This window comes from Lagenorhynchus albirostris, chromosome 17, assembly GCF_949774975.1.
Source record: "Lagenorhynchus albirostris chromosome 17, mLagAlb1.1, whole genome shotgun sequence".
NCBI lineage: Eukaryota > Metazoa > Chordata > Mammalia > Artiodactyla > Delphinidae > Lagenorhynchus > Lagenorhynchus albirostris.
The window spans coordinates 29,115,178-29,352,240 of NC_083111.1; the positions used below are offsets into that span (position 1 = coordinate 29,115,178).

General features: G+C 36.8%; 1 protein-coding gene across 1 annotated transcript; it reads right to left on the reverse strand.

Annotated features, from left to right (window-relative positions):
• Positions 1 to 1,341: 1,341 nt before the first annotated feature.
• Positions 1,342 to 142,466, reverse strand: CNGB3 (cyclic nucleotide gated channel subunit beta 3). The gene is made up of 18 exons (XM_060127731.1): positions 142,356 to 142,466; positions 138,928 to 139,009; positions 124,632 to 124,758; positions 76,190 to 76,335; positions 74,314 to 74,442; positions 73,226 to 73,434; positions 65,537 to 65,587; positions 62,720 to 62,806; positions 60,098 to 60,162; positions 59,242 to 59,364; positions 50,736 to 50,877; positions 46,139 to 46,298; positions 42,498 to 42,595; positions 30,624 to 30,707; positions 21,437 to 21,555; positions 4,529 to 4,675; positions 4,118 to 4,292; positions 1,342 to 1,602 (listed from the first exon to the last, which is right to left on the reverse strand). Exons 1-18 carry the CDS (start codon positions 142,464 to 142,466, stop codon positions 1,342 to 1,344), a joined length of 2,316 nt encoding a protein of 771 aa, XP_059983714.1.
• Positions 142,467 to 237,063: the final 94,597 nt, after the last annotated feature.

Below are 237,063 nucleotides of genomic sequence, written 5' to 3' on the forward strand. Positions count from 1 at the left end.
CTATATTAAAAAATGGTGAGTACCAAATGATACATTTTATTCTAGTGATTAATTTTACATGGTTTGCTGAATGCATCTATGTTGTAGGCTTTTTGGCTAATATAATTTGTTAAAACACTCTGCAAAGTGCTGTCGCAATGACCATCTTCTGGGACTTGGAAATGGCCTTATTATACAGAATTTAATATTATTCCCTAAGGGCATTTATTAGAATGGAATTCTATATGTATTATTACTTCTGACAGCAGCCTGGCTCTTTTAGCCTCTTCACAGCTTGAGACTTTGGTAATTATGCTAATGCTAGCTGATTCATGAGGACAACTTCCTAAAGTGCACTTAATTAACTCGGAGATTTTGTAAACAGCTGTACATGTAGTTTCTGCAAATTGCAGGGATATGTCAATCTGACATGTGTACAGTCTGCCTTCCTAACCTCGTTACTTTTTACTAAAGCTGAAAACAAGAAGCTCAAATCTGACGTCTTCTGAAGTGAATGCTTGCAAAAGTTTCTGAGAAATGTCACTTTAGCCTCCATGAAGATGGGGACAATCTGATTCCTCCTGTTTGAGTCTGTTGAGCCAGATGAGCCTTTTAAGTTGATATGAGGGAAAATATTAAAGTTTGTTTCTTTAGCAAAGGGTACAGTTTTTCCAACATGTTGCTGCAATGTGATTTTGCTTGTGGGTTTGTTAGTAATGCTGACCAGCAGTGCTCTTCAGGGGACTCCTCTGCAAGTTGGGTTTTACATCCATCGGCTCCCTTGTTTGCTTCCCTTCAGTCCCAGCTGCTGGGTTGATTTGATACTTGACTGACTCATCACCCTACCTTGAATGAAAGTCACCCAACTTTTGACATTTTATTAAAATCTCATACTCCCAAAGTAAGAGACAAATTCATATACATGGAACATTTAACCAAGACTAACAGTGCGATGCAAGACTTTAACACACACACACAATCACACACACACACACACACACACAATTAAGAGAAAAAGTTAGTGAATCATTTCAGAGCCAAGACCAACCTAATCAAAATGGAGAGAAGAAACATCATCAAGAAAGAACGGAAGAAAAATAACCTACTATATGCAATTAGGAGAAATACCAATTGTGCAAAGCTAATAACAATGGAGAATAGGGATGGTTTTTTTAATAATCTTCTTATTGCCAATGCAGAAGATCACACTCTCTAGGGTAAATCCTAGAAACTAAGCTAGGGATTTGCCTATGGTTTCTCAAGGGTCCCGGCAAGGTCTTTTCCTCTCATTAGTTTAAGCTACCATCCTGACTACAATCTCTTTGGGAACTAACTAGATTGTATCTAAAGATAATCAAACATTTATGGCTTAGCCTTTTCTTTGACTTCAATCAGCAGAACCTCTTCCCCAGCCTCCGCAGAAGGAGCCATGCTGATGATGAGTGATTGACGGGTAGTTCCTCTGGGTAAAACTGCCCTTCTAATTGACTGGTGCGCTTCCTCTGCTGTAATAGAACTTGTTCGACATTTGGATGTTTCAAGTGGTTTCTCTGCTGGCTGTCTTCCTTTATCTTCATATTTTTTTCCTTTATCCTCTTCTCCTTCAGAGTTTTCACTTTTTTCCTAGAAGCAAGTTATTGAAAAGAATTGGTATTGAAATCATAATCAAGGACATTGGAGTCTTTTGATTAATATGCAATAGCTAAGGATCACCACTAAGACAAAGACTGTCTGAATTAAGTTAATAAGGGAATCATGTCTGCCATTGACTATCATTTAACTAAGTTTTCTGATGTGCTGGAGAATGGGGCTGAGCTATCACATTTGAATTCGGTGTTAGTCTACGTCGCGTTTTTGTCCCTACCAAGGAATTCACTTCCTATTGACCCTCATGGTCTCTGAATTATTAGACTTAGTGCTCAGGACTCTGCTTTTTAAATATTTACTTATTTTATGAAGATGAAATTTTAAATATTTATCTTTTAATAAAAAAGTATTAACCAAATACCATATAAATACTCTAGAATCTCTGGTGTTCCTCCTGCATAAGTTCATGGGAGAACTTCAGGGAGAAATTCATATCTCTTTCCTAGTACAGTCTTCTCCATTTGTCCAATGGGTATTTGATATGGCTTTAGAACCTATTGTATTTAGTGTCATCTGTAGAAATTTCATAGTAAAAAATATACTATGCTCTTTACTGGTGATGCTTGAGATCAGTTTGAGAGAAGCTTGTACCAGGTATGAATGTGTACATATAAAGTTGAGAGCCTTACTTAACATACTGACTTACATAGTTCTTTAACCCCATAAGCCTTTTACACAAAGTATTATTTCCGTGCCGATTAAATAAGGCATTTGGTATACACTGATTTTCATTGCAGTGTTGTGTGTGTGGCAAAGGATGAGGCAAGTTTTAGTCTCTTGAGTGTGACTGACTTTTATAATATTTGCTTTACCAATTTCCTGAAAGAACCACAGCCTCCCATTTCCTACAGTTTTAGAGATAGCATAAGGACTAGATTCAGAAAACCTGAATTCCTGCTGTTTTTCAGTATCTGCCCTCATAAGCTTATCATGAGAATCAAAGAAATATGAAAAAAAAAAGAAAAGCAATAACATTTGAGTTTCTTGACATTTCTAGGAATTGGGAGACAGCTTAGTGTAGGTGTGGAAGTCTGAATACCCGAGTAATAGCTTTTGCTCTATCATTGATTGTGATCTTATCCAAATACATTAATCTGGATCTTAGTTTCTTCATCTATAATATAAAAGCTTGGATGCAATCTATGTGGTTATTTCTGACTTTACATTAGTGATAGTAATTGAATGAATATTAGTGAAAATGTTTATTGGCTTACTGGTAAGATGTCATATATTTATAGGTATATATGTATGTCTATACATATACAGTTGATCCTCATTATTCATGGTAGTTTTGTTCTGTAAAACTGCCACAAACACTGTTAGCAAACCCTGACCTATCTCTCCTAGGGGTAATGCAGGTTTAGGTTCCTACAAGCCTCTGGCTACAACATTTTTGTCAACTGCTCAATACATAGCCTTGTTTTATGTGCATTTCTTTTTAGAGACACCTTATTTGATATATATTGTTTATTCATTACACTGAACTCACAGCCAACAGTACTATGACTCATGCCTGAATGAAGCTTATCTAACACACATGTTTCTCTGTAAGGCACATCAGAGCATTTTTGTGCTTAGGAACACTAGGTGGTGCTTTGGCGATATGCTTGGGGGCCATTTTTTTTTAAATTAATTTATTTATTTGTTTTTATTTTTGGCCGTGTTGGGTCTTTGTTGCTGCATGGGCTTTCTCTAATGGCAGCGAGCGGGGGCAACTCTTTGTTGTGGTGTGCGGGCTTCTCATTGTGGTGGCTTCTCTTGTTGCGGAGCACCGGCTCTAGGTGCACAGGCTCAGTAGTTGTGGCTCCCGGACTCTAGAGTGCAGGCTCAGTAGATGTGGCACACGGACTTAGTTGCTCCGCGGCATGTGGGATCTTCCTGGACCAGGGCTCGAACCCGTGTCCCCTGCAATGGCAGGTGGATTCTTAGCCACTGTGCCACCAGGGAAGCCCCATGGGGGCCATTTTTAACAGTGTTGTGGGGGGAGATGCACAAAAATGCAAAAAACATGGCAATAAATAGACCATGAAAAGATCACTTGTTTACAGTGTGAGAGTTGAAACAAGAAGGCAGAGTGTCTCCTTGTTCAACCTCAGCTGGGAACATGTGCCTCCAGCAACTTAAATTTTTTGCTGCTCTGCACATGTATGTCTGTGAATGACCCCCAAAACACCATAATTATTGATTTTGAGGTTACAAACACATTTTAGTGAGTAGGCAGATTCACAAACACAGAATCCACAAAAATGAGGGTCGACTGTATTTATGTATATATACATTAAAACTATCCATAATAAACCTGTGAGGATTAAATGTGATGTTATGTAGGCATACAGTAAACTAATAATAAGTGCTGTATATAAAGTATTAATTATTTGCATTAGATGAACCCAGATTATCCCAGTGTCTGAGATGGAATTAAAGTAGGAGCTTGTCTGGTCTTTAGTCCAGTGGTCTCTGTTACAGCCCTCCTTTCCCTCTGCCTTATTACCAGAACGGTTTGTTCTCTCTTCAGTGCGAGTAGTCTTGCAAGACCTGCTTTTCCTGAGCCTCCCAGGAGAGCTTTAAACTTTTTGGGTGTCTCTTGTTTTGGTGGGAAGAGAAAGGCAAGTCCTTTATTTGGACAAGTTGTCTCTGTGCCTGGAGCCTTGTTCTTTAGAAGCACTCTGTGGACAAGACAGAAAGGCCATTTCAGATAGCACTGTGAGAGTTATGGAAAAACTTACCAGAAATACTATCATTTCTCCTAATCTGTGAAGTTTTCAATGTATAACTGCATAAACAGTTGTTTGTTAAGTGTACCTCATGGGTAAAGTTGATTGTACCCACCATAGCACAGTTCTCATCTTAGATTTTACGAAGTAAAACCAACTCCTCTCTAATGGGGTTTTAAAGGTTATACCTGGCTTTCTTCATGAGGAGCTTTTCAGAATCTGGATAATGCACTAGAATTTCTTGGAGGGTCCTTTTGTCCAGAGTTAAAAGATTGGCAAAGCCGTGGGCCACCACGTTGGCAGTTCTACGGTTTCCTCCTCTTGCTGCTAGAAGGCTGTAAGAGAGAAAAATGAATCTTTGCCACCAGTTTCAATCTTCCTCCACCAAAATCTTAAAAAAAAAAAAAATCAAATATTAGAACCATTTATACTGCTTCAGAGATCATTCCCTGGATGTGAGAGTTCAGATGAGTGTGCAGAGAGAGTCAAGATGTGGTGGCAATAGAAGTGGCAACAGATTTCAATGCATTTTGCATCTAACTCCCACCTCAAATCAAGGTCTTGTAGCCATCAGAGCCCTGGGAGATTCTTCCTCCCAGATTCCAGAAGTGCAGACTCTCTTTGGACTGGGTATCCTCCATTTGCTCTTTCAGACTAACTTTTCATCCTTCCCAATCCTCTTTGCACTCCAGGAAGCTGACCTCTGTGGGCTTGATCTCTGATTTTCATTTGGGTTCAGCCAATGGGAAATACCAGTAGGAAGTCAGAAAGCAGGAAGAGAGTGGGGTTGGCACGTTTCTTCCCCCATTCTTCCCTGCCAGGCCTTAAGTTAGCAATGGCTGCAGTTTCTACCAAAATCCACAGCTCCTGGCCATCTCCTGGAAGTACAACTCCCACAGATTTCTTTCTGGGCTCTGGTAATGTGCCCTGCCCTTGTCCCCTTGAGGCCTGGCTGTGGAAACAGCTCCCTTGTAGCTAGCTTCGAGATATATCACCATCTCTTGTTGGGTAGTCTTAGATTTTCCTTCTAATTTCCTTTGATTGGCTTCTGTCAGTAATCCCTTTATTAAAGTCTTCTTAGTTAACTTACTTAAGTGTACCTTCAGTTTTTTGTCTGGACTCTGACAGATCAAGCTCTGACATCAAATCTTAATGATACCCTGGTTACATTAGGTGAATTTAATCTCTTCCTATATGTAACTCCCTGATCAAATTGTTTCTCAGTATCATAAATTGCTCTGTAGTATAGTCATTGTCATACAACTTCCCACTTGGAATGTCAGAGAATTCTGGACTTTATATCTCTCAGGAACATAGCTGGGGCATTTTGTGTTTGGGAAGTAACCAATAAATAGTTATAAAATAAATGAACACTCGAGTGAATAAAACAAATGAATATAACTTCTGTCATTCACCAATAATCCGGAAAATAAGGGTTGGTCTTTGAAAGCAAGACAAGAAAAAACACATTTCAAATGTGTAAAAAAAAACACTACAGGCTCTGCAGTGAGACGGTAACACGAGATTCAGTCTCTCAGAGTCAACCATTTAGAAATGGAGAAAGAAGGCTCACATTAATAAAAAACAATCTCCAGAGGTGGAAGGGACCGAGAAAGCATTCTGGCAATAGGAATGTTCACGTTTTCACAGCCCTGCCTTTGGGGGCAATGAGATGTGAGAAGCTGCATGAGTGCTGTGCCTGAAGATTGATATCAGACCATGTGTATTTCTCCAGCCGTTGTTGCAGAAAAGGGAACATTTTCGCTGGCTGTTAATCATTAAAAAACTAACATAAGGTTTCAGCTCTGACATGTAAAGAGCTTGGAAATTGTCACTCCTGTCCTTACAACACGAAAAAGTTGAACAAACTGAAAACCAATGACTTTTCTCAGAACTGTCAAAGAACTGAAGTTGCAGGGTCAACTCCCATCCAAATCTGGGGAGACAGGTGAATCCAGAAAGCCACAGCCAAACCTGCTTACCTGGAACAGAAGCCCTTGGAGCTGTAACTGGTAGGAATACCTAAATGGTAATTTCGACAAATTGCTGTACGTTGAGAGTGAACTATCAAGAGAGGGAGAAACTCTGAGGGCCACAGTTATGGGGAAACTGATACTTTTATAGGTTTTACCTTGAGAAACTTCAGCAGATTATCATGGTTGAGAGCCAAGAAAGATCTGCTTGTTGCTCTGGCAGTAGAAGGGGATAATTAATCATTGTAAAATACACCCAGAATATATTTGTTCTCCATTACAAAGGTCTACTATCCAGGGGAAAAGATTACCAGAGTCTTATCCTACCTGGAGGAAGGGCATTTCTCTCATCCCAGGCACCTCTGGCCTTCCTGCCTAAGGGGATTAGAAACACCTGTGAAGATCACACCCCAGGGACATAGATCCATTAAAAGACTTAGATTTAATCATAAAGTTAGAGCTTTCCCCCATACCTGAGCACTATACCAAAGGGGCTTCTGTATGGTAACATTGGGTTATAACTGCAAAATGCAGACTTTCTCTGAAGAGCAGTACTGAGAGAAGGCCAAAGTCAACAGAGGAGATAGAAACAAGATCACTAGAGAAATTTAGAAGCTCTAGCACCTACAGCTACAGCAAACATTAAACACAGCCCAACTCCTAGCCAGATTAATATAAAACCTCATTCTAAAGACCTGTTTACCTCAGTTCCTACTACCCATTACGTCATGTACAGCTTTCAACAAAAATTACAAAGTACACTAAAAAGCAAGTAAAATACAGCCTGAAGAGCTAAAGAAAGCATTAGAACCAGACTGAGATATGACACAGATGTTGGAATTATCAGACAGAGAATTTAAAATAACTATGATTAATATGTTAAAAGATCTATTGGAAAAAGTAGGCATCATACAAGAACAGATGGGTAATGTAAGCAGAGAGATAGAAATTCTAAGACAGATTCAAAAGGAAATGTTAGAAATAAAAAATACTATAACAGGGCTTCCCTGGTGGCACAGTGGTTGAGAGTCCGCCTGCCGATGCAGGGGACACGGGTTCGTGCCCCGGTCCGGGAAGATCCCACATGCCGCGGAGCGGCTGGGCCCGTGAGCCATGGCTGCTGAGCCTGCGTGTCTGGAGCCTGTGCTCCGCAACGGGAGAGGCCACAACAGTGAGAGGCCCGCGTACCTCAAAAAAAAAAAAAATACTATAACAGAAATGAGTACTGACTTTAATGGGCTCATCAGTAGACTGGGCATGGCGAAGAAAAGAATAGATGAGCTTGAAGATAGGTAGTAGAAAGTTCCCAAATTGAATGCAAAAAGAAAAAAAAGGAATGGAAAAAAAGAAAACCAAAAATCCAACCAGAACAGAACATCAAGAACCGCAGGACATTTTCAAAAGGTATTATATATATATGATATATACATAAACATACATCATTCTCTAGTATTAGAAGAACCAGCTGAAGTAATAATGGCCAAGAACTTTTCCAAATTAATGACAGACAACAAATCACAGATCCGGGAAGCTCAGAGAATACCAAGCAGAATAAATACTCCCCCACCCCCATTCCTAGGCCCATCATATTCAAAGTGTAATAAACTAAAGACAAAGAAAATCTTGAAAAGAGCTGAGGGGGGAAAAAGCCATACATATAAAGGAACAGGAATAAGACTTATAGTGGACTTTTCATCAGAAACACTGCAAATAAGAAGAGAGTGGAGTGAAATACCAAGTGTTGAGAAAAACAAAATCACCAACCTAGAATCCTATGTATAGTGAAGTTATCCTTCAAAAGTGAAGGGGAGATGAAGATTTTCTCAGAAAACCAAAAACTGAGGGACTTTAACATTAGCAGACATACCCTTAAAGATATTGAGAGAAATTCTTCAGGAAGAAGGAAAATGATACAGATTAAAAATTTAGGTCTACATAAAGAGTGAAAGACATGGGAGAAGGAATAAGCAGAGGTAAAACGAAAGTCTTTTATTTTCCTTATTCTTAATTGATCTAAAATATGACTTTAAATAATAAAGTAACTGCATTGGGTGATTGTAGCATATGGATAAGTGAAATGAATGATATCAGTGTCTTAAGGGCTGGTAGGGAAGGGCTGTTATAATGTTCCTGCACTATGTGTGAAGTGGTATAGTGTTAATGTGAAGGTAAACTTAGTTTAAAATGTGTATGGCAAACACTGAAGTTTTTTGAAAAGAATTATAATTGATAAACTAAGAGAAAAGAGAAAATGGAATCTCCTTTCCTGAGGTTCTCCCCAAGACAAGCTCTGCCTTTGCCCTTTTTTTTAAGTAAGAGAAGTAAATTTTACTCTGTCATTCATCCATCCATCCATCTACCTATCTATCTACCTACCTATCTTCCTGCCTATCTATCTATGAAATGGATGTTAATATTTGAAGGATAATGATTGGATGAGCCTATTTCATTCACATTCCTGTCGCCTTGGACATAGGGCAATCCAGTAGTTAGGCGGGGCTGGATGGCACTGGGGAGCTTAATTTGGACCTGAGACTGTCTCTGTGTGTGTCAGACTATGAGAGCAGAACGGAAATAACATATTTAAATGTCAAGTTATTTTGAGATTTCTCAAGCTTTAATTAAACTTGCCTACAGGTTACACATTTGGAGTGCTTGATGAGTTTTTGAACGGAAGAAATAGTCTGTCTGCCAGATGGATTTTGCCCAAACTCTCAGCAGTGTTTAAAATAGCATCGTTTTTTTCCCTCCTGTCCACAAAATGCTTCTCCAGCATTCCACCAATGGAAAATTTCACTCATTAAATAGCTTAGTAAGAAGATCCCTAAATATTCCCAAGCCCACATAGTTTCTGAAAGAGCACGTGCCGGAGGACAAACAGCCGAGGTTAATGGTAAGTGTCCCCAGGTCAAAAATACTGAACAGAGCAATGGCCCAGGAAACAAGGGAATGGATTCTAATTCTAGGTCCACTTTTGTTTGCTGTGACCTTAAAAAGGAACTTAAGGACCTTTTAGATTTTTACTCCAATCATGTATTTATTAAGTGCCTATCATGTATTCAGCAGGTAAAGTAGTGCAAAAGGAAAAATAGTAAAGCATGGTATGGTTTGTGGAAAGAGTACAGATTTTGGAACCAGATAACTCTACGATTTTATTTATTTATTTATAATGTTTAATTTAAAAGAATTTAAATTGAACTATAGTTGAAATCTACCATTTATTAAGTGTATTTCTGAGCAAGACACTTAATCTCTCTTTTGGATTAACAAGACCACCTTTTAGTACCTTCTGTACTATAGGCCTGATTATCTTTAGGGAGAGATAGGTGTTTTTTTTTTTTTTTCTGTTTTCTTTACGTGGGCCTCTCACTGTTGTGGCCTCTCCCGTTGCGGAGCACAGGCTCTGGACGCGCAGGCTCAGCGGCCATGGCTCACGGGCCCAGCCGCTCTGCGGCATGTGGGATCTTCCTGGACCGGGGCACGAACCCGTGTCCCCTGCATCGGCAGGCTGACTCTCAACCACTGCGCCACCAGGGAAGCCCAGAGATAAATGTTTATAGACCCCTGACATTCAATTATGAAGGTGTAATTAGGTAAAACTCCTGGCTGAGAAGTTTTAAACCCTAATTTGGGGTATGTAACTGTAACAACTAACAATAAGTATAATAAATTTTATTACACAGGATTCTCCAGAGAAACAGAAAATATAGGACATATACAGATATATATATAAAAGGAGATTTATTATGGGAATTGGCTCATGTGGTTGTGGTGGTTATGGAGTTTGAGAAGTCCCACAGTCTGCCATCTACAAGCTGGAGGCCCAGGAAGCTGGTGCTGTAATTCAGTCTGAGTCCAAAGGCCTGAGAAGGGGAGAAAGAGGAGCCTCTGGTGTAAGTCGATGTCTGGGTCTGAAAGTCCAGAGCCAAGAGCCCTGATGTCTGAGGGCAGGAGAAGATAGATGTGCCAGCTCAAGCTGAGAGAGTGAATTTGCCCTTTCTTCACATTTTTGTTCTATTCAGACCCTCAGTGGATTGGGTGATCCCTACTGCATATAATATACATATAGTACATACATATAATATGTACATGTGCACATATACATATAAACAAATGTATATGTATTTACATATACATATACATTGCTGTGTGTATATATCAGAAAGAGCTAGAATATTCAGATAGTCCCTAGTCAGTCATTCATTTCCAGCTTTTTTCCAGGGCTGCCACATACAGCATCATAAATTGTGCACTGCATACACAGACTATAATGTGACTGGAACACAATGTGCACAGCCCTTTTTCACAGAGCTAGTTTATCCAGAAAGCACTCACAAGGATAAGTAGAATACAAAAGAGCATAAGTTGAAAGGAAGAGCAGAAGAAAAACAGAATGGAAACATAAAATGGGGTTCATGCAAAAATGCAAACTTTGTTACAAGAGGGCTTCGAATTTGGCTTTGTCTCTTATATCATAAAAATGGATGGATTCTTAGTTTTAAGACAGAAATATATGCTGAAGGGCTTTAGTAGAGAGGCCACCGTGTAAATTGGTGGACAACATGTTCATATTCTATTACAGATGCAAAACTAAGTTTGCCAGCACTGTTTGTGATGTGGTCCTCAGTAAAGGCTGTGTGTCACTCCAAAGTCCAGTTCCGTAGAAGCAATGCTGCAGGTGGGAAGGGCAGTCAGTACAGTGCATATCAGATACTCGTCTCTCTCTTTGTTTTCAGTGGTATCTAGAATATCTAGAGAAAAATCATCCTCTTAAACATTACCTTCCTCAGCTGGACTTTTGATAAATAGTTTTTTTTCTATGAGTTTGAGATTGTACAGACCATTTTACTTTGGAGGCCAATCATGCAGAAGCATATAAGGAATTCACTGTATAAATTGAAAAGAAAAGGAAAAAAAGAAATTAGTGATAAATTAGAAGTGTGTGGCAATAACATACTCCATAATGACCTAGATACGATGCCAAGTTCTGGGGCTATAAAGATGATTAACATCTGTCCTCAAGCCAAAAGGGAACCCTCCTACACTGTTGGTGGGAATGTAAATTAGTACAGCCACTGTGGAAAACAGTATGGAGTTTCCTTAAAAAAACTAAAAATAGAGTTACCATATGATCCAGTAATCCCACTCCTGGGCATATATCTGGGAAAGAGAAAAGATCTAATTTGAAAAGATATATTCACCCCAGTGTTCATAGCAGCACTATTTACAATAGCAAAGACATAGAAGCAAACTCAGTGTCCATTAACAGATGAATGGATAAAGAAGATGAGATATAGATATAGATGTATAAAATGAAATATTACTCAGCCATAAAAAAGAATGAAATAATGCCATTTGCAGCAACATGGATGGACCTAGAGATTATCATTTTAAATGAAGTTAAGTCAGACAAAGACAAATATTATATCACTTATATGTAGGATCTAAAAATTAGTACAAATAAACTTATTTGCAAAACAGAAACAGACTCACAGACATAATACACAAACTTATGGTTACCAAAGGAGAAAGGGGGGAGAGATAAATTGGGAGTATGAGATTAACAGACGCATACTACCATATATAAAATAAACAAAAGGATTTACTGTATAGCATAGGGAACTATATTCAATATCTTGTAGTAAACTATAACAGGAAAGGATCAAAGAAAGAATATAGATATACACATATATGTATAACTGAATCACTTTGCTGTATACCTGAAACTACCACAATATTTGTAAATCGACTATATTTCAATAAAAAAAAAATCTGCCCTCAAGCTGTTTGTAATCTAGGAGTGGGATAAGCGTGGGCGAGGGTTGTCTAGTCGACTAGCAAATATTGATAATAACATTAGTAATAGTAGTATTACTAGCTAATATTTTTAAGTGCTTACCATGAGCCAGGTATTTTTCTAAGTTCTCTTTTGTATCAACACGTATAATGCTTTTCAATCCTATGAGGTAATTATGTATTATTATTACTCTGTTTTAATTGATGAAGAAATGAAACCTCAGTTGAGGACCTCACCCAGAGCCACACAGCTCATTGTTGTGGAGTTGGATGCAAACCTAGACAGACTTCTTAAACAGATAAACACAATTCAGAATGATTAATGCTTTGATAACTGTAAAAAAATGAGAATGTTTCCTAAAATGAAGAAGTTTCTTGTCTAAAAGCATACTCTCATGTAGAATCGTTTCCTATAATAGAAATAAAACTATGAATACTATCTATGGAAAGAAGATCAATCACATCCAATGCTGAGTGAGAGATTACAACTTCATATATCTGTTCTCATTAAGCAAATTTCCAACTGGATTATATTTGGAGTGCAGGAGGTTAGGTCACCTGTGTAGACTTCTATGAGATATTCTTTTACTCTTTTCAGTGTTATTGGAAAACACTTTGTTGCTTGAAAATTTTTACCACTTCACTAAATATAAATCCTAACAAAACTTTTGTGGGTGAGCAAATATCAGAGGATGTTCTCGTGTCACCTCTGCCCAGACTGCTCGCTCTTCGCAGATACTTTGATAGTCATAAAACCACTGCAAGGCAACACATGTTAACCTAGATTTTTGAGAAAAATCTCTATGTATGGATTTTTATCGGAGTTAAAGAGTTCAGATTTCACAGATACAAAACAGTCCTCTTTCCCCCAGGAAGTCTTGATTTCAGAGTTGAATTGGCCTTAGAAGAAGTGGATAATCAGGATTTCCCTGGTGGTGCAGTGGTTAAGAATCCGCCTGCCAGTGCAGGGGACATGGGTTCGAGCCCTGGTGCGGGAAGATCCCACATGCCGCGGAGCAACTGAGCCCGTGCGCCACAACTACTGAGCCCGTGTAACAACAGAAGCCACCACAATGAGAATCCTGTGCACCGCAACCAAGAGTAGCCCCCGCTCTCCACAACTAGAGAAAGCCCACAAGCAGCAATGAAGACCCAACGTGGCCAAAAATAAATAAATTTATTTTTTAAAAAAAGTGGATGATCGATGAAGAATCTAGGTAAAAATTCTAAAGAAGAGGGGAAAAAAGGAATAACATGCACAGTTTATTCCTTGCCCTCTTTATTTATATCAAGTACCCAGGAGGATATATGATACTCTGGCTGGAAATTACTGTATCAAACAAACTAATATTCTAGCTTAACTATGTGTTTCTTTGGGGTCAAAATAGCTAACGATGTCATATATTAATGACCACATGAAACTGGTGAGGTAGGTTCTTACCTACACTTACTGACATGGAAATTGAGGTCCAGAATCTAGTGAAGTGACTTATTCCAGAACAAATACTTACGAGTTTCATTGCAGAAATTCAAATCCAAGACCAGAGCTGACTTCAAGTCATGGAGTCTTTTCTTTACACCCTAAACTCTAATGCTGCTAATGAAGCCATTGTTATTGTTCTAATGATAGAGATTTGCACATGGATATTAGAAAAATCAAGGAGGAAGCCAGTTGGGCTGGTCGTGATAAGCTCTACCAATGTCTGACAATCAGATTCTTTACTCCCTCTCTGCTATTCCAAATGGTGGTAAAGAGCCTTGATTTTCATAGAATTAGAGTCACCAGATGAAGTCAGTTTAGGAGGAGTCCTGAGAATATTTGAATACATGTTTAAACAATGGTACTGATAATGTAGTGGTTCAGAGGAATATTGTGAAACTTAGGTGAGGTTTGCTTTCTGCTCTAAGCAAAAAATGCTACACAAACAGAGACTGTATATTAAAGAAGGTAGTGAAAAATATAAACACATATTTTAACACAGGTAGTATGCACAGGATTGAGCCAGAAAAAAATGGAAATGAAAAGTTTTCTCCCTCAATATTTATCAATCTTCTTACCCCTGCTCATACTTCCAATGTATCTACTATTTCTGTCTTTTAGGAAAGGCAGGGTAGTGGGTGAAGGAATAACAGAATTATTCTGATGAAGAATAAGAATATGGAATTAAAATAGTCCAAAAAACTAAAAGTCTACCTTGGTACTCTCATTTTGAAAACTGAGTACTCAGGGAAAATAGGCAAACATTGCTTGGAGGGAACAAAGAGGTTTAAAATTATTCTTCAAAATATATGGCCTTTTCACAATGGTATAGAGAAAATATTTGTTAAATATGCAGAATGGGTGATTTGACCAATATAGCTGGTGAAAAGTCAGAACTTAAATACTTTAAATAAAAGCCAGACTATCTAAAACATATATCACTGCCTAAATTCTGCCCAATAACTTGTTATATATGATGAAAAAAGGATATTGTACAATGAAAGAAACGCAGAAAATAAATATGATCACGTTTGTGAAAATAAATAGGCCCAGAGAAAATTAATTGATTTATCAAATATTTATTGAGGACCTATTATTTTCTAAGCACTATTTAGAGAAATGCAAATTAAAACAACTATTAAAGTGCAAAACCAACTGAGAATAATGAGGTAATATCACTGGTACTAGAGAAAAATAGCTATACATTGCATGTTGTATCTTAAATTGGTTCAATTTTTCTAGAAAATCATCTGCCCATATATTCCAAGAGTTATAGAAATGTTTCTACCTTTTGACCTAGTTATTTCATTTTGGGGAATAAACTTCAAAGAAATAAAAGAAAAGCAAAATGATCTTACAAAGATAAACGTAGCAGTCCTATTTTTTTTTTTTTTTTTTTTTTTTTTGCGGTACGCCGGCCCTCACTGTTGTGGCCTCTCCCGTTGCAGAGCACAGGCTTCAGACACGCAGGCTCAGCAGCCATGGCTCACAGGCCTAGCCGCTCCGCGGCATGTGGGATCTTCCCGGACCGGGGCACGAACCTATGTCCCCTGCATCGGCAGGCGGACTCTCAACCACTGGGCCACCAGGGAAGCCTGCAATCCTATTCTTAATAATAAAAACTGACAAAAAGGGTACGAGGCTGAATATGCATATTCATGACAAAAATGAATGTTTATTAGTACATTTGCAAAGATAGAAGATAATTACGTTAATTTATTTATAACAATGACTATTTATTAGGCACTTATGTGCGCCAGGCACTCCCCTGAGGGCTGGGGATCAAGTGCAGATCGGGTGTGGCGTCTGCTAGGGACTGTGTCTGTGTACAAAATGGAAAAATACAGCCTCTCTGGCAAATGCAGTCCTATAGGTGTAAAGTTTGGCCAGAAAAATACCCCCTTTTGCAAAGTAAAGGGCAGCTGTGCATGAGGGGGAGTGTAACAGCGGGGCTCATGCTCAGGAGTGGAGTGCAGGCTGCATTCCAGTTCTCTCAGGCCCTGCCTGGACATCCTGATGCAGAGCACAACTGGGACAGCCATACATTGTAGTCCTGGTGCTTATGAGTTAGTGAGGAAGAAAGAAAGACACTGAAGAAATAAATGCACCAGCAAGTGCGTGATTACAAAGGTAAGTGTTCTGAAAGATAGGAATGTAGTCCAACTAGAGAATATAGCAAGGAGACCTGGGTGGTCCCTATAATGGAGAAAAAGAAGTCCTGAAAGTAGGTGAGATTAGGTTAAAGGGGTGGGAAACCTATATGGGCAGAGGTAAAAACTCCCCATGGCTGCTATGGAAAACAGTATGGAGATTCGTCAAAAAATTAGAACCGCCATATGATCCAGCTATTCCACTTCTGTATGTTCATCCAAAGAACACAAAAACTAATTTTAAAGGATATATGCACTCCTATGTTCATTGCAGCTTTATTTACAATAGCCAAGATATGGAAACAGCCTAGGTATCCATCAGTGAATGAATGGATAAAGATGTAGTGTATATACACAATGCAATACTACTCAGCCATAAAAAGATGAAATCCTGCCATTTGTGACAACGTGGATGGACCTTGAAGGTTTTATGCTAAGTGAAATAAGTCAGAGAGAGAAAGACAAATACTGCATGTTTTCACTCATAGGCGGCATATAAAAAGCACAAACAAAACAAAATAAATGAACAAACCAAACCAAAACAAAACAAAAACATAGATACAGAGAACAGAGTAGTAGTTACCAGAGGGGAAGGAGGGTTGAGGGAAGGCAAAATGGGTAAAGGGGGTCAACTATACGGTGACAGATGGAAGCTAAACTTTTGGTGGTGAGCACACTGCAGTATATGCAGAAGTCAAAATGTAATGTATACATGATACATATAATATTATAAACCATTATTACCTGAACAAAACAGTCTTTAAATTCCAAAATTAGGAAAAAATAAACCAACTCTCCATGGCTGGATGGCATGTAGCACATTCAAGGAACTAAAGTCTGGATTAAGGAGAGCAAGGGGAGTGGGCTACACCCTACAGTAGAGAGGTAGGCAGGGGCTAGACTCTGCAGGATCTTGTAGGTCAGGCAAGGACTTTTAGATAAAAAAGAACATGTGAAAACATTGAGTGGTTTTAAGCAGGAGGGCAATGACATGATCATACCTGTTCGTGAAGGATCCCTCTGGCTGCTAGTGGGGCCTGGATTACAGAGGGTGTGGTGGTTGGAGTGGGAGACTTGGAGCAGCCCTGCAGTTGTCCAGTGAGAGAGGGAGGTGGTGTGGATGGAAGTGGGGTCAGTGGAGAAGGTAAGGTGCAAACAATTGGAGACACACTTTGGACGTGAAATTGATAGGTCTTTGAGGTGGACTGGCCATGTAGGGTGAGCTGAAGGAGTGTCAAGCAGACCTTTTCTTTTTCCCCAGTAAATTTCAAAAGTTAACAATGTAAAAAGGTTAGTATTATATTAGTTTCCTGAGGCTGCTGTAACAAATTACTGTAAAACCAGTGACTACCAACAACAGAAATTTATTCTATCACAGTTTTGGAGGCCAGAAGTCAAAAATCAAGTTGTTGGCAGGGCTGTGCTCCCTCCAGGGACTCTAGGAGAGAAGGCTTTCTTGCCTCTTCCAGCTTCTGGTGGCTCCAGGAGTTCCTTGGCTGTGGCTGCATAACTCCAATTTCTGCCTCGGTCTTCACAAGGCCTTCCCCTCTTCTCCCTGTGTTTGTGTGTCTTCTCCTCTTCTGTCTCATGTGAGGACACTTGTCATGGATTTAGGGCCCATCCAAAAAAATCAAGAATGAGCTCACCTTAAGATCCTTAGCTTAATTATATCTGCAAAGACTCTTTTTTTTTTCTTCTTTTTTTCTAATAAGGTCACATTCACAGGTTCCAGGAGTTCGGGCATGGATATATCTTTGTGGGGGCCAACATTCAACCTACTACAGGCATTATGTGAATACTCCTTTACATACACCCTTGTACAGGCTATCAGGACTGACCTTTGTGCACACATATTGTCTGCACACATTTTTTTCTCCACATGTCATTTGAGAAGCACTGAAAGGTCTGCCTTCAGTTCTCAAATAACCTCAAGCAGTTGCTCAATCTGAAGGATTGGTCCTTGTGAAGGCTTTGTACTCCATAACATCCTGCGTATGCTCCATCATTGAATGCAACCCATACATTTTACCACCTAGTATTGGAATCTTTTTGTTTCCTTGTCTTTTGTTTATAAGGCCCTTGAGGGAAGTGATTGTTTCTTGCTCACCATTCTTGTTCACCATGCCAGGCATGGCCTTCTTTGAGGCACTTCACATTATACTGTAAGGCGTAATGAATATAATTTTCTGCTTTTTTTTTTTTATCAAATCACAATTAACTACTTAATTAATCAGAAATTTCTGAATAGCACCTGCAAATTATTTTGAATGGAGGCAGAATATCAATGAAAATCAACACATTGTACAGTTTATATATAGCTGCTGGTGACATAAAGATGGAAAGTTTTAGTTCTTACATTTTAATAGCTTAGTCTGTTGAGGAGATCCATTTGAATGAATTGATTATAAATTAGTGGTAATTCCTGTAGTAAAGTCACTAATGAAATACTATGAAAGCATAGAACAAAGAGCAACTAGTTGTTTGGGGGGGGGGTTGGTTAGAGATGGCTTCAGAGAGATGACATCTGAATTGAAGTCTTGAAAGGTGAATAGGTATTTTCCAGGGGGAGGACATTCCAAAGGGAGATGAAACCAGTAGGGATTTCTATTGAAATCATAATAGCACTAGCAAGGATAAAAATTCAGATGCATTTCAGGAAAAGTGAGATTTTAACAGATGAAGAAGGAGGATAGGAAGTGGTTAAATACATTCAGTGAATAAGACTTGGCAATAATTGTAATTGTGAAAACAGTGGAGTCAGTACTGCTACAAGGCTATCCCCCAGCAGACCCTGAGTCTCTCTATTAAAAATGGGGTGTCTGAACTCCTCAGATGTTAATTGGAAATGTGGTCTGCGTTTTCTCCATGACAGGCTGTAAATCTATATTTTAGTCAGTGCTTTGCTCTTTTGGATTAGTATATAATGTCCTTGAAAGCCCTCAGTTCTTTTCTTTCTTATTTTTTCCTAAGAAAAAGAACCTTCGTTAAAAAGCTACATGATAGTGCTGGATATAGCTCATTTTAAAAAAGGTCACAGGTTTTTTGAGTAGTAAACACAATTACTAGATCTTTCCAGTATCTAGATGTTTGGCAGGCATGCCTCCATTGCTGGAATAAATAACTAGAGCTCCAGGGGCATATGACAGCTGTGGGCCTGTGAAGCCTGAGGGTATCTGGGAAGAGGCAGATGTATCGTATTTCTCCTCAACCTCAGCCAAGAAGAGAATCAAGGCAAAAACCTCCCTTTTGCTTGAATCAGCCAGATTACTGAGCGAATTTAGAGCTTGTCTGGTCTACTGGTTTCAATTTGGCCTTAGAAACCCAGTGGGTAATAGGAGATTTATTTGAGAAGCTGCTGTCAAGAATTTAAGATTCCTTTCAATTGCAACTCAGCAGCACCTGGATTGTATTCTTAGAATATTTCCTACTGTGATGATAATATCAGCAATTAACATATTTGTATTTATAAAGCTTTATTCTTCAGGGAGTACTCAACCCTTGGGAGAGGTCAGCTAATTAATTTCTGCAATGTTTGAGATTAGACTGTTGCTTGTTTTATGACCTTGAAGATTACAGTGATTATTAAGTCACTAAAATATTAAATCATTTTTGCAAGTACTCCTAGTAAAGAAGTGATAGAAAATAGGCAAAGAACACACAGATCTGGACATTCTGAGAAGTGTTTCCACCACTGCCCCAGAGCAAGACCCTCACACAAGTGCCCACCCAGTTTTAAGCAAGGAGGAAAAATAAAAAAGAGAAAGCACATTATCAACAGAGAATTAACATGATTCAACATTCTAAGGAAACCCTAATTATGCTAATATAAAGTCATCTGAAATTATTCATATCTCTGGAACTCTGAAGATAACTTCTTAGCAGCTATGAAATCAGAGGTTGGATGAACCACCTTTCTTCTGTGGTGTGGTGGAAAGATCACTAGGCCCTGATCCATGAAGCTCGTGTTTGAATATTGTCCCTTTCACTTACTAGCTATGTTATCCTGGGCCAGATAATTGACACCTTGGAATTGCAATTTTTCCAATCATGAAACGGATATGTTAATAACTGCCTGACAGTGCACTCTTGTCTTTACCCTAAGAGACAGCATCCTAGTTCAAGACTCCATCATCTTTCACTTGAACCACCGCAACTGACTTCTAATTGATCTCTATTTCATTCTCGTTTCTTTACTGCCTCTTTTCCACATAGCTGTTAGAGTGGTCTTCCAACATCATAATTCAAATTGTATCATTCTTTTGCCTAAAATCCTCCATTGGTATCCATTGGTATTTAGAATAAAATACAAATTCCTTACCATGGCCTAAAAGGCCTGTACAGTCTTGTCTTTGAGCACCTCTTTGGCCTCATCTCGCCACAGTGTCCCTTAGTCTCTGAACTCCAGCCATACTGACCTCTATGATGTTCAACCAGATACGCTTGCTCTACCTCTAGGCCTCTGCCCTTGCTATTCCATCATATGGGAGGCTCTTCCCCCATGTCTGGATGGCTGCTCCATTTACTCTCTCAAGTCTCAGTTGGAATATTATCTGTCCAAAGAGGTATCCCTGACCATTATATGTAAAGTAGCATCCCCAGTCTCTAACAATTTTTACCTCTATAGCAGTTATCACAATGTGATTTTATCGTCTAGTTTATTTATTGTTAGCTTTCTCCCTCAAGACTGTAAGCTCTTGTTTACTGTTTTCACAGTACATTCCCAGAGTTTAGAGCAATACCTGACCATCTAGCATGTACTAGGCACTCAAAGTAAGTGTTTATTGGATGAATACATGAATATGTTTAAATACAATAATACATATGGAATGTTTAGCCCACAGAATGCTTGAATTTGCTGTCTGTAGTGTTAGACCTTTGTATCCATGGCTTGTGCATTCACATATGGGTCGTGCAATCCAGTTTATTGAGTCCTGGTGTGTGGAACCCTCAGATGAGGGACCCACAGATGCAGATGGCTGACTCTACTACGCCATTTTATTTTATTTTATTTTATTGCGGTACGCGGGCCCCTCACTGTTGTGGCCTCTCCCGTTGCGGAGCACAGGCTCTGGATGCACAGGCTCAGCGGCCATGGCTCACGGGCCCAGCCGCTCCGCGGCATGTGGGATCCTCCCGGACCGGGGCACGAACCTGTGTCCGCTGCATCGGCAGGTGGACTCTCAACCACTGCGCCACCAGGGAAGCCCTTCTCTTCTAATTATTAAGATGAAGGACAAAGCGGTCAAGTAACAAAGGAGCAAAGATTGTAAGTGGTGGTACTGGGGTTTGGACTCAGGCAATTTTGTCCCACAATGATAATCATTATCACTCACCTACTCAAAACTATTGTGTTAGCCTGGCATTCAAGTTCTCCAACAATCTGACGACTAACTCTCCCAATCTCCTCTTTCATCATTCATCCATTCATTTATTCACACATTCATTATTCAACATATATTGAGCATCTACTTTATGCTAGACACTGACCTAAGTCCTGGGCCTAAAGGGCTGAATGAGCTAGTTCTTTTGGGGAAGGGAAAGGATAAATAGAAATGTGAAAATCCTTATTTTATCAATGCTGTCAGCACAATCAAACCATTGGTGAATTTGAATGGGAACTTTACTTATTTTATGACCCAAGACTTTTCTTTTATAACAAATGACAGACTTCAATATTACAAGGTGTCTTTTCGATACCTGATTTCTCCAAACACTGCTCCAGCTTTCAGAGTAACCAGAACTTGAGCGCCATCAGCTCCTCCAAGAACTTGGACTTCTCCTTGCTTAATGATATACATTTCCTTGCCAATTTCTCCCTATATGCCAAATGTAAAGAGGAAATGGTAGTCACTTTATTCTTGACAATTATGCCCCAAATTAAAAGATATAAACTCTTTTAGAGGAGTAAATGTAAATGAAGGAAGCAAGGAATAGAAGTGTAATAATAATTATCTTAAGACCTGAGGTAGTTATGGACATCAGTTTGACATAACATGTGAAAGGAAATTACAAGGAAAGTGATACCTTCTAGAACCTGAGCACTGTGTGCCATCACTGGACAGGCAAAGATACTTCAGTCAGCACATTGTTTTAAGAATGGGATTGGAGAGAGGAAATAACAGATTGTAAGCATATTCACCTTAGCTTTGGTGACGGCTGCTATGCTTTGAAGAAGTTGCTTAGTTTATCCAAAGAACATGGGTTACAGTCATCTAAAGGTGAACTCTACTCTTCTGCCTATAGTACTGAGGTCTGATTTTAGTAATTGGGGCGTATGAGACCCTTAAGCTATTATTCTTGTTCCATGTTGAGAAGAAAGTGTTACTGCAGCAGGTTTATATATATCTTTATTGGAGTATAATTGCTTTACAATGTTGTGTTAGTTTCTGTTGTACAACAAAGTGAATTAGCTATAAGCATACATACATATATCCATACATATGGATACATACATATATCCCCATATCCCTTCCCTCTTGAGACTCCCTCCCATCCTTCCTATCCCAGCCCTCTAGGTCCTCACAAAGCATGGAGCTGATCTCCCTGTGCTATGCAGCAGCTTCTCACTAGCCATCCATTTTACACTTGGTAGTGTATGTATGTCAACGTTACTCTCTCACTTTGTCCCAGCTTCCCCTACCCACCCCGTGCCCTCAAGTCCATTCTCTATGTCTGTGTCTTTATCCCTGCCCTGCCACTAGGTTCATCAGTACCATTTTTTTAGATTCCATATAAGTGCATTAGCATATGGTATTTGTTTTTCTCTTTCTGACTTACTTCACTCTGTATGACAGACTCGAGGTCCATCCACCTCATTACAAATAACTCAATTTCTCTCCTTTTTTGGCCGAGTAATATTCCATTGTATATATGTGCCACAGCTTCTTTATCCAATCATCTGTCGATGGACATTTAGGTTGCTTTCATGTCCTGGCAATTGTAAATAGCACTGCAATGAACATTGTGGTACATGACTCTTTTTGAATTATGGTTTCCTCAGGGATATGCCCAGTAGTGGAATTGCTGGGTCATATGGTAGTTCTATTTTTAGTTTTTTAAGGAACCTCCATACTGTTCTCCATAGTGGCTGTTTCAATTTACATTCCCACCAACAGTGCAGGAGTGTTCCCTTTTCTCTGCACCCTCTCCAGCATTTACTGTTTGTAGATTTTTTGATGGTGGCCATTCTGACGGGTGTGAAGTGATACCTCATTGTAGTTTTGATTTGCATTTCTCTACTAATTAGTGCTGTTGAGCATTCTTTCATGTGTTTGTTGGCAATCTGTATGTCTTCTTTCGATAAATGTCTGTTTAGGTCTTCTGCCCATTTTTGGATTGGGTTGTTTGTTTTTTTGATATTGAACAGCATGAGCTGCTTTTGTATTTTGGAGATTAATCCTTTGTCTGTTGCTTCGCTTGCAAATATTTCCTCCCATTCTGAGGGTTGTCTTTTCATCTTATTTATGGTTTCCTTTGCTGTGCAAAAGCTTTTCAGTTTCATTAGGTCCTATTTGTTTATTTTTGTTTTTATTTCCCTAACTCTAGGAAGTGGGTCAAAAAGGATCTTGCTGTGATTTATGTCATAGAGTGTTCTGCCTATGTTTTCCTCGAAGAGTTTTATAGTGTCTGGCCTTACATTTAGGTCTTTAATCCATTTTGAGTTTATTTTTGTGTATGGTGTTAGGAAGTGTTCTAATTTCATTCTTTTACCTGTAACTGTCCAGTTTTCCCAGCTCCACTTGTTGAAGAGGCTGTCTTTTCTCCATTGTATATTCTTGCCTCTTTTGTCAAAGGTAAGGTGATCTTAAGTGTGTGGGTTTACCTATGGGCTCTCTATCCTGTTCCATTGATCTATATTTCTGTTTTTATGCCAGTACCATACTGTCCTGATTACTGTAGCTTTGTAGTATAGTCTGAAGCCTGATTCCTCTAGCTCCGTTTTTCTTTCTCAAATTGCTTTGGCTATTTGGGGTCTTTTGTGTTTCCATACAAATTATAAAATTTTTTGTTCTAGTTCTATGAAAAATGCCATTGGCAATTTGATAGGGGTTGCATTGAATCTGTAGATTGCTTTGGGTAGTATAGTCATTTTCACAATGTTGATTCTTCCTACCCAGGAACATGGTATATCTTTCCGTCTGTTTGTATCATCTTTGATTTCTTTCATCAGTGTCTTATAGTTTTCTGCATACAGGTCTTTTGCCTCCTTAGGTAGGTTTATTCCTAGGTATTTTATTCTTTTCTTTGCAATGGAAAATGGGAGTGTTTCCTTGATTTCCCTTTCTGATTTTTCATTTTTAGTGTATAGGAATGCAAGAGATTTCTGTGCATTAATTTTGTATCCTGCTGCTTTACCATATTCATTGATGAGCTCTAGTAGTTTTCTGGTAGCATCTTTAGGCTTCTCTATGTATAGTATCATGTTATCTGCAAACAGTGACAGTTTTACTTCTTCTTTTCCAATTTAGATTCCTTTTATTTCTTTTTCTTCTCTGATTGCCGTGGCTAAAACTTCCAAAACTATGTTGAATAATAGTGGTGAGAGTGGGCACCCTTGTCTTGTTCCTGATTGTAGAGGAAATGCTTCCAGTTTTTCACCATTGAGAATGATGCTGGCTGTGTGTTTGTCATATATGGCTTTTATTATGTTGAGGTAGGTTCCCTCTATGCCCACTTTCTGGAGAGTTTTTATCATAACTGGGTATTGAATTTTGTCAAAAGCTTTTTCTGCAGCTATTGAGATTATCATATGGTTTTTATCCTTCAGTTTGTTAATATGGTGTATTGCACTGATTGATTTGCATATATTGAAGATAAACCCCACTTGATCATGGTGTATGATCCTTTTAATGTGCTGTTGGATTCTGTTTGCTAGTATTTTGTTGAGGATTATTGCATCTATGTTCATCAGTGATATTGGCCTGTAATTTTCTTTTTTTGTGACATCTTTTTCTGGTTTTGGCATCAGGGTGATGCCTCATAGAATGAGTTTGGGAGTGTTCCTCCCTTCAGCAGGTTCTTTTTTTTTTTTTTTTTTGCGGTACACGGGCCTATCACTGTTGTGGCCTCTCCCGTCGCGGAGCAACAGGCTCTGGACGCGCAGGCCCAGCGGCCATGGCTCACGGGCACAGCCGCTCCGCAGCTAGTGGGATCCTCCCAGACTGGGGCACAAACCCACGTCCCCTACATCGGCAGGTGGACTCCCAACCACCGTGCCACCAGGGAAGACCCAGCAGGTTCTTTTATTCAGTTCTTGTTTATCTCTGGGGACTCTGGAGCCAGGGCAATGACATTTGTTCAATGCCTTGAGAACTAAACTCCTGGAACGTTCTCATAGACACTGGTTAATGTTATTCTGTATGCCTCAGGCAGTGTGGCAGGATGTACCAGGCTGTCAACACTGTTTAATGTAAACACAAAGATTTATGGTGTGTGATTTGTATCTAGTTTGGAGTCTGAACAATGACTGGTCATGTAGCTATGTGACCAGCCCCATTTAAAAACTCTGGACTCCAAGACTTAGACGAGCTTTCCTAGGCAGAGATATTTTTCTCTTGTCTCTATGGTCCACAGTAGGAGATAAAAATGCATTCATGTGAGCCTCTCAGAAATAGGATCTAGGAAATCTGCACCTGATTTCTCTAGTCTTTGCCTATGCATATCTTTTTCTTGCTGTCCCTGCATTGTATACTCTGCCTTAATAAATCTTAAGTGATAAATATAACTTTATGTTGAGTCATGCAAATTACTAAACTAGTGGGTGGTTGTGGGACCCTTGGAACACATCTCACTCCAGGATCCAAAAAACATAACTATGTTTTACAAGAGATCTAAATGGCACTTGGGTGAAGAAAAGCTTTTAAACTTTAAATAAGCCAGTTCTCATAATACTAGGCAAACTATTTGGATAACAGTACCTATATATGTCTTAGTGAGTTGAGTCTTGATCACCCTGAGCTATTAAAAATAGCATAAATACAATAAATTCTCTTATATTTGGTTCAGGAGGGGGCTGGATTATTTGAGTTCATAAAACATTCTTGTCAACCATATTTTCAAAGGAGTAGAATACACTAAAATTAATTTAGGATTAAACAATGTTGATTATAGTTTATGCTCTGCAATGGCTGAGACAATGTCTACTTTGTTCCACTGCTGAGCATAGGAATTATGACATAGGCACTCATTTATGAATAATTTATAATTCAGCTATTCTCTGGGAAGTTTTGAAATTCTTTAATACCAAGGGTTATTCTCCTGAACATTACTTATTGTCATATTATAATTGTTAGGTTAAGTTTAAAGTTTTCAGACTCTACCTCTTAGTTAACATCTGTGACACTGAAATTCTCATTTTATCTCCCCATGACTTTTATGAGGAAGCTAGAGTAGGTATTATTATTTCCATTTTACAGAAAGAAAATAAAGGCACAGATTGGCTTACTGGCTAATATTTGGCTGAGTAACCGTTGCTCCATGATAGTAAATAGAAGCAAAAGGAAGACTAGAATGCACATCTCCTAACTAAGCAATGCAAAAAGTATACTTAAATTTTGCATTGTGTATTTATACCTTCTATAAATAGATATATTTATTCCCAAATGTAGATTTAAGTAGAAATTCCAATACAGATAGATCTAATTATAGTTATTTCCACATTATCAGTGCTAATAATACATCTTGCATTTGCAAAGTACTTTTAAAATCATAATATCAGATTTTACATTGCCCCTTATTTTAACGCCTGTGTTTGTTTTATCAGAACATGCTACTTTGAGGCTTCCCTGGTGGTGCAGTGTTTAAGAATCAGCCTGCCAATTCAGGGGACGCGGGTTCGATCCCTGATCTGGGAAGATCCCGCGTGCCGCGGAGCAACTAAGCTCGTGCGCCACAACTATTGAACCTGCGCTCTAGAGGCCGCAAGCCACAACTACTGAGCCCACATACCACGACTACTGAAGCCCACGCACCTAAATCCTGTGCTCCACAACAACAGAGGCCACTGCAATGAGAAGCCCGTGCACAGCAGAGTAGACCCTGCTCACTGCAACTAGAGAAAGCCCACGCACAGAAGCGAAGACCCAACACAGCCAAAAATAAAATAAATAAATTAAACAAATAAAGGAACATGCTACTTTATAGCTGCAAGGTATTTTCATAGATATTAACTCACTTATTTCTTGCAAAAATCCCAGTGAGGTCAAATAGGAAAGATATCATTATTCTTATTTAAAAATTGGTAGTAGAGACTTGAAAAGTTAAGTGTCTTGGGCAAACGTATGAGGCTGGCAGATGATAGCATTAGAACTAGCAACACCTATGTCACCTGATTATATTATATGTACAGATCATATCTAATGAATCCAATATCAAGACTGATCTCTTTAAAACCAACACAATATCTATGAATTATTTTAAAAATGAGCGAAAGTGTCTAAAAATTAGCTTTTCAAGAGATACTCCAAAAAGTAATGATTAGGACAGGGTCATATTCCTTAATTCTCTGCATGAAGTAATTCTCAAGGAACTGGAATGATTTTTCAAAGGCAGTTATTACAAATGACTGGAGGTAGAAGTACATAATGGGTACTTAAATATAGTTCAGCACTTTTAATTATTTTTTAATGGTCATTTCAATAATTTTCCAAGGAGATCTGGCATAATCAACGAACCAAAACTTCCACTATTTCTTGCATATTTCTAGGCTAATTTAAAACTTTCCTGCAAGTTTAATTGGCATTCAAATGAAGTAGACATTCCTTAGAGAGCAACGTCTGACAGCATGTGCAAAATAAGATCAAACCAAGCTCTTCTGGTCGGTTTATGTACTAATTTGGAGAAAGTGTAGAAATGCAAGCGCTTCATGTAACCCTTAGTGAGAGAGCACTTCAAATTTTCGGGGTTCCTGTGTAGAAGGCTATTTCCAAGGCTGACGGGCATTATGATGCTCAAATTAATTCTTGCAAATTAATCCTGGGAAAATTCCTAAGTACTCTTTGAAGCAGTCCAAACTACCCACTTGGTAAGTTTAGGAGCCATCCTGAGGATTAGATAGGTCAGCAAACTCAGTCCTGAGCCCTGCCATTTCTTCAATTATTTAAACAACTGCTAATGGAACATGTTTTCTTTCGTTTTTTTTTTTTTTTTCTTCTTCCATTTTCCTACAATGATTTGGGGAAATGATAAAAAACAAAGCTGAACTTGGCTGTATAAAATCTGGACAAGTAAAAACTTTTCACCTCTGTCTATGTCTACTCTTAATTAAATCCCTTCTTAAAAACAGAAACAAAGAAATGTGGCTTGGAGTCTCATGTCTTTTCATTTCTGCTCTTCCCCCTGCTTATTTTTTCCTTCCTTCATTTGTGTTCACTGATCTGTTTTTATTATTGAGTGATGGATGCGATGTGAGGAAGAAATTAGAAATGAGAACGCTGCATCTACTCTGCATTTCACACTTTGTTAAACAAATTTTCACTGATTGTGGGCCCAGATGCTAAAGTTTCTATGAGTTATCTCAATTTTCAGTCCCTGCTGCTATTGGAACAAATTGAAAGGCCATTTTGATGCATTAAGGTCATGTCATCCTAAATGCATCACTGCCCGAAAGGGGTCCTTAAACTGAGCTGTGGTTTGTATTTCCCATTTTAATGAAAATGATTTTATATCATCAGTATGCCCACATTTAATCTGGACTAATTTGTGTGGGATTCTAGATTCCTGGTTTCATTAATATCACAATCTCTATTTTTCCTCTTTACCTCTGACAGCTCCTACTCAGTTGCCCTCTGTGATTCTTCTTCATTGACCTCTTCCATAAATACTGGTATTCTTCAAAGTTACAGCCTTGGTCTTCTTTATTTACCTTTTCTTGAGCTTCTTATGATATCAGTTTCCATCATATGCCGATTTCCAAAGATTTACCTCCAGTTCTGTCCTCTCTCACGGGCTAGACTGATTTCCACCTGTGCACTAGGTATCTCTACCTGGATGCCTTAAAGTACCTTCACTCTATTTGACTTTGTCTTTCACCATTATCCTAGTTGATCATTTGCTTCCATTCCTTAAACAAGTCAAGTTCTGTCCTGCCTCATGGTCCCAAGTCTTCATCTAAAATAGTGTCCTCTCCAGTTTTTTTTTTTTTTTTAAACTAGAGAACTATTTCTCTTCAGATTTTCACAAAGTACATGCCTGACAGCTTGACAATCTCTCCCTGTCTGAGTCCCCCAATCTAAAGTAAGTGCCTTTGCCACCACGCACTCTCCTGGCAAATTGTTTTTGCTGCATAGAAACTTAGCACATTTTGGAGTTACACAGTAATTTTATTTGTTTATTGTTTGTTTCTTCCACCAGGCCAGTGATACTCAACTTTGGCTCAATTTATAATCATCTGGGAGCTTTAAAAATATTGATATGTGGTCTCCACCCAGACCAATTAAGTTACTGGAGATGGAGCCCAGATTTCTAAATTCAGGTGATTCTGATGTACACTGTGAATTGAATACCCTGGCACTAGACTGTAAGCCCTTGAAGGACAAGAACCACCTTTTTATGCTCACTGCTGAATATATCCAGTACCCAGCACAGTGCCTGGCCCATAGTATTTCAAAATTATTTATTGAGTTTCACTGAATAAATGATACTAAAATTTTCTAGCTTTTGACTTATTATAGTTCCATACACTCCCTCCAAAGACAGAGTCCCTTCCTTTCTGCCTTGACTCATGTGAATTCTTTCCTCTACCTGGAATGCCTGCTTCTTCTTTCTCCTGGTTCATGCTGATTCATTTTTCAAGACTTAGCTTGACCAGCATCTTCTCCAGGAAATCTTGCCAGTACCCCAGTGCAGAAGTGTCCTTACTCTGTGTCCTACCACAGCTTGTGCTTACTTCTACCATCTAGCACATTATTTTGGAATGATATAAGTACTTCTTACCCTCACTCATGTGTGAACTCCCCAGGGTTTTGGATCATCTCTCATTTCTTTGAACTGTTCATCCTTCTCTACTTTTTATTTTGATTATTGCCTTCACTATTGATTTAATATCTCAAGATGTATCTCAAGGTCCCAAGGTCATCATTCCTTCTCTCCCCCTTTGAGTTAGTAATCAGAGATGTGCAAAATTGTTTATTTTAGAGTTATTTGTAATAGCAAACACTTGGAATTGATTATGATATATTCATAGACTGGAAGATTATGCAGCTTTAAAAAGGATGTTGTAGATTACTTAATAATATGTAAAATGTTCCCATGATATATTGTGACATGACAAAACAAGTTTCAAACATAAGCGAGGTATGGTGCCAATTTTATAAAACAAGCTCTAACTATCCATCAGTCGATATAAAAATATAGGTTGAAATATATTAATAGTGGTTATTTCTGGGTGGTGGAGTTTTTGTCTTTGTGCTTTTATGTGTTTCCCATTTTAAAAATAATGAACATGTATTACTTTGTAATCATAAAAAGCACAGTAAAATTAAAAAAAAATGGCATTGATTATTTACTAACTGGGTGAGCTACATGGAGGTAACTGATAGCTTGCTGAAGACATAAAAAGGGCAGAACCACCTTTCACTTCTGTAACTTTTCCCTCCACCTTAAGTATTTGGAGTTAATGGGGTGTGACAATTGATGATTTACATTTACACAAAGCAACTTTTCAGACCACCCACACTTATATCCTATAAGTAATGAAATCCATATTGTCTTGTTCCATTTTGAACTCTGAGAGCACATTATAGTTTTACAGAATTGTATATCATGATTATTTCCATACTATGGAATTCACCCTGGACAAATTTTGTTTAAACTATTCTCTTGCCTTATATCTGAACTCCTCAGATGTATTTATTAGTCATGCATTAGAAAAATAGCATGAACTCACCTTTCTGCAGACAAAGTCACCAGGTAAATAGACAATGGATTTCAATCTTAGCAACATGTCATAAATCATCTGTGTATCACAACCCTAAAGAAAAAACAGAGAAAAATAATTCTCATAGACACAGTTAAAAGGCCAATATTCCAATTGATTTTAAAATGCAATGGAAATAAACAGTAATAGATGTTGTCTGTGTTAACATTAAAATATTAGTTGCCGGTAGATATAGACTTGTCTTGACCCAGAATTTAGAAAAAAATACCTATGATATGATGGCTAGAATTTAGATCCTGGTTAGATATATTCAGGTTTGAATCCTGTTTCCACTACTTATTGCTATGTATCTATGTATCTCATGCCCTCATTTTCTTAATCTGTTAAATGGGGGTGAAAATGTTACTAATCTCATAATGGTAAAATTTTACTCATATAAAACTTAACATAATGCTTAGTAAATGATAGGTATTAAAGATTACGGTAATATAGTGAACGATTGATTATTAATATATTAACACTGACAGATAAAAATCTTTGCTGAATATTTTTCTTTTTAATAACATCTTTCACACTATTGTTAGATATTATTATTTAACTTTGCAAGCTTGTATGTTTTTCTTCCCGAACTTAATTGTCATCTTCTTAAGGCAGAGTAACTGTACATGAGAGATACAAAAACAATATCTGTTAAACAAATGACTGTTCATCTCCACTTCAATAGTGTAAGAAACAAATTTGATTTATTAGAAAATGTGTCTATATTTGTTTTCTGTCTAAATAATTATAATTTATCTATATGATAGGCTAAAGAAAAATCTGTAGATGCTTCAAAACTCTCACTTTACATAGTGATTTTGAATCTTCTGCTTTCATCAAATATTTTTATTTTTTCCTCTCAGAGCTGTTAACATGTAGCAGCTTTCCTTTTGTCCGTCCCTTAGGGGAAATTATTATTTTGCAGAGAACTAATCCTAATCAGTAGCAGAGGAAGGAGGCGGAAAAGTAAAGGACCTACCCCCAGTTTGTGGATTGGCTAATCATTCCTTTAGCAATACAGGTTTCCATAATGATTTTGGTAGCAAACACTTGACCTAGCTCCATATGAAATTTAAACCTTGGGGTTGCTTGACTGATAAGGAGAGTTAATGATTTATGATTGAAGTATTTTCAAGTAGCCATGGGTGAGAAGCATTCAGATGAACTTGAAGTTAGAATTTTAAAAATTTATTTGAGAAACTATAGCTTTTGGTTCTCTCGGATGGAAAGAAAGGCAAAAGCCAACAGAAATACCTTCTTAATACAGTCCAACAAATATTCATGAAAGCTGCTATGAGCAAGGCTTTGAACAATGCCCTTGGTGCAATCAGAGATGACAGAGAGTAAGTCTAATTGGGATAAGGTTTTAAGTATACAGAAAAGCTGTAATTTGTGGTAAAAGTTAATCATATCATAAGATATCCCAGGTAGGTACCCATACAACTTTCAAGAGGTGGGGCTATTACTTCTGTCTTGGAGTGGGGATGAGAGAGAGGGGAAGCATCAAGAAGGTGCTCGTGTGGGTGACACAATTTGAGTCATTTGAAGATGAGTATTATTTTTATCTGCCAAGATGCACAAAGGTCCTTTTAGGCATAGTGAAATGTACATTTTCTTTCCTTGTCATGTATTTGTTTTGTGCAAAGTATATAATTGTTATTTATATTTATTTTATCCCTACCATGTCTCATAGGTTATCATATTTGCTAAGGCAAATGACAAAGATTAATTTCCTTCTAAAAATTATTTTGTTTTTAGTAAAAATTCTCTAACTATATGGCTCATGTGCCCTACTTCTTTTAATGCTGTCATTGATTCACAGTAATTTCATTTCAGAAACTGGTGTTCTGATCACTCAGAACTCTCTTAGGAAAAAAACCAAACTGGCTTGATTTTAAGATTCTGCCCACTAAAGAAAGTTAGTGTCCTTGATATTTTAGAGAAAATTCATTAGAAATATATTTGGAAGTTCTTAAGCTTAAACATGTCTAGAATATCATTGCAATGAAGGTAACTCTCAATCATTCATATCCATGGAGAATAATAACATTATAAATGATCAGAAAGAGAAGATTTTTTTTTTTTTTTTTTTTTTTTTTTTGCGGTACCCGGGCCTCTCACTGTTGCGGCCTCTCCCGTTGCGGAGCACAGGCTCCGGACGCGCAGGCTCAGCGGCCATGGCTCACGGGCCCAGCCGCTCCGCGGCATGCGGGATCCTCCCAGACCGGGGCACGAACCCGTGTCCTCTGCATCGGCAGGCAGACTCTCAACCACTGCGCCACCAGGGAAGCTCGAGAAGATATTTTTTAAAAGCCCACTTACATTTACTTTCACAAGCACAGTTTGATGTTTTCGGCATTAACTTTTAATTATAATTTGTAGGCCAAAATAAAGTTTTCATTCCTTGAACAATTCCTGCTGGAATGAACTTTGATGAAAATTCCCAACTGTATTAAATGGTATTCATAGGAATTACTAATGATTTTAAATGCTGTTTTCCTATGGCAATAATTCCATAAATGTACAAAGATGTGAGTGGCAGTATTATTTTCAGTACTGAAAAAACTGGAAACAACAAAATGGCAATCTGTGGACAGGTAAAAATATTGAAGATTTGTAGGTTGCAATACCATAAAGTGGTTAAAATCAATAAATCAGTTCTCTCTCTCTCTCTAGATGTGATTGAATTCAACAAATAATGTGGTCTGCACAAAAGCAAGCTATAGAATATATTCATTATGACTCCAACTATGAAAAAATCTGTACAAAATAATACTACCGGGCTTCCCTGGTGGTGCAGTGGTTGAGAGTCTGCCTGCCGATGCAGGGGACACGGGTTCATGCCCCAGTCCTGGAAGATCCCACATGCAGTGGAGCTAGGCCCGTGAGCCATGGCCGCTGAGCCTGCGCGTCCGGAGCCTGTGCTCCGCAACGGGAGAGGCCACAGCGGTGAGAGGCACGCGTACCTCAAAAAAAAAAAAAAAAATACTACCTGTCATTGATGTTTATATAGATAAAAAGTAAAATAAAAATGAGTGTTGGAAGGATATCCTTAAAATCATTTTAGTGGCCACCTCTGAGGAGGGAGAAAGGAGAACAGAACTGGCAAGAAGAATTGATGAGACTTCAACTTTTATTAATATTAATAAAAGTAAAGTAAAACACGCATCCCAAGATTGTTTGTAGGAACAAAATCCTCTTTGAGAAGGAACACATTTCATCTTTTCTCTTCTATCTTTCAGGTTAGCTCACTTGCAGAAAGCACTCTAAAGAGACCCAATTAATGGAAGTGTTGGAACAAATTAGGACATAAGTCTTAAAATAGATTGACAAACAATTAGTACTTTCCTCAGTAGAAATGCCCAAATACTTAAATGGAGAGCTGTTAGCTTATGGCTTGGATTTCCTCAGAGAAAAGCATTTAAACCATTATAAATATGAGTTTTTATCAATGTACTTGCATAGAATATGTATTAGCTATGTAAACAGAACATAGCAGTTGTATGTAATAAAAAAATTACAATTTAAGCTTCACCAACTAAGTGATTCTTTCCCCTAATGATTGCTTTGTGGATAGGTGCCACCAGCCTTGGGGCAACTGTGATTTATGACTAGATCCTTCCTTTCTGTATTTTGGCTTAGTGAAATCAAGTTTGCCTTATGAAGTCATTATGTTTTATGATGTATTTGAGAACAGTTATCTCCTCCCTCCCCCACAAAATGACTATTTTCTTGAGATACAGTGTGCTCCATTATCGTATGATAAAAAAGAATTACATCCCAGGGCTAGCATTTTTTTCTTTATAATGCAGCTCCATTTCCTTTATAGAAGTAATTAGGAAAACTTCCGATTCACAGAAAGAGCCCAGTCATTGTTTCATAAATGTTCCTTTTCTTTTGTAAAGTGAGAGTACCTGTGTAAATGTCAATATTAACATTGTATTAACACAACATTTGTATTACATTTTATTTTCTTATTTTCATCTATTTAATTCTTTCATCCTTCCTGTGATGCTTGGCATTAATTAATATATTGTTAACACTCTTGGTTTTTAGATGAGGTAACAGAGGCTCAGGCAGTCTATTGACTAGTTCACTAAGGTCACACATGCAAGAGATGTCAGAGGAAGAGACTCATCTGTGTGTGTGTGTGTGTGTGTGTGTGTGTGTGTGTGTGTGTTTGATCTACATTCTGAGCAACTCAAGGGCAAGATTTGTATATTAGTCGCTTCCATATGCCCAGGGTCCTGCCAGGGCATGGGGCATGCCAGACACTAAATAAATATGGCCTGATGTATAGAATGAAGTTATTAGAAATTATTCCTTTTTCAACAATGGGAAATTCAGTGCTGTATAAAAACTGTGTTACAGATTTGAATAAGGCTTTTGGAGATTTGAATGAAGTTGGGAGAAATTTTATTTTTATTCAAAACATAACCTATACTTTAGATGATGGGTCCTATACCCAGGAAGTTCTTCTTTTAATACTTGCAAGCTCTGAATGCAATTGTAAAGTTGGTAAAATTTACCTTTGGATGTTTACTTTCTCAGTCCTGAAGGATTCCTTCATTTCTAGGCTCATTCCTCCTTAAGTTCTTCGGAAAAGAACTTAAGATATTATCAGTAATATATAACTCACTGTAACTTTAAGTCACCCTCAAGTATAAACAGTCTTCAGGGCTCTTCTCAGCTCAGCCTTGTTTATTATAAAAGGACATGCTTTGTCACATCTTAAACTCCATTCCCACTAAGCAAATGATGGGTAATATGTCTAGGGCAGGAATTCTGAATCCAGTTACCCATGCTAAAGTCAAATGTGATAAATAATTTGCAAGGTACTATGATGTCATAACTTATTGAATTCTAAGTGATATCAGACCCAACCTTATGCTTAACATTTGCAAACACAAGTAAAGTCATCTCCATCAAGCTTTCCTGAGAACTGACAATAATTCTATTTTTCTAGGAGCCTCAGTATCACATAGTCAAAGTGAGAAGTCACAAGTTGCATGAAACCCTGAGGATGAATCTAATCCATCTTCCTATGATCAAGCACAGCTACACACTGATTTTACCTGTGTGAAAACTCCCCTGTGACTGAATCAGTTTTATTTCTCAGTAATAATAGCAATAATAACAATATAACTTACTATATCCAAGGTATTGAGATAAACACTTTATATGTTTTGAGTCACTGAATTATCACAGAACAGCTAAGGATGTCATCTTATTTATATAGAATTTCCCCACACTTCTGGGAGGCAGTAGAGAGCAGGGACTATATGCGTGCAGTATCTGGGGTACCCCACTAGTGCTTTGGACAGAGTAACTGCTCAGCATGTGTAGTTGAATGGAGTTCATCTGGGTTATAAGTTTATTGTTCAAAATACTTTAAAAAGTCTAGACACAATACCTTATTACGTTTACCACCAGGGTTAAAAATAAAGTTAAAAATGAAATGTAGTAACCCTCCCTGTAATGCTCTGATTTCAGGCCCTTGGAAGGAAATATGTGATTAGGATGTCACTGACAGGGGACCCTTGTGTGAGGGGAAGAAATAATTTTGCCATTCCCATTTCATTCCTGGCTCAGTCTGCCACTCACATACAATATTCTTTCTCCACATATTTCCTATCACTGAAGTCAAAGCCTTTCCAGGCTCTACTTGCCATATAATGACAATGAGTCACAGATCCCAGTGAGGTGTCCTGTTTGGGATGGGTTCTCCATTTTTACCAAAGCAGCGTATTGTGCTTTCCTTGACAGACTGGTGGTACCAACATTCCCATTTTGGTGTCTTTCCTTTACATTAAGCAGGGCGCTCTTTTTCAGTTTCTAAAGGATGCAATTTAAATTCTAGACACTAGGTGGCGCAACAGAACTTTTATTAAATTTTCTCTTATTTCTGGTAATTTAGTGGTAGAGGCAAAATGTGATTTCCTTAGCATTTAATTTGATAAAACATATTTAAAAATCAATATAAAAATAATAAATCATCAGAAATGAGGGGAAATTGCCCAACCTCATAGAAATGAATCACTCCTTGTTAGGTTAATACTTGAGCTTGGGCTGGAAAAACATGCAATCTGAAAGGAAGAGAATTATTTTTGTGAACAATTTTTAAAAAATGACTATTCATCTCTAAGCTCTTTAGAAACTCTGATCACCCCATGTAGAAGTAGCAGATCTTACTAATTAACCATAGTTGATTGAAGCAAAGTTTTGGTGAAATTCTGTGACTTTAATTCTACCTGCTTTGATTAAGAGGGAGAAAAAAAAAACACATGAGATTCAAGGTCTTTTCTTAGTAGGAGAATAGCACAGTGTGTGTGAAATTAGGTATCTGGTGTGAAACTAACTGGCATGCCAAGTCTAAGTCTGTGAAAATCACCAAAGGATGGCCTTGAGCTTACATTGCTTTTTTTTTTTTTTTTTTTTTTAACATTACATTGCTTTTTGACTCTAGGGAAAATTCTCAGCGTCTTATCACTTATCCAGACAGGGCTGGTGGAGAACTGAAAGGTGGCTTCATTGAAGGGTTAAGACTGTAGACTGTAGCATAAGAAAAATCAGTGCTCAAACCCTGTCCCGTTGCTTCTAGCTCTTTGGCCTCAGTCAGGTAAGTAGTTTGTACTTTCTGTAAAATGGGGTTGGGGTTGGGGTGGGGGTGGGGTGGTCATAAACCTTTTCTCAGAGGCTTGCTGTGAGAATTAATTGAGAGAAGGTAATAAGAAGAAAACACAGTGTAGCACACAATGAGAACTCAGTAAATAGCAGCTATTAGGTTTGAGAAGATACAAGTATCAATTTTAAAATTGGGGGGACTTCCTTGGTGGTCCAGTGGTTAGGACTTGGCACTTTCACTGCCGTGGCCCTGCGTTCAATCCCTGGTCAGGGAATTAAGATCCTAAAAGTCATAGAGTGCAGCCAAAAAAAAAAAAAATAATAAAGGAAAAAAAAATTGGTCTTAGCAACAGCTTGGTTTCTTTGACAATTATATTCCGTACAGCTTGACAGTGTTTGGGGGGCTGTGACGGTTAACTTTGTGTCAACTTGGCTAGGCCATGGTACTCAGATATTTGGTCAAATACAAGTCTAAATGTCATTGTGAAGGTGGTTGTTTTTTTTTTTTTTTTTTTTTTTTTGCGGTACACGGGCCTCTCACTGTTGTGGCCTCTCCCGCTGCGGAGCACAGACTCTGGACGCACAGGCTCAGCGGCCATGGCTCACGGGCCCAGCCGCTCTGCGGCATGTGGGATCCTCCCGGATTGGGGCACGAACCCGTGTCCCCTGCATCGGCAGGCTGACTCTCAACCACTGCGCCAGCAGGGAGGCCCGTGAAGGTATTTTTTAGTTAAGATTAACATTTAAATCAGTAAACTTTCAGTAAAGCAGGGTACACTCCGTTATGTGGGTCAGCCTCATCCAATCAGTTGAAGGCCTTAAGAGAAAAAAGTCTGAAGTTCCCTGAGGAAGAGGGAATTCTGCTTCTAGACTGTCTTTGGACTTGAGCTGCAACATTAACACTTCCCAGGTTCTCCAACATGCTGACCTGTCCTGAAGGTTTTAGACCTGTCAGTCCTCATGATTGCATGAGCCAGTTTTTAAAATAAATCTCTCTTTCCCTGTCTCTCTCTCCCCCACCTTCTCTCTCTCTCTCTCTCTCTCTCTCTCTCTCTCTATATATATATATATACACACACACACACACACACACACACACACACACATATCTCACTGATTCTGTTTCTCTGGAGTACCCTGACTAATACAGGGGCCATGTGAGTATTGGGTATAGCAAGGTATATGGTGACAGTACTGGGAATGAAGGATCATGGACAGTATGGACCTCCTTCATGTAACATTGTCCATATTATAATTTGTGATACTCCAGCATTACTTATATTACTTTTGTTAAAGCATTAGGATACTCACTGTTCCGCTAATATATAAACAAGTTTCACAAGGCTAAAAGGAAAGAAATATAAGCACATTGTCCTTTTTGGAGTATTAAAAATGGAATACAATGCACAATTAAAGTTACAGACATATTTCTGGAAAAACTGAAGCAAGTTTATTTAGCATAGAATTATTATCTGGTGCTGCATTGCAAACAAATTCTACTACATCTATATCCCTTCACAAATTTACAAAATGGAGAAAAGTCCTTGTGAAATTTTTGACTGAAGGTCCAAGATACAAACTTAAAATATTCTTTAGGACATCTTAAACTAGGTATTTGTGAGTTAAATGATTTTCAAGTACCTTTAACTTATCCTAATCCTAAAGATTGGGAAGACACAAAGCATGCCTGCTAGCCTCCAATCTTGGTGTCAGATCTCTCTGTCTCTTTCTCTGTCTCTCTCTCTGTCTCTTTTTTCTGTCTCTTTCTCTCTCTCTTCCTGCCTGCCTGCCTTTTAAAGATCTGGAAGATTCATTTTCAGGGAGAATTCAAGATATGGAGGCTTTCAGCAGTTGAGTCACCCTTCTTTATTATCCCTGGATATTCTGATTTATTCAAAGTGTCCCCATTTTTTGTCTTTATAAAACTGAAATCTGTGCTGTCGGTTTCCTCCTTTCCAGCTTCCTTGGCCTATAGGATTGGGCCCACACACTATAGCCTGGCTTCAGTTGACCTTTCTAGATTCATCTTTTGTTGTCGCCCCATGTTTTGGTCCTAATGAGTGATAATGAGGCTCCTGCCCGGGAGCCTCCCCCTTTTCACTCTGAAGCTTCCTGAGCATCCTCTGGGCACAGACGCTCCAAAGGTTTCCTCCTTTGTGCCTCAGCCCCTTGAGGCCATAGGTGGCTCTCAGTGAACGGTGACTGAATCAGAAGCAACACAAGTCAACTGGGTATAATTTATGAGGTAAGCATATAAGATCCCTAGTCAGCATATTTCCTCCCTAAGAAAATAACAAATTTGTACAAACCACTAAGACTGTCTTAGCAAGATTTAGAAAAGAAATAAATTTAGAAAGCTTCCATACCTGCTTATTTTCTACTTCATTTGGCTTTAGGTAAAAAAATAATTTTTTCATTTAACAGAAATATAAATGGAAATGGTTTCTTTCTGGAAGGAGCTACATCTTTAATGGAAATGTCAGGAAAGAATGAATCTATATTTATGTACGTTAGCAACATGTGAAGATTTAACATTTTTTTCTCAATCAGATGTTGCTGATTTTATGGATTTCCAAAAATATATGTAAAAACAAAGGAAAAAACTCTGAGGTTGAAAACTGATAACTTCCCAGATCAGAGATAACCCCATAAAAGTCACTGGTATATAATTTAAAGCTTTTATTTTCTTTAAAATGTAGCTGGTTCTCACTTATTCTCATTTATTCTCAATTAAGCTAGTCCTTAAGTTGTAAAAAATTTTATAGCATTTAAAAATACTGTTAATTTAGCCTTGTGGCTTTCATACCTTTTTTGACCGTAACTTGTAGTAACAAAGACATTTACATTGTGCCCAGTACACACATAGATATGTATATGTGTATTACAAAAATAAATAACTGAAACAAAAATTTTGTAATACAGTGCTTACCCTTACTTATGTGTGAGGCACTCTGATATTTTCTTGTCTACTTTATATGCTGTTTGTGACCCATTTAATTGAATTCATGATCCCTAAATGAATTGCAAGCTGCAGCTTGAAAACCATTTATCTAGATGAGCCTGTTAACCAAGGTAGAAATTCCTTTCCCAGTCTCCCTGGTAGAAGATCAGAAAACTGTTTGAATACATTCCGTGGTGCTTCTACCTCACCAGAGCTTCCACTGTGGCACTCGCACTAGAAATTGGGAACCACTTTCCAATTAGGAAACTCCTTTCCTATAATCTCCAGGAATTGACCCCAGGGCATCCTCCCTCCCATCCCCTCTCTTCCTTCCTAAGGCCGTTTAGGACACTGTACGGTAACCTAACATCGAGGGTGACTCTGCCTAACCATTTTACCATACAGAGTCTGCTTCTTCATCTTGCCCACAATGGTATCGATTATGTATTTTCAAGGCATATCTTTCTGTCTGGGTTACATAATAGGGGATAATATCTAGTCCCTAGCTTAAAATCCATCAATATGTTGATTTGCCCAAATTTATGGCTCCAGCTTGGACCTCTCCTCTAAACTTAGATTTATTTATCAAACTGCCTACATGACATTCCATCTAAAGTCTAACTCTCACCTCAAACCAACACATCCAGATACAGTCTATTTCTACCCTCGTCACCCTACACTTACTCTAAAATTTCCTATTTTGCAAATGGTATCTTTGTTCCTCAGCTTAAATCCTGAATCATCCTTCATTTCTGTCTCTCTCTCCCTTCACAAAATCAAACAGCAAAAACTGTGGGCTCTTCCTTTGAATACATCCAATATTTGGCCACTTTTTAACTCTGCTCCTACTATTCTGGGTCTGATCACCATCATCCCTATAGACGTCTAAAGATGTTATCCCTCTTTGGCCTCCCTGACTTCCATATTTGCTCCACAGAGCAGGAAAAAATCCCTTTCAAACAGATCTCAAGTAGATCATCTTCTGCTCAAGATCTTTAGTGGGTTTTGCATCTCAGAGTACAATCCAAATTTTATGCTACAGCCTCCAAAGCCCTCCATTAACTTGCCCCCTGACTCATCCTTCCTGTTTTTACTTTCCTCTGACTACTCTTGCTTTACATCACTCTGCCTACTCTTGCTTTACATCACTCTGCCTTTGCTCCAGCCTCCCAGATCAGGGCTTCATCTTGTCCATCCTCCTGTAATATTCCCTCTCTGTCTATCCCTCCTCTCCCACTCCCAATATCTGCATAGCTCACTCCCTTGCATCCTGAAGTCCTCTGCCCAGATGCTCAATTGCACTTCATTAGAACAGACATTTCATGCCCAGTACCTCCCTCATCCTCTTTAATCTGTTTAATTTTGTTCATAGCATTATCACCTCACATATTATATATATTTTTTTCATTCCTCTCTTTTGGAATTTAAGCCCCATGTGTGCAAGTATTTGTTTTTAGAAGTTGAATTCCTAGTGGCTAATATGGTGCCTGGAACATAGTAGGAACTTAATAAATGTTCGTTGAATGAATTAATTAAATAGACGAATCAGTAAATGCCACACACAGAATAAATGTTAGGTGAGAAAAACTTCCATACAGTATAATGCATTGAGAAGAGGGCAGAAAATTAAAAACATTCAAAACATTAAAATTTTCTTTGCTATACATTTTTTCTTTTAAAAAAACCCTCTAAATTTGAATTTGGCCATGTAAAAAATCTAAATCCTAAGCATTTGTATTGGAGACATGATTAGGCATGATTCTCTGACTGTCAGGCCAAACCAGAGCTAATCTGGGGCCTGATTTGCCATGCGTTGCCAAGGCATATTCGTAAATGGGAGATGACATGTGTAGTAGCAAAGATATAGAGCTGTAGAATTTAATTATATTTAAATTAATGCAAGAAGACCTTGAAGAACTCTTCTTCTTTGACACCAGTTAGGAGAGAGAGGCTTCTAAACAAGTCGTCTGCTGAAGAGAGATCCGTAGTTTATTTGATTCTAATTTCACATAAATTCTCTAGATTATTTTGATGTTGTAAACATAAAGGCAAAAAAACCATAAATGCTGTATTCAGCAAGAGCTTTTTTGTTTGTTTTGGTTTTTTTTCCAATAAGAATAATAGTTTATTTTATATCAGAACAATGGAGGACAGATGACAGGGAGACAATATAGTGTAAATGCTCAAAGAACAAATTATCAACCAAGAATTCAGCAAGAGCTTTGATTTTTACAGAGTAATTGATACGGTGCCTTCCTATGAATTGGAAAAACACTTGCCTTGAACAAGTCGACTTTGCTGATGATGCTGAAGTTCACATCAATGGTGAGGGCTAACTGCATTGTAGTTGGCAGTGTCTCAAGTAGGTCAGATTCATCTTCATAAAGATAAACACATCAATCCATAAAGGAGAATAATTAAGGAAAAAACATCAAAGTTCAAGGACAATTAAAAAAATAAAGGAAACAAAATATCAACTCTTTTTATAAACAGCTGCATCACAGTCTATATTTTCATTGCTTCTATTGGACATACATACTTATCATAATAGCACTATTACTTGCATGAAAGAAAAGAAGTATTTTCAATATTGGTGACATAATAGTTCTGAATAATTCCAGAATTTTGTGTTTGCTGAAATTTTAAAGCTTAGTGATGATGGGACAAAGGCTAGCGAACAAACTGGGATGGGAAAAGGATCTAGTTCCTATCTTCTGATTCTGCAGACCAGCCCTAACATCCTAAGGATGGCAAAGAATAATGAATACTGTGTAGCTTACAGAGTCCTGTCATGATCTTATTGGACCCTCATGACAACCCTAAGGATAAGTATTCTTACTCCTACTTTCTGGAAAGAAGAAACAAAAGGGGAACTGAAACTCAGAGAGGCTGTAAGTGATTTACTCATCTGTGCATAAGTGGTGGGTGGCTGAGCTGGGAGTGGAATCTAAAGAAGAAATCTGTTAAGTGAGTAAATTCAAATTATTGTTATTTACTTGCTTATTAACTCAATGAAGTATGTGAATACATTAAAGATTTTTCTACACGTGAATTAAATGATGGGCCTTCAGGCTGATAAAATGGTCCATGAATAAAACTGCCCATTTTTAGTCTGCAGTATATTATGGGTTTCTGAGAGCTGATTACTTTTGATGTTTTCTTGCATCCATTTTAGAAAAGAAAAAAAATTTCTATACTATATCCTTATTTTGATTCCAACATGGGTTCTAAATATGAAAATCTTTTCTATAAAAACACAGCTCCTTGTTTCCAAGGGTTTTTTTTCTCTAGTTCCTTCCTAAATGAAGGAGTTGGAGCAGTGTCCACAGGGACAGAGGGAAGGAGCCTGTTACTGCCCCTCTTCCTCCCTGCTTGAGACGCCCGCAGGAATAGCTGTGTATGTTTAAGAAAAAAGTTTGTTGTTTTTGTCATTTAGATTCAGGAAGAGGTTCTAAACCTGTGGTTGGAACCTCTTAAGACTGGCAGAAAGGAGAAGATAAGGTCCTACCGTCAACAACCAGTGATTCTTACCTGCTTCTAAGAAACTTTGTTTTGTTTTTGTTTTTTGAATTTTATTTTACTTAGTTTTTATACAGCAGATTCTTATTAGTTATCCATTTTATACATATTAGTGTATATATGTCAATCCCAATCTCCCAATTCATCACACCACCACCACCAGCGCCCTGCTACTTTCCCCCCTTGGTGTCCATATGTTTGTTCTCTACATCTGTGTCTCAATTTCTGCCCTGCAAACTGGTTCATCTGTACCATTTTTCTAGGTTCCACATATATGCATTAATATACGATATTTATTTTTCTCTTTCTGACTTATTTCATTCTGTATGACAGTCTCTATATCCATCCATGTCTCTACAAATGACTCAATTTCATTCCTTTTTATGGCTGAGTAATATTCCATTGTATATATATGCCACATCTTCTTTATCCATTCATCTGTTGGTGGGCATTTAGGTTGCTTCCATATCCTGACTATTGTAAATAGTGCTGCAATGAACATTGGGGTGCATGTGTCTTTTTGAATTATGTTTTTCTCTGGGTGTATGCCCAGTAGTGGGATTCTGGGTCATATGGTAGTTCTTTTTTTAGTTTTTTAAGGAACCTCCATACTGTTCTCCGTAGTGGCTGTATCAGTTTACGTTCCCACTAACAGTGCAAGAGGGTTCCCTTTTCTCCACACCTTCTCCAGCATTTGTTGTTTGTAAATTTTCTGATGATGCCCATTCTAACTGGTATGAGGTGATACCTCATTGTAGTTTTGATTTGAATTTCTCTAATAATTAGTGATGTTGAGCAGCTTTTCATGTGCTTCTTGGCCATCTGTATGTCTTCTTTGGAGAAATGTCTATTTAGGTCTTCTGCCCATTTTTGGATTGGGTTGTTTGTTTTTTTAATATTGAGCTGCATGAGCTGTTTATATATTCTGGAGATTAATCCTTTGTCTATTGATTCGTTTGCAAATATTTTCTCCCATTCTGAGGGTTGTCTTTTTGTCTTGTTTGTAGTTTCCTTTGCTGTGCAAAAGCTTTGAAGTTTCATTAGGTCCCATTTGTTTATTTTTATTTTTATTTCCATTACGCTAGGAGGTGGATCAAAAAAGATCTTGCTGTGATTTATGTCAAAAAGTGTTCTTCCTATGTTTTCCTCTAAGAGTTTTATAGTGTCCAGTCTTACATTTAGGTCTCTAATCCATTTTGAGTTTATTTTTGTGTATGGTATTAGGGAGTGTTCTAATTTCATTCTTTTACATGTAGCTGTCCAGTTTTCCCAGCACCACTTATTGAAGAGGCTGTCTTTTCTCCATCATATATGCTTGCCTCCTTTCTCATAGATTAATTGACCATATGTGCGTGGGTTTATCTCTGGGCTTTCTATCCTGTTCCATTGATCTATATTTCTGTTTTTGTGCCAGTACCGTATTGTCTTGATTACTGCAGCTTTGTAGTATAGTGTGAAGTCAGGGAGTCTGATTCCTCCAGTTCACTTTTTCTTTCTCAAAATTGCTTTGGCATTTGGAGTCTTTTGTGTTTCCATACAAATTGTGAAATTTTTTGATCTAGTTCTGTAAAAAATGCCATTGATAATTTGATAGGGATTGCATTGAATCTGTAGATTGCTTTGGAGAGTATAGTCATTTTCACAATATTGATTCTTCCAATTTGGGAATCGCATTGTAATTTGCATTCTGAGGGCAGTAGCTTTATTGGCTTCTCAGTAGCACTAATTCCTAGTTTTATATGGTGAGGAGCAAACTAAAAGTTGAATCTGATTATTGTCAACTAGCACATTAACTTACTTTACATCTTTAGTAAACATTATTTTTAACTCCAGTGTTATAGTCCTAATAGTAGACACCATGAATGATTAAGGGACTATTAGAGGAGACCTGTAGCAGGTTGAAAATGGCTTGAAAGATTGCTGTTCTGAGTACTCACTGTGCTCTGGGAAGAGGATGATATCACAGAGAGAGCAAGGGTTTGGAGGAGAACAGGTGCATGTCTCAGTTCCGTTTAGGCCATTTGTCTAAGGACTCTGTGTCCTTGGCCAATTTTTTCAGTTAGGAGCTGCCATTTCCTTGTCTCCTAAGAGGGGGTTGATGACACCAAATTTTCCCCATTTTTTTTTTTGATGAAGATTATATGAGCTAATGTGTGTAATATCTAGCGTCTGGTGGGCACTGAATAAAATTTAGCCTTTGCTCTTGAAGGATTTGCATAACCCATAAGTTATGTCTGAATATTTAAGGAAAAAAAGCCCATGGTATTAAATTAATGCTTTAAAGATTATTTGGTTGTTTCCCAATGTTTTTCAAACCCAGTTAGTTGCCATTGCTGCCTTATAGGATTTTCATTATAGGACACGTTTTACAGGGTTTTAGTCAGTAATTTGCCGTGCTTACCTAGCATTCTTTGAGAGTCCCATGTATATTTATACCAAGTCCTGACCCGATTCTGCACAATCTTAGGAATGGAATAAGTGTTCATGTAGGCAATAGTATGATCCATGCAGGTGCGGAAGTTGCTCTGATTGGCTGTAGCTGCCCCAATTACATCTTGCATCTAAAACCACAAACATGGTCACTCCACACCCAGCAGAGGAAGTGGCAGAGTTACTATAAGCCCAGTTGAATTAAAAGTTCTCACATGATACATTCTATTCTAATCCCTGACTACTTGATTTTTAACACACTGATATTGGGTCCTACTTTCAGCCATTTACCTATAAAATATTGGGCAAATCGTATCCTCTTTCTGACCCAGTAAGGACAATAGAACCTGTTTTACCTACCATGTGAGGTTTCTGTGAGGATTCAGTCACATAATGCATGTGACTGCACACAATCTTCTTTGCAAACTTGTATATTACTGCAAAGATGTTAGTTGATATTTTAAAAATTATATAGCTGTGCTTATGCAAGAAATGTGCAAAGAAAGTTGAGCAATTACCTGGCAGAACGGCTAGTCCATTTTGGTGAGTCTCGCTTAGAAAGCATCCTTCATAGATTTTGCAGTGTGGCTGGCTATATAGACTCAATTCATCACGAAATTGCAACCTCTATACTTCCCTTTGTGTTGCTTAGACAGATAGAATCAAATCTCATTATGCTTAAGGCATAGTATTCAGCAGAAGTTGAAATGTGCTGAAATTACTGAAGCATCATCTACTGCTGTGACAATACTTAAGGAACTGTCAGGTTTTAGTTCTCGGATGTTTATAACTCAGCCATGAAAACCCACTCTAGGTTAAAAGCTGATCTTTAAGGTCTCAGCACAGAAAAGATATATAGCTTGACTCTTCATCTCACATAGAGGGAAGCAAGTGGTTGTAAATTTGCTTTGACTATGGGTTTATAATACAGAGGAAAACCTGGGCGTCACTTTCGCTCATTCATTCTAGTAGCTGAGCCTTTTCTGCTTATGGAAAAACTACTCATTTTTTGAGATCTAGATCAAATGGCTCTTTTATTGTGATGCCTTCCTCGGTTTCCATTTCAGAGTTAATAGGTTCTTCTGCTTGTCAAAAGTGTCTGCCAAGTAGCTATGCAGAGAGTCAAACTGGATACTTTTTCAGTTTCTAACCTACTCCTCGAGGGCTGTTCTTCAACAACCTCAGTTCCTAGATCTCCTTTTTCCAAGCCATTTCTGACAGATGATGAACATTACCCAGTCACCTAAGGCCTTGAGAACTGGGAGATCAGAGATTGGGTTGGGAAAGTTAATAGAGTTTTAAATTGGGATCCAAGGACAATTAAAAGCATTATTGATCAGTGTTGGGGGCGGATAATTTGTAGTGACAGTAATCTGAATGTTTTATGTGCAATGCTGAATTTTGATGGTGCAGATGAAGAAGACATATATTCTATGATGTGTGTTCCAGATTAGAGGAAGAAAAGGTCACTCTCTCTGAGTTGTATGTGAGAATAGAATATTGCAGTTAAAATGAGATGATCACATCCAGGGTGTAGTTCTTGGCGTGGTTATATACGGGAATTTTGAACAAGTGGAGGTTTTGTCCAGGGCTTTCTTACTTTCATTTCTAACTGTTCTCCTTCTCAGCACCTTTATTTAATTCACTGTGAGAGTTAAGGCACAAATCTCTATCTCCTGCCTCAATCTTTCTTTTTGGCTCTAGTCCTACATGTTTAGCGGCTTGATATTTCTTCTTGTTCCTTGGGTCCTCAAAGTCACTGTAGGGCTTCCCTGGTGGCGCAGTGGTTGAGAGTCCGCCTGCCGATGCAGGGGACACGGGTTCGTTCCCCGGTCCGGGAAGATCCCACATGCCGCGGAGCGGCTGCGTCCGTGAGCCATGGCCGCTGAGCCTGCGCGTCAGGAGCCTGTGCTCCGCAACGGGAGAGGCCGCAACAGTGAGAGGCCCACGTACCGCAAAAAAAAAAAAAAAAAAAGTCACTGTAAAGGCAGGTGCAGTGTGGGGTATAAAGCTGCCCTTTCAAACTTTCATGTGCATATGAATCACCTGAAGATCCTATTAAAATGCAAATTCTGATTCAGTAGGTAAGGGGTGAGGCCTGAATTTTGAATTTCCCAGGTGATGCTTCTACTGTTAGTCCAAAGACCACTTTGAACAGAATTTTAACTGGAGCTGGACATAGTTTTTAATCTTGTAAAAATTTCCTTGGACATAGTAAGTGCTAAATACATGTTAGATTTTACTATTTTTATCAATATGATATGGCCTTATCATATGACTATGAATTACATGTATGAATTAGGGTTGCCTCTTAATCTCTTTAAACTGGGGTTGACTCAACTGCAAAACTGAGAAAACATTGAAGGGGGTCTGGCTACCTCACATATATTTTATAAAAATTTATTAAATAATATGATTTTTGCCATTTATATTCAAATTAATTGCATTTTTCTATAAACAAGCTTCCTATTTTCTTTTTAATATTTATTTATTCATTTGGTTGCACTGGGTCTTAGTTGCGGCAGGCAGGCAGGCAGGCTCCTTAGTTGTGGCATGCATGTGGGGGGAATCAAATCCAGGCCCCCTGCATTGGGAGCGTGGAGTCTTATCCACTGCACCACCAGGGAAGTCTCCGCAAGCTTCCTATTTTCAATCACTGTTAATGTAATCTCCCCAGGCAGTAAGATTATAATTTGTGCTTGTAGTTTTTAACTGCTTGGTGTTCATTTTCCAGACCTAAACATTTTCTAAATAGAGTTTCCTTTACAGTCTCTCTCTCTATTCGATTACCATGTTCAGGCTGAAGTTGCCATATCCCTGAGCACCATGTTTTTTTATTTTCTGTATTTTGATTCTTTGATTTCTGGGACTATCCCTCCCAGAGTTAGCTGATTCCTAAAGATAGCAAGCTACTGGGAGTGTGCCTTTCATATGCAAAATAGCCAACCCTGAGCCCATACTCCCAACAGCCTTCTTTATTGGGCTCTCATATTCTAGGCTACTATCCACCTGCCCCAATTACTCCAGGGCCAGGTACCAGACAACTAGAGACAGTCCCTACACCCCAACACCTGCTGAAATTATCCGAACTCACCAATCTTAAACCCCCTTACCCTGCTTGATCAGTTCCTTTCCTTGTGCCTCCCTATGTAGCCCTATTGGCAAGGTGTGACCCCCTCTTCTTGGATCTGTTTGTATAACAGACTGTCTTTTCAATGTAAATGGTCTCCTGATCTGTTGGCCTCACCATCCATAAATGATAATAAAACCTACATTTTAAAACTGTATGACCCTTCCAATTTATATTATATTTGATTAATCTTCCTTAAATCTCTTATTTGTTAAAAATCCTTCCCTGGCTGATTTCCCATTGCCCTTAGGATAAAGTTCAACATCTTTAATTTAACATTCAGAGCCCTTAAAATATCTTGTCCTTACATACATCTCTAACCTTATTTATAGGTGTCCTTCACTCCCATCGTTCTGGTACTTCTTCTATTTTCTCAAACGTATCTTGTGCTTTATCATTATCTTTCACACACTGTTTCTGATTGATTGAACTATCTGTCTATAACTACTGAATCCTATCTGGTTTTTTAAATACATTCTCCTCTATGAAACCTCCTGGGAAGCTTCCCTTTTCTGACCTAATACAGAGCTTTCAAACTCTCCTCTGGAACTTACCAAGGATAGCGGCCCCTTGACATTCATGGATGTAGGATTTGAGTTATATTTGTTATCAGCTTCAAATATTATAATGAATAGTTTTCATTGCTAAATTTTGTTAAAACATGAGTTTTATTCTTACCACTGTCAGTGTGGTGAGTGGGAACCAATAATTTATCTAGTGGTAATAATCATTTTGTGATTTTGTCTAACTATTTACCCCGTACACAAATCTCAACATGGCTTTTGCTCTCAGACATATAATATGTAAAGTACCTTACAAGGAAGTATAACGTCTAAAGAGGCTATGCTGCGAGCTTTTTATTTCTTGTGAATCTGGGAATTTACAAAGGTGTTGGGCTCTATCCCTTGCAAATGGCATCTACCTTGCAATAGAGTTATTTGGGTATTTGTTTTACTTTCTTACTAGACTGTGATTCCTTGAGAATAAGGCAAGGAGATACCATAAACGTTTATGAACCAATGATTTTTTAATTAAATTAATTTAGACAGCATTTGGTAGCCTCTGGTTTAAATGACTTTTGAAGTTGATTTTAAGCCAGGGATTTTATGACAATATTTGAAGTTTAAGTAAAAAAAGAGAGCTTCTAAAGTTTTCAGGAAACACCAAATAAGAAGTTAACTTAGAAACGTGACCCTCTGAGAGTCTAACGCAACACTCATTGTGTACAAGTCTTCTGAGAAATTTGATGGTTTAAAAATTGAAAGACAATGTTGATCTATTTACCTCCCCATTCAATTCATCAAAATAGATGGAAATTTGTAAAAAAAAAAAAACCCACCAGATAGATTTTGATTTTTTCTCTGTAAAGTTTATAAAGACTTGTTAGACTTTCAAAAATGACAGCATTGTATATCCAGGGATTCACATCTCAGTTTACCTGACCAATTAAGCTGGAGAACACAAAAACTCCAGAAAAAAAATTCAACAGTTGAAAAACAATTTCAAATGAAGTTTGTGGTTCTGGAAGGCCCCCAATGGTAATTAAAGTTCGAACTGCCCAATAATAACATCTCAGATACCTGTGAAAAGAGAAGATATACATTTTGCTCTTTACTATAACGGTAAAATGCCACTATGCTTGGGAATATAGATTACTACTAGATTTTAACATATTTCCTGCTAATCGAGATTTTCTTTCTGTAGGCAGCATTAGCAAATACCATGTATAATAATGTAAACTTCTTTTTTAAAGTAAACTTCTTGATAAACATTGTGAAATGACTAAACAAACCCAAGGATGGTATTTACTAGCTGTTCCACTTATTTCTCGCTGCAAAGCAAATCACCCTAAAGTTTAGTGGTATAAAACAACAACTATTTTACTAGGCTTATCATATTGTGGGTCAGGTATTTTGTAAAAGGCCCCCCAGAGATGGCTCATCCATGCTCTATGATGAGTGGACCCTCAGGTGACTTGAATAGTTAGAGAAAACTGGGAGGACTTGATTGAGGCCAAAGTTCTGAGGCCTTGGTTCTAACTGTTGACGGGTTCCTCTGTTCCTCTGTTATCCATGTTCCTCTGTTCTCCATGTTATATCTGTTTGGAATGCCCAGGGTATCTTCTCTCACGGTCTGAGCCTGGTCTGGAATGGTTGGAACAGCTGGGGCTGGCTGGGTATTTTCATTCGGTCTCTCCTTATGTCTAGCTTGGGCTTCCTTACAGCATGGAAGTCTTAGGGTAGATGGACTTTTTGTCTGGTGGCTGGTTTCCCCCAGAGTGATAGCAGCCCAGGCAGTAGCTATAAGGCTTCTTATAACTCAGAAGCCCTACAATGTCTTAATCTCTTGCCATGTGTATTTGCCAAGCAAGTCCCTAAGACCAGCCCAGATTCAAGGGAAGGGATATTTGAATATACCTCTCAATAAGAGGAACAGTAAAGGATGTGAGGCTACCTTTAAATTACCCCACTAGTGATTAGTGAGGAATATCGTAGACATCAAATGTGTTTATGGAGATGGGAGAGCCCTTTACAGTTTAGAACCAGTTATTTTTTACTGATGGGAAGTAGAGCAAGTAGGTATATACTTCTCTATTTTCTACTCATATCTTATTATGTTATTGAATATATAAACTGTGGCAGAGACAGAGGAAAACTGAGTTATATCTTAAAAGGGGAATTACTCTTGGGTGTAATAGGTAACTTATCTAGAAATTTAGTATTGAAGAAAACCAGTTATGCTCAGAAATATACTTGGTAAAGATTCTGTACCTAACTCGTGCAGTTGCAAATGGAGAGACAGATCATAATAGCCCAGATGGGAAGAACATCATGAACCAGGGCAACAGAAAAGAATATGATAAAGATTAGGACAGAACATATAAGATTCACTTAGCTATATTTGATCAAGGGTTTCATGTATCCAGAGTGAGGTGGGAATAGAAGTTAGTATTACAACCCCATTGTATATATATATATATTGTAATTTTGGTGCACAATTAGGTATACTACTGGGTATATTCCATACAGCTCTGTTAACATGGTCTGGATCAGACATTTCCACTGAATCCTTGAAGAAAAATATCCCATATATAGAGACCATCTTCAGATGTTGTTACAGAGAGACATTTGGGTTTAGTGGGTTCCAGCTAGCTATTCTAGTTTCCAGAGTAAACACAGAAAAGCAGCACTTTTTACAGAATCCTGCCCTAGTCAGGCTTTTATTTCTTGTCTGGGTGTGCGACATAAACATTTGCAATTTAAGTAATGGTACATTTGTCTTTGAACAAGGATGGTCTTTTTCTTGTGAAAATAGATTACAATTTTCAGATCTTCAAATACTAAGAATTTGAGGTTTACAAAGAAAGAATCAAACTGCAGTTAAAGTCAGTATTCAAATAAAAACAGATCTAGAAAGAAATCACTTGTTTTGATATTCAACACCTTTCGAAGGACCTGAATTTTTGTTTGTCTGTTTGTTTTACCTGGTAGATATAGGAACAGACAAAGAATTAACTCTTTGGTAAGGTTTGAAACCTCTGTGCCAAGAGAATAAAAATATTACTACTCTGCAATAGTTTTTCTAGCAGGCTTCCTTAGACTTACAAATATTATAGTGAACTTGATGTCAAAGAGAACCACCTTGAAGAAGTATGGAATGAATTTTATGGATTGCATTTTAACTTTTCAATTCCAATTTATAATTTCCTGTTACCTGATTTAGTGTTATCACAGGTCCTGGACCTGTGGGTCTCTTTGAATTAAGGAAATTTATTGACCCCAATACAGCCCAAGAGTGAGACAGGGACCAGATTCTCTCCCTACATGGCAATTCCATTTCAAGTGTTGAGATTACTATACCCTACAAAGTCCCTCCAGTGTTAAGAGGAGCAAACACATGAATTACTTTCTCTCATTTTCTTATTTATGGATGTTAGAAAATAGCAATTAAATGTAGAACTTAGGCATTGATTTTCCAAATCTGAAGGGTTAGCCTCAAACTATTTTTTCATACTGAAACAGTCTGCTATGTTAATTGGAAGTTTTCTGCCCGGATGCTTTGAGGTTTATTTTGGGATTCTTTTCTCAGTCATGTCTTACAGCCAGACATGCACAACCAAAGGTAAGATTTGTAATTTAATTAGATGGCATCTTATTGATTTTCTAGGATTAGCTTAATTAGTCAAGTGTATCCACCTCTAATATTTACATCCTGGGCAGATAGATCTTTTCAAGGAGATTCTATCTGGCTGATTTAATACATGAGCTGTCTTACAGGCTCTATATATACAGCCCCAAGTTAAAGCACTAAGGCAGAACTTGACATAAAACCATAAAAAAAAATTAGTGTGAAAATAGAAATTCTTCCTCTGTGAAACAAATGCAGTATTAAACTTTTCCCCCAACATTTTGTTTTGAAATATTTCAAACAAACAGAAAAACTGAAAGAATTTCACAGTGAGCACCGTATATCCATGACCTAGACTCTATTATGAACATTTTACTCTACCTTCTTTGTCACATATTCCTCCATTTTCCATCCATCAATCCATCTTAATTTTGGATGCATTTCAAAGTAATTTGCAGACAGTAGACACTTCCTCCTAAATACAGTACTTCAGAATATTTATATATATATAAAACTCAGAATATACTTCAGAATATATATATATGTTAGAATATACTTCAGAAAAAAAATATATGTACTAGAGTTAAGTATTGGTAAAGAGTTATTTTAAAATTTTGAACATACATTGAAAGCACAAATCTTAAGTATACTATCTGATACTATTTGATGAATTTTGACCAACCCGTACACCTGTGTAACCCAGAAACCCATCAAGACAGAGAACATTTCCATCACTCCAAAAAGCTCTCTTTTCCCAGTCAATCCCTGCCCGCACAGGCAACTACTGTTCTAATTTTTTTCTGTCTCAGATGAGTTTTGCCTGCTTTAGAATTTCACACAATGAAATTACACAGTATATACACTGTTGTGTAAGATGTCTTTCACTCAAAATAATGTTTTTGAGATTAGGTGTGTTTTTGTGTGTATCAGTACTTTATTCCTTTTTATTGCTAAGCACTATCCCTTGAATGACTATGGCACAGTATGTTTATCCATCTTCCTGTGGATGAACACCTAGGCTGTTTCAAGTTTTTGGTTCTTGTGAATAGACATTCTATGAATATACTTATATAATTTTTTTAGACATATATTTTCAGTTCTCTTGGGTAAATATTTAGGCTTGCAATTTTTGTTTTTAAGGTAGGTGTTATATTTAGTTGTAAAAGAAACTGTCAGATTTTATCCCTCCAACAATGTATGAGTTCCAGTTCCTTCATATTCTTACCCCAAGACTTGGTACTGTCAGTCGTTTTAATTTTAGCCATTGTGGTGGATGTGTAGTGGGACATGCAACTTTTAAAAGCACCCAATTTGATACTTTATGACTGGACTTTTAAACTACCCCAATCCATCTTAGTTCTAGGTTTCTGTAAATTTATCACTGAAGGCATCGTATATGGAGGAGAACGGTCTCATTAGAAGATAAACTCCTCAAAGACAGGTATTACACAATAGGACTGTAATATATTTGTTAAATGACCTGAAAGAATAAGTGAAAGGTTATGCATACTTAGACTAAAGAACATAGGAAGGCTGTATCTGTGAGCACATCTATGCAATCCCCTTCTATACATGCTGCCAGCTGCCTTTCATCTCCCTTCTGGTCAACTGAATTCTGCTGTTCTGGAGGTTTTGTTACATTTTTCTAAGTGTCTAGTGTAAAGACCATTCTTTTTTTTTTTTTTTTTTTTTTTGTCAGTGTCTGAACTGAAGTATCTAGGGGACCCTGAGTTAATACCTTCATCTACCCTGGTCTCATCTTCCTCCTGTGTAAAAAGAAGGGAGTAAGTTATCCTAATTTTCCCTAACACTAAGATATGGAGATTCTGACTCTTTCTCCATCCCATCTAAAGTCATGATTCCCATGACAAACTTGCTTGCTATTTTTACTCTTTCTTTTGACGGTCTATGTGCTAGGTATTTGCTAAGAGGTTTGTGCACGCTGGGAAATTTATGTCAGAAAATAAATAAATTGGGGTATATATGGATTAAGGGACATTGGGAACATTTCTGGGTACCAAATAACCTTAACTACTTATGTTTTCCTTTTGAGCTAAGTAAGCCATTTCCTACTTTGTCAAATTCCACAGTCAAATGAAGGATGCCATCTACTTAGTATAAATGAAAATGACTTCTTGTCTTCTATTGAAATGAACAGACATTGTTATTCTGATGAGGATTAATAAAGTAGTAATAAATGACTCATTTTAAATGCTCACAATGCTCCACTTATGCCCCACATTTGCTGCATAATTCTAACTAGGAGAAAGTTTACAAGTCCAGTGATTTCATAAGCAACCTTCAATTTATAGGTCATCAGAAACCATCACGAGTGTTAACTAAAAAAATGCTTTAAGCTTACATGGTCAAAGGGTAATACGGAATAATAGAAGGGGCAGGTGATGCTTAAAAACTGTGGGAAAATGTAAGTATGTTAATAACTGCCATTTGCAAATTATCTTAAAATACATATAAATGCTGCTTTTAAAGACATTTTATTTGTAAGGATGTGTCCCTGACAGCTGGTAACAGGACTATTGGACCTTTGGTTTTGGGTGAGAACCCTCCTGTCTAAAGCAGCAGAGAATGGGGGCTGTATCATACCAGTGCTGTGAAATGTATTGAGGCTTGCTTTTTGGCCTAGAAAATGACCACTTTTTGTAATCTTTCCATGAGTAATTAAGAAGAATGAGTGGTTTCTTTTTCCAAGGAGGAAATGCAGATCGTCTATAGATATATGAAAAGATGCACAACATTGCTAATCATCAGGGAAATGTAAATCAAAAACACAATGAGATATCACCTCACACCTGTCAGAATGGCTATCATCAAAAAGAGCACAAATAACAAATGTTGGCGAGGATGTGGAGAAAAGGGAACCCTTGTACACTGTTGGTGGTAAAGTAAATTGGTATAGCCATTGTGGAAAACAGTATGGAGGTTTCTCAAAAAGTTAAAAATAGAACTACCATATGACTCAGCAGTTCCACTCCTGGGCATATATCAAAAACAAAAACTAAAACACTAATTCAAAAAGATACCTGCACCCCAATGTTCATAGTAGTGTTGTTTACAATTGCCAAGATATGAAAGCAGCCTAAGTGTCCATTAACAGATGAATGGAAACAGAAGATGTGATACACACACACACACACACACACACACTGGAATACTAAGCCATTATAAAGAATGAAATCTTGCCATTTGCAACAGCATAGATGGACTTGGAGGGCATTATGCTAAGTGAAATAAGTCAGACAGAGAAAGACAAATACTGTATGATATGTGAAATCTAAAAAATACAACAAACTAGTAAATACAACAAAAAAGAAGCAGACTCACAAATATAGAGAGCAAACTAGTGGTTACCAGTGGGGAGAGGGGAGGAGGGAGGGGTGTTATAGGGATAGGGAATTGAGAGGTACAAACTATTATGTGTAAAATAAGGTACAAGGATATATTGTACAACACAGGGAATATAGCCAATATTTTACAATAACTATAAATGGAGCATAACCTTTAAAAATTGTGGCTCATTATATTGTACAGCTATAACATATAATATTGTACAGCAACAATAACTCAATAAAAAAATTAAAAAAATTAATGAGTGGTTTCTAATTCTTGGGTACAAAGTTCCATTTGTATTTGTTAAATCAAGCTTTTTAATGGGTTCTCAAATCTTTTATATCTTTACTGATTGTCTGTGGTTGCTTGATCAGTCAATAGTTGTGTGTTGATGTCTCACACTTTGATGGTGTATTTGCAAATTTCTCTTCCTTCTAATAATTTTTGCTTTATGAATTTCTTTGATTCATCATAAGTACTTTGCATTAGGTGCATGCACATTTAGAACTGGTAAATATTGATAGTGAATTGAAACTTTTACCATTATATGATAACCTTATTTTTCCCTAAAATAATTTTTGTTTTAAAGTCTATTTTGACTAATATTATTTGACAGTCTCTTTTAGGTGGTGAATTTAATTCATATTAACTTTTTCTGCTTACTGATATATTTTGTTTCTACAATCTTATCTTTTTTTTATTCTACTGATTCAGAAGTTATCTTCTCTATTTCTGTTCCTTAGTGATTATCTTACCACTCTACTCCAGCTTCAGTACTCACATTTGTTTTTTAGACTTTGGAGATTCCTTTTACTTTCTAGAGAGTTTAACAATCATTGAAAACTGTTGTGATTATAATTTATGTAGAAATGTATCTTATAACAAGTAATTGCAATAACTAATACAACAAAAATTTCAAGTAGTTTATCTTCTTGTATTTTAGTGAGAGGGCTTTGAATATCTGGTCTGCACTGTAGCTAGAATTAGACGTCTAAAATATTAGAACAATGTAGCTTCAGTTTCTTATGGGTTGAAACTGAGGTTTCTTTCTTCTTGTTATAATACGGATTTGGTCATTCCTTCCTTTTTTCTTTCTCTCACACACTCACTATATGTTAAGTATTTAAAGAAGGCAAGTAGGAAGAGAGAGTAAAGAAACTTCCTTCTTGCCTTCTTTAAATACCTAACATATACTGAGTGGATGTTATATACTTAACAATGTTCTAGGCACTGGGAACAAGGTATATTCTCTAGAAATGCTGCAGAAAGGCTCCACTTTTTCTGGATGGCAACTGTATATTATTTTGCTAATTTGATAAAAACACTTATTAGACCTATGGGTCTAATGATGTTGAATTACATACTTCTAGGCAATATTTAATATAGTTGGCATCTTACTCAGTTTTCTTTGTAGTTACTTATATTAAACTAAATACATATTTAATTCACATTCTAAAGGGAATTACTTATAGATTTGGTTATACACTTTCTTCTTGTGTGTGTTCGTGTGTGTGTGTTTGTGTTTGTGTGTGTGTGTGTATTTCCCCGATCAGTGGGCCTTCTGACTTTAAATTTTTAAAATTAGTTCTGGTTAAAAGTTCAAGAAATGTTATAATCCCTCATTCAGATCCTGCTCACTCTAGCTAGGGTGTAATTTTGTGAGGTATCTTTACTGTTTTTGCTCTATCCTATAATTGCTTTCCTTCCCAAGGCTGCTGTGAGTTGCCCTTCAAAGTCATGCTGGGACCTGTTATTTTCCAGTAAGGACATTGCTTTATAATAGGCTCAATGTCATTTCACTGGAGCAGAAAGTTAGTGGAATCTACTTTATGCCAGGCCTTTGTATCTACCAAAAGGAAATTTCACTATTAAATAACTCAGTTGCCATTATTGAGCCCTGATTCTACTGTACTAAAATTTTCAGACAATCTCTTATTCTCAGGGTACTTGCATATCTAATTGCCAAGTTTAGTATATGATCCTTGTTACTTTGTGTTTAATTGAGTTAGTGGTTATAGCTGACTCATAAACCCATAAAGCTCTTCAGTGGTAAACTAATTAGCCACTGCATCTGCCCTCCAAATAATTAACATTCTCATTACTAACAATCATCATAGGAGTTATTAAAAGTTACCTTACCACTCAGCTGTCTAAACACAGGCTTTCAAACTTTTTTGTTCATGATCCTGAGTAAGAAATGCATTCTACAGGTTAATCCAGGACACACACACACACACACACACACACACACACACACACACGCACCCTACTCGGTATGACAGACTTGGATATTTTCTATTCTGTCCTCCTCTATTCTATCCTCTTTCACTTAAAAACATACTGACCTACTAATAAAGAGTTAACGGATTTTGATTTACAGTTTCAAAAAACACTAGCTTAAGAAAGCTCAAACTGAAACATAAAATTAAGAATAATCAATAAACGTTTCCTTCAAAATTAAAACTTACTTGTTTCCTTCACCATCATACACCCATCTGGTAGTTCCAATTCCTTCATAGTTTGAAGCCCAATAATACATACAGGCATTAATGTGCAGAGTAAAGAGCAAGTATCCAGTTGTTCGAATGCCTCTGGCAAGGAGAATAAATGCAAAGTAAGACTCATGTTGTTTCTGGGATACAGCCTATTTTAACATTTTATTTTCCTTAACGTCTCTGCTGAATCTCCTTGCTTTAAATTTGTGAACTGTTAACTCTCATTAGTACAATATAAAATCATGGTGCCTTCACATGTTTTCTGACTGCAGTGTCTTGACTGGGACTGACAAGAGTAGAAAAAAAAATCCTCTCTTTTCACAAATGGTATGAGTCAACTCCCTGAAAGATATGCCTCCAGGGTCACCTCTCCACTTTGAGTCCCATAAAATACAGCATGCTGATTTCACTGGATATCTCTGAAAAGCTCATGGGATTTTATGCTACGATTAACTGACTAGAGGTCTCTGGGCAAGTTAAGTTCAGAACAGCAAATGAATGAAAATTCAGACTAGAATGAATTGTCATGAGAGAGATGTAAAAACTTGTGAAAGAGCACGTTTCTCTGTCTTTGTTCTGACTGAAGCAGGTAATACGTCCTCTTTTTCAGTCTTGTATTCTTCTAAAATCTAATATAATTTTCATACTTTTATCTCACTTCAAAATGTTCAAATCTACTTTAGAACAGAGCCCAATATTTTACATAGCCCCAAATCTGAGATTATTCCCTTCTCTTTTGCAGGGAGGCCATATTCTTCCCAAGTCCTGTCTAAAATATTTCACCATTGCTCTCTCTCCCAGCCCTGAAGTACATTGAGTTATACTTTACCTGTAGATATATGCCTTGTTCATTATAGACTCTAGGCGATGATTAAACTCAAAAAATGAAGTGTACTATGTAGAAAACAAGCAAAAGAAATCCAAAAGTGCATTAGTCTTAAATACATCTATTATATTTAAATAAAACAATATAAAATAGACTTTATTTGTTACTGAAAATAATTCTATTCATGTCTTAAAAAAACTAAGGTCTGTCAGTGGTATTTTCCTCTGGGTAGTGCATTTTAACAAGGTGCCAAACTTTCAGAGCTTCTTGCTTTATTTTATTTCTACCCTCTAGTTACAGTCTTGTTTGTAATGCTTGTTGAAAATCAAGCTTAAAAACATTTCTTTCCTTTTTTTTCTTTTTTAAAGCATGTGGTAGAACTTTATTTTACAATAATTAAAAATCATACCTCCCCCCAAAATATAAGTAAGATAGTAAAAGCATAATAAAATACACTGAAATCATAAATAGGTGTTAAGGCCTGTTGCTCAACACTAGCATTGTTTTTAAGCAAGTTGCATTAAATGTGTATTTATTTCAACAAAATTTAAAGTTCAATTAATATTAGCATTTGTTATCTATTCTTGACATTGTTCAAAGACATAGAGAGTTTATATGCATTTAATCCAAACAGTTGTTATTTGCCTCAAGGTTTTCTTCTGCTCACACCCACTTCTATAGCAACAGATACTCCCTACATGCACTCTTACCCCCTACTTTCTCTTTTTAATCTATAGGCTGTAAAATGCAAGAGCAAGAGCATGAAATCCAGAGCCAAACACCAATTTCCTCTCTGCCATTTATTAACTGTGCGACCTTGGAAAAGTCACTTAATATTTCTGTACTTTGGTTTCCTCATCTGTAAATTGGGGACAATAAGAGAATGTACTTAGACTCATAGGATCTTACAGATAGGAAGGGCTGTTAGAGATTATTTAGTTCAAAGATTATGTAGTTCAAAATTTCATCCAATGTAAATAAGACTGTAATAGAACATTTGGAATTAGAAAACAGCTATAATAGCAATGACTATTTAACTAGAAATATACACAAATGATTTCTTTATCCAGAATTCCTGAGTAGGAAACATCCATTAAGCATTCAGATTATTTCAATTTGTGGTAACTTGTTTATTGTGCTCTTAACAGAAGTTTTTACAAAGGCACATTTTAAAATTTAGCTTAAGTGTTCACTGTAGAGAAAATTTATATTCTTAATTTGTTTTCTCATATATAATTTGGAGATAGGTAAATGATATTTTCCCTAGAGAACTGCACATTAAAATGACACACTTATGTGAAGATGACTGGACTGTGGGGTTATGTAAAGAAGATTAATGTTGGCTTTCAGGATCTCCTATATTATAAAAAAAACTACCTAATATAGTGAGTAGGTTTTTGGACACTGAAGGGACACAGAGATGGGGTTTGAAGAGTTAGCATTTTATAAATTTTTATTATAATGCCAGACAAACACTCAAATCCATAGGAACCTGAGTCTCTCTCAAAGTTGGTTACCTCTGAGCAGTGGCCTCCAGAAACATCCATTCTGCACGAGAAATTTGATGATGGATGGCCAGCCCACCAAGCTGCTGGGAACGTTAAGTTCTGCTCAATCTAGACCTACATTCTATGGTCAAAACAGAAGTCTCTAGAGCTGTCTTGGATGGACGAGAATATAGAGTAAGGTCCCTCTTGACTTGGAAAAATCATGGGTGTGGAAGGAAAGCTCCTTCAGCCTGAAGTTTATTTGCCCTTCTGATTATAGTAAGGAATTTGGAGTCAGAAAAAATATGTGATAGAATCCAGATACTGCCACTCACCAGAGTGTGTCTGGACAGATTTTTTTACTCTGCTAATTCTCATTTCCCTCATCTCTAAAATGAGGTTGTTTGGAGGAATAAATGAGATAATGAATACGAGGTTTAACAAAGTATGTAGCTACAAGTATGTATTCAACAGATATCAGCTGCAGCTGTGTTAGGATCCACCCGAGTCTCCAGATTATGTCATCTTGTTTACCCAAGGTGTCAAAGCGATAACCACCTAAAACTGATAAAATCTTTGGTGTTCCTTTTAAGAAGGCTGTCTTTGGAAATACAAGCTATCGTTGCTATTATTAAAAATTTATATGAAATTTCACATCCTGACTCTCCTCAGATTCCTCTTAGGTATCTGATAAAGCTATGAGTTATAAAATATTTATGTCTTAGAACCTTTTTGAATAGGTAATACATTCACATAGTTCAAAAACAATAGGAAATATATACCTTCAGTATTGCAGGCATTCAGTGACTATGTAATAAATAGTGACAAGTGGAACAGAATAAAATTATAAAATATTCATTTGTAATTATAGCTGTATTTCAAAATATAAAAGCATTCCTATTTTAAGTTATAAAAATAGCTGTTATGAGATATAGACTCAAAACAACCAAAAGCAACTTCCATTAGTAGAAATAGGGATATTTTTCCTTTATTCAGCTTTTAAAATTCTTAGCATTGATGAGGGCATAAAAATGGAGGATAGTTTACAAAAAATTAAGAATATGATACTTTTAGGATATTTTAAAGTACTTTGAGATTTCCATTATTATAAGAAGACAGTTAAGTATAGTTATCTTACCTTTAACATCCTATTTGTCCTAAATATTGGATTAAACCCAAAGAAGAAGTAGAAAACATCAAATGGCATTATTGATGCCACATCCAACTGTTGGAAGAACACATTCACAATTATGTTGTGTTTACATGCTTTTTAGGACATGAATTGATTTATACCAATGTATGTAAAGGCTGACCAGTCACCATGATTTATTTGTTGCTTAATACAAAATTGCCTTCAGTTTCATATGCATGGTGTCACTGAAAGGTGTATTAGCGCCCTGAAAACAAGAACACTACTTCATAGCCTACTTCCAATGAATTTCATTTCCAGCTTCCTTCATCTGATCTCGGGTTCAGCAATGCATTTTCTGGGATTTTGTTGAGCTGTCACATATATTTAAGAGATGGCATGGTTGCTACTGTTAAAATACATTTTAATAGTGTTTTAAACTTGGGGCTTTTGGACTGAAACTCAAGCCCATTCTTGATTTTATGTGAAACAATTGGGCATTCATTGTAGTGATATATTTTTATGTTTCAGGCAATTCTCCAGTGTTGAGGGCTAATTATATTGTTGGTGGTTCATCCAGACTCTTCAGTTCTTTCTACTACTGTCTACTTTGTATCATATTGCTAACAATAAACTGCTGTGAACATATCTATCAGAGACTGTACAGGCTAACAGAGAGGAGAGGAAAGAAGTCAGTCCCATTTACAATTATCAGTTCCGATGGGAGAAGGTATTGAAAGTACTATTATAGCTAAAGATAATATATCTTAAATTTGTGATGTATTTAAATTATTCTGGCCTTCCATTAACCTGGTAATTGTGAAATAACAGCATAACATTTGCATACTTTCCTGATTGCAATGATAACAATAAAAAATTCTTTTACATAAGACAATTATTCATTTTCATTATTTTTTACGTCATCTTGAAAAACAGGGTACATTAAAAAAACGTTTAATTTATTTAAGACAATTAAGAGGAGTTAAGAGTTTTGTGTAAGGCCATACGTATGAAATGGAAAGTTGAGATAATTAATTGTGTACTACAATTTCAAAACCTAGTGCTATTGAAAAGGAATGGGACTTTCAGTTTGAATGAACACACATTGACTACTATAAACAAATTACTTACTAAAATAATTGGCTTAAAAATTGCATAATATCATCAAACCTCATTGATTTTACCCTACAGATATTGAGCCACATAACAAGTTGAGAGGTACACAGAGCAGTTACTAAAATAATGTCTTATAAATAAGGAAGCAGGAGCACAGAACTGTTGATTTGTCTAGTGCTATTTCAGGATCCAATTGCTCACATACTCACTTGACTTTTCTATGCAGAGAGTTATTAATCATGTGTGATATTAATACATTAATGTGGATTTGTATAGATAGAGATGATTTATTTCTCAGTGAATTGTAGAAAATTGAATTAAGTACTGACCAACACTGTTCTCTGTACAAGGAACTTTGCAAAGCATGTTGGGGTTGAAATAGCAGTAAGATATTGTTTCTGTCCACAAGAAGTTAACAATCTAATGGTGGAATAACCAAGCGCAGAAATAGTGTAATACAATGCCATAAGACATACAGGATGTGCTAAGGAAATTCAAAAGGCATGACTTCAATTAAATAAATGTAAAAGTTTACATTTATGAACCCAAATTAAATATATGAGTTAAGTTGCCCTTATTCAAATTCAAGAAAGTGATTAAGTGTTTGGAATAAGGTCTGTGGCACTTACAAAACTATTCATCCTCTTTGTAGAGTTCATCAAAGTAGTTTAGATCTTTTATGAATATGTCTAAGTATGTGGCAGTTTTTTACAGAGAAAATTAATTGGAGATAAAAACGAATTGAAAGAAATTTTAATCACCATAGATCGCCAGTAGGGACAATTTGGCACCTAAACCGAGATTTGTATTTTTAACAAAATTTGAGCCCACTAAAGTGTTGTCCTTGAAATGTGAGGTTGGAGTTCACTCATACAGATTAGGTAACCTTGGAACACCCTCAAATCTCTGCCTATTTCTCAGGGTTGGGAGGAACAATAAAAGATAATAAAGTACTTTGTAAATAATTATGGGTGAAAAAATTACACATGGGTGAAAAAATAATATTATACAGTTATTTGAGAAAAGGAAGATGCCATGTTATCTAAATAATTGCTTCTTTTTTTTTTGCTGTATGCCATTCTAACAATTTCCAGTGGTTTTATTTTTTTAATTATTTTATTAAAAATTTAAAAAAAATTTCATATTGGAGTATAGTTGATTAACAATGTTGTGTTAGTTTCAGGTGTATAGCAAAGTGATTCAGTTATACATATACATGTGTCTATTCTTTTTCTAATTCTTTTCCCATTTAGGTTATTACAGAATATTTAGCAGAGTTCCCTGTGCTATACCGTAGCATATATTTTGCTTATATGAACAAGAAAGAAATAGGAGTAGAAACAATTTTGTAGACTTTTACATCATCATGCTACATGAATTGGAGGCTAGAATTATATATGGACAAGACAAAGTACACCCCATACTCCTTTGTTGACGTTTAAATTGGAATTTAAATGTGGGCGCTAAGATTTTGTTCTGCCTAGTAAAGACCCATATATTGAATTACACATCTGCACATACTAGGAAGTATATTGTATAATTATTGAGAAGAAAAACTCTGCCTAATAAAACTTCACCTGTATAAACTTTGTTACAAAGGCTACAATTTTTAAAGGAAATAGATTTTTTTTGGTAGAAATTTATAGATGGAACTTAAAGTCAAAATTGTAATGGATTAGTTGAACAATTTTGGAATTGTAAGTCACCTACCTGAAATTTTGTAGAACTCCTGTAGTGTCTCTTTAGTTCATTTGAATCCACCTGAAATATGTTATATTTATAATTCATATTAATTTTAGCCAATTTCATTAAACATTTTTTCACTTTAAAAATATTTATAGCTATTCCTTTCTATTAGTTCCTTCTAACATCAGCCTATAAATATGCTCTATCTTCCCATATCATAAATTTAAAAACCTTCCTTGGCTTTGTTTTCTTTTTGTATTGCTCTAATTGTCACACTAACACTTCTTAAGAGAGTTATCTACCTTGCTTTGCTCCACATCCTTTCTTCATATTTATTCTTCAACTCATGGCAATTTTGGTGGTGATTTGACTTTTGCTCACTTCTCTTATTCCATCAAGACTACCATTGTGAAAGCCACCAATAACCTCCTAATGATCATACCCAGGGAATCCTTTATAGACTAACATTCTTTTATGGCACTCACCACATTTTGAAATCACACATATATGTCTTGCCCCATTTATTTAAGATCAGTCTACTCCATGAAATGGTAATCTATCTCAGGACAGGGTTGATTTTGTTTAGCAACTGTATATAACTAGTGACTATAATATATTAAAAGCCCAATAAATATTTGAGTGGATGAATAGGTAAAGGCATGAAGAGATGAGTAAAACTTTTGAAGCATTTGACTTTTTGGAGACAATTTTGTCCTTGGAACTTTCTCTTTCCAAAGAATCTGTAATGCCATTCTTGGTTTACTTTACTTCTTCAGTTCCAGTTTTCAGGGTCCATCTTTTTCTTTTTTTGTTGTGGCTTCTCCTTTTGCGGAGCACAGGCTCCGGATGCGCAGGCTCAGCGGCCATGCCTCACGGGCCCAGCCGCTCCGCGGCATGTGGGATCTTCCTGGACCGGGGCACGAACCCGTGTCCCCTGCATCAGCAGGCGGACTCTCAACCACTGCGCCACTAGGGAAGCCCTTTAGGGTCCTTCTTGCATCCTATGGCTAGCCATTTAAAATCAATATTTCCCAGGATTCAGCCCTCTTCTCTTTTCATATTTACTTCCTGGGAAATTTCATCCACTTTCGTTATTTCAAAGATCACCATGTATGTGGATGCTACCAAACCTCTACCTCCACTTAATATTAGTATCTGGAGCTGTTGACCTGTCCAACAACTGATTATTGTCTCCCTCACTTAGCAGTTCTGCTCATCTCAAATTTAACCTACAACAAACCTGAATTCATCATCATTCTCCATTTCCCCTAAAGCCATCCATGCTCCTCCTCTTATTGAGTATCATATGAGCATCCTCATCTACACTAGTCAGTGATCCTACACCACTCACTCTCCCTTAGCCCTCATCCAACCAGCAACCAAGTTCTACTGATTCTCCTTTCTAAAATTTTCTCATGCCTATTTTCTCCTTTTGGCTTTGGTTTCCTTGCCTTTATTCTTGCTTTCCTTGATCAGTTCTACAATGGTAGTGAGATGATCTCTCTAGATCAGATCATTAACAATTCTATTTATGTCAGATTCTATGACTTCACATGACTTAAAGAAAAAAAATCCAAGCTCCCTTTCATGATATACAAAGCTCTATTTTCTCTGTCTCACTCACCTCCTGAAGCATCTTATACTTATTCTGTTTAGCAGTGCATAGCAGAGTTTCTTACCTTGATGCCTTTATCTATGCTGTTCCCAGAATTTAGGACATATTTTTCCCTTTTTTATGGGGATGAAGGTGTGCAGATAATTTCAATTAGTCCATCAAAATTTGGACCAGGTGTTGCCTCCTTTATCTGGTTTTCTCTGCATCAAATAGCACCAAGGGCTTACCTCTGTCATGACTTACATCACAAAATTCCACCATTTTTCTTTTGTCTGTCCATGCTTCATACTCTGAGCTACTTAAAAGGGTAGGGACAATATATTTATCCTGTGTTTCTCAGTTCCTAACACAATGTCTAACACACAACATGTGCTCAGTAAATGTGTGGTAAGAGATAGAGGAATAGGAAGGTATTTGTTAACATTCAGAATTAATGCTAATATTGGGATTATATTTTTCTATTTCACTTATAGGTAGGAGGAAATTGTCTGTGTACTATTAATTATTTGACCAAAGTATTATAACTTGACACATGGAAGCAGCACCTTCTAATAATTATTATCCAGGCTGTCCATGTTCAAAAATTTTAAATTGCTGTTGAACAATGTTTAAGATTTGTTAACCAATTTCCCAATTCCTGCCCCACCACCCCATTTTTTTGGCTATAATTTCTACCCACGTGCACATACTAAATTTTACAGAAATACATTAGAAAATATATGACATGCTTATTTAATGATTCTTTTCCCTTAAACAAAATGTCTTACTGAGCCACAGACAGATATAGGTATATGTACAAGTTTATGCTGAATCATGTACCAAGCTTGAGTATAATGAGTCAGCTCCTTCAAAGCTTATATGGAACAGACAGACATATCAAGTGCACATATCAAGTGCTCCTTCAAAGCTTATATGGAACAGACAGACGTATCAAGTGCTAAGAAGTTAAGTTGAAGTATGACCCCATCCTCCAACTTTGGAAGAATGTTTTAGCATATTTATTCCTTGAGTGGAGCTGGGTATTAGCATTGAGATGGAGATCTCTGGGAGAGCTTTTGCCACTTGATATTACGTGGAGCTGGGAGGTTTCTTGTGGACCAGTGTCCTAAACTTGGCTCTCCCACCTCAGAGGCACAGGCCTGACACCTGGCTGGACCACCAAGACCCTGTCAGCCACACAGCTCAGAAGAAAATGGAGTGAAAAAGAAAGAAAGAAAGAAAAAATAAAATAAAATAAAGGTATTAAAAGAAGAATAAAAAAGTTAGTAAAAATAAAAAATTTAAAAATTAATAAAAAAGAGAAAAAGAAAGAATGAGCAATGAAACCAAAAAACAAATCCACCAATGATAACAAGTGCTAAAAACTATACTGAAATAAAAAAAAGAAAACCGCAAAAAACAAAAATGGACCAACAGAACCTTAGGAAAAATGGTGGAAGCAAAGTCATACAGACAAACACACAAAAAGCATACACATACACACTCAGAAAAAGAGAAAAAGGAAAAAAAAAGTATATATAAAAAAAGGAAGAGAGCAACCAAATGAATAAACAAATCTACTAATGATAACAAACTGTAAATACTAAACTAAGATACACATAAAACCAGAAACAAATTAGATGCAGACAGCAAACCCCAAGTCTACAGTTGCTCCCAAAGTCCACTGCCTCAATTTTGGGATGATTCATCGTCTATTCCATTATTCCAGAGATGCAGGGTATATCAAGTTGACTGTGAAGATTTAATCCGCTGCTCCTGAGGCTGCTGGGAGAAATTTCCCTTTCTCTTCTTTGTTTGCACAGCTCCTGGGGTTCAGCTTTGGATTTGGCCCTGCCTCTGACTGTAGGTTGTCTGAGGGCGTCTGTTCTTCACTAAGACCGGACGGGGTTAAAGTAGCAGCTGATTAGGGGACTCTGGAGCACTGAGGCTGGGAGGAGGGAGGGATATGGAATGCGGGGTGAGTCTGTGGTGGCAGAGGCCGGCATGACATTGCAACAGCCTGAGGTGCGCAGTGTGTTCTCCCAGGGAAGTTGTCCCTGGACCACAGGACCCTGGCAGTGGTGGGCTGCACAGGCTCCCAGGAGGGGAGGTGTCGATAGTGACCCGTGCTTGCACTTCTTGGTGGCTGCAGTAGCAGCCTTAGTTTTTCATGCCCGTCTCTGGTGTCCGCACTGATAGCTGCAGCTTGTGCCCATCTCTGGAGCTTGTTTAGGCAGTGTTCTGAATCCCCTCTCCTCACGCACCCCGAAACAATGGTCTCTTGCCTCTTAGGCAGTTCCAGACTTTTTCCTGGACTCCCTTCCAGCTAGCTGTGGCACACTAGCCCCCTTCAGGCTGTGTTCACGCAGGCAACCCCAGTCCTCTCCCTGGGATCTGACCTCTGAAGCCTGAGCCTCAGCTCCCAGCCCCCACCCACCCCAGCAGGTGAGCAGACAGCCTCTTGGGCTGGTGACTGCTGGTCGGCACCGATCCTCTGTGCGGGAATCTCTCCGCTTTGCCTTCTGCACCCCTGTTGCTGTGCTCTCCTCCGTGGCTCTGAAGCTTCCCCCGTCTTCCACTCCCTGTCTCTGCCGGTGAAGGGGCTTCCAAGTGTGTGGAAACCTTTCCTCCTTCACAGCTCCCTCCCACTGGTGCAGGTCCCGTCCCTATTCTTTTTTTTTTTTTTTTTTTGTGGTACGCGGGCCTCTCACTGTTGTGGCCTCTCCCGTTGCGGAGCACAGGCTCTGGACGTGCAGGCTCAGTGGCCATGGCTCACGGGCCCAGCCGCTCCGCGGCATGTGGGATCTTCCTGGACTGGGGCATGAACCTGTGTCCCCTGCATCGGCAGGCTGTCTCTCAACCACTGCGCCACCAGGGAAGCCCCCATCCCTATTCTTTTGTCTGTGTTTTTTCTTTTTTCTTTTGCCCTACCCAGGTATGTGGGGAGTTTCTTGCCTTTTGGGAGGTCTGAGGTCTTCTGCCAGTGTTCAGTAGGTGTTCTGTAGGTGTTGTTCCACATGTAGATGTATTTCTGAAGTATTTGTGGGGAGGAAGGTGGTCTCCACTTCTTACTCCTCCGCCATCTTGAAGGTCTCTCTGTAGGCACTTATTTTTAGTATGTAACCCTATTTAATTCTCTCTGTCTCTTTTAAGTCTCATTATTATGCAGGCAACACTTATTCTGAGGAAGCTTACTTTAGAAAGGGTATGATAATTGCACTTAAATCTTTTTCAAACAGATAGTCTTTGAAGACCCTCATCTAAGGTATTATTATATTTATTTATTGTTTACCTCTTCTTTTAAATAATTCATAGAAAATCCATAATTTCACACAGAACAGATAAAAATGTTTCAAAATAATAATACTATATAATACTACTACAAGGTAGATTAAACTGTTATTCAAGGGAAGAAAATCCTTGAACCAATATTGCCATTCATTAACTCCTTTAAACATTTTTGAGTGTACCCTCTGAATTCCTAGGATAAATAGGGAAATGAATTGAATACTGTCCCTACTCTCAAGAAACTTACTATCAGGTAACAAAGTGAGCTACCTATACAAATAGGAGACAAGAGGAAGTTAGTGTGTGGACATTCATTCATTTGATTCAGTCAGCAATTCACTGCTCATCTTCTAGAAGCCAGACCCTAGGCTAGATGTTCACATTGTCTTACTTAATCTTCACAATAAGTTTATGAGGTGGGTGGTACTAGTTCTATTTTACGGATGACAAAGATAGTAGACAATGAAAGGGTAAATTTTTTTTTCTCAAGTATTGCTGTAAGTTAATTTCAGAGGCGAAATTTGACCCTGGGCTATTTGTTTCTGCTACATCATAGTGAACTTAATTGTTATTTAACAATAATAACAGAAGTGTGAGTAAAATGTGCAGAGCACAGAGAAGGGAGTTGTTAATTTTCTCTAGATCAGTTTATAAATAGTAGCTAAAGGACCAAAAGCAGTTGACTATAATGACAGGCCTGATAGACGTGGTCACTAGAAGGCTCTGAGCGTTTCCATGGATCATTGTGATTGGCAGTCTTAGCAAAGTGTTGTGAGTGCAAGTCTCATATCTACATAACGTCCGTGGTGTCATTCCCAGCTCTATTCCTGCTGTCTATAAAGGACATTTTAAATAAGAGACTCCTTTTGTTGGTCCTTGAATCAAAGTTCTGTTCTCTGTGCAGCACCATTCTCAGAAGAAAGATACTGCACATAAATGCTGTGGAAAACTTGTAAACCCTCCCAATTCCCTCTGTTGTGGCCTCTAGCACCTCAATCTGGTATCTGTTTTCCCTCAAGCCCTTGGGGAATTGATATTTCCATCCTCCAGTTCTGGAATATCTGTCAACTATAGGTATTTAATAAATGTCTGTTGAATGAATGAATGAATGAATAAGTTGATGGTGTAAAACAAAGTTTGCATAGATAGCTAAATGTAGTGAGACTTTCAGGTTGGATACTCAACTTGCATAGTCCTTTTAGCAAAATGTAATCAAGTTTAAAGGCTAAAACTACCTACTCTACATTAAAGAAACCATTAAACTTCATTTGAACAAACAAAGCAATTAGTTCCTGCTCTATATTTGTAGCTTGTAATAATGCATTTTAAATAGAGACCATTGAGTGTGTTTTTATCGGTTATTTTTCTTGGTTTTAACACTCCATGTGTGCAAAGACCTCTTATAAAATTGAAAATAAAAGTCTCTCCTTACTGATTTTGTCATTTTCCATTTGTCAAATATTGATTTTCTCCCTCCTTTGTGCATCTAATGGAGGTTGAAATTAGTGCCCCCTTTTTTGGGTGTTATTTCTTATTTGTACACATCATCTTCATTCATCAAACTGCCAGTGAACTTAGGGGATCATGCTGGTGAGTTAACTAATGCTCTGAAGTCCACACAAGGAATATTTTGAATAGATTTTTGCTATAGCTTTAGCTCTTGCCTTTAGAATTTCTTCCTAGAAAAGATTTCAAATATAGGGGGCATTCCTCAACAAATTATATATATATATATATATATATATATATATATATATATTTTTTTTTTTTTGTGGTACGTGGGCCTCTCACTGTTGTGGCCTCTCCCGTTGCGGAGCACAGGCTCTGGATGCACAGGCTCAGCAGCCATGGCTCACGGGCCCAGCCGCTCTGCGGCATGTGGGATCTTCCTGGACCGGGGCACGAACCCGTGTCCCCTGCATCGACAGGCGGACTCTCAACCACTGCGCCACCAGGGAAGCCCACAAATAGTATTTTTTAAAGAAAAAAATAACCCAAACTCCTTTTAGCTTTTTGATAACTTAAAATCATCTGGAAATTCAAAAGAAAATATTCAGGAGATTAAGGAGACTACCTCTCTTCTTCAAAAACATATATGAACCCAAGGTGCCATACACTTGGTTGCTCTGCTCTTCCTACTTTGACATTGGAGGAAATGTTCCATGCAGCCCTCACTGCGACTGTGATGAGGATATCACAGTGGACATCAGTTGGAAAGGAAGCATTGTTCTAGTTAGCTGGGGAAGGGCCCGGGGGTGGGGTGCAGGGTATAAGAGGCTGTACGATTTGGATGTGTACTTGTGAAAACATAGTCTTCTCTTTATGTCTTAGATTGATTGGATTGGCTCTGAAATTCCCTCAACTGTGAGAATAAATCCAGGGGAAGATGATTTCTCCTAAGGGTAAGAATGATATTTCTGAAGTGGACCAAACACTGCATTTGATGATGAGGAATGAGGTGTGATGAATCTGGAAAGTGAAGCGTGAAAAGAAGATAGGCACCAGACACAGTTCTAGGCACCCTACCTGCATTAATTCATTCAGTCTTCTCATCAGTATTATGAAGGTACTATTGTTATTCCCATTTTTAAAATGAGGAAACTAAGGTACAGGGAGATGCATGGTCCCCAGCACATGGTGAGTGCTCAGTGGTTGTTTTGTTATTGTTGTTGTTATTATTATTGTTATTATACTGGTGGTTCCAGTCGTTAGAGACCCATACATGCAGACAATCAGTCAGACATTAAATAACACAATGCTGTTAATTTGTTTTTTTGTAGTTCAATCTGATATTCCTTTGTCAGTTTGTGCTTCTCCCAAACCCTACTTACTATTATGTCTCCTCTTCTAATAAACTGGAGTCTGGGCTGGATTAACAGCAAATCGAAAAGGTAGATGGTATCACATATGATGTCCGTAATAAGCCAGTAGCGTGCGTTGTTTGGTGTTTGATATGGGAAGATGATGCGCAACGGTATAAGCCAGCAGTTCCAGTTAAAGGCAATGGTGACAAGCAAGAGCCACAGGAGATAGAATCGATCTAGAAAAATAGAGACTGGAGTAATCCACATGGCATGTAAAAAACATTAAAATAATTCTGTTGCTTAGTTTGGTAAAGTTGGGGCACTACCTACTGGAGATAAGCAATTTGTATAAGAGACTCTGTTTAAAACATTCAGCACAATTCTGCCCCTAGAGCCCAGGCACTGGGGTTTACGAGGGATAAGTCATCTTATCAGCTTTTCTGACATTAAAGAGTGTTCTTCCTGTCTCCCAGAGAATGGCCACTCAGTCTGTCCCCATGAGTGACTGTACTATTTAGATGAGGAAAGGGGAACCCAGGGAAAAGTCAGAGGTACCGTGTCCAGGAGAACTGACTCAAAGGGCTTTATGCTGGTTGGTAATTAAGCTGCAGGGTCACCCAGGGCTTGTGAGCCAAAGGCCACATCTTGCCCACAGGGGTGTGACTGAAGTGGGGAGGGGGCAAATCAGCCAGTGAAGGCAGTCCATGACCCTGTACACAGAGCTTTCCTCTGCCCAAGGGAAGCTGTAGGAGGGGATTTGTTCAATTGGATTAATTAACAATGTGAAGCCATGGAAGAAGACAAACATTTTATAATGATTTTTTTGGGAGGGTGTTCAGTGAACATATTACTTAATGCTTTGGGACTTCTTTTAGAAGTTAATTAGGGACAGGACAGGCCCTGGACTATTTTAAAAACACACAGGATACTTTTATCTCTTATCTTCACTGGAAAGGGGAAAACAACCCGTTGCAGATAATACAGTTTAAATTCTGCTTTCTAGATAGGTTCAGATCACTGGCTAGAGAAAATGGAAGCTGTCTGTGACTTTGGGTTTCAGGGGTTCTTGGTAACAGCCAGCCCTCCCACTGAGATAATCCACCATTTGATGGTACCTGTGTACGAATCTATGCTTTTTGGAAGTCTGATTCGCTTTAGGTACTCTGTTAGAGGCACCTTCTGATAATGTTCTTCTTTTAGCTTAGCACTGCTTTCTTGTGTTGATGATACAACTGTGGGCTTTGCTTTATAGGAAAAAAGAGATGAAAACATTTTTAAGAGGTTAGGTTAGCTTAATGAGAAAAAAGCTTGGATTTCTTGGAATCAAAACATTCCAAAATCTTCCCCTCTCAATACAGGCAGATGAGGCATTTCATGACATTTAAAATATTGCCATTTGTGAAAATATCCAAGTAATGAAAACATCAAAAGTTGGAAATAAATAGCAGGTTAAAGTTTAAATTAAGTGTCCCAAAGATGTTACAAATAGGATATTTTAAATACAAGTTTCATTCCCACATATTTTGGAACATAAATAGTTAGTGCTTTGGATTTACATTGAACAGAAACATTACAAATGTGCACCATTCCACAGGTTTCAGTTTCATGCTTCTTTTTTTTTTAAGTCTTTATTGAATTTGTTACAATATTGCTTCTGTTTTATGTTTTGGTCTTTTGGCCGCAAAGCCTGTGGGACTCAGCTTCCTGACCAGGGATTGAACCGGCACCCCCTGCATTGGAAGGCAGAGCCTTAACCACTGGACCACCAGGGAAGTCCCCTAGTTTCTTGCTTCTTTAGCTTCATTTATATCCTTCCAGTTATGGGTAAGTAAAGCTCAAAATATTCTTTTCAACAAATCTTTATCAAGCTATAATGACTATATGTTAGACCCTTCTCTTTAAAAAGAAACTATATATAATACATAGTTTATTTTGAAAATCCAGCTTTCTTCCTACAGAATTACAAGGAAATCCTCAACTCCATCCTATGTAATTAACAATTTTGTTTTTATTTATCTGTTATTAAACAACACACTTTCTTCTCTAATTTTTCTATACATTTATAAACATTTTTTATTAAAGATTTTTTAAAAATTAATTAATTAATTAATTTATTTTTGGCTGTGTAGGGTCTTTGTTTCTGTGCAAGGGCTTTCTCTAGTTGCGGCTAGTGGGGGCCACTCTTCATCGCGGTGCGCGGGCTATAAACATTTTATATAGATGTAATTATGGTATATATATGTATATATACTATATATACATATATACACCATGTATCTATGTATATATGACGTATATATCACTTTTGTGCTCTACTTTATTGTACTTATTAATTTTTCATAAGCACATTTCTCTAATTATTAGATAGACTGATAATTGTCTCTCTTCTTATGTGACTAGTTCACTGATGTCCTTTGCTGTGTTGTGTACTCAGGTAGTATTCTTGTATTCTTATTATAAGTGCTTTATTTATTATGGGTATTATTAATTAATATTTACAATAAAACTTTCTATAACAGATATTGTTGTTGGCCTGTGCATATTCTGTGGGCCAGAGGTCATGTGCAGAAGGCTCCTGCATCTCTCTGCCTTGGGGATTTCTCCCAGCTGCCTTGCTTAAAATGCTGGAGTATTAGCAACATTCCCCAGCAGCAACCCTCAGCCAACGAAGGATAGGAGTTGATGGGTTGATACCCCAGCTTCCTCTTCCTTCAGGATAATTCTGATGTGTCATCCACACAGATTTTCAGCTGGCTCAAGCCCCAGTGGCCCACAGCAGTAACGCTTCATTAACACACCTTTATTGTCTTAACTCCCTTCTCTGTCTCTCTTGCCCACCCTCACCTCCTGGAGCACCCTCAATATAAAATATTTATAGTTAAATCATTGTCTTGGGGTTGGCTTTTGGGGAACCCCAAACTAAAACTTTTGCAAAATACATGTCCACTCATAACCTCCTTCTTCCTGGAACTTTGAGTTCACACTGCTCACCAGTTTGGGGGCTGCCTTCAGGTGAGGACATATCACCTTCCACCAACTTTCTCTTGTAGAAATCTGTTCTTTGATGCAATCTCCTCACTAGGTTGTGTAGCTGGGCATCGGCATACTCATTAATAACAGGGGCTCCAAGCGGTTTGCTTTTTGGACTAAATGAGAAGAAAAAAAAGGTGACCGAGTTGGACCCATGAGGAGAAACATACAGGGAAGGGATTAAGTCTCTTCACCTTCCTTATATACCCAAGATTATTAACTGCTTCTTTCTGCAATTGGATAGAACAACTTAAGCATTAAATTTGATGGAAATAGTGCTCATGCAATACAGATTTTCCATTGAAAAATTAGAATCCAGAAATAGCAAAGGAGTATTCTTGACTGTGGTTCTGCCATTAGACTGTATAGTGAGAAGAAAAAAAGCTATAGTTGACAAAATAGGCAGAGTTGTAAGATGGCTCCTTTGTGTACATGTCCTGCATGATCCCAGGGAAAATTAATATGGTGGATTTTACTCCTGTAATTAGTTGTGTTATGTGGCTCAGTTGATTTTAAGACAAGGAAATTATATAGCTGGGCCTGATGTAACCAAATGAGCCCTTTAAAAGCAGAGAGTTTCTCCAGATGGTGACAGAAGAAAAAGTCAGAGATTTGAAGCACAAGCGGAACTTTACTTGAGAGAAATTCTCCATTTTGGGCTTTGAAGGAGAAAAGGGTCCCCTGATAAGAATTGCATGAGGCCTCTAGGAGCTGAGAGTGATCCCTGGCTAGTTAACAAGGAAACAAGGACCTCAGTCCTGCAACCATAAAAAACTGCATTTTGCCAATAATTTGAATGAGATTAGAAGGAGATTCTTCTTTGGTGCCTCCAGGTAAGAACCCAGCCAGGCCTGGCTGACACCTTGATATCAGCTGTGTAAGACCTTAAGCAGGGAACCCAGCCAAGCCCACCCAGACTTCTGATCTATGGAACTGTGAGCTTGTAAATGGGTGTTGTTTTAGGTTTCTAAAATTGCCATAATTTGTTATTCAGCAGTAGAAAACTAATATATCTAGTGTGCTTTAATGAACTTCCTTTCTAAGAAAACATATAAAGCATAACATAAAGTAAGTCACCTACATACAAACGAGTTCCATTCCAAGAGCATGTTCGTAAGTCCAATTTGTTCATAAGTCCAACAAAGTTAGCCTAGGTACTCAACTAACACAATTGGCTATGTAGTACTGTCCTGTATTAGGTTTATAATACTTTTTTTTCACACAAATAATACATTAAAAACAAACAAAAAATAAAGAAAACATTTACAGTTTTATAGTATAGTACCTTGAAAAGTACAGTAGTACAGTACATCAGCTGGCATCCAGGGGCTGGCATTGAGTGAACAGGCAAGAAGAGTTACTGACTGGAGGAGGGAGAGGAGGTGGGAGATGGTAGAGCTGAAGGATCATCAGCAACAGGAGACAGAGGGCAAGCTGCAGTTTCACTCATGCCTGCCATTGACGGCACATGTTCTGGTTCCTCACTGGATTCAATTCTATCTACCCTTTTGAAAAAATTATCCAGTGATGTCTGGGTAGTAGCTCTTTTTTTCTCATCATAAATGACACGGTAGCACTGGATTGCATTCTGAATGGCTGCTGCAACCTTCATGTACCGTTCTATGTTCGGGTCCTGTGCCTCAAAAACTAACAGTGACTCCTCAAATAAAGAAAATCCCCTTGCCATTCCCTGCATCGTGAATCTCTTTCGTTCTTCAGTTACTTCTTCTTCCTCTTGTCTCTCTTTGTCCTTCCTCTGGGCCTCCAATTCCACCAGGTCTTCATCAGTAAGCTCCTTGTGTTGCACAGCAAGGAGCTCAGTAAAATTGTCCTCTTGCAGATCTAGCTCCAGCTTCTCACTGAGAGTCACTAAGTTGCTGAAGACCTCCTTGGATTCCTCATCCACCTTCTCAAATCCACAAAAATCATGACCAAACTGCGGGCAAAGGTTCTTCCAAACCCCATTCATGGTGACGGCTGTAACCTCATGCCAAGCAAAGTCAATGGTTTTTTTTATGGTCTTGTAGATGTTATTGTCCTTCCAAAATTGTCACAAGATTGTTCCTGATTTGTCACTCACCTTTACTGCCTGATGAAAAGTGTGACATAAATATTTCTTGAAAGTCCCTATAACTCCCTGGTCCATGGGTTGGATGAACGACGAAATATTCAGTGGCAGATTCACTACTTTGACGCTGGGATGACAGTCGTCCATGAATGGGAGGTGGCCCGGAGCATTGTCCAGCAGCAAAAGAATGTTGAATGGGACATCCTTCTCCAAGCAATATTACTCTACCTCCAGGATAAAGGGTGGAAAAACTAATCCTGGAAAATGGCCTGTGCAACCTGGACTTTGGAGTTACTCTTCTACACAACAGGAAGAGAGCCCTTGGCTATGTTTTTAAGGGCTCCTGGGTTCTCTGAATGATAAACTAAGAGAGGCTTCAGCTTCATATCACCAGAAGTATTGCCACCAAACAACAGAATTAGCCTATCCTTTGCTGCTTTATAGGGTGGCATCAACTTTTCCTCCTTATTGATGTAACTTTGGTCTGGTATCCCCTTCCAGCACAGTCCTGCCACATTCACATTAAAAACCTGCTTGGGCAAATACGTGCCTTCATCAATAATTTCTTGAAGCATTTCAGGAAATTCCTGGGCAGCTACCGTATCTGCACTCACTGCCTTGCCACTTACTTTTTTTTTTTTTTTTTTTGCCACTTACTTTTATGTTGTGAATGTCGGCTCTGGTCTCGAATCGATAAAACCAGCCATGGTTGGCATTAAAAGATATGCCCTCTGATACTTCACTGTGTTTCTTCTTCAAGTCTTCATAAAGGCTTTTAGCTTTCTCTCGAAACAGCATTAAGCTGAGCAGGACTCAATGCTGATGCTGATCCTGCGTCCACAGGATGGAGAAGTTTCTCCATCTCCTCCATCACTTTTCCACGATTCTTCAATATTATTGTCAGCATCATTGGCACAGCAGACTTCACATGTTCCATGACCTTGTCCTTGTTCTTTAGAATCATGCCGATGGTTGAATGATTTATGTTATAAAAGTGAGCGATGTCTACCATCTTTTCACCTCACTCTCCTCTCTCAGTTATTTTCACTTTTGTTTCCATCATTATTGCTTGGTACTTCTTAGCAGTAACAGCTACATCACTGCTGCTTTTACATTTGCTTCCAGACATCCTGGGCTTGAAATAAAGATACTGTACTATGTACTCTATATAATACTGTATACTAAAATACACAAAAGCACAACCACTTGTAAAGAATGCATGCATGTGACAATGTACGCCAGACACATGAACTAACTTAAATGTACATGTGAACGTATGTTCATGTCTTTGAAAGTTTGCAACTTGAAAGTTCATAGGTAGGGGACTTACTGTATAAACTAGTATACTTCATAATGATCTAAGTTTCCTCACAGCTTTTCCTCAAAGCTCTAACTCACTCTCTACCTTCCTTCTGAGTATGACACTGGGTCTACATGGGCCCCCGTAAATTCTATACGTTCTTACCTCCTCAAATCCATATTTGCCCTTTCCATCTCACTTCCAAACTGGAACCCATGTGGTTCACATTGGAAATGGGTAACCTGTGGATTCCGTTTAAAGAGCCCCTCTCCACTAATATCCATTTTCCACCAGGTCCACAAATATATCATAAATCTAGTTGTTTACAAATTCCCCAACCATTGGTGTCTTTCTCTCTCTCCTTATAATTATCATAGGATAACTTATACCTCTTTCAAATGTCTAAAGCCCTGCTTCAGCATCAAGATTCTTCAAGTGTGTCCCACTAAGACCTCTATAAACCATTCGAGAATGGAGAAGATGGAGCTGCAGTGGAAGAAAATCTGATACATCGTACACAATACAGAAATAGGAGGACATTCAGTCTACAAAACCAAGAAAACCTTTTTTTCTGAGTAAGATGTGTTGTCATTTATATCATTTAATAAATTTCTGCTTAAAAATCTTAGTCTGCTTAGAAGTTTATTCATCCATCAAACAGTTATTGAGTTTCTACTTTTTGTACTGGAAATAGAAAGATAAGTTAAACAGATACTAACTCTATGGATGTTCATAGTTTAATGGGGGAGGCAAGGATGTAAATAAGTATCTAATAATAAGTAATAAAAATATGTACAAAATGCTATGCTCACACTGAACTTGGCCTGCGGTATCAAGGAGTGGCTTCACAGAGAAAGCATCCTTAGTCTGGAAGGATTAGAAGGTCTTTGACAGAAAAATGAAATAAGGGCCTTCCAGGCCTTGAGAACAATATGTTCAAAGATGTGAAAAAAATATGACATGTCAGCAAGTATTTTGGCGTGACTGGAAGACAGTGTGTATGTGGAGGGCACCAGGTGGTGGGGTGTGTCAGAAGTGATGGTGGTTAGGTCTGGAAAGGTGAGTGGGGTCAGCTTATGATGGTTCCTGTATGATCTGCTTAGGAGTTTAAACATTGACCTATGGGCTAAAGGGAACCAACAGAGAATATTAAGCAAATGAGGGGTACGAGCAGATAGAAGTTTTGGAAAAGTAACAATAATCCAATATTATATACTGTGTTCCAAGGCCACAACCTTGGAATTTGCTGACATTTAAGGAGTAGCACAAGTAAAGGAACCGAGAAGTAGCAGTGAGAGAGGTAAAGCTGAGAGAGAAAAATATCGCAGAAGTTGGGGAAGGTAAGAGTTTGACAAAAGAAGTCAGTACACAAAGTGAGTAAGATGGGGACTAGGGGAAGACTTTAATTTAGCAAGTAAGATTTCATTTTTAAGAAAATTGGTTGGGGAAAAGTGTAATGTCATCAAATTTTGTCATTTTTCTCTTCATTTGTCTTAACAAGTATTTTGTAAAAGAAGTACTTAGAACCTGCCTTTGTTCTCTAAATAACATTTTAGATTTCCATTCATTAGTTCCTAAATTCATTTAAAAGAAGTATTTATTTCTTATAATAAGATCTGCTTGAATAATTTTTGGTTTTTGCAAACTTTGCTAGATTCTTCTTAATTAATGCCTAATTAAGAATTAATTCATTTTTCAATGACTTAACTCATTTAAAAAATTCCAGTTGGTCAAAGTCTTTAAAACCTGCTATTTCTTTCTTGAATAACAGACAGGAATTAGGTAAAGAAAATTATACTCCAGGAAAGGTGTGACCAAAATGGAGGAGTAGGGAGACCCTGAATTCACCTCCTCCCACAGGTACATCCAAATTACAACTATCTATGAGCAACTATCTAACAGAGCAACTATGTATGAGGAAGACCTGAAGACTAGCAGAAATAATTTTCCAATTAAAGATATAAAGATGGGACCACAACAAGATGGGTAGGAGGGGTGGAGACATGGTATATTCAGGACCCACATTCCTGGGTCAGTGATCCACAAATGGGAGGAATATCACAGTCACAGAGGTCCTCCCCAAGGAGTGAGGGATCTGAACCCCAAATTGGGCTCTTCAGACTGGTGGTCCTGCATTGGGAAGATGAACCCCTGTAGTGTCCAGCTTTGAAAACCAGTGGGGCTTATGTTTGGGAGAGCCAGAAGACTACAGGAAACAATGACTCTACTCTAAACAGGTGCATGTAAAATCTCACTCTCTACGTGTCTTAGCACAGAGGCAATAGTTTAAGAGGAACGTGGGTCAGATCCCCTTGCTCATCTTGAAAAGCCTCCTGGAGAGGCAGGAGGCAACTGGGCCTCCCCCTGGGGATGGAAATGCTGGCTGCAGCCCGTTTCGGGAGCTTGTTGCACTGTGTGGACACTGGTGCTGGAAAGTGTCATTTAGGAATCCTCCCTCTAGCATATTAGCACTGGGGGCTTACCTGCCTACCAGTGGACTGGCACCAGACCCACTGCCTCTTATCCATGAACGGATCTGGCTGTGACCACTGGCAGGCTGGTACTAGTCTTGTGGCCCCATGACCCCAGGCTTAGCAGCCAGGCATGAGGGGACGTGCCCCACCTAACACTGGGCCACAGTCACTGCATGAAGCAAGGCCTTGCAGTCAAGTGGGCTGGGGAAAGCCTTGCTTAACAGCGTGCCCACAGAAGTCAGACCTACCACAACAGACGGGGGCTCACAACCCACATGGGGCACGCTTAGAGCATATATCTCTGGTGACCACAACAGTATAAGACTAGAAATCAACTACAATTTTAAAAAATGCAAAACACACAAACACTTGTAGTCGAAACAATATGCTACTAAACAACCAATGGGTCAATAAAAATATCCAAGAGAAAATAAAAAAATACCTGAAGACAAATGTAAATGAAAACACAACATTCCAAAATTAATGGGAGGCAGCAAAAGCAAGTTCTAAAGGGAAGTTTATAGAGATACAGACCTACCTCAGAAAGCAAGAAAAATCTCAAATAACACTCTATCCTTAAATCTAAAGAACTAGAAAAAACAAGAACAACCAAAGCTCAAAGTTAGAATGAAGGGAATAATAAAGTCCCAAGCAGAAATAAATGAGAGACCAAAAATAAATAAATAAGTAAATAAATAAATAAATAAAATAAATAGAAAAGATCAGTGAAACTAAGAGCTGGTTCTTTGAAAAAATAAACAAAATTGACAAACCTTTAGCCAGACTCATCAAGAAATAAAGAGAAATAAATAAAATCAGAATAAATAAAATAAAATAAAATAAATAAAATCAGAAATGAAAGAAATTTCCTTTGATACTGCAGAAATACAAAGGATCATAACATGAGCAATTATACACCAATAAAATGAAAAATCTGGAAGAAATGGATAAATTCCTAGAAATGTATGATCTTCCAAGAGTGAATCAAGAAGAAATAGACAAATATGAACAGACCAATTATCAATAATGAAAGTGAGTCTGTACTAAAAAATCCCAATGATCCCATCTTGTCCAGGACAAGATATTTATGATAAAAACTCTCAACAAAGTGGGTAAAGAAGGAACATACCTCAACATGAAAAAGGCCATGTATGACAAATCCACAGCCAACATCTTACTCAATGGTGAAAAGCTGAAAGCCTTTCCTCTAAGTTCAGGAACACGATAAGTATAATCTTGCCACTTTTATTCAACATAGTATTGGAAGTCTTAGTCACAGCAATCAGACAAGAAATAAATTAAAAGCTTTCAAATTTGAAAGGAAGAAGTAAAACTGTCACTATTTGAAAATGACATGGTAATATATATAGAAAATCTTTGACACCAGCAAAAAACTATTAGAACTAATGAATGAATTCAGTAAAGTTGTAGGATACATAATTAATATACAAAAATCTGTTGCATTTCTAAACACTAATAATGAACTATCAGAAAGAGAATTAAGAAAACAATCCCAGTCACTACTGCATCCAAAAAAAAAAAAAATACCCATGAAAAAAATCCTACCAAGGAGGCAAAAATCTGGTACTCAAAATATCAATGTCATTTTTCACAGAACTAGAAGAAATCATTCTAAAATTTGTATGGAAACACAAAAGATCTCTAACAGCCAAAGCAATCCTGAAAAAGAGAAATGATGAATTTATCATGCTTTCTGATTTCAAACTTTGTAACAAAGCTAGTGTAATAAAAACATTATGGTACTGACCAAAAACACACACATAGAACAATGGAACGAAATAAAGACCCCAGAAATAAACCCACACGTATATGGTCAATTAAATACGACAATGGAAACAAGACTATACAATGGAAAACTCTTCCATAAATGGTGTCGGGAAAACTGGACAGCTACATGCAAAAGAATCAAACTGCACTACTTCCCCACACCATATACAAAAATAAACTCATAATATATTAAAGAATTAAATGTAAGACCTGAAACCACAAAACTCCTGGAAGAAAACATAAGCAGCATGCCCTTTGACATTGGTTTTAGCAATATTTTTTGGATCTGTCTCCTCAGGCAAGGAGAACAAAAGCAAAAATAAACAGATGCGATTACATTGAACTATAAAGCTTTTGCACGGGAAAGGAAACTAGCAACAAAATAAAAATTCAGCTTACTGACGGGGAGAATATATTTGCAAACAATATATGCAGTAAGGGATTAATATCCAAACTATACAATGAGCTCATACAGCTCAACATCATAAAAACAAAAAAACCTGATTAAGAAATGGGTGTAGGATCTGAATAGACATTTTTCTAAAGAAGACATACAGATAACCAAAAGACACATGAAAAGTTGCTCAACGTTAGTAATCATCAGGGAACTCCAAATCAAATCCACAATGAGATATCACCTCACACCCATCACAATGGCTATTAAAAAATTACAGGACTATGTGAGGATGTGGAGAAAAGGGAAACCTCATGCACTGTTCGTGAAAGTGTAAATTGATGCAGCCACTATGGAAAACAGTAAGAGGTTTCTCAAAAAGTTAAAAATAGAACTACCATATGATCAAGAGAATCCACTTCTGGGTTATTTGCCCAAAGAAAATAAAACGCTAATTGGAAAAGGTATATGCACAACAATGTATATTGTAGCACTATTTACAGTAGCCAAGATATTGAAGCAACCTAAGTGTCCATTGGTAGACAAATGGATAAAGAAGATGTGGCATATATATATAAAATATAATATTATTCAGCCTTAAAAATAATAAAATATTGGCATTTTTTACAACATGGATGGATCTAGAGCATTACCCTGAGATAAATCAGCTAGAAGAAGACAAATAATGTATGATCCCAATTATATGTGGATTCTAAAAACAAATAAATAAAACAAAAGTATAACAGGCTATAGATACATAGAACAAATGGGTGGTTGCCAGAAGGGAAAAGGTAGAGGTAGGTAAAACTGATGAAAGGGATTAAGAGGTACAGACTTCCAGTTATAATATAAATAAGACACATGATGTAATATACATCATAATAAATATGGTCAATAATGTTTAATAACTTTATCAGGGGACAGATGGCTACCAGACTTATGGTGGTGATCATTTCATAATTTATGAAAATGTCAAATCTCCATGTAGTATACTTAAAAATAACATAATATTGTACATCAACTATATTTCAATAAAAAAGAATATTATTTTCTAATTTGGGAAGTTTGGGATGGGGAGAGGAGCAGGTCAGTTTTTTCAGTCTTGTATTTGTATTAATTAATGATAAATTCAGAGAGATGTCCTCAAAAGTTACATTTGAAGAAAAGAAATCTGATTTGAATAAGTGAAAATTTTTGTAGGATTAAATTTCTGAACAAAAATACTTGAAATTTGCACAAAATTCTGATTTTTATCAATGTATCTTGTGCTCTATCATAAAACCTACAAATTTTAAGCAAAAACTTGGGTCATTAATATATAACTTAACCAATTCTCACTTTGCTGTCTTCTCACATTTACCTCTAAATACTCTGAAAACTTTGAGTTGCTTGTCACATTTCATTTCTACATATGGTATAGTTTGTAAACATTAATTTGTACATATGATAATGTACATATGGATATTATGATCCACAAGTTCCTAACCTAAATTATTCTTGATCTGTGTAGGACAGCCTATGATACATTTATGGCTACAAACCTTGTTTGCAAACCTCTTCCAGCAGTCTACTGTCTAGATCTCTTCTTCTGTTAATCTGTAAGTGCTGGAGGTTGTGTACATAACACTTATTTTTATTGTTATGAATCACATTCTAATGGTCCATAATAAGTGTGGTGGTGCCTAAGTTTGTTAAAAGTTAAGTGACTACTTAAGACTAAAGTCACCAAAAAGTTACAAAAATATTGCCACATAGATTTTAAATTTATATCCGTAAGTCCCATATGTACACGTATATGCACACATATACACATACAAACACATCAACAACATAAGAAGAGTAACCCTTTCCAAATCTTTACCCAATTGGAAAGAGAATTTGGGTTTCTTTTATAGCATATGAATATCAACATGAAATAGTCTTAATACTAATACATTTCATTTTAATAAACATCTTAAATTCCCTAAAGAATTTCAGGTTTGAGAGTAAAGTAAGCAACAACTATATAATTTATTTTATACAATACCAGACTGAATGAGTCAAAGAATAAGTTCACAAATGTTCCTGAAAATTGGTGTCTTGGGGAAGTTGAGATGCATTTTGAATGTCACATTCATTTATGCTACAGATATTTTTGCACACTAGTTTTCATCAGGAAAGATACCATACTCTGTATTCACTTTGAAGATTCTTTAGTTAATAGCCCTCTCTTTCATTTTACATGTGCCCTTACATTTGTTCTTACTTATTAGCTTCCTCTGAGTAAATTGCTCTTTTCTTTAAGAATTGATCTGTTAGAATGTGCTATGGACTGAATATTGTCCCCCCCAAATTCATATGTTGATATCATAACCCCCAATGTGACTATTTGGAGATGGGACCTTTAGGAAGGTAATTAAAGTTAAATAGGGTCATAAGAGTGAGATCCTAATCCAACAGGATTGGTGTCCTTATAAGAAGAGGAAGAGACACCAGAGAGCTCTCTCTCTCTGTACATTTACAGAAGAAAGGCCAAGTGAGGACATAATAATAAGGTAGCTGTCTACAAGCCAAGAAAAGAAGTCTTTACAAACTATGACAGTCCTTTGATCTGGACTTCTAGCTTCCAGAACTGTAAGAAAATAAATTTCTGTTGTTTAAGCTGCCCAGTCTGTGGTATTTTGTTATGACAGCCTGAGCAGACTATTACAGAATGCTTACACGTCTAGAAAAAAAAAGGGTAAAGCTATTTTAAGAAGCAGATAAAAAATTAGATCAAGAAAATAGGCTGAATGCCATAAATCTCTATAAATGACAGAAAAGGTAATTAAGAAAATCTACAGTGATGGAAAACAGGAAATTGTTAGCTGGAAAATAGGAAATGTGAGAAGTTTCTTAGTGACAGAAAGTACATGGCTTCATGTACTCATTAACTCATTTAATTCTCAAAAATTCTCACAAATTGTGAAGCTCTTAGAGCAGGCCACTGTTGTTATTATTAATGAAGAAAACCACTACCTAAAACACTCACAGATGTTTCTTGCAAAGTGAGAAGGGTTCTGGAAGTACTCTACCCTTGAAGAGGGTGGTTCAAGAGCCACAGTCTACCATTACGGTGATTATATGAGGAACAATGTTCACAGTAAGTGAAGTAGGTTGACTTCTTTCTCACCAAGTCTGCACGGAGTGGATGAAAGCAGAAGCAATTGTCTCTAGGGTGGGGCAGTACTATGGGCTTTGGACTGGAGAAGCAGAGCTGTATCCCAGGTGTTTGGCAAAACTCAGAGGGAATAGGGGACTATATGCCCAGACAATGAGTTAGTGTTATACCCTTAGCAATTTTTAAATTAAAGTATAGTTTATTTACAAAATTGTGTTAGCTTCAGGTGTACAGCATAGTGATTCAGGTTTTTGGCTGAATTAATTTCAGATATTTCATTATAGGTTATTACAAGATATTGGGTATAAGTCATAGTGTTTTACTGTAATCCTTGTTGCTTATCTATTTTTTTCTTAGCAATGCTTTCCCCCACAATCACTGTAGAAAGAAGACAGTAAATGGAACAGAATCCATAGCAATGGCTTATCACGTGGTGGGATGAATTGAGGAGGTAGAGTGAGAGAGGGTTTAGTGGGACTGATCGTCCCCAGGTGACAGCAATTAAGGGGGGCAATGTCTGCAGAGAATTAAAAAAATATACATAACTAAAAGTCAGTCTTTTTATTGTCACTATGTGCTGATAGTAAACAATGTTGATTATAAAATACTTCCATCCCTAAGGTAGACCACATCTATTATCTCCCTTTGTATACAGCTGATCTACTGAAGTTATGGAGAATTTCAATACAATGATGATTACACAAGCCAAAGATTGTCAAACAATTGTGCAAAATCAGCACTATGAGAAGCATTAAAGAAAACAAAAACTAGTACCTGAGGAAATGAACAAAACAGACAATAATTTTTATAAAAGATTTATATCTTCATGGAGATAAGAGAGGGAATCTATTTTATGTTACTTAGAATGTTAATTGTGAAAGACAATCAACTAGAGACTTGGAGATAAAAATTTTAACCATCCAAAAATCAAAAATAAAATAACAACAACAATAAAAACAAAAAAATTTATGAGATTAGCTAAATTACAGAATGGACAAAACTGAAGAGAGAATTAGTAAGCTGAAGAATTCTCCCAGAATATAACACAGAAGGACAGGAAATATAAAAGCATGCAAGACGTGGTAAGAGGATTGATGGTAAAAAAAGGTAAGTAAGACATGAAAGATAGATCTAGAAGTTCTAACAAAAGCTAGATAAGTTCCCAAAGGAGAGAATAGAGAAAAAGAAGGAGATAAATTAATTAAAACTATAGAGAAACCTTTTTTATAGAGCTGAAGAAATGCACAAGTCTTTAGATTTAAAAAGGTCACCAAATGTGAGTGAGATAAGTAAGAGAAAACCCAAACCTAGCAAACTGGTTAAATCTCAGAACATTAAGATTAAAGAGAAAAATACTAAAAGCTTCCAGAGGTGGAAAAAATTACCTATAAATAAAGAAGCATTAGATTGGCATGAGATTTCTCATTGGCACTACTGGATACTAGAAATTTCTAGAAAATATTAGAAGACTTAGCAATTTCTAAGGGAAAATGAATTTTTCTTGAACTCCATGGTGTCAAACCTTATGTAAGACCAGCTCTTTGCTTTGCTCAGGAAGACTTAACCTTCCAAGCATAGCTCTGACTTGCTTATAAAGCAGTAAATTCAATATTCATATCAGGTGTTGTATGGAGGCTTCTTCCTCTGATGCTAGGAATATAATTTAAAAGGTAAAATAGTTTAAAAAGAGGAAGCAGATGAAGGAGTTGGGATTTTTTCCTGGTGGAGAATATAGAGCTCCGATAAAAACTATGTTGAGAAATTCAGTTCAGGCCTTGAGACTAAAGTACATTCTCCAACTTTTCCCTGAATCTAAATTGAAGCCACATGCTGAAGAGAGATATGCTATTTCTTCAGGGCAGACTGTGGATCTACTCATCCACCTACTAATCTTAAGTGAAAATATTCCCTAAGTAGAAATCTGCACCCAGTTAGTTTTACTGCATCAGAGAGGACAAAATCTAGAGAAAGGACAAGGCTTGGTTTCCTTTCCTTAAGGCACAGTAATCCCAATCATTACTAAACAATGGAAGATGAATGTTTTGGGTTCTGACTTCTTCTGCTATGAGTAAATTGGGAATGAGACCGTGGATAGCAAGAGGCAGGTGTGACAAAGATAGTGTAGAACAATTTCAACTCCCCCCTCAAAAATGTCAATTACCTTGAGGCATATTTGTAATTGTTTTAGCAGCAGTACATGTTGCTGTGGCCTGAGGATGGAACAGAAGCTCATGATGCAGAGATTGATTTCCTCCATAAGGATGCCAGTGGAGAGCTCCTGGCAGGAAGGGCTTCCCTTTGGAGCAATTCAATAATTTAAGTGTGAAGAAAGGTAATTTATAGAAAGAGAGAAACCAAGACTGTCTGAGTCAATGAAGCAAAATCACAAGAGAGCCTCAGAGAAACTGAAAATAGCACAGAAATAAATCAGACTAGGCAGACTAGGGAGGAGAATTCAGGGTGAGGATCATCAAATAAGTGGAGTTAGGTTATGATTCTGCACACTGGGGCACAGGACTGTTGAACAGAAGTCTGAACTCTGGTGGCTTGTGTGTAGTTTCGATCAGCTTTTTAAAAATTAAAGTGTAATTGACATACAATATTATATTAGCTTCAGGTGTACAACATAGTGATTCAACATTTACATATATTATGAGATGATCACCATGATAAGTCTAGTTACCAGATGTCACCATTTAAAATTAATACAATATTATTGTATATTTTTATATTTTTATTTTATATTTTTATTTATTTATTCTTTTTGCGGTACGCAGGCCTCTCACTGTTGAGGCCTCTCCTGTTGCGGCCTCTCCTGTTGCGGAGCACAGGCTCCAGATGCGCAGGCTCAGTGGCCATGGCTCACGGGCCCAGCTGCTCCGCGGCATGTGAGATCTTCCCGGACTGGGGCACAAACCCGCGTCCCCTGCATCGGCAGGCGGACTCTCAACCACTGCGCCACCAGGGAAGCCCTATTGTATATTTTTAATACAATATATTCCTTATTCTGTGTATTACATCCCCATGACTTATCTATTTTATAACAGAAAGTTTGTACCTCTTAATCCCCTTCAATTATTTCGCCTATCCCCTTACTCCTCTTCTCTCTGGCAACCATCCATTTGTTCTCTGTATCTATGAGTCTGTTTTAGTTTAGTTTAGTTAGTTTTGTAAGTGAAATCATAAGGTATTTGTCTTTCTCTATCTGACTTAATCCAGTTAGCATAAAACCCTCTAGGCTCACCCAGTTTGTCCCAAATGGCAAGATTTCATTATTTCTTATGGCTGAGCAATATTCCACTGTATATATGTGATATACATATATATTACATCTTCTTTATCTATTCATCTATCAATAGACACTTAGGTCGCTTCCATATCTTGGCTACTGTAAATAGTGCTGCAATACACATTGAGGTGCATATATCTTTTCCAATTAGTGTTTTTATTTTCTTTGGGTAAATACCCAGAAGTGGAGTTGCTGGATCATATGGTAGTTCTATTTCTAATTTTTTGAGAAATTTCCATACTGTTTTCCATAGTGGCTGTACCAGTTTATACTCCTACCAACAGTGAACAAGGGTTTCCTTTTCTCCACATTCTCACAAACACCTGTTATATTTTGTCTTTTTGATGATAGCCTTTCTGAACCCTCCTTGAGTCCCTGGAAGAAATCCCACTTGATCATAGTGTATGATCCTTTTAATGTATTGTTGACTTTGGTTTGCTCATATTTCATTGAGGATTTTTGCATCTATGTTCATCAAGTATATTAGACTGTAATTTTCTTTTTTTGTGTGATGTTTTTATCCGGTTTTGGTATCAGGATGATGCCGACCTTGTTGAAAGAGTTTGGAAGCGTTCCTTCTTCTTCAATTTTTTGGAATAGTTTGAGAAGGTTAAGTGTTAACTTTTCTTTAAATGATTGGTAAAATTTATGTGCACAGCTGTCTTGTTCTGGACTTTGGTTTGTTGAGAGTTTTTTTTTTTTTTTAGCACTGATTCACTTTCTTTACTGATAATTGGTCTGTTCATATTATCGATTTCTTCCTGATTCAGTCTTGGAAGATTGTACATTTCTAGGAATTTATCCATTTCATCCAGATTGTCCATTTTGGTAATTTCTTATGATCGTTTGTATTTCTGCGGTGTCAGAGGCAACTTCTCTTTCATTTCTGATTTTATTTATTTGGGTTCTCTCTATCTCTTGATGAGTCTGGCTAAAAGTTTATCAATTTTGTTTATCTTTTCAAAGAACCAGCTCTTAGTTTCATTGATCATTTTTCTTGTTTTTTTTGTCTCTGTTTCATTTATTTCTTCTCTGATCTTTTTTATTTCCTTCCTTCTAACTTTGAGCTTTGTTTCTTCTTTTTCTTTTTGTAGTTTGTAGTATAAACTTCCCTCTTAGAACTGCTTGTGCTGCCTCACATTGATTTTGTAATGTTATGTTTCCATTTTCATTTGTCCCCAGGTATTTTTTTATTGCCACTTTGATATTTTTAGTGACCCATTGGTTGTTGTGTAGCATATTGTTTAGACTCCATCTGTTTTTTTTTTTTTCAGTTTTAAAAATAATTGTAGTTGATTTCTAGTCTCATACTGTTGTGGTTAGAAGTGATGTTTCACATGATTTAAATCTTCTTCAAATTATTGAGATTTGTTTTGTGGTCTAACATGTGTTGTATCCTGGAGAATATTCCATATACACTTGAAAACAATGTGTACTTTGCTGTTTTGGATGGAATGTTCTCTATATATCTATTAAATTTACCGGTCTAATATATCATTCAAGGCCAGTGTTTCCTTATTGATTTTCTGTCTGAATGATTTATCCTTTGCTGTAAGTGGTGTATTAGAGTCCCTTACTATATTGTTTTATTGTCAATTTCTCTTTCTATGTCTGTTAATATTCTTTTATATATTTAGGTCTGCTATTTTGGGTGCATTAGTATTTTAAAGTGTTATATCCTCTTGTTGGATTGATCCCTGTATCATTATGCAATATCCTTTTAAAAATCTCTTTTAGAAACTTGTTTTTATGTCTGTTTTGTCTGACATAAGTATTGCTACCCCAGCTTTCTTTTTGTTTCCATTTGCATATAATACCTTTTCCTTTCCCTCACTTTCAGACTTTGTGTATCTTCAGATCTGAAGTGTGTCTCCTGCAGGCATTATATAGATGGGTCTTGTTTTTGTGTTCATTCAGCAACTCTATGTGTTTTTTTTTTTTTTTTTTGCAGTACATGGACCTCTCACTGTTGTGGCCTCTCCCACTGTGGAGCACAGGCTCTGGACGCGCAGGCTCAGCGGCCATGGCTCACGCACGCAGCCGCTCCGTGGCATGTGGGATCTTCCCGGACCGGGGCATGAACCCATGTCCCCTGATTTGGCAGGCAGACTCTCAACTACTGCGCTACCAGGAAAGCCCTATGTATTTTTATTAGAGCATTTAGTTCATTTAAAGTAATGATACATATGTACTTATTGCCATTTTGTTGTTTTCTTGTTTTTATAATTCCTCTCTGTTCCTTTCTTCTTCTCTTGTTTTCTCCCATTGTGATTTTATGACTATCTTTAGTGTTACACTTGGATTCTTTTCTCTTTATTTTTTGTGTATCTCTTATAGGTTTCCGAGTTTTGATAGCATATCTTACATCTTTTTATTTTGTGTATCCCTTAACTAATTATTGTAGACATAGTTGATTTTACTACCTTTGTTTTTTAACATTCATACTAACTTTGTAAGTCATTGATCCACTATCTGTACTATATTTTTGTGTTTACCAGTGAAATTGTTTGTTTCATGTATTTTCTTATTGGTAGTTATGGCATTTTCTTTTTTGCTGAAAGTTCTTTTAACCTTTCTTCTACAGGCAGGTTAGTGGTGATGAACACCTTTAGCTTTTGCCTCTCTGGGAAACCCTTTATCTCTCCAAATCTGAATAATAACCTTGCAGTTAGCATATTCTTGTAAGTTTTTTCTTTTCAATACTTTAAATATATTGTTCCAGTTCTTTATGGCCTATAATGTTCCTGCAGAAAATTTCCTTATACATTACTAGTTGTTTTCTTCTTATTGCCTTTAAGATTGTGTGTTTAACTTTTGACATTTTCATTATAATGTGTCTTGGAGTGTGTCTCTTTGGTTCATCTTATTTGGGACTCTGCTTCCTGTACCTGGACATCTGTTTCTTTCTTCAGGTTAGGAAAGTTTTCAGCCATTATTTCTTCATATAAGTTTTCTGTCCCTTTCTGTCCCTCTTCTCCTGCTGGGACCCATATAATGTGGATGTTAGTATGCTTGAAGTTGTCCCAGAGATTTCTTAAACTATCCTGTCTTTTTAAAATTCTTTTTTAATTAATTAATTAATTAATTTGCTGTTCTGATTAGGGGATTTTCACTACTCTGTCTTCCAGTTCACTGATCTGTCCTTCTGAATCAGCTCATCTGCTGTTAAGTTAGTGTATTTTTCTTTCATTCTAGTTATAGTATTCTTCACCTCTAAGTGGTTCTTTTTTATATTTTCTATTACATTGTTGAAATTCTCACTGTGTTAATTCAGTTTTCTCCTGATTTTGGTGAGCATCTTTATGACCATAACTTTTAACTCTTTATTAGATAGATTATCTCAATTTCGTTTCATCCTTTTTCTGAGGTTTTGTCTTGTTCTTTTGTTTTGACCATATTTCTCTGTTTCCTCATTTATCCTACCTCTCTGTGCTTACGTGTTAGGTAGATCATCTGTGTCACCTGGTCTTGAAGGAGTGGCCTTATGTAGAAAGTTGGGGCCTAGAAAAGCAATCCCTTCTTGTTAGTAGATCCTGGTGTTCCAGATGTGTCCCCCATGTAGCCTGTATGTGGCCTTTATTTTGGTGGTGCCATGATTGTTGGGGGTGCACTGGTGGGTAGGGTTGCCCCTGGGTTGGGAGCCACTTTGGAGAGGTGCCTGTCTGATCCAAGGATACTAACTGGGTGTGGTAAGTTGGAAGCCACTCTAGGAGGGGCACCTATCCTGGCAGAGGCCACTGGCTGAGTGTGGAGGGGGAGTAGCTAATTTGAGGGGTGCTAGTCTGGTTCTGGGCCACCAACAAAATGTGGCAAGGTGGGAGCTGCATTGGAAAGGTGCTGACTAGGGCAGGCTGGTTGGGTAGGGCAGGTCAGGAGGGGAATGCCAAGGTGGGGCAAGGGGTGCTAGCAATATAGATGGTGAATGTCAGAAATGGAGCATGCCAGTGCCAGGCCAGCTAGGTAGAGGAGAATAAAAATGGCATCCACCAACACTTTGGTCCCCAGATAAATTTCCAGCAGACCCTTGCCTTTTTGGCACTTGCCCTAAAGTTAGTCAATAAATCTTCACTTATGGTCAGGTGATTTTCAAACTGCTGCCTCTATGCTCAGATTTGTAGTGAGTTTGCATGTGAGCCCTTCAAGAGCAGAGTCTTGGTTTTCCATAGCCCACTGGCTCTTCTAGATGAAAGCCCTGCTGGTTTTCAAAGCCAGATATTATGGGAGCTTGCCTACTTGGTGAAGGTCCCCAGAGCTGGGGTGCCCAAGGTGAGGCTCAGACCTCTCACTCCTGAAGGAGGACCTTCACGTTTGTGATACCCCTCCTGCTTGTAGGTCACCACCCTGGAGGTGTGAGTCCTGACTCCTATCCATCTCAATGTTGTTTTTTCTTTATATCCATAGTTGTAGAAGAGCTGTTCTGTTAGTTTTCAGGTCATTCTCAGAGGATAGCTATTCTATGTGTAGTTATAGTTTTGGTGTGTCCATTTGAGGAGGTGAGCTCAGGATCTTTTTACTCTGCTATCTTGATCCCTGTCCTGTGGTCAGCCTTTAAAGCCCTGGAGCACCAGGTTGCCCATCCCTGCCCATTTAGAAGTTTGGCAGTTCAGTGTCTGGCTGGGCAAACTTCTGGGATAGATTCTTCCTTAAGAGTGGCTGAGTAGTAAATGTTAGCAGAGATACATTTCCTTGATTGGAAAATATTTGCCCAGCTTCTTTTCTCTGAAAGTATAGAGATACATCAATTATATCCCAGGTATATAATTAATAGTATCTAATAATGAAAGAGTAAAAAATGAGTATTCAGTTTAATATTGAAATAAAGGAGAGAGTGGTGCATGTATTTAAGAGATACTCTGAATGTCCAATTCATTGTTTCTTCTTCCCCTTCTTCTTCTAAATGCTAAAAGAGACATCAAGCTGAACTGAAGCACTAAAAAGCCAAACTAAACATGTTAAAGCAGGAGGCTTTAATTTAAATAATTTTAGCATGTGGCTAAAACTTAAATAATTTTTGACCTTTAAACCACTAAATGAAAAGATAAAGTGGCTATTAGAAGTAGATTAATAAAGAGCAAGATGAAACTAAACAAGTTGCAGATAACTGCTGAAACTCAGTGAAAGAACTGTGCCAGTAGTCTGGCTCTATATTGAAACTTTCCTTAGGATGAAAGCAGGCCATAATAATTGTCCTTCTTTTCTAGGAATTATATTTTCATAAGGAAATTTGTACTGACTGTTTCACTGCCATAATCTTATTTATTTATTTATTTATTTTGGCCATGCTGCACGGCTTGTGGGATCTTAGTTTCCTGACCAGGGATTGAACCTGGGCCCATGGCAATGAAAGCACTGAGTCTTAACCACTAGACTGCCAGGAAATTCCCACTGCCCTAGTCTTGATTGCTATCAGTTATCTATTACAGGGGACAGACCTTCATGTTTGGGGACAAAACATTAATGCTACCATTAAAAATATACCAACTGATTTTTGACAAAGGTATGAAAGCAATTCAGAGGAGGAAGAACAGCCCTTTCAACACAACATTCTGCCACAACTGGACATCCAAAACAAAAAAATGAACTTAATCCTAAACCTCATACTTTATATAAAAACTAACTCAAAATGGATCATAAACTGTGTGTTGAATATAAAACTATAAAACTCTTAGAAATAAAAGGAGAAATTCTTCTGTGTCTAGGACTAGACAAAGAATTCTTAACTTTGACACCAAAAGCATAGTCCATAAAAGAAACAAATGGATAAATTGTACCTGATTGAAATTAAAAACTTTTGCTCTGTGGAAGATCCTGTTAGAAGGATGAAAGGCAAACAACAGAGTGGGAGAAAATACTTGCAAGCTACATATCTGACAGAGGTCTAGTACCTAGAGTACATAAAAAACTCTCAAAACTTACTAGCAAAAAATCAAAAGAATCCAAGTATACATTGAGCAAAAGACATGAACAGACATTTCACAAAATAAGATATACAGATGGCAAATAAGCACATGAAACATCTAGAACATCACTGACCATTATGAAATACAAATTAAAACTGCTGTGATCTATCACTACACATCTATCAAAATGGCTAAAATAAAAAAAGTAACATCGCCAAATGTTGGCAATAATATGGAGAAACTGCATCATTTCTTATAAAACTAAACGTGATTATCATATGGACCAACAATTGCACACTTGAGCATTTATCCCAGAGAACTAAAAACTTGTGTTCACACAAAAGCCTGTACACAGATGTTCAATAGCAGATTTTTTTGGGTCATAAGCCCAAACAGAAAAGAACTTAGATGTTCTTCAGTGACTGAATGATTAAACTATGGTACAGCCATATAATGGGTAAAAAAAGGAATGCATTTTTTTTAATTTCTTTTTTTTTTTGATTGGAGTAAAATTGCTTTACAATGCTGTATTAGTTTCTGCTGTACAATGAAGTGAATCAGCTATATGTATACCTATATCTCCTCCCTCTTGCACCTCTCTCCCACCCTTCATCTCACCCATCTAGGTCATCACAGAGCACCAAGCTGAGCTCCCTGTGCTATACAGCAGGTTCCCACTAGCTATTTTACACATGGTAGTGTATTTATGTCAAACCTAATCTCCCACTTCGTCCCACCCTCCCCATCCCCCCCGTGTCCACATCTCCATTCTCTATGTCTTCGTCGCTATTCCTGCCCTGCAAATAAGTTCATCTGTACCAGTTTTCTAGATTACACACATATGTGTTAATATATAGTATTTGTTTTTCTCTTTCTGGCTTACTTCACTCTGTATGACAGACTCTAGATCCATCCACGTCTCAACAAATGACCCAATTTCATTCGTTTTTAGCTGAGTAATATTCCATTGTAAATATGTGCCGCATCCTCTTTATCCATTCATCTGTCATTGGATGTTTAGGTTGTTTCCATGTCCTGGCTATTGTAAATAGTGGTGCAATATACCCTGAGGAATGCATTATTGATGCACACAATAACTTGCATGAATCTCTAGGAATTATACTGATTAGAAACCAGTCTCCAAAGGTTAGATGTTGACAGTTCCATTTATATAACATTCTTGAAATGACAAAATTATAGAGTTGGAAAACAGATTAGTGATTGTCAGGGGGCAGGGAAGGGAGAGGGTGCTGGGTAGGGAGAGAGATGCTTGTGGTTATAAGGGGCAACAGGAGAGATCCTTGATAGAACTCTTTTGTATCTTCATTCATGATGGATATGTGAACTTACACATGTGATAAAATTACATAAAACACACATGCACACACACAAATGAGTACAAGTAATACCGGGGAAATCTGAGTAAGATCAGTGGATTCTCAATGTTAATATACCAGTTGTGCTATTGTTCTATAGCTTGCAAGATGTTATCATTGAGTGAAAGTTATATGGGAGGTTTTTATATTATTTCTTATAACTGTATATAAATCTACTGTTATCCCAAATTAAAAGATTCATTAAATAAAAAAACAGCAAGTTACCTGCTCAGTTACATTTAGCATACTTAGGTAGAAACATGGAGTTTTATAACCTTGTCACTCAAAGGGTGGTCTGCGGACCTGTAGTATTGGCATCCCCTGAGAACTTTTCAGAAACCCAGAATATCAAGCCCCACCCCAGATCTATTGAAAAAGAATCTACATTTTGACTAGCTCCTCAGATAATTTGTATGCACAGTAAAGTTTGAGAAATATTGTTCCATGAGAGTAGTCTTTCAAGCTTAAATCTGTAAATGTTGGCAGAAGTCACACTTTTTCTTTTGCTTAAGCACCCATTTTCTCTTCTTGAAGGGAAGGGGGAAAAGTCCTAACTTTTCTTGAATGCTAGCTGTGTCAATATCACAGATGTTTCTCACAAAACTCAATGAGATGGACTTTATTATATCCCTTTCCTGATGAACTAACTGAGGCCCAGCCTATATGATTAAAAAACCATGTATGAAAATAAGGGATAGAAGGTTCTTAACAAATTTTGACAGAACTGTAGAAGAAAAAAGGAAATAATTAGAACTCAATGTTTGGTGATCTGTGAAAGGTAAGTATTTTGATTTTAAGAAGCCAAACTAGTCTTATAGTGAGTTACTTCTCTTAAAAAGTGGAGAATATTCAGAGTACATCAACATAACTGAGTAAGAATCTAGTCATTTGGTCCTATTTTAGCAAAATGAACTGGAAGGTGAACTTGTTAAAATTGAATGACACTAACTTAAAGTTAGTTCGCTTATATGTAAGGTAAAGGGACTATTTTACAGGGGAGAATAAATGATAAACTATGGGAATACATTTGGATCTTTAAGAGGAAAATGTGGAAAACAAAGAACACCATATGGGACAATAACATAAATTTCCAAGGCTTTTTGGAGAGGCAGCCCACTCTCCTGATGAACATTGTAATCAAGGTTTACAGTCAAAATTACTTACCATGGCATGTCTTGTGCAAATAATTTGCATAGTCTGTCACATACTGTACTACACTGAATATTCAATTCAAATAACCTAGTTTCTGAAGGGTATAACAGCACACAGCAGAAAATCTTACTCATAAATCATATGTGCATGGTTGAGGGAGCTCGCCATTTGATCTATTTGTAGTCAGTACAGATCTTGGATGTGCATCACAGATTTTTATGTAAATCAGGGACATCAATAGTCATATAAATTTGATTCCTCTTAGTGAATGTGACAGAATCACCTTATTGGCTACAAGCAAAATGCAGAAGTAATGTAAAAGAGATTATGGCTTTAAAATATTGCAGACTCCCTATGGCTCTGTTCTTTTTAATTTGATATTTGAGAAGAAGAGGTAATTGTCAGCAGAACTGTGTATGTATCCTTTTGGAAACAGAAATTTATGTTTGGCTTTCTAGCAATAAGCTGGACTCAGGGTGTCCTGAAATTGATAAGTGGCTGGGATTATTATGATTTCTGTCATGCTACCTGTAATACTAGGTTCTTAAACATCTTTCTCAGGTGGTAAGATTATTTGTCAAAAAGGTTTAAGTCAAGCACGGTGACTTTGAAAGCAAAAGAATACACCACCATAGCTGGAGATAGGGATATTTTTGTTATACTCTTGAACAGTAGATATTCTTATTTGCTTGTGTGCAGGGAGAATTCAAGTTTTGTGGGGCTGTAAACATATAATTTATAGGCCCCTTTTAATGAAAAAGAATAGAAAATTCAATTCTAATTTCAACACAGTCTTCAGTGAGGGACACTGAAACGTAAGATTTATTAGCTTCACAGTAAATTTACCTCTACAGATGTTAAAAATGTGTTCAAAACCGTCCAATGTTTTAAAGTCACCATCCAGAGGTACCACTTCAAATCCAGTAGAGTGGTTTTAATTAAAAAAATGAAAAATAAGTGTTGGCAAGGTTATGGAGAAATTGGAACCCTTGTACCTCATACGTTATTGGACATATAAGATGGTTCAGTTGCTGTGGAAAGTAGTTTGACAGTTCCTCAAAAAGTTAATCACAGAATTATTACATGAGCTCATAACTCCACACTTAGGTATATGCCTCAAATAGTGGAAAACAGTTAGTTAAACAAATACATGTACAAGCCTGTATAATAGCCCTATTCACAAGAGCCAAAAGATGGAAATAGCCCAAATGTCCATCAGTGAATGAGTGGATAAACAAATTATAGTATATATACATACAATGGAATATTATTTGGCCATGAAAAACAGTGAAGTACTGATACATGCCACAACAAGGATGAACCTTGAGAACATTATGCTAAGTGAAAGAAGCCGGGAACAAAAGGTCACATGTTATGTGACTCCATTTAGACAAAATATCCAGAACAGATAAATCCATGGAGACAGAACACAGACTGGTGGATGCTAGGAACTTGAGGGAGAAAAAAAAAATGGAGAGAAACTGTTTAATGGGTAAAAAATTTACTTTAAAGTGATGAGAATATTTTGAAACTAGATAGAGGTCGAGGTTGAACAACATTGTGAATGTACTAAATACTACTCAGTTGTTCACTTTAAAATGGTTAATTTTATGTTGTATGAATGTCACCACAATCATTTTTTTAAAAAAGTCCACAATTCATTCAATGACTCAGTAACTAATTGTTACTAGTGTTGTAACATTACAATATTACCTTCTATTACAGTGTGCTAAGCTCCAAGGAGAACTGATTGAATGTTTATGGGGTCCCTATTACGAAATAGGTATCATGATATGCTAAAAAGTAAGTCACATTACTTGTTCTTAAATAAGTTAGTATAAAAATTAAAAAAACTATAATTGTTAACATATTTACAGAATTGTGTGACATTAACAATGTGTGATAAAGAAATGATTAGACAAGGCTTTGAAAGCAGATAGGCTTGAGATGATTTTGAAGAGTATGTGGTTTAAGTAATGGAGGAAACTAAGAGGGTAAAAGAGTGAGCAGAAGCATGAAGATATGAATGAGTGTGGGTCTCATGGGAGCTAAAGAGAAGACCAGCAGAGAAATGTTTTGGGTGGCACTTGGGTGTAACGTTTGTTAATTACTATGGGGTTAGATAATAGAATTGTTGACCTAGCAGAAGGGAGGTGGTGAGGGCATTTTAGTGGAAGAAATAGCATGAGAAAAAGTACGGAGGTGGGAACTATGGAGTTATGTGCTCAGTATACTCCTGTAAAAGTTCTTAACTTAGTCTTCACTGATTATTTAAAGGTTCTTCTTTTGGTTTCAGAAATTCCTTGAAGCCCTGAAATTGCATACAATTTAAAAATGTGCATACATACTTTTCTGGAGAAAATGTCTATATATTTTTAGTAGATTTTCAAAGGGTAGCACCTCAACTGTTAGGATTTAGCAAAGTTCACATGTTGCTAAAAAAATTGCTAGCAAACACTATTCTTCTTTTCACACGTTAGGAACTCTTGTTCTTCATAGAGCCAGAAGTTCTGGCTTACTGGGCTTAAGTTTACTGTAGTTTTATCTACAACAAAAGGGAAGACTTTTTAATTAGTAGATTTTATTATCATTATTTTTTAATAAAGACTCCATATTTTAGAGCAGTTTTAGGTTTACGGAAAAATTGAGCAGAAAGTACAAAGAGCTCCTGCCTTCTATCCCTCTCCCCCACCCTCCACCCTCCGTTTCCCCTATTATTAACATCTTGCATTAGTGTGGTACATCTGTTACAATGATGAATAAATATTATTATGAACTAAAGTCTATATTTTACATTAAGATTTACTCTTTGTGCTATACAGTTATGTGGGTTTTGACAAATGCATAATGATATGAATCTATCATCACGATATCATATAGAGTAATTTCATTGTCCTATAACTCCCCTGTACTCTACCTGTTTATCCCTACATCTCTCCCACAAATCCTTGGAAAACACTGATCTTTTTATGTCTCTATAGTTTGCCTTGAAGAATGTTGTATAGTTGGAATCATACAGTATGTAGCTTTTCAGACTGGCTTCTTTTACTTAGCAATATTCATTAAAGTGTCCTCTATGACTTTTAGTGACTACACATTTCTTTTTATCACTGAATAATATTCTATTGTGTGGATATACACAGTTTATCCATTTATCTAATGAAAGACATCTTGTTTGCTTCCAAAATTTGGCAATTATGAATAAATAAAGTTGCCATAAACCCCTGTATGCAGGTTTTTGTGTGGACATACGTTTTCAACTCATTCAGGTAAATTTGGGTAAGAAGTGTGTTTGCTGAATCATATATTCAGACTATGATTAGCTTTGTAAGAAACTGCTGAACTGTCTTCCATAGTGACTGCACCATTTTTCATTCCCACTAGCAGTGAACGAGAGTTCTTATTGCTCCACCTCATTGTAGCATTTGGTGCTGCCAATATTTTGAATTCTAGCCATTCTAATAGGTGTGTAGTGGTATCTCTTTGTTTTAATTTGTATTTCCCTAATGACAAATGATGTTGCGTACTTTCCATCTGTTTATCTTTGATGAGGTGTCTGTCTAGATCTTTTGCCCATTGTTTTTTTATAATTGAGTTGGTTGTTCTGTTATTGTTGAGTTTTTTTTTTATTAAAGCATAGTTGATTTAATATAATATTAGTTTCAGGTGTACATAATAGTGACTTAATATTTTTATAGATTATACTCCATATAAAATTATTATAAAATGTTGACTATACTCCCTGTGCTGTACATTACATCCTTGTAACTTATATATTTTCTAACTAATAGTTTGTACCTCTTAATCTTCTTCACCTGTCTTGCCTCTCCTCCCACCCTAAGGGGCTCTCCCTCAATCTGTGTTCAAGTGGTTGAATGTTTAAAACTTCTACTAGGAACTCTACATTTCTTTCTGGTATATTTCAAAAGAATATTTGAATTGCAGTTCATGATTTTAAAATGGTTTTTATGATTTTTTCCTCATTTGAATCTCACAACAACCCCATGAATGAAGCTACTTGTGATTATCCTCCTTTTCAGATGAGGAAACTGAGGTTCTAGCAAACTAAGAGATTTGTCCAAGTCTGTAAGAACAGTAAGTGAAAGTTTGAAGAGAAGAATCAAGTTCCTTTAGTTTCATTTGTTTTAATCGATTATTCCAATCTGTTATTTATTTTTTTTAACCCAATCACAATTGTATCTGCCATCCTGTCTTATTTTGTTTCATTTATAGATTTGGGACTTGTATCATTTATGGCTTTTTCCTAATCATTGAAAAAAAATGTTGAGCAGCACAATATAACACATGGAGTCTGTAGTTATGTCATTAGAGATCAGATTTATACTGGCTCATTTATTAAAATTTAGCAGGTATACTTTTTCAGAGAACTATGAATTCACTGAACACATTTCCCTATCTTGCTTGAGAAGATATAAAAAGAGACTGTCAAATTCTTTTTTAAAATGAGGTTAATGGGACTTGAGTTTTAGCAACCCACATTTGCTATCTAAGGAGCGTCATTTATTTTCTAAGTGCTAAAACTCATATTTAACAATCCATTCTAGAGTTCTGCCAGGGACCAACATAGAACTGTGTGGTCTATAGCTTCCACATTCTACATCATACCCTTCTTTGAAAATTAATACATGTGCATTTTTTTTTTTTTTTTTTTTTTTGTGGTACACGGGCCTCTCACTGTTGTGGCCTCTCCCGTTGCAGAGCACAGGCTCCGGACGCGCAGGCTCAGCGGCCATGGCTCACGGGCCCAGCCGCTCCGCGGCATGTGGGATCTTTCCGGACCGGGGCACGAACCCATGTCCCCTGCATCGGCAGGCGGACTCTCAACCACTGCGCCACCAGGGAAGCCCCATGTGCATATTTTTATATAGCAGATTCAAATCAGTTATAGTTGAAGATTCTTCTGAATGTTATTTGTTATTTAGATGTTCCTCGGAAATTAAATATAAATATAATTTTTATCAGGGCAAATGATACTTCTGAATCTACCTGTGTGTGAGCATTATTATGACCTTACAGTCAAGGGTAAGTAATTCTCTTTAGTGAGTGGAATAGAAAGCATATTTCAAGCTTGTTCTGGGTGGAGGCTTTGATTGAGTCAAGGACATCTTTTTAGAAAGAGAGGAAAAAATTGCCTATTGTTTGATTCCTTTGTCCCCTTCCCTTCCTAGCGCTTCCCCTCATGTTCAATGATATTCAAAATTTCTTAATAGGGGAAAATCTTTCCATTCCACAATTAGAATTAGGGTCAACTTGTTTTTTTTTTTGGAAAAGAATTATATAATTTATGTTAAGATATAAATTACCAAGATTGTTTTATCTTCTGAAGTAGACTTAGGCATGGGGGTGTAGGTGATGGGGTGAGTGTTAGTGGTTAGTGGGAAGGGGTAGGGTGTTAGATGGAGAGAGTATTAAGAGCTTGGGATTTTCACTGTGGTGAAGAGGGTGAAAATAAGTTTAAAAAGCACTACCAGGGTGAAGTCAAGAGCCTCTATGGACCATGATGATAAATTTCAGCTACTTCACAGTTTAACATGGGGTCACTCTGGACCACAGCAAGTTTACAACTAAGGTGATAAAGATAGTTTGTCATTGAAGGTATTTCTCTCTTCTCTCTTACTTCTTTTCCTCTCTCAAACTTTCTCATTGTGGGCTCTTCTGTGTTCCCTGCCCTCCCCCCCACAGTCCTTATTTATGGTCTCCTCATCTACTTTGGCATATAATTTACTGTCCTGGGTGCTGGGTTTATTTTTCTCAGCTAATATTAGTTTTTTAAAAATAAGTAATCAATGACAGGGGAGGTGATCATTTGGGTACAGCTTTGCATTTTGAAGGTTAGTGAAGTAGAATACTCCTGTAATTAATTTGTTTATCTGAAAGCATGTTTTAAGTTCCTCTCAAGTTGAACCTCTTTTCCTATTCCAACTATTGCACTTTAGTGTCATATTGGAAATTATAACAGAATTTAAAAATCATCTTCATCATGATTTTATATTACTGTGTTAATAAGTTAAGTATAAATTAATTGGCTCTTATTAAAAAATAAACAATAGAATTAAGTCTATTTAATGTCAAAATATTGCATATGTGAACTATTTCCAACAGACCATACTTTAGCACTTTTTTGATTACTCTCAAGGTGAATGCTTTCACATTTACTTTTAAGTCATTTTTTTACTTGTTAGTTGCCAGTTTTGAAGTCATATTCTGTTTCTTATATTTTCGTATGAGCTTTTCATATGTTATATAAATGTAAACATTTTCTCTGCTTATTGTGTCCCTGCTAGTTTTTTTTTTTTTGTGGTACGCGGGCCTCTCACTGTTGTGGCCTCTCCTGTTGCGGAGCACAGGCTCCAGACGCGCAGGCTCAGCGGCCATGGCTCATGGGCCTAGCCGCTCCGCGGCATGTGGTATCTTCCCAGACCGGGGCACGAACCCATGTCCCCTGCATCGGCAGGCGGACTCTCAACCACTGCACCACCAGGGAAGCCCCCCTGCTAGTTTTTTTAAACAATGAAGTTTTAATTTTGATAGTTAAATTATCCACATTTTCCTTTGTCATTTCTTCCAGCATAGAAAGTTCTCCATGTATTTGATGAAAGTTCTCTTTAATTTTCTCATAATTTTTGAAAATTGATTTTGGTTTAAATTTCATGCATCTGAAATCTAGTTGGCTCTTTGGACTGATGTGAGGATCTAAATACACCTCCCTTTCTTCAGAATAGCACACCACCTACCACAATTCTTTGAATAATCTTTCATTTTTCTTGTAATTTATGATGTCATCTTCATTTTCCATTAATGTGTCATTTTTTTTCTATTAATCAGATTTCTATTTTAAGCAAGGCTACTTAATCCTTCACATACATCAAATATGTATAAATAAAATATAATTCTTAATTCATAGCTTTATTGCAGGATCCTTTTCCTTCTACTTACAGCCATGGTCAGAATGAAAAACAGTGTGTATGTGTGTATTGGGTTGGTAAAGAGAGATGGGGGTGGGGATGGGGTGGAGAGGAGGAGGAGAAAAACGAGAGCTTTTGATTATTTATTTTTCCATAATAGAAGTTCGCTGAGTGCACACGATTTAATTTCTTTTCTAATCATTTTCTTCTACCCCTTAGTCATTGCTTTACTTTGATCTTTTTTCAGCTTTGCAATTATTCCAATAACGCATGTTGCTGCATTACATCTGGTGGATGGGCACTAGAGGGCAGTGTATGTGCATGTTTTTGGGTGCAAACCTTGATGCTGCTCAAAGGCAGTTCTGAGGAAAGTTCAAGCTTTGTTGTGATTGATTGCTGCTGTGCCTCTTTTTCTTAACAATCCATGCTTTGGTCCAGCAGCCCACAGTACAGTAGGAGCCAGTGCTAGGCAGACTATTGCCGACTGCCACGGACCTTGTATAATGGAGTAAAACCTCCTTTTGGTCTTACACTATGAACTTGTTCATTCATTCATTTGTATTTTTCAACAAAGAGTGAGTAGTTCTGGTGTTATATCTGACTCTTGTGATTATGAGTGGTTTTTACTTTTAGTTTGTGCTATTTTTCAGATTTCCAGCAGTGGAAATGTATAAAATATGAGAAAGAATAAATGTTATAAAAATTAAGACACCTTACTGTTTCTAGCAGTGAAAACTTACTGTCAGTTATTAAAAGATTGTGCTTTAATGATAGAGAGAGGGGAAAACATCGTCAATCAAGCTGTATTTTCCTATATTGTTAAGCAGGGATACTGAAAACTTGGCTCAGGCACTGAGCCAAGGAAAGTGTTGGTAGAAAGAAAAGAAAAATGTAAATCACTGGAAATTAGGCTTATTTGAAGCTGCCCAGGTGGGAAGTTCTGCCTTCCGCCAAAAGACGAAAGCTTTGTCGCTTTTGCCACTTCCTTGAAGGTATTGCTCTGAAGGACTTTCTGCCCAGGCTTTGGAACCACATCAGGAACCTGGAGGCTACTCTCTAGGTGATTTGATCCACTGCGGGGAGTTGAGAGAGGAGCTCTGTGTCGGGGGCACCCTAGCAGTGATGTGTTCCAAGTTGGAACTCAGAATACAATTTCTCATGATTAGTTCTACAGTCCTTTTCAAGTAGCACTGGTCTTAAATAAATGATGATCTAAATTGAATTCTGTAGGTCTACCTTCCATGTGTTACTTTTAACATTGTTACAATGGAAAAATGCATTAGGACTTTCAAAACACCATCTTTTTTTTTTAAATTTGGGGGATCATTTGTATGAGCAAATGACAAGGGTAATAAGTCTCCTTAATTCAGAGGTCACTAGCATTCCAGGAACTAGAAATATGGTATCAGCAGCTACATTTAAGGACATATTAGATTTAAAATTAGATTTGGAATTAATTTAAACTAGCCCATGTCTAAGCATTTAAAGCCACAGACGATAAACTCCTCCCCATACCTCTCGAAAAGCATCTTGGAAGAAGCAAATTGCCTAGGAATTCTAATTATCTGAAGTTGTTTGCCAGTATTTTGCTTTGAGTAGAATTCTCATATGTATTTCTGTCAGTGAGTAGGCAGCTTTTTTCTTTGGTCAATTAAAACTCAGGTCTTGGAAAGATTTCATTGTCATTGTTTAATTTTTGTTCAGTCTTTTACTCTATTTGCCCGCCAAAATTATGCTGAGGGCCTGTAAACTTTTTGAATTCTCCAGAGTGGATAAACCTCAGGTGTGAATAAAAGAAAAGGTGGCCCTTCCAAAGGTGTCCGTGCTCTCATCTTTGGAACCTGGGAATATGTTATGTTAATGGCAAAAGGAATTTGGCAGCTTACAGATTTTAAAATGGGAGATTATTTGGGTGGGCCTAGTCTAATCACATAAGCCCTTAAAAGCAGAAAAACTTCTCTGATTGCAAGCAGAAGAGACTGTCAAATCCAAATACTGAGGGCTGCGTTGATATCAGGGACATACCTGACATGAGCGTATGAGGATTCAGAGAAAAATTACAGCCTGAGTTTCTGGGATGAAGCTGCAGATGGTTTACATATGGTACCAAAGGTTTTGGCCTCCAGTGGGCAGTGAGATGGTGAAATGCTAGGCCTGCTAAATTTGTATTTGTCCCAATGCATGGAGTTGATCCAAATGCTGTGGACATAGTGAGACATGGAATAGGAACAGGCAGATGCAGAACCAGATGCTGACCTGAAGAAACCAAACTGAAGCTGGCTGTTCAACCCGGCTAAATTTTCACCAAGTTATTGATGAGCACCAAGTTATTGATGAGCTGATCTGAAGAAATCAAAACAGAAGCTGGTTGTTAAACCTGGCTAAAATTTCACCAAGTTATTGATGAGCAAGAGTTGTTAACTTCAGAACTTTATTGAAGCCCTCTATTAATAGTGAGCTAAGTACGGTAATTTAATTGTAGCTGCCTGCATAAATGGCCTGTTAATCAGAACACAGTTCCTTCCATATTGTAGTTTATATTCCTCAGTGAATCTTTTCAAAATTGTCTTTCTAAGTCAGGAGCAAAGTACTTTGTCAGGTTCCATTAAAACCAAATATTTGATCTAAGAAGAATACATTGATGATCGAGTAATGATTGCTGTGCCTAAGGGGGCCAACTAGGCAAACAGCCCCTCTTCCCCTCAGATTAATGTCTGAACAAGGCCTGTTTCAGTCTACATGAACCATATGTTACATTTCCAGTTCCTTTCAAAACACATGTTGGTATGGTTTAAGCAAAACATTCATTACTTTAAAAAATATCCCCTGATTCTAATTTTAAAAGCATGTGAGTAAATGCATTGCTCATTAGTGGGAGAAAAACACTGCATTGAGCTCCAAGTGGGGAAAAGTGTAACAGCCTTGAGAGCTCTTTCATGTGGCCACCATTTGTATCTTAATCCTGCGAGAAGCACACCTTTCTCCAATTAGTTTTGCCCTGAGTAGAAAGCTTACTGTGTCCCATAGCCTGGTGCTTTTGTTACACAGAGAGATGCCTACCGAAGTCCAGACTTTAACCATTGTTTTTCTTTCATTTGAGTCTTAACTCATGTCCTAGACTCTGGAGGTGACTACCGAGTGCAATCACCTCCGGATTACCATGCCTTCTCAAAATCTGGTTGTCACATGAGTCATTAGAATGATTGCAGTTGAAACCAACAGTTGTAGAGAGGAAATCAAATGCATAACTTCTACTTCTTATACTTGTGGAATCAGTTAAAGCATGAGGGTCCAATTTTGTTTTTGACCCCAAATAGCTTAAAAGCACATTAAATTGTGAATTTGCTATGAGACATTGTAAAAAACTTGGTGGTATTTTGTGATAAAAATTTTGTGAAATCAGACATGGAGCTTGATCAAATATATTCATGGAGGAAGATGAGCAGTTACTTAAGAGAAATTAACTTGACAATAGTTTAGATTTAAGAATTTTAAGAGTGAAGTAAATATTTATGGGAAAAGCATTATCTTCCCTCCAAAATTATATAATTTGTGGATCTCAATCATTCAATTATTCATTCATTCACTTATTGTATGTCTACTATATGCCAGGAGTCTTCTGGACATTGGGAATATAGAAGTAAACATAATGAAGTCCTTACTTTCTGGTAGGGAGAGACAGACAACATAGACATTTAAAAAATACAGACTATGTCAGGTGATGGTAAATGCAACAAAGAAAAAAAAATCAGGGTAATGGAGTTGGAGGAGTGAAAGACACTGCTATTTTCTATAGGGTGGTCAGGGAAGGTCCCTCCAATAAGGTGAAATTTAAGCAGAGACTTTGAAAGAAGTGAGGGAGGAAGTTATGTGGAGATCTGAGGGAAGCCTGTTCGGGTGTGGCTGGGTCAGAGTGAGAGAGTGAAAGTGGTGGGAGCTAAGGTCAGAGGAGCAGTGGAGAGGTTGGTGGCAGGGGAGATAACGTAGGGCCCTGTGGGCCATTATGAGGACTTCAGCTTTCACTCAGAATGAAATGGGAAGCCACTGGAGAATCTGGAGGAGAAAGGGATGATTTGCATTTCAGCACAATCACCCAGGCTGTTCTGTTGAACACAGATTATAGGGGGCAAACAGTGGAAGCTAGGTGACCAGTGAGGAGACATTGTAGCAGCTGTGTGTGAGATGCTGAGATGTGGTCAGATTCTGAATATGTCCCAAAGGAACAGCCAGCAGAATTTGCTATTGGATTGGCTGTACTGAATGAGAGAAAAAAGAAGGTGAATTTTTGAGCAAATGGAAGAATGAAGGTGCCTTCTACTGAGAAGGGGAAGATGTAGGAGGAACAGATTTGGAAGAAGTGAGGGAATTAAGGGACATGTCAAATAGACACCACAGTGGAAATATTAAGTAGGCAATTGGTATGTGAAACTGAGGTTCTGGGGAGAGATCTGGACTGGAGATATAAATTTGGGAATCATCAGGGTATCAATGTTGCTTAAAACCATAGGACCAGATAAAATCACATACTAAGAGAATGTAGGAAGAGCAGAGGAGGGGTCTGAAGATTGTGCTTGGAGCTTTCCAAGTTTAGAGGTTGGGGAGATGAGATGGAGCCATCAATGAATGGTGAGGAGAATGTCCACTGAGATAGGGCATAAATCAGAGAGAGAGGCATCTGGCAAACCAAATGAAGATAGTATTTCAAGAAGTGAGTGAGGGATCAACCCTGAATTGCTTCTGATGGGTGGAAAAAAGCAGAACTGAGGCCCGGCCATTGGCTTTGGCAACATAAGAGGTATTGCTGACTTTGGTAAAAGTGGACAAAGCCAATAAAAACGTTCATAAAAGTGGGAAAAAAACTGGTGGAATGAAGGAATAAAATCCTGGTTGAAACAGGGTCACGAAGACATGGGAGGAGGGGAAATAGAAAAAGTGAATACAGGTAATTGGTTTGAAGAGATTTGCTGTAAGAGGAGCAGACAAATAGGACAATAGCTGATGCTCACGTGGAACTAAGGGGGGCATTTTGTTGCTGTTGTTTAAATGCGAGAACTGCTACAACATGTTTAGATGCTTATAGAAATGATCCAACAGAGAGGTGGTGAGGGAGAGAAAGGGAACACTGCCCGAGTGACGTCCTGAGTAGATGAGGGGGATGGGCACTCCTGGAAGAATCCGCCTTGAAACATGGTGTGTTCAGCTCATCCACTGTAATAGGAGCAAAAGCTAATTAAAAGGGTACAGGCCCAGGGCTTCCCTGGTGGCGCAGTGGTTGAGAGTCCGCCTGCTGATGCAGCGGACACGGGTTCGTGCCCAGGTCCGGGAAGATCCCACATGCCGCAGAGCGCCTGGGCCCGTGAGCCACAGCTGCTGAGCCTGCGCGTCCGGAGTCTGTGCTCCGCAACGGGAGAGGCCGGAACAGTGAGAGGCCCGCGTAAAGTGTACAGATCCAGACACACATTACACTTGGTGGTGGAAGCATGTGGAACTTCTGATGGCTTCTGTTTTGTTGGCTTGTCCTCTTGCTGCTTTTTCCTTCTGGCACAGTTGTTTTTCTACTGTCTGTCAATGCCTTACCATGACCAGCGTCTGGGAGGGCTCAAAACAGGCCTGTTTTTGTGAGCTGGATGCCCAGATAAGGGCTCTGGTAAACAGTTGCATAAAAAAAGTTAGAATAAAATGAATCATTAGGCTAGGTAGAAGCGATTTACCTAGCTGATGGTTGGCACATAAACTAGTTGTGAAACTATTCCTTGCTTCAGCAGAATTAGGGTGAACATTTATTGGAATAGAATTATTAGACATTTAAGCTCTCTGTTGCATTTTTTACCACATTATATAACAAACTGGATATTATGGGATGCTGGAAAAGGGTAACAATAAACGAAAACATTACCTTTCATATAAAGATAAAGGAAAAACTGGCAAGACATGTCATGATTAGTGAAAACAGCCATATTTGAAAAGATTCCTATATTTAAAATGAGAACAGTTTTCAGGCATTAAACTATATGTACTCATAAAATTTCTATCAGAAATTTAAAAAAAATATATATATGTTTCACTTTGTGATCCCTCTTCTTGAAATCTACTTGGAGCAGAGTAAAATATACAATGTTTTATTCACAAAGCAATTATCTTCAGCTGCATATAATAAGTGCCAGACCCTGTGCTAAACATTTGAGATAAAATTGTCAACCTCTCTGGCAATTGCCCCACTCTAGTAAATGAGCAATTCCCCATAACTTTGCTGACTTGCTGAAACATTCAAGTACCTTCCTTCCTCAAGAAGGGTGGAGAGAGTGTGGGGGTGTCTGATAAGCTTCCATTTCCCATCCTGATTCCCACAGGCCAGCTTACTTTTAGGTTGCTTATGGGGTTGCTCCCCTCAGCTTATCTGCATAGCATTTTTGCTGTTTTTTAGAACCGATATGCTGCAAATCACTGTGCTAGTTTTGCTGTTCCCCATGGCTGAAATTGTCTCTCACTAGGTGGGAAACTCTTTTTTTTCCCTTTCTCAGGTGATTCAGCTTTTTTGTCTGCTGCTGTCACCAGGTAGGGAGGTACCCCCTCCTTCATCTCTACTCCTTTTTCTCATCATGCTCTTGTCTCCTGCTAATGCCAGTCCTAGGCAGACCCATCATTTTCCTCTTCCCAAGGAGATAAAGATTTAAAAAAACACAATGACTCATCTAGTTATTCTCTCACATTAGGGAGCTTCCATTTTACCTTTTTTTTTTTTTTAACCAAATCTTCCAACTTCCATCAGTCAATGAACTTTCAAATAGAATCAACAAAACCTCTTTTCTAGGCTCTTGCTATTTATGCTATTTGGACTATTATGAATGCATTAAAGAGACTGGCTATAAAAACATGCTGTTCAAATGGAAGACTGCTTATTAAATAATATCAGACAAAAGATATCTAAAATAACTAAAATATAATATCTAAAAAAATAATATAGTATAAACCCAAATCCTAAAAATAACAAAAATACTGAAAGGAAACGTACAGTTATTAATTATAATCCACAAAATATTCTTATAGTTTTGATTTTGTTCTCTATATGTGCTTCACATTGGGAACAGCAATAATGAATATTTTTCCTGTGGACCACATCTCTAATTTTATAATGGAATTATATTTTTTAACAGTCAACTTGTTTAGAACTAGCCTACCCTTTTTTTTTTTTTCGCTGTACGCGGGCCTCTCACTGTTGTGGCCTCTCCCGTTGCGGAGCACAGGCTCCGGATGCGCAGGCTCAGCGGCCATGGCTCACGGGCCCAGGCGCTCCGCGGCATGTGGGATCTTCCCGGACCAGGGCACGAACCCGTGTCCCCTGCATCGGCAGGCGGACTCTCAACCACTGCGCCACCAGGGAAGCCCTCGCCTACCCTTTTAAGGCAGAGATGGTAGCTGTGTTTTGTTTGGCCTATAGTTTAAAAGAATTTCAAGTTATTTTAGTAGTATTCATTGTGGGGTTTTCTTAAAAGAATCAGATAATATGGGCATCACTGGACTCATTTTTCCCTATGGCATCTCTCAGCTGGATTGGCTCTTTAAGGTAAGGAGGAATCCCTGGGTGCACTCCAGTTCACCTCAGTATCCCCTCTTCTCCTGTCTCTTATCATCTTGCTCGCTCTGTGGTTTCCATATCCCGTGTGCTTTATACATGGGTATTATTTGCCTGCCTCATAGTAATCTGAATTTGTCCACTTGCATAATTTTTAAAAACTTTCAAAAAACCCACCAATTATTCTATGGTTCCCTTCACTGTACTAGGTAAATAAGTAGATCTATTTTTTTTAGAAGTCACAATTTAGGTGCCATAAAATAATACAAAATTTGTCTATTTTCCTTCTCTCTATGCCCTCCCCCCCCAAAAAAAAAGAAAGTAGACACAAATTCTGTCTGCTCTGGTTTTCTATGGCAACAGGCAACTGACATGTCAGAAGTGATTTAAATAGGGTCACAAACTGTGTCTGTAGGCTCGTTCCTCTCTCAAGGCAACTACGCATATTCATAAAATTTTTGTCTTCTGTCTGCGGACTCATGTCTAACTGCCTACTAGTAAATCACTCTTGATGTTTCTGATACTGGTCTGTTTCATCTTCATGTGCCACATATAATTTCTGGCACAATATTAATGACTTTTAAGAGTAGAAAGCACAGGTGGAGACTTTAGCAGGTAATTTGTCACCAAATATACTCTTATATTATATGTATATGAATAATGTATACATAAGGTATGAATATTATATTATATATAATATATGCATATATATACACTACTAATAATTACTTTTTTTTGAGGTCAAGATGGACTTTCAGATTGCGCTGTATTGAGTGTCAGGATTATTATTTTACTCCTGGGATTACATGACATAGTGGTTTTGCTCTATGCTATTAGGTAAGTACATTGTACTTCTGGTATTAGATTTTAAAAAGAGGAAAATAAAATTGTGGTAGTAACATATCACAAAGATATCAACTTGATTGAGTCATTAACAGTTGTAAAGTATCTTAATGAAAAAATTTAAATGTCTGTTAATCCCCAAATAAAATAATCAATCCCCAAAGAAAATAGCAGTGAGAATTTTCATACCTGGATATTTTGCTTATTTTGTCTCTTTTTTTTTGTTGCTTATAATTTTTTTGTAATGAAAAGTTTTTTGTTTGTTTGCTTTGCTTTTGTTTTACATAGTAAAATGTATTAAGCTCTTGCTTTTTTGCTTCTGAATTTTGAATTTGGGGATTAATGTACCTTTCCAGGTTATGAAGGGGTTTGAACCTCTTTTCCTAGTACTTGTGCTGTTTCACTATTTTACATTTAAATCTCTGATTCATTGGGAATTTATCCTTGTGTGCTGCATGAGGGACAGATCCAATTTTACTTTTTTTCTATATGGCTATCCAGTTACTCTAATACCACTTATTTAAATCTACATTTTTTGTACTGATTTTAGATGCCAACTTTATCATACACTACATTTTTATATGCAGTTAAGTCTATTTCTGTATTCTCTATACTATTGGTTTAGCTATTCATGTGCCAATGCCACACTATTTTTTTTTATTACAAAGGTTTTTAAATAGGTTTTAATATTTGGTAGGACTTATACCACCTACATTACTCTAAAAACTCCATTTTCAGCGTTTTCCTTGCTATGTTTGATTGTTTGTTCTTCCAAGAAATTTTATAACCAACTTTTCTAGTTAAAAACAAAAAAGGAAAAGAAAAAAAATAAAAGGAAAAAACCCACAAATACCTGTTAGTATCTTTATTATTCTATAAGTTTGGTGTGCAATATTTTCATTGTGTTTCCTTTCTGAATATTTTCTAATTTCACTAATGATGTATTTGTTGACCCAAGGGCCACTTAAAAGTGTGATTTAAATTTTAATTATGTGAGATTTTTCAAAAATTTAGTTTTAAAAAAATTAACTTCTAACTTTATTGCATAGTGATTAGAAATATATTCAATGTGAAATCTTTAAAATTTATTAAGACCTACTTTAGGTCTCAATTTATGAAATGGTCACTCCTAGTGAAATGGTTCTCTGTCCTGGATGGACCTTGGAATCACTTGAGGAGTGATTTTCAGACACACTAAGGCCTAGAACCCACCCCAGACCAATGAAATCAGTATCACTGGGGGTAGAACACAAACATTTGTATTTTTAAAGAGCTCCTGGGAGATTTTACAGTGTACCTTATTTGTTTGCTTTTCTAATTTTACATAGTAAAATGTATTAAGCTCTTGTAATGTTCTAATTTTTGTAATGTTCTAAGTAAACTTGAAATAACTGTTTATTCTTCAGTTACTGGATATAAGGGTTCTCTAAATTTCTTTCAGATTTAAATTGTCAGTTGTGTTGTTCAAATATAATATACCCTTAATGAATTTTTAAATGTTAAGTCTATGAAAAAACAAAAAGAAGCATTTTAAAATCACCCATCTAGGAGTATGGAATCATCAGTTTCATTTTGTAATTGACAGAATTGCTCCGTGCTCTCTCTGTCTCTCGTCTATCATCTTATAATATTAAAATCATATATGTTTAGTGTATGGAGGTTAAATACTCTACTTTAATTAAATTAGTGTTTTTCAAATATATTTTAACATGCATGTTTAATTAAAAAGTTCTAAAATTGATCAAATTCCTAATTCTTTTTTATGCCAATCACCCTACTGTAGAGGGAAGTTTAGTTCCATCTCACTTTTTACCCTCAATTCAGACATTATTATAATTATTTCATGGTGTTAATGTATATTTCTATTTATCCACATGCTTGCCATTTTCTCCACTCATTTCTTCTTGAATCTCTGTGCTGGATTGTCTATTTGCAATCAGTGGCATTTCTGTTCCTTTTTATACTTTCCCATGTTATTGCAGTGGCTGAAAGCCTGGGAACCTTATTTTTAAGAATCCCTTGCCAGGAGGGTTCTGATTTAAATTCCACCAATGAGACACATTTGTAGGTGATAAGTTAAAAGGAAGGCACAGTTCAGTTGTCATCTGGCAGAAGACCAGAGCATACTTCCTTAGAAGCAGCAGATCTTCTGAACCTTCTTCAGACTTTATATTCTACTGCCTGTCTCCAGCTTTGAAATTAAGGGGCAGCTGTGGCTTTGGCAGCTACTTTCTGCACTTTTCTAATTTCTGTGTTGCAGTCTCCACCCTTGAACTTTGCTCTCCTACCTCTTACAAAAATTTTTAAACTACAGAATCCCTTGTATTTAATTACTTCTCATTGAAATATTTAGAATAAATTCTTTTTTCCTGACTGATCCCTGACTACCCCAATTTGAGTCTTTCCTCCTCAGATAATTTTTCTTTTCCTGAAGTATACGTTAAAAAACTTCTAAGCTCCCTTCAGTTTTGCTTGACTGAAAATATCTACACTTTACCCTCTTTTTTGAACAATAATTTCACCTGGTATAGAATTCCAGGTTGACTATTACTTTTAGAATCTTGATAATGCCGTTCTACTGTTTACTGGTTTCCATTGTTGCTGTTGAGAAGTCAGATGTTTGTTAGTTTACTTCTCCTATTTTATGTGGTCTGTATTTACTTTCTGGCTAATTAAAAAATCTTTTTCTTTTGTACTTTTAAGTTTTATTAGAATATATTTAGGGTTAATTCATTTTATTTATGCTGATTTGGATTTATTTGCCTTACTGAATTTGAGGGCTACTACGTTTTATCAATTGCATTATCTCTTTGAATATTGATTCTCCACCATTCTATTTATTATCTTTTTCTGGAATTCTGATTATCTGCATTTTGTACCTTTTCATACTTTCCTCCACACTTCTTAATTTTAATCTCTTATATTTTCCATCTTTTTTCTTTATGGTGGAAGTTGGGGTGATTTCTTCAGATTTGTCATCCACTTTGCTAACTCTTCAACTCTGTCTAATCTCTGTCTAACTCACTGACTTTCTAATTTTAGAGATTATACTTTTCATTTCTAGATGTTCTTCTCAGTTAACTTGCAGAAATACCTTGTCAATTCTGACGATTTCTGGTTTGTTGTTTCTTATCTTATTTTCAATCTTCTCTTTTATTTCTTTTAATATACATCACATACTTATACAGAATACTGTTTTTGATAAATTCATCATCTGTAGGTTTTCAAGAGTCTGCAGTTTTTGGTTTCTGTTGTCTTGTTCACAGCAATTTATTTCCTCATGTGTTTAGTAATTTTTGACTGTGAGCTCATGTTAATTGAAACTTTATCAATAGGGATATTTTGAGATGTGGTTTTAAAGTTTGTTTTCTTCCAGATTGTGTTGGTTTTTGGCAGATGTCTGGGCTCTCAAGTTTAATTGTTTTACATTTTTTTAGCCTCATTTTTTATTCAGAATATAGATAGTATAAGAATTCTGGTTCTAGGTCTATTTGAATATTGGCTTATGGCTAAGAATTGTTTTTCTTCCCCTTCCTCTTCTCCCCTTCCCTTTCTTCTCTGCCCCTTCCCTCCTCTGTCCTCTCCTCCTTCATTCCACACCCCCTGCCTCGCCCCCAATTTTAAATTTCTTCCATTTTTCCCACTCAAAGCCAGGACAAAGGCAAGTATTACTCAAGCTGTTTCCCTCTGAGAAGTAGTTTACCCTCCAGTGGGTTACCCTGTGGAATCCTAGTTTTATGAAAGAGTTTCCAACCTGTGTTTTGCATCCAGTTTAATCCCAGGTTTTGTTTCACTAATGACACATTTCAACTCAGATCTAGGCTGTAGAGTTTGGAAAAATCCTCGGGGCAAACACCAGTTCTTGAAACTTTCTATCAGTAGAATTTATTTTTCACTAGCTCAGGCATGGATTCAAATGTAGGTTTTATATTTTACCTAGTAGTTTTAATTACATTCTCCCCAAAGAGTTTTCTACAAATGTTTAGTCTGCCATATTGCTAGAAATATAAGTTAGCAATCATTATTAAAATGAGATGCCAATCTGTTGTTAAAATTGTTTGCAATGCCTAATTATAAAAGTATTGCTTACCATAGAGGAAAATTCTAATTTGGGGCTAAAAATAATAGTGCTTCATTTTTTTATTATGCATCCCACAGAATTAGCACATGTGTAGCTGATTTTATTTTTTTACATGCTTATAAATTATTATAGTATAAATAGTATTTTATTTTTATAAAGTTGATAGCTGACATTCCTTTTCTATTTCAACTATAAAGTCACATATGGATTTTTAAGCATCTTTACGGCAGTGATTCTTGCTTTTTCTAGCTACAAGACAATACACGTCTGTGTTTATGAGTGCTGATAAGATTCTGAATTCTATTCTGCTCTCATTGTTCCTGCTGTGATATGACTGCCTATTTTAAAACCACCCAAATAGAGACTGATTGCTATTATGAACAAAGAAGGCTATTCATAGAAATAACCTTCCTTCTTGGCATTATGGGTAGCAACGGTGATGAAAAGCCATATACTATAACTGTAAAAGTCAGTCTTGCAGTGCACCCCAGTCGTGGGCATTGAACTTTTCACTCGCTTGTTCATCATCTAACCACTTAACCTATCAGGCGTTCAACTCTGTCTCCTTTTCAGACACAGCTATTTGACATTTCCAGGCAAAACACATCTTTTGCTTGCTATTCATTAGTGTCCATCAAAATGCACTTTTTTATATTAAAAAATAAGAATGTGCTGAGATGGAATGCCAGAAACAGGCTGTTTTTCTCGGTAATGGACAAATGGCATCAATGGGACTTTCCAGGGGTGAACCCCATGTCTTTCAGAAGCTAAATGATTCATCTGACAAGATAATGAATTGGTTGCTTTTTTCTGGGAAGACGTGCAAAGAATATTTTTCCCCTGGATAAACAACTTAGAGAACATTCTGAAAGGATATAAAAAAAGAATAAATAAATATATAAATAAATAATCTAGTTTAACACAAATGGATTCCAGTCAGAAATGTGGATATGTAATACTTGGATATCTTGAAAAGAAATCTCCTCCTGGGCTGACATGTATTTGAGATAAGTATTATTACTGTGGCCAGAAAATTAGTTTTAGGTTCTATTTAGAATCTTATTGAGAGTTGGATGAAAAAAAATCATAGAATCACAGAAGTGATTTTGTTTTATGAAATTAACATCTTTATAATAATAATGTCAACTTTACTGACCCCTTCTTTTTGTGTTTATATAAAGAGCTAAATAGACATAACATGTGAATTTGGCTTAGGCATATAACCGTACTCTTGTATCCTTACAAAACAATATTTGAGACAAGGAAATATTTTATAAACAGGATGCCCAACTTTGTAAACAGTTAACATTAGAATTTCTGTTATGTGGCATGATGAAGAAGAAGGTCATTATTATGTATGCCCAAGGGTACTGAGGCTCTATGTTAGAGTTTTGGGTAAGGCTGGGTTGGGTGATGTCTTACTTGTTCAGACTGCTATAACAAATACAATGGACTGGTGGCATATAAACAACAGAAATTCATTTCTCATCATTCTGGAAGTTGGAAGTCTGAGATCACTGTGCCAGCAGAGCTGGGTTCTGGTGAGAGCTGTCTTCTGTTTTGCAGGATTCTTGCTGTATTCTCACATGGTGGAAAGAGGACAAGAGAGTTCTCTAGGTTCTCTTTATAAGGGCACGAACTCCATGCATGATGGGGTCCACCTCCTAAAGATCCCATCTTCTGATAATGCCACCTTGGGGGTTAGGGCTTCAAAACGTGAATTTTGAGGGAACACAAACATTCAGTCCATTGCAGGTGAGATGAGAGGACTGTGAAATGGTGAGAAAAGACTGCATTTTAGCATCAGAAAAACTTTCAGTTCCTTTATGTGAGTAATGGAGGTGGTGTGGTAATTGATTTTATGTGTCAACTTGACTGGGCCACAGGGTCCCCAGGTATTTGGTCAAAAGCTATTCTGGGCTCATGCAGCTCAATGTCAGAAAAACAAACAACCCAATCCAAAAATGGGCAGAAGACCTAAATAGACATTTTTCCAAAGAAGATATACAGATTGCCAACAAACACATGAAAGAATGCTCAACATCACTAATCATTAGAGAAATGCAAATCAAAACCACAGTGAGGTATCACCTCACACTGGTCAGAATGGCCATCATCAAAAAATCTACAAACACTAAATTCTGGAGAGGCTGTGGAGAAAAGGGAACCCTCTTGCACTGTTGGTGGGAACGTAAATTGATACCGCCACTATGGAGAACAGTATGGAGGTTCCTTAAAAAACTACAAATAGAACTACCACATGACCCAGCAATCCCACTACTGGGCATATACCCTGAGAAAACCATAATTCAAAAAGGTACATGAACCACAATATTCATTGCAGCACTATTTATAATAGCCAGGACATGGAAGCAACCTAAGTGTCCATTGACAGATGAATGGATAAAGAAGAGATGGCACATATATATAATGGAATATTACTCAGCCATAAAAAGGAACGAAATTGAGTTATTTGTAATGAGGTGGATGGACCTAGAGTCTGTCATACAGAGTGAAGTAAGTCTGAAAGAGAAAAACAAATACCGTATGCTAAAGCACATATATGGAATCTAAAAAAACGGTACTGATGAACCTAGTGACAGGGCAGGGATAAAGACACAGTTGTAGAGAATGGACTTGAGGGCACAAGGGAGGAAAGGGAAGTTGGGATGAAGTGAGAGAGTAGCACTGACATATATACACTACCAAATGTAAAATGGATGGCTAGTGGGAAGCTGCTGCATAGTATAGGGAGATCAGCTCAGTACTTTGTGACAACCTAGAGGGAGGGGATAGGGAGGATGGGAGGGAGGCTCAAGAGGGAGGGGATTTGGGGATATATGTATACTTATAGCTGATTCACTCTGTTGTACAACAGAAACTAACACAACATTGTAAAGCAATTATACTCCAATAAAGATATTTTAAAAAAAGTTAAATGCTTTTACATGACTCAGATAATTGTTTCTTTTTAACATCCTCTAGAAATTGTCTATGTTATAAGCAGAAACTCATTTTAACTGAAAATTACATCATAGCTAATCTTTCCTTGTGCACTTTGCAATGGTCTTTGTGCCAAAGCAATAAAATACAACAGATATATAAAAACAAAAAACAAAAAAAACCCCCAAAAACCCAACTATTCTAGGTGTGTCTGTGAGGGTGCTTTTGGATGACATTAACATTTGAACCTGTACACTAAGTAAAACCGATTGCCCTCTCTAACGTAAGTGGTCGTCACCCAATCAGTTGAAAGCCTGCCTGAATAGAACCAAAAGGCTGACCCTCCCATGAATGAGAGGGATTCCTCCTGCCTGACTGGGCAGGGACATGAACTCTTCCTGCCTTCAAACTTGAACTGAAACATTGCCTCTTCTTGGGTCTTCAGCTTACAGCTTTCACACTGGAATTAACACCATCAGGCCTCCTGATTCTGAGACTTGCAGCCTCAGATTGGAACTATATCATTGACTCTCTTGGGTTTCTAGCTCGCTGACTGGAGAGCTTAGGAACTTCCCAGCCTCCACAATCATGTGAGCCAATTCCTTATAATAAATCTCTTTATATATATAATCTTGTTGTTAAAAAAATATATCCTGTTGTGATATCTATATCTATAATCTATATCTATATCCTGTTGGTTCTCCTGGTATCTACCTCTGCCTGTCTTCTGTTGAGTGTGACAGAAACTAAAGGCATAATCAATAATATCACACTGCACTTCACACACAGAGACTGCAAAATCCACAGCATGCATTCTCCCCAATATAATAGGATGATATTGATCATCCTAAACACATAATTCCTATTCAAGCCATGGCTCAGGTCAGAGGATAATGTAAATGCACTTAGAATAAAAAATCTACCTTTAAATTTTATTTATTAATAATTAACTTTTTTTGTTACTTCAAAAAGTTGAAGTGAGAATCAGTCGCTCACACAGCATCTGTATTTAGTGCCTGTAATCAATCAAATCCTTAATGTTTTTCAAGGAGAAAGAGCTTTTTAAAACCTGGCCTTGCCCAAGTTTAAAACTGTTTATTTTTAATAACTGCAAATACCAAAATCATCTTTACTCATTGAGAGTATTGTGAAATAACACTTTTAATAGAAAGTTATTTTATCATTGATATTTTCTAGCTATGTATAGAAACTCTGCTCTCTAGGATTCAAGATGTGGTACCACTGATACCCATGAAATCAAAACAGAAAGGCTTTGGTAAGTCCTCCATGGTATTGGAAATTAAGATTCCCAGTAATATTAGTAAAAAGTGACACTGGAACTCCCAGTGACCCTTTTAAGTTGCTCCTTCAATACAGCTGGTTCTCCCTCAATCTTGAGGAGAAGTGTGGCCAGCCATAAAGCCAGAGCTTTAAACTAACTTGGGTCTACTCAGTTTGTCAATAATTCTCAAGCGACTTTGCTAACTATATTGCAAAATGAATAATCAAACATTCCCGAGAATAATCAATTCATGAGTACAAGAGTCTGAAATAGGACAGGTATGACTGGAACAGGGAGATGGGACAACAGGGAAGGAACTGTGTGTTGGGGAAGACAAAGTAAAACAGGTGGGAAGTATACAAGGCTGTGTCAAGGAGTTTTGTGTTTTTGAGATATGACCCATTTTCTGCGTAATTGAAATGTTTGCATTTTCGTATTTCAGAAGAGTGAAAGTACTATACTGGGTTAAGAAGAATACATCCCTAAAAATGTTAGCTATGGCTTCCACTTCAGTCCTTTGAAAACCTATGTATCACCCTGGTTGTTACAAAAAATTAAATATACTAAAATAAATGCTAGAAAGAGAGATCAGTTCAGAAGGTTAAGATGTTGATTAAAAATGAGTGTATTGGTGGGAGCGAGGAAAAAGTTCCACTCAGGGATCTGAGTCTTTTGCAGTCTGATCTTGGCAGAGCTGACCTATGATTACAGGCAAACTAATTAACCTTTTTGTGCCTTGGCTGCTTATCTGTGGAGTAAAGATAACAATGACTCACTAACAGGACCGTAAATCATCTGTAAACACCAACAGTTATAGAAATAATATAATTACTTATCCCAGTTGTGAGAGTCTAATCTTTGCTTCAGAGTTTAAGTGCCTTCCCTCTGCCTAAATAATATGTCAGGCTTAATTTTTGTCAAACTTTTTTTTTTGTATGTGCGGTAGAGTGAGCTTGTGTTTATTTTCATATATAGTCAAATATATGCTTATTGAAAATGCACTCTTTCTGATGCCTATTGTTCAACCTAATACACCGTGTCCTAGATTATCATGGTGACACCTATTGGCAGCACACAGTTTAATACAGTAGAGCTGCTGAGAGAGAAGTGGGAATGGGGGGTCAGGGGGAGGAATATGTACTTTTAACTTCTTTGTAAATGACAACTCTTCTTGCCTATTAAATAAGAAGGGTACACTTATTGCAATTACGTTAACTATAGTCAAGCAATTCAAATTGGATCAGCAGGCACATAAACATGCTAAGAAGTGGCCAGATGAAGGAGCTTCTCGTTGGGCTTTATGGTGGATTCACTGATTCACATTGACATTGCCATCTCCTTTGTGGTATTTCCAGTAATTTTGTAGGAAGTATTTATATAACTGTATTCCTTCAGTGGCAAAAAGATTATCTGCTTCCGTAATTATTCTTGGTTATCATACCACACTTTCTTTAGCAGATGAAAGGAAATAATAATCAATCTTCTGGAACAATAAAATGTTTACAGACTTGGAATAGCCATTTCTTTATGAATCCAGAGAAGAATCATACATTCTCTTCAAGTCCTTTTTAAAAAATTCATGCCTAGTAAATATGTAAGCTGTTTTCAAGCTGATACTAATGACTCAGACATGTGACTACAATGTTTTTGTTGGTGTGCTATGGCCTATGGACAAATGGCTGCCTAGAGATCCTGGTTAGTGGCCATGGCAGGCTGGTAAGGAACAATGAACTGGACAGAAACAACATTTTAGTTCCGGCCCAGGTCCCTTGTGTTATGTGACTATTGTAGTTCTCCTGACCTTTGCTCAGCTAAAGTGGGGGATAGGTGTTTGAATTTTTGAGTGCAGTATTATGTGTTTTATTGAGTTCTCACCTGACCAGGCCTTCTTTCCCAGTCCCCATTTCCTTCTGCTCTGGCTTTGTACCAGTTGATTCTGCTGGATTTTGAGAGTCAGGGTTTGTGGTCTTGTCTTCAAGTGTATTTTTCTCACAGATTTTATCTATGGGAAAGAAACAACATATAGATAGAAGAGTATATGCCACTTAAAAAAATAATTAATTAATTTAGTTTTGGCTGTATTGGGTCCTCATTGCTGTGAGCGGGCTTTCTCTAGTTGTGCAAGCGAGGGCTACTCTCCGTTGCCCTGCGCAGGCTTCTCATTGCGGTGGCTTCTCTTGTTACAGAGCACGGGCTCTAGGTGCGTGGGCTTCAGTAGTTGTGGCACATGGGGTTAGCTGCTCTGCGGCATGTGGGATCTTCGTGGACCAGGGATAGAACCCCTGTCCCCTGCATTGGCAGGCGGATTCCCAATCACAGTGCCACCAGGGAAATCCCTATATGCCACTCTTAATACAGCTATATTGGACAACATAAGTTACAGAGATGCTGCTTGTTTTTCCAGAATAGTTTTTGCAGGAACACCTCCCCTAGGATTCCTCTAAACAAAGTATGACCTTATGCAGGAGGAGTTAAACTGCAGACACCTTCACACTGATGAAAAAATATGCTTAAATTTGGTGTATTGTGCAACAAAAGTCTCACATGGTATATTTCTTTTTGACATTAGCAAGGCTGAGATTAATAAGGAGCCATTATTCATAAGGCATTTTTGATTCTGCTAAAGTATAATTTATGGCTGAAATTGATGCATCATAAAATTCAGAAAAATAAAATAGGCAGAAACGATGTCATTGACATTATTTTCAAATTTTGCATTCTAATTTTGTTTTTTGATAAAAATCTTTATTTTTCCTTTGATCATGTTCAGCTGTGACATCTTCTGAAGAAGCAATGCAAACTAATATGTACTAGCTTCATTTTCAGTACAAGGATTAAATTTTTTCCTTCAAACCTACAAATACAATTTCCAATTAATATAGTTTAAATTATAATTTACCCAGGAATAATCAATTCACTGCTAAATATTTGGATTTTAGAGAAGATTTTAATGAAAATAAATAAATTAATATAAAAAGAAAATATAGAGGGAGCAAAGAAATACAATGAACACAATTTAATCCATTATCCACAGTTTCTAATTTATTTTTAATTGGATGTACTGTGCTTAGAAAGTTGAAATGAAGGCCCAAATCATAATTCTTATTTTATTGTAGTACATTATAATTTTTAAAACTTAAGCCCACACAGTATCGAAAGTCTGGGCTTACAAAACTGATAAATCAGGGTATGATCCCTTACTTTACAAAAGTTTTCACCGTACAAGTCCTTTAATATGAAAATTTCTATGATCCATCTAAAAGTTTTCAATATACTGAACTGTTCAGGAACATGTTTCAAGAATAAAATGAAGCATAAAGTCAAGTCATTACTTACCATTAAAAAAAATTTATGAATAAGAAAGAATAAACCCCTGAATTTCCCAAGACAGTTTTCTTCATTTTACATCTCTTATCTACGTTTATTTTGGAATTATACTAATTTTGGCTGGAAGATAGGAAATACACACTTTCCATATGTCATTTTTTACTAAGAGGCTTTTGATAGAAATGAGAGAATTTTCCCTGTGTATTTGGATCAAACTATATTTTTCCATTTCTTTTTATCTACCCCCCCAATCACTTTTCAGATTTTTGACATTGTTCCATGTATTGCTGCCTAAGAAAGTGATAGCCAAATCTTTTTCCTATATCTACAAATATTGGGGGCAATCACTGTACAATATTTTAAAGCAGAGAGTTCTTAACCTCTGGCCATGGATGTCCTGTACAATCATGGATTGGAATCTTTGAGACTGTATGCTGTATATGCATTTTTTTCCATGGAGAAGATCTAGGGTTAACATGAGCTCCTTAAAGGAGTCTGACCAAAAAAAAGGCTATGAGCCATTTTGTGCATGTATACATTTCTAGGGACACCTGTCCTCCAAAGAATATTAGGATTTAAATAGAGCATGAAAAAATGAGTAAAATAATTCAGAAAAAACCCTCCTGAATATAAAACAGTCAGAATCTGTAAAACAGAGTATTCCTTAAGAGGTTTTTAGTGACTGTTTCTTATAGAGGCACATGAGCATAAGCTGCATCGTCCTCTTCCATCGCTCATTCAAGCCACAGCATAGGTATTACATTTGCTGTTACTTTTCTGCTAGCACCAATTACATGACCAATTGTTTTGCAATAGTTCTTTTCTTCCATTCTAATAAGTAATCTTTGTTTATTCTCATAACATTTGGATTAAACTAACTTTAAGTAGATCTTCACACCTTACCAGGTCTCTTCTAGACATTACCAAGTCCTTCTAAAATGATGCTCTATTATGACAAATCTAGGCTATTTTAGAAGTTAATTATAGCCTAATTTGCTTTGTGGATAAGCATTTTATTATAAAATAAATCTTCTATCATAGCTTTTTTTAAAAAATCACAATGCCTCATTCTGTTTTTTTTTAAAGAAATAATTTTTTCTCAAATAATTACCTGCCATACACCAATATTGGCTGAAGGTTCTGAGAATGGGCGTTTGAAGACCCTGCACGTTTTTAAGGCAACTGAATTAACTTCAGTGAGATTATTTAGCACAGCGAAGGCAGCTGCCAGTGGGTAAACACAGGAGAAAAGGCTCACATAACCAAACTGCAGGAATAACTCCAAGCAATCATCAAAGGTGCCCGAGTAAGTTCCCATTTCCTTTTCCAGAACGACCTGTTCATATAATGTAGCATCTATGTCTGCCTTTAAAGCCTGCACCTTCCTCTTCACCTGCACATGCTGCTTCTTTTGGAACCAGTAAGAAAGAAGAGATTCTACAATTTGGTTAAGGATCTGAGAGGTAATCAGGAGAGTAGCCAAGCTCTGACGCAAAAGCTTCATATCCCTCAGGACAAAGGCAATGTAGAAGAGTGAGGCAAAGCAATTTAAAAAGTTGAACACTAACACTTTCAGAATTAGGTGATTCTGGTAGGCAGATTCCAATCTGTGATTCTCCCATGAAGTTAAAAACTCCCATGAAGATGAGAAACCAGTTATTTCCATTCTTGGATTCAAGGCAGAACAACTTGAAGAAATACCCATGAGGACCTAAAACAAAAGGATCTCCATCAACTATAGTCAGTATGGGTGTCTTTTTGTCCATGCAGCATGTTATTTGTTTGTGGGAACAGATGGTCAGATTGTTTGCATCATCCTCATCATGAAAGAGAAATCTAAAATACGTGGCAAATCTTGCTTTGGTATCTGGGTAAAGTTTTGTGAACTACGCATGGTACTCCCCAGCTTCACACATGGACAGCAGGATTCCCTTTTTTGCAGCTGCCCAAATGAATAGAATAAGTCTTTCTGCCAACTGTGCTCTTTGCACATTGTGTAGCAATTGCCAGATCACATCAGTGCACTTGGTCAAATTCTGCCCTGGAATGTGTGCCCGTGGCAGATATCAAAGGGTTCTGATATGGTTGCTTTTATTGAATGTGCAAGAGTGAGTACTGAGTTTGCTCTCCACACACCTGGCTGATTCTGTCTCCAGCCTGGCAGCATCTCACTCTGGGCCTCTGTAATACACTTTCAGACTGTTTGACCCCCTGGTACTGCGCATGGTGGAGGCCTGCACAGGTGTGAAACACATGCTTTCCTCTTTAAGAGAGGAAATAATTGATACAGAAAGCCATTAATCTTCCACATTTTATCACTGTCACTAAATAATTGCTGGAAAAGGAGGGATTCAAAGAAAGAAATTAATTTGGGAATAAGGTTGTTAATTAAGCATTGGTTCAATTGGCCCTTTTTTGGATGAATGTAAAAAGAAGACCTAAAAATGCTTTCATTGGTTGGAATACCTCGTGCAGGTGATGATATCACTTAGTTAAATTTCTAATTCTTAAAACACCAAATACATTGTGGGCTCTGTCTCAGAAACAAATCTCCTTTTATTAGACACCAACAATACCTGAGTGCTAGATGTTAGATGAATTATTAAAGACTAAGTCTGAGTACTTTCATTAGTTGCATAAATGATACTATTATTTTCATCTTAATGAATGAACATTTGGAGTTAAAAATGAATAACACAGTTTTAAGAAGTGTATGAGTAATGATTATTTTCTGGCACCCAAGATTGTATTTTTGTCTCAGCTTGTGATTAATTTTGTAGTTGCTAGAATATATGTTTTCTTAGAATAATTTTAATTACAGCACCTTGATCACACTTGAAATTTTATTACATCTTTGTAGATTGTCAAATGACATGGAGGAAGTTGACAAATATTGTAGCAGTGCATACACAATGGAATCTGATGGAGTGCCTTAAATGCCATAGCATAGAAAAATGGAGTACTTTATACTAAGAAGTGCTCATGCAATCTATAAAAATCTAGAAGGAATCAGAGTAGGTGAGAGTTCTGGAAACCATCCTATTAGAAGAATGGTTGAGGAACTTATATTCTTTAGCTAAGGTATTAAAGACTAGCTAGTGACCTAGCAGTTATTTGCAATTCTTTGAAGGGCTGTTACGTAGACAGGAAAATAAAATTATTTCATGTATTCCAGAAGGCATAAGAGGGATCCATCAATGGGATTTACAAAACGGGAAAATCAAACAAAACCCCAAACATTCTAACAACTCAACTTGTCTAACAGTGAAACATACATTTTTGTGAGGCAGCAAAAATCCCATTGCTGGAGGTGTACAGGCAGAAGCCTGTGCCAAGAGAGCTAGGATGTGATCCTTGAACCTACTCAGAGGTTAGAGTTCCTCCAGGCAGCCTTAACATGCTAAAAAGTCCTGAAGGAATTTTTACATTTAGGCAGATTTTGCTTTAAGGTACATCATCACAAGTAAAGAAATGAATAACTGCAAAGCAAAAAGAATACAGATCCATCTAAGGTAACTTTGGTACTGTGTCAGGATCAAGGAATCCTGTCCTCTCTCAATGGCATGCTTGTTTTCAGAGACCTTTTGTTTGGATTAATTCATCTAGAAAATGCATTTTACATACAGGTATTAAGGAATGTGGTGAGTTACTGGTACTGGGTACGGAAGAGAGAGCTCTAATCCTAACATCGCTAATTCTCTGGGTGACTCTGGATAAGTCGCTTTTCTGTAACAGTTTCCTCATCCATAAAATGAGGAATACTTTTGTCATGGGGATTTCTGTGAGGAGTAGATAAAGACTCCGTTTGAGAAAAATGCAATATAAATACAAAGTGTTCCACCAGCCAGACTAGGGTAAATTAAAATGATCTTTTTTTCAAAAAATATACATTAACTCCTTCAGGTCTACACAGTATTGATGTATGTGGGGCATACAGGAACTTCTATTTACTTAAAAGAGTTCCAGGGATCAGGAAAGCAGAATGCAATTTCCTACAAATCAGATATATTCTTTAGCAGAAAGAAGACTAAAAACACAGAGTTTGATGTAATTGAATTATGCAAATATATTTAAATCATGAAAACTGCAAAAAAAAATGGCATTTTATCCTAAAAAAAAGAAAAAAGAAAAAAAGTGAAAACACCCACTTTGGTGAGTCTCAAGGTTTTAGTTTAAAAAATAAGTGGACACTGAGGTATTTTATCTTAGTCTCCTCTTCTGTTTGATATTTAAAACAGTGTATGATTTCTCTGCCTAACTTCTCCTTTTAGCTGTTATTGCTCTCTCCATCTCTGCTGTATCACATGCAGGAATGGTTCCTGATTGTGCACACAGCTGGGCACCTGACCTGAAGAAGGTAGCGATCCATGCTGGCTGGTGACCGATATATATGGTCACCTTGAAGGCTCTGCTCCATGGGAACAATGGTTGTTATCTAAGTCAGGTAGACTGCTCTCTCTGGAATATGGACTGGGAAAAGAGTAGATGGAAAGAGAGCAGTCCAGAGTAGATATATATAGAGAAATACAACAGTCTTGAGAAATGAAGCCATGTTGACTGTGAACAAGAGTCAGAGACAGTAATTAGTTCCTACAGCTGCTTCCATCCCCTGAAGACTTTTTCAGTTCCAGTTATCCACAAGTTTTCTTATGATGAGCCCCTGCCACCCAAGGTGCCCTGATTATGCCTATGTCCCAGCATGTCTGCAGCATGGTTGGGAATTTTCTTCATCGTTTCAAACTGCAAAGCCCATGTTACTTATCTTTTTTCTAGACTAAGTTTTCAGAAATTTCACATGCCAAGTTTATTCATTTCTCATTTCTTTTGTTCATCATCACATTAGGTATTAGTTTTGAATGAATATTTCTTATTGAGTTCTATAATTCTAATTGTATACTGTATAAGACTTTCTTTTGGGATGAAGCAGAGAAACATGCTTGAGTAATTTTGATAAAAAGTTTCATTCTTTTTTTTGCTGATGTAGTTTCTATATTCCCACCTTAGCCCTTGGCTGGTGAATAGGACCAATAGTCACAAAGTGGACTATACTGCTAAAATTAGCCATAGTAGTTCTTCTCATGCCTGCCAGTCTGTTTACATAGGGAAGCCTTTACTGATACTTGTAAATTAAATTTCAGTAGACAGTCTGCCTATTTTCCTATTCTACATAAGACAAGTTAAGTTGAATAAGTTAATTGTTACTATCAAGGACTAAAGAGTAGTATCTTGTTTAAACAAGCTAGGATTTTCCTTCCTTTTTTCCCTCTATATTTTAAAATATAATATAATTTATTTTTTAGAGCAGTTTTAGCTCTAGAGCCATTTTTTTTTTGTTGTTGTTTGTTTGTTTTTTTGCGGTAAGCGGGCCTCTCACTGTTGTGGCCTCTCCCATTGCGGAGCACAGGCTCCGGACGCGCAGGCTCAGCGGCCATGGCTCACAGGCCCAGCCGCTCCGCAGCATGTGGGATCTTCCCAGACCGGGTCACGAACCCATGTCTCCTGCATTGGCAGGCAGACTCTCAACCACTGCGCCACCAGGGAAGCCCTAGAGCCGTTTTTTGTTTGTTTGTTTTTTAGCTCTCTGGATGTCTGTTCAAACTGAGTTGGCTGAGATGCAGGCTAGGTCAGTTTGGATAGATGGTGGGGGACTGGCAAGGCCTGGGATGCCTCTGCAGACCTGGAACTGTGCTGAACCTGGCACGCTGGGATCTTGGTTGTGGAGAGCGATTTGGCTCAGAAGGTGCAGGGAGGACCCCACACTTGTAGTCTGTTTGCAACATAAAGTCTGGGCTGGAGAGCATAACTGGAAAAGAAGGGAAGACTAAGAGGATAACTAAAAACATCTTGTCGAGTGTTGTCAACGTCCACAGGTTTTAACTACATGGAGTACCTACATGTGGTTGGTTAGAGGCCACAGAATGGTAGTATGGGCTAAATTTGACAAGAATTCAGTTTTCTTTCAATGATGTAAAATAAGGGAATATTTAAACATTAAAAAGTCAATGTTTAAAAACTGGGAAATTTCAAGTTAAGATTTGTATTTGCAGTCTCTCTAGACTGAAGATGAAATGTCTGGCAGCACTTAACCCTCTTCCCCGCATGACAGCTATTGGTCGGAGCCGAGTGATCTCTGACTCTTTAGACAGGGCATACGTGATCCTCGTTTAAGCTATCTGATTTCTATCAACATTGGAATTTACCAACCTCGATGCTAAATGCTTTATGTATATTAATTAAATTCATACCCACAACCTAGTGATGACAGTATTATCCTTATTTTATACACAAGCAAGCTAAGAGTCAGAGATGTTATATATCTTGACCAACTAAGGTCACACAAAACTAGTTAAGTAGCAGAGTAATAATTTGAATTCAGGGGTGTCAAACTCTGTGTTTTCTAGTACAAAATACTGCCTTTAGTATTAATTGTATGATTGTTTGGACTGAAAATGTCATTTTCTTAATTGTGACTTTGAAAGTGTGGAGTATTTTAAAGCCATATATGTTAGTTTTCTATTTCTGTAGCAAATCACCACAAATTTAATGGCTTAAAGCAACACAGATTTATTCACTTACAGTTCTGTAAGTCAGAAGTCTAAGACAGGCTGCATTCCTTCTGGAGGCTTTAGGAGAGAATCTGTTTCCTCATCTTTTCCAGCTTGTAGAGGCTGCCTGAATTCCTTGGTTCATGGTCCCTTCCCCCATCTTCAGAATGCATCAATCCAACCTCTGCTTCCATCATCCCATCTCCTTCTTCTGCCTTTGGCCCTTTTGTCTTCTTCTTATAAAGACCCTTTGACTACATTGAGGGCCCCTGGATAATGCAGAATAATCTTACCATCTCGAGATCTTTAATATAATCATATCAGCAATTTTTTCCCATGTAAGGTAACAAATTCATAGGTTTGGGGAGTTGGGGTATGGATACCTTGAGGGGCATTATTGAGCTTACCAAGCCATACAAGTTATGGGCACCAAACTTTGATCCACTTCCACACAAATAGAGTCAATTTACGGCATCATAAATCACTAGGTAAGTCATTTACATATCCTATGCTGGTACCAAAACATTAATTTAAAGAAACATTTAATGTAATATAAGTGAAGTGGAAGCCTAAGAAAAATGATTGTAATCAAAAGAGGACTTTAGTAAGTTATCTTTATTTGAATCAAAAATATGTTGCGTTCTTCATTTCTATGGCAGATATAAATTAAACCAGGCTCTGCAGAAGATAAGAGTTCTATAATCAGAAATCAACATCTGCAGATATTATGACATTGCACCTGCATGTTTTGAAGTGAAGAACACAGAAATACCAACCATGTATAAGAGGCTATATTTAAACAGTAATAATTTTGCTTTTTCAAAACAAAATATCTCAAATATAACTGTTATTCCTATTAAAGTTTCTGAAGACATGCTAAGTCTGCAAATTTAAATGAAACTATTTTTTTTCCTTCCCACTCAAATAGCTCCTCTATTAAATGAAGTTTCCATGAAAAAGCTTTTATTACCAGCCAGGAAATATTAAGATTACAAACACACTTTGAATAGAGTATAACAAGAATAAGAATAAACTTGTAATCCCATAGATGTGATTCTTGGTTTCATGTCGTCAAGGTTGTATTTTTATGTGCGAACTACAGATTTGAAACCATCACTATTATAAAATAACTCATAATATTAAAATATCATCAAAAAATAAAGTACTTAGGAATGAACCTGATCAAGGGGGTGAAAGACTTATATGCTGAGAACTATAAAACATTGATAAATGAAATTGAAAGTGATTTAAAGAAATGGAAAGATATATCATCCTCTTGGATTGGAAGACTTAACATTGTTAAAATGGCCATATTACCCAAAGCAACCTACAGATTTAGTGTGATCACTATCAAATTACTCATGACATTTTTCACAGAACTAGAACAAATAATCCTAAAATTTATATGGAACCATAAAAGACCCAGAATAGCCAAAGCAATCTTGAGGAAAAAGAACAAAGCAGGAGGCATAACCCTCCCAGACTTTAGACAATACTACAAAGCTACAGTAATCAAAACAGTGTGGTATTGGTACAAAAACAGACATATGAATCAATGGAACAGAAGAGAGCCCAGAAATAAACCCACACACCTACAATCAATTAATCATCCACAAAGGAGACAAGAATATACACTGGAGAAAAGACAGTCTCTTCAGCTAGTAATATTGGGAAAGTTGGACAGCTGTATGTAAATCAGTGAAGTTAGAACATAACATCACACCATGTACAAAAATAAACTCAAAATGGTTTAAAGAGTTAAATATAGACACAACACCTTAAAACTCCTAGAATAGAACATAGGCAAAACATTCTCTGACAAAAATTGTACCAATGTTTTCTTTGGTCAGGCTCCCAAGGCAATAGAAATAACAAAAATAAATAAATGGAACCAAATCAAACTTTTATACAGCAAAGGAAACCATAAACAAAACAAAAAGACAACCTACAAGACTGGGAGAAAATACTTGTAAACAATGTGACTGACAAGGGCTTAATTTCAAAAATATACAAACAGCTCATACAACTCAATAATGAAAAAACAAACAACCCAATCAAAAAATAGGCAGAAGACCTAAATAGACATTTCACCAAAGAAGGCATACAGATAGTCAATAGGCACACAGAAAGATGCTCAACATTGTTAATTATTAGAGAAATGCAAATCAAAATACAATGAGGTATCACCTCACACCAGTTAGAATGGCCACCATTTAAAAGTCTACAAATAACAAATGCTGGAGAGGGTGTAGAGAAAAGGGAAAACCCTCCTACACTGTTGGTGGGAATGTAAATTGATGCAGCCACTATCGAGACCAGTATGGAGGTTCCTTAGAAAACTAAAAATAGAATGGCCATATGATCCAGCAATTCTGGAAATAATGAAAACACTAATTCATAAAGATACATGCACGCCCTAATGTTCACAGCAGCACTTTTAACAGTAGCCAAGACATGGAAGCAACTTAAATGTCTACAGATGAATGGATAAAGAAGATGTGGTATATATACACAATGGAATACAGCTCAGCCATAAAAAAGAATGAAATAATGTCATTTGCAGCAACATGGAGGGACCTAGAGATTACCGTATTAAGTGAAGTAAGTCAGAAAGAGAAAGACAAATACCGTATGGTATCACTTATATGTGGAATCTAAAATATGACATAAATAAACTTACTTACAAAACAGAAACAGACTTACAGACTCAGAAAACAAACTTATGGTTACCAAAGGGGTAAAGGGCTGTGGGAGGGATAAATTAGGTGTTCGGGATTAGCAGATATAAAATACTGTATATAAAATCGATATATAACAAGGTCCTACTGTATAGCACAGGGAACTATATTCAATATCCTGTGATAAACCATAATGGAAAAGAATATGAAATATTCTTTATTTTTGTATAAATATGTATAACTGTATCACTTTTCTGTACACTAGCAACTAATACAACATTGTAAATCGACTATATGTCAATAAAAAATTAAAATAACTCAAAATAAAACAGAATTATAGTTTGAATTATCTTGACAATTCTGTGCTTTTTTCTTCCTTTGGATATGCAGAGTTGATTTCTACTGTAGGGTGTTTCTCTCTTCCTCAATACCTCCATTTGTTAACCAACAGTTCATTGTATGCAATGAAAATTCTTATATGATCTACAGAAGAACCTTCTACTCCTTTTGAAAAATTTGAAGATTAAATAATGCTGTTGATAAAAAGATGTCAAGAGCTGGAGAGGGTGTGGAGAAAAGGGAACCCTCCTACACTGTTGGTGGGAATGTCAGTTGGTGTAGCCACTGTACAAAACAGTATGGAGATTCCTCAGCAAACTAAAAATAGAATTACCATTTGATTCAGCAATCCCACTCCTGGGCATATATCCAGACAAAACTATAATTCAAAAATATATATGCACCCCTATGTTTATAGCATTATTCACAATAGCCAAGACATGAAAAAAACCTAAATGTCCATCGACAGATGAATGGATAAGGAAGATGTGGTACATATATACAATGGAATACTACTCAGCCATAAAAAGAACCAAATAATGCCATTTATAGCAACATGGAGGGACCTAGACATTATCTTACTAAGTGAAGTAAGTCAGAAAGAGAAAGACAAATAGCATATGATATCACTTATATGTGGAATCTAAAGTATGAGACAAATGAGCCTATCTATGAAACAGAAACAGAATCAGAGACATAGAGAATAGACTGGTGGTTGCCAATGGGGAGGGAATGGGAGAGGGATGGATTGGGAGTTTGGGATTAGCAGATGCAAACTGGTATATATAGAATGGATAAACAAGGTCCTACTGCATAGCACAGGGAACTATATTCAATATCTTATAAACCATAAAGGAAAATAATATGAAAAAGAATGTGTATATATATATCTATATATCTATATCTATCTATCTATCTATATATATATCTGAGTCACTTTGCTGTACAGCAGTAATTAACACAACATTGTAAATCAACTATACTCCAATAAAAAAATAAAAAAGAGAAAGAGACAACAGGAATCAGAGACTACAAGTATAGATATCTATTTCAAGCAGCCTTACTCTAAAGGAGAATATGGGAATGAGGCAATAGCCAAAGAGGAAGTGGAATCAAGAGAGGTGTCTTTTGGTTGATGTTTTGTTTTTGTTGAGGTGGGAGGGAAAAAAATGTCAAGAACACATTTTTTTTTATTATATCCTCTTGGTATAGGAGTCTTACTGTCTGTGGAAGTAATATATGTGTGTGAACTTTTATCAGAAATGGAGCCTTTATGATTATTAAATGCTTCTCTTTCAGTGATACATCATTGTAAACATTTTAAATCAGATAATCTAACAATTGAAGAGCCTAGCTTTAGTAATCAGTTAGGAGGTAGTATTAAACTGCATTCATGTTGAAAAACATTGCAGAACATTTACTTTTTTTTTCTTTCTCCTCAAGTAAGTAAATGATGACTGTTTAGAAGACACTATTTTGCTGTCTTCTTGGCTGAGATGAAAATGCAAAAGAAAGTGAAAAAACCCAGCTGATCTCTATAGACACAGTAAGTATTCTCTACATTCTAATCAGAACAATAAAAACCTAGATCTGTACTTCCAAATAAATAAGTAAATAAATAAATAAAATCAAGAAAACTAAAGTGAATTTTCTTCCCTTGTTTTTAAAAATATATTGTTGAAAGCGGGTAGAGAGGAGATCATGAAAATAGAAGTATGAATTATTTACAAAACTAGATCTGTATCTTTATAATGTTACCCTCCAAACTGGGAACATATTATTTTCCTCCAGTTATTCAAGATTATTCTATATTTTTCTGTTAAATTGTTATTTTCTTCACATAGATTCTTTGTTTTTCTTTTAAATAAGAACAGTCAAGTATAATGACAATGGGACCATTTCTTCAGTATTTGATTGTGGGGATATTCCTATAGAGGAATTTGTTTACTTACAACCTTTCTTGTGATTTGCTTCTTTATTTACAATCTTGCCTGTAATTTTCATGTGTTTCTTATTTTTCCTCCTTAGAGATAGAAATTCTGGCTAGCAAAAACTCAATTGTGCTTCAGCTCCAAAATTTGTTCTAGTAAAAATTATCATACATTTACCTTTGTCTAATAGATGAAAAGCAAAAACATTTACTCTAGTTTTGTAACAATAATTGTATGTTTTCATTATTTAACAGTAGCATATTCTGTTCTAGTGATTCTTCTATCTTTTTTATGTTTTATTGGTGATAATGTAGTGTTAATACTCAGGAGAAATAGGAGAGGAGCTGGTAATAGATTTCATTAGATCCTACCAAGTCAGATGAAGTAATTTAGATTTTGTCCTGCAGGCAATATTGAGGCACTTAAGGCTCTTTAGAAGAGACTAACAGAGACGTGAGATCAAAATAATGATTAATGGAAAGTAATCTGCTAATACTGTTGGGGCTGGATGAAAAGGGGAGAGATTGGGTGAAAGAGTCCTAATCAGAAGAGATCACTTAGAGCCTGGGAGTCATGTAGGCATGAGTTACTAATAAGGATGGCATTAGTGGTGGAATTGGAAAGGAATGAAGTGGGTTTGAGGGCCATTATGAAAGGAGATTTGGTGACTAATTTCCTTTATAGAACAGCCTAGATAGAGGAATAAACATGAATTAGGTTTTGAGAGACTGAAAAAATAATAGAACCAGGAATAGAAATAAATCAGGAGAGGGAGCTTATTTGAAGGGGAAGATAAGGAATTAAATTTTGGACATGCTTTCTTTAGGATGGCAGCAGAACATACAGGTATATTTGTCCAGTGGTTACTTGGAAAATATTGGACAGGGTCTTAAAAAAGAAATTGGTCTGATATCAATTTGGAATCATCAATGTAGAAGTGAATGTGGTAGCCCTAGGAGTAGATAAGATTTCTAATGGAGTTTCAAGGGCGAAGAAAACAGAACCTTTAAACATGTATAACCCACATCTATTTTAATGTTTTTATAACACTTACCTGAAATTTCATTGTTCGCTATACACTTACATTAACACAAATTTGGCCCATATTCTTTACCACTGTATCTCCAACCCACAGAACAGGGCCTGGCACGTGGTAGGTGACAAAAAAGCATCTATGGAATAACTGACTGAATGAAGAAATAATTTTTATAAATATCCAGATCTTCAAATAATCTCAAGTGTGACCCTACATAATTTACCTAGTCAAGGACAGGTGTTTCATCAGACAAATTTTTCAGAGAAATATACATTTTACTTTTTACATTTTCTTTCTGCAGATTTGGGTTCTTACCTTGAATTTTGGTGTATGACTCTTCAGCTGAAACTGGAGGCATCTTGGTTTTGAGAGATTTCTTTTCATTTTTGTTTTCTCCCTTTGAGAAAAAAATAGAGATAGTACATGTGATTTTACATAAAATGAAGTTGAATGTAAAATATAAGAGTTTTTCATTCCATTATCAAGCCAGTCATTAAAATTGATCATTTGTTTATGATATACTAAAAATGATAATTCTTGCACTTAAATGAATGTTCATGGCTCTATTATTGAATAATCAACTTCAATCTCCACAGTTTGTTGACCACAGTCTGTTTTTTTCACTGTGGTTGCTGCATCTCCCAGGCACATGTTTCTCCCAGTTCTGGTTCTAACTTCCTACAGCCTGGTTCTAACTTCCTACAGCCATAGCATTGGTCCCAGTCTAGGTCTTTAGAGGTAGAATGTAAAATGATGGAAAGAAGAAAGTACCTTGGTGTCTTTACTCATAGCTCTCTTCCTTTTACATTCCATGATTTCATTTGCATCTATCTCATCATTTATCTTAACATTTAAGCTTTCCTTTGAAATGTAAGTATATCTCACTGGATGTGGCCAGTGTATACCTGAAGATTTTCCCATGGGGACAGGGTAAAATAAGATATAAGGTTAGAGCATAGAAAGTTTGGCTCCCAAGCTGCTCACAGCTGCATAGGGGGAAAAACACACACACCAGTGCAACTGACATGAAATGTTATCGGTGATGACACAATGTTAGTAGATGCTAGAGGTGGGGCATAAAGGGGAGTGGTCAGTTCTTCTGGAGTTGAAGGGAAAGGAAGGACACTATTCAAAAGGAAGTGACTCCTGAATTTACAAATCAAGATGAGATTTTTGTTTTCCAGATGGACAAGGCATGGAAAATATTACAGGCAGTGGACATATGTTTAGCAAAAGCCTAAGGTGTATGTAGGTGAAAGGAGACTACAGAAGTGCTTGGAAGGGAAAAAGGGTGAGAAGATGAGGCTAGTGAAGTAGGAAGCGATTTTGAGAGTCTTTTAAGCCTTGATGTGAAGTTTGACATTATTTTCAGACACTGTATGTCAGAAACATTTTAAACTGGAAAGCAAATTGATCAGATGATTTAATTTAAGACTCATATGTGTTAGGCAAGGCAGGTATTATTATTCTTATATTATTGAATAGGAAATTGATTAAGTGGTTAGAAAAGTATGGATCTCTGGATAGATTATGAAGTAGTGATAAAGCCTTCTGACTTCAATCAAATACTTTTACATCATGTTATTCAGAAACATTTCCATCATAGTTTTATTGTACATAAATGTAGTTTTATGTGAATAGTGTCTTATTCTGGAGTATGAGAGAGAGTTTGTATTAGTCTGAGTTTGCAGTTTTTGATTTCATGGTTATTGACAAATTTGAATTACATATGATATTTTGGTTTGAGAATTAACTATTTAAATGACACTTAAAATACAATGTAAATTGATTTATTCATTCATAGATTTTTATAGGACTCAAATAATCAATTTGTATTTCAGAAATATGTTGTTTAAATGTCATTTTAAAAGGTTATATTCTGTAGATGAAAAGAGGGTTTTAACTTTGTGTCATTTTTAACATTTAGCATATTTGAAACTGGAGAAAAACTATTTTTCTTTTACCAACATGTTACTGGAAAGAGTAGTTGCAAATAATTCCCCAATATGACTTTTAAGATATGTGATGCCTGCAGACTTCCTGATTAACATCCACAAATTATGGCTGTCAGGAATGGCACAGGATGTGTCTAAGAGCTGCCCTACTTGTGTCTAGTCTGAGTAGCTCTCCAATATTAATGTTTCTGAAGGAAAGACAACTCTCTAAGGAGTTTCTGCTCATTTTGCCTTCTGTTTTGTATCAATATAACCTAGTGATTTAGCTCTCAGGAACTAAAGTCAGATAGAACAGGGTTCTGATCCAGACTCTGCAATTTGTAAGTTGTGCGTAAGTAGCAAATTATAACAGGGCCCATGAGAATTCAATATAGCAGTTCTTGGAAAGGGATAGCACCTTGCTTGGTACATAGTAATTGCTGTTAGCTACTATGTTCTCCAAGAGAATAATGTATTAGCTATTTTTATGTGCTCTGCAGGAAAATAATCATGATGGTAAGTTGGCATACATCACTGTAATGACTTTCCCAGAGAAAAACACAACAAGGCTAGTTGAAGGGAAGTACCCAGCTCAACATTTGTGATAGTCTATAAGTTTTTAAACATATAAGTAACTTTTAAAGTATGAGATTATTTATTTTGACACAAGTATTAGAAAAGTCAAGGGCACTCTCATAAAGAACATTCTCCACGTCTTTCCACTGCAGAAACAGTCAATGTTAATCAGAAAAGGAAGGCAAATTTTCTAGGGCCAACATTAGGTAATCTTGGTATTTTTTATACTCTAGGCTCATTTAAACCTGAATCATTAGACCATGCTATGCTAGTCCCTGAGGTACCTTCCTGTTTGTATTTGACATCTCTCATCCAGTTCTCCTAGATGTGAAAATAATTCTTGCTCTAAAAATCTTACATAGTGCTTTTAGGTAAATCTAGTGAGCAATTCATGAAAATTGTTCTATAAATAGCTGTAAGTGAATATTGATCATATAATTACCATTTGGACTTAAATCTGTCATAAGAACACAAATTATTAATAATGATGATGATAATAATTACCACTTAGGAATTCCCTACTATATGCTTTATCTATACTGTCTCTAGTTTGTATACCAAGGCTACAAAGCAGGTATCATCCTCATTTTATAGATGAACAGACTTAGAACTTGTGCAAATATTTTTCCAGAGAAGGGTTCCTCCACTTTGGCAATATTAAAAGTTTGAACTGGATAATTCTATGTTGTAAAGGGCTCTCCTGTTCATTCTAGGACATTTAACAGCATTTCTGGCCTTTCCCCTTTAGATGACAGTAACTTCCCTACCCCTGGGCTGTGACAACCAAAAATATCTTCAGACGTTGCTGATTGTCCTGAGTGCAAACTACTCCCTATTGAGAACTCCTGGTCTAGAGAAATTACTGTTAAAATGCAGTTTCCTAAGACCAGGATATTTGACATTCTCTGTTGGAACTAGATCATATAACCAGTTTAATATTTGCGAAATGATTTCATTTTGGATGATGGTAGAAGTGAAAATCAGCAAGGAGAAGTCTTACTTTGCTTTTCCAAATCATAATAGGGTCTTCTAAACATTTATTATTCCATTCTAAAGCCAATATATGCAGTATGTATAAAATGATAAGGATAAACCCCAAAGACAAACAGTCCATGACCCAGATGGTAGCAAGTAAAACTGCAGAGAAATCACACATCATAGTGTTTATTAAAATCCCTCCCCAGACAAGAAATGATGAGAATCAAGACTGATTTAGGGACGTGGGGAGCATACCTGTCTCGTGGGTTGCTGTGACTCGCCGCTTGGATCAGAACCTTGTTTATTCTCATCGCTCCCGTCACTAGGCTTCACCTTGTTGAATCTTATTGTCAGGGATTTAAACATCTTTAAGGTGGTTCTGAAAACTTCTGTTTTTATGACTCTGTGTCTGGAGGTAGAGAAATGTACTTTGTTTTTCTTTTCATTAGTAGACAAGCCAATTAGTTGCTTAATCAGGATTTCGTTCTGGTTAATTCCTAGAGGCAACTCTCTAGCTAGTCAGGGCTTTGGCTTAAAAGCAGCAAATTACTTCTGCTTGGATGATTTGAATTCTGTTTACGAACTTTAGAGAGTCAAAATACCCCTGTGAATAACTTATAAGTGAGAATTAAACAAAACTTCATTGTTGATTTAAATTGTTTAAATGATTGTTTAAATGTGATCACATTACCCATTGGTTTGTTTATTTTTCTTTCTTTTTAATTACCGACCCACCTATCTCTTCTATCTAACTTTTGTCAAAGTAATACAGGCAAATGATGAAAAAACAAAATGTGCATAAAGGCTTATAATATAAAGCAACTCTCCCAAAGTCCTCACATGTAGTTCTGTACTGTGAAGTAACTACTTTTTCCTTTTTCTGTTCTTCTGGTGATTCTTTTTTTTTAATTAGTATTTTACTATTTGATTAGATTAATGATGTTCTTGGAAAATATAGTGAAAAATGAGACATAATGCTTTGCATTCCCAATAGCCTAAACATCCACCTCAGATTCATAATGATAATTACATTAGAATTAAGCAGAGAGAGTGTATTAGTTTGCTAGGGCTGCCATAACAAAGTACCACAGACTGGGTGACTTAAACAACATAAATTTATACTGGAGGCTAGATGTCTGATATCAAGGTGCCAGCAAGGGTAGTTTCTTCTGTAAGCTGTGTGTAAAGGAACAGTCTCTCTTCTTGGCTTGTGGATGGTCTTCCTCTTCCTGTGTCTTCACAGTGTCTTTACTCTGTTCATGTTTGTGTCTAAATTTCCTCTTCTTGTAAGGACATCAGTTATATTAGATTAAGGCCCACCTCAGTGATCTTGTTTTAACTTACCTCTTTAAAGACTCTATCTCCAAATAAGGTCACATTTTGAGGTAGGGGGATCAGAACTTCAACGTGAATTTTTGAGGAGATACTATTCAGCCCATAACAGAGAGACAGTATGTTTGATGAATATCACTTTGAGGAAATGTAATTCATTGCTCAGAAGCAATTTGTTCCAAAATTTCTTACAAGTTTACTATTTTCTTACAAATTGCTGAAATATTCTGAAAGCTATCTATGTGATTACTAGTTTTCTAAGTCTAGATAATTCTGTTGGATTATTAATTTCATAAATTGTAAAAAAAATATGTATCTTTCTCCAGCATGAATTTTTTTCTCCGATTCACCCTTTAACCAATAAGCCTAAACTCCTTGAAGGAGGACACCATGCATCACTTATTTTACCCCCACAGCTCCTTTATATGGAGTAGAAACTCAAGCCTCTGCTGAATAGAATTTAGTTGAAAGCGCTTTAAGAGATCTGACAACTCTAGTCCTCACTTATATCTCTGCTTTAATTCAAAACTAATTAAATATATTACACTTGCAGCATTTAAGTTTATGCATTTCTTAATACTTGGCACCACAATATGCCATTTCTTTCACTAATGTTTTCCTATATCTGTGTCTTCTCCCTAAATAGATGGAAAGATCATTACCATCAGAACTTTGTTCTGTCATTTCTCTTAGTATCACCTTGTCATCTACTATAGTATCCTTTCATTGTATCTGTATCATTTTAAACAGGTATGCAGAATATTCTAATACTTCTTTCACAATTTGACTGGCTAACATTTAGCTGTTTTTGAAAAAAATATTAGAGTTCTGAGAAACTCAAAATCTTGTAAAAGGTCCAAGTCACCAGAGTCTACAGCAGAAGTCTATGAAATTGCAGTGAAGAACTCTTCTTTTTCTTTTTGGAAGCTCAAGATCAAGGGAGGAGTAGAGGAAGGTAGGATCACAGTCTCTAGGAGAGCCATGGAGCTCTCATTTCCATCCTGGTAGTGACATATCTACTAGATGCAAGGAGCCCCCAGTGTGAGACCTTAACAGCATTTTGATTATTAAAATACAGTTATCAGGGGCTTTCCTGGTGGCACAGTGGTTGAGAGTCCACCTGCTGATGCTGGGGACACGGATTCGTGCCCCAGTCTGGGAGGATCCCACAGGCCGCAGAGCAGCTGGGCCCGTGAGCCATGGCCGCTGAGCCTGCGCGTCCGGAGCCTGTGCTCTGCAACAGGAGAGGCCACAAGAGTGAGAGGCCCCCGTACCGCAAAAAAAAAAAAAAAAAAGAGATAAAATGAGTATTTCAATTGTAGAAATTTATTCTGCTCTTTTAAAAAAGAATTGAAGCAATTTACATAATAGAAAATGCTCTTTCCATGAAATGAAAATCTTTTTAAAGTGAGATCTTGCTTACTACATGGAGTTCCAAGGACATTAAAATACTAATGAATTAATTACATCTTACCTGTTTTTATGGATAATAAATATTTTATATAAATGTAAAAAAAGTTACTTAAAAAAAAATCCAGGCTTGCAGTTGGGGGCATAAAAATACTTGCATATTTTGACAAGAATTGTCAATGTTTGGCCCTATTAATTGGTGGAATCTTACTCCTTAACTTGCCTTATTTTAAAAAGTAAAATTGACTTGAATTACTCCTGTTTTTCCCCAACTTTATTGAGATATAATTGACATGCATCATTGTGTAGGTTTAAGGTGTACAATATGATGATTTGATACACGTATATACTGCAAAATGACTATCACAATAAACTTAGACAACACATCCTTCCCCTCACATAATTATCATTTTGTTGTGTTATATGGTGTGAACGTTTAAGCCCTACTCTCGTAGCAGCGTAACAATACAGTATTGTTAACTATAGTTACTTTTGGTGGTTCTTTCTACATTGTTAAAAAACTCTGCTTATTCTACTCTTTTTGTGTGTGTAAATTTAGACCCCAAACCTGTGTGAGGCACAAGTTCAACATTAAGAATTGTTAAGGATAACTTTATTTTCCTACCCAGAGCCTGGACAAACTTCCTTGATGATTTGTGACATTGGACAGAGTTTCTTTTTCAGTCCAACAAGGATGCACTTTTTTAAGGGGGTCTTGTCTTTGTTTTTGTTTGTTTTTTTAATGGGACCTCCTCTCTTGTGCACTTTCCAAGTAAAACTAAAGACTTTCAGCACCAAGACCACCCTCCACACCCTCCACACCAGGGCAGCCTGAGTTAACTCATCTAATACTTCTTCCCTCTGTATTTCTGCAACCTGGGGATTTCCTTAAGATAATAGTTATGCATTTTAGGAAAAGAATATGAAAAAGAATATATATATATGTATAACTGAATCTCTTTGCTGTACAGCAGAAATTAACACAGCGTTGTAAATCAACTATACTTCAATAAAATTTAAAAAATAATTATGCATTTTAAAGTATATTTGTTGTAGAAAAAAATACAGAGGAAAAAATTTTAAGGAAGAATTTTAATTTAGTTTTTCATATTACCAAAATCATAAGTCCTTTACTGATTTTTAAAAGAAATTAGAAGTTTTAATTTTAGATTCAATCCTTTCATCAAAAAGAAACATATAATAAATAACTTGATTGATTATGAATATGACTTAATTTGTATGTCTCGAAAATACAAAATTACTTTTGTTAAAATATGGGTGTTCATTGTTTTAAAAGGCAAAGTTTTCTTTTTTGTTACATTGTTGCTTCAGAAATAATTCTGAATGAATTATCAGATATGTATGGGGTCATTTTAGGAACTTCTCAGATAATCCTCTAAGCCTATAGTTGATTATATTTTCAAATTTAGGATATAAACATCAAAGGAAAAGTTAGCAGCAGGATTGTGACTGATTCTCTCCCTTCCTGGGACCCTCAGAGGAATAAAAGGCCTCATCAGACCTCTTTGTAAATCTGATCATGGTATTTACTCATGGAAAGATACCAGGGAGTCCCTACATATGAAATGTGTTCAGTAGGACATTTTTGGTCTGTCTAGATTGCTTATTGCAAATAAGCCTGTAATTTACTTATTTATGTGGCATGGTGGCTGGAGATGGGTGAAGGAAATAGTATGTAAGCTTTGCAAGGACATGTAAAATGGAGATGTCCTCAATCCAAACTGCTTTCCTTTTGTGAGAAATACCTTTGCATACTATGCTCAAAAACTCCTTGTACATCTGAAATCAAAGTGTGCCAAAATGCAGGAGAAGGTGGACAGTTTTAAATGCTGTGTCTGATGGTTTTGGGTTTTTCCCAAAAAGGGTATTTTATTTCTGTCTGACAGTGGCCTGTATCAATTGAATCATTAATGAAGTTTGGTGTGAGGTAAGCTCTATGATTTTGGGGGAGTCTGCTTTGACAACTCATCCCTTAGGATTTATCACAGGTCATAAGAAAAATGATACAGATATTAATTCAATCATCTTTATCAATGACTTAAAATACTTCCAACATCTTGATTTTTGTCAGTAGATTGGTATCAACATGGGCCTTAAAATTACAGATGAATACTTCCACATTGTCTAGATCAAGGGCCTGAAAGTTCAGAAAATGGGCAACTGGAAAGAATTCTAGAATGAGAGATGTGAATTTTGGCTCATTCTTTTTCACTGGATGGATGTCTGAGCTAAATCGAATCTCTTGCCTTAATCTGGATATAAGGTGGGCAAAATAATATTTAAGCTTCCTTCTAACTCTAAATTCTGTGATTCTGTGTTCTACAGAGAGGCTTTCCAGTGAGCAAGAAGAAGACAAGGGAAAGAAGAGGGTTTCTTTGCTGGGTGAAGTGGCTACTAGAATTTCACCAATCGCACTCTAAGTTTTTGTGCAAAGTTACTACATTGCTGCAGTAGTGACTGCCAACATGAATAAAAGCAATCATTCTCCAATATAAATCTGATCATGTGGCTAGATGAAGGCCCTCAGTGACTTCTCTTGCTTTTGGCATCATGTCCAAACTCCTACCATGACATTTCAGGCCCTTTATAATTAATCCTTGCCTAACTCTCAGTTTTCATTTATAACCCCCACTTCTTCCCACTCTCAGCTCTTACCATAATGAAATTAACTTGTGGTAACTTGAATTACTCTACTTTGTCTTACCTCTATCTATGTCTTTGCTCATAAGTACTTCTCCTGCCTAAAATGCTGTTCTACTCCTTGTGTATCTAGCTTAAGCTGGGTATTTTCTTCTCCCACCTTTTCCCCCTTTCCTCTCAACAGGTGTGTATTTAATCCCTTCTTTGTTGTCTTGATTGTAGCTTGTGCCATATGCACACCTGAATTTTATCAATTCTCATTTTTAGACCATTTCCAGATCTCTTTTTCCTATCAGAGAGTAAGCTTCAGGCTGAGACTATGCTTTGGTCACCTTCATATCCCCTTTGTCTGGTTCTAGGTACTCCATGCATGTTGGTTGAATTAATGATGAGAGAATGATGGTTTAGACAATCTTTTAGTTCAGGATTAATAATAAAGAGATTCTCTGTGGCAGAGGCAGCATGTAAGAAGTGGAGAAAACTTCTCTGGAGGGCAGAGATGTTATGGTCTTGTTAACTTTTATCAGTAGTCATTGTATGCAAGACTTCGTTTTAGGCTGAGAATGGGGTGGGTTAAGAGAAGCATGCATAAAATAATGGTGGATTTTATAATAAATGGTGTTTTAGATTCGATGAATATGGTTTATAAGTGGCACACACGTAATATTTTATATATAACTTTAACTTCTATGGTTTTGTGTTGTTCTGCACATGTATATATCTATACAAATATATGTAATTATAAACATGCACACAGATGGTAACAAAGCCATACTAAAATAAAAAGAATCATCAGGGGCTTCCCTGGTGGCGCAGTGATTGAGAGTCCGCCTGCCGATGCAGGGGACACGGGTTCGTGTCCCGGTCTGTTTAGTTTCAACAGAACATTATCCATCATAACAATGTTGTTTGCATTAATCTTACTGATTTTTGAGTTTTATGTTAAGTTTACAAATAGGTTTTAGCTTTATGGTTATAGAAAATATACAGGCAAATGGAGTCTGTATTTAGTTCCAGGTTTGAACATATTTACATCTTATTCCTATAAAATTATTCAAATAAGCGATGGAGCATCCATAATAAAGTTTCCACTTAATAGATATCAAGTTTGAGTTCTAACTTTCTTTGGAATCTTTATTGATCAGATTTCAGACATTCCCACTGAAGAGTGATTTTGAATGAGGAGGCATTCCTAGTAGTTCTAAGGTCACAGCTTCCTTTGCTCCTGAGAGGGGGATGGGTTGGACCTTCCTTCCTCCCTCCCTCCCTCCCTTCCTTCCTTCCTTCCTTCCTTCATTCCTTCCTTCCTTCCTTCCTTCCTTTCTTTCGGCAGACTATTGGAAATAAACTACAAAATGAGCTAAGGTTGTATGGTTGAGTCCCTTTGTTGTGCACCTGAAACTACCACAACATTGTTTACCAGATATACTCCAATATAAAAAAAAACATTAAAAAAACCCCCAAAACAGCTAAGGTTATATTTTCCATTATGTCTACCAAAGAAAGTAACATTTAGATATTTTTCTGAGATCATTCTGAATTAAATTTAAATAATCTGAGTATTATTGCAATAGGAGAATAGTAGCCACTAAGTTATAAAGGGAATGACTGGTTTACAGTAGATAACCTCAAGCAATAACTTGAATGGAAACAATAAATTTTTTCTTTCCAGGTTTTGGGGGCTGTTCTATTTTTAGGATAGGATCATAAATTGATAATAAGTCTGTACTTTGACTAAGTCCTGAAAAATTCACTGCACTGAATACATCATATTTAGTAAGGCAGGGAAGTAAATAAGTTATGAGCATTTTTTTCACTTATAAGACTTTAGATGAAAAAGTATTGGGCACATTGTCAGGTCACCTGTGAAGCCGGTTTTGGCCCTCATCCACAAAACAGAAGATAGAACAACAAGCTCTTGAGGATTTGGGGAAGATTACAAAAGATAATGAATATGATGACATATAAAAGGTACCTGGTAAAAATTAAAGTGCTCAACAAATATTTGTTAATTGAATAAAACAAATCGTGTTTCTGGAGAGCACTAAGATTTAAAATGCTCTGCTTACTAAAGTATATAATTTTACTGTGCAATAAACATTTGAGTTCTTTCTGTGTTTCAGGTACTCTGCTAGCTGCTGTGGGGTATATAGAGATGACTCACATATACCCTGTGACACACAGAGATTCTTGAGAGATATATGAACAATCTCAATTCGCCTTCTCTAATGGACGAATGTGAGTCATGTTATAGTAGCACAGAATAGCAGGTGACCGAGTCTGCCTAGGTGTAAGTGGGCAATAAACTGGAGAGTAAATCTTTTCAGAGGAGTTAATGCTCACAATGGGTTTAAAGGAGGAGGAATTCACTGACTAGAAGTGGAAAGATGAGATACTCCAGACGTAGAGACAGCATCAATTAATGAAGGTTTACAGTAAATGGCAGTTAATGTGGCCAGCACATTGCCCTTAGTAGACACATAACAAAGCTTTATTAAAGTACTGGTGAATATTAACAATAAATATGACAGTATACACGATTTTTTTACATTAAATATTAGCCATAGTCCATACTATTTCCAAGGGGGACCAAAGACACTGATTTTATGTTCTTTTCATTTTTGTAGGGTTAGCAAAACGTTAAGTTAAAAAAATAAATATCCAAAGAAAACTTCCAAATGTTTTTTCTTGAGTTGATGACATTGACTATTTAATGATCTTACAAAGTAGATTTATAACAACTTAATTTAGAGAAAATTTTCCATCATAAAAAATATATATAACACTATTTAGAAATATTTGCCAGTGTGATTTTGTGTGATGACAAATTTAGAGTAGGTATTTTTCTTGATCACCTGTGGGTTTAATGCGACTCAGCTGACATGAAGAATTTCTCCACATAAGTGATTTTAAATATAGTATTTCAGTGAGTAGAAATGCTCTCTGTTTCTCTGATTATAGTATTTTCATTGCTTCTAATTTATAATTAAAATGCATGAGCAGCAAATGTAACAAATATTAAGGGTAAAAATACCTTCAGGAAATTGTTAATAACTAGTGGCATCTGTGACTATTGAATGCTATATTGGTTTAGACTGTGACTAATAGAATAAATATTTTGAAAAAAATCCTTATTGTTAGTATTTTATAAACAGTAATCAGGTCATGATGGATTTGTTATGTGGATATGGATGGGGTAACTATGTGAAGTTTCCTCATTCTTTTACAGTCTTTTACAAAGTTGATTAGCCTGTTTCAGTATTTGGTTCTAATTATGGACTATCATTGCTTACTTATTTATTTTTTATCATCAAGTGAGCTAACTGAAAGCACTTCAGTTGATTGAACATAATGATCTACTGTTATGTAAGGAGATTAATAGTGCATTTCGTAAAGAAGATTGTCTATATACAATTAGCTCCCTAGCTAAGCTGGTTTTAACTGGATTTTTTGTTTTTTTATATTCTAAATTTATTGGTGATCTAAACCGAATGTTTTAGGAATTTTCAAGCTGTACTAGGATGTTCTTAATTCTAATAAAAAATACATCCAGCTACTAGTGAGGTGGGGGTTAGTTTATGAATAATAGCTGTTGATTACCTCAATAATAAAAGCAAATATATTAATCCTTGACCCAACATGAAGATGTTATTACTTTTCAACACTCGAACTTACCGACAGTGAAAACTTTATTGATTGCTTAGGTGTGAGGGATGAATGTAATATATAGCAATTTGAAAATCTTCTGAGAATGATTATTAGTTCTTAATTTAGAAGCCAGAATCCATTTCACGCTTGGGTCTTAGCCTTATGGTTCCTACAGTCTGCTGGATGTTTAATTTGAAATGCCTATGCGCACTTCATGATCAACCAACTTAAAAAAACGAATTTATCTTCTTTATCACCAAAGCTTCTTCTGATTTCCTGTTTTATTAAAGGCAGTATCATTATTTTAGTTCCTCCCTTATCCTAATTATGTGAATTATTTATTTGTTTCTTTAATTCCTCCTTTACAATTTCTGCTCTTATCCTTTCTACTTCATTCCCATTTTCACCATTCTATCTAAGCACTTAGAGATTGCTTTATTATTGTAATAACTTCTGGGTTGGCCAGTGGAAGCTGTGAGTAATGCATTTGGAATCCAGATGGTTAGCTTGTGTATGTGGAGGAGGGAGAATCTCACCGCTGAAAGGTAATGAGGAGTCCCGCAGAGCAGTTATTGGAGCAATGTTGTCCATATTTTTTTGTAATTTCAAAGAAGTCATTGGTTTCTTTGAATATAAGTTCTAAAATTGATTTATAAATATATCTCATTGAATCTCCCAATGTAATCAGTAGAAATTTAAAAATGAACTTATTTTGAAATAATTTAAAATTTACAGAAAAGTTACAGGGACACTACAGGTAAATCAGTATCTGCCTCATTAACATTCCCCAACTGGAATATATTTTACTGCATTTGTTCCCTCTCTGTCTCAGTGTTTCTCTGTATATATACTAATTATCACATTCTTTTCCTAAACCATTTGAGTGAAAGCTGCAAACATGATACCTTATCACTCCTCAGTCTTCAATGCATGTTTCCCAGAGATTCTCCCCTACATGACCACAGTTCAGACCTCCAGATCAGGGATTCGACATTGATATAACATTGCCATCCGATCCACAGACTATTTAAATTTTGCCAACTGTCTCAACCATTTCCCCTTCCCTTCCTGGTCCAGGGTCCATACAGGATAATGTGTTGCAATTAATTGTCATACCTCGGAGGAGCTTCAAGATGACAGAAGAGTAAGACGTGGAGATCACCTTCCTCCCCACAAATACAACAGAAATGCATCTACAGGTGGAACAACTCCTACAAAACACCTGTTGAACACTGGCAGAAGACCTCAGACCTCTCAAAAGGCAAGAAACCCCCCACGTACCTGGGTAGGGCAAAAGAAAAAAGAAAAACACAGTGACAAAAGAATAGGGACGGGACCTGCACCAGTGGGAGGGAGCTGTGAAGGAGGAAAGGTTTCCACACACTAGGAAGCCCCTTCGCGGGAGGAGAGTGCGCGTGGCGGAGGAGGGGAGCTTTGGGGCCGCGGAGGAGAGCACAGCAACAGGGGTGCGGAGGGCAAAGTGGAGAGATTCCCGCACAGAGGAGCGGTGCCGACTGGCACTCACCAGCCCGAGAGGTTTGTCTGCTCACCAGCCGGGTCGGGTGGGGGCCGGGAGCTGAGGCTCGGGCTTCGGTCGGATCGCAGGGCGAGGACTGGGGTTGGTGGTGTGAACACAGCCTGAAGGGACTAGTGCGCCACGGCTAGCCGGGAGGGAGTCTGGGAAAAAGTCTGGACCTGCCAAAGAGGCAAGAGACTTTTTCTTCCCCCTTTGTTTCCTGGTGAGTGAGGAGAGGAGATTAAGAGCGCTGCTTAAAGGAGCTCCAGAGACGGGCACGAGCCGTGGCTAACAGCGCAGGCCCCAGAGACAGGCATGAGATGCTAAGGCTGCTGCTGCCGCCACCAAGAAGCCTGTGTGCGAGCACAGGTCACTATCCACACCGCCCCTCCCGGGAGCCTGTGCAGACCGCCACTGCCAGGGTCCCGGGATCCAGGGACAACTTCCCCGGGAGAACGCACGGTGCGCCTCAGGCTGGTGCAACGTCACGCCGGCCTCTGCCGCCGCACCTCGCCCAGCACTCCGTGCCCCTCCCTCCCCCCGGCCTGAGTGAGCCAGAGCCCCCAGATCAGCTGCTCCTTTAACTCTGTCCTGTCTGAGCGAAGAACAGACTCCCTCAGGTGACCTAAATGCAGAGGCAGGGCCAAATCCAAAGCTGAATCCTAGGAGCTGTGCGAACAAAGAAGAGAAAAGGAAATCTCTCCCAGCAACCTCAGAAGCAGTAGATTAAATCTCAACAATCAACTTGATGTACCCTGCATCTGTGGAATACCTGAATAGACAACGAATCATCCCAAATTGAGGACGTGGACTTAGGGAGCAACGATATATATATATATATATATTTTTTTTCTTCCCTTTTTCTCTTTTTGTGAGTGTGTATGTGTATGCTTCTGTGTGTGATTTTGTCTGTATAGCTTTGCTTTTACCATTTGTCCAAGGGTTCTGTCTGTCCGTTTTGGGTTTTTTTTTTTAGTGTAGTTTTCAGCGCTTGTTATGATTGGTGAATTTGTTTTTTGGTTTGGTTGTTCTTTCTTTCTTTCTTTTAAAATTACTTAAAAAAAATATATATATATATATATATTTTTTTTTTTTTCCAGTACACGGGCCTGTCACTGCCGTGGCCTCTCCCATTGTGGAACACAGGCTCCGGACACGCAGGCCCAGCGGCTATGGCCCACAGGCCTAGCCGCTCCGCGGCATGTGGGATCTTCCCAGACCAGGGCACGAACCCTTGTCCCCTGCATCAGCAGGCAGACTCTCAACCACTGCAACACCAGGGAAGCCCTAAAAATATTTTTAAAATAATTTTTTGTTTTTTAGTTTAATAACTTCATTTCCTTGTCTTTCTTTCTTTCTTTCTTTCTTTCTTTCTTTCTTTCTTTCTTTCTTTCTTTCTTTCTTTCTTTCTTTCTTTCTCCCTTTTATTCTGAGCCATGTGGATGACAGGTTCTTGGTGCTCCAGCCAGGCATCAGGACTGTGCCTCTGGGGAGGGAGAGCCAAGTTCAGGACAGTGGTCCACCAGAGACCTCCCAGCTCCATGTAATATCAAACAGTGAAAATCTCCCAGAGTTCTCCATCTCAATGTCAAGAATCAGCTCCACTCAAAACCCATCAAGCTCCAGTGCTGGACACCCTATGCCAAACAACCAGCAAGACAGGAACAAAACCCCACCCATTTGGAGAGAGGGTGCCTAAAGTCATAATAAGGTCACAAGCACCCCAAAACACACCACCAGACGTGGGCCTGCCCACCAGAAAGAAAAGATCCAGCCTCATCCACCAGAACACAGGCACTAGTCCCCTCCACCAGGAAGCCTACACAACCCACTAAACAAACCTTAGCCACTGGGGGCAGACACCAAAAACAACGGGAACTATGAACCTGCAGCCTGTGAAAAGGAGACCCTGAAAACAGTAAGTTAAGCAAAATGAGAAGACAAAAAACACACAGCAGATGAAGGAGCAAGGCAAAAACCCACCAGACTTAAAAAATGAAGAGGAGATAGGCAGTCTACCTGAAAAATAATTCAGAATAATGATAGTAAAGATGATCCAAATTCTGGGAAATAGAATGGAAAAAATACAAGAAACGTTTAAAAGGACCTAGAAGAACTAAAGAGCAAACAAACAATGATGAACAACACAACAAATTAAGTTAAAAATTCTCTAGAAAGGATCAATAGCAGAATAAATGAGGCATAAGAACGGATAAGTGACCTGGAAGATAAAATAGTGGAAATAACTACTGCAGAGCAGAATAAAGAAAGAAAAATGAAAAGAACTGAGGACAGTCTAAGAGATCTCTGGGACAATATTAAACACACCAACATTCGAATTATAGGGGTCCAGGAAGAAGAAGAGAAAAAGAAAGGGACTGAGAAAATATTTGTAGAGATTATAGTTGAAAAATTCCCTAATATGGGAAAGGAAATAGTTAATCAAGTCCAGGAAGCACAGAGAGTCGCATACAGAATAAATGCAAGGAGAAGCACACCAAGACATATAATATTCAAACAATCAAAAATTAAATACAAAGAAAAAATATTAAAAGCAGCAAAGGAGAAACAACAAGTAACATATAAGGGAATCCCCATAAAGTTAACAGCTGATCTTTCAGCAGAAACACTGCAAGCCAGAAGGGCATGGCAGGACATATTTAAAGTGATGAAGGGGGAAAACCTACAACCAAGATTACTCTATCCAACAAGGATTTCATTCAGATTTCACGGAGAAATTAAAATCTTTACAGACAAGCAAAAGTTAAGAAAATACAGCACAACCAAACCAGCTTTACAACAAATGCTAAAGGAACTTCTCTAGGCAGGAAATGCAAGAGAAAGAAAAGAACTACAATCACAAACCCAAAACAGTTAAGAAAATGGTAATAGAAACATATATATCGATAATTACCTTAAATGTAAAGGGATTAAATGCTCCAACCAAAAGACATAGTCTGGCTGAATGTATACAAAAACAAGACCCATATATATGCTGTCTACAAGAAACCCACTTCAGACCTAGGGACACATACAGACTGAAAGTGAAGGGATGGAACAAGATATTCCATGCAAATGGAAATCAAAAGAAAGCTGGAGTATCAATACTCATATAAAATAGACTTTAAAACAAAGACTATTACAAGAGACAAGGAAGGACACTCCATAATGATCAAGGGATCAATCCAAGAAGAAGATATAACAATTGTAAATATTTATGCATGCAACATAGGAGCACCTCAATACATAAGGCAAATACTAACAGCCATAAAAGGGGAAATCGACAGTAACACAAACATAGTAGGGGAATTTAACACCCCACTTTCACCAATGGACAGATCATCCAAAATGAAAATAAATAAGGAAACACAAGCTTTAAATGATACATTAAACAAGATGGACTTAATTGATATTTATAGGACATTCCATCCCAAAACAACAGAATACACTTTCTTCTCAAGTGCTCATGGAACGTTCCCCAGGATAGATCATATCTTGGTCACAAATCAAGCCTTGGTAAATTTAAGAAAATTGAAATCATATCAAGTATCTTCTCTGACCACAATGCTCTGAGAGTAAATATCAATTACAGGAACAAAACTGTAAAAAATACAAACACATGGAGACTAAACAATACACTACTAACTAACCACGAGATCACTGAAAAAATCAGACAGGAAATCAAAAACTACCTAGAAACAAATGACAATGAAAACATGATGACCCCAAACCTATGGAAAGCAGCAAAAGCAGTTCTAAGAGGGAAGTGTATAGCAATACAATCCTACTTTGAGAAACAAGAAACATCTCAAATAAACAAACTAACCTAACACTGAAAGAAATTAGAGAAAGAAGAACAAAAAAAAAAAAACCCCAAAGTTAGCAGAAGGAAAGAAATCATAAAGACCAGATCAGAAATAAATGAAAAAGAAATGAAGGAAATGATAGCAAAGATCAATAAAACTAAAAGCTGGTTCTTTGAGAAGATAAACAAACTTGATAAACCATTAGCCAGAATCATGAAGAAAAAAACGGAGAAGACTCAAATCAATAGAATTATAAGAAAAAGGAGAAGTAACAACTGACACTGCAGAAATACAAAGGATCATGAGAGATTACTCCAAGCAACTATATGCCAATAAAATGGACAACCTGGAAGAAATGGACAAATTCTTGGAAATGTACAACCCTCCGAGACTGAACCAGGAAAAAATAGAAATCATGAACAGACCAATCACAAGCACTGAAATTGAAACTGTGATTAAAAATCTTCCAACAAACAAAAGCCCAGGACCAGATGGCTTCACAGGAAATTCGGTCAAATATTTAGAGAAGAGTTAACACCTATTCTTCTCAAACTCTTCCAAAGTATAGCAGAGGGAGGAACACTCCCAAACTCATTCTACGAGGCCACCATCACCTTGATACCAAAACCAGACAAAGATGTCACAAAGAAAGAAAACTACAGGCCAATATCACTGATAAATATAGGTGCAAAAATCCTCAACAAAATACTAGCAAATAGAATCCAACAGCACATTAAAAGGATCATACACCATGATCAAGTGGGGTTTATCCCAGAAATGCAAGGATTCTTCAGTATACGCAAATCAATCAATGTGATACATCATGTTAACAAATTGAAGGAGAAAAACCATATGATCATCTCAATAGATGCAGAGAAAGCTTTTGACAAAATTCAACACCCATTTATGATAAAAACCCTCCAGAAAGTAGGCAGAGAGGGGACTTACCAACATGATAAACGCCATATATTACAAACCCACAGCCAACATCATCCTCAATGGTGAGAACCTGAAAGCATTTCCACTAAGATCAGGAAGAAGACAAGGTTGCCCACTATCACCGCTATTATTCAATATAGTTTTTGAAGTTTTAGCCACAGCAATCAGAGAAGAAAAAGAAATAAAAGGAATCCAAGTAGGAAAAGAAGAAGTAAAGCTGTCACTGTTTGCAGATGACATGATACTATGCATAGAGAATCCTAAAGATGCTACCAGAAAACTACTAGAGCTAATCAATGAATTTGGTAAAGTAGCAGGATAAAAAAATTAATGCACAGAAATCTCTTGCATTCCTATACACTAATGATGAAAAATCCAAAAGTGAAATTACAAAAACACTCTCATTTACCATTGCAACAAAATGAATAAAATATCTAGGAATAAACCTACCTAAGGAGATAAAAGACCTGTATGCAGAAAATTATAAGACACTGATGAATGAAATTAAAGACGATACAAATAGTTGGAGAGATATACCATATTCTTGGATTGGAAGTATCAACGTTGTGAAAATGACTCGACTACCCAAAGCAATCTACAGATTCAATGCAATCCCTATCAAAGTACCACTGGCATTTTTCACAGAACTAGAACAAAAAATTTCACAGTTTGTATGGAAACACAAAAGACCCGGAATAGCCAAAGCAATCTTGAGAAAGAAAAACGGAGCTGGAGGAATCAGGCTCCCTGACTTCAGACTATACTACAGAGCTACAGCAATAAAGACAGTATGGGACTGGCACAGAAACAGAAATATAGATCAATAGAACAGGATAGAAAGCCCAGAGGTAAACCCACGCACATATTGTCACCTTATCTTTGATAAAGGAGGCAAGAATATACAATGGAGAAAAGAAAGCCTCTTTAATAAGTGGTGCCGGGAAAACTGGACAGCTACACATAAAAGAATGAAATTAGAATGCTCCCTAACACCATACACAAAAATAAACTCGAAATGGATTAAAGACCTAAATGTAAGGCCAGACACTATCAAGCTCTTAGAGGAAAACCTAGGCAGAACACTCTATGACTTAAACCACAACAAGATCCTTTTTGATCCACCTCCTAGAGAAATGGAAATAAAAACAAAAATAAACAAATGGGACCTATTGAAACTTCAAAGCTTTTGCACAACAAAGGAAGCCATAAACAAGATGAAATGACAACCCTCAGAATGGGAGAAAATATTTGCAAATGAAGCAACTGACAAAGGATCAATCTCAAAAATTTATAAGCAGCTCATGCGACTCAATATCAAAAAAACAAACAACCCAATCCAAAAATGGGCAGAAGACCTAAATAAACATTTCTCCAAAGAAATTATACAGATTGCCAACAAACACATGAAAGAATGTTCAACATCATTAATCATTAGAGAAATGTAAATCAAAACTACAATTTAATATCATCTCACACCGGTCATAAAAGCCATCATCAAAAAATCTACAAACAATAAATGCTGGAGTGGTTGGGGCAAAAAGAGAGCCTCCTGCACTGTTGGTGGGAATGTAAATTGATACTGCCACTATGGAGAACAGTACGGAGGTTCCTTAAAAATCTACAAATAGAACTACCACACGACACAGCAATCCCATTACTGGGCATAATTCAAAAGGAGTCATGTAATTCAAAAGGAGTCATGTACCACAATGTCACTGCAGCTCTATTTACAGTAACCAGGACTTGGAAGCAGCCTAAGTGTCCATCGACAGGTGAATGGATAAAGAAGATGCAGCACATATATACAATGGAATATTACCCAGACATAAAAATAAGTGAATTTGAGTCATTTTTAGTGAGGTGGATAGACCTAGAGTCTGTCATACCAAGTGAAGTAAGTCAAAAAAAAAAGTGTTCATGAAGAACTTAGGAGCAAGTCAGGAATAAATACACAGACCTACTAGAGAATGGACTTGAGGACACTGGGATGGGGAAGGGTAAGCTCGGACAAAGTGAGAGAGTGGTAGTGTATATGTGGACATATGTATACTACCAAATATAACATAGATAGCTAGTGGGAAGCAGTCGCATAGCACAGGGAGATCAGCTAAGTGCTTTGTGACCAGCCAAAAGAGTGGGATAGGGAGATTGGGAGGGAAGGAGAAGCAAGAGGGAAGAGATATGGGTATATATGTATATGTATAACTGATTCACTTTGTTATAAAGCAGAAACTAACACACCATTGTAAAGCAATTATACTCCAATAAAAATGTTTAAAAAAAAAAAGAAAAACCTATGCAGCCAAAATAAATAAATAAGTTTATTTAAAAAAAAATTGTCATGCCTCTTTAGTCTCTTTATATCTGGAATGAGTTCTCTGTCTTTTCCTGTCTTTCATGGCCTTGACAATTTACAGAAGTACCAGCTTGTCTTTCCATAGAATGGCACCATCTATTTTATGCAACACTGTCCAATTAGTATTTCTAAAAAGTTTAATCAAATCTCTCAGATAATACCAGTCCAAATCCAAACACTGCCTCTCTTATGCTTACAGTTGAGTTTGGAGGTCAAGGAGTTTCCAAATGTTGCTTTTGTAACTCATGTCATGTATTAGATATCACCACAAATTATGCTTGTTTTCATCCATTTGCTGATATATGGATTCATTTATTCAGTCATTAAATGATTCAGTAAACGCAATAGAGACATTGAAGGCCAGTCACTTTACATGTGTTATTTTACTTAATGTTTAGGATACCTTATCAGATAGGTTTTATTATTGGCCCCAATAATCAGATAAAAAAATAAAAATGAAACTTACAAGAATCAAGTAATTTGCCCAAAGTCACATAGTTAATAAACAGTAAAGCTGGGACTCTGATGCCAAAGCTATAATGCTTTCAAAAACTTATTTACTGAGCATTGGAGCTATAGAAATTGAGACACACTCTTCTCCAAAATCTTGCAGCTTAGTGGAGGACACAGGCATGCAGATGAATAATGTAAGTATTTAGATGTGGGGAATATAATTCATCCATTTTTGAGCCCTGGCAATACTTTCTAATATGAAGGCATCCAGTATACCCAGGTAAATAAGTAAATGCATTAATGGGAAGAGGTTAAAAAACACCCTGCTTAGTTACTTAATTATACCTAAGATTTGCAAATCCATTTTAACTTGAAGTATATTTTAATTTCAATATTCAGTGAAAATAGCCTACATTTAAAACTGTATGTAATTTTGAAACAATTGATGCTTTTATGAGTAGTTGCAAACTGTTTCTACACAGGCAGACAAATGTAGAGAATTTTGGTTATTACTAGTAAATTTGTATAATAAATTATTAAATGAATCCTCTTGTGGGAGTCTATATTGAGTTAAATTATTGCATTTAATTCATAAAATACTTTCCAAATTCTACTCCTCACTCTATTTCTATACAGTAATACCAGCTATGTAATTTCAGTTATGTAAATTTATGTAAAGTTTCTGTTATGCCCATTTCTGATTTCACAGAATAGGTGTAACTAAAGGGTTTATGAATGTCAATTAGTCTATTCCTTTCTTCCTAGACTGCATCCCAAAAGAAACTTGTCTGTATTATTGTGGAAATCTGTAAATCTATCTCGCTTTCTCTTAACATTTTGATATTCAGTACATATTATTTTCATAAAGTTGAAACATCATCATGAATCATTAGAAAGAGGCAACCTGACCTAGCAGGAAAAATAGAGTATTTGAAGTTAGAGAACGTGGATTAAAGAGCCAGTTCGAGCAGTTACTGTGTGGATTTTGGCAACTCACAGCTTATATGAACTGTAATTTTCTCCTCTGTATAAAGTACATAAGTGTGCCTCCTTCATAATATTTCCATCCATAATTAAATATTTTGATATTTAATTAAATAATATGTTTGTGAGTAATCTGCAACTTTGAAAATGCTTGACAATAGAAGTTTTAATGGTAATTGTAAACAATACGTTAAAAATAAAAATTAGCACAATATTGTGCACCTTATATCAGGAACACTAAAAATAAGTTATTCTGGTATATATATATATATATATATATATATATATATATATACTGATTAATGGATAATCTTGTTAACCCTTGTTATTATAGTACATCAAGATAATTACTTTAACATAATTGTCACCAAGATTTGCTCAGTATTTATTGAAGAACAGTAGCTTATTCTACAAATACATATTGAGACCACAGTGAGTTACCACTACATATTCACCAGAATTGCTGTGAAGCTGTGGACACTCATATATTACTGATGAGAGTGTAAATGTTACAACCACTTTAGAAAACTGAGTTACATATCTACTCTGTGCCTCAGCAAGTCTACTCCTAGGAAAACACCCAAGAGAAGTGAGTGCTAGTGTCCACATAAAGACTTGTGTGGTAACGTTCAGAGTCCCTTTATTCATAATTAGCTCAAAACTGGAAATAACTTAAATGTCGATTATTGAGAAAATAGTTAAAATTGTGGCCTAGTCATACAAAAAAATATCTCAAAGCAGTCAAAAGGAACAGACAACTGATGTATACAATAACACAAATGTATCCTAAAACCATTGTATTCAAAATAATAGCGTAATTAATGATTTCATTTATATGAAGTGAAAGAAGAGACAAAGCTAATCTATGCTGATACAATTTAGAAGAGCAGTTGCCTTTAGTTGGTGGGGTGGGATTGGGGGTTGGGGGGAAGTTGACTGGAAAGGAGCAGGAGGGAGCTTTCTGGGGTGACAGAAATGTTCTGTATCTTGATCCGGGTGATGTTTACATGGAGCTATTGTATTTGTCAAAATTTAGCGGTCTACTTTTAATATTTATGCATTTTATTATATATTAATTATAGTTCAATAAAGTACTATGAGATACATTTATATCTATATTGAGTGCTTTTTTCTTTGAGGCAACATTTCTGTTTGGATTAATCAGATAAACTCCTGCACTCTGGTCACATCCTAGTGGAGGTGGAGAGTGAAAAAGCAGCTGTAGATATTCAATTATACTAATCCTTCAATGGTGGGATATATACTGTACAGGGACAGCACAAGGATGGAACGATTTACTTATTTGTTGCATGATGTTTTCAGAAGTTTTCCCAGAAGCTGATTCTAGATGGCTGAATAAAAACTTGTGGGGAGGTCAAGTAGGGGCAAGGAAGAGACGTAAAGAGAGATTCTATTGTATGGAGGTATTGAGGGGGAGCATTCCAGGCAGAAGAGGGATGATTATGAATTGTGAGGGACTGAGCTGAATACAAATGAAGATTAGACCAAGCTACCCTCTAGAATTTGTGTTTCTGGGCTAAATTTCCTATTTGTTTTTTGCTCCTATTAAGGAAAGCAGATTAAATCTCTGAATTAGTTACCTTTTTAAGGTGATACAAAATCACCTTAGCACTTAGTGCCTTAAAACCACAATCATTTAATTATCTCACAATTCTGTGGGCTGGTTTGACTGATCTCTGGGCTCTTTCATGCATCTATGGTCAGCAGGTGGTCAGCTGGCCCTGGCAGCTGGTGGATTTAGTCTGACGGTTGGTAGGATGTTGATCAGGCTCCCTTGATTCTCTTGCATGTGCCCCGTCATTCTCCACTTTCACTCTGTGTGTGTCTTTAGCTCTGGAGTGAGTTTCTTGTAAGCAGCATATAGTTAGGACTTGTTTTTTCATGCAGTCAGCCACTATATGTCTTTTGACTGGATCATTTAGTTCATTGATATTTAAAGTGATTATCGATAGGTATGTATTTACTGACATTTTGTTATTTGTTTTCTGGTTGCTTTTGTAGTTCTTCTCTGTTTTTATTCTTCTTTTAGTTTCTTCCCTTATGGTTTGATGATTTTCTTTAGTGGTATGCTTATGTTTCTTTCTGTCTAGTTTTTGTTTATTTGTTGTAGGTTTTTGATTTGTTGTTACCATGGGGTTCATCTAAGTTGACTTATAACTATATCTACTCATTTAAAATTGAGAGTCATTTAAGTTTAAACACATTCTAAGAGATCTACATATTTTACTTCCCTCTCCCACATTTTGTGTTTTTGATGTCATGTTTCACATCTTCATATTTATCCCTTAATTGTTTATTGTAGTTATATTTGATTTTATATTCTTTTGTCTTTTAATCTTTGTACTATTTTATTTAAGTGGTTGATTAACAACTTTTACTATATATTTGCCTTTACTAGTAGGATTTTTCCTTTCCTATAGATTCTTACTTCTGGTTGTATCTTTTTCTTTTCTTAGAGAAACACTTTAACATTTCTTTTAGGGTCAGTTTAATTGATGAACTCCTTGTTTTTGCTTGTCTGTGAAATTGTTGATCTCTCCTTCAATTCTGAATGATGATCCTCCTGGGTAGAGTATCCTAGTTGGTAGATTTTTCACTTTCAGCATGTCATATATATGATGCCAATACTTTCTGGCCTGCAAAGTTTGTGCAGAAAAATCAGCTGATAGCCTTATTGGACTTCCTTTGTATGTGACTGTTTTTCTCTTTCTGCTTTTAGAATCCTTTCTTTATATTTAACTTTTGCAATTATGATTATGATATGTCTTCATGTGGGTCTTTTGGGGTTCATCTTGTGTGGGACCCTCTGTGCTTCCTGCACCTCGGTATTTGTTTCCTTATTCAGGTTCAAGAATTTTTCAGCCATAATTTCATCAAATATTGTACATTTTGACCCCTTTTTATCTCTCTTCTCCTTCTGGGACCACTATAATATTAATGTTGATATGCTTGATGTTGTTCCAGAAGTCCCTTAAACTGTTCTCATTTTTAAAAATTTGTTTTTCTTTTTGCTGTTCTGATTGGGTGGTTTCCATTCTTCTATCTTCCAGATCACTTATGCATTCTTCTATATCACCTAGTCTGCTATTAATTCTTTCTAGCATGTTTTTCATTTCAGCTATCTTATTCTTCAGCTCTGACTGGTTCCATTTTGTATTTTCTATTTCCTTGTTAAAATTCTCAATGCATTCATCTATTGTTTTCCCTAGTTCAGTTAGCATTCTTGTTATTAAGGCTTTGAACGCTTTATATGGTAAATTATTTATCTCTTGTTTCATTAGTTCTTTTCCCAGGTTTTTTTTGTTGTTTTGAAACAAACTCCTCTGTCTTCTCATTTTTCTTAATTTTTTCTGTTTTGGTGAAATTAGGTGAAACCATTACCTATCCTGGTCTTGGAGGATTGTCCTTGTTTGGGAGCATCCTTATGCATTCTGCATGTGCCCATTGGCTTTGGTGGGAGAGCTGGATCTGATGTGAGCATGAGTCGTGTCTTCCCCCAGGGTGTGCTGCCAGCTATCTTCTAGGCAGGCGATGTGGCTAGAGATAGAGTGGCTAGAGCCAGAGCCGGGTATGAGCCTTTGCTCAGTAGAAATACCATACTGTCAGGGGTGAGGTCAGGTCCCAAGTTGCTGGAGCAGAAGCCCTGAAGTTTGAGTCTTAGCTGACTTTTTTCCCTCTAAGGTGTGTGTTTCCCCGTTTTGAGCATTGGCACATTTGCCCCAGTGTAGAGTAGTGCTGGAGCAAGAGAGGCCAGAGCAGGTGCCCTGTACAGGCTGCAGTGCATGTTGGGGTATTCCTAGAACACCAGTCAGAATTCCAGGCTGCCCCCTGTCTGCTGCTTCCATGAGCACCAATGACGTCTGTCCTTGTACCATTTGGATGCTATGCCAGGTCCAAGATGGCTCCGTCCCTCACAACTGTGCACTCTCTTTGTCCATGGTAGCCTTCACCCTAGTGTGGAGTTGCATTGTGGAGGGGCCAGACTAGATGCTTGCCTTGGGCTAAGGTGGGTGCTAGGGCAATTGCAGGAAACTGCCCAGGGCCACAGAGCAGTTTTAATCTGTTTCCTCTATGTTTTTGGGGGGAGTAAACCAGCACGTGTGTACCTTTCGTGAGTGTAGCCTAGGTTTTCTAAAGCCCCACTGTCAGTCCCACTGGTTTTTAAACCAGATAAGAGGACTCATCCTCCTGGCGTTGGTTCCCAGGACCCCAACCCAACATATGGTTCGAACTGCTTGCTCCCAGGGAATCTCTGAGCCCATGTAATCCCCCTTCTCTTCTGTGTCCCCTTCTAGGGACACAGGTCCTGACCTGATCATTTCTCTTCTCTTCCTACCTGACTCTGTGTGGATCTTCTTATAGCCTTTGTTGTTAAGAGTCTTTCTTCCAGTCTACCATTTGTTTTCAGTGAGAATTGATCCACATGGAGATGTCTGTTTGATGTGTCCATGGTGTGTGTGTGTGTGTGTGTGTGTGTCGGTGAGCTCAGCATCTTCCTATTCTGCCATCTTAATCTCCTCTCCTCTCTTATCCTCTTTCTTTCTTTTTTTTGTTTTGTATAATATATATTTTCCTTTCATATACATCCAACTATCTGAATCATTATGTTTTAGATGTGTCTCCCATAAACAGCATATACAGTAGCTGGATATTATTTTTTATCCAGTCTTAACAATTTTTATCTGAACCATTTAGTGTATTTATATTTAATATAAATTAGCAACATACTAGTTTGAAATGCACCATCTTATTTTGTACTTTCTATTTGTCCTATTTTGTTTATTTACCTATTTCTTTGCCAAGGAGAAGGAGAGTAGCAGGAGCAGTTTGCTCTGCTGGTGAGGACCTTATTTTATTATAGATTATTATTTAGCATTGTCAGTATATGATAAAAATAAAATTATTATTATTTAATTATCTAAAGACAATACAGCCCTCTTGTTCCCATAAGAGATTGTCAACTTGTATCACCCCTTCCTCCTTGATACATCCATTTACCTTGTAATATTTTTTAGTACTATTTTTAAATTACATTCTTCTCCTTCTTTCTTTTTTTTCCACTAATGGTGTGGATGATATTCACTCTGTTTCTATTCATTTTATGGTTACCCTAAACATTCCTGCATTTATCCTCAATCTACCAAACTTTGTTACACAATGCTTTCACTCCTCTCTAAGACAATACAACAACCTTAGAATATTTAACTACAATTACTCTCTTCATGACATAAATGTTATTGTTGTTTTAGCTCTCATCTTTTTATTAAAACCCCATGAAACATTATTCATGTTATTATTTTGTATAGTCAAAGTTCTTTTTAATTTACACACATTATTTATCATGTTTGGCCCTTCAAGTTTTCCTACATCTTAGACTTTTCATCTGACATAATTTTCTTTTTTTCTGAAGTACATTTATTGAAGTTTCTTTCATGAGAGTTTGCTAAAGGCAAATTCTCTCATTTCTTTATTTGAAAATGTCTTTATTTCACCTTCATTTTTGAGAAAAAAATTTTCTAGATATGTTCTTTCAGTACATTGACAGGTTATTATGCCCTGGCTTCCAGTATTGCTTCTGAGAAGTAAACTCTTCCTCTAAATCTTGCCCTTTGAAGATAATCTTTAAAGATCTTCTATCTCATATTGTTATTCTGCAGCTTCACCATGTGATATCTAGGTGTACCTTTTTATTTATTTTTATGAGGTTGGGCATCTTGAATCTATGGATTAGTGTCTGTGACAGACAACCTCCAAGATGACTCCCAGTGGCCCCTGCCTTCTCGTATTCATGCACTTATTTAGTCCTCTACCACATTTACCAGGTTGGCTTGTGTTGGCCAATAGAATATGGCAGAAGTGATGGTATGTTACTCCTGAGATTATGCCTTAGCCCCTCTCTCCATATCATTCTTTCTCACTCTTGGATCATCTTCTCTGGGGAAGTCAGCTACCATATTGTGAGTAGTCCTCCTGATAGATCCATGTGATGAAGAATTGAAACCTTTCATCAACAGCTATGCTGATGATCTTGGAAGCAGAGTCTCCACCCCAATCAAGCTTTCAGATGCCTGCAGCTCCAACAGACACCTTGATTATAACTTCATGACATGTTGTGAGCCAGAACTATCCATCTAAGACCCTTTTGGATTCCTGATCTTGTCTTTGTGACATAGTAAATGTTTGTTGTTTAAGCCACCAAATTTTGGAGTGATTTGTTATACAGCAATAGATAACTAGTTCAGTGTTTTTCATAATTTCTGGAAAATTCCCAACCATATCTCTTCTAATATTCCTGTTTTGCTCTGTTCTTTTGCCTCTTTTGATCCTCTCATTTAAAAATCTGTTTCTCTCCCTCTTTATTTTCCATTTTGTTTTGTCTCGTGCTGCATTCTAGATAATTTCTTCTGACTTACTGTACCTCATGAAATCTGACACCATTGATTTTAAAAGAAAGTCTGACAAAATGTTTTCTTATCACATTGATGAAATGTATATACAGTTTCAAAGATATTGAAGTGGAAAATATTTATTTTAAAATTAGCCTATAATTTTCTTTTTTTGATGAATATACTGCAAAATTCTCAACAAAATATTAGCAAACCAAATCCAACAACACATAAAAAAGATCATACACCATGACCAAGTGTGATTCATCCCAAGTTCACAAGGATGGTTCAACATATGCAAATCAATCAATGTGATAAACAACATCAACAAAAGACAAAAACCACATGATCACCTCAATAGAAATTTTGTCAAATGCAGAAAAAGCATTTGACAAAATTCAATATCCATTCATGATAAAAACTTTTATGAAAATGGGTGCAAAGGGAACATATCTCAACATAACAAAAGCTAATTTATGACAAACCTACAGCCAATATAATACTCAATGGTGAAAAGCTGAAAGCCTTTCTGCTAAAATTTGGAACAAAAGTGCCCATTCTCACTATGGGGTTCCTCAAAAAACTAAAAATAGAATTACTATATGATCAAGCAATTCCACTCCCCTGCATATATCTGGACAAAACTACGATCCAAAAAGTTACATGCATCCCTATGTTCATAGAAGCATTATTCATAATAGTCAAGACATGGAAACAGCCTAAATGTCCATTGACAGATTAATGGTACATATATAAAATGGAATACTACTCAGCCATAAAAAAATGAAATAATGCCATTTGCAGCAACATGGATGCAACTAGAGATTATAATACTAAGTGAAGTAAGTCAGAAAGAGAAAGACAAATATCATGTATGTATAACTGAATCACTTTGATGTACAGCAGAAATTAATACAACACTTCAATAAAAAAATAAAACATAACTCCATTAAAAAAATAAAGTATGTCAACATTAAGTTCACAAATTCCATTTTTGGCTGTGTTTCATCTGTTTTTAAACTGAATGATCAAAATATTAATTTTGCTTATTAAATTTTAATTTTAGAAGTTTTATATTATTCTATTTTCAAGTATGCTAGGTCACTTGTTATATATCCTTTTTTTCTGTAGATATCTTTTTTTTTTTTTTTTTTTTTTTTTGCAGTACACGGGCCTCTCACTGTTGTGGCCTCTCCCGCTGTGGAGCACAGGCTCCGGATGCGCAGGCTCAGCGGCCATGGCTCATTGGCCCAGCTGCTCCACGGCACGTGGGATCCTCCCAGACCGGGGTATGAACCCGTGTCCCCTGCATCGGCAGGCAGACTCTCAACCACTGCACCACCAGGGAAGCCCACTGTAGATATCTTTAATTTTGTATTTTATTTGTGCTATTAGTATATATGTATTATTATAAGCAAAACTATTTTATAGTCTGTGCTGGAGGTTCATTGAACCACCCCCAGGTTCAGTAATTCACTAGAAGGACTCTCAGAACTCATCATATAGTTGTATTCATAGCTAATATTTATTACATTAAAAAGATAAAAAGCAAAATCAGCAAAGGGAAAAGGTGCATTGGGTAGTCTGGAGAAAAATAAGCTCAAGCTTCCATGGATCCTCTCCCAGTGGAGAAACACAAGACGAGATTAATTCTCCCAACAATGAGTTGTGACAACACATGTGAAATGTTGCCAACCAGGGGGGTTCATTAAGGATTCCATTCCCAGGGCTTTTATTGGAGGCTGATCATATGGGCACCTTCTGTTGGCAAATACTCACACTCCTAGAAGAACAGGAGTTTGGCATAAACCATATTGTTTACACAAACAGTTTAGGCACAGTGAGTTCCTCTTATAAATTAATGGTGGTGGGAACCCTTCTAAAATCCAAATTCCTGGACAGGATCCAAAAGCCAACCTTGTAAGCAGGTCTTCAGAAAATTGCACTCAGGCCTGTTATGTTAACTATTTTTTGCATGTACTCAATGTCTGAAGACTTTGTGTGTTGTTTTAGGTACACTGTTTCTTGATTTTGCTGCTTCTTGCTCATGGGATCTAGTTTCCTGGTTATCTTTTTGCTGTTCCTGGTTATCTGTGAGTTTCTTATTGTTTTTGAAGAGTACATTTGAGTACATTTGAGTACAGTTGAGAGTACATTTGAACAGGACTAATTTGAGGCCCATGATGAAATTACTTCTTTTAGAAAAGACTTGCTTTTGCTTTGCTTCTGTCCTGGACCATCTTAAACTAAACTCAAACCTTGAATTCTTTGGATGACTCTGGTGACTGGAACCTGAGAAGAAGAGCTATTCTACTTCTCGTACTGACAAAGATTCTCTCCTTGACCAAATTTTAGTCAGGCTCCTTTGAGCTCTTTTTTAAGTAGGCCTAGGCCTTAGGCACGTTCTCAAGAGCCCAATTTTAGCAAGGATCCTGTTATGTCAGTTTAGCCAGAATCCCCCCACCTCCAATATCTGATCATCTTTATATCTGATCATCTTCCTCATCCCTCACTGTCCTCCAGGTAGTATCTGATCACTCTGGCCTTCCTTCAGCAATAATCCTTTTAGATCAATTAGCAAGAATTATCTTACCCTCTTAGTAATTTTCCATCCATTGACTCCCCCAGCCTGGTCCTTGACTATACAATCCCCACTTTTCCTTGTTATATTTGGAACTGAGCCCAATGTCTCTCCCCTACTGCAAAACTATACCTATCACGACAGTTCCTTTGAACAAAGTCTGATTTACAATTTTAACAGTGTCATGAGTAATTTTTTTCTCTAACAGTTCACCTTTACACCAAGGCATGTTCTCTGTGTCCCAGTTTATTGTGGTTCCTGGGTTCTGATCTTGACCTCCCAGAGAAGCCATTCAAATGAAATTTCAATTTTCTTGCATAGACAAATACCTTCAAGGTAAACGTATCTTCTGAGTTTGTTTACTCTTCTAGATTCCCATTTTCTCCTCAACCTTGGCCTGACAATTTCCCACTATTTGTCAGCTATTTTTCAATACTTCCAACAGAGTACTTTTCATATGCTAATCAGCATCCCTGGTCAAATTCATTTGGTAGGGTTTGCTCACTTACCTTCAGTTTTCTCTCATGTAAAATGAGAACTAAAATGAGAACTATAATAGCACTTTTACAATGTTGTAACAATTATGAGACAACATATTAACAAAAAAATATATTTTTCAAGCTTTTGGAGTAATTCCTAGTGTAGACCCCCAGACGTAACCCCTGCCATTTGTTAACTTAGCTTCTGTTCAGATGCATAAGAAGGTGCATAAGGGATTTTAATTTTTAGCTGAATAAAGACAGAAGAGATTTTGGTTGAGAGAAAGCGCTCCCCCTACCTCCACTCTGCAATGATAAAAGAGAAAGGAAAAGTAGAAAAATGGGGAAGTTGTGGAAATGTCTCTTGGTCTGGCCATATGAAGTAGAGATGATCATCTGTTGTTGGCTGGGAGGGACAGAACCTGCTCTGTGCGGGAGGTTCTGTGGGACCGGCACAAAGAGGGCTATGCTGGGGCCCAGGGAACAAAGTCTGCTTGATTCCACATATGAGCTCTCTCACCTTGAGAATCCAGAGTCCATCCATATCTGAGGCATGGACAATGCAGTTGTCATGAAATGCAATGGCAGAGTGAAGCAATAAGAAGAAATAGGCAGTTTTTGTAACAGTGCATAGGGGAAAGGGCAAGCCAGAGCAGGAGATAACTTATAAGGAGTAGGCTGAATTACTTCTGTTGACAGTCTTGATTATGATGTACCACTTTTGGGACAATCAGAGATCAAGGAAAGGCCTTTGAGAGGGGCTGAGATGCTGCTGTGACACTAGAGGGGGCACTTGAGTGTTATACAGTTGACATACTACTAATAGCAAACATTTATGTGGCATTTGCCACATGCGAGGGGCTGCCCTAGATGCTTTATATGTATTTGAACCCATATAATCTCCACGCCACTTTATGAGGTAGGTGTTATTTTACAGATGAGGCATTTATGAGGCAAAGGGAGGCTGAAGTGAGGTCTGAGTCTATGCTGTTAAGCACCACGCTGCAGTGAGATTCATGAATTCACATAAAGAACTCAGGAACCTCAAAGTCATTTATCGATGCAGCATCCAGTGATGGACTACATTCAGGTATTGAGCTAGGTCCATCACGGTTGCCCAAACTCTGCAAACTGAACTTTTATTTAAAAAACGTTTAAAAAATCTTAAAAAGTATGAAAGATTGGACTTCCCTTGTGATCCAGTGGCTAAGAATCTGTCTTCCAGTGCAGGGGACAGGGATTTGATCCCTGGTCAGGGAACTAAGATCCCACATGCTGCGGGGCAACATGGTACAACTAGAGAGAAGCCCACACACCGTAACTAGAGAGAAGCCCACGTGCTGCATGGAAAGGTGCTGCAGCTAAGACCCGATGCAGCCAAAAATAAATTAAAAAAAAATATGAAAGATGGGACTCCGCCCCTGAGAAATCATGATTTAATTAGTTTGGGGTACTTCCCAGGAGATCTATTTTTCAAAATTTCCCCAGAGGATTCCAATTTGCAGTCAGTGTTCACAATTGCTGTCTTAACAAGACTTTTTCCACTAAGTTAAATACACCTTGAATGATTAAGTCAGTGGTTCTCAAAGTATGGACCACCGACTGCATCAGCAGTACTGGAAACTTGCTAGAAATGGAAATACTTTGACACTACCCAGGCTTACTAAATCAGAAACTCCTGAATGGGGCCCAGTAATCTGTGTTTCAATTGGTAATTCTGAGGCATGTTATAGTTTGAGAACCACTAATCTTAGGCAATTACCAAAACTCATTTGTATATAAGTTTTATTTTGAAGTCATTGATGTTAAATATTAGATTGCCCAAATGATTTTCCCCCTTTTTTGAAAAGTAGTATTGTTAGGTTACATTTTGTATTTATTTCTGTATTTTACCCATCTAATTTTCTACATTATTAGATAAGTTCTCAATATGTCCCTTGTAAATTCATTCTAATAGATTTGGTTTTGGACAAGACTGCATCACCTTAAGTGTTATACTGCATTTTCCCTTGATGAAACACACATGGGAATTATGAATAATTAATCATCTACCAATAGGCTGATAATATTTTAGTTAATTAACCTAAAATGTAGGAAAACAGGATAGCTTTTGATTAAGAAAATACCTCTGGGGAATAAGTCAGGAGGTAAAAACTAGTATATAAAATCTAGTCTCCTGTTACTTTTCTGAATTTTTTTGTTATGTGAATTATAGTAATTGTTGCAGTTAGGAAGATAAACACTTGGGAAGTTAGCTCGTGGCTTAGACAAGGTGGGAATCATTATTTGATAAAGTCACCACATTATCAGGTCTGGTTCTTAGCTCTGCAGGCTGAGAAATTAATTTTTCAAGCCTGCCCTTTGGTGACATCCTCTGGGCATTCTTACCACACCAAACTTCTAAGAGACTAGTGTGTTGTCCAGAGTTCTAACTTATTAACTTATCATTTTAAATATTTAACTTTCAGGTAGGGTAGAGTGAATTCTCTTTCCTCTCAGCAAAGCTACAAGAAAAGACAAATTGTAATTAGAAGGATGTTTGGTGAGCAAGGAGCCAGTCCAGAGGGAAAGAATTGAATGATAAATGTCTATTATATCTTTCTTTCACTTGGGTATGTTTATGAGGGGAACTGGTACTTATTTCTAAAATCAGGCTATGCCCTTCTCTGGATCATCCTGATTGCTTTCTCTTTAGAGTCCCCATCCTATTCTGCCTTTTGATCATTCACTTTTTATTAATATATTTTCTCTTCTTAACGGAGACAATGAAATTTGTTTTATTATATGTTCTAATAGTCCTTGTCTGCTGAGGCTATATACTAATCTCAATGAATACAATCTGAAATTTATCTAACTCCCCAATCACCAGTTTATAGGCTGTTTTTTAGGGTGGATGATGATGATTTTTACAGAAAACTATTTTAATTTATTTAATTTTATGTTCAAAGTATACTTTGAATGTGCATGTGTGTGTGTGCACGCTTGCTTGTGGAAATGAATAAGATATTTGACTGTCATTATGCTGTACTTTATCAAATCTAGGACACTGTTATCGAGAAAAAATGTACTGTAGTACTAAGGAAAAAAACTCTGCCAGTCATGACACAATGCTTTAGCCCTTAGACCCTTTATTTTATATTTATAGAAAGAGCACTTTTAGATTCATTTAAACATAATTGAAAAATATCATATATAACTCCTTTCTGTACTTGAAATAATATAAAACATAAATTGATTAAAATATTTTAAAATGAGCTCAATAATAGAATCCTATTCTTCGGAATCATTTTTCAACTTAGAGCCATTGACAGGTGCGTTTTCAATACAATATCATCTTCAGTGCCATCAAAAACATCGATAATGCAGTGTTTATTTAAAAGGTGCTCCATTGGTAGTCAGTTTATTTTTTTAAAAAAATTTATTTTGTTGAAGTATAATTGATTTGCAATGTTTCATTAGTTTCTGCTGTACAAGAAAGTGATTCAGTTATACATATTTTTTCATATTCGTTTAATTATGGTTTATTATGGGATATTGAATATAATTCCCTGTGATATACAGTAGGACTCTGTTGTTCATTTTATAAGTTTTGATGCTGGTCTTTTTCTATCTGACTACTCATAATTATACTTTTTTTCCTCCACTGAATCACAAGTAGCTGGAAGGTAAGGGCTTATCGTCAAAGACAGCAGGAAGTTTTGTTTTTCTTCCAGTTTTATTAACATATAATTGACATGTAGCACTGTATAAGCTTAAGGTGTATAGCAAAATGATTTGACTTACATATATCATGAAATTACTATAGTACGTTTACATGCATCATCTCATATGGATAAAAAAATTAAAGAAATAGAAACAAAACTTTCCTTGTGATGAGAACTCAAGATTTACTCTCTTAATAACGTTCATATACAATGTACAGCAGTATTGATTATATTTATTATGTTGTACATTACATTCTTAGCACTTATTTATCTTATAACTGGAAATTGGTATCTTTTCACTGCCTTCATCTAATTCTCCCTCCCTTTAGCCCCCACCTCTGGTAGGACAAATCTGATCTCTTTTGCTATGTTTGTTTATTTGTTTTTGAAGTATAATTAACTACAACACTATGTTAGTTCCTGTTAAACAACATAGTGATTTGATATTTCTATACATTTCAAAGTGATCCCCATGATAAGTCTAGTTACCATATGTCACCATACAAAGATGTTACATAGTTAATAACTATACTACACACTGTACATTTTATGCCCATGACATTTATTTTGCAACTGGAAGTTTATACCTCTTAATCTTTCTCACCTATTTCTTTCCTTCCCCCAACCCCTTCTCACTGGGAAGAATCTGTTTGTTCTTTGTATCTATAACTCTGTTTTATTATGTTTGTTCATTTGTTTTGTTTTTTGATTCCACATATAGTTGAAATCATACAGTATTTGTCTTTGTCTCAGCAGGAAGTTTTTGACTAATGATAGTCCTATACAACATATAAATTGATCACACCACCTTTCTTTCATTGCTTTGAATTTTTTCCATTTACTTGGAGGGAACTGGTGATTTACCCCACCTTCAGTTGCACTGCATGGTATGGAGAGAGGGAATATAGGACTTTTCAACATTAGCATCACCTGTGAGCTCATTAGCAATGTAGGATCTCTGGCCCCACCCAGACTCACTGAATCAGAACCTCCATGTTTAACAAGATCCCTAGATGCTTCAAGTTAGCCATGCATTGCAATGCATTACAACTTTATCCATTTGTGAGACTCTTCTTTTCTTAATTTCTGTAATGTTCTTGATTGTTCCTTTGCAAGAAAATATGGATTTGCAGTAATCCCTCCAAAAATGATTATTATTTACTTAATCATTTCACCCACTCCTCTATTTCTATGTCTTTCACACACGTAATAAGTTAGTTTTAGTGATAAATCATAGTCTATTCTTTTTAAGACATTTAATTTAATTTATTTTTTTAACATCTTTATTGGAGTATAATCACGTTACATTGTTGTATTACTTTCTGCTGTATAACAAAGTGAATCAGCTATACATATACATATACCACAGTATCCCCAACCTCTTGTGTCTCCCCCACGGCCCCCGACATCCCACCCCTCTAGGTGGTCACAAAGCATGGAGCTCATCTCCCTGTGCTATGCGGCTGCTTCCCGCTAGATTTCTATTTTACATTTGGTAGTGTATATATGTCCATGCTACTCTCTCTCACTTCGTCCCAGCTTACCCTTCCCCTTGCCCATGTGCTCAAGTCCATTTTCTAGGTTTGTGTCTTTAATCATGTGCTGCCCCTAGGTTTTTCAGAATCATTTTTTTTTTTAGATTCCATATATAAGTGTTAGCTTACCGTATTTGTTTTTCTCTTTCTGACTTACTTCACTCTTTATGACAGTCTCTAGATCCATCCACCTCACTACAAATAACTCAGTTTCGTTTCTTTTTATGGCTGAGTAATATTTCATTGTATATATGTTCCACATCTTCTTTATCCATTCAACTGTCAGTGGACAATTAGGTGGCTTCTATGTGTTGGCTATTGTAAATAGTGCTGCAATATACATTGTGGTACATGACTTTTTTTGAATTATAGTTTTCTCAGGGTATATGCCCAGTAGTGGGATTGCTGGGTCATATGGTAGTTCTATTTGTATTTTTTTGAGGAACCTCCATACTGTTTTCCATCGTGGTTCTATCAATTTTCATTCCTACAAACAGTGCAAGAGGGCTCCCTTTTCTCCACATCCTCTGCAACATTTATTGTTTGTAGATTTTTGGCTGATGGCCATTCTGACCAGTGTGCATGGGTTTATCTCTGGGCTTTCTATCCTGTTCCATTGATCTATATTTCTGTTTTTGTGCTAGTACCATACTGTATAGATAACTGTAGCTTTGTAGTATAGTCTGAAGTCTGGGAGCCTGATTCCTCCAGCTCCAGTTTTCTTTCTCAAGATTGCTTTGGCTATTTGGGGTCTTTTGTGATACCTCATTGTAGTTTTGACTTGTATTTCTCTAATGATTAGTGATGTTGAGCATCCTTTCATGTGTTTGTTGGCAATCTGTATATCTGCCTTGGAGAAACGTCTATTTAGGTCTTCTGCCCATTTTTGGAATGGGTTGTTCATTTTTTTATATTGAGCTGCATGAGCTGCTTGTAAATTTTGGATATTAATCCTTTGTCAGTTGCTTCTTTTGCAAAAATTTTATACCATTCTGAGGGTTGTCTTTTCATCTCATTTATGGTTTCCTTTGCTGTGCAAAGGCTTTTAAGTTTCACTAGGTCCCATTTATTTATTCTTGTTTTTATTTCCATTTCTCTAGGAGGTAGGTCAAAAAGGATCTTGCTGTACTTTATGTCATAGAGTGTTCTGCCTATGTTTTCCACTAAGAGTTTGATAGTGTCTGCCTTACATTTAGGTCCTTAATCCATTTTGAGTTTATTTTTGTGTACGGTGTTAGGGAGTGTTCTTTGTGTTTTTTTATACACATATATATAATTTTAATATGTTTTTCCATTATAATTATTTACAGGATATTTAATATAGTTCCCTGTGCTATAGAGTAGGACCTTGTTGTTTGTTTTATTTTATTTTATTGTTTGTAAACATCTTTATTGGAATATAATTGCTTTACAATGCTGTGTTAGTTTCTGATTTATAACAAAGTGAATCAGTTATACATATACTTATGCCCCCATATCGCTTCCCTCTTGTGTCTCCCTCCCTCACTATCCCACCCCTCTAGGTGGTCACAAAGCACTGAGCTGATCTCCCTGTGCTATTTGGCTGCTTCACACTAGCTATCTATTTTATGTTTGGTAACGTATATATGTTCATGCCACTCTCTCACTTTGTCCCAGCTCACTCTTTCCCCTCCCCGTATCCTCAAGTCCATTCTCTAGTAGGTCGGGGTCTTTATTCCCATCTTGCTCCTAGGTTCCTCATGACCTTTTTTTTTTTTTTTCAGATTCCATATATATGTGTTAGCATACGGTATTTGTTTTTCTCTTTCTGACTTACTTCACTCTGTATGACAGACTCTAGGTCTATCCACCTCATTACAAATAACTCAATTTCGTTACTTTTTATGGCTGAGTAATATTCCATTGTATATATGTTCCACATCTTCTTTATCCATTCATCTGTTGATGGACACTTGGGTTGCTTCCATGTCCTGGCTATTGTAAATAGAGCTGCAGTGAACATTTTGGTGCATGACTCTTTTTGAATAATGTTTTTCTCAGGGTATTGCTCAGTAGCACGAATGCTGTGTTGTATGGTAATTCTATTTTTAGTTTTTTAAGGAATCTCCATAGTGGCTATTTTAATTTATATTCTCACTAACAGTGCAAGAGGGTTCCCTTTTCTCTACACCCTCTAGAGCATTTATTGCTTGTAGAATTTTTGATGATGGCCATTCTGACTGGTGTGAGATGATATCTCATTGTAGTTTTGATTTGCATTTCTGTAGAGATTAATGATGTTGAACATTCGTTCATGAGTTTGTGGCAATATGTATATCTTCTTTGGAGAAATGTCTATTTAGGTCTTGTGCCCATTTTTGGATTGGTTTGTTTGATTTTTTGATATTGAGATGCATGAGCTGCTTGTAAATTTTGGAGATTACTCCTTTGTCAGTTGCCTCATTTGCAAAAATTTTATCCCATTCTGAGGGTTGCCTTTTTGTCTTGTTTATGATTTCCTTTGCTGTGGAAAATCTTTTAGTTTCATTAGGTCCCACTTGTTTATTTTTGTTTTTATTCCAATTTCCCTAGGAAGTGGGTCAAAAAGGATCTTGCTGTGATTTATGTCATAGAGTGTTCTGCCTATGTTTTCCGCTATGAGTTTGATAGTTTCTGGCCTTACATTTAGGTCTTTAATCCATTTTGAGTTTATTTTTGTGTATGGTATTATGAAGTGTTCTAATTTCATTCCTTTATATGTAGCTGTCCAGTTTTCCTAGCACCACTTATTGAAGAGGCTGTCTTTTCTCCATTGCAAAATCTTGCCTCCTTTATCAAACATAAGATGACCATATGTGCATGGGTTTATCTCTGGGTTTTCTATCCTGTTCTATTGATCTATTTTTCTGTTTTTGTACCAGTACCATATGGTCCTGATTACTGTAGCTTTGCAGTATAGTCTGAAGTCAGGAAACCTGATTCCTCCAGCTCCGTTTTTCTTTCTCAAGATTGCTTTTGGTATTCAGGGTTTTTATGTTTCCATACAAATTGTGAAATATTTTGTTCTATTTCTGTGAAAATTGCCAGTGGTATTTTGATAGGGATTGCAATGAATCTGTAGATTGCTTTGGGTAGTCGAGTCATTTTCACAACGTTGATACTTCCAATCCAAAAACATGGTATATCTCTCCATCTATTTGTATCATCTTTAATTTCTTTTATCAGTGTCTTATAATTTTCTGCATACCAGTCTTTTTTCGCCTTAGTTAGGTTTATTCCTAGATATATTTTTTTGTTTGTTTGTTTTGTTTGTTTTTTGCAGTACTCGGGCCTCTCACTGTTGTGGCCTCTCCCGTTGCAGAGCACAGGCTCCGGACGCGCAGGCTCAGCAGCCATGACTCACGGGCCCAGCTGCTCCACGGCATGTGGGATCTTCCCAGACCTGGGTACGAGCCCGTGTCCCCTGCATCGGCAGGCAGACTCTCAACCACTGCGCCACAAGGGAAGACCTATTCCAAGATATTTTATTCTTTTTGTTGCAATGGTAAATGGGAGTGGTTTCTTAATTTCACATTTAGATTTTTCATGATTCGTGTATAGGAATGCAAGGGATTTCAGCCTTAATTTTGGAACCTTCTACTTTACCAGATTCATTGATGAGCTCTAGTAGTTTTCTGGTAGCATCTTTGGATTCTCTATGTATACTATCATGTCATCGGCTAACAGTGACAGCTTTATTCTTCTTTCCTCATTTGGATTCCTTTTATTTCTTTTTCTTCTGTGATTGCTGTGGGTAAAACTTCAAAAACTATGTTGAATAATAGTGGTGAGAGTTGGCAACCTTGATTTGTTCCTGATCTTAGTGGAAATGGTTTCAGTTTTTCACCATTGAGGACAATGTTGGCTGTGGGTTTGCCATATATGGCCTTTATTATGTTGAGGAAAGTTCCCTGTATGCCTACTTTCTGGAGGGTTTCAATCATAAATGGGTATTGAATTTTGTCAAAAATTTTCTCTGCGTTTATTGAGATGATCATATGGTTTTTCTTCTTCAATTTGTTAATATGGTGTATTACATTGATTGATTTGCGTATATTGAAGAATCCTTGCATTCCTGGGATAAACTTCACTTAATCATGGTGTATGATCATTTTAATGTGCTGTTGGATTCTGTTTGCTAGTATTTTGTTTAGGATTTTGGCATCTATGTTCATCAGTGATATTGGCCTGTAGTTTTCTTTCTTTGTGACATCTTTGTCTGGTTTTGATATCAGGGTGATAGTGACCTCGTAAAATGAGTTTGGGAGTGTTCTTCTCTCTGTTATATTTTGAAAGAGTGTGAGAAGGATAGGTGTTAACTCTTCTCTAAATGTTTGATAGAATTTGCCTCTGAAGCCATCTGGTCCTGGGCTTTTGTTTGTTGGAAGATTTTTAATCCCAGTCTCAATTTCAGTGCTCATGATTGGTCTGTTCATATTTTTTATTTCTTCCTGGTTCAGTCTCAGAAGGTTGTGCCTTTCTAAGAATGTGCCTTTCTAAGAATTCCTTCCAGGTTTTCCATTTTATCAGCATATATTTGCTTGTAGTAATCTCTCATGAACCTTTGTGTTTATGCAGTGTCAGTTGTTACTTCTCCTTTTTCATTTATAATTCTATTGACCTGAGTCTTCTCTGTTTTTTTCTTGATGAGTCTGGATAATATTTTATCAATTTTGTTTATCTTAAAGAATCAGCTTTTGGTTTTATTGATCTTTTCTATTGTTTTCTTCATTTCTTTTTCATTTATTTCTGATCTGATCTTTATGATTTGTCTCCTTCTGCTAACTTTGGACTTTTTTGGCTCTTCTTTCTCTAATTGGTTTACGTGTAAGGTTAGGTTGTTTATTTGAGATGTTTCTTGTTTCTTGTGGTAGGATTGTTTTGCTATAAACTTCCCTCTTAGAACTGCTTTTGCTGCATCCCACAGGCTTTAGGTCATCGTGCTTTCATTGTCATTTGTTTCTACGTATTTTTTGATTTCCTCTTTGATTTTTTCAGTGATCTCTTGGTTATTAAGTAGTGTATTGTTTAGCCTCCATGTGTTTGTATTTTTTACAGATTTTTTCCTGTAATTGATATCTATTCTCATAGTGTTGTGGTCTGAAAAGATACTTGATACAATTTCAATTTTCTTCAATTTACCAAGGCTTGATTTGTGATTGAAAATATGATCTATCCTGGAGAATGTTCCATGAGCACTTGAGAAGAAAGTATATTCTGTTGTTTCTGGATGGAATGTCCTGTAAATATCAATTAAGTCCATCTTGTTTAATGTATCATTTAAAGCTTGTGTTTCCTTATTTTCATTTTGGATGATCTGTCCATGGGTGAAAGTGGGGTGTTAAAGTCCCCTACTATGACTGTGTTACTGTCGATATCCCCTTTTATGGCTATTAGCATTTGCCTTATGTATTGAGGTGCTCCTATATTGATTGCATAAATATTTACAATTGTTATATCTTCTTCTTGGATTGATTCCTTGATCATTATGGAGTGTCAATCTTTGTCTCTTGTAATAGTCTTTATTTTAAAGTCTATTTTGTCTGATATAAGTATTGCTACTCCAGCTTTCTTTTGATTTCCATTTGCATGGAATATCTTTTTCCATCCCCTCACTTTCAGTCTGCATGTGTCCCTAGGTTGAAATGGGTCTCTTGTGGACAGTGTATATACAGGTTTTGTTTTTGTATCCATTAAGCCAGTCTATGTCTCTTCATTGAAGCATTTAATCCATTTACATTTAAGGTAATTATCAATATGTATGTTCCTATTACCATTTTCTTAATTATCTTGGGTTTGTTATTGTAGGTCTTTTCCTTCTCTTATGTTTCCTGCTTAGAGAAGTTCCTTTCCCATTTGTTGTAAAGCTGCTTTGGTGGTTCTGAATTCTCTTAGCTTTTGCTTCTGTGTAAAGTTTTTAATTTCTCTGTCAAATCTGAATGAGGTCCTTGCTGTGGAGTCATCTTGTTGCAGCTTTTTCACTCTCATCACTTTAAATATATCCTGCCACTCATTTCTGGCTTGCAGAGTTTCTTCTAAAAGATCCGCTGTTACCCTTATGGGGATTCCCTTTTTTGTTATTTGTTGCTTTTCCCTTGCACTTTTAATATTTTTTCTTTGTATGTAATTTTTGACAGTTTGATTAGTATGTGTCTTGCTGTGTTTCTCCTTGAATTTATCCTGTATGGGACTCTCTGGGCTTCCTGGACTTGATTGACTATTTCCTTTCCCATATTAGGGAAGTTTTCAACTATAATCTCTTCAAATATATTCTCAGTCCCTTTCTTTTTCTCTTCTTCTTCTGGGACCCTATAATTTGAGTGTTGTTGCATTTAATGTTGTCCCAGATGTCTCTTAGACTGTCCTCAATTCTTTTCATTCTTTTTTCTTTATTCTGCTCTGTGGTAGTTATTTGTAGTATTTTATCTTCCAGGTTACTTCTCTGTTCTTCTGTGTCAATTATTCTGCTATTGATTCCTTCTACAGAATTTTTAATTTCATTTATTGTGTTGTTCATGATTGTTTGTTTAGTCTTTAGTTCTTCTAGTTTCTTTTTAAACGTTTCTTCTATTTTCTCCATTCTATTTCCAAGATTTTGTATCATGTTTACTATCATTACTCTGAATTCTTTTTCAGGTAGACTGCCTATTTCCTTTTTATTTGTTTGGTCTGGTGGGTTTTTACCTTGCTCCTTCATCCACTGCATATTTCTCTGTCTTCTCATTTTGCTTAACTTACTGTGTTTGGGGTCTCCTTTTTGCAGGCGGCAAGTTTGTACTTCCCATTGTTTTTGGTGTCTGCCCCCAGTGGGTAAGGTTGGTTCAATGGGCTGTGTAGGTTTCCTGTTGGATGGTACTGGTGCCTCTGTTCTTGTGGATGAGGCTGAATGTTGTCTTTCTGGTGGGCAGGATTGTGTCCAGTGATGTGTTTTGGGGTGTCTTTGAACTTAGCATTATCTTATGCAGCCTCTCTGCTAATGCTTTGGGTTGTGTTCCTGTCTTATTAGTTGTTTGGCATGGGGTGTCCAGTACTGGAGCTTGCTGGTCATTGCATGGAGCTGCATCTGAGTGAGACAGAGATCTCTGGAACAACTCTTGCTGATTGGTATTATGTGGTTCTGGGAGGTCTCTGGTGGCCCAATGTCCTGAACTCGGCTCTCCCACCTGCGAGGCTCAGGCTTAACAGCCAGCCAGAGCAGCAAGACCCCGTGAGCCATACACCTGCTAGTGCTGGAGGATCTCCTGCAGAGGTGGGAGGTGGTTGTGGCTCACTGTGGGTACAGGGACACTGACAGCAGAAGTTCTGGGAAATACTCCTTGGTGTGAGCCTTCTGGTAGTCTGCCATTAGCCCCAGTCTAAGACGTTTTAAATTTCACTCGTAGTACCAATAGTGCACATAATTCAGTTGAAACAATAACAATATGCACAATTATGTTTATGATCTCTGACCTAGAGTGATTTAAAAATGATGTAACTCACTTTCAGAATGTTAAAATATGAACAAAATGTGTGTGCATTAAGGTTAATGAAATATGGTAACTATTTCATTAAATTCTAGGTTTTTCCTACCCTTTGCTTTTTCACTCTTTTATCCTGAAAGAAAGGAGATGACAGTGGAGTTGAGATTATAAGTTTAGTGTTATGTTTAGAAGATGAGAGTTCTTGCACTCTGCAGAGATAGGAATAGGGAAGACTGGAGAAGACTTCAGGATGGCAGATCAAGCCTATGTCTTCAGAGCCAGTTTGTGAAAATAATTTTCTTTCAACATTCATTCTCAACACAGCAATAACAATTTCCCCTACTCTCTTGGAGTCATAGGTCTCACTTTTCCAGAATCTCCATGGCTTTTTGGATGGGTTTCTTACATTTAATATTTGCACTGCCATCAATGCCATCAGGTAGAGTCAGTTACTAGTCCCACAGAGTGGTTCAGGGTCTAAGGCCAGAGATAAAAACCTCATCAAATTAATTTGGCTGAAGTAAAACAGGGATGTGGATTCAGCTTAGTGTAGAGCTGTTGGATTGCTTACCTCATATTTTTTTCTGGGCAGATTCTCAAGTGGTTTGTGGCTACAGTAAAGTCAAAGCACTAAAAAGTTGGAATATTGAGCATAGGAAAATTCACGTTCATCCACATGAAAGCTTCTAAATCTTAAATGCCTCTTTAATTTTCATGCAATCATTTTTCCCCTTTTGTGTTACTAAATGCCTTGCTCATTGAAATTCTGTAACATTTCTGGGCAAATTTGACCTGTACGTCATGCATCGATGAAAAATGTATCCTTCTGAACTTTACTATGTCTTTCAACATCTTTAGGATAATATTTGTGCTGAAAGGTAACCCATATAATATTTACTAGATTTAATTTTCTCAAATTGACTGGAAAATCCTTGTTAATTTATTTTTCTCTTCAGATATTTTTATATTTAGAGTCAGCTATTACTGGGGGAAAAATACATATCCATTTTGTGGACAGGGTCTTGTAAGCCTCAGGGCTCTTACACATCAAAGAAAGAAAAATAATGTATTTTTCTTTCTGTAGAGAATGAAAATAGGAGACCCGTTGTTTGCATCGACCTTTAGTAACCTGTAGCTCCCTGGGTAGCTAAAATGTGCTACATTATCAAAGAGATGTATTCCTTAATGCTCTCTCGTTGTCTGCACTTCACCAATACTTCTTTATTCTGCATTGACACTGACTCCAGTTCTTTCATCGTGAATATTTAAAGCTTGTCACTATAAAAATCACATTAGCTAGTTATAGGTGGTACTTGGTTGTCAAAGGGTGAAACTGGGAATAGGTAAAATTTAAAAAAATTAAAGTAGTCCATTCTCTACTACTAGAGAATGGACTTGAGGGTATGGGGAGGGGGAAGGGTAAGCTGTGACAAAGCGAGACAGAGGCAAAACAAAACAAAACAAAACAATCAGGTGATCGTTTACATATGAAATTCAAAAATTGAAAACAGTGTGGATTTATTGTAATTACATTATTAAAGAGTTAGGCAGCTTTATTTTAGCCCAAATCATTATCTTTTTGAAACATTTGGATGGAAACTTATCTGTGCATCAACTGGGACCCTACTTGGATATTATTTGCTTACCTTAATGTGTAATGTTACACTAGTGCATTCAACTGGTTCTCTTGAAAGTTGTCTGTGAAGCTTGTCTGTTGTATAATTACAAGGTTACAGGAAAGCAGGTCTTTTTGAAATTTTAGCAAAAGGCCAATAATATACTTTTACTTCCGTTTCATTGCTGTATTTTGGAACTAAATTAACACCAAAATTTGAGAGTTTTTTACAAGGTATAAAGCAGGCAGCTTTGCAATATGGCTTCTTAAATAAATAGCATTTAAAATGAATTCAAAAGCATGTTTAGTGCTTAAATACATGTGAATATTAGAAATACAAGCAAGTAGAAAGGGCTATAACTAACTCAGGATTCTACTCATCAGAGCTAATTCCTATAAAAATCTTAGTTATCATATAGGTAGATATGAATAAACATATCAATTGATAAATAGATGTAATATTTGGGATTGTATAGTACATACTTTATACTTTTTTATTTAGTAATAATATATCATGAACATCATTGTGTCAGTAAATATTACACTACAATCTTATTTCCAATGTTATAATAATTGTATGAATTTAACAAATTAATTAAATTCCTTAATGTTGAACAATTTACAATGAAATGAAAACTTACTAAAACAGGTCCTAGTTACCTTGAACTTTGATTATTAGGCTTTGTTTACACAAACAGAGGATTAAAATGTGTGGAGAAAGAAAAGTTTCAGGGGTTAATTATATGTTGCTTATATGCAAGATATACTAGAAAATAAAGTGTGCTCAACTTTCAGGTTAAAGAATGAAGATGGTAATAATATATAATGGAATACAGCTTTCTTCACCACTCATACAGATTTAAGGAAAAGAACCCCAAGGACCCTTGTCACCGACTTGTTCTTAGGCAAGGCTCTGAAACATACCCACTGTGTATTTTTCTGCCTTTTGGGAATCTGGAGATATTAATAATTCTAGAGAAATTTAGACTCAAAAAGATTGTGTAAGGACAAAAGAATAAAGAGCAGATTTTGAAAGTTGTTTAATCTTGAGTCTATATAATCGTATGGAGTTGTTGACAAGTAAGTAGTTCATACCATTCATGAACTAGAACCAGTTCGTGAACTAGAACTAGTTTAGGCAAACATGATATACCATAAGTAGATGGTGAAATGCTTTTTTTCATTTTCTTTTTTTTAATTGAAATATAGTTGACCTCTCTTTCTTTCTGAACTTCCACACTTAACTTCCAGACTTAAACCTTTTCCCCCAGTTTAAGTCATTTTCTTGAGGTCTAGACCTATATATCTACTTATCTACTCTTACATATTTCTATTTGGATTTCATAAAGAAAACACAAACTCAATCATAAAAACTTGAACTAGTTTTCTTTCCCCAAATTACTCCTTCTATATATTTTCTATTGGAGGGACTGGAACCCTCCTCTACCTACTGCCCAAGTCAGAAGATTACCATTTCTCACCCCAGAAAAACATCTGTCTATTCACTGTGGTTATGAGAGACAGAATCAATGTAGCTTCAAAACATTATGGGGATATTTATATGAATTAAGAGCATATTTGGTGAATACAGGAAAATTAACAAGAATTCAAAAGTTTTCTTAGAAATAAGATATTTAAGAAAAGATAGCTTGTGCTCTTGCTAAGATGTTATGGATTTAACACTTAGAGAGCAAGGACTCTGCTGATCCTTTACACTATTATTTCCCCAGTTCTTAGCATGGTGCCTGGCATATAGTAAGGGCTCATTGAACCTCATTGGGGATCAGAAGACACTTGGTAAGAATGGAAGGAAAAGAAAGTAGATAGACCAGTGAAATATTTTATTGAGCCTATTGTAAGAACTATCCTATGAAAGCTAGTGGCCCTACTCACCAAAATTCTAATAATATCTCAAAGTCAGAATCTATCTTGCCTCCAGCTTGCTTCTCTCCCCACTTAGCCACCAACATGGATGGGTTAACCTAAGCAGTTCATGCTTTTCCATTCTCTACTTTATGTTTTTCCATACCTTACATTAATGATATTTGACTGTTAATGATGAGCTGTCTGGGTATCCTGCAATTTCAGCCCCTGACTGGCACATTCTCTAACCAGAGGCAAGCTCCACATGGAGTCACATTATACCATTCTTCCCCCTATGTTAAATGGTTAAAGCAGCTCTAGGGAGTGGGTGATTTATAACTTTAAAAATTTTATCAGAAAATGAGAAAGATTGAAAACAAACCAGCTAAGCATTCAGCTCATGAAGTTAGAAATAGAGCAAACCCAAATAAGCAAGAAGGAAAGAAGTAATAAGGGCAGACATCCGTGAAGTACAGTACAAAAATAACACCAGAAAAAACAATAAAGAAGCTTTCAAAATGGATCTTTGAAATGATTAATAAGATATGGAGATCTCTGGCAAGATTGATAAAGAAAAAAACAAAGAAGAAAATGACATGCAAATAGACAAAATACAGAATGAAAAAGGGAAAAGTTATAATCACACAGAGATTGAAACTAAAAGAAAATTAAAACAACTATACTCTAGCTACTTTAAAATTCAATGTGAAATATATGCATACTCGAAAAAATATAAAAGGGCACAAAATTGGAAGAAATGGAAAATCGAATAGACTAATAAACATGTAAATAAATTGAAATGGTAATCAAAGACTCCCCTTTCTGAAATCTGGGCCAAAATTCTACCAAACTTTCAAGAAGCTGTTAATTCCAAACTTATAAAAGTTTTTCCAAAATATAAAAAGTAGAAAAAGATGCCAAGCCTATTTTATATAGTTAGCTTAAGCTTGATTCTAAAACTGGAAATGATAGCACAAGAAAAGATGCCCACTTTACTTACTAACACAGATGTGAAATTCCTTAATAAAAAAGCATTAGCCAACTCAACTCAAAAGTGTATAAAAATAATACATTATGAAACAGATTTTATCTAGAAATGCATGGATGTCTGAATATATTAAAACATCTAAGAATTTAATTTATCCATTAATTGACCAAAGGTAAAAAATCATAGTTATCTTAAAATTGCAGAAAGATACATTTGATAAATTCTATATATTATAATACCCTTAGGAAACAAGGAATAGAAGAGAAAGTCCTTAATTTTGAGAGGTTATATATAAATTCTTATTGCAAGCACATCTGATGGAAAAAATAAACATATTCTTTTGAAGATCAGGAATAAGATGAGAATTTCTCCTCTCACTGTCACTGTTTTACACAATATTTGATGTTCTGACCAATACCATAAATAAAGAAAAAAAAAAGAAATGAGTTGTAAGCTTTGGTAGGAGAGAAATTCATGTCATTATTTACAGATATACAATTATCTATTATATTATTTTCCTGGAGCTGGCATTACAAATCAACACAAGCTGGTTGGTTTAAAGCAACAAAAACTTATTCTTTCACAGTTCAGCAGGCCAGAAGTCCAAAATCAAGGTCCAGAATCAGCAGGGTTGATTCTCTCTGGACATTTTAATGGTGAATCTCTTCCATGCCCCTCTCCAAGCTTCTGTTGGTTGCCTTGACATCCCTCGGCTTATAGCTGCATTGCTCCAAAATCTGCCTCCATCATCACATGACCTTTTCTTCATCTGTGTGTCTTCACATGGCTTTTATAGAAGGACAACAATCATTGGATTTTGGGCACACTTTAATTCAGTATGACCTCATCTCAACTAATTACATATGCACTGACATTATTTCTAAATGAGGTCACATTCTGACGTTCTAAGTGAATATGAATTTTTTGAGAACACTAATTCAGTACATCTGAATAGAATAAAAAATCCAACAGAATCAAAAGATGAATTTAGAATGAATATAAAATTTCAGCAACATTGTCAGACACAAAATCAATATCTAATAATCAATGACATTCCTCTACACTGTATCTAGAAAATACAATCAGAGATAAAATATTCACAATAGCAACACAATTCATGAAGCTTATTGAAATAAATATATCAAAGAATACACAAGACATCTAACAAGGAAACTTAAATGTTCTTTAAAAGTATGTGAAAAAGATCAGAATAAAAAGAAAGATTTCTGTATCCTTAATAGGGTGGCTTAACATTAAAAAGGCATGTATTTTCCCATTAAAGTATAAATTCAATACAATCACAATAAAAATTCATCTAGTTTTTTTTGAAGAACACGATAAACTAATTCTAAAATTTATGTGGAAGAATAGAGATCTAGGAATAGGAAAACTAATTGTCAGAGAAAAAAGAAGGGACATTTTATATTTTACACATACAAATAAAAAGGTATGCATTAATTAAGCATATTAGATTGGGTACTTATGCGAAGTTAGGGAAATAGGATTGAGAAAGGCAATAAATACACAAATGAATGAAGAGGGACATTGTTCAGACAGATGTGTAAATAAACTGAGGCTTAAAATAAATTACTTTGAGGGCATAGAGTCAGAACAATGGCATATTTAAGGGGATTTCACTCTCTATAGAAGGGATAATACTTTTGTCATCATTTCCATGTATTAGGTATCTGTGCCAAGTCTGTACATCTCTGCAAAGTTTCTTCCTCCCTCCCTCCCTCCCTCCCTCCCTTCCTTCCTTCCTTCCTTCTTCCCTCCCTTCCATCATATCTATCTATCTATCATCTATCTACCTACCTATCTATCTACCTATCATCTATCTATCTATTAATCTATCATCTCTCTGTCTATCATCTATCATCTTTATTTCAACTTTAGGTGGCACAGTGTCTCTATTTGGTAAGTATTCTTTTCCAGCATTTAATAGATGACTAACTGTTGCTCAGGGAAATCTTGTGTCTTTCTCCCTCCTCACCTAGTGCAATCTGATTTCTGCTTCCTTTATTCTCCTGCAGTTCTTAGTTGCCTTGTCTGGTGTGTATTTTTCAGCCTAATTGTTACTGGGTATATTTGCACTCTTTATGTTTTTTCCCTCTAATTGCTTACTTCTTTAGGCCAGGATCTCCTACTTGTCCTCAGAGCTCTCTGAGTGCTGCTTATTTGTGTCCCTTGCTATTCCTTCACCTTAACTGTTCGCATTCTTTTCACACTTTTCATACTCTCCTCTTGGATTTGAACATATTCTCCTGAACTACTAGCTGTCTGGATAGATATAGAGATCCGGTAGTTATACTTCTCACAGGGTCCACTCTTTCTCTCCTTCCTGATATTGCTTATCCTCTCTCAGACTGGACTGCCTTTCTCTTCAAACCCTCTGCTTCATGACCTTCCCTTCCCCACTCTATGCACTCTCCTCCTGCTCCCAGGCAAACTCCTGGTTCAAAGAAAGCATTCCATAAATACAGTCAAATGAGGAAAGGAAAGGGACAGAAAGGAAAGGAGGAAGGAAGGGAGGCTCTCCCAGCAGACCACACAAGTAGGAAATGGCAGAGTTCAAGTTCTAATCTAGAACTTTCAGCTGCAAAGATTGACCTCTCCAGTATGTTTTTGTTTTCCAGTACAAAGAGCAAGGCCTGCACATGCCATTTTAGGGACTGGGTAAGGGTGAGGTGGGGCCATGCCTTGCTTCTATATATGTCTAACATATGTATATGTATAGTCTAGTATGTAGATATGTGCCCAGTATTTGTTCATTATTGACTTTAGCTTTGTAGAGTGACATTTTCTATACTTATCCTGAAAGTCTGAGATTAATTCTTACTTGAAACCTATAATCTGTTGTCAATTGAATAGATTTGGTACCTCAACAAATCATGGCTATGTCTCTTAATCCTAACAAATATGTCTTCTTGTGACTCTAGCCAGTTTGGTTAGTTTTTTATGCTTCAAAATAGTCACTTATCTCTTTCACATTCATTCATTGAACAAATATTGTGCACTTGCTGAGTGCCAGGGAGTCACTGGACACTGGGGATATTGCAGGGAACAAAACAGACCAAATGTCAACATTTAAGTAGTTATGTGGGGCATTGCTGGGGAAGTCAGGCAATAAATTAAAAATACAATGTAATATCCAATAGTGGTAACTGTCATGAAGAGAAATAGAGCAGATCAGAGGATGGGGATGAGGGTAGAGTAGGAGGCCGCTAGTTTAGATGGCATAGCAGAAGACTCCTCTGAAGGTAACATTTGAATTGATACCTGAGTGAAGTGACAGAGTGAAGTCTGCAGCTCTCGACAAGCAGGAGGAATAGCAAGTGTGGGTAGGAGTGTGCTTGGTGCGTTTGAAGGTGCCGAAGGAGGCCAGGGTTACTGGAATAGAGTGAGTGAAGGAGAGCGGTAGGAGATATATTTGGAGGAGTATCCAGATCAAGCAGTAAATTGTAGGTCTGGTAAGGGCTTTGAACTTGAACTTCAAAGGGAGTATAATTTAAGGAGTCACTCAGTGTTAGGTTCCTGCACCTGATACCTCACTAGCCTCATCCCAGACCTGGCTTACCAGACTGTGTCTCCAGCCTCATCTTCTGTGTCTTTCCCTTGTGCTCATTCCACTCCAGCCACACTGGCCAATCTGTTGATTCTTGAGCACGCCAGGCACAATCCTGCTTTAGTGCCTTTGTACTTGCTATTGTTTCATAGCTCTGGAACATTCTTCACCTAGATATTGGAATGGCCTAATTCCTCACTTCATTAAATCTCTGGTCAAATGTCACCCTCTCTGAATAGGCTTCCTGATGATCCTAGATGAAATATCAGCCTCCATCATTTTTTATCCCCTTCTTACCCTTTACTGTTTTACTTTTTCCTCCTAGTACTTATCACTCTTGACATCACATCATTGTTCATTTGTTTTCTACTTTTTCTGCTAGAATGGCAGAGTCTTTGACTTCAATACCATTTATCACCAGGTGTAGAAGTGTCTGGCATATCAAAGATGCTCAATATACACTTGTTAAATGAGAGAATCTTAGGAAAGACTTGGCAAATTTTCTTCTATCAGTCACACAGTAAACAGTGATCAAATACTTTCTATGAGCCAGACATTATTCTAAAAATTCTAAGTATTTTAACTCATTTCATCCTCTCTATATTTGCAGATGAGAAAACTGAGGCAGGGAGAGGCCAGGTAACTTGACAAACTCACACAACTAGTAGCATCAGAACTGGTCTGAATCTAGATAACATGGCTCCAGAAGCTGACACTCACCCACGTTTAAGCTAACATTGTATTTTTATTTTTTTTATGCTTACTGAAGGATGTTGAAAATTACTATACACTATAGTATGCTATTAACTTTTAAAATTTACTACTGCTCTAAACATGATAACAAATTGTTTACTTAAATGAACTTTAATATTATTGAAAGTTTTATTAGGAGTTTCTGGAGTAAATTATGGGAGAGGGAAAATTTACTGAGCATTTATTAATTCGTCTAGGTCAGGTTGTTAGAGAAGTTAAATATTGTTTCCTTTCTGGTGCATTCATTAGGAAAGAATATTCATTTTTAACTTGATTATTCTTTTTTTTCCAGTAAGTCCAGAATGAGAGAAAAGAAGGGAGTAACTCTCATGTGGATAAGCTTCCTAGGGTGGCACAGAATGAGAAATAGGATAAAGGCTAGTTTTATAAATTTCTAAAAATATGAACTTGGGAAAATTATTCTTAATAAGCAAGAGTGTTGACATTTAAGAAATGTGTGCCAGATGGTCTGATGGAAACTCAACACCATTCTTCCCCTCCTACGCTTTCTCCTGAATTCTTGGTAATAACATTTTCCCAAATCTATGCCAACAGGGTTCTGGATTAGATTCCACTGATGAGAGGATCTTGTGCAAGATTTGGAAGGTGGAAGAGCAGCAGAAGCCATTAATGCTCCTGCAGGCAAGTTCATGGGCTTCAGCAGAGGGACATATGTGAAACCCTGCCAGCCGCTTCCCAGCATCCTCCTGTGAATCACCCACTTTGAGGTTGCGGGCAGTTGAGCTCACTGGTGGTGGTAAGTCTGCATTTCCTCATCTCCTGAAAATCAGCAGAGGCTTTTCCTGACCTGCACTGCCCCAACCCTCTAATTGTTTTGTAAACCTCATTTTATTAAATTTATTTCTGCATGAACTACTTTAGACTGGCTTCTGGTTTTCTGACCTGACTCCTAATTGCTCTACACACATTTTCTCAGGAAGAATATTTTATTTGATATGGGTTTCATAATTTGTTTCCTTCCACAAGATATTTAATGGTTAGAAAATGAATGAAGACATTAGTGTCAATTACTGCCTTAAAATGTTTCATTTGGGTCATTAAAATGGGTAAGTCAAACCAGTTATTCAATAATTTATACTTATATAATATTTATAACTTTTTTAGTACTCTTACAGTTTTTACAATAAAGTAGTTGGAGATTTCCTTGGTAAGTAAGCACTGGCAGATTTTCAATACAAAGAAGTGGAAGAGCTTTTCAAATACTGTTTAAAATTATTTGGATGCAACTAATCTCTTCTTCAAAGGAAGATATTTGCACTATCTCTTGATTCTTCTGGCCACTCTTACTTTCAACCATGTTCTATGTCATTAAACTAAGGACAGAAATAAAATGACTCATCTTTATACAGGGCTTTTAGTTTACAAAGCATATTCCATATATGATAACATTGGATCCCCACATGTTTAAGCTCACTTCCTCTATGTTTCCACAAATGTATTGCATTTACATTTTTATGCCTCTTTCACTATCTCTGTATTTCAAACATTTTGAGAACAGAAATCATGTGCTAATGATCAATGTGTGCCTGATGATTAGCCCGGGGCCAACCTCTGAGCAGATACTCAGAGGAGGTATATTTAGTGGATGGATGAAAGAGGCTGAGTTTGAGTTGATCCAAGGCATTTTGGATTCTGAAATCCATGACCTTTATATGATGTCACTTTACTTCTCATTCAGAGTATATTTATGATACCAAATAAATTGGTAACATAATTGAAAAAAAACCCTCACAACATATTTCAAGGAAACTACTATAAAAAGAGAAAGGGGTATTTGGCTTTATTGTTATTTTTAACTTGTATTAACCCCAATTTGCCTTTTCACATATGTCTCCCTGATCCCTGCAACATAAATATTCCATGCCATCCAATAGCTGTGAATGACAGGGAGATGGTTAACAAAAATAATTCACGTTATGTGCCTAGAAAACTTGACAAATGCTTCAATGTCTGAGAAATTCAGGGAAGCAGAGAAAAAGCAGTGACAGATGGGGAGGTTTATTTTGAGCCAAGTTTTAGGCAATCTTTATGTTGATGAAGAGTTATTCATTCTGGAACACTACTATATGCAAAGAGTTATACAAGTGCTTAGGAGAAGAACATGTGTTAGGCATGGTGTCTATCCTCAAGGAGCGTAACACCTTGTGGAAGTGCCAGGTATTCAACAGGTAAAATAAAGTGTGACAAGTGCTGAGTAGAAGACTTTATGATGGGACTTTATATTAAAGGATGCTCTTCACACTCGGATTATGCTGGAAGAAGTATCCACTTGATGCCAAGTCAACAGACACAGAATCAAGGAGTAGGAAGGACTGATATTACCTCTACCAATCACCTTCTTCCAAGTATAAAGTACAGTCTACCCTAGAGGCCATTGCCTTGTTTTAGAACAATTGGTTGGGAACAAAGTGTTCCAAGCACAGAAAAAAATTAAATAATTGCTAATGCTTTTACTACTACTTTTTAAGGAAAAGAGAACTTACCCAACTACTTTTTAAGGAAAAGAGAAATTAATGTAAGTCTTTTCTCCTTCTTGCAGGTCAGGGTGAAGTCATATAAAAACTGTGTATCTTCATTTAAATGTTTAATTTGAAGGAATAGTGCCCAAGAACAGGCTTTGGAGTGAGTGGGAAATGTAGTTAAAGTGAAAGTGGACTTGGATTAAGGAATGGGGTTCCTTCATGAATGCAAGGTAATTTCACAGTTCTATTTTGCACTGAATTGAATTCTTGCAGGTGTGTATACTAATGTTACGTATTTTGGATTGTATATCCATAGTAGGAAATTTTAAAAATTATACATCATCTTAATTATAGCCAAAAGATTTCACATGATTTAATCCACTAATTTTTTTTTTCCCAAAGCAGAGTGACTTTTTATTTTGGTAGACATTTCTTACCAGATAAAGCACACGTTCATCAAGAATTACTGTGATTGCCTAACAGAGAGGGGAAAAAACACTAACCTAAATTAAAAATAAGACTCATCTACTTTAATTATAAAATGAGAATGATTACCACTATTACTGATTAATTAAATATTCATGAGAAAATGTCTCTGAATTTAGATGGCTGTATTTAAAGATAAGGTATGTTTACATTTCTTATAAAGGGAATAGTTAATCCTTTTCCCCATGGTGGAGCTCTGGGAGAGCTATGGAATATGTCTTTCTTGCTTTCTGTACATTTAAAGGTAGTGAGTGGCAGTGAGGGAGTTTTTCCCCTGAGTCAAATGGAATGGATCATGATGCTTTGGCCTTAAATGCACAAAAATAATTTATTCTCTTATTCCTTTTGATTGCACATAATGCTTCAAATATTGAATATCTGAATTTTGAAATTTGACATATCTATTTTTAAAATATGCACATAGAGTGAATAGAATATTGCCTGGTGCCCAGTGGAGTTCTGTGACTGCCTGGTAAATACTGGAAGATCCCACACACCCTGGATAAACTGTTGTTCCAATGCTTAAATGTGAGAGCTGGAATTGACTCTAGGAATAATCCAGTCCAGGCCATAATTTTAGTGATAATGAGTTGAAGAGATAAAAAGTCAGATTTAGTGAGAAATGAGATCAAAATCCAGGCTTCCAGAGAACCTGTTTAATGCCATTTCTGATGTTTTGCAATTTTTGGGCTTTCTTAGACTTCAGGGATAAGCATTTCAATTCCCACATCTGACTTTTCCTCCAAGCAAGATTATCAATTAGGAAATGTGTCTCTGCCCACAGTATCTCTCCCTGTGACCTTTTTCCCAGTCCACTTTCTTACTCTGTTCCTTGTGCTTTGTCTTGTTCCTCTTTGCCTTTAAAAAATCTGCTATGCCATTAAAGGCTTACCTTTGAGACTGCCATCTAGTTAATTTGTTGATATGATGGGATGGGATGAAATGGTATGGATGAGTAAAAAGACATTCTGTCTTTTCCTTGACATTCTCTGAATGTTCTGTCTTGTTTTGATCAATATTTTTAATGAATACTACTATTACTTCCCCTACTAGGTTTTGTGCATCTGGAGGGCAAGGGCCTCAGCATTTTCTCATTTTTCTGTTATTTGGCAGAAAAAGAAGAGCCCAACAAACATAGCAAGTGTCAATACATATGTATTTAAGCGGTACTTTAATCAAAGCAGCAGAAGAACACATAACACCACCCACAAGCTCAGTACCAAAGCTTTGTGACATAACCAAATGTGATATGAATGATATAAGGCTAAGGACACATTTCCATTAATTCTTTTTTGAACTTATAAAATCTGCTAACAAGCCATATGTCATCTCAGAAAAGTATAGCATATGTTGTCCAAAGTTTGGTCATGAAAACAAAAACCACTCAAGATATCTCAATCAGAAAAGGATTCAATAAATCAGATGATAAATTGAATTAAATTAGATAAATTTAATTTAATAGATTAGGCTAGATAATGAAGGTAATTAGATGCTTACAAAACCATTAGCAGAGCTGGAAGAGTGAAAGCCAGAATAGGACCATTTACTCCCAGGTGTTATAGTTTTCAGAAAACCTCTGGAATTACAGGAAACTACAGGTTATATTCACAGCTGCTTCCACAGCTGACTCGGTGATTCCCAGGAAAACACCCAAAGGCAGATGTAAAGTATCCCATCTACTGAAGCTCTGCGGCTTTGTCTGCCTCCAGTGGATAAACAATAACATGGTTTCTGCTTTTCTTTTGCCTCTCAAATTTTATGCAAGTGATCCTGGCTGGCACTCTCTAGCTTGAGATCCTGCTCACAGGAATTTTGAGAAATACAGCTTCCGGGCTTCTAGCTTTGCAACACCAAGGAGAGCGTGGGGCAGGTGGGTAGAAATGGTGCCAGGAATCTAAACGACAATCTAATACATAACAATTTCCACAGCTTTTAATTCCTTTGCTTTCACCAATTATTTTAGATTGCATTAATTAAAAAAAATCCTCCCGGGTGTTTTATTCATCTGGTGATTTGAGTATGTAACTCATCTATGCATAATGCAGTTCTGATTTTGCCAAGAACAGTAGTTTGAGTAATTATTCATTAGACTGTCCTGTAGGAGAGAACATGATATTTGGACCATTGAAAGAATTCTTCAAATGAATAAAATGGTGTGGCTGTACTCTGACAAACACTCACCTCAGGGAAATATTTTGGCTTGAAAGAGTTTTAGTTTTGAAAGGAAAGTATGATGAATGCAAATCATTTTTAAAACTCTTCCTTTTGCTTTGGGGAGAGACTATAACTTTGGGATCAGAACGTTGAAATAACTTACTAGTGTTACTTACAGGGATATGATTCTTCTTTGCTTGTACCAATGATGGTTTTCCAAGTATGACACATACCTCAAGAACTTTCATGGTAACATACAGAACTGCTGATACTTGGGGGATAATAAAGTTCCTTTTGTAGAAAAAAATACTATTTTCCTGCCACTGACCATTATTTAAATATTTAATAATTTACAAATATTTAATAATTTACACTTGTCAAAGCTATCAACATATGGAAGTTAAATATATTTTATTTCCCAGAGAAAATATTATTTCCTAATGGATTTAGAAAGAGAGTCACAAAAAAAGATGATAGAATACCTGTATGAATAATAGCTATCTATAAATAGATCTTCCCACTATTGTTCTTGGAGGGAAAATTGTACTTTTGTGAGTGTGATAGGCTAAAATTTGTTGATGTTGTACCGATCATAGTTTATTAGCTTTGCTGACCCTGAAACTGTCAGTACCAGGATAGGGAGAAGATATTTGTAAACACTACATAGGGAGTCTAGGTAGAAGACAGAGTAAGGAAGTGTTTGGGAGAGAGAGGAATTGACAAACAGGAGTCTCTGGAGCGTGTGTGGGGAGGGTGAAAAATGTTGGAACAAAAAGGATTAGTGAGCGACATGACCTGTGTTCCTTTAATGCCTTTGGAGAGACACGAGGGAGACTGAAATTCTGCTTTATTAATTATTGATATTAGTAATGTTATTATTTGCATCTTTGGACTGTACTTCTTTAAATGTAATATTGACCCTGAATTGAACCACGGGGGTTATGGCTCAAACAAGTTTTATGAGTATGTGAGGTTTATAATTGGAAGACCACACATGGACAGGAGTGGGCCTAAGAGAGCAAGAGAATTTCTGCTCCTTACCTACTCGGCTGGTCAACTTCTATGCATCCTGACACTGGGGCCAGATTTTGGAGACTATGTGCTCATGCAATGAGCAAGTCTTCCTTGTGGTATGAAATTTCAAGGACTGCTCATTTCATGTTTTGTGGTTGGATAGTCCCACAAAGAAGAGACTGACTTCCATAAATATCAAGCTCGTTAGTCAGGTAGCTCAAGAAAACCTAGCTTTTTGTTCAGCCATCCTATTTACTTTGTGTGTATGAACTTGTGTTTGAATACCCCATGAGTTGATATCCTGGATATGGGGTCTCATTGTCTTGGCCTTAAGGGCCATCCATACTCTTAGACACTTTTCATATGTATCAAGAAGTAGGCTCAGTTTTGGAAATACAATAGAGAAAAAGAAAGGTGAGGTCCCAATCTTCATGGAGCTTTCATTCAAGAGGGAGATATAGACATTTAACAAGTAAAAAAACCTTAAGATACTCACAGACACTGATAAGTGCATTGTAGGCAATAAGCAAGGTGATGAGATACAATAGGAGAGGACAACATAGGCCAAGAAAAAACTCTCTCTGAAAAGACATTTCTCAATAATGAGAAAGATACATCTGTGGGAAAAGCTTGCTGGAGAATATTTTAGGCCAAGGGATCAGCCAGTATAAAATTCTGCAGCTAGAATTTGTCAATATGGCTCCCAGTTTGAAAAGATTTACTTTGGTGACTCTCTTCCTTCTTTCTCTTCCATTTCGTAACTTTGGGAAATTTTACTTAATCTTTCTAAGACTCAGTGTACCTATCTTCATTGCAGAATGATAACATATTTTAAGATTGTTATGTAAATTAAATGAGACAATAAAACACCTAGTTTGGTCTTCAGCACCTAATAGGTGTTAAGTAAATGATCACTTTTATCATCATCATCACTATTATTATTAGAAAAATAAAAATATAAACTAAAGGTGATGATAAGTCTTCCAGCATTCTGTCTATATCCTTTTGGTTTTATCCAGCTTTTAGAATGGCTTAGGTTGCAACTGATGTTGATTAGAAGTGATCTTAGAGCTGTGTAACTGGGAAAACATCTGGGCAGAAACATTACAGTTGTTGCTATGAACCTCTCCCTGCTCAATCATTTTTACTGTATTCATTGAAGAAGTTTTAGAAAATCACTGCATGAGAGGGAAACACTTTTATCCCAAACCCACGGCTGCCTCAATCCATATGCCATAAAAAAAAAACCAAATTGACTCTTTACCAATGGTTTGGGAAATTGGGCTCAAGATCTGTAATCATGGATATAGAAAACTTAATAGTACTTTATAAATAAGTAATTAATTACCAGTATTTTCAGTTTGATTGTCTAGACTGCAATGACTAAACTGAGGACAGATTTTATACTTGGCATGCTGCCCTGAATATTTCCATGAACTTCAGAACAACTCCCCACTCAAATCAGCTTCACTGGAGTGTGCAGTTAGATAAGCTGATTTCTTCAACTGTGAAGTGTGGATTTCTTCTAATTCATTTCGCTCATGAGACACACTTGTGGAATCCTCATTTATTAAGAAGTACTTTGTAAGAAAAGTAAAATGTACCAAGTTTGTATTTAAAACCCATATGTATGCAAGCCCTGCCTTACCTATCTACCCTTCTTTGCATATATCTATCCTTCTAAAGATAGCAATACTAAGATAGCAATATTAAATAAAGGAAATATATTTTAAAAGAGAATTTTCCTGAAAAAAGGCAAGAGTTTCCATATGGCTACTGGAAGCGGTTGCTGCAAACAGTATTGACTTCTGCATCAGATGAAAGTTTCAGTCAGTTTTTTTTGCAAAAGGTAAAGTATGCCAGATATAAACTTGGAATAATAATAGTTTACCTAACTTGTGGAGTTATTGGAGGGTTAAATGCATGTGAAGTGATGGCACATAGCAAATAAAACCACCATGACAGACCAGGAGAGAAACTATGGAAGAAAGAAAAAGGTTTATGTTTCAGTACCTTTAATGACACTTTTCCCCTGCTTTTTTGGACACATGACCCCACATTTTCATTTATCACTGAGACCCCCAACCCTGTTCATCTCCATTCTTTCCTTTCTATTGCTATTACCAGTATCTCTCCTACACAGGCCTTTGAAGTAAACTTCCAGATGGTCTTTCTTACCAACATATTAGTTTCTTCTCTCCATCATAGATACCATTTGTCATTTGCCATTAATATCAGTAGATGATTATCATAACTATTAATAGGACTTTCAATAATATGATAAAAATATATAACATTAATAATGTGAACTGACTTGTATAAATTATAGCTTTAGTAAAAATAAGTTAAATACTGTTATGCTAATATACTAATGAGGGGTTTAGAATGAATGACTTTCTGTGCAAGTTGGTATATACATGTAAAAATGTATAAATTGAGATTACTCTGAACAAGAGCTTCAATATTAAGAGAGTGCTTTGAATGTTGCTTAGGTGCAAGTTCTCTGAACTCAAGACATAAACTGAGAAGATAACTTGGTATCCAAGGAACGGCAGTATAATATAGTAAGAAACTAACAAGCTTTGGTATTGGAAAGAATGGAGTTTGAATCCCCTGCTGCACCATTACTAGCAGAGTGAGATTGAAAGAGTTACTTAACCTCTGAATGTTAATTCTTTCCTAAAAATTCTTTTCCTAAAAAAAAGTGTCCTAAAAATTCTTACTCTCTCTCTCTCTCAGGAGGCTGTTTTAAATGCTGTATCAGTTAACACATACAAATTTACAAATATGTTGTTAGGGAAGAAGAGAGTCAATAAACCATGGTTATTAACACAGCAATGATGTGATATGAATGATATAAAGAATAACTGGTAAAGTTTTGCCATTTTCCTGGACATTGGGATGCATCAGTATGGAATCATTTGTTAAAAACTGCTAATTGGATCTGGGTAGAGGGAGAGCTGGATTACAAAAGAGATGGAAGAAAATTTAGAGAGAGAGAAATAATTGTGAACTTGATTATGGTGATAGTTTCATGGGTGTATACATTTGTCAAAATGATAGAACTGTACAATTTACATATGTGCACTTCACTGTAGTTCAATCATACCTCAGTTAAGTTGTAAAATTAATACACTTTGTCTAAGAAAAAAACAAAACAGAACACTGCTAAGCAAAGGAAATCTTTTCAAAAAGCAGGTAATCTCTGTGTGCAAAAAGGAAGATATGTCACATCTCTGGATTATGAACAATGGAAATGGAATTTGATGAGAGCATGCTATTGAAACTACAACTGGAACTTTCTTTCTTTTCTCTTCCTAAAATACCCAGCCATTTCAGTGCATCCACCAATCTGTGGTAATTTATGAATTGAATGTATGAACTGTATGACTAGGAAGGAGTGTGTGAGTTTATGTGTGTCTGTGAACATTAGTATTTCTCCATTTGGCCTTTCCCCTCTCCCCTGTGATTTTCTGCTCTTCTCTGTTGGACCTGCAATCCTTATAGACTGAACTCTAAGCACCACATTGCCTGACCTCCTTTGCCCTTTAGCTTTTATTTGGTTCAACCAGTGGTCACCTACTGGCAGGAGATGGAAGAGCGGGTGAGAACGAGGTTGAAGTATTGATGTTCTCCCCACCCTGTTCTCTTCTTGCAGAGTCTCTGTTTGTCAGGGCCTTTCTTCTTTTACCTATGGACACCACTCTTGTTAAGCTCCATTCCTATGGCGATAGATCTCACCAAGTTCAAATAACCCGAATTCTCCTTTTGCCCCTTCAGGACTCTGCGGATAATGCCTTTCTTCTGTTGCTGGTCCCTGGGTTCCCTTAACCTTGCCTACACTCTGGCAAACAGTCCCTTTGAGGTCTATTTATACTCTCTGAATGTGTCATCTGTGGAACCTGACTGATATATTGTTTGTGTGTGATTATATAGGTGAATTTCAGAGAAGAAGAGAGAGGAAAAGGGTGATGATTAACTCCTCCATAAACCAAAGTTTGTGGCCTTTTGCAATTTGCCTTGATCACTTCGTACCAATATGTCATATTGCAAAGGAGGTCAGTGAGGGAACAGGGAAGAAAAAAAGATATAGGAAAGAGAAAAAAATAAATGGATGAAAGAAAGAAGTTTTAAATTCTAATTAAATTAAAAAGCACTATTTTTAGAGTGGATTCACTAATGGTTAAAGTAGTAATGAGAGGATAATAGATGGAAGGAACACTAGCTCTATTCATTGTCAGAGGAGTCCCAAGAAGTAGAATTTGTGAATTGCTATCTTTTTCTAGAGATTACCATTAGTAAATATTATCTTAAAAAAAAAAGAGTTCAGCCTTTTCATGATTGGCACAGAAATTCCATGGTTGAAAAGTTGTGAGTGAAAATGACAATAATCTTTAGTTGTTTAGTTTTTAGAAACAGCAGGAAAAATCTGGATTTAACTCTTCAAACCAAAGTTGAATTTATTTGTTCTAGAGACACATTAGCTCAGATAAAAGAGCATGGATTAAGGCTTCCCTGGTGGCGCAGTGGTTGAGAGTCCGCCTGCCGATGCAGGGGACACAGGTTCGTGCCCCAGTCCGGGAAGATCCCACATGCCGCGGAGCGGCTGGTCCCGTGAGCCATGGCCGCTGAGCCTGCGCATCCGGAGCCTGTGCTCCGCAACGGGAGAGGCCACAACAGTGAGAGGCCCACGTACCACAAAAAACAAACAAACAAAATAAACCCCAGCATGGATTAATAAGGGACTTTTAAATAGTAGGAGCTCCATTTGTTAAGAGGATCATGTGGAAACAAAAATGATCTATAATGTATTGTACCTATACCCTGCCAGTGGTTGATTAGAAAAAACTGTGTATGCATAAACAGGAAGTGAATATTATAATACTTTGCCTACTTACCTTTGATGATGGGAAAAAATTATTTTGTGTAGGGATACCCTTCTTGAAAGACAGATTCTAAGAGAATTCAAGTAAACAGAATCAGATTTCTCTTTTAGCACACTAAAAAAGAGATAGACTTACATAAAAATATTTTGAGCCCAAGATAAAAGATATTTTAAAATACTGACTTAGAATAATTTATAATATATAAATGTTGTGCAGAAATTATTTTGAGTCTAGATGTTTTGGATAGGGAAATGAAACTCTGGGTTTGTAAGATCTTTTGTAATCAAACTTCAGCTCTTTGTAAATGCTCCCTAACCTTTAAATACTTCTGTTTGAAATATTTATTTTAAATGATATTTTCTAAATTATGAACCTACTTAACAGTCCTGGGTAAGGTTATTCAGTGGCTAGTGATATATTTTGATTTCATCTTTGATAAAGTCTGACTTAGAAAAGGAGAAAATATATTGTTGAAAGGAGAGAGATATTTGTCACCAAAGACACTTTGTTGAGAGGATTTTGCTTTTTTCAGTAGGAAGGTAAGAATTTTGCTCCAGATACTCTTCATTCTGCTTAACATCCGCTAAGATTTGGCCTTTAGATTCATGTTGATCAAATTTTAGATCAAATTTTGGTGGAAATGGGTTCATCAATATGACACTTGATTAACAATTTTTTAAAAGCTTTTTCTTTCAGTCTTGCAGTGGAGGTTGGTGGAGCAGAATTTACTGAGGCTGGAGTATATCAGAATTTGGTGAAAAAGTTAACAATTACCCTACCTATTCCCTTTATGATTTTACAGATTTTGATCACACTTTTAAAAATCTTTAATTATTAAAATTAACTTTTTGGTCTCCATTTGTCCAAATTCAAAGTACTCATTCTTTGGGGAAACATAATTTTTATGGAGTAATTTTTATTATTGACTTGAAGGTCTTAGTAGATCTTCTCTTAATTTTATCTAATTTATTAACATCCTAGCTATGTAGTATTATAGGGTGTTATAATAATATGTTTCCTTCTGATTGTTACAGTCTTGGAAAGCTTGGATTTCTGGTTTGCTGGTTTCTTGTGATTGGAAGAATATTTCTATATGAGATATTTTTCACCAGGGGTTAATTGAATATTATTTGCTGTGTATATTTCTAAAGTATTGATCACTTCAATAATATACTGCTGTATATTTTATATCATAATCTATTAAAAATCAGGAAATATTTATTTAGCTCTAGTATACTGTTTTTTGCAAGTATATATTTTAACTACATGTTAAATAGGCAGTTATTTTGCATGTCAGGATTATATTGTAACATCAATGTGAAGGTCTATTTACTTCTATAAAGGAAAAGATCCAATTTGAAGAACTTTTCTAAAATAATTCAGCTCAAGATTTACTTCTAGTTAGATTGTTTAAAAAAATCTCTTGCATATCTCTTCAGTTTTGTCTGTGCAAAAGTAGATTCAGTTTGAGAATTTTGGTTCTACCTTTTTTCTAAGTCCTTCCATAATTTATATACTTACAGCAATACAAAGAAGTTACAAAAATATTTTCTCCTTATGTGCCTATTGATGAAAAATTAGAAATAATCGCAAGAGTCTGATTTTCAGAGACTGTGTTGTACAATATTTTTTTCTTATTTGGATATAAATCAGTTTGTGTGTGCAAAAGCTTTTCTAAACCTCTATTCATTACTTGTTTTGTTTCTAGAAATGTTTGTTTGTTTTCCCAATTTCAGACACTTTAAGACTACTTACCAAACTCTATGAGCATTTTCTAAAATTTATGATATTTACAAAGGCCAAATCTTGAAGATATTGCAAACCAAATTTGTAAGCATAGGCACTTTAAAGATGAATTGTTTTATCACATCCTTTGAGGAAGAAATTTTAGTTTCTAAATAATTGTTTGAGAAGAACTTAGCAACCATTTGAAACCTTTTAGTTAATCCCAATTATTTTTCATTTTATTTCACATGAAATTAAAATTGTAAAACCACTTTAATTTAATGCTTAGTTACATTTAACAACATCTATTTTAATTCATATTAGATGAATCATGTAGCATTAATTTTATTTATTTTACAACTTTTCTTCATTAAAATAATACACATTCATTGTAGAAAATTTGGAAATAAAGGATACTGAAAAAATAGAAAATTAATAGCAATTAAAGATATTTTAATTGAACATTTATTTTAAGGAAAAATGTTTATGCTGTGGGTTAGATTTCAGCTTTTTGAGATGAATGAGCATTACCAGGCATAAGAACACTGGTGGCCTTTTAAATTTTCTATTGTTCCTCATGTGTTTTATTATAATGGCAATCACAAAAATCAAATGTTTCTGCCTTAGTTTGATGCAACTATAACTTAGTAAACTTAGTTTGAGAAAAAGGTATGTAATGAAAGAAAAGGACTGCATAGCACAGGGAGATCAGCTTGGCACTTTGTGACCACCTAGAGAGGTGGACTAGGGAGATGCAAGAGGGAGGAGATATATGTATATGTATAGCTGATTCTCTTTGTTATAAAGCAAAAACTAATACACCATGATAAAGCAATTATACTCCAATAAAGATGTTAAATAAAAAATAAAAATATTAAGAAAAAGAAAAACCAAAAAAAATGAAAACAACCTTTATTATGTTGGTAAAGAAATCATGGACTTTACATGTTCAAGACGTTTGATGTTTTAAAATTAAAGAAACATTTTAATTCTATCATTCATAGAGCATTATGTAAGTGTAAGTAAATATTCTGTGTTAAGTTTTTAGAAAGGAGATGAGGACAAATATTAACAAGAGGAATTTCTTTTTCTTTTCCTAAATGACAAAAACCATACAGTTCCCAAGTCCATTAAAAAAGAACAGGAAGGGGGAACCAAGATGGTAGAGTAGAAGGACGTGTTCTCACTCCCTCTTGTGAGAACACCAGAATCACAACTAGCTTCTGGACAATCATTGACAGGAAGACACTGCAACTCACCAAAAAAGATAACCCCACATCCAAAGACAAAGGAGAAGCCACAATGAGACGGTAGGAGGGGAGCAATCACAATAAAATCTAATCCCATAATTGGTGGGTTGGTGATTCACAGACTGGAGAACACTTATACCACAGAAGTCCACCCACTGGAGTGAAGGTTCTGAGCCCAACGTCAGGCTTCCCAACCTAGGGGTCCGGCAATGGGAGTCGGAATTCCTAGAGAATCAGACATTGAAGTCTAGTGGGAATTGACTGCAGGACTTCAACAGGACTGGGGGAAACAGAGACTCCACTCTTGGAGGGCACACACAAAGTAGTGTGCGCATCAGTACCCAAGGATAGGAGTAGTGACCCCAGGGGAGACTGAACCAGACCTACCTGCTAGTGTTGGAGGGTCTTCTGCAGAGGCAGGAGGGGGGGGTCTGTGGCTCACCGTGGGGGCAAAGACACTGACAGCAGAAGTTCTGGGAAATACTCCTTTGTGTTAGCCTTCCCAGAGACTGTCATTAGCCCCACCAAAGAGCCCAGGTAGGCTCCAGTGTTGGGTTGCCTCAGGCCAAACAACTAACAGGGAGAGAACCCAGTCCCACCCATCAACAGTCAAGTGGATTAAAGTTTTACTGAGCTCTGCCTACCAGAGCAACAGTCAGCTCTACCCACCACCAGCCCCTCCCATCAAGCCTCTTAGATAGCCTCATCTACCAGAGGGCAGAGAGCAGAAGCAAGAAGAACTACAGTCCTGCAGCCTGTGGAACAAAAAACACATTCACATAAAGATAGAGAAGATGAAAAGGTAGAGGGCTATGTACCAGATGAAGAAACAAGATAAAACCCCAGAAAAACAAATAAGTGAAGCGGATATAGGCAACCTTTTAGAAAAATAATTCAGAATAATGATAGTGAAGATGATCCAGGACCATGGAAAAACAATAGAGGCAAAGATTGAGAAGATGCAAGAAATGTTTAACAAAGACCTAGAACAATAAAGAACAAACAAACAGAGATGAACAATACAATAACTGAAATTAAAACTACACTGGAAGGAATCAATAGCAGAATAACTGGGGCAGAAGAACGGATAAGTGACCTGGAAGACAGAATGGTGGAATTCACTGTATGCTGAGGAACAGAATACAGAATAAAGAATGAAAAGAAATGAAGACAGCCTAAGAGACCTCTGGGACAATATTAAATGCAACAAAATTTGCATTATAGGGGTCCCAGAAGGAGAGGAGAGAGAGAAAGGACAAGAAAAAATATTTGAAGAGATTATAGTCGAAAACTTCCCAAACATGGGAAAGGAAATAGCCACCCAAGTCCAGGAAGCACAGTGAGTCCCATACAAGATAAACCCAAGGAGAAACACACTGAGACACATAGTAATCAAATTGGTAAAAATTAAACACAAAGAAAAGTTATTGAAAGCAGGAAGGGAAAAATGAAAAATAACATACAAGGGAACTCCCATAAGGTTAATGTTGATTTCTCAACAGAAACTCTACAAGCCAGAAAGGAGTGGCATGATATACTTAAAGAGATGAAAGGGAAGAACCTACAACCAAGATTACTCTACCCGGAAAGGATCTAATTCAAATTCAATGGAGAAATCAAAAGCTTTACAGAAAAGCAAAAGCTAAGAGAATTCAGCACCACCAAACCAGCTATACAACAAATGCTAAAGGAACTTCTCTAAGTGGGAAACACAAGAGAAGAAAAGGATCTACAAAAACAAACCCAAAATAATTAAGAAAATGGTCATAGAAACATACATATTGATAATTACCTTAAAGGTGAAAGGATTAAATGCTCCAACCAAAAGACACAGGTTGACTGAATGGATACAAAAACAAGGCCCATCTATATGCTGTCTACAAGAGACCCACTTCAGACCTAGGGAAACATACAGACTGAAAGTGAGGGTATGGAAAAAGATATTCCATGCAAATGGAAATCAAAAGAAAGTTGGAGTAGCAATACTCATATCAGATAAAATAGACTTTAAAATAAAGGATGTTACAAGAGACAAGGAAAACACTATATAATGGTCAAGGGATCAATCCAAGAAGAAGATATAACAATTATAAACATATATGAACCCAACATAGGAGCACTTCAATATATAAGGCAACTGCTAACAGCTATAAAAGAGGAAATCGACAGTGACACAATAATAGCGGGAAATTTAACACCTCACTTACACCAATGGACAGATCATCAAAAATGAAAATAAATAAGGAAACAGAAACTTTAAATGACACAATAGATCAGATAGATTTATTTGATATTTGATATTGACATTCCATCCCCAAACAGCAGATTACACTTTCTTCTCAAGTGCGCACAGAGCATTCTCCAGGATAGATATCTTGGGTCACAAATCAAGCCTCAGTAAATTTAAGAAAATTGAAATCATATCAAGCATCTTTCCTGACCAAAATGCTATGAGGTTAGAAATGAATTACAGGGAAAAAACCATAAAAAACACAAACACATGGAGGCTAAACAATATGTTACTAAATAACCAAGAGATCACTGAAGAAATCAAAGAGAAAATCAAAAAATACCTAGAGAAAAATGACAATGAAAACACGACGATCCAAAAACTATGGGATACAGCAAAAGCAGTTCTAAGAAGGAAGTTTATAGCTATACAAGCCTACCTCAAGAAACAAGAAAAATCTCAAGTTAACAACCTAACCTTACACCTAAAGGAACTAGAGAAAGAAGAACAAACAAAACCCAAAGTTAGCAGAAGGAAAGAAATCATAAAGATCAGAGGAGAAATAAATGAAATAGAAAGAAAGAAAATAGCAAAGGTCAAAAAACCTAAAAGCTGGTTCTTTGAGAAGATAAACAAAATTGATAAACCATTAACCAGACTCATCAAGAAAAAGAGGAAGAGGACTCAAATCAATAAAATTAGAAATGAAAAAGGAGAAGTTAAAACAGACACCGCAGAAATACAAAGCATCCTAAGAGACTACTACAAGCAACTGTATGCCAATAAAATGGACAATCTGGAAGAAATGGACAAATTCTTAGAAAGGTATAAGCTTCCAAGACTGAACCAGGAAGAAACAGAAAATATGAACAGACCAATCACAAGTAATGAAATTGAAACTGTGATTAAAAATTTTCCAACAAAGAAAAGTCTAGGACCAGATGGCTTCACATGTGAATTCTATCAAACATTTAGAGAAGAGCTAACACCCATCCTTCTCAAACTCTTCCAAAAATTTGCAGAGGAAAGAACACTCCCAAACTCATTCTATGAGGCCACCATCACCCTGATACCAAAATCAGACAAAGATACTACAAAAAAAGAAAATTACAGACCAATATCACTGATGAATATAGAAGCAAAAATCCTCAACAAAATACTAGCAAACAGAGTCCAACAACACATTAAAAGGATCATACACCATGATCAAGTGAGATTTATCCCCGAGATGCAAGGATTCTTCAATATATGCAAATCAATCAATGTGATACCATATTAACAAATTGAAGAATAAAAACCATATGATCATCTCAATAAATGCAGAAAAAGCATTTGACAAAATTCAACACCAATTTATGATAAAAACTCTCCAGAAAGTGGGCATAGAGGGAACCTACCTCAACATAATAAAGGCCATATATGACAAACCCACAACAAACATCTTTCTCAATGGTGAAAAACTGAAAGCATTTCCCCTAAGATCAGGAGTGAGGCAAGGATGTCCACTCTCACCATTATTATTCAATATAGTTTTGGAAGTCCTAGCCACGGCAATCAGAGAAGAAGAAGAAATAAAAGGAACAAAAATTGGAAAAGAAGTAAAACCCTCACTGTTTGCAGATGACATGATACTATACATAGAGAATCCTAAAAATGCCACCAGAAAACTACTAGAGCTACTCAATGAATTTGGTAAAGTTGCAGGATACAAAACTAATGCACAGAAATCTCTTGCATTCCTATACACTAATGATGAAAAATCTGAAAGGGAAATTATGGAAACACTCCCATTTACCATTGCAACAAAAAGAATAAAATACCTAGGAATAAGCCTACCTAGGTAAACAAAAGACCTGCATGCAGAAAACTATAAGACACTGATGAAAGAAATTAAAGATGATACCAACAGATGGAGAGATATACCATGTTCTTGGATTGGAAGACTCAATATTGTGAAAATGACTATACTACCCAAAGCAATCTACAGATTCAATGCAACCCCTATCAAATAACCAATGGCATTTTTTACAGAACTAGAACAAATTATCTTAAAATTTGTATGGAGACACAAAAGACCCCAAATAGCCAAAGCAGTCTTGAGGCAAAAAACGGAGCTGGAGGAATCAGACTCCCTGACTTCAGACTGTGCTACAAAGCTACAGTAATCAAGACAATATGGTACTGGCACAAAAACAGAAACATAGATCAATGGAACAAGATAGAAAGGGCAGAGATAAACCCACGCACCTATGGTCAACTAATCTATGACAAAGGAGGCAAAGATATACAATGGAGAAAGGACAGTCTCTTCAATAAGTTGTGTTGGGAAAACTGGACAGCTACATGTAAAAGAATGAAATTAGAGCACTCCCTAACACCGTACACAAAAATAAACTCAAAATGGATTCAAAACCTAAATGTAAGACCAGACACTATAAAACTCTCAGAGGAAAACATAGGAAGAACACTCTTTGACGTAAATCACAGCAATATCTTTTTTGATTCACCTCCTAGAGTAATGGAAATAAAAACAAAAATAAACAAATGGGACCTAATGAAACTTCAAAGCTTTTGCACAGCAAAGGAAACCATAAACAAGATGAAAAGAAAACCCTCAGAATGGGAGAAAATATTCACAAACAAATCAACGGACAAAGGATTAATCTCCAAAATATATAAACAGCTCATGCAGCTCAATATTAAAGAAACAAACAACCCAAGCCAAAAATGGGCAGAAGACCTAAATAGACATTTCTCCAAAGAAGACATACTGATGGCCAAGAAGCATATGAAAAGCTGCTCAACATCACTAATTATTAGAGAAATGCAAATCAGAACTACAATGAGGTATCACCTCACACCAGTTAGACTACGCATCATCAGAAAATCTACAAACAACAAGTGCTGGAGAGGGTGTGGAGAAAAGGGAACACTGATGCATTGTTGGTGGTAATGTAAATTGATACAGCCACTATGGAGAACAGTATGGTGGTTCCTTAAAAAACTAAAAATAGAATTACCATATGATCCAGCAATCCCACTACTGGGCATATACCTAGAGGAAACCATAATTCAAAAAGACACATGCACCGCAATGTTCATTGCAGCACTATTTACAATAGACAGGTCATGGAAGCCAGCTAAATGTCCATCAACAGACGAATGGATAAAGAAGATGGGGTACATATATACAGTGGAGTATCACTCAGCCATAAAAAGGAACGAAATTGAGTCATTTGTTGAGATTGTGGATGGATATAGAGAGTGCCATATAGAGTGAAGTAAGTCAGAAAGTGAGAAATAAATATTGTATATTAACACATGTATGTGGAACCTAGAAAAATGGTACAGTTGAACCGGTTTGCAGGGCAGAAGTTGAGACACAGATGTAGAGAACAAACGTATGGACACCAAGGGGGGAAAACCACGGTGGGGTGTGGATGGTGGTGTGCTGAATTGGGCGATTAGGATTGACATGTATACACTGATGTACATAAATTGATGACTAATAAGAACCTGCAGTATAAAAAGACAAACAAAGAAACAAAAAAAGCAACTGATACTAAACTTTCTTTGGGTTATTTGTGTGGAAATATGTTAATATAAATGTTTCAGACATTACATGAAATTTCTAAAAATATTATATATTCTGGTATAATGTTATAAGTCATAATTCTAGTTATTACTTTAAAATGTATATCTCAGAAATAGCTAAATTTCCTTGTTAATTGCATTATTATGAACTTCCATCAAATCTTTGTGGTCATTTTTAAGTCTTTTGTCATTTACAGACAGTTCTTGGTGTACTCTGATGCTTTTGCAAAAATGTTCCTATAAAAGAGTTTCATCTTCAAGGAATTCATGGAAAAGACTCTGACAAGTACAGGATTCTGGTAACTGACTATACTGCTGAACTGAATGAATAAGCATTTTCAGAACTCTAATGGGAAACTGATGAATTCATAAAAGTGCTAACAAAAGATCAAAATGAAAAAAAAATAATTACATGGTACTGAGTCAACTGATGAGGATGATTATAATTTTTGTGACTTTCTGTTTGAATAAAAATAAATAAATAAATAAATAAATCCCACAAAGACTCAGGAGCAAAAAATATACAAATCAATTTTCACTGCAAAGTAAAGGAGCTGTTACAGTGGAGGATTACTGGACTGACTGTCAATATTATGACATAGTATGAGTGTGTTTCATGTTTTGTAATTGCAATCATTGTTGCTTTTGTTGTGTTGTGGTCATCCATTTACAATACTTGGTGTCAGTTTATTTATCTCTTGTAAAAATAAAATACAATGTGTGTGTGTGTGTCTGTGTGTGTGTGTGTGAAAAAATATCTACAAACAATAAATGCTGGAGAGGGTGTGGAGAAAAAGGAACCCTTATGCATTGTTGGTGGTAATGAAAATTGATACAGCCACTATGGAGAACAGAATGGAGGTTCCTTAAAAAACTAAAAATAGAACTACCATATGACCCAGCAATCCCACTACTGGGCATATACTCAGAGAAAACCATAGTTCAAAAAGACACATACATCCTAATGTTCACTGCAGCACTATTTACAGTAGCCAGGACATGGAAGCAACCTAAATGTTCATCAACAGAGGAATGGATAAACAAGATGTGGTACATATATACAATGGAATTACTCAGCCATAGAAAGGAATGAAATTGGGTCATTTGTAGAGATATGGATGGACCCAGAGACTGTCATACTGAATGAAGTAAGTAAGAAAGGGAAAAACAAATATTGTATATTAACGCATATATGTGGAATCTGAAAAAATTAGTATAGACGATCTTATTTACAAATCAGAAACAGAGACACAGACGTAGAGAAAAAAATGTATGGATACCAGAGGGGATGCTGTGGGAAAAAAAAAAAAAAAGAGCGGGACATTTCTTATGTTGTAGATTTTGGTGGGTTTGTGCTCAAGGTTTAAATCTTCATTAAAAAATAAAAAATTCTAAGTCAATCCTGAAAAGGTACATAAAAAGAAGTTAATTCACAACTAAAATTAATATGGAACAATGGAACTTTGCTATCAAGACTCCATCTAATATTTATCAAGATAAATCATTTCTATATCTAAATGTGTATATAGCTAGCAAGATGTTTAATAAGTTTTTTTTAAAGTTGCCTATGAAGATGGCTAGAAAAATTAAACTCATATATAAGCTCAACAAAGTTTTCCCTGGTAGTAATCAAAGACAATGAATGAAAGACTGAAATTATGGTCAGTAACATATTAGCTGATGTGTTTTAAATGCTCAACATTGTGCTAAAGAAGAAACTATGAAGATGCTATATTCTATTAAAAACTCAAGAAAAACTATATAAGCAGAATATAGTTATGTTGTTACCAATGTTGATTTCCTTCTTGATTTATCTTCACCATGGAGAAACAGAAAAAGAATATTTTCTTGAGCAGAAAATAAAGAGTAAGTTAAAGGAATGTATATGGTCATCAATAATTGTGGTTATTTACAAGGGGATTAAAGGTGAATTTTCATAAAATGTGAAGACAAATTTTCAATAACTTCTAAATATATTTTTGTTACAATGGTTACTGTGGGATATTTCCTGAATTTTCTCTGCTAATCTTACAAGGACACTGTGAAATATCAAACCAAAGAATTATACAGTAAATGTAAACATCTTTAGTAATAGCACATCTAGAATGTAAAATCTTTGATTTCCTTTCCTTTCCCTGTTTGATTAATTTGTAGTGGAGAAATTTGTTGTTTCCCATTATGAATTTAAAAAAGCAAGATGCTCTATTTTGTTAATGGAGAACATTGAGTGTGTATTTTTTTCACATTGTGGTTGTAATATTTTTCTTACTTTTGATCTGTCACTTTACCTCTAAAGATTAGTTTTGGTCTTTTTTTATTGTGTAAGTTTCAGGTGTAAAGCATTATAATTTGATATCTGCATACACTACAAAGTGATCACCCCCTAAACTCTAGTTACCATCCTTCATAGTTTTGGTCTTATTTTCCTTCAGAGATTCATCAGAGGCAAAATAACTATAATAATCTTCATAGGAAATCACAGATACATAAATTTTTAGAATCGGATGCAGAAGTACTACTGTGCTAGTCATCAAATATATAAATCCTCTTCAAATGTTCACTTTAATTCATATAGTCATTCAAAAATATTTATTAAATACCTCTTCTGACCCAGGCACTTGTGAACCAGTTAAGATATGATCTGGTCCTCAACGGGTTTACAGTCAAGTGGGAGGACGGATATACTTGCATATATAATAAAATGTGCAGAGAACAATGATAACATTAGTTTTAGGGTATTATGATAGCATTTAGAAAGTTACCTAATACCCATGCTTCTGGTGATGGAGAGGCCACTTCACTGTATAATAGTTTCATCTTCAGGCAGCTCTTATAACCAGAAATGTCTTCCTAATTTAACTTAATTTAATTTAATTTAAGTAATTTATTTTGGGTACCTGCATGTTGGTTCTCAACCTTTTTCCTTTTCTTATCATTCTTGAAGTATACTGTCCATTTCCATTAATAAAAATTATTTCATTAGTACTCAATGGGAAGAGATAGGAGCATATATCAAATAGCGGGTGGGCAAGTTATGTACTTTGTATCAGGCTACTTTCCCCACTTAAGTTGAAACCCATAATGTCAGACAACTTAGACCTCTACAGTACCAGGAGAGGAAGAGATCCAATATTCACCCATTACCTGAGACCCCTTGATTGAAGAAAGCTAACTGATGTTCTTTCTTTCCACCAGAGAGGGTTACAGGACTTGTTATGGGCAAAGATAAGGGGCCTATTGCCTGAGTTATAGGTATGCGACCCCTACTCCAGTGATTCTGATACGTCTCCTAAAAAGTGAGGTTCACTGGCTTATCTATTTATGGTACTATGTTAGGTGATACAGAAAAAAATATAAGAATATAAAAATGCCTTTAAATATCCTAAAGAGTATCGGATGTCAACTATCAAGTTGTGAGATAATTTGCCAGTGGCTTGTGATTGATATTACTTAGACTAATGAAATCTCAAATTACTTAAAATATCAGGGTAAATTAAACTTAATTCCGTTCAATTCTCTGCCTTTTTTCCCTGATCTCAATTTGTTTTCTTGAGTGGGAGAGAAAGAAATAGAATGACAGAGCCCAATGACATAGTATTGCACATGTGAACATCATCTGTTTATAATTGCTAAGGAATAAAATGGTGATAACCCACTGTGACAATGAGAGAAGACAAAACCATAGATGGGTATAATTTAAGGCTAAATGTTTCAGGGGTCAGGAGTGAAGTAAGAACAGAGGAAAATGGAAATTCTTATAAAAAAGTAATGACATTGTGTTAAGTAATGGGAGAGTAGAGAGAATCCAGAAGAGCTTTAGGAAAGGAAAAGAGGAAAAAATTCAAGATGCATCTTAAATATTGATAGGACTTAGACAGTTGAGGTAATGTGGGCATGATGTAGGATGGTGAACCAGTTTGCTGCAGGCACAGACAACATAAAGGATTGCAAGATAACATCGAAAACGGAAGCTGAAGCCTGATCAGGGTGGAAGAAATCATTTAGATTTTACAGTCTTAGCAAGAGATAATCATTGAGGATTTTGGATTTAGGGAGCAGCTTGATTATAACTGGAAATCACCTTAATTTCAGCCTTATTTCTGCCATCTACCCCTTTCTGATGTCCCCAATCTTTACTCTTTAATTTGATAAATATTTACCGAAGTCCTGCTATATACTGGATATGTTCTAGGCATTGTGACAATTCAGCAAACAAAACAGACAACAATCTCTACCTTCCTGAAGCTTACATTCTTTCCTTTCCCCGTGGATCCCTTCTTTCCATTGTTAACTTTGTTCCCTGAACACACCTCACAATTAAAAACCTCTTTAGGAATTTAGGAGTAAGAGAGAGCTGGGAAGAAAAAGAGATGAGAAATGGCAAGCAATTGGTAGAATGCTGGAGATTGAGTAGGTAGGTAGAAGTGACTGAAGGGTGTCGTTTTGTTTTCTTGTTAAGAACAGAAACGTTTAGTCTTTACTCTTCAGTCATTCAGGTTGCCATAGTGTAAGCTCCCTACATTTCTGCTAATGTTCAGGAAGGCACATGCAGACGACAGCAAAGGAAAAATAACAAATGCTCAACGGGAAACCTATAAAGCAGCTGAGTTTTTCATACTCCACCGAAGCACTAGTGAGGTTGTAGGTTTTAACAGTCAGTGCCTGACAATTCTATTGCCAGGAGCAATAGAATTTATAAAGTTTTGGATATACTGGATGTGAAAGAAAGGAACTTCAAATAAGAGCAGTTGACGGACTCTGCCACCACTGTAAATACTCTAAAATGCTGTGAGAAGATGTCAATGTTTCAAATACTAGTCTTTGAGAGAAGTGACAGGATGCATAGTAAATATAGCATGGTAAATATTTAAAGTCTAAATTAAACTTCCGCTGAGAGCTTTTTCCAATTGAATTTAAGTTCACAGTCCTTAGATTCTGAATGATTGGCTTAAACTGACTGGCAGGCTGCTGTGTCTGCTATGGCCTTTGGCAAAAGTAATGACTGTATATTGGACATATTCTGCCTGAGATAATTGTCTAGGGCTTGGGGACTGGTTACTTTCTAAATTTCCAGGATGGGACCTTTGCAAAATGTGTTGTAGTAACTTTTTGGATTTTTTTAAAGTTAAGCATGTTAGTGACTTGGTGTTGAATGGATTCAACTGCCAATATCCTGAGGGTAACACACTGAGCTGAGTTTCCCTTAATTTATGTTGTCCTAGAACATCATCTATTTCATACAGGCTTTTGAATACATATGAGGGAAGTAACCTCTAATCTTGTCTTTTAGTCTTTTCCAATTAATGACTCCTCATTTTGTGCTTTTGTGTGCTCCTTTTCTTTTCTCCTTTACCCTTGATTAATCTAATGACCTGTCTGCTAAAACCTTTTTTTCAAAAAATTATTTCTTGCAATCATTTTCATTAATTTATATTTTAATTTTTATCAGTTATTTTTTCTGCTAACATTGTATTGGTTTTCTTTATTTTTTTCAGCTTCTTGAATTGGATGCTTATTTATTTTTGTTTTCTTTTTTCAAATGTAAGTATCAATATTTGAGGTTGTGACTGCTCCTCTCAGCACAACTTTATCACATTGCTTCCAACACAAATTAGTTTTCTTATTATTTTCCGGATGTCTTTTCATAGATTTTTTTATTTCCATTTTGAATCAACAGTTTTTTTTAAACCAGGTGGTATGTTTTTCGTTTTTCATTTTGTTATTAATTTCTAGTTTTATTGTTTTGTGATCCAAAGTATGTTGCCCTCATTGTTTCTACTTTTTGGAATTTGGTTGAGTTCTTTTTGTCTACTAAGTGGACAAATTTTGTTAATGTTCCATGGACATGTAAGAAATAGGTATAGTTTTTCTTTTTGTGATGTAAGGGTTCAAAGCACAGTGATTACATGCTACATTATTAATTATGCTCTTTAGGATTCCTACATTTTTACTTATTATTTCTCTACTTGATATGTCAGGGATGAGAGAGGTAAATTAATATTCCTTACTACTAATGCATTTGGCTGTTTCTCCTTGTATATCCTATATAGGCATACCTCGAAGATATTGTGGGTTCATTTCTAGACCACCACAATAAAGTGCATATCTCAATATAGAGTCAGACGAATCTTTTGGCTCCCCAGTCCATAAAAAGGTTATGTTTATACTATACTGTATCTTATTAGGTGTGCACTAGCATTATATCTAAAAATTGTATATACCTTAATTAAATAACACATTATTGCTAAAAAATTCTAACCATCCTCTGAGCTTTCAGCAAGTAGACATTTTGCTGGTGGAGTGTCTTGCCTGATGCTGATGACTGCTGACTGATCAGGGTGGTGGTTGCTGAAGGGTGGGGTGACTGTGGCAATTTCTTAAAACAAGACGACAATAAAGCTTGCTGTATCGAAAAACTCTTCCTTTCATGAATGGTTTCTCTGTAGCATGCAATGCTGTTTGATAGCATTTTACCCACAGTAGAACTTCTTTCAAAACAGGAGTCAATCCTCTTACACCCTGCCTCTTTTTTATCAATAGAGTTTATATAATATTCTAAATCCTGTGTTGTCATTTCAGCAATCTTCACAGCATCCTCACCAGTAGTAGATTCCATCTCAAGAAACCACTTTCTTTGCTCATCCATAAGAAATAACTCCTCATCCATTAACATTTTATTATGAGATTGTAGCAATTCAGTCATATCTTCAGGCTCCACTTCTATCTATCTTGCTGTTTCCACCACATCTGTAGTTATTTCCTCCACTGAAATCTTGAGCCCCTCAAAATCATTCATGAGGTTTGGAATCCGCTTCTTCCAAACTCATGTTAACATTGATATTTTGAATTTCTCTCATGAATCACAAATGCTCTCAATGGCATTTAGAATGGTGAATCATTTCCAGAAGGTTTTCAATTTACTTTGCCCAGATCCATCAGAGGAATCACTATCTATGGTAGCTGTAGCCTTATAAAATGTATTTCTTAAATAATAAGTCATAATTCCTCCTTAATCCATGGGCTGCAGAATGGATGTTGTGCTAGCAGGCATAAAAACAACATTAATCTCATTGTTATCTCCATCAGAGTTCTTGGGTGACCAGGCACACTATCAATGAGCAGTAATACTTTGAAAAGAATCTTTTTTTCTGAGCACTAGGTCTCAATAGTGGGCTTACAATATTCAGTAAACCATAATTTGTTGTTCAATTTATAGAGCCCAGGCAGAGTAGATTTAACATAATTCTGAAGGACTGTAGGATTTTTGGAATAGTACATGAGCACTGGCTTCAACTTAAAGTCACCAGCTGCATTAGCCCCTAACAAGTCAGCCTGTCCTTTGAAGCTCTGAAGCCAAGCATTGACTTCTCTCTAGCTAACAAAGTCCTAGGTGGTATCTTCTTACAATATACGGTTGTTTTATCTACATTGAAAATCTATTGTTTTATGTAGCCACCTTCATTAATTATCTTAGCTAGAGCTTCTAGATAGCTTGCTGACGTTTCTGCATTAGCACTTAACGTTTCACCTTGCACTTTTATATTGTGAAGACAGCTTCTTCCTTAAACCTCATGAACCAACCTCTGTTAGCTTCCAACTTTTCTTACGCTGCTTCCTCACCTCTCTCAGCCTTCACAGAATGGAAGAGAGTTAGGGCCTCGCTCTGGATTAGGCCTTGGTTTAAGGGAATGTTGTGGCTGATTTGATCTTCTATCCAGACCACTAAAACTTTCTCCATATCAGCAATAAGCCTGTTATGCTTTCTTATCATTTGCATGTTCACTGGAGTAGCGCTTTTAATTTCCTTCAATAACTTTTTCTTTACATTCACTACTTGGCTAACTGTTTTGTCCAAAAGGCCTAGCTTTCAGCTTTTCTCAGCTTTAGACATGCCTTCCTCACTAAGCTTAATCATTCATAGTTTTTGACAAAGTGAGAGCCTCTTTCTTTCACTTAAACTTTTAAAGGCCATTGTATGGTTATTAACTGCCCTAATTTCAATATTGTTGCATCTCAGGGAATAGGGAGGTCTGAGGAGAGGGAAAGAGATGGAGAACAGCTGGTCAGTGGAGCAGTCAGAATGCACATAACATTTATCAATTAAATTTACTGTCTTATATGAGGGCAGTTCATGGCACACCAAAACAATTGCAAGAGTAACATCAAAGATCACTGATCACAGATTACAAATATATTAATAATAATAATGAAAAAGTTTGAAATCTTGTGAGAGTTGCCAAAATGTGACACAGAGACAGGAAGTGAGCAAATGCTGTTGGAAAATTGGCACTGATAAACTTGGTCTACGCAGTTACCAAAAACCTTCAATTTGTAAAAAATGTAGCACAATAAAATGTAGCAAAGTACAGGGCTTCCCTGGTGGCGCAGTGATTGAGAATCTGCCTGCTAATGCAGGGGACATGGGTTCGAGCCCTGGTCTGGGAGGATCCCACATGCTGCGGAGCAACTAGACCCATGAACCACAACTACTGAACCTGCGCGTCTGGAGCTTATGCTCCGCAACAAGAGAAGCTGCGATAGTGAGAGGTCCGTGCACCACGATGAAGAGTGGCCCCCGCTTGCCACAACTAGAGAAAGCCCTCGCACAGAAATGAAGATCCAACACAGCAAAAATAAATTAATTAATAAACTCCTACCCCCAACATCTAAAAAAAAAAAGCATTCTTTAAAAAAAAATGTAGCAAAGTACATTAATTTTGTGAATTTTACTGCTAAGTTATTTGATCATAATTGTAATTCTGTATTTTGGATTATACACATTTTCTTTCTTTCTTTTTTCTTTTTTGCGGTACGCAGGCCTCTCACTGTTGTGGCCTCTCCCGTTGCGGAGCACAGGCTCCGGACGCGCAGGCTCAGCGGCCATGGCTCACGGGCCCAGCTGCTCTGCGGCATGTGGGATCTTCCCAGACTGGGGCACGAGCCCGCGTCCCCTGCATTGGCAGGCGGATTCCTAACTACTGTGCCACCAGGGAAGCCCAGTTCATCCTTCTTAATGTGTGTACTTCAATTAAAAATGGTTATGGCATCTGTTTCCTTTCTGTTTTCATTTGCCTTATATATATATGTCCATCCTTTTATTTTTACCTTTTTGATTTGCTTTAGAAGTCTCCATGGTCAAGCTAATAGGTTGAATTTAGCCCAATAGTATAAAAGACATGTTTGGTGTTTTGTATTTTATCATATTACTGCAATTTTTTTGTTTTTACATTTTTATATTTCTGTTTGTTTTTGAAATGCGATGTAGTTTGAATTTGTTTTGCTGCTTTCTTGTTTTGTGTAGTTTATAACTAATTTGTAACTATTTTGATTTTTTCTTAATAATTATATTTCTAACTGTAAATTTATATAAGAACTTAGTTCTTTATTTTTAAATGGAAAGTCTATTGACTAGTTACTGTCTTTAATAATAAAATGATTATATTTCAATGTTTTATCACCTTAGATCTTTCCTTTCTGTACCTGATCTTCATTAATAGAAACACTTTTCTTAGTTTTTACACTTATCCTTTTTATTATTTTCAGACTTCAAGTATCAGCTTTAAATGACTCCTCTTTCCCTTACCCCAGATACAAGAGATATGAAAATAGGAGCTTAACTCAGAAATACCTTGGTGTCGGAAGTTTTGTCTGCATTTTTCCCCTGAGATATCATGTGTCATGTGAATCCATAGATTTAGTATTTTAAAATTTTGAGATAATTTTATTAAACCAAAGCTTTTTATTTTTCTCTAACATTATGTTGGATTTTTTTTTATCAACATCAATTTTGCATATAATGGAATCTCATTTCTCCTCCATATGTATGATTTTCTCTAATCAACTTGCTCATTTTTATCTTATTTTCTTCCTTTTCCCAATCCTGCCTTCCATATCCTTTACTGTGTTTTCAGCAATAATTACTTTCTAAGTCTGCTTCCCACATGGACATCATTTCTATGATGGCACCATGATTTTTTTCCCCCACTTCTTTTCTAAGTTCAACCATGCCATGTTTTACCTTATTCTGTTTTCCTACTATTTTTCTCCAGAGCTCATGTTTCTTTGTTTTGATATTTTATTTTTTTTGGAGAAATTTATTCATTACATTTAAAAAATTCATGGTGACATTGATGTTCACAATTTTCATTTGCTTCTTTTTTATTGAGGTATATTTGTTTTACAATATTATATTAGTTTCAGGTGCACAACACAGTGATTCAATACTTTTATAGATTATACACCATTTAAATTTATATGCTTCTTTATCAATATTTTTCTAGTGAGTTACTTATTTCTCCTGTTTTTTCACTCCTTTTATTGTCTTTTGATATGTTAGTAAAGACTTGTACAAAATCCTTGCATACTATTACTCATTTTCTTTGACGAGGTGTGTTCTACCTGGACTACATGTTTTCCTTGAGAAAAAGGTCAAGGTAGTCTTCCAAGCTGGTAGAAGTTCTCGTTATAACATTAGCATGTGTGTGAGTGAGGTATTTATAGGGTTTACTTCCTCCCAGTCATCTAAGATTGGCAGCTCCAGGGCTATCAATGATTCAGTCTCTTTCTTTCAAACTGTCTCACCAACAGACTGCTTCCTGACAATGCAGTCTGCTTGCGTGATTCCTCATCCATCTCTGCTGCCAGCTTCTGTTTGAGGACAAGCCATTTTGGAGATGCTCCCACAGCTAGCCTGTGTGCTCTGTTCCTGTTAGCTCCTAGTTATCTCCTACTTTAAGACATAACGGGTTGTTTTTCAGGTTTTTCTTCCTCCTTGTTTTGGATAATTTCTGAGATGAGAAGTGGTCAGCACTATTTTAAAATTAGAAGTCTCATTTTCACTATAGATCTTGCTTATCTAAATCTCGTCTTTATTTTCTATAAATATGACACCATGATTAGTTGTCTGCATTTACTAATCCATTGCTGTAATGCATGGTGTCGTATTTTAAAGCAGTTAGTCCTCTTTGTTCAAGGTTGGAGAATTAATGTGAGGGAGTCATCTTTTTGCTTCTAAGACAGAAGCAGAAATTAATAATGTTATAATTAGCATAATGGTTTTAATGTAAGTTTTGGGACCTCACTAGTAGGATTAGAAATGGGGTCCTATTTCTCACTGGTTATGAAATCTATGTGCCTCAGTTTCCTCATCTATAAAATGTTTTTTTTTTTTTAATCTTTCTCGGGCTTCCCTGGTGGCACAGTGGTTGAGAGTCCGCCTGCCAACTCAGGGAACACGGGTTCATGCCCTGGTCTGGGAAGATCCCACAGGCCGCGGAGCGGCTAGGCCCGTGAGCCATGGCCGCTGAGCCTGCGCGTCCGGAGCCTGTGCTCCACAACGGGAGAGGCCACAACAGTGACAGGCCCGCGTAACGCAAAAAAAAAAAAAAAAAAAAAAAAAAAGTCTTTCTCATACAATTGTTGTGGGGATTAAATTACCTAATACATATAATGTACTTATAACTGTGCCTGAACATAATCAGTATTTGATAAATGTAGCTCTTATCTCATCATCATTGTTATTTTCACTATTGTTATGCATGCTTGTCTCATTAAAAATAAGTTTAAATATTTATAGGAACCTCTGTTCACTAGGAAAACTTTTGAAGTCAGTTAAGAAGGAGGTGACCAAATTATAAATTTATAACATTCTAAGTGGTTAATATGAATCTTTTAGGAAATATTTCACAGTCTTCACAACTCTGCATAAAAAATAATGCAGAGATCCTTGTGCTTCATACTTTGTCTAGTTCTAGTGCTTATATCTGACAGCCAGTGCTTCTTTATTGTCTTCTGTATATTGTTTTTGAAAAAGACATAGATACATGTGGAAATCTGAGACAACAAGTGAGGGGTATATAATTTAAAAAAATTATATGAAGGCATCTTGTTTTGGAGAATTATTTCATAACTGCAACAGAAGTTAAGTCTAAACTTGTCATATTGCACTTTAAAATCTAATTCTTCCTAGCAGCTTCCCTTCCTTTAAAAATGCTAATTCACAAAAGTGGTGCAAGATGTAACTGAGGCATAATTAAAATCAAGTCTTAATGTAAGGTTTTGAAGAAATGATGTGAATACTAATTTGATATAGACTATGTTGAGCATTTATAAGATGTTTAAGAAAGCCAAATGTTTCAAATAGCCCCTTGATTTGATAATGTCGACGTGAAATAATCAACAAAGGACTTTTCAGGTAAGAACTGGTAGGAAGACTTTAGGAATAATGTGATCAATGAAAAGACAAACAATATTAGTTGAACATCCAATCATTATAGAGTAGAGGTCATATTATCTGTTATCTTTTGGAATTATTTTATTGCACATATCTTTGTGCAGGGATCATCAATATTTATTGTTAGTTAAGTAATCATATTACGTATAGAAGAAAATCAAGATTTAATTGATTCTTAAAGTTAAAAAGAATTTAGAGGTCATCCAGTGCAAGAATTCTCTTTACAATACTCGAGACAGGCAGTAATTCAGCCTTTGCTTAAATTTTACCTGAAAAGCAGGCCTGTCTAATTTGGGACATTTGTAATTGTTACAGAAACTATTGGACTAAAATTTGTGCCTCTATTACTTAAGCCCTTGGAACCAATCTTTCCTCTTCTGCCACATTAAGTATGATCACTTTTCCACTGTGAACATGAGCTTTGGGTTACCCAGTACTGAATTAATATGCTCTCTGTTCTGTTCACTAATGGTATGACAGGTTGTTAATTTTTCTTGGTCTCATATGAATCAGAGTATCTTTGATTAAAGTCTGTTACCCTAAATGCCAGAGGTGGAAACATGGTTATTTTTCTTACAGTTAAATCCTGAGTGATGAACATAGTACTTGGAAAAAATTAGGGGCCTTTATGATGTCTATCCACAGTAGATCATCAATTATGACTCATAATTAGTTCATGAGAATCATTTGAAGTCACCTGATGCACAACTTGGCTTACAACTCAAAGTCTTTATTTAGAGATGTTTTCCAGTGTATGCAATACACATTCATGATGAGACAACCTTATTCTTTCCATTTCCTAATCGTTAATAATCTTCTCTCTACCTTCTCAGGTACTGTCTATTCTTCAAGGCCCAATTCAAATTCCACCATTTTCTTAAGCCTGTCTTGTCATGTACAAAGTCAGTAAGGACTGAGCAATTGAAGTAAGTGACTGTTTCTTGGTGCACTAGACTCTTCTCTGGTAGTGGGCCTTCTTCCTTTTTAGGCAACTTCTTTGGGATAAGTTCTGTGATTTATGGTGCCCCATTGAGTAAGCCCCCAAACTTACTCCTTTTCCTTTCAGATTCTTTTCCTTACATCTTCTTGATCACTCTATTTCTTTCCCCAATTCCCCATCACTACAATCATTCCATTCTCTTTTTATTTTTTCTTAGTAGATACTGAAGACCCATTAAGCTTGAATTATTAGCAAATGAAAACTAGAGGTCAAAAAGGGCAAAATCTTCCAACTCTATCAGAAAGTGAGGGGAAATAATTGTATTCTATTTTTTTAATGCAATAGATAGAAAAAAAAACTAAAACAGTTAAGTTTCCAGTAAAAACAAGATGAATGTCCTTATCCCATCACATGATTCTTGATATGTTTATATATTTAAAAAAAATTAACTTCATGAGTGATATATACCTGTCTGTTTATCTATCTCTCTATCTATCAATCATCTATCATCATCATCGTTTACTCTACCTGTATAACTTGTCATCTTTTAGTAGCTACCCCCCGCTCATGCAACATAAAAGAGTTTATTATATATATTTTGGGAATGGAAAATTTAGATTATTTTGACTAGCATTTTTAGCTTCTGTTAATCAAGGAACCTGGGAATTTTGGAATAAGAAAATATCTTAGGAAGCCCATTATAATATTTTTACATGCATAATCCATGTTGGTAACAACTGTTCCAACTGCCATCCAGAGTAATTTGGGTCATTTCTGTAAAATTGTAATGAAACAGGCGTTGTTTTTAAAGAATGCAGTCTGTTCATATCTCCTTGAATCATCTTGATTCCATAAGATTGTGTATATGTGATCCAAAGAATTTTTTTTGTTTCAGTTATGAATCTTGAGCACATCTTCAACTCCTAAATATCAATTACTGCAACAACATGAACGCTGATTTTATATTTTGACTTTGTTGATAGTGGTCTGCTCAAAGTGAGTGATGCTCTTGTTATGCTGAAGTCCCTCTTTCCATCCATATGTACCTAAGCAAGGAGGACCAGTCCCTATGTAGTCATCAGCTCCATTGACACATTTCAGGAAACTGAAAAGACAGGCTTTCTGTAGTCAGGTCACAGTTTTCAAACTTTCTCTGACCTCAACTAAAATATCCCTTCATGAACTTCTGAACATGGAGGAAAACACAATAATAATATATATTTTTTCACTTTGACATTTAGTCATGGTAGATTAGAATTCTGTTGTTTGGGATTTAGATTTTATGATTTCTTTTGATTTTTCATTTTTGCTGAGTTTTTCATCAGTAAAGTTTAGAAATAAAGTTTGTATTCAAGTTTAAGCAAAGACCCTGATACATATTTTATAAAAATTCTAAATATCACATTTGAATGACCCAATCTGTTTTTTTTTTCTGAAAAGAGTTTATGTAAGAATATCTAACATTAAATAACTAGGGAAAAACAAGTAATATCTCCTAAGCTCAAAGAAGGTGTTTCCTTTTGCTTTTTACAAATGAGAACTGTTTTATTATGTAAGTATGGTGAGTTTGGGGACATAGAACTTAAAATGCACTTTTTTCCTTTTTCTTCATAAAGATCAAAAGGCAATACTGTTTCTGAAAACATCAAAACTCTAGGAGAAGATTGATAATGTATTACCAGAAAGCTTTTCTTCCTGAATGTGTCTATGTGCTTTCTTGGGCAGCAAATCTCTGAGAATGTCTCCTAATGCTCATTGACACACTGGTTCTCAACAGTGCAGGCAGATCTATCAGGTTTTCCGAGTAAACTCTTTCTTTTATAATTACCTAAAACTATGTATATGTCCTTATGACAGCATGCAGTGGCTTGTGTATAATGATTGTAATTTTTTTGCAAAATATATTCTTTTAAATCACAAAAAAGATTTCATTTGCTCATACTTGTAGATATTATTATTTAAAGATGAGAAAAGTGAGTCTTTGAGCGTTAAGTAACTTGCACAATCTCCCCCTGTAGAAAGCAGCAGAACTACTGAGTGTTTTTATTCTAGTGACAGGCTCTTTCCATCAAACCATTGCTGGTGCTTTGGGAAACTGAACCCAAAGGATACTCTAAGTCCACCCTTGCTGTGATTGAAAGCTCTTTTTTTCTCTTTGACTTCTTTTCCCTCTCTTCCAAAGTGAATATTCCGTTGTGAAGAACTTCTAGCTCCCATGGTGATCTCTAAATGCAGTGTCTGCTGCAGGGGTTGGATGCACACAGGATAGAGAATGTTATCAAGAGCTCATGAAACCCTTTCTAGGAATAAAGAAAAAATATAAGCTTCTGGGGATATCACCAAGAAATTCTGCCAAAGCAGGGAATTAGGTCATTGGTGAAGAATAGATTTTGCCAAGACACAGATTATTCAAGAGGGGTACTGATGACAATATTCTAAAAGTTTATAAACTCTTTTCCCTAGAAAAGAACTGTATATTTTAACAGATTGCTGGAGCAGATGGAGATTTGACATTCACTACCATAATTTACATTAACATGCTACAAGACAGATTTGCCTTGATAAGAAAAAAAGCCCAAACCACTTCAAAGACTCAGAAACAGCTTTTCATCAGTTCATTTCATCTCATTGAAATTTGATTTGATTTAGTTGATTTTGAAAAGAGGGATGTCATAAATTTACACCAGGTAGATGATATACTATAGCAAAATGCTTTAAAATGTCCCACGTTCAAAAAATGTAATGCATAAAAATGATGATCTCTTACTGCCAAATGTGTCTATTTCATTATGATGTTCCCTGCTTACTGAAATAGAACAGTGAATGATGCATCTGTTCAAGGAAGCAGAGTAACATTTAAACATCTGTCCCGTATCGTCACATATGTTTAAACCTATACTGAAAATTCCTTTCTTTAATCTTGTAGGCTCACTTTAATGGAGTTAAAATTCTTTGTTTTAGATTTTTGTCAAACAACTGAACATTAGAATTCCCTGTACTTGACACGGATAATGTACTCAATCTAATTCAAGCTATTCTGTTATTAACAGTGTTTCAATTATTGAGAGGATTGTAGGAATAAAAACATGATAGGGTCAAACAGATGGGATCTAATCATAACCAAAGTGTGAAATAATGGCTGTTCCTGAGAGGAAAATTATCTGGCAAGTCTTTATAGTCTGTTCAGATCATATTTAGATGTTCTATATAGGTGACTTTCTTACAGCACATTCTCAGTATATTAGGTTATTTTGGTTTACTTCATATTGATTGGACATGTTTCCTAAAACTGAGGTAAATTAAAATTTTCTGGGCTTCAAGGTTAATGATGGGCAAATATCACTCTCCTGAGTTTAAACTTAATACAAACAATGTTTGGAGTCTTAAAAATATGGGGCTGTTCCATAGCATATTTCTAATTGCTGTTTCACAGTGGCCTTGTCTTAATCTACACAATAATGAGCTATTGGAATTTATTAAATTGAAACATGAAAATCCATTTGTAGTAGTTTATTCCCATCAAAAGAAAATGTATATACCAAAATCACATGCATTTTTGTTTTTTACTATATTGTATACAAGCTCATTTTTTATCCAATCAGTTGAGACTTGTATAAGAATCATCTTTTCCAAAGCAAAGCAAGATTTATGAACTTTGACACAAACAATGACGTGTGGTGAGTCAGAATAAGATCAAATAAATTAGTCAGTATATTCAAGTCAGTTTCACACATGGTCTGGGCTTTTATGAAGCTGTGCCTAACTTCTGGGTAATATGCAAGAGCTTATACCACTCTATATAAGGAAGCTATTAATTATCACCAACTACAGGAAAATGTTTTCATGAAATAAAGAATTTATACTCAGTGAGATGACAAATCTCACAACTCTTTCAAGGACTTTTGTAGGAAATAAGGCATACTGTGGATAATCTTTAGGAGAGAAAGAGACAGAGACCGAATATAGGTTTACTTGTTGCCTCTTTATTGGCATCTGCGAAATTTCCCCAGATATCATTTTTACATAAACTCCAATAATGGGTATGATAAAACTTTGTGAAATGCTCTCCCTGCAACAGAAATGCATAATTCTAAACTGGGCATATGTCACTTAGCCAGGAATTGTTTCTAACTCACAACTAAATACAGGCTGATTTAGATGCACTGTTTCTTTGAAATGTCTGTCACAGGACTTAAAAGATCTCAATTGTTATTTATTCTATCACATTGGTAAGCATTCTGAATTTTTATCCTCTGGCCTGAAATATTCAGCTTAGTCCTCAATAGTTGGATTCTCATCCAAAGATGCTAATATTATATTCATTGTTTATCAAAGTGAAGATCTGTTTGCTTGTCTATCACCTGAATGTGAATAAATACATATAAAGGTCACTATAAAGAACTGTATGAGCTGTGCCTGATGAGGAATATCGGTGCTGATCCACCGGAAAGTGGTAATCAGACCTTCCTGTATTCAACTAATAAGGAACTTTTTGTTTTTGGGAAAATCACTTACCTTTGCAGACTTTAGTTTTAAGAGGGTGAGTGGGTACAGGACAGGGGGATCATGATGGTAAGGAAATGGGAAAAAGGTGACTTTAAGTAAGGTTTGATAGACTTGGTTTGATAGAATTTAAAGATATTGGCAAAGGAATATTTCAGGGATGTGTGTGTGTGTGTATGTGTTTGTGTGTGTGTATGTGTATTTGTATGTGAGCATGGATATGGTGGGCATGGAGAGGGGGGCTCCTGGAAGGGGGACATTATAATTGTCTTCAAATATTTAAAAGACTAATGTTTGGATGAGGGATTAGGTGGTTTGGCATAGGCAGAAAAAATACTCCTCAATAGGTAGAATTAACAGAGAGGGAACTAAATTTTGTTGTTTTTTTTAACATAAAGAAAAGATGACAAACATCATTCTAGGATAGAAGGTTCAAATATAAGTTTGAAAAACACTTGAATCATTAATGGTGGGAGAGTTATGAGCATGAACAATGATATTAGGCAGATCTTGATTTGAATACTACCTTTACCACTTAACTAGTTTCGTGACCTTTGGCAAATTCCTTAACAGTTCTCAGCTTGCTTCACTTTCCTGCTTCATAACATAGGGGTAACATGGATTAACCACTGGACTTCTTATGAGGATTAAAAGAGGTAATACATGTGAAATTCTTCAGCATTGTAAGTCCTTGATACTTTATATTATAGGAAAGAGTGAATTAAGTATCACATGGGCGTGGTTGGATATCACACAGAAAACCATAACTAACAAAACTAAAAAATAGCCTATTTCAGCACCCAGATAAGTCCTGTCATTATTAAAAAAAAGTAATTCGTGTATATTGTTAGATAATTCAAATAATACAATAAGGTATACAATTAAAAATTAAAGCTTCCCTCTTCCTGAGTTCTTTTATCCATGATAGTCACTGATGTGAGTCTTTCCCGAAAAATTTTTGGCTTATGCATAGAAAACTTAGAATGTTTTTGGTTGTAAGCAAGGTAAAGCTCTACTCAAAATGGTTTAAATAATAAAGGGAATTTACCAATGTATAAAGCTAAAATACCCAGAAGGTCAAATTTAGACAAGGGCTTCATCTAAAAGTTTATATTGTCATCAGGACCCCAGGTCTGAGTTTTGGGTGTTCTCAACTCTGTTCTTTTCCATGTGTTGACCTTATTTGCAAATTGGCTTCCCTCATGGTTAGAAAAACAAATGATTTCAGCAGCTCCAAATTGTCCAGACAAAGAAAACACCTTTTACAGAAAATTCCAAGCAAAAGTTCTAATATTCGCATTGAATATTAGAGTCTGGCTTAGTTCATGTGCACCTGCATGAACTAGTCTCTGTGACTAGGGGAAAACATTGACAATTAGATTACCCTATATCACTTCTCCTACCCTTGGAGCTGGGGGACGACTTGGTAGTCCCAGAGCTACATGGACTTCAAATGAACTGGGGACATTTGGAAAGTGGAAAATGGGATATGCAAGATGGGGAGGCATTTTGGTTGTCTATTATTGTATGCCAAGCCACCTCCAAATTCTGTGGTTTAAAACAACTATCATTGCAACATGCTCACTGGCTCTGTTTATCAGGAATCTGGACAAGTCATGGTGAGAACAGCTTGTCTTCATAATGTCTAATGTGTCAGCTGGTAATATTTGAAAATTTGGGGACTGAAATCTTTTTGAGACTTCTTTACTCATGTTTCTGGAAGCTGAGCTGGAATGCCACACAGGCTGGTCTCAGCTAAGACTGTTGACCAGAGCACTGTATAGAATCCCTCTCTCACTTTTTCTCTCTTTTGTTAACTTAAGGGAAATTTTATTGTCTTCTTTTTAAAGCAATCTAGTTCAAAAAGAAGTTGAGGTTAAGAGAAGAAAGAACAGGAAACCTTCTAATAACCGAGTAAGACAGACAGACAGGAGGGAGGATAGCACGAGTCAGGAACCTCCATATCAGATCTTTTCCATCTTGGAAATGAACTTGTCACAGATTCTGATCAGTTCATTGTTTTCGTTAGTCTTCTGCCCAATGTTCTTCTCCAGTGAGTGGATGTGTGTCTGCTTCTTCCTTAGGTTTTCCTGGAAGGCCCAGGAAAAGCTGGACCTGGGCGATTTCCTCATTTGCCAGCTTGAGTTTCTCTTCTGCGTGGGCCTTCAGTGCTGGATATCTTTGGCCTTCCTTTTCAATTCTTCCTATGTAATCCTCAACACATTTCTTCAGTGATTCATCATGTGTGTGGTAGCCTTCAATCACCTTCTGTTTCTCAAACTGCTTGAAGATGTCAGAGAAGATTTTTCCACAAAGTTCAAGTCTGTGGTAACTTGGTCCTTTTCCTTCAGAACCTTCTGGATTTGGGGATGTTCCAGTTCAAGATGGCGATGTAGGAGAATTCTGGGCTCACTTCCCCTCACAGGCACACCAAATCTGCAGCTACATATGGAACAACTTCCTCTGAAAAAAACCTAAAAATTGTCTGAGCAACTCTTATTCATCTGGCAAGCAAGAGAAGGTCCATGTCAAAACGAGTAGGAGATGATAGGACACAGTCTCACCATAAACTCCATCACCAGCACAGAGACCCATATAGGGAGGGGACTCACAACCTGGAGATTCTCCCTGAGGAGCAAAGTGTTGGAACCTCACATTGGACACTCCAACTTTTAAGACCTGCACCTGAGAGATGAGACTCCAAGAGATCTAATTTTGAAATCTAATGGGGCTCATGTCCAAGAGAACCACAAGACTATAATGATCTGAAATGGCTCTTAAAGGGCTCAGGTGCTTGGATTCACCTGCTCCAGGGCTTAGCTCAGAGGCAGCCTATCGAGAGGGGCCCAGACTTTATGTGAATGTGGCTCACTTGCTAATCTTAAAGTGGCAGCCAGAGTGGCAGGCATCTAAATTAGGACATATCTAGGGGTTTGCTGGCTGGTGGACACCATCTTCATGCTCTTCCTCTATTTCACTCTTAGCCAGCAGACACCATCTTTTCATCTTTTTTTGGTCTTTGTTATCCTCTCTTTTCCTCGAGTGCCAAGTATATATTCCCCCTCTGCCTCATTCTAACCCGTAGGTGCTGTCTTTGCACTCCAGCTGGTGGGCACCCTCTTTTTTTCTTTCCTTTTATTTTCCTTTTCCCCAGTCCATCTACATGCATCTATATGCTGACCTTCTGCCTCATCCCAGCCAGTGGATGGGGTCTTTGCTCTCTCTCCCTCTGCTGCACTCCAGAGTGTGATTATCTCCTAGTGGGGTGTTTTTACACATGTCTGGTGCACTGGTTTTTGCAGCTGCCACCCAGAGGACACCCTCTGTATCGCCTGGCTCTGGAGGTCAGGGGAGCTTACAATCCTGGGTCCTAGGAGACTGTAACAATCTGAGAGACAGTTCTTGGCAGACTACCAACCCAGAGGACTACACAGATAGCAGTCTGAAACACACCCCCAGTCTTTCTATGAAAGACGTCTATTTGCTTATCCAGGAGCTTCAGCCTGAGGGGCAGGCTTCTGGTTTTCCATATAAGTAGGGGCCTATGGAGGTGCTCTCAAGGAATGGAGGCCTGTGGATGCATTCTTTGTGCTCTCCCTCTGCCTTGCTCAAACTCACCTGTTTCTCCCAGAAAGGAGCTCATATCCATGTCTGGAACCCTTGTTTTGCAGACACCACCAGGGGACACCTGTACATCACCTGCCTCTGGTGGCCAGTGGGGCTTATGAGCAGGGGTCCCACAGGACGGTAACAAAAAAATAGTTCTTAAATGGCTATCCCCCTGCCCCCCAGGGCACAGCAAGAGGCAACAGACCCAAGAGCTGTCTTTCTATGAAAGTGACCTATTAGACTAGCATCATAACTACAACCTGATGAGAAGGCTTCTAATTAAACACACATCTAAGGGCTGACTGTAATCCTTTCCAGAGACCTCGAAGAGTGGGCACTGTCTTCACACCCTCCCCCAGCCATGCTCCACAGCACCAGTACCTCCAGGAGGGGAGATTTTACATGCGTCTGCTACTCTGGTTTTTACATAGGGTGCCCTGGTTTTTGCAGCTGTCATCCAGGGAACACCTCTTGATCACCTGACTCTGGAGGCCAGGGGGCTGTGTTCTTGGGTCCCATGGGGTTGTAATAATCAAAGAGACAGTCCTTGGCAGGTTACCACCCCAGAGCACTGCAGAGATATCCAACTGAAACATATCCTCAGTCTTTCTGTAAAAGAGGCCTATTTGCTTGTCCTGGAGTTTTGACCTGAGGACCAGGCTTCAGGTCTGACACACAACTAGGAGGTGCTCTCAAGGAATGCAGTCTGGCCAATGCCATTTTTCCACTCTCCCTTTGCCTCACTATAGCTTGCTGATCTCTTCCAGAAAGGAGCTGTCCACAGCCCCAATTTTTGCAACTCCCATGGAGGGGATACCTCCAGATTGCATGGCTCTGGTGGCCAGAAGGGTTTATGCTTGCAGTCTCACAGAGCTGTATATATTTGCATACTTTAAAAACTCTTGCCTGAGGGTCTGGCTTCCATTCATCCTGAATCTAGACGCTGACTGAGATCCTCCCCTTTGGGACACTGGCAGGTCTTGGCACACCCCCAACTACTGAAAGTTACTAAAAATAAAATGTTGCTTGGACAGTTGCAAAGATTTCAGAAAAAACTTGAGAGTTAGGGGAGAGCTGAATGATAAGGTTCATCTCCTACACAAGGCCACTCCTTCAAGAATATGAGAAGTGGCTGTTTTATCTAACGCATAGAAACCAACATGGAGAGTCAAGAAATATGAAGAAACAGAGAATTATGTTCCAAATGAAAGAACAAATAAAACCTCAGAAAAAATCTTAAACTTATTGAAATGGAGGTAAGTAATTTACCTGACAAAGAGTTTAAAGTAATGGTCATAAAGATGTTCACTGAACTAGAGAGAAGAATGAACACAGTGAAAACTCCAACAAAGAGGTAGAAAATAGATGAAAATACAAAATAGAAATCACACTGAAGAATGCAATAACTGAAGCAAAAAGTACACCAGAGGGGTTCAACAGCAGACTAGATGAGGCAGAAAAAAGGATCAGTGAAATTGAGGACAGAGCAGTGGAACTCAACCAATCAGAACAGCAAAAAGAAAAAAAAGGAATGAAAAAAGGTGAGGATAGCTTAAGAGAAATACAGAATAACATCAAGCAGATTAACATTCACATTATAGGGGGCCCAGAAGGAAAAGAGAAAGAGAAAGGGGCAGAACATTTATTTGAAGAAATAATGGCTGAAAACTTCCCCAACTTGCTAAAGGAAAGAGACGTCTATATACAGGAAGCCCAAATACCTCCAAATAAGATAAACCAGAAGAGACTCACACAAAGAGGCATTATATTTAAAATGTCAAAAGTTAAAGACAAGAAAATAATCTTACAGCAGCAAGAGAAGAACAACTTACTACCTACAAGGGAATCTCCCATAAGACTACCAGAAGATTTTTTAGCAGAAATTTGCAGGCCAGAAGGGAGTGGCACAATATATTTAAAGTACTGAAAGGAAAAATTTCCAACCAAAAACTTTAACAGGCAACAGTGTCATTTAAAATTGAATGAAAGATACAGTTTTCCAGACAGACAAAACCTAAATGACTTCATCACCACTAAACTGGCCTTAAAAGAAATGTTGAAGGGAATTCTTTAAGCTGAAAAGAAAGGGTGTTAACCAGTAACAAGAAAACATATGAGGCGAGAGCTTCAAGATGGCAGAAGAGTAAGAGGTGGAGATCACCTTCCTCCCCACAGATACATCAGAAATACATCTACATGTGGAACAACTCCTATAGAACACCCACTGAACGCTGGCAGAAGACCTCAGACTTCCCAAAAGGCAAGAAATTCCCCCACGTACCTGGGTAGGGCAAAAGAAAAAAGAAAAAACAGAGACAAAAGAACAGGGATAGGACTTGAACCTCCGGGAGGGAGCTGTGAAGGAGGAAAGGTTTCCACACACTAGGAAGCCCCTTCACCTGCGGAGACTGCTGGTGGCGGAGTGGGGGAGCTTTGAAGCCACGGAGGAGAGCACAGCAACAGGGGTGCGGAGGGCAAAGTGGAGAGATTCCTGCACAGAGGATCGGTGCCGACCAGCACTCACCAGCCCGAGAGGCTTGTCTGCACAGCCGCCGGGTCGGGCGGGGGCTGGGAGGGTCGGAGTGCAGGGAGAGGACTGGGGTTGGCTTTGTGAACACAGCCGGAAGGGGGCCAGTGTGCCACAGCTAGCCGGGAGGGAGTCGGGGAATAAGTCTGGACCTGCCAAAGAGGCAAGAGACTTTTTCTTGCCTCGTTGTTTCCTGGTGCACGAGGAGAGGGGATTAAGAGCCCCACTTAAAGGAGCTCCAGAGACGGGCTCGAGCCGCGGCTACCAGCACGGACCCCAGAGATGGGCATGAGACGCTAAGGTTGCTGCTGCCACCACCAAGAAGCCTATGTGCAAGCACAGGTCACTCTCCACACCTCCCCTGCCACTAGCCTGTGCATCCCACCACTGCCAGGGTCCCATGATCCAGGGACAACTTCCCAGGAGAACACACCTCAGTCTGGTGCAACGTCATGCTGGCCTCTGCCGCCGCAGGCTCGCCGCGCACTCCGTACCCCTCCCTCCCCTCTGACCTGAGTGAGTGAGACCCGAGAAGCAGCTGCACCTTTAACCCAGTCCTGTCTGAGCGGGAACAGACACCCTCAGGTGACCTAAACGCAGAGGCGGGTCCAAATCCAAACCTGAACCACGGGAGCTCTGCGAACAAAGAACAGAAAGGGAAAACTCTCCCAGCAGCCTCAGGAGCAGCGAATTAATTCTCCACAATCAACTTGATGTACCCTACATCTGTGGAATTCTTGAATAGAGAACAAATCATCCCAAATCGAGAAGGTGGACTTTGGGAGCAATGATATATATATTTTTTCCCCTTTTTCTCTTTTTGTGAGTGTGTATGTGTATGTTTCTGTGTGTGATTTTTGTCTGTATAGCTTTGCTTTTACCATTTTTCCTAGGGTTCTGTCTGTCTGGTTTTTTTAAAAAATTTTTTTCTTAATACATTTTTATTTTAATAACATTTTATTTTACTTTATTTTATTTTATTTTATCTTCTTCTTTCTTTTTTTCCTCCCTTTTATTCTGAACCATGTGGAGGACAGGCTCTTGGTGCTCCAGCCAGGCATCAGGGCTGTGCCACTGAGGTCGGAGAGCCAAGTTCAGGACACTAGTCCACAAGAGACCTCACAGCTTCATGTAATATCAAACGGCAAAAATCTTCCAGAGATCTCCATCTCAACACAAAGACCCAGCTCCACTCAAAAACCAGCAAGCTCCAGTGCTGGACACCCTATGCCAAACAACTAGCAAGACAGGAACAAAATCCCATGCATTAGCAAA

Bases quoted from the DNA above. Each gene is read 5' to 3' on its own strand.
- CNGB3 (XM_060127731.1), bottom strand. From the start codon at position 142,466: ATGTTTAAATCCCTGACAATAAGATTCAACAAGGTGAAGCCTAGTGAC. The intron at 30,708-42,497 runs GCAAGTGTTTTT...TTTTTTCTTTAG, and splicing joins GCAAAGTCGACTTGTTCAAG to GGTTGTGATACACAGATGAT. The intron at 4,676-21,436 runs GTATCGAAAAGA...TCTCTCTTACAG, and splicing joins GCAGTGTTTGGAGAAATCAG to CCTTCTAGCAGCAAGAGGAG.